The 288,358-nt window shown below is 44.6% G+C and overlaps 2 protein-coding genes across 3 annotated transcripts in view; both read right to left on the bottom strand.

Moving 5' to 3' along the window:
• The window catches only part of GRHL1 (grainyhead like transcription factor 1), a 49,528-nt gene extending 36,332 nt beyond the window's left edge, over nt 1-13,196 (bottom strand). For both annotated transcript variants that reach the window (XM_075598346.1, XM_075598347.1), the window contains exons 1-4: nt 13,040-13,196; nt 4,284-4,470; nt 3,403-3,473; nt 1,942-2,320 (exon numbers count right to left, since the gene is read on the bottom strand). In XM_075598346.1, the coding sequence (XP_075454461.1) occupies nt 1,942-2,320; nt 3,403-3,473; nt 4,284-4,470; nt 13,040-13,059 (657 nt within the window). In that variant the 5' untranslated portion in view covers nt 13,060-13,196. The remainder of the gene's footprint in view (nt 1-1,941; nt 2,321-3,402; nt 3,474-4,283; nt 4,471-13,039) is intronic.
• A 50,517-nt stretch (nt 13,197-63,713) lies between these two features.
• Nucleotides 63,714-196,793, bottom strand: TAF1B (TATA-box binding protein associated factor, RNA polymerase I subunit B). Its single transcript, XM_075598345.1, has 16 exons — nt 196,580-196,793; nt 187,157-189,096; nt 173,435-173,533; nt 172,696-172,786; nt 171,436-171,533; nt 170,656-170,751; nt 168,523-168,677; nt 164,676-164,858; nt 162,531-162,630; nt 129,930-130,077; nt 124,958-125,135; nt 122,886-122,929; nt 111,319-111,409; nt 109,096-109,166; nt 105,374-105,599; nt 63,714-63,993 (listed from the first exon to the last, which is right to left on the bottom strand). Exons 2-16 carry the CDS (start codon nt 187,235-187,237, stop codon nt 63,807-63,809), a joined length of 1,848 nt encoding a protein of 615 aa, XP_075454460.1. The 5' UTR covers nt 187,238-189,096; nt 196,580-196,793; the 3' UTR covers nt 63,714-63,806.
• Nucleotides 196,794-288,358: the final 91,565 nt, after the last annotated feature.

Genomic DNA, 288,358 nt, shown 5'->3' with positions numbered 1-288,358 from the left:
TAACCTATGGGTAACAGGGAGTGATAGCAAGGAGATAGATAGATAGATAGATAGATAGATAGATAGATAGATAGATAGATAGATAGATAGATAGATAGATAGATAGATAGATAGATAGATAGATAGATAGATAGATAGATAGATAGATAGATAGATAAAGATAGATAAAGAGTAAGCAACATTATATACTACGTGTGGCCCTTGAGCAGAATTGCTACACACATTACCCAAACAGAGTTTTACAATAAAAGAAGCAGTACATGGCAGGCAAGGGAAGAAAAGATTTATATAGTAAAAATCTAAAGAGAAAAACAAAGTTTTGGTCCCTTACATCAGGGTGCTATGGCAAAGATCCTGACGTGAGGGGCTGAAACGGTGGTTTTCTGTCTTGATTTTTGCTATATAAATCTTGTTTTCACTTACCTGCCATGTGCTGCTTCTTCATTTATTCTAAACCTTGGTTTGGGTAATGTATGCCTTTAGATTACTATTGGGAATCCAGCACTTGCCATTACGTGCCAATGCAGAAAACTGGTGCACACACACACACACACACACAGCTGAGGGAGCGGGGTGCAGCTACGAACCACACCAGCAACATTTCTGCTCCCTCTATACTAAGGAGAAAGGGAAAGGGGGCTGCTGGGTTAGAGGCCGCCTGTTGCCCGCCAATGGCATAAAGCGATTTAAAAAAAAAAAAAAAAAAAGGAAGGAAGAAGTGAAAAAGTGACAGACACAAAGAAGACAGGTTCCCTGCACCAATATCCCAATTAATACATTCTACTATGTAGAACCCTTATTATTTTAAACTGGATGGTTTAAGGGCCCAATTCGCCCAATCTTAGTCCTCTTTTCTATGCCATACAAAATTAGGGGTCACAAAGGCAAAACCATTATTTTGGGGGAGGGGTTCACGTAAGGGTGCTCTGCTTTGTACAGTATGTAAGTGAGGTGCACACCTATGCTAACTAAGCTTCTGCTATGCCATTTAACTTTATTTTAAAAACAATAAAATAAGGTTGCAAGAAACTTTCCAAAAACCATATTGCTCCTGACGTTACCATGGGAAATAAACAGCATCTATCAAAGTAAAAGGAAAGCGACTCGCAGACCTGTCAGGTAGGGAAGGAGTTAAGCACACCAACAGTCAAATAAATCTAACTTCCTCAAGGCTGCAAGAACGCATGTCAGGATGAGCATGGGCGGAATGGTCTTTGCATTAGTGCAGGGGCGCTGAACTCCAGGTCTCAAGGACTGCCCACCCCTCCAACAGGTCAGGTTTTCAGGATATCCCTGCTTCAGCACTGGTGGTGCAGTTGGAGACAGAGCCACTGATTAAGCCACCCGTGCTGAAGCAGAGATATCATGAAAACCTAACCTGTTAGGGGGGGGGGGGGAACTGGACTTAAATAAAGTAAAGTATCGAGCAGGTGACATTGTATAATTCAGTGTATTGCTGAAAGAGTTAAATCTGAATTCAAAAGGCTGGGAACATAGATGGCCCTTTTCACCTTGGATCCAATTTATAAAAAAAAAAAAACTAAAAAAAAAACCACTAACAATAACCAGAGACGTCAGCCAGTAACCAAAATAAGGGACCTATTCATCAGGCAATTTCTTGTACACGGTGCCGATATTGAAAAGAATACTTGAGGATAATTCTGTGTGTGTTTTACCACGGTGGCTGGATTGTCCATTTTTAATAGCCGGGTGTAAGATTAGCCGAATGCTTCTGATAAGGATTTCTAGCTACAGATTCTACATTTCCTACGAAATTATACCCATGCTCACTCTTCTATTGATCCTTGATGTATAATCCCCACCGGCCCAAGCTTTTTTTTGCCAGGTTACGTAATAGCACCTGGGTAACTTGACACCAGTGCACAGCGTGATAAGGCAGTGCAAGACAAACAGGGCAGACGCTCGCACTTCCCTCCTTACCTCTGGTACGTCTTCCTTGAAGGTCTCGGAGAAGGTGGAATCAGGAGTACGCCTTTGAGAGTTTGGGGGTTGGCTGTTGGAGCTGTAATGGTCGGGGGTGACGTTTCGGTCAAAGACAATGCGCTCAGGAGGCTCGGGGTGATACACACTCTGGGGTATCCCCATGGTGAAGCCATGACTCTGGGATTCGGTTTTGATAACGTGGGCTGGCATGGATGCGATGGAGACCGTGACGGTGGTGTCTGGGGTCAGATGACCTCTCTTGTCAAGCTGGTTGCCCGGAGGTAGCACGATATTAAAGGGCACACCTTTCAGAACCTGGACTCTGTTTTCTCCAATGGAAATCAAGGGCTGCTCATTGATTTGTGGCAAGCCATTCCTTAAAAATAATAATAATAATAATAGGAATAATAAGTTATATTATAATGATCTCACAGTAGCAACTAGTGAAAGGACCTTATTGGATGATGACGATTACTTCTATATTGGGAAATGGACTACATTTTTGTGATATAAAGTGTCAGCGATAAAGCAAATATTTGTTTTCTTGTTAGAATCATTTAATAGTGATGAATTACATTGATTTTATATTCCCGAGTGTGAATACTAATACTGCTAACCATTCTCACATTTTAATCTGGTCTGTAACTGTTACATATGCCTATGACATATTTTATCTTTAACTGTGCATGCTATGTCTTTATGTATAATGTATAACCCTGATCACTTAATGTGCCCATGTATCGGTCATTATAACTCTGTGCCCATGACATACTTGAAACCAAAGTAACTCAATGTATTACCTCCTGGTAAAACATTTAATAATTAATTAATTAATACAATAAATGTTATCCTATACAACTTACTGTAGCTAATATTTTACCAATGAGAACATCAGGTGTAGTGGTTAAGAAGTTGGTCTTTAATTGAGAAAACTTGGGAGTCCAATTTCAGCCTTAGCCACTTACACTTTCTAGGTGATCATTGTGCAACTCATTTTGTATCTGAGCTTCAGTGTAACAGTCATAAATGGTTAAGAATAGTATCACGTTCTTTTCCTCAAATGGTAGAATTCAAAGACACTACAATATAATTCTTCATATGTACCATGAACTTTGCAATAGCAAAATGAGAGGACATGCACTCCACATTGTCCTAATGGAATGCATCCTCTAAGCAGCCAAGTGGTTAAAGCAAAACAACTATAGACAGTGAAGAAGTGCTTCAAAATGATGATACATCTATTAGAGGAGAGTAAGTTCTGCAGATTATATGTCGGGCCATGGAGGAATTGTTATCTATGTATTAATGTGTTGCTGTACAGCAGTGTCTTCCTGTGGACTAGACTGTAGGTGTTCTTGCGCTATCCTACAACATCAACGTCTAAGCATGATGCATTATTTAGCTAGGTTACAAATACAGAGCGGACCCATTACAAATTACAATAAAGAAGAGACCAACCTTTTGCTGTGTTCTGGTTCTGTGTGATCGTGGTCTTGTTTTGCGGATGACGGCCTCCTGTCTCGGGGAACCTGATGGGTTTAAATGCAAACAGGAGAGAAGATTCACATGTGTTCATGCAAAACTCTTGACAAAGGGCTGCTGCCCGAAAGAAAAATCGAGTCTCTCTGGGTGGGTCAGCCTATGGAAGTCTTTTTTTATTATATGCATTAGGTTAAGTTATCAATTCACGATGTATTCTGGATTGTATTTAAAAATATTGTTGTATTATATAATGTTGGTATTTTTTTCAAATCTGGTGTCCTCATTCTTACGTCATCATGGTTACAGTTGAGTTTTTTCTTACACGCATTTATTTCATGCAAAACTCGACACACACAACAGGCATATACACAGCCACAACATGCAAATCATTCATTCTTTCTGCTTTGCATGTCCACCAAAGACAGCTGCGCAAAACAGTTACAAGGGGACACGGTGTGGAGTATCCGTGCTTTGCGACAAGAAAACTACCAATCTCACCGATTGCAAAGAATCACAGCTCTATTTAACCCTTGCAGTGCTGTAGGGGGATTGCTCTGCTCATGGGGTTAAGTTGCAGAATCCTGAAATGCATTGCATAGTGATTCTTCAACACTACAGGGGATAATCCACTTTACCGCACGTTTTTAACCCCTTCTATGCTGAGACTAGTCCAGGCATGTATTACTCAATGTACTGTAACCTTGGAGTAAAGTCTTGAGAAAGCGATGACTCATACGATTCCATTGTGGTTCTGGAACCACAGCTACACAGTAGATGTATTTAAATGCCGTGCTCCTTGCAGACTGTATCGGGTATCTCATAGCTGTCATTCTGCGGTGTTAGCTATGCCACAGTACCTTGTAATAGTCATACAGGAGTCCCAGAGCCGCTGCGCTGTCTTCATCCCCATTGATACTCATCATGGCCTTGGTGGCTGCAGTGAGAGGGTTTTCCAGGAAGGATTTCCAGGCTTCATCCTCATTAGTGTACGAACGTCTCTGCTGATACAGAGAGTCATTCTGAAGCACTAACACCGGCCTTTTGCTTTAGGAAGAAAAACAAAATATTACCATTAAAATGAGAGAGATATAGATATAGATATATGTAGATGAACTGTTAAGACCACAAAAGGCCCCCTTTGGATGCCTAGAATAACAGTTCATTAAATTAATTACTATAACATTATATTATTATAAACCTGTAATCGTAAAAAAATGTTATATATATATATATTATATAATAAAAATTTATATTTATATATATATATATATATATATATATATATATATATATATATATATATATATATATATATATATATATATATATATATATATAAATATATAATTTTTTTTTTTTTTTTATTTTTTTTTACAATTACAGGTTTATAATAATATAATGTTATAGTAATTAATTTAATGAACTGTTATTCTAGGCATCCAAAGGGGACCTTTGTGATCTTAACAGTTCATCTACAAATCACTTTGGGTCAGGTGTAACACAAAAAAGTGGTGCAGGAATCCCATTGCTGTTTCAAATCCGCAAACTTGTGGCCTCAATGCTCAGACTACATTGAAACCACCGGAACAAGAAAAGACGGGTCTTTCTTAAAAGTGTTGAAAGGTTAGCAAAGTAGTAGGAGAGAGTACAGTAGTCACTGCCCTTGGTACCATTGCACTGTCATCAGTGGCGTTCCAATAGCCCTGGGGCCCGGTCTCCAGGGTGACCAATCCATATAGGTGTCCTGGCAAATTTGCCGACTGTGCATGCAGAAAGAGCGCTTGCCGACCACGCATGAGCGACTGGCAAGGGCCGGTTGCGAGTGCACACAAGTGACCGGCGTAAGCAGCCGGCAAGTGCCGATGGCGCACGAGCAGCCAACGCAATAGAAACATTTTGCACTAGAGTCATTCTGACTGAGCCACCTGTGCTGAAGCAGGGATATCCTGAAGACCTGACCTGTTGGTGGCCCTTGAGCACTGGGAGTTGGCCGCCCCCGTTTTCGGATTTTCCGAGAATAACTCTTCATCTGCGATTATGACAGTCAGGGTGGTAGGTAGACATCGGCGGCCTGCGGACAAAATGTTTCTATTACGTCGCCTGCTCGCGCGCGATCGACACTTGCCGGCCCCTTATGCCGGTCACTCATGCGCACGCGCAACTGGGGCTTGCCAGTCGCTCATACGCGGTCAGCAAGCACAGTCAGCAAATATGGGTTGGTCACCCTAGAGACCGGGCCCCCAGGCTATAGGTACACCACTGATGACAGGGCAATGGTACCAAGTCATTCTGACTAAGCCACCTGTGCTGAAGCAGGGATATCCTGAAGATCTGACCCGTTGGTGAGCCTTGAGGACTGGAGTTGGCTGCCCCTGATGTAAAATAACCAACTAATAGCCTACTCGTGTGAAAACCAAATGCATCCATGTGTGTCTATGTGTTGTCAGTTCCTACAATCTGATGAGGCGGACATGGACATGATTTGCATCATACATGGATGGAACAGGATCATCATCATCATCAGATTTAATACTCCACTTCAGATTACTGAAGCAGGTTCAACTAGTCCAGATTTATAATCTGAAAAGGGAGATTTCAAAACTCAAAAAGTGTATCAAGTGATGTCTAAATCTACACCCCAGGAAGTGAAAGTGTTGAGCATTGCAACACCTTTTGCAAATGTTTTAATGGGTTTTTTTTTTATTTCAGTTTAAAATACTTTTAAAACAGGTTTTCAAATAGAAGACCTAAATGTAAAGCAACTTACAAACACAGGTAAAATGATCTGGACTAAAATGAGTATGTCACAATATTGATCATAATTATAATCAACAAAAATATTCTAAAAATCAGTGTTTCTCCGAGATTGACATGTCACATAAAAAATGAAAAATAATACTAAAATAACACGTTCTGTGTTTTTCTTTTTTTTTTTTTTAAATTATCTTTCTATCCAATAAAAAGACAATATGAACTAGCTGCACATGTTCATGTGATCTGGTCCTAACCTTAAATAAAACATTACTCATATTTATGTGTGCATATGTACACACGTGTGTGCAATGTCAACAATGTGTGCATTGCTTTATAGAACAGGTGTAAGAATACAAATAGCTATAATGAAACAAGTGGAGCTATCTACCAGCAATAGGAATCCCTGCCATGAAGAGCACATGGTATAAGGCAGTGTTTCTAGGAACCCTTGGGTTCCCTGGACATATTTAAAGGGTTCTCTGCAATTTTCTGGTCAATTAAAAATGGTATCAAATACAGAAGAATTTACCATGCATCTAATCTCAGAGTGGGTATTAGAGATGGGTGGGGGTTCCTCAGACTTTCACTTGGGGTTCCTTAACCAAAAAAAAGGTTGAAAACCACTGGTATAAAAAAGGAGTAGGTTGCATGACTTTGAGAGTCAGAAAAGTGTAGTAATTAGCAGTGCATAGTCAGAAGGGCCGTTAGGATGCAAAGACTCATGATTACAGTTCACTCAAAGGCTTTGAGGTGCGGGGGGGGGGGATTGTATGGAAGGTGAGAGGTGCGATGGTTAATAGCCCAGTTTATTAATATGTAAAACTATTGTACCCAATGACATTTTAAAACGAGAATGTAAGAAAAGAAAAAAAAATACACAACTGTGTATCAAAAATAATAATACTTGTAATAATAAATTTATAACTCTTACAAATAATTCAATTATACCGACTGATCAAATATTGTGGTTGAGTTAGATGAATACGAACACACACTGGAACAAGTGGTTATGGCTAGGTTTCATTTAACCGTCACCGTTTCCGGGCTGCCCCAATCCCTGGAATTCATTTCTCTCCCTAATTAATATGCTCTGAAGCCAGATGAGAGGAATTTTTTTTTTTTTTTTTAAAGTATACAAATCAGCCCGGTTAAAATAAAATAGTACTAAATCTTTTTTCAGCACAATGAAGAATACTTCCCGGCATACTGAATGAGGGTCTGCGTTCTCCCAAATCGGTGGAACGTCTCATGTTTCTTAGATCTCTGAACACATTGCAGTACAAACATACAAAATATACCGACATGTAACTGTTTGCCGTTTCCACATTAGCATGCAAATATTTTCCTGTTGCAACATGTCAACAGAACTTACAAAAACGCTAAAGCGTTTATCAGGCTATTTTACTTTAAGGCAATTAGCATGTCAAATACATAGTCCCATTCTGAACAATAAAAGGCAGCCAGCTGAAAGATGTTGTTCTTTGATAGTGAAATATTTTGAAATCCATGTCAGATTTCAACAACCTCACAGTACATGCAAAGCAATAAAAAAAAAAAAGAAAGAAAAACAATGTTACTGTTATTCTGAGCCAAAACTATATAGCAAAAAAGTAAATAACCGAGAACTTTTTTAAAAACAGATCTACATAGCAGAGAAATGTAGTTTCAGTGTTATTTTTCCGCTCTGTAAATCTTTGTTTTTACTTTGATTGCTGTCATGCAAATGATAATTGGAGATACTTTGTTACTTCAAGAACAGGTCGTATCTGTCACTTAACATGGAATATAGTTCAATCTACTGCTTCGTGCTTTAATTACAATATTATTGTACAACCTGACACAGTTTATTTACAGAGCAGTTTATGTGTAACATTAAACACACACACACACACACACACACACACACACACACACACACACACCTTCTCCTATAGTTATAGAGTGGTGCGTTAACCAAACATCAAATACAGCAGAAGCTCCCGGGGCAATATGACAGCAGTGGCGAGAGCTGCATTCCCCTTTATTCTATGAAAGAACAAAGTAATAGTCATACGTGTTTGACTCAAAATGCATTCACATAAAGGTCTCTTCACATGCCAGAAGACGTGGTGTTTTGCGGCGTGGCGTGGGGGGTCTTACGAAATAGCACTGCTTAGTAAATATGAGACAGATCCATAAAGGAAAACAAACATAAAAAAAAAAAAGTGCAACTGCTGTTTTTGCATCTAAAAAAGGAGATATTGATATTGTGTAAATAATCGTTGAATGGAGCATGGTCACACCACACAGCAGCTGAAAGACAGGGGCTTATTCTACATCAGCCCAAGTGGCCGATTGGACTGTTTTGGGCCGAAACACCCCATTGAAGTCAATATTAAAGCTGCAGTTCAAGCTCCCGTTTTTTTTTTTTTGTTTTGTTTTTTTACTTCAATAGTTTCATGTGGGCAAGCTCTACTTAGCTAAAGAACTGCATAGCTGCCGGTCAATTCGTTCTCCGTCTATTGATCGGCAAAGTTTGGCGACATCTTTAAATATGGGGAATGTAAATATTGCTATAGGAACAAGCATGCTTGTTAAAATAGAATACAAGAAAATTGGTCTTTCAAAGTTGTTTTTTTTTTTTTTTAAACAGAAAATGCTAAAAGTATTTTTTCTTATTACAGAACTGATTTATTTTAAAAAAAAAAACCACACACACATGCAGGATATTGCTTGAACTGCATGGTTCAATATGAGCTTGTAGGTGTTCTGTATGTTTTAAATTACGGCCGGAATCAGCCCGATCGGCTGCTTCTGCTCATGTAGAATAACCCTCTTAGCGCTCTATTTTGAAGGCATGTGCCACTTTGCTCTGGAACCAGGCTGCAATCTTTGCACCTCCTCCTAGGTGTCCTATGCTGCACATTCCAGCTCTGAATACAACGGCAATATAATCCATGGGCTATTGATCAAAACGTAAAAGAAATGAACAGTGTAAATTACAGGTTAGGGAATGTGATCCTGGCAAAACTATGAAACTCGCAAGGTCTTCTGTTTTTAAGAAAGGACTATGGGCATTATTAATGCAGTTTTGCTCTCGGACACCTCATACTCAGAAACACAGCAGGGGGGGGGGGGGATTCCAATTTCTCCAATACTATACCAACTCTTGTTTTCCAGCAGCATTGAAAGAAATTCTTACAACCTCTCCCTGCATCCTATATCCTGAACTCTTCCCGCGACAGCTTTATCCACCAAGCTCATTCTCTTCCCATCTTGTAGGCTCAGTTAGAAACTATCTTTTTAAAAGGATGATTCTCAACAGCATTGAGATACCAATAACTACACTACCCATGTTCTGTACCTTGCAGAGAGGCTTCAACATACAAGTATACTGCAAGTTATTTTTGTCTACGTGTCTCCTATCATATAATTCAACTCTAACCACTTTGGGGCAGATTTCCCCTTTTCCTTACATACTCGAAGGTGTTGCATGTCGTTTCCCAGTCCTCTAAAATCAGGGGGTGCTCAACTCCACTCGTCAAGAACCCCCAACAGGACAGGTTTTAAGGACAGCTTCAGCACAGGTGGCTTAATCAGTGGCTCAGTCAAAGACTGAGCCACCTGTGCTGAAGCTGGGATATCCTTAAAACCTGACCTGTTAGGGGGTGGGGAGAGTCTCGAGGACTGGAGTTGAGCACCCCTGTACTAAATTATCCGTCTTTAAAGCCCAGAGTACGTGGCTAGAGCATCGCTGGAAATAAATAATATTAACAAAAATGTGCCATTATCTTTTTACAACTGCACACAATACACAAAAGTTTTAATAAATGATTCTTAAATCCATAAATGTGCAATAAAACCTCAACTCTCTGTGCTCCAAGAGACGGCAGGAAAAAATAACAGGGAGACCCTGGGGTTTGCCATTGCTCCAGTTTTGCATTTCTGCACAGGTTCGTCAACGGGCGATGGAAGATAGTGTTAAAACAACAGGTGCTCGTGGCTCATCCCTCCCATTGCAACATTCAGTTGAAATACAGAAATGCCTGGAAGGTAATCTGCCGACTTAAAAGGCGTGCACAGAGCCCGAATGATCATTTAGAAACACGAACACCCATCTAAGGTTTGGCAGAAGTTTGGTTTCCCACATATAACTTTAGGGAGGGTTGTGAAATCCGAATTCTTCTTATTTTAGCTTCCAGAGGGTAGACAGTATACGAGAGCTTTTTTTTTTTTTTTTTAAAAAAGAAGGTAAAAGTTCAATTTGTAAAAACTATATTTAAAAAAATAAAAATAAAAATTATTCATTGCAACACACAAATATTTGAATAACAAACATTGCATGTGTTTTTATAGTCGTGGTATACATTGTTAGTTGATGACTTAAGCAATGGAAAATTTCTTTTTTTTTTTTTTAAATAAAATGTCCATTTATGGTTTAATATGATTTAATAGTATAAATACGTATCGCCTTTTACAGAAATATTTTGAGTATTGATACAGAATCAAGAAACAATGTACATTACAAAGCCTGGTCATATTTTATTTGAGGCTTTAATACAGACTGAATGAGGAAAAATAAGAAACTATTAGCAATATCTGCGTTCTGTATTACATAGGAAGGCACTGCTGTGAAGAGGTTAAGAAATGCCTCCTGTGAAAGGCAGGTGCCGGTGATGTACGGTTATAAGGAAAGAACATCATTTACATTCTGTTTGCTTTGGTGTTTGTAGCTAATTGCAAAGAGAATGTTGAACCAGGAACCCGCCGAGTATTTACATTTTACAGCCACTTAGGCTGCGTTTATAGTGCTGGCTACAGCGACGGCTTGCAGCCGCAAAGCCACTCAATGTAGTCATTAGCGACCGCCCATAGTGGGGGCGACAGCGACGTGTGTCGTCACAGCTACCAAAATCGTTGTAATCAAAAAGAATGAGATTTACAGAGACAGCCGCACCATGTGACTGGCAGCAGCCCCTTGCCGCCACCGCACGCCAGTGTGCAACTTTTGCGACGTCACGGGTAGCGTCGCCATAGCTAGCACTATAAAAACGCAGCCTTAGACTGAGTAAAGTACAAAAGTATACAAATGGAGCATAGTGATGTAATGTACCCACACAACCAGACTCTTCAAATGGGCTAGAGATGTTGAGAGCCATTACAGACAAGGCGTAGGTGTGTCCCTATAATTTAATGATGCCCCTGTTAATGCTGTCTCTGCATCCCCACCCCTAGTCCTTTTAATCTCACAGTAGGGAAGAGAAAACATTAGCTCCTGCATTAGAAAAGCAATGCAAACAGGCTTGCTTGGCTGAAAAGAAGCCCCTACCCTCCCAGCCAGTGTTTGTGTCAGGGTTTCTAAGGATTTGGGGACTGAGAGCTGATGGTAGACACTAATTGTTCTGCACAGTCTATGCTGCTCAGGATGACCAACGCCTTGCAGGTGTCATGTTTCATCCCAGTCTTCTCCATTTTCTTCAAACCAGGACAGAACTCCACCAGGGATAACTAATCCCCAGCTACAAATCATTTCAGATAACGTGTCACTTTTTACTTGTGAGGATGTTTCCCCATTTTTAATGCTGTACCATTTATATAGCCAACTACTTTACTACAGTAACACACACACAGCAAACGAAAAGCTTGTAGATCATAAATATACACAGAATTAGATAAAAGTATTTATATATTGAAAGTTACTTAAGAGATATAAACACATAGGAATATTAAATCCCCAAGCAGATCTGAAAGAAGCAAGGTTCAAGACACAGCCGCACTATCCGAGTTACAACCCCACTTTTTCCATGTAGACAGACATTCGTTTTCAAAAGACCCAGCTGACACTTTTCAGGGTCTCTGCGTAATGACACTGACTGATGGCAACTTAACACGGGGCATGTTTCACCACCTTAAACCCAGACAATATATGATCAAAATACTATCAGATAAAATCTGAATAACTAGTAAGAAGAGAACTCGTCTGCAACAGGTAAAAACACACATACATATATATTAAGTAGAAATGATGCAGTCACAGGTCTTCAAAAAAAAGGTCCAAAAAAGTTTATTACAAAAGAATCAACGTTTCGGTTCTAGCAAGAATCTCTGGAGATATAGATAGATATATTGAAAACAAATGCCTTCACAATTTTCCCCATCGAGTCCACAACAGTTGCACAAACTGTAAGCCAGCACCAAACCATTATAGAAGATATTAGAAATTAACGAAAGAAATGCATTCAGATCCTGTTCACGAATGCCATCCCATCGTCATGTGAAGTCTATTTAAACACGAAATGAGTCCAAATCACTTCTCTAATAGGGAAGTAAACAGATCCCCAGCACAAGGGAGCTTGAAGGAAAAAAAGTGTCCCACTGCCAGGTTAGTGCTAGGAGATGCAGGGATAGGCGCAGGTGCAGCAGGGCACCTGTTACAGCCCACACAGGAGAAAAAAGCACCGTATGTCCCAGGCTGGAATAAAATAATCTTCAGCACCGATTTCGTGCAGAATCAAAATAAACCATTAGAAAAAAAACCAAACGTATTCCTAAAGATGCGATCACACGTCTAATGAACCCACAGGGATCACATCTTTACACGAGATGTCAAGCATCCACGGGATCTGGTACTGTGATCAAGTACAACATAGCAAAACCTAAATATACCAAATAAAAGCACCAGCACGTAGTGAGAAAGGATCACATTATATACACCCATTCGTTTTCTTCCAGAGATACAGTCAACGAAATAGGGTGTGAAGCGAGGGGGGAAATAAGAGTAGAAAGAAAGGAAAGTAATGGCACGAAGTCTGCAGAGGGATAAACACACCGGTTCTACTGGACTTGGAAGAGCCGCGCTGGCAGAGCCAGGTTCACTTACTTGTCGTAGTCTTGTGTCATCTCGCAGATCTCGGCGGAACTGGACTTTCTAGTTGGGACAGTAAATCCGATCTGTCCTACAGTGTATTGGGGCAGCCAGGGCGCAAAAACGGGTTTAGTCGGCTTTTCTCGCTTTTTTTGAGGTTGGCTGTGATTGAGAGGTAGGTTTAAGAGCTGGAAGGCTTCTGATTGGTTGGAAGGGTCCCCCTTCCCGGAGGAGGGAGCGGAATCCTTCGCGCGGATTGGTTAGAGCGGTGAGAGAGGGGGCGGGGCTCATGGGGCTAGAAAGGTGCTTGCGTTCCAAAGGGGGAGATCGTGTTTCTCTGAGGCGCTGTCAGAACGTTCGAAAGACCCAACATGCTGGTATTGTGACGTCACAGACAGGGGCACCTGTGCGCTGCAGGTGGGCGCCTGAGCCGAAGCTGCCACCCCAGCCTCAGAACCTCACACACCTCGGGGGTGCCAGGGACACGGAGACAGCGGTGGAGGAGCCACGTGGGACAACAAAGTAGCCAAGTTGGGTGGGATAGCTAGTTAGGTGTGATGGACGTATCAACTTTGATTTCAAATCGCCCATCAAATACATTTGGGACATTGTTGGGTGTTCAGGACACGCAGAGATACGATCATGTCACTTTGATTGCCAATCAAGTTTGCTACCAATTAGAAGAAATCACCACCACATCTGCAGAAGAGGCAGTTGCTGTATTCCAATCAAAACTCGTGTAGATCAATGAAGGATATTACAAGTGTAATAAAACTTTAATTTCACATATTTTGAAATGTTTTCTCTTGGGCTAATAAGATTGGCAGAGAGGAAAACTAAATGTGGGGTATTATCTGGTATCCCATCAGTTGTTTCTAATATGGTTTAGTTGTCTCTCTTTTTGTCTCCCCTACATTTATCTAGTAGCCAAGAGGAGGACAGGACAAGATAAACAGATAGTTGTCTTAGATCCCTACTGGCTCCAACGAAACATATCCGTGTCCACACCAAACAAGCCTATGCAAAGCCACCGTGTCCCCACTGTGAAATGGCCTGAGGTTGTCCCTGGGGGGTAGGTGGCTTGTTTTGGTTACGTTTAACTGATCGCTTCATCATGATGCCATAATGTGACCATTCAATTGTTGAGGTTTTTTTTCTTTGCAAGGAGTTTGTTAAATAAATTCCCAAGCCGTGTGTATATATTGTATATATATTTTTTAGAACCCTGTTACTGAAGAGCCGGCACACATTGCTCTGGCCCTCTTGCGGTAACAGTAAAAATTGTGGTTTTTCCCACTGAAATTTGGGTAGAATACATAAAACCGAAACACTACTATATTCTTTTTTTTCCCCAGTTCATTTAAAAATGCAGGCCTCAGTCCTGTTTTTTCCATGTATGGGAACAGCGATTAAAAACCGTAAGCAGTCTAAAGATTTACAACCAACTATGAGGTGTCTCAATATAAAAGAAAAAATAACAAAATCACCGGAAGAACAAAGAAAAAACTTGTTGAAAATGTACATCCAAAAAAAAAGTGTATTTCAATATTGATTAGTGTATTTTGCACCACAAAAATAAGCGAAGCAAATGTATTTCAGATCAGTACATGTGCTTGCTCTGGGCTAAGGGTCATTTTATTCCCATATAAAGGGTAGATTTTTTGTAGGTTGTGGTACCTTCTCATAGTGGATCCACATTAGTTTTTGATTGATCGAGTGTACAGAGCTTTAAAATAAATAAATAAACAGGTCTCACTTGTGTACTGTTGACGTGTCTTCTTCATGCTTAGAAATTTCGTAGCTGTGTAGCAAACCTTGCTCTACCAATGAGACTCAAGTCAACAAGGTGGTCGGTCACCTCTCTTAAAAAGAAGTCTCCTTTAGTTTGAAAACCAGTCGCTGGGGCACATGTGTGTGGGTTCTATTAAACATACGCTGTTTTTTAAGACAATGTTTTATATTCAGTAGATATTGTACAAGGAGACAAACTGGTCCAACCAAGGTCACACAAAATGGGCAAGCACTGGAGTTTACCACTCCTCGGGTAGAAAGCCTTTTACCTTTAATATGAAAGCACCTGCTATTTAAGCCTCATGAGTAGAACAAGTCTTGTAACTTTGGTCGAGACTTTCTAAACAGGTCAAACCAGCCCAAATACCTAAATTAGTTTGATGACTTAACCAACCTAAACAGGTTGAGACTTGTCTTTTCAAAACCCTGTTTTTAGGGACACCATATAACCAAAATTTCACAGCCCACTAGGCCAAGTTTGGAAGGTGACGAGTATCTCCAAATTACATCAGACAGGTCACGTTAGCTGATCTTAGCTGCAGTATTGTATTCACCATCAAAATCTGCAACTTTACAGTGATAGGCTACCGATGGCTTCAAAATTAGACCATCACTGGGGTGGATTTAAAATGGTAATTATATTTTGTGGCTGACAGTTACTTAGTTCTGTAAACTGGTTATTTCAGTTGTTGGACACTTATGAACTGATTTCTCTAATAAGACCATCCACCACCCATGGAAATATGATATATTACACTCCAAAATGTTACTTTCATTATGAATAAATAGATACAAAGTGAGGAAAAACTAAGCAGAACCAACAAGACAGGTTGGAAACATCTTTAACAATTTTATCACTTGATTTTACGTTTCATGATCTGCATCTGTAAGATATGGGTGTAGAAATGATATACTATTACCTTAACCTGTAACTTGTTACTGGTGTTTGTTTACACTTATTTTCCTCAGCAACATGATGCCATGAATTAGCAACAGCAGAACATATTCTGTATTAAACTTCTAAATTGATATGACTAATTAGTGTCACCATTGTGTATCCTAGCATTCCGATCCACTTAACACAGCAATTTCTATTATTTATGCAAACTTATGTTTTTCACGTTTGACTTCATACTTTACCTAATTACAGTAGCCATAATTAAGCAACCCACATGTTGAATCAAGCACAATTACCTCTGCCACATTTTTTTTTAGATGTAGGGGTTGCGTAAGATGTCATTAAAAGATGTCACAGTGAAGAGTTGAGTTGCACTTGTAATCTCATAATTTATTTGCAACAATATCTATTTTTATTTCAACCATTTGCTGCACAATGTGTCAGCGGCCCATCTGGGTTAATAAATTATATATACAATACTGAACCAAGTATATGAAATAAATGCTGCACACCTAAAAAAAAGTATAATAAAAGATGATGCCATTACCGGTGCTCCTGTGTTTGAACGATAGCCTGTAATCAATCCAATGCAAGTAGTAGTTGAAGGAACACAGGGCACAAACGGATTTGGAATAACTAACTCATTTATTGAGCCAAACACAACGCTTCAACCTTATTGGTCTTTTATCAAGTGGCATAATAACACAATCCTGTGAAGTCCATTATATAGCACCCAAAACCCTATAATGCTCTCTGTTCAATCATTATTGATGGTGTACATATGTGCTAGAAACACTTGTCTTCAATCAATGTGAGCATACTGGTAACCTCCTTAACATGTGCATACATAAAATGTATGTATGCACATGTTAAGGAGGTTACCAGTATGCTTGAAGACAAGGGTGTTTCTAGCACATGTGTATACCATCAATAATGATTGAACAGAGAGCATTATGGGGTTTTGGGTGCTATATAATGGACTTCACAGGATTGTGTTAATATGTCACTTGCTAAAGACCAATAAGGTCGAAACGTTGTGTTTGGCTCAATAAATGAGTTAGTTATTCCAAATCCGTTTGTGCCTTGTGTTCCTTAAACTACTATATACAATACTGAAAACACAGAATATTGAACTTATTTTCCTTCAACATCAGTAACACATTTAAATGGATTTCATATATCCAAGCCAGTGGTCGAAGTATGTATGTATATTTTTATTTATATACAGTAGCGTCATCAATGTACACAGCGCTTCACAGCAGTAATACACATGATATAATAATATAACACATAATGGGAATAAGCGCTTCAGACATAAAAGTGACACCAGGAAAAGGAGTCCCTGCCCCAAAGAGCTTACAATCTAAGTGGTAAATAGGGAGAACTTACAGAGACAGTAGTTGGGTGTTCTGGTAAGCAAATTGGAGTTTAAAAGGGAGTTACTGGTCCTGATTCCTGCATTTTAACTACGCTGGAAAGGAGGATATCATCTATCCCAGACTGCACATCTCAGCACCTAACTATTGCTGTGATGCTGCCTTTAATTTTTATATTTGCTTTGACATCACTTCTTTTCAAATTATGCACTTCCTTCCACGAGCCTCATCATGTCTCTAACTCTATTCATACATCTCTATCTCTCCTTTCTTCACCGCTTCTAAGTTCACATGAACTCCTTTCTTACCTGCGCCCTCTGACACCACACAGCTATATCCCCTGCACTAAAAAACACCCCTACTAATCATCCTCACACATCCTCTTTCTATCCATGCTTCTTTTCCTTGCTTCTGGGGATATCTCTCCCAATCCTGGTCCCAGCTTATTTATACGAGCTCTTGTCCTCGCCTTCCACATACAACTTCTACTCCTTCTGGTGTCAACCCCTCTAACCTCATACTCATCCCCTGTCACCCTCCCTCCTCTCTCCCTTTCTCCTGTGCCCTTTGGAATGCTCGCTCCCTTTCTTACAAGTTCCTCTCTGTGCATGACTTATGTCTCTCTCACTCTCTGCTCCTATTTGCAATAACTGGGACCTGGCTCACTCAGTCTGACTCTGCTCTGGAAGCTGCCCTCTCTTATGGTGGCCTTTCCTTCTCCCACACTCCATGCCCTGATGGCAGGGGTGGAGGCGTGGGGCTCCTGCTCTCCTATCTCTGCCGTTACCGAACCCTTTCTATTCCCCCCTCTCTTGCTTTTCCCTCATTTGAGGCTCACACTGTCCAGATCTTCTCTCCTCTCCCTGTCCACGTGGCGGCCATCTATCGCCCACCTACCTCTACTCATCCCTCTTCTGCCTTTCTCACTTTGAATCCCGACTCTCTTTCTTTTTCTCCTCAGACTCCCCTGTTCTTCTCCTTGGGGACTTCAATTGCCACATTGATGATTCCTCTCTCCCTTGGGCTTCCCGCTTTCTCTAACCTCTTCTTTTGGCCTTCAAAAGTGGACTGCAGCCAGCACCCACAAGGATGACCACTACCTAGACCTGGTTTTCACTAAAAACTTTTCTCTCACTGATTTCTCCATTTCCACATTTCCTCTCTCTGACCATCATCTCAGCTAATTTTCTCTCTCTCACTTCTCCCTCTCCATCTCGCCCTCGTTTCTGCAGAAACCTGCACTCTATTAACCTACCAGCTTTTGATTCCACTTTACACTCCTCCCTCTCCTCTCTCAGTCCTGCTTCAGACCCTGACAACCTGGTTAGGAACTACAACTCTGCCGTATCCTCCTCTCTTGATATACAGGCCCCACATCCTCTCTGCCGTCCTTGCCCTTCTAACCCCAGACCATGGCTAAATTCCCACATGTGCATGCTGCGTTCCTCCACTCGTTCCTCTGAACGCCTCTGGAGGAAATCTCATACTCTCACAGACTTCATTCACTACAATTGTATGCTGTCCTGTTTCAACTCTGCCCACTCTCAGGCTAAACAAACCTACTTTTCATCACTAATCAGCATGCACAAGTCTAACCCACGCCAACTCTTCTATGTATTTGATTCTCTACTCAAACACTACTCAGCTGCCTCTTCTTCTTCCTCCATCTCACTTCAGGACTTTGCTGACTATTTTAAGGAAAAGGTGGAATCCATACGTCAAAACATCCCATCTGTTGCCTCCTCCCATGCCACACCACTTCCTAACTCTCCTCTTGCCTTCCTTGACTTTTTTTCCGCTGTCTCGGAGGAGGATGTGTCACTGCTGATCTCCTCTTCTCCCTCTACCACCTGCCCTCTTGATCCCATTCCCTCCCATCTCCTAAAACCTCTTGCTCCTACTATTGTCCCTATGCTCACACACATTTTTAACTCTTCCCTCTACTCTGGTACCTTTCCCTCCTCCTTCAAACATGCAACCGTTATACCATTACTCAAAAACAGCAAGCTTGACCCTACCTGTCTTGCTAACTATCGACCTGTCTCCCTCCTGCCTTTTGCCTCGAAACTCCTTGAACGTCTTGTATTCTCTCGCTTGCTCCATTTTCTCAAAACCTATTCTCTCCAAGACCCTCTACAATATGGCTTCCACACTGCTCACTCCACGGAAACAGCCCTCACTAAAATAACTAATGACCTCCATACTGCAAAAGATAGAGGCCATTACACTCTGCTCATATTACTCGACCTCTCTGCAGCATTTGACACAGTGGACCACCCTCTTCTCCTTCACATTCTCCATACTCTTGGTATTCGTAACAAAGCTCTATCCTGGATCTCCTCTTACCTCTCCCATCATAATTTCTGTGTCTTTTTTGCTAACACCTCCTCCTCTTCTATCGATCTCTCTGTGGGGGTACCCCAGGGCTCTGTCCTGTGACCTTTTTTCTTTTCTCTGTACACACTTTCTCTAGGTGACCTAATCACATCTCTTGAGTTTAAATATCACGTCTATGCTGACGACACACAAATTTACCTTTAAACCCCTGACCTTACACCTCCAATACAGACCAACGTTTCTGAATGTCTCTCTGGGATATCATCCTGGATGGCCCTCCGCCGACTTAAACTTAACATGGCAAAAACAGAGCTCCTTATACTTCCTCCCAAACCTAGCCCTATTACCTCCTTCCACATTACTGTTGGAACTACGATGATTCACCCAGTAGCCCAAGCACGCTGCCTAGGGGTCACACTCGACTCCTCTCTCACATTCGCCCCTCACTTTCAAAACGTATCTAAAACCTGTTGCTTTTTCCTCCGCAATATCACAAAGATACGCCCTTTCCTCTGTTACTGGACTGCTAAAACTTTGACTCAGGCCCTCATTCTCTCCCGTCTCGATTACTGTAACCTCCTGTTGTCCGGCCTTCCAGCCTCTCACCTGTCTCCCCTACAATCTATCCTAAATGCTGCTGTCAGAATCAATCTACTCTTTCCTAAATCTGTCTCATCGTCTCCCCTGCTCAAATCACTCTCCTGGCTTCCTATCAAATCTCGCATCTCACACTCAATTCTCCTTCGCACTTTTAAAGCTTTACACTCTTCTGCTCCTCCTTACATCTCAGCCCTAATTTCTCACTATGCACCATCCCGACTCTTGCGTTCTGCTCAAGGATGTCTTCTCTCTGCCCCCTTTGTATCTAAAGCCCTCTCCCGCCTCAAACCTTTCGCACTGCCTGCCCGCACCTCTGGAATGCCCTTCCCCTCAGTACCCGACTAGCACCCTCTCTATCCACCTTTAAACTCACCTTAAGACACACTTGCTTAAAGAAGCATATGAGTAGCTCTGTGGCTGATACTATACACGATACATAAAGCTTGGCCCCCTGCAGACGCACTTACCTGATTGCCATCCTACTGTCTTTGTACGTTCTCCCCACCAATTAGATTGTAAGCTCTTCGGAGCAGGGACTCCTTTTCTACAATGTTACTTTTATGTCTGAAGCACTTATTCCCATGATCTGTTATTTGTACTATTTGCTATTTATATGATTGTCACATGTATTACTGCTGTGAAGCGCTATGTACATTAATGGCGCTATATAAATAAAGACATACATACAAGTGCGTCTGCAAGGTCAGTGCATATGAGATGTATAGTATCAACTAGCGGGGCTACCCATATACTTCGCTAAAGAGGTGTGTTTTAAGATGGGTCTTAAAGGTGGATAGAGAGGGTGATAGTCGGGTATTGAGGGGAAGGGCATTCCAGAGGTGTGGGGCAGGTAGTGAGAAAGGTTTTAGTCAGGATAGGGCAGATAGATACAAAAGGGGTAGGCAGAAGACATCCTTGAGCAGAACGTAAGAGTGAGGACGGTGTGTAGCGAGAAAGGGCTGAGATGTAAGGAGGGGCAGAAGATTGTATAGCTTTAAAATTAAGGAGGAGAAATTTATGATTAATACAGGATTTAATAGAAATCCAGAAGAGGGATTTCAGAAGGAGAGGCACTGAGACAGACGTAGGAGAGAGTAAATGGTTTCTAGCAGCAATGTTTAGCATAGATTGAAGGGGAGACAGTACTGTAGGTTATAATAGTCAAGGCCGGAGAGAATGAGGGCCTGTGTTAGAGGGGTAGAGAGGAGTCAACGTGGGGGCAATTTGGTCAGTCGATTGCTGCAAAAGGAGACTAAATGGATTAGGCCAGGTGTGCACAAAGTGGGGGGCGCGGCTTTTACAGAGGCCCGCACTTCCCCGAAAGCATTTAAAATAAATGTCGGGGATTGCGTGAGGGCTCTGTAACTTTAATTTACCTTCCCTTCCAGCGCCGCGTTTCCATGGCAACCCGGCATCAAATGCCGCCATAGCAACGTGACGTCACATGACCCCACGATGTCATTTGATGCCAGAGCTGTGCAAGGAGAGGGGGTCACGAGCCAGAGGGGAGAGGAGACGGGGGCGCATGTAGAAAACTTCGCGCACCCCTGGATTAGGCTTGTGGGCACGTTGATACCTAATGAAATTAATAAAGTACTTGACTTAAGCTGTTGCTCCATGCAGGGGGGTCTAACCAATTTATGGATCTCCTCTGCTGGTGACTCCAGCTATATCAGTTTGCCTCCTCCCAACATACATGACTCTTGGTGACCATTAGCCCCAGTTTTTTCAATCTCTGATATTGATATGTTCTCTCCACCTTTCTCCCCAGATAATTGAGTCCGTCGGTTGTGCCGTTCTTCTCTATATCGATGGGTGTGCCAATGGTTCATTCCTTCCATCCTGCCACTCACCTCGCACTGTGCTAGTGATCCACCTCTACCTGGCTCTTCGTTCTTTACCTTCATATGGGATCCCTTTTCACACCAATTCTAAGGGGTGTTCAATTGACCCATATACTTTGGAGCTATATCCTCATGGGCCACAGATGGTAGCCGAATAGCTGGCCTTATATGTGTATGGGTATGTGCATTAGGCATGCTCTGTACTGTATTACCTATATTCTATATTGTCAAATAGTCTAATTTATTCAATAGATGACATTTCTGCAGAGGCTAATGGCCCATCGGATTAACACAGCAGGGGTTCCTGGCAGTCCCATTCAGTTTGAATGGGACTGCCATGGACCCCCGCTGTTAATCCGTTGGGCCATTAGTCTGTCTGCAGAAATGTGTGAAATGTTGCAGCATGTACCCAGAATGTACCCAGCATGTACCTGGGTCTTTTTGGCGATTGCCCCAGGTTTGTTTTAGAATAATCGTCGGCACTACAGTACATGCGAGTCACCATCCTATTAACTCCGCCCTGATGACGTCAGGCGGCCGGTACTAAACAGACACTGCTCAGCAGGGATGGCCAGGCATCTTCATTTGTATAACTTCTTGGATCCAGTCACATGTGTCCTTCCTTGACTGCACGTAATGTTACTCCTTTGGGGATTACACTGCATTTAGGTGTCCAGTTATTGAGGAGTCTAGTTTCCTCTGCAGAGACTTGTGTGTGGAACTGTAACTTTTGAATCTTTTCTTAGATTTATGTCAGCAGAGAGGGAGATATATATCTGAGGGTAATAAGGAACGTACCACAGGCTGTTTTTGATCTGCAGGACCGGGCCAAAAGAAGATGTTCACTGCTAAAATGCTGCCACCTGTTATCTTTTTGTGCTAGTCTCTCTCCCTTCTCTTTGCCTCCCCCTCCCTCGTCTTCTCCCTCTGTTCTCCCCTTACAGTTCCATCTGCCTTTTTTTGCACATTGTGTGCATGTTGGCCCATCTTTGGACTCATGTTAGGCTGTGATTATACCGGAAAAAGCTGGCGGCGTCGCATGTGGCTCAAAAACAAAATCCATAAATCCAATCCAAGTAAATATACCTGTCGCGGCGTGCGCGCGACCTTGAGCTGCAGGGCGGACGACTGGAGATGAGACAGGATTTTGTTATTGGCTGGACACGATCGTGTCACGTGAGTGGTTCAGCAAATGAGAGCGAATCGGTCAAGGCCACGCCTCCAAGCCTCCTCTGTCCTATCTCCCCGGTATAATCAAGATGCTGCTCGGTGGCAGCGCAGGATGACATCACAGAATAGTGCTGCCGCCCTGTAGCACTTGGTACAATCGAGCCCTAAGATCATTGGTTTCAACTACTTATGTGTATGCACTGTGCCTGCTCTCATTGATCTACGACTGTTTATTCATATTACTTAATTTTTCAGTAAAATATTTTCTTCGACATGTTCTTTTGTATTGGATCTGTTATTTCTATAATGAGTGCTGGGAACCCTGTTTGTTTTCTGTCTTAGCATTTTAGCAGTAGAGAAACAGAGGACAGGGTGTATCTTTGTAATGTTATGGAGGGGAAAAAAATCACTGGTTTTAGCTACATTGTGAATGTGAGGGAGGAGTCAAATGTGACACCTAGGCAGCGTGCTTGTGTATGATAGTGAAAAGATGTGATAAGGTCACCTAGAGAGAGTGTTTAAAGAGAAGAGGTCCCAGTACAGACCCCTGGAGTACACCCAGAGAGAGACTGACAGAGGAGGAGGAGGTGTTAGCAAACAAGACACTGAACGTACAATGAGAGCGGTAAGAGGAAATCCAGAATAGAGCTCTGTTACAGATACCAAAGTATAGAGAATGTGGAGGAGAAGAGGGTGGTTAATGGTATCAACGGCTGCAGAAAGGTCGAGTAACATGAGCAGAGTGTAATAACCTTTGTCATTGGCAGCATAGAGGTCATTAGTTATTTTGGTGAGGGCTGTTTCAGTGGAGTGAGCAGTGCGGAAACCAGATTGTAGAAGATCCAGGAGAGAATGGGCAGAAAGAAAATGGAGCAAGTAAAAGAATACAGGGTGTTCAAGGAGTTTAGAGGCAAAAGGCAGGAGGGAGACAGGGCGATAATTGGAGAGACAGGTAGGGTCAATATGTTGTTTTGAACAAAGGTATAACTGTTGCATACTTCAAGGATGTGGGAAAGGTACTAGGCTGGAGGGAGTTGAAAATGTGTGAATGTAGGGATTAGAGCAGGAGCAAGAGGCTTGAGGAGATGGGAGGGAATGGGGTCGAGAGGGCAAATGGTTGTGGGAGAAGAGATCAGACTGACACATCCTCCTCTGTGACAGAGGAAAAAGAGGCAAGGAAAGTAGGAGGAGAGTTCGGAAGAGGAGGTGTAGAATCCGAGGGGGATACAGAGAGGATGTCTTGAGGACTGTAATCCACCTTTGTCTTGAAAAAGTCAGCAAAGTTGTAAGATGATTTGGAGGAAGAAGAATAGGTAACAGATGGTGGTCTTAGTAGAGAGTCAAAGACAGAGAAGAGGTGGCATAGGTTAGACTTGTGAATGTTGATTAGTGGAGAAAAGTAGGTTTGTTTAGCCTGGGAGAGGGAAGAGTTGAGACAGGATAGGACACATTTGTAATTTACCAGGAAGTAATACATTGAGAGTTACCTCTCGTTTTCAAGTATGTCCTGGGCATGGAGTTATGATAACAAATAATACATGGTTACAAATTCATTGTTACATAAGTGAACAGGGTTATACATTATATACAAGACATTGCATGCACAGTTAAAGATAATATATATTATAGACGTATGTAACAGTTACAGACCAGATTAAAATGTGAGACAGCTTTGGTTTTGAAAGAACTTAGACTGGTGGTGACTGTGAGAGTCTCCAGTAGATTGTTCCAGTTGTGAGGTGTACGGAAAGAGGAGAAGCGGATACTCTGCTGAACCTTGGGACCATGAACAGTCTTTTGGAGTTAGATCTCAGATGATAAGTGCTGCATGTAGTAGGGGTGAGGAGCGTGTTCAGGTAGCTGGGTAGCTTGCCCAGAAAGTATTTGAAGGCAAGACAGGAAAATTAACTTTACGCCTAGACTCAAGTGATGACCAATGTAGTTCTTTGAGCATTTTGCAGGGATGTGTGTTGTAGTTGCATTGGAGAACAAAACGGCATATTGAGTTGTAGAGGGTATCAAGTTTGCTAAGGTGGGTTTGGGATGCCGAGCCATATACTATATCCCCATAGTCGAAAATTGGCATTAGCATCTGCTGTGTAATATGCTTTCTGACAAGCAGACTTAGGCCTCGTGCATAGTGCAAGATACGGAGCGAGCTACATAGATCGCGCTACAAACAAACGTGTGTATTCCAAAGCGCATGGCCATAGTGAGCGCGAGCACGTGAGATACAAGGATACCAAAAGCAGAGGAGACAAATGTGTTTGCTATTGCAGTGAGACAGCCTGGTCATGTGAGCGGCTAACAGACAATGAAAATTTAGTAAGCTATTCAGCCTGGATACTGTTCAAATGACTTGTCAGTGGAGTTGTGCTTGCTGTGAGAATATGGACAACTCAACTATTGAAAATTTGATTTCTGAGTTTTACAAACGTGACCCTTTAATTCATACCATGACATAAATATCAATGCTACTGTAAATTATGGAGAGAAATTTCTGATGTATTGTCCATTACTTGTATATAATTGCACATTTTTTATTTTTGTTTTGTAGTGTACAATGCTTATTTCAATGCATCGCATTTTATAAAAAAAACATTTTTTAACAAGGCATGTTTTCATGCATGACATAGTGTATATATATATATATATATATATATATATATATATATATATATATATATATATATGTTTGCTGAATACTTCTGTAAATTGCATGGCATTAATCATTTTATTATTTGCTAAAGGTGTGTTCTCATGCATGACACTTCCTTGACCCGCCCCCATGTCATGACCACACCCACCCCCTCTCTCACTTTCCAAAAACCTACAGTCCACACATCACCGGAGAGGAAAGCTCGCGCGAGGCAAGTAGTACTGTAGCGCTCGCTTTCACTATGGACAAAGCCTTAGGGATGATTTGTTCCTATAAAGTACACATAGTTGGACATAGGTTTTGGATGTCAGGGTATCAATGTGCATCCCAAATGTTAAATGGAGTCAAACCATACTGTATGCCCAAGTATTTAAAACTAGTAACAGGAGTTAGGGTTGTGTTAGCGTTGGTTCTGATCTGGAGTTCAGTCATTGGAAGCTTTAAAAATGTAGCCTTGGTCCCAAATACCATTGTTACAGTCTTGTCGGGAAATCCAATTTTCAAGTCTCAAAAAGTCAGATTGAAGTATGTGTTCAAGGTCGGAGAGGCTAGGGCTGTGTGCATATAGGATTGTGTCATCTGCATACATGTGTATTGAAGCTCCCTTACTAGCTGTAGGAAGATCATTGATGAACACTGAGAAGAGTAGGGGCCCCAGAACAGAGCCTTGTGGAACACCAAAGGTGATATCCAAGGGGTTGGAGTTAGAGCCTGAGATAGACACATGTTGGGATCAACCTGATAGGTAGGAATGAAACCAGTTTAAAGCATGCCTCTCTATTCTAGAGCACTGGAGTTTGTTAAGCAAGATAACATGATCAACAGTATCAAAAGTCTTTACAAAATCTAGGAATATTGCACCACTGAGTTGTTCCATTCCACACTTGATCTCATTGCAAACTTTTAGCAGGGTAGTTACTGTGGAGTGTTTGGGGCGAAAGCCAGATTGGAATTGGCTAGGGAAATTTGTCTTGGTATAGTAATTGCTTAATTGGGAGTGAACACATTTTCCATGACTTTGGATAGGATTGGGAGAAGAAAGATTGTTTGAGACAGTGTTTTTGTCCCCACTTTTGAAGATTGGGACAAATCTGGCAGTTTTCCAGGTCTTAGGGATATGGCCTACAGACAGAATAGAGTTGACTAGGGAAGCAATTGGTTTGGCAATGGCTGGGGCACCAAGTCTTAGGAACTTAGATTGTAATAAGTCAGGTCCACATTGGCTGCTTAGTTTTAATTTGAGGAGCACTTGGTAATCTCCTCTTCAGATACTGGGACAAATTGAAAATTGTGAGCAGTGTTGGGGCTATAGGGATGCTCACAGAATGAGGTTCATGTTTGTGGTTTGGGTTACTAATAAGTTAGTAGCACACATCCGCAAAGTAATAATTGAATGCATTTGCAATGTCAGTATGATTTGTCAGAGTAATATCTTCAGTGATATTACTTGGTTGTTGATGGCTTGAAGGTTGGAATATATTGTTGATAACCTTCCAGAAGTTAGCTGGGTTTGATGTATTCTGGCTAAGATTGTCAGAGTAATATTGTGCTTTTGCATGTCTTGTTTGCCTTGTGCACATATTCCACAGGCATCTGTATTTATTAAGATCCTTGGTAGTGCCAGTTACTTTGTTTACCTTTCTACGGGGCATCCCTGAAATGGTAGAGCGCTATAAGGTCAGTTGTAACCCACGGAAGGTGGGTCCCCTGTACTCTTATTCTGCGTAGTGGAGCATGGGTATCACAGAGTTTTAAGAACTCGGATTGGAAATAGTTACACACAGAATCAGGGTCGGGAATTAAGTCGATTCTGTACCAAGGGCAGTTGGTAAGGTCAGCAAGAAACTGTTGTAGGTTAAAGTTTCTAATTGAGGAGAACTTTAGGGCTTGATTATGGTAGTTTAATTTTCCTTACACAGTACACTATTGCATGGTCACTGAAAATGTCAGGATGGCTGCCAGAGGATTGGATTCTGCTGGGATTTGAGGAGAGAATCAGTTTAGCAAGGAATGGTTGTGAGACTTCAGGTTTGTCCGTGTGGGTTGGGAAATGAGTTGCGATAAGTTACGTGACTTGAGTTGTATCTGGATTTTGTTGTTTTTAGTGTCGAGCCAATTGAAGTTGAAATCCCCAAGAACTAGCAGCTCACTCTTCTCATTCAGAGAGGAAATGGAGCCAAGAAACTGGGTGATATGAGTCGGGGACTGTAGAGGGGCTTTAGGGGGGCGGTAGATGCCAGCAATCAGGACGGGCTTAGAAAGGGGAGGCAGATTTTGCCAACTAGGATTTCAAAAGAGGGTGGGCTTAGGGACAGTGGCGTAGCTAGACACGCGCGGGCGCCCGGGCAAAAAAATTTTCAGGGCCCCATTATGAGTGAACATATTCCGTAGATCCAGGAGTTTCCATCGGCCGTCCAGTGGCCCTGTGAGCCCCTCCCCCCTTTTACACCCGCTTACTCTGCTCTATTCACCCGCTCTCCTCATGTAGTTCTCTCCATCCTCTTACTCCCCCTCCCTCACTACCCCCTTTTTCCTCTCACACTCTCTCCTCCCCTCCCCCATCATTTAGTAACCCCCCCCCCCTTCCACACTCAATCCAGCTCCCTCAATCCTCCCCTACACCCCCTGGCCACACACATACAAATTTCCCCCACACACATAAAATTCCCCCTCTACAATACAGTTTCTTCCCAACCCCCCCATGCACAAATTAGAATAACCACCTACACGCACACTACAGTAACCTCCCACCCCACACACATGTGGTTGGAAAACACTGGTGTACAGTATACTGCACAGTAACTTCTTCTTTTAATACAGATAACTATAGACAACTGTGTAAAGAATAACAGAAACTATTTTTTAAATGCTCGAATAAAAAGATCACGTGTTACCTCAATTGCTTGCACTCAGGTACACACAGCACTGAATCACACAGCAGACTGAGGCACAATCACACACAGCACACTGAGGCACAATCACACACAGCACACTGAGACACGGAGTCACACACAGCACACTGAGACACTGAATCACACACAGCACACAGACACTGAATCACACACAGCACACTGAGAGACTGAGTCACACACAGCACACTGAGACACTGAATCACACACAGCACACTGAGACACTGAATCACACACAGCACACTGAGACACTGAATCACACACAGCACACTGAGACACTGAATCACACACAACACATTGACAGACACTGAATCACACACAGCACACTGACAGACAATGAGCACAAATAGCACACTGAAAGAGCAAACTGTAACTGAAACATTTACACACCGCATACTAACACACTGAAGCACACTGACAGACTGAAGCACACACAGCAAATTGACACAGATACACACATACACGTACACCAAATTGACACACAAACCGCAAACTGACACACAAACATCCAACACAAACACACACAGCAAATTGACACACACACACACACACACACACACACCTTCCCACAGCAGCACATAGTAACGCCTCCCCTGATGTCACAGAGAGCAAGGGCGGGCAGAGCTCTGCAACTCTCTGCCTCAGTTCCGCCCCCAGCCTCTGCTGCCTGCTCTCTCCAACCCTCAACCCCCCCACCCCCTCCGCTCACCGCTCCCGATCCAGCAAGTTGCTGTTTAGGAGCCCGGAGGAGGCAGGGGGCCCTGACTTCTGGGGTCGTCAGCTAGACTGCTAGGCTTCTCTTTGACCTATCTTTCCTAGAAATGGATTATCCCTGGCTGGTGATAGTTGCATCAAGGGGTTAGCCATGTTTCTGTGAGAACGGTGGCTTTGGGTTTATGCATAAGGCACCATGCCCTTAGTTCATCCAGTTTGGGCAGCAGGTCCCGGATATTTATATGGGTGACAGATAGACCTTTTTGGAATTTGAATGGGGTATTCTCAGTTGTATTCTCAGAGTTGAAAAGGGAGGGCCTGGGTTAGGTTCAATATCACCTGCTAAAGAGAGTAATAGTAGGAGTAGACATTTGAGTAGATTGCAAGTTGTAAATTTGTGATGTTTGCCATTAGTGGTTGGTGTGCTGGTTTTAAGAGTTCTCCACCAACATTCAGTAGATAGTGCAAGGCTTTTGAGTAGTTCAGGGTGTATAATGATATTGGGTGTGGGCCAGGAGGGAGGGGATTGTAATGGATTGAGAGAGTAACCTTTCCATGAGGCCACAAGAAAGAACAGAGTTGAGATACATGGCAGATTCATTATCACAGAGGTAGGTAATGTTGTGTAGCAGAGGAGAGGGAGGAGCACAAAGTGGAGTCAAAAGCCTGTTGGTTAATGGAGCACCGGACTCTGCAGAAACGAGGGGCAGATGGAAGTGGAGAAGGAGAGAAGTGATAGAGAGAGAAAATGAGTTGAGATGATGGTCAGAGAGAGGGAAGGGGGAAATTGAGAAATCAGTGAGAAGTGTAATAGCAATTGGAAATACAGAGTACCACAATTTTTAATTTACCTCCCCCACCCCGACAGTACGACGACTTTTTTTTAAAAACCGTTTATTCATATTTAAAAATTAAAAGAACAAATTATCACATTTTTCTTTTTTTGTGTTATATGACAAACTTTTTTCCTGTGTTTTTAGCATAAACATTGTATACACAATTCTTGAGCGAGGTAAAGAGAGTTTTATCCAAATGTTTATCAGGTTTAAAATGACTTATATGTACATTGTTTTTATCCACTTTGACCACTGAGTAAAATGGTTTTAAAATATAACATCAAAATGTTAACAAAATGTATACTGCTGGGGCTACATTAACAGGAAAAAAATAAAATAATTGAGATGCCAATAATTTCCTCATAGGAGTCAAGATACAGCCTATCTTGGATTTATAATGCTGGAAAGACGACGTGTATTGAGATTCGTTAACAATGGCTCTGGCTTCAGCTTCTTATGTAACAGCACAAACCTCTGTTTTTCTGCCTGCCAACATCAAAAGACAGCAGGTGAAAATGTACAGGTTTATTCTTTTCCATAGAGAGATAAAGGGAAGGGTTCACGGTGTAGTGTAGGACCTGCATTAATTTGGTTATACCTTGACGTTTGGTATGCAGGCTTATGACGCTTTGGCCAAAGGGTTTAACTAAATAACCAAGTAAATATTATTATTATTGAAGTATTTAAACTTTATACTTATTACTTTATGTTTTGTCAATTGGATGTAGCATTGGGCACCCCTGTCTTGTGTTGTATTCATTTGCCACGCCCAGTAGCACTCTTTTTGACATAAATATATATTCATGATGCAGTGGGTGTGAGAGTTTGAGCTAGTTGGGAATGTGTGTGTTATTCCATAGGAAGAAGAAACCAGAACAATTAGTGATGCATCTCAATATACATCCCAGGCTTCCATTCCCACACATTTCTAAGTGATATTAAAAAAAAAAATCAAAAATGGCAGCCTCCTGACAACTTGGAACAATAGAGGTATCAATTTTTTCTTCATTTTCTTATGTATGTGGCAGGTCCTGTGAATGTGAAGGGATTAACCAGGCTTTATAATAAAGGTCAAGCCTACTTGGTTAACCCTGACCCGTGTGTTAGGGGCTTAGAGTGTCAGCTCTGGGATCCAGGTGTCGGAAATGTATTACTGCAACTGTGTACCAATTTTGCAACAATAAAGAAGTATGTGATTTTTGCCTTTACTGGCGTGCTGGGATCGAGAGATTTCTAGGCTGTAAGTGTCAGGGTGGGTTTGTCAGAGAAAGTCTTTACAGAATGTGTCTATGTATCGGGGTTCCAGAGTTATGGGATACCCCAAAAGTTGTATCCGGGGACTGAGTGAGATTCTCGGATACAGCTAAGCACATTACTCTGCCAAACTCTGACTCTGAAAACGTTCTTGCGACTCACCGCCAGGATCCCTGCTGCAGCATCATCCAGACAAGGTAAATGGGTATGAAGGGGCTAAACTATATCTGCAGCTATTCACGGAATCCCTAGTGTAGCAGGGGTTCCCCAGTATAGCAGAGATACTATACCTAGTAGTATACTGAACTAGTTTAAGGGTTATGGGGCTGCTCCAGCTAGGTTATAAAGCTGAGCAGGTTTTTAAAGTGTCTAAAAGTTTTAAAAGTTATTTTCTCATGTGTGCCAGAAATGAGGCTCGTGATTGTAGGGAATATATACACTCACTCTATTCATGACACCAGAATAGGAACTCATAACTTTAGCACACAGAAACAGGACACCATATATTTCATTAGACGGGTATAGTTTAATGTGTATAGATATTGATAACCTGTATATGAACTTTGTATATGAGGGCTTTCTAAGTCATGGATTCCAGAAGACCCAGCTGGTGACCAACCTTGGTGCCTCTGTGTCTGTCCAGAGTCCGTACTTGAAAGGCTCAGGGATACCAAGGTGTTAGAACAGGAGGGGCACTGCAGTTATACTTGTGTACCCATATCCTGGATTAACACAAGGCGATCCAGCAACCATATGCCAAAATCCAGACTGTGGAGCCCGAGCTGAGGGTGGGCTCAGTATGCAAAGAGGCAGAGGGGCCAGGTTAGCCCCTGCCCCCTTGCTACCTGAGAAAAGGTGCCCTCCCTGCTTTACAATACCGGCAAGTCGGTGATTGGCTGGCAGGAGAATTCCCACGCTCTGATAAGCTGGTCAGGTTAGTGAATGGCTGAAGGCTTAAGAGAGCTTGCAGCCAATGAGGAGCGCAGATTCCAAGCGCAGACCAACAGCGGCGAATTCAAAGATGCACAAAACTGAATAGACGCGAGCCGGCTTCAAGGATTTTAAAAGCAGAAAAGTTTCTATGTCCAGCTTTTTACAACGTAGCGGTCGCAGCAGGCATTGCATGCAGAAAACAGTTCCAGGACTTTTGTGAGTAACTACCGATCATTGGAAAGTGCTCTCAAAAGGTGATCTTACGGAATTTCGTTCCGGAAACGGATTTATTCGTTAGCCCCGTTCCCAGTAAGTGTGTTAATCTTGAATTGTGTAACTTTGTGTGTCTGTCTTATACGAGAAATACATTTCCATTTATTTTACCATCTTGTTTTGTTCAATCAAATGATCCCAGTTATAAAAAGGTGTTGTAGAACCTGGTCTCCCTTGACAGGTCCCCCCTGGGTTCCCCTTCGTCCCCTTACCTTCCACTGCGGCTGCGACCGGCAGCGGAGGCTGGGGAGAGTGCGGGGTGGGCTGCGGTAGCATGCAAGAAGTCAGGATGGCGTGGCGGCCATTACAGGTGCAGGTCCGAAGGATGTCCCATAATGCAAAGCGGCTGCCGGGCATGTGAGCCAGCAAAGCCAATAGGGTTAAAGCCTTTTCCACTGCACAACATTGATACATTTGGCGCGCCTGCACCATGAGTCAGTCGGTGCTGGGACACAGAAGGGTGAAGGTGAGTGTGCAGGGTGTCTGTGGCCCCTGCACTAGGCCAGAGACCCTTCCTATAGGCCCCAGCTAGGCCCCGACTCCCCTGTAAGCTTTTAGCTGCTACTGGGACAGGCCCCTTAGACAGGGACACTGCCCCCACAAGCTGATCAGTGTCAGGTACACAGCAGTGATGCCGCTCAGCGCCTGTGGTCTGGGACCAGACCACCACCACCAGGTCTAGAGACTATCCTCATGGTGGGACCCACCAGCTGGATAGTATCTACACGGATGGCGGTTCGATAATCAGCTGATGGTACCGGGTGCCAGAGCACCCGGCCGATATCACAACCCTTAACAAGTGCACCAACTATACACACTGTGGGCAGTGCGGTCACATACTCCCGTGTGGGTTGGCTACTGTGGACACCAGGTTGGTTAGGTGCCCAGGGCACCTCAGTATGTTGGGGACATTATCACCGGGGTGCGGACTAGGTGATTGGACAGTGGGATACGGTGTGTGGTTAAGGCCGTGCAAGACCTGAGTTATCGTGTTACCTATTGCATGTCAGTAAACCTGTTAGTTTATACACTGTGTGCAATTATTGCATTGGGTCCTGTGAAGGGGTTATCCAGTGCTGTCAGGATCCCACACAGGTGGAGGAGCTGTCACCGGACAGATCAGGTACACCCCAGGCTCCCAGCAGCGGAGGTTCAGGCCTCCTGTGAGCCGCAGGTAAAGTACCACACACACAGTAGCCGCCACGTCTCCCATAGGGTGTGGGGGACAGCGCTACATGTATATCAGGTATTTTGTATTATGTACCTTTAATATTTTGAGGCTTGGGCCCTTACTCAATGTGCTTTGAAGACACTTCCCTGTCCTGGATAAGAGATCAGCTCTCAATTATTAGAAATAAAATCTGCTTCAGCACAAGGAAGCTGCTTCATGGCATATGGAGTAATATTAATCTTAGGAATAGTGTACGTTGCCTGTAACTAAACTCTATAAAAAAAAAGTCATGTGATTACAAGGATTTCATTTCTTACAGAAGTCTCACAAAACATTCAAATTACCACCTATGTGTGCGGGAAGAGAGACCTTATATACATTTACTGTGTAGTGAATTGATTCTTTATCATATTATATTTTTAACTAGTGTAACACATGTACCCCTACCCTCTGGGAGATACTGCTTCAGCTACAAGGTGTTGTGGTGCGGCGTACCTGTGAGGGTCCAGGAGAGCTGAGCTGTCTGTGATGGGATGGAGACCAGGACAGGCTTTTGATGACCTCTGATGTTCTTTCTGGTGTTCAGCGCCTCCAGCTTCAGTGGACTCCGGGTTTCTGAAGGCAGTCCCCACCGAAGCAATCATATGCACCCCAGCCCAACAGACTGGAAACTCAGGCAGGGGTATGTAGAACAGAAGGGGGTTTATTAAGCAGTCACTGCAGTTCTTATCCATACAGTGTATGCAGGGTTCTCAGAGAATCCCAGGTCCCTGGATGGTGCTGGCTCTTCTAATGTGGAAGAAGCAGGCACACGGTCTTACTCAAAAGGAGGTGTAATATGCCATAAAGTCCAACGTTTCGGCAGTCAAATACTTGAGAAAGGCAGTATTTGACTGCCGAAACGTTGGACTTTATGGCATATTAAACCTCCTTTTGAGTAAGACCGTGTGCCTGCTTCTTCTTCTTTGTACTGGAACATTTGGGACTACAGGAGCTCCCCAGGACCAGCGCACCGGCAGCTAAGTACCCCACCTCTATTACCATTGATATTGAGTGCGTGTCTCATCCTCTGTCTTCTAATGTGGAGCCTTAGATGTGTAACGGTATTTCTGTACCGGCCTGACCCACCCAATCTCACATTGGCCCCTGTGGTCTAACCGGTCCCCATTACAGTGTGCTAGTGTCTGGTGGTGCACCTGTTGGCAACAGGACTCCTGAGTCTCCCGCATGATGGTGTGTGGGGAGGACCCATCCAGACAGGCAGCTGAGGTAGTGTGCTGAGTCCTACCTAGTTCCAGTGCAGCGCCTCCACCTCATCAGGGTCCCTTCGGTCACTTGGGGATGGTCCTGGTGAGGAACTCCTCGGTGGTGCTCCTCTCTGTACATTCACTCCACACACGTACACGAGAGGTTGTTCGAATAAGAGCATCTTTATTGATTGAGGTGGGCTAGCTGCCCCACGCAGTAGAATCTCTAGCCACTCATCTTGAGTCAATGCTTCCCTTTGAAAGGTGAGCTCTCCTTTAATAGGGATTCCCTATCCCAGCCGGGATATCTCTACCCTGTGCCAGGTCCCTGGACACAGTCTCCTTGCAGCTACTATAACATAACCAGTAACTCAGACTAGGATTGAAACTTGAACTCCTCCTCCTCTTAGCTGAACTTGTACTAGAACTACTTTTTGACACAGTGCTGTGCCTTATGTACACTCTGGAAGCTGACACACCTCTGACATCACTAACCATGGAGTCAGAGCATGTGACCACTCCCATCCATACACAGGGCACCCCACCAGGGTGTGAGGGCAAACCTCCATAATTACTGCTGGCATGCCCACAACTTACCAGGCCTTACTGTCAGCAGGAGAGATGACTGTAGCCATTTTACATGACCGCTACAGATGTTTCTGAGCCAGCCAGCCAGCCATGAGGGTCTGGCTGGCATCTCTCTCCCACAGGGAGGAGACAGGTCACACACCTCCATTCTCTTGGAAGGGTGGGAGAGCACTCACTAACTTTGGCACTGCCTCCCTGAGGAACCAGAAGGGCTCAAGAGCTGTACCCTGATAGGCTACACACAGACCATGAGTCACCATCACTCAGGGAGGAGCATGAGGGGGGTCAATTACCCACAAGACTGCATATCACAGCCTAGACTGCTAAGGACTTATGGGACAGGAGGGGAAAGAGAGGCAGGGTGGACTAACCATGTTACACTAGCATCAGCTACTAGGTACTGAGGCCACAAGCACAGGCCTTGATTTAGCACAGATTTTGCATGACACAACTAATTTCACTATTACATGGAGTTGCACATCTCCTAGATGAAGATCTTGGCAGGAGTAAAGCTGGCAGTGGGCACCACCGTACTTTCATCGGAGTATTGTCTATACTATTTGTATTGCTACTTTCACTTTGTTTGCAGCTCAGCAGGGATTCAGGACGTTTGAATGAAATCTGGCACAGGTTGCAAGTAACACTCAAAATTAACCCGTACTTGCTAGAGAGACCAGCCACACTCTCCAATTTTGGCCCTTGTATCAGCGAAGGGGTTAGCAGCTCAACATGAATCATGATGGTGAATGGACATTCTAACCCAGGGGTGGGTGACTCCAGGCCTCAAGGGCCACCAACAGGTCAGGTTTTCAGGATATCCCTGCTTCACGCACAGGTGACTCAATCAGTGGCTCAGTCAGAGACCTGTGCTGAAACAGGGATATCCTGAAAACCTGACCTGTTGGTGTCCCTTGAGGACTGAAGTTGCCCACCCCTATTCTAACCCATTCAGAGTAAGTCTCATTAACAATAACCTACATGTAAAACATTGGACAGATTACACTTATCTATCTAATAGCTGTTTTATTATTTAAAGCAGCTGCCCAAGCTGCCGTTTAAAAAAATAACTCTCCCTTTAATATGTGCATCAATACAATCCAAACAATGATAAATAATTAGCTAAAGTTGCAGATCGCGAAGATTCAGCTCGGGGGTTCACTAAACGGCTGTCAGTGCAGCAGAAGAGGACCAAAGATGCAAAGTTCTGTGAGGAAGATTATGTGAGCAGGCAGTCACTAGATACAATTGGTGCACTGCTAGAGAGAGGGCAGGGCTCAAAAAGGGGTGTGCCAGAGCTTGTTTCAGAAAAGGAAGGGGATGTGACTTTGTAAATGGTTGCTATGGAAACAAAAATGCTGGTTACATTATAATACATTAAAAATGTCATTCAGAGTTGTGTGTTATTTTTTTTTTAAATGCAACAAGTATTTTCTCAGTACAGAACTGATTTATTTGAAGAAGAAAAACACACATGTAGGATATTGCTTGGTCTGCTGCTTTAAGATGTACGTATTTAATAGCTTTGCAAACTTATGTCCCAAATCTGCATAGTGAAAAGTCCAATACACTAATATATACAGTATCAAATGCTATCATTATAAGCATAATTTCCAAAAGTGATGGAGCATCCGTTATTAAAAAAAAAAAAGTTTGTAGGCAGGTATGATTTATTTCTCCAAAATGGGAAGATTACGCAAATCTGTGTGTCACCAGCAGGCATTTTAAATAATAAAAAAACAACAACATATTTTGGTCTCTCCAAGTAAAACTTGGGCTTTCCAAAAGAAAACTGTGAATGAACAACACATGCAAGAAGAAAAAAACAAATGCACAGACCACAAGTTTTCGGGAGAGTTGTTGACTGTACACAAAACACTCACTTTTCGTCCTTGTGATTTAGAGGAGAAAGCGGCGAGAGTCCTTGATAGCTCCAGTCCCTTTAAGATACAGACCAGTTAGAAGCCACTATACAAGCCTTTCTGTAAAGGAGCCAGCAATCAAAGCGTATGTAGTGCTGTTTAAAGATTAGTAGTCCCTGAAGAACAGACCTAGTGGTTAATGCTCCAGATGGAGGAGTCTGCTGGATTTTTTTAATTTGCTGCTTTTTATTGGAACCTTTTGCCTGCATTGCAGACCCCTCTGCCAGCAAAAGGGTTAGTTGGCAAATCCAAAAATGTTTCACAGAGGAACTGGGGGCAGAAATAGACAGAAGCCCTGAAAGGCCAGGAGACTCCGGCATGCGCTGGTCAGCCTCAGATGTGGCTTCTTCAGTGAATATAAATATGGGATTGTATAGGAAATGTATGTAACCCCCATTCTAAGGGGTTACTAGCAGGATAGTTATACTAACGTCACAAGGGAGTATATAGGAGAGGAGGGAGGTTCCTGGAGGACAACAGGAGAGGAGTCTCGAGGAGTGTAGATAGGGAGGATGTCCCTAAAGTAATAGAAGAGATCAGGCCCCCTTATTTATTTTGTTATAGATAAGGGCAGTGCCCTTATAGCGAGGATCCCAAGTAAATGTTTAACAGAGTCGTGCAGGTACCACACAGGGAAAAACAGACACACCACAGTGGGCAACACGCAGAGGGTCCCCAGGTGTCAGTGGATCAATAAGAGTATTCTCCTCAATTAGTAGGGAAGTGACAGTTCCCAATTAGGGATGGAATATAAGTGGTACCTTCTCAGAACCGGCTAAGATCACAGTAAGGGCCCATAGAAGATGTGTGTTACTCCAAAGTGGGGGGTGGAGGGGGGCAGTCCAATACATGAAGTACAACCAAGTAAATACACCTCTCTGTGAGTGTTAATAGTGGGCACCCAGGGAAGCACCGTGTTCATGAGTAACCAGGGAGAATATAGAAACAGTACAACGTTGCCATATGTGTGTGATGTGTCGACGCGAATAAAGATTGAGTGGTACTATAAAAGTTCCTGGCACCCATCATTGTCACCCTTGCTACCTCCCCACCCAGCCGCCTGAATCTCTCACCCTGAATTGAGGTAACCTATGCTGAGTAGCCAAATATTGCACATCGATGTAAACTCCCCAGGTGCCGGGCAGAGAGGGTCACACTTTTTGCACGTTGCTTCTTTAATTCACTTGCTGCATGTAATAAAGTTGGTATTTTAGATCCTCCCTAAGTTCCCACAGTTATAATTGAGTGCATCATAAATCCTGTACAAGGATTCAAAATAAAATAATGGGGACTGAAAATATAACTAGATCCACAAACTGCCTGATCACAAAAGAGATAAGATGAGGATTGTTTCTAAGAAAACATTAGTAATTAAAAAAAAAAACTATTTAAAAATGCTTTTACTTGTCTGTTATTTTAACATAGGTGACAATGCCACTGTCATTAGTTCACTAGGGTCATTGGTGAGACTGTCCCTTTTAAGACAATTTAACTGATGGGACTGCTTCTTCAAAAGAACCAGAGATCCCTCACCAAAAGTGAAATAGTTTTATCACACATTATTATGTGGATGTCCCCCTTCCAAAAAAGCTATAAAGGCTTCAAGACCATGCTATGCTCAGTACTCATACGGATTAAAATCATGGGGAAGTGTTTATATACCAGTGATTCCCAACCAGTGGTTCGTGAAAATCTACTTAGGGGTTCGTCTGGTGTCTCCAATGGGCTCATCCAAAATGATGTGTGATGGGGATTCCCATGTGCCCGTGGGGAGGCTGCACGCTTAGTAAGGCCCCAAAACCACCCCTACGCGTGGGTGGTATAGCTATCAGTTGTCTATGAAGCTTCCAAAGTTGCACCTCACAATAGTCTGGTGAGTAGTCATAGCAGTAAGGTTTATTAGTTAGGGGTTTGCAGATAGATTATCCTCTAGCAGAGGGGTCACAATGTAAAAAAACGTTTGGGACATTACCTTCCAGACAACGTTTTTTGAAAGGTATTGGAAACATTATTGTTCCTACTGTATTATAAGAAATGAAATGCAGGGGGGCATTTAAACCAGCAATCCATGTTGTTTGACTCAAGAATAAATGATTCTTGTTTTTTTAGTAAATATGTATTCTGCTAGTCCCACATTTCAGATCAGCAGATTTACCAGGTAGCAATTCTTCGTGATGAGGGGAACAGTTTCACAGCCGGAAAAGGGAAGAATAAAAAGACAAAGATAGTGTAATACTGTTACGGTTCCACCGGACTTTTCAAATGCGGGGAAGAATAAAGTGTTGTGAACTCTCATTTCCCCAGTTTCAAAACAGCATGGTATAATCAAAACACTTCTAGTGCAAGGATATAATGGAGGTAGGGATCTCCTCTCAGGCTCAAGGACATCTGTGTATCCTTAAACACCAGTAGATCTCATGAAAAAATAGACAATAGTGTACACGGTCTTAACTTTTATAAACAGGAATAAATAAAAACAACAAAAAGTGCACTCACATTGTGAACACAGGATATGTGCATATAATAAGTATAGATGGGAGACGTGTGTAGTGTATAGCGTCTCACTGCTTCTGATGCCAGTTCTAGCATCCTTTGTAATCTCTCTGTGTCTTTCAAGAGTGGAGACACTGGATCACGTTCACTGATCAGACGCTTGATGTAAATTCGGTTTGTAGCGGGCAGCAGTCTCACCTCCGATGTTGTCTAGCGTACCTCGTGACCTCTCTGCGCCACTTCTGGAAATGGAGGCGTTCACTGCTCAGTCTCAGGATACAAACTCAACGCGTTTCGCTGAATACAGTTTTTTCAGGACATTGACAAAGAATCGCCCCTATTGGAAGAACTCTTGGAACAGTTCTATAATAGGGGTTTGAGCTGCTTTACAATTTACATTCTCACACTCTATTTTGCATGTCATTTTTTATTTATCACACTGTGTGTTTTGACAAGTCACATGACCCAAGATATTGATTACACTGATGTCTAATCCTTGTAGCACGAATTACATTATTCATGGGGATTGTATTGTTTAATTCACATTTATATGAATGCATGCTAGTTAAATATTTAAGAGAACTAAACTAGGAGCGCCGTTTCACATATCTTTTCAATTTACCAGGTCACAGCCTGAGTACCTTCCATACCATTCACAGGAGTGGACCTGGAAATGATTGGAACTTTAAAAATTGGATTCCCTACCCTTGGTGGCTGTGTTGCCGTGTACTTGTCTACCAGTCTGTGTCCTTATTTTCTAATTTACTGCTGCTTTAGCAATCCCTTCAGCTTCCTCACATATCAAGTCATAGGGGGTTATTCATTACCAGTAATAGTAATTATGATCAGAGCATTATACCATGGAAACTCTCATTGTCTTCACCAGGAGTCTCTGTAGGATGGAACCCCAAATGGCAGTACAGCAGTTTAACAAATAACCCTCATTATGTCCCCGAGCTTAACTTGGAAATACTAGACCAACACCATAACATGACATCTGTCACACCAAATTCCTTGAACCTGGCTTTCAGTATCATAATGTTAGTTTCCATTAAAAACATGGTCCCAGTATGGATTAAAATGGCTACTGTTGCCATGGAAAGCTCAAAAGCCAAACAAAGGCAAAACTAACCATGATTCTACCTAGAAATGAGTTATAAGTAGAAAACAAAACCTCCATCCTGGTAAAAAGCATGGGGAGCACCCGTGAAGGAGCCATTAGCGAAATGCGTAGGTTGGTTGAGCGAGTGAGCGGATGCATCATTCCAGCCGAGGCGGAGAGCATGCAACGATCCTACGATGTCATCGCGTGGATGGCGTTGACCGCCGGAGCAAACGTGGGATCGGGGTTCAGGCCGGACGAGCCTCCCAGCACCACCTAATTTATATTTTTACAGATAAGACTTAAAGCGTTTTTATTAATATCCTATTCTTGCTATATATTAAAAAGGGCTTGAGATTTTACATGAAAAAACAGTGCTTTTCCTTACCACAGTGTACCATAACTTAACTTTCAGCCAGTTTGTAAGAACTATATACTGTAGTTATTATGCAACTTCAGATCACTGGGACATGTCAGACAAACCACGATTTCAAGTTTGTCTAAAATGCCCTGCAATCTTTAAGGGAGAAACTAAACTGACTTTTGTGATAAATCCATTGAAATCCTGTGAGGAATCCCCGTTTTCTTTAGTATCAATACAGCTACTAGAATTTCCCTATTTTGTGACTGACGGTGTCCTTTTGTATGTATATTTTTATAGTGCCAACAAGGTACACAGAGCTTAACAATTTTTAGAAATATAACAATACAATGAATATAATACAGATGGGATAAGTGCATCACGAGACAAATGGAACAGAGGCGGGGTGCAGCATGTGGGAAGGTTTGCACTGTAGCCATGAGAGGGCTGGAGTGACTTGGGGGAAGACAGGCCTGAGCATAGAGTAAGTGGGGGTAAAGTGAGGGATTACAGATGAGATATAAGAAAGGGCAGACGAGTGGAGAACCACGAAAAAGATAATAATTCTTTAGTGAATACAGATGTAGCCCTCCTAGCCCAGCTCTTAAGGAGTTTACATCAAGTTGAACTATATACATGGCAATGCTCAGCAATGCTCAGCCTCACCCCAGGGTGCCGGGTCCGTGCAGGCTGAGTGTGGATGCCTGAATGTAACAAGGATGGGCGCCAGGAACTTTTATAAAACATATAGTGCGTTATTGTACATCCTTCAATAATGCGTCACAGATATTGACAAACTTCACACTTGACTGATAACTCTTGGCAAATAATAATATGTAGGACTTCATCCCCTGTGTAGCTCACTCTTATGCTGAGGAGGTACTTGACTTATCTGGGCTTGCTACCCGCAGTAATGGTTAAGCTGTTTGTCTCTTGCATAGAGTTAGTGATATCCCATGTTAAATGGACTTCTCTGGAATACACTTCAGGTTGCTGAAACAGGAACCCGCTACTGGGTACCGCATACTTCTTCCATAACTATCTGATCAGGATTGCACTAGTGACCGATCCAAGCGTACTCCATAGTTACTAGCACTGAGAACTCTTTACTAAAAGTATGCTTCTCCTACTTCAGTAGTAGTAGTAGTAGTAGTAGTAGTAGGAGGAGAATAATCTCCCTATTGGCACTTACTTAAAGGGCATGTTTCTTAACTGAAAACAACAATTGGTGAAAGGAAACATCCTAATACATATCTATACACTTAAACCTATTTACAAGATTCATGGTGAGGCCCTCTGCAGAACTCAAAGGAACCTGCTTCTAGATCATTAGTTGGAGCTATATGTACCCATCTATCTTCCTATAGTGACTTCACTGGTCAGAAGACATACTGGGAAGTAGCTGTCCTTTCTGCATAGTCATCCTACATCATATGATGGGGGGGAAATAATCTTTGAGCCTGCACAATTAACCATTAAGGCCGTAACCCCTTACATGACTTCATATTCCCTAGAGGGGGACTAAACAGAGTTTAATAGGGAGACATCAGAGCGTTTTCAGGAGGAGAGAAGCAGAGAATGATCTAGAGGAGAGTGAAGTTATCCTCACAGAAGGATTTTGAATTGATTGATGGGTAGATAGCTGAAAGGAAAGGAGAAGGTTGCAGTAGTCCAGATGGGAGAGCATAGGGGAATGCATGAACTTTTAGCATGGATTTTATTTAGATATTTTGTGTCAAATATATTTAATATGAGATTTCTTAGGAAAAAATAACATTACACTACCAAATTTTTGGAAGGTTCAATGGAGACCGGTTTATGTGATCCAGGAATATATTTGAGATTAATGCTGTGAGGTTTAGTGAATGATGTTCTTGTAGAACAGTGTTACAGGAGAGGCAGAGGCCCCAGTATGGAGCCATCGTCTCCAAAAGGGCTGAGAAGGCCTGATCGGATTATCCGATCAGTCGGTCTTCCCCTCCAGTGAATCACTACTTGACGGGGAGCTGGTTGGGACAATGGGGCTACGCGAAAGTGGGCAGGCAGCCATCAGTCCCCTGCCCACGTAGCCAAAGGGGGAGGGATAAAAGCAGTATGCATTAGGTGGCCTCCACAAGGTTGAAGTGAGAGAAATTTCAATTTTAAACCCATTCACCTATCCCCAATTTTGCGATATATATGCTAACATATTGTGTCTCCGGCAGGAGCAATACTATGCCTCCTCGTCAGCTGAGCTGCCGCGCCAAGCAAGCTCCGTGCTGCAGAGAACATGTACAGTAAAACAAATACAAACCAGCGCCCACAACGATAAAAGATAATGTCCAATGCGTCCAAAGAGAATGAAAATCAAATCTGTCCAGATCATTGATGAGACTCCATGGAATAGGTCCGTGACATGCGAATAGACAAAGAAGAAAAAATCATAGTGTATACTGCGTAGTAACACAAAACTACAAGAAAACAAAAAATGCAGACAACATCAAACATATAACACAGAAGCTGAAAATATTAAACTAATTTATTATAAAACACAGAAGAGACTGGGACAGCGGATAATCAAGGGGTTAAAACCCAAAACCCTACTTACAACAGGACCGGATAGAGAACATGTACAGATACAGGCAGTGGCTGTACGGTCAGGCCTGGGTAGAGCCCCAGTAACAGATTAGCTGGCTGTAGACGCCGACTGTTTCCAATCAACGCGTTGGAAAGCTAGATGCCAACTGTATGGTTGGGCCTACGCTGCCACTAGGGGGGATGTGAGTTAAAGAATCCTGAGCCGGGGGCAGGAGGAGGCCAGCCGAAATATGGCCGGTTGAGAATCTCCCTACATAGTAGTTTGAGAGCGGGTGTGTGGGAGGGAGTGCAGACGAAGGATCGGTGGAAAGGTGGTAAGGATCTCCCCCCTTTTATAGTGGGGGCGGGGCAGAAGGTGCAGCCAATAGCCAACTGGCGAGGAGCTCCCCCCATTGGCAATCATTTAAGGTAATACTCTGAAACCGTTTTTTGGGGTTAGCGGGCACTGAAGATATTAACATATGTTGTTAAAATAAAACTGTGTCCTTTTTCTTCCAACTTAACAAACGTGTGGTCTAATTTATTCATGTTGATTATATTCTTGCGAGAAGGATCCGCGGGCATTATGCCATTATGTTTTCAACAAATCTTAATGAAAAGCTAACGCGGCCAAACATCTCCCAGTGTCAATTTGTTTTGCCAGATACTCAGGAAGATGAAGCGATTAGCTCATGGTTAGGTCAAGGCCATGGTGCGAGCGATGAGGCGTGCAGCTCTAACAAAATGCAGAGGATCTATGGGGCCAGCCATAGTGCGCGCAAGCAGCAGTTTGGAACCGCGGTGGTGCAGATTTTCCAGGAGACAAAAGATTTAGATTTTGGAGCGCGACGGCCGGGTCACGTGAGCGGTTCAGCCAATGAGGGCCACAACGACCACACCTCCACCACGCCTCCCCGTCGCTGTGGATCTCAGGCCAAAGATCGCACGGCCAACAGGCGCGCGTGACACTATGCGCTCCGTTGCGAGCCCTCTATATCCGAGATCTTAGGCTATGTCCCCAGTACGTTCTACAGAGCATGCCTCGGCGTGTGCTGCATGAACAAGTACCACCCCTCAATGCGACTGGGCCCACTACATACCTTGGCGCGCATTTGGCAGCCAAGCTCTATGACGAGTTTTTGAAAAGACATTAAAATTGTATTTACAACTAGTGATGGAGGGGTGGCCACGCCCCCCCCGGTGGTTCAGCCAATGAGGGCGAACCAACCGCGTGAGGTCATGGCCACGCCCTGCAAAACCCCCGCCACGCCCCCCGTCGAAATCTCCTGCATCTGCCACAGATCGTAGTGAAGCGCTGTGCACGCGCCCCCCTCCCCCTCTCCCCCCCCCCCCCCGGGCACGCGTTCTACAGTGCAGACTGGGACCGCAGCCTTAGGGAACTGTTTGCAACTGTTTGCAAACGTTGCTGTTATTTCCAGAAAAAGTTTGCCCCCCTAAAAAAAAATGAAGGATAAATTTGGCAAAAAGTGCTACATTTTGCTAACTGAAACTGCAACAGTTCACGCGTCTCTACGCAGGGTCACAACGAGCTGGCACTTTAACTCGAAAAGAGTTCTCTCACTTCAAAGACCAGCAACTTCATAACAAGACCACTCTTTTTCCAAAACAGAATCGGGTATTAAAAATAAAAAAAATAAGTGAAACACAAGAGTTGAGGAGAATTGCCTTTTATCTGAGCTGTTTAAGTGGGAGTTGTCTCGAATACGTTTTATGCTAGGTCCACACACCTTATTCAATCAACATCCCCATTTCATGTTGATGAAACACTGGGTGTTTTTACCCTCCGTTTTCTCTTTATTCTGACCTCAGAGATCAGACTTTAATGAAGCCCAGTCATCAGCCGGTTAAGGTGGAGACACCCTCATTAGGTAGACAGCTATGGTTGAATAGCCTGAGGCAAGGGAGTCCACTTCTACCCACACAGCGGGAACAGCCTCCCATTAATTAGGATAATACTCCACCATGAAGCAGCTATCTTTAAAGCCGGGCATGGAGAAAACAAAACAAAATGATTGTAATGTCAATGTAATGAAACCAAACGTATTTACACTGAAGGTGTGAGACCATCTACTTAAAAGACATGAAATGATTCAGAATTTATACAGTTTCGTATCCGTTCATGGTTTCTCACATTCAGATTTTTGGAATTTACTTCATAACACATGCAAATTATTCATGCCACCTTAAATGTGAAGGTGCCAACCTTTTTTCACCCCACCTTGCACCTCACAACTTGAACAGCCAAACTGAGACTCTCAAAACCACCACCAGTCTAAAGCTACTGCCCCAGTGAGTGTGTGCACGCGCGCGGCGGAGCGTCTGGCGGCGCGTGCACACGTAAAAGCTGCGATCAGTGGACTCAACTACTCACTGACTTCTGAGATGGGACGTGAGACGAGGGGGCGCGGCTATGATGTCACATCCTCTTCTTCACTCTCATTGGTTACAGGAAACCACATGACGCCGTCGCCGCATGAATAGACAAAATCATTGTCTTTTCAAAAATGCAATCTGGAGCTGTTGCAAGTCCCCAGAAGTCACTACCCACAACCCTACGTGTTTCGTGAGAGCAACTCACTTCCTCAGGGGCATATCGTATTCGACTTGCAACAGCTCCAGAGTTTGTGAGAAGCAGGAGTACCAGCTTTAAACGTAATTTAGAGGTGCCAGCACTTATGCATATGCGCACGCACTCTGGCAGAGTGATTGTAGTCAATACACAGAAGCTACACGTGCGAGCGGAGCACACAGCGGGGAGTCCGGTTTGTATTGTGTTATCCCCTGGAACGATCTGTGGTGGCGGTGTACGCGACAGCGGGACCAGCCACTCATTGGTGGAAATATCCGGCTCCTTGATTTGGACACTATTCCTGGAGGAGAGTTTTTTGCTGTGCCCTTATATAATTGGCATTCTGTAAGTAGGGTTTCAATTTTTCCCTTTCTGGAGCAGAATCCCCAAGTCATCTACTTTTGTGTATGAGACATCCATCAAGACTCAACAGAGGATTCCTAGTACAACAGGACTGGACTTTGCAATACGGTCAGGTTTTTCACGGATATTGACTTTGTAGGCGCCGGTATATTTTTTGTTATTTTTGAACACAGTATAGAAATACCCTATACCACACAGTCTGATAGGCCCAACCCAGTACCACCAATGAGTGTCCTCAAAGTACATAGGGTGCTTGGCACCAATACCCTGATGTCCGTTTCCCCCAATGTCAGGGCCCACCCAGAAGTGTAGTAGACAGCGCTATCCCGTGAGGTGTTGGTGCACTTAGTTGGGTACTTGCCGAGTACTCCAGTACTCGGTGGGGCCAACTTGGCAACAGGGATCCGCTGATCCAGCGACGTCGTCTGCGATGGCGTCCGCCTTGGCTTTGGATGAATTCCGGCGTGGATAATATCACCATACAGTGTCTTTTATTATGGAGATGATCTGGTCTCAGACCACAGGCCGTGATCACCACGTGGCGTCTTACTGTGTCCCTGACACTGGTCAGTAAATGGGGAAGTGTCCCTATCGAATGGGCCCTTCCCAGCTACAACCACAAGCTAGAGTGAGTCGGGGCCTAGCTGGGGCCTAAGGGGGGAGATCTGGCCTAGTCCAGGGAGACACAGCTCCCTGGACACTACCTGCTCCTCTGAGGACCCTCTTCCGATTGGCGTGGTCTCCAGAGCGCGCAAAATGTATCCTTAGTCCTGCCGAGATCCTTGCAGCCCTATTGGCTGTCCTGGCCCATGTGATAAGCAGCCCCTGGGGCTGCTGGGAATTGTAGTTCCCATGCGGAGTTTAGGTGTAATGGCCGCCGCTTGTATGTCTCCTGTGCATGCGCGAGGTGGAACAAGATAATAGCCGCAACTCAAAATACACTCTGCGCATGCACGAGTTCTTCTGCGCATGTGCGACCACTTCAACATGGCGGCCCCTGCGATCCGGTGCACCGCAAACCTCTCGGCGACACGGTTGCCCAGTATAACCTCCCTGCACCTCAGAGACTAACAACCATCCCCTTCCCGCAGCTTGGAGGTAAGAGGGGGACCTGGCTACATTTGCATAGAGGAGTACAATTCCTCATATTTGAGAAACAACTCAAACACAAAGCATTAAATAGCACTGTAGCCGTTAACAAATCAGACTTTTCTAGTACTTACGTTTATAACGGTGGAGGGAAAAACTACTTTAACTTGAATATTAACTTCACCAGTTTGAGCAATAGTTATACAATACCAACATTTTGAACATTTCCCTAGGAGGGCCCCCATGGGCAACCAGTCAAAAACCAGCCGTACCATCCTCTATAGCTAGGATCACGGGGGGAATGTTTCCAACTGTCTCCTGGGGTTTTTGGGACTCTCTAGGCATCTGCCTTGGGTACTTAAGGGATTGATCTGCCCAACAACCGACCTGGTCCTGAGCCAGAATAATTAGTATAAGGGCAGACAGCAAAAGCACATTTTGGCATCTGCCTTAAGCATGTTTACAGGGTGAGATCCTTGGGAGGTCCCCCGTAGACATCTAACAGACATTTTGTCCTTGTGAGGGTTTCTTCTGTGAAATCAGGTTAGGTCCGTGTAAGACAATGGCCAACAAAGTCCTCTACATTAAGTAACGTTTCCAGGACTCCCTTGTTCCTGACGTTATTTCATCTCTCCCTGTCCTCTTGTAAGTCCGCAATCTGCGCCTTTATCGCCATTATATCTGCTCCCGCTTGCTTCTGATGGACCACCACGTCATCCATTTTCTTTTCCAATGCATTGGTTCATTCACCAAGGCCAGTGATTTATTTTCTAATTTTTGAGACTACATTGTCCTGAAGGTGATTTTTATATTGCTATAAAGGTCGGACACTCTATCTCCATGTCTGGTTCAGAATCCGATGGTGGGTTAGATGGTAGAGATTGGGCGTCCGCCGCGTGCTTCTTAAAGTAGTACACCAGTTCGCTTTGGTTGTCCTTTTTTTTCTTTCATTTGTGTTGCTTTGGGGCCATGTTGTCTTTTTCTATACTAGCGACCACACTTGTTGAAGATGACTTCTTTTGACTGCAGATATACTCGTTTTAGATGCTTTTCGAGCCCATGTTGGGATGGAGCCCATGGCCTACATGGCCATCTTGAATTGCGTTATGTTTGGTTAGAGGCCTCCAGACGTGCCCCAGAAACTATGGGGCTGCAGGGTGTTTTTTACGTGGATATATGTGGAGCTTTTAGCCCCCACTGTGTTGATTGACCCCGTCCCAGTCCTTACTCCCCAGCCAGCTGACCCTGGGAGCCCCTCTCCCTCCGCTGCCCCATAAGGCTCCACCAGCACACACCTCAAGCTTCCTCCTCCAGCCTCACCTCCCTGAGCCATCTCCGCGAGTTCCCCGCCTGCCGCCCGATTCTGTGGAGGCTCGCGATGATCCCCAAGGGAAACGGCAGCCTTGCCTCCTGCAGCGGGACAGATGTGCCACTCAGAGGGGGGCTGGATCTCCCCCGCCGTGCACCACAGCTCCCGTGCGGCTCCTCCGTGCAGGGCCGCCAAGAGGGGGGGAACAGCCGGGGCTGGAAGCCCGGGCCCGCTGGCTGCGGGGGGCGCGGCCGGCTGGCGCTGCAAATTTCCCCAACCTCTGGCCAGGCCCTGACGCCGGTCACGGCCGAGCCCCAGCTTTCAGCTGCCTGCAGGACCTTTCCTCTCTCTATCCCACGCCCCACGCCGCCGAGCTTCCACTGCCGGCATGAGATGGGACTCTGACGTCAGTGCGCTGGAAGTAAGCTTGTCCCAGCTTCCCGCGCCGCGTGCTGACATCAGAGCCCCGGCGTGCGCCGGCAGCATGAGACAGAGAGAGGAAAGGTCCTGCAGGCAGCTGAGAGTTTGGGCGGTGCCTCAGGGGGATCTTCAGAGTCACTATCCGTCTTACGCTGCGGGAATGGGTCACAGATATTGGGCAGGGATGTCATCCCCCCAATTTTAGAAACATTTGACCGATTTTGGGGCAGTATGAGCTTTAAATCCCTAGGGCCCTGACCGAAGCTTAATGGCTCAACCAACGCTCAGTACAGCTGATGGCCACGCCCCCTTAAATTAGTTTTTTAATGTACATTGGTTGCTACAGTAACCATTTACAAAGTCATGTCCACTTCTCCTTTTGAAATAGGCTCTCACACACCCCTTTTTGAGCTCTGCCCTTTGGCAACAAAGTATCACAAACAGATCTGTTGCAGTGTTCCAAACAGCAGACTGTGCTCTGAAAGCTGCACCAATAATGTGTTTTCCCCTTGTAATACAATGTTACATATCAGCTGCAGCATTTCACAGACTGCAGCACAAAGTTAGAAGGCGGCCATTTCGTTAGTCACACTATCAGGATTTTTTACAGATTTATAACAGGAGCACCAAACGATTCCAGCTTAGGTGAGAATGTAGAATTACACATTGTCACATGCTCTACATGTACAAATAAGAAAAGAAAAAAAGGGGGGAATGTTTCTTTAACTGGGCTATAACTCCTGTAAAAAGCACGGTCGCATTTGTAATAGTCATTATTGTAAGCAGTATGCAATTGAGCACATTAGTGCCTAAATTAGATTCATCCACTATTCATTTAGCTCTGTTAATGCGAACGCCGGTAAATAATGCTGCATTATTTCAGTCAGACCTAACTCTGGCGTTACTCCCTTCCAGACCGGGAAATAGGGTTGGAGAGAAGGCCAATTCACCTGTATACTTCCACATAGATTAACCCAGGGGTGGCCAACTTCCGTCCTCAAGACGCCCCAACAGGTCAGGTTTTCAGGATATCCCTGGTGCAGCACAGGTGGCGCAATCAGTCTCTGCTTCAGCACCGATTGAGCCGACTGTGCTGAAGCAGGGATATCCTTAAAACCTAATCTGTTGGGAGGTCTTGAGGACTGTAGTTGAGACACCCATGGGTTAACCCAGGGGTGGGGGGTGTGACATTTTCTGGGGGGTGCGCTGCTGTTACAGAGACCCCGCGCTTCCCCCGAAGGCATTTAAAATAAATGCCGGGGATCGCGCGAGGCCTCTGTATCTTTTTAACTTACCTTGAGTACAAGCGACGCGTCTCCATGGCAACCGGCGTCAAATGACGCAGCAGGGTCACGTGACGTCACACACATGACCCCGCAACGTCATTTGACGCCGGAGCCGTGCAAGGGGGGTGGGGGGGTGGGGCGAGCCGGAGGAGGGAGGAGACAGGGGGGGCGCATGCGTGAAACTTTGCGCACCCCTGGGTTAACCTATACTCCACATGGTGAGATACTGTATCTGTGAACACCGGAGATTCCTGAGAAATATGCTCATTTAAATAAGTAAAATAGAGATTTACAATCACAAGTCAAATATTCTCTCTTAAGAGCCCTACCCTGAAGAAATTACTATTAAACTGTAAGTGCCTGATGCACTGTATGTACAGTACTGTGCTAGGAGATAAAGTGACACACTGAAGGTCACAAGTCTTAGAAGAGATTCAGATTGAGTGCACCCACTTTAAAGACACTTTCATTACCATTTGTGGCCTTGCCTTGTCTCTCATAAAACACGGTGTGGTATATGCCTCGGCGTAGATAAACGTGTGTATTTAGACTCCCTGCTCGGTTTCTTACATCTGATGAAGAACTTTACACCACTTCAGACATGGAGGATTTTATGAGGCAAATAAAAGGGGAACTGAGTGACGAAGAGACACAGAATGTGATACATCTCATAATCTGTGCACCATGTGACTCCTCCCCATCCCCCTCCACTGATAATCCCCATCCCCCTCCACTGATAATCCCCATCCCCTTACTGACACTCCCCATCCCACCCTACTGACACTCCCCATCCTCCCCCTACTAACACTCCCCATCCCCCATACAGACACTCCCCATCCCCCCTACTGACACTCCCCATCCTCCCCCTACTGACAATCCCCATCCTCCCCCTACTGACACTCCCATCCTCCCACTACTGACACTCCCCACCCCACCGGTACTCCCCACCCCACCCTACTGGTACTCCCCACTCCACCCTACTGACACTCCTAATCCCCCCCTACTGACACTCCCAATCCCCCCCTACTGATACTCCCCATCCCCCCATACTGATACTCCCCATCCTCCCTCTTACTGAGACTCCCCATCCTCCCACTACTGACACTCCCAACCCACCACATACTGACACTCCCCAGCCCCCTACTGATACATCCCATCCCCCCTACTGAGACTCCCCATCCCCCCTACTGAGACTCCTCATCACTCCTACTGATACTCCCCATCCCAGCCTACTGACACTATCCATCCCCCCTACTGACACTCCCCAGCCCCCCCCTACTGACACTCCCCAGCCCCCCCTACTGACACTCCCCATCCCCCCTACTGACACTCCCCATCCCCCCTACTGACACTCCCCATCCCCCTACTGACACTCCCCATCCCCCCTACTGACACTATCCATCCCCCCATACTGACACTCCCCATCCCCCCATACTGACACTTCCCATCCCCCCATACTGACAATCCCCATCCCCCATACTGACAATCCCCATCCCCACCCCTACTGACATTCCCCATCCCACTAACACTGACACTCAATGGTATATGCCTCAACGTAGATAAACGTGTGTATTTAGACTCCCTGTTCGGTTTCTTACATCTGATGAAGAACTTTACGCCACTTCAGACATGGAGGATTTTATGAGGCAAATAAAAGGGGAACTGAGTGACGCAGAATGTGATACATCTCATAATCTGTGCACCATGTGACTCCTCCCCATCCCCCTCCACTTATAATCCCCATCCACCCCCACTGACACTCCCCATCCTACCCTATTGACACTCCCCATCCTACCCTACTGACACTCCCCATCCTACCCTACTGACACTCCCCATCCCCCCTACTGACACTCCCCACCCCCCCTACTGACACTCCCATTCTCCCTCTACTGACACTCCCCATCCTCCCCCTACTGACACTCCCCATCCTCCCCCTACTGACACTCCCCATCCTCCCCCTACTGACACTCCCCATCCTCCCCCTACTGACACTCCCCATCCCCCCTACTGACACTCCCCATCCCCCCGTACTGACACTCCCCATCCTCCTGTACTGATACTCCCCATCCCCCCCGACACTCCAGATCCCCCCACTGACTCTCCCCATGGAGCTAGCTAGAGTTTGCGCCTAAATTGCCTTGATACATAGACCCCTTTACTGTGCCATTGAGACCCTAGTTCCATATGGTGGGAAACAAGGGGAATGTACCGTTTGGTACATTAAAGAGGCACACTTTAAAAAATATATATTTTTAAAAATAGGATTGCAGCAAGGGGTCTCAGGAGCTGAACCCAGTGGCTGAACCCAGGGCAACAAAATTTTGGGGCGGCAAAAATGTCCCCCTTATCTACATGGCGCTCTAGGGCCTATCGGGCCTGATGGGAAGGCACTTGCAAGTGGCGGCCACCTCCTTGCTGCCGGCCTCATTCTCCTTTCGAACAGAAGCGTCAAATTACGCCTCCGGATGTCACCAGCGTGACACGGCGTCTTGTTGCCATGGCATTGTGACGTAGCGACATCAAATGGCGTCGCATTACCATGGCAACATGACTCCGTGTGACATAACGTTGGCGACGTTGCAATTCTGAAGAGGGCGCCAGCAAGGAGATGGTCGCCACATGTAAGTGCCATGGGGCGGCGGATCTTGAAATCTGAATCTGCATAACTTTCAGCTCCGGTACCCTGTTTCCCGAGATAATTACCTCAGAAAAGGGTGCCAGTAGCAGCCCAGATCGAGCTAGTCGGGGCTATCAATATGGCTGCTTAAATGTCCCACATCCTGCGGGCCAATAGGAAGCCACAATGTCATCCCTTGTGTCTTCTTATTTGCCTACGTGAAGGCAGAGCTTTAAACTCCGCTGGAATCACGTATGAAGGTAAGTCTTTTTGGAAGCAGGGTGTCCTGCTTTTGGTGTTAAAAAAACAAAAACATGTGTCGCCACGAGAGCTCCTTTTATTCACGTGAATGCAAATGAATGCATCAATTATTGTGTGTCACTCCACTTCTCACTATGACCCTTTTGCAATATGCGATGAAGTCATGTTATCCATGCTTACATAGTAGATGAGGTTGAAAAACGACATACGTCCATCAAGTTCAACCTATGCTAAATTTAGACAACAGATACTTTATCCTATATCTACACTTCCTTATTGATCCAGAGGAAGGCAAACAAAAAACCCCAGTGTCATATCATCCAATGATATCTCATAAGGGGAAAAATAAATTCCTGCCTGACTCCAAGAATTGGCAATCGGATTATTCCCTGCATCAACATTCTTCCCATGTTTACTTATTTGGTATATCCCTGAATACCTTTCCTTTCTAAAAAGATGGCCAACCGTTTTTTGAACAAAGCTATTGTATCTGCCATCACAGTCTCCATGGGTAATGAATTCCACATTTTAACTGCCCGTACTGTAAACAACCCTTTCCTTTGTTGATGGTGAAATCTCCCTTCCATCCATTGCCTGTTTAATGCAAGATAAGATCTTGTTTGTGTTTACAGTTACTGCATGACTTTGGGCAATATTGCTAAGCCTGCAGTCTACAGGCACTCCTAAATCCTTCGCCATCAAGGATTCCCCCAATTTATCCCCATTTAATTTGTAAGTCGCCTGTTTATTCTTGCTTCCTAAATGCATAACCTTACATTTATCTGTATTAATCCTCATCTGCCATTTACCTGCCCACGTTTCCATTCTCTCCAAATTCTTCTGGAGAGAAATGACATCCTGCTCTAATTCTACTACCATACATAATTTAGTGTCATCAGCAAAGATGGAGACTTTGCTCTCGATGCCAACCTCAAGGTCATTAATAAACAAGTTAAAAAGCAGGGGTCCCAGTACCGATCCTTGAGGTACTCCACTCACGACTTTAGTCCAACCTGAAAAAGTTCCTTTAATGACAACCCTCTGTTGTCTGTCCTTCAACCAGTTTTCAATCCAAGTGCATATATTATTACCGAGTCCAATTTTCTTTATTTTGTACACCAACCTCGTGTGAAACCGTATCAAAAGCCTTTGCAAAAAACATCAACTGCATTACCCTGGTCTAAATTCCTACTTACCTCCTAAAAGAAACAAATAAGGTTAGTTTGGCATAATCTATCCTTCATAAATCCATGCCGACTATAACTAATAATTCTGTTTTCCATTAGGTATTCCTGAATATTATCCCGTACTAAACCTTCAAGTAGTTTCCCCACTATTGAATGCAAACAAGATAACAGCGAGCGCACATAAAAAATAAATATATAGAACAGTGTATTAGATGTCTAATATTTAACACATCATAAACAGATATTAGTGAAAGCAGAGTGATGGGATAAGGGGATAATAATGATTATATAATCAAACACCCACACAGGCAAATGTGAGCGACATTCACATCTGTTGCAGAGTTTGGTTGTCTCTGATGTGGTAACCACTGTACCCACAACTCCTGACCGTCTGGTCTTCCTTCAAGGGTGCATGGGCATATATGGGTGCCCTTGTAGACAATGTATATAGATCTTCTCTGGTGTCCCTGCTGTGCGTCTCCTCCAATGATGCCTCAAAGGAAGAGCAAGAACAGCAGGGTTTGGTCCCAAACAACCGGGTATTGGGTGACTGATTAGGGGTATAGGTAAAATAAATATATTTCACTCACATGGGCATATGTGAGTGCCCTTGTAGATAGGATATGCAGATAGTCTCTGGTACTCCTGCTACGTATCTCGTCCAGTGGTACCTCAGACAGAAGTCAGGCTTCCAGGTCTGTAATTCCTCAGTTGTGATCTAGCTCCCTTTTTAAATATAGGCACCACATCTGCTTTACGCCAATCTTGTGGTACTGAGCCTGTGGAAATGGAGTCCTTGAATATCAAATGTAATGGTTTGGCTATTACTGAGCTTAACTCCTTGAGAACTCTTGGATGTATGCCATCGGGGCCAGTTGCCTTATTTACTTCAATTTTTTCAAGCCGTCTATGAACTTCTTCCTCAGTTAACCAATTGTGCATTAATATGGAGGTTGTGGCTTCCTCCTGCGGCACTACAATTTAAATTGGTACTTTCCTGGTAAACACAGAGGGAAAGAATTTGTTTAATACCTCTGCTTTTCCATTATCTCCAATAATCTGCCTGCCCATCTCACACTGAAAGGGTCCTATATTTTATTTTCTCATTTTTTTGTTATCAAGGTACTTAAAGAACTTAAAGAAGTAATCTGATATTGTGCGGCAACGAAATTAGATACATCTATTTGATGCCCTTTTATTTGATGAAACGGTCTGCATATATTGTACTGTATGTTTTTGTAAATCATTTTACAACCTAAATACTGAACTTTTTTTGTATATTAAATCTATAATTTATTAAGTAAATCTTTGGGCTCTGGTTGAACTTTGCACCTTTAGAAGAGAGCGATTACATTTTCGGACACATTTTGCTACAACAGGTTTTTGTGTGTTAAGTGCATATTTTCTTTAGTAAATAGGGACCAAAGACTCTGCCAGTGATCTCTTGATATCTATTTGGTGGTGGCTGCACGTAATGATGGATATTGTGAGGAATTGATGGGGAATATTATTCATTTGAGGGACCTGGAGTAGGTGAAAAATGGATTCGCTAGATAGTTGTATGTATTAACCCATGTCACATAAGTCACGTGCTCACAGGTGTACTGTTAGTGACAATAGTTATGCACCGGTTATTTTGCTTTTTGTTTGGTTGATGTGGTAAAGACAATTACTGCAGTAATCCCCATTACTAATGTTAGTATGGAGGGCCACCTTTTTTTGGCCAACATCCCCCCTAAATGTGTACGCACAAATACTGCACATGCACCCAAACTACCAACCCCAGTGACATATTACCGACAATGATAGAATGCTATACAGTGTCCGAATACATGTTCAGCAGATATTTACATGCTAAGGGACAGCCCTTCCCTCGCCTATCACAAAAATGTTAATGACCGAGCTATTTAATTGGTTACCTTACTGAGCGGTAATTACACTGAAAGATAGACATTTCACTCACTTTGCTTATGTAAAGGTGTTTCCCAGGCCCCTCTCATACTGGCCCCTATGTGAGAAAACTGCCCCCAGTCACATGTCATGTCGTATGGTGCACCTGCTGGCTTACAGGACTCCTGAGTCTCCCGCTTGATGGTATTGGGGAATTCACCAGGACTGGCTCGTGAGGTAGTGCTGAGATCGTACTTACATTTGGTCCAGCGCCTCCATCTCTTCCAGGTCCCCACGACAGCAAGGAGGAGTCTCTGGAAGAGAACCTCTGGGTGCAGCTTCTCCCTGAATGACTCCAGACTCAGGCGAGAAGGTTCTTTCAATCAAGGCACTCTTTATTAACATCATCCATGGCAGACTGCCCATCATAGCGGTCGTTCTTTAGCCGCACATTTCCAGGTTGCCCACCTCAAGGAAGTCCCTCAATGACTCTCTAATAGAGACAGGGAATCGCTGCCACCTCTCCCCTAAGGGAGGGCCACAATCTGTGCCAGAGCCCTGGCACAGTGTGGGGTCAGATTGTCACACTCTGCAACCACTTGATAGACTTGATCTTGAACTCCACTCTCACTGAACAGAACTGCTAACTTTAGGAAGTGATGCGTATTATATAGCTCCAGAAGGCCCACCCCTGTGTCACTGTCAGTGGACACAGAGCATGCTGTCACTTCCTTTGCTACACATTACACCTCACATGGGGTTGAGGGCAATACCTCATGATTACTTCTGGCAACCCTGCCCTCTTAACAGGGATTACTGCACAGAAGGAGAGAGGCATGTAACCCCACAATTACACAGGGCTACACTTATTTTGTGGGGATTCAAATATTGAAAATCTGAATACATGTCATAACGTGTATGTTTTCTTTCACCCCCTTGCCTGTCCCCGCTTCCCATCAATGGAGCAAGACGAGGGTAACGGGTGAAGGGTTAGTGGCATCACACAGAAGGAAGGAGATCAGTAAAAGTCCTTTTGAATGTCAGTTTACCATGTTCTTTGCAAACCGACTTAAAACATAACTTTTACAAGACTTACATTATCTGATTATTTTTGGGTTGGGAGTTTTCTTTTTAAACCATTCAGGTGCCCCTATGACGTTGTCTAAAAGGAGGATCACGCTCACCGCTAAGCACAATTGGAACGAAATTAGAGGGCGCCCCTCAACCTTCCGCATGTGGTTACGTCTCGGGCCGCCTGGTCTTCAGGCAGCGAATGGGTTAAACGGTTCCAAAGAGAAACACTTTATTTTACCTGTATTGCAGTCAGTGTCCTCTGACCCTGTGATGTCATTTAAAGGGCCAGTCCCTCTAAAGACCAATGTGAAGGAAGGACTGTGGCATGTATAATAGTTTAAATTAAGCTGCTTGACAAAACAACCTAGTATTGTTATTAAATAAGGTTCCAATTTTTTTACAATTTGTATGGCAAACAAAATCTTAGGCTGTTTTTTTTTTTACAATGTGTCTAACGTCTTTTGGTAATGAGCCTGTTTTGTCAGTTCCCAAAAACACAGGTCAATTGCTCTTTGCATTTTTCTCTTTGTCATTATATTTAATTGTGAAGCCCTCATTAGTGAAAGAGATAAAGAAAAGTACAGTAGCTGATAATGCTTGAATTCAGCAGACCTGGAGAAAAGCAAAACAATCCCTTTTTAGTACCTCTTAGGCTAAGGCCCCGCTCCCAGAGTCAGCGCACCTGCGCTGCTGACAGACGGTGCGCTGAGATACACAGACCGCGATCTGCGGTCTGTAGGGAGCGGGAGCCGGAGCGGGAGGTGGGCGGGAGGTGGGAGGTTTGATCGGGAGGTGGGCGGGAGGTGGGCGGTTTGATCGGGAGGTGGGCGGGAGGTGGGCGGTTTGACAGGGAGGGGGGGGCGTGGCTTGAGCGGAGGGACCCGCTACTCTCCCCCCCCTCCCTCCACGGACTCGGGCTGGAGCTGGAAGGTAAAAGTTTAAACACACACACGCAGGCACTCATTCATACACGCGCACACACACACACAGGCAGGCACTCACGCTATCATACACACACACACGCGCGCACACACAGGCAGGCACTCATACACACACACACACGCGCGCACACACAGGCAGGCACTCACGCACTCATACACACACACACACACAGACAGAGGCAGGCACTCGGGCACACACACACACAGACAGGCACTCACGCACTCAGACACATACACACACAGACAGGCACGCACTCAGACACACACACAGAGAAAGGCACTCACCTGCTTTCACTCCACACTCCTCCCCGCTCCCCGAAGCCTCTCCTCCTCCCGAAGCCTCCCCTCCCCATTGGCTCACAGCCACACACGTCACGCGTCAAAGCTAGAAAACACCATTCTCTGGTGTCTCCAGCGGCTGACGCGCGACAGCGTGTAGTCAGCTGTGCCGCCAGTGGGGACCGGGACCGGCTCGCGAGGATTCCCCTGCTGGTGGGGAACTCGCGACATTGCCGCCCGCGCCAACGAGCGCAGCGGGACCGAGGCCTTACCTCAAATTAGTAAGCTTGTTACTTTGAGTTAAAAAAAAATGTTTTTTAATCTGCGATGTGAAACTGTGCCTATAAGATAAAACAAAGGTAATAAATACATAATTATAATGCTTAGTATTTAAAATGAATACACTTCATCCTGGAATAATACCAATATATAGGGTGAAATGTATAATAGGGATTTCCATTCTGTAATTTGATTTTTTGATTAAAGTAAGTAAAGGTGCAGGTTCAGGGGGGGCAAAGAAAAGGTTTTCAGAGACTAGTTTAGGTTATATATTTTTGTAGCTAAAGCTAGATGGAAATATAATTGTTAGTTAATTGAAAGAACCGTTGCTTGATTTTGACAGGTCAGTGCTGACATTTCCACATGTATATTAAAGCAGCACTAAAGGTCTCATTGCTTGTTTGCGTTTTGTTGTTGTAGTTTGTTATAGGATTGAAGCAGGGGGTCTCCAGAGCTGAACCCCATTAATTTTAGCTCCAGGGACTCCCTGCTTCCAGAGGTACTTGCCCCCGCAGGGGTGCCAGTATCTCTTAAGTTAGGAAACCGGTGTGCCTAATGAAATGGCCGTGTTTAAATGGCCCACGTCACACGGGCCAATAGGATGCTCTGACGTCATCCCTTGCGGCCTCCTATTGGCCCGTGTGACCGGGGGCTTTAAACTCCACGAGATACCGGCACCCCCTATGGAGTATCTCTGGAAGAAGCTGAAATGTTTGGGGTTCGGCTCCGGAGACCCCCTGCTTCAAACCTATAACATAAAAAAAAAAAAATTAGTGCTGGAGAAGACATAAGCCAATGCAATGCGCCCTACTGAATATGCTGGGAAGCGGCCTTCCCCGTGCTAGAGAATTCAGTATATGGCAATAATGGGTGCTCTAACAGTCCATAAAAAATTATTGATATATCCAATTCATCAATAGAACTATGACATCCAGCTCAACCATGGAGTGGGTAAACTAATGGGTGAGTAATATCTCCAAACTATAGCATGATTATCCTGAAGATCACAGAAAAGACATGTATATACACCCTCCACTGTGCCTCATTGGAAATAGCTTATATAGTAAACTAGCTGAGAGACCCGACGCTGCCCGGGATGTGAACCGTGCTCACACTGACACACACTGCTCATTGTTCACACTGCACACTGCACACACACACACTGCTCATTGGTCGCACTGACGCATACTGCGCACACACAGCTCACAGTGACACACACTGCACACTGCACACACACTGGTCACACTGACACACACTGCTCACTGCTCACACTGCACACACACACATACACAGCTCATTGCTCACACTGACACACTGCACACATACACTGCTCAATGGTCACACTGCACACTGCACACACACTGCTCAGACTGACACACACTGCATACTGCACACACTGCATACTGCACACACACTGCTCATTGGTCACACTGCACACACTGACACACTGCTTATTGCTCACACTGCACACAGTGCACACACACTGCTCATTGCTCACACTGCACACACACTGCTCACACTGACACACACTGCACACTGGTCATTGCTCACACTGCTCATTGCTCACACTGCACAGTGCACCACACACACACACACACACACACACACACACACACACACACACACACACACACACACACACACACACACAGAGTTACAGACAATCACAGACAGTTACACACACTCACACACAGTCACACACACTTACACACACTTTCAGTTTCAAACAGTTTCACACAGTCATAGACACTTACACAGACTTACACACACTCACACACTCTCACACTGTGAAACACTTACACACACTGTCACACACAGTTACACACTGTCACACACAGTTACACAGTCACAGACACTTACACACAGTTTCACACAGTCACAGACACTCACACACAGTCTTACACAATTAGACACACCAGCACCAACACCCGCTCCCCCCCCCTCCTCCTGCGCAGGCAGCGGGGACAATGGTGGGGAGGTGAAGCGGGGAGCGGAGGGGCATCCCCCCTCCCATCTCACGTCCTGTCACGCGGTGACAGGGGGGAGTCGGGAGCGGAGGGGCAAGAGCAGCACGTAGCATGTGGAGGGGGGGGGGGGGGAGCTCACCCGTCCTGCCGCTGCCTCACTCATCCTGCCGCTGCCTCACTGATCCGGCCGCTGCCTCACTCATCCGGCCGCTGCCTCACTCATCCGGCCGCTGCCTCACTGATCCGGCCGCTGCCTCACTCATCCTGCCGCTGCCTCACTGATCCGGCCGCTGCCTCACTCATCCGGCCGCTCCCACGTGGATGTGAGGCGGGAGGCCGCGTGTTGTGGCCGCTCCCCCGCGTGTGTCCCGGGCGCTCGCTCCGCTCCCCTGCTGACTGTTGCGGCGTCGGGGTGTGAGCTTGGGGGGGCGGGGGGGGATGAGCTTGGGGGGGGGGGGGTGAGGTGTGTGTGAGCTTGGGGGGGGGGGTGGGAATGTGTGTGTGTGTGTGTGTGTGTGTACACGGGACTCCGGGTAAGTTCGGGCACAGGGAGGGTGGGGGGGGGTGTGGAAGTTGAGGTGCGGTCCAGCTGACGGGGGAGAGTGAGGGGCACCGGGAGGGGATTGTGTGTGTGTGTCCCCGTCCGTGTCCCTGTGTGTGTGTGTGTGTGTCCTTTGGCCCGTCACTCCGCCTCAGGCCAATGAGAGGTGTGCGGGGGCGGGCCAAGGGACCAATGAGATTTCCCCTAGGGACACCGGACATCCAGGCAGGCAGGCATACAGTGCTTTCACTAATATAGTATAAGATCCAGAACTCACCCCAATCCGTAGTCAAGGGGATGATCCAAAGTGATGATTATCAAAGAATCTTACCCACTCCCAGAGCTTATGGTGTTCCTAGTGGCGTGTCCAGCCGCTTGTAGAGTTACGAGCAATCCAAGAGATAATGCAAATAAATGCACAATAGCAGCGCACTGCCCAGGGACACAGGTGTGCAAAAATGAAAAAAGATTTATTTATCTGTCAGACATGACAAAACAAGGGGGTAAGTACCCTCCAACGCGTTCCACACAAAGGTGCTTTATCAAGGAGTATGGTACAACACACTATTTGTAATGTATTCCAAATCCCCTTTGTGTCCAAGGAAAAAACACACACATATTTCAACATGAATACACACATTTAAAAAAATATACATAAAAAGATATTAAGAAGGACAGAGCTATTTAAATCTACCCAAAATACACCATTCCTATTTATTTCATTAATACAACCACCTTAGGTAGATAAGGTACCTTTTCCCATCCTTGGGATTGTTTTTTCCTTGGACACAAAGGGGATTTGGAATACATTGCAAATGGATTTCTGTATATAGGAGCCATCCTGTATACTGCTGATGTTCTGAGTAGATAGGGGGAGGAACGAACGCCTTGCCTCACCTTTAGCAAGAGGCTTTAGACCAGCATTGGTGGGGCTAACTACTATCACATACCGCCGGGTTGCCAAGACTACTGGGGGCGTGGCGTCGCCCCGATCGCGGTGGACGGGGATCGGGGCGTACTCTCAGTGTGCACCGAGTCTCAGCTAGCGGGGAGAAAAGGGAGGCGTGTCTCCTCCACTGGTCGGCGGCCGGGGGAGTGATTGGTGGTGACGTCACCAAGGGGCGTGTTTAGGTATGCAGAGATCCGTTGACAGAGGTAACGGAGGTGTATTATAATGATGAAATGACGTCATTTAAAAGCGTTTTTGGCGCAAAATTGTAATTGTTACTGCATTGTATAAAAAGGTCCCCTAGTGTGTTGTACCATACTCCTTGATAAAGCACCTTTGTGTGAAACGCGTTGGAGGGTACTTACCCCCTTGTTTTGTCATGTCTGACAGATCAATAAATCTTTTTTCATTTTTGCACACCTGTGTCCCTGGGCAGTGCGCTGCTATTGTGCATTTATTTGCATTATCTCTTGGATTGCCCGTGCTAGAGAAGACTGTAGTGCAATTAATTTGAATTAAGCGGAATGCAATGTGCTACTGTATATGCCACTAGAGTAAATCACACCAGTTTGGAGAATTTTCCATGTTTGAAGAGATTATTGACCACAGACAGCAATTTGAAAAAACAAAAAAACCAACACATTTTATTATTTACATAGGATTGTAATCAGAAAGCAGATATTTTATGACATGTTATTTCTTTCCCCCGTTATCTTCTGGATTTCCATTTCACCTTCTTGCTAAAGTTCTTTTTGAAAAGTCGTTGTTCTATTAAGCACACCTCGTAATGGATCACCGACACCTCCACCCTCAGAAGGAAAGAGAAGAGCGTCAAAACAAAGTGATAACTTCTGGGGAAGTTTGACTCTTCATATAACGTCCAGTGTTTACAAAACCTGCAAGAAAAATGAAGAAAAACACGTTATAAAAGCCCCGCGCCAGCGGCTCACGTGAAAATGTATGTGATGTCGGCTATTAACCTTTTCACTGACAAAGAGAGCAGATAGGCAGTTTTACAAGGGTTTGCCTGTCTGAGAGAAAAGAGTTTGCACAACAAAGTCTGTATGTTACCAATCAGAAGAACTAAAACTTTACATGCAATTATTGCCCCGGCTGGAGAATTTAAAGACCTTTTACTAAACAGGTCACCCTTACATTTTCAATTAGGAGCCAGACGTTCACTCTCTCCCCTTAATCCCCCCACCCCCATTGACAATGGTGGAGAGAAATAATAATTACATATTTTAATAGGGGGGGGGGACACTCACTGATAACATGATTATGCTTCAGCAATTATGGTATCACCATATAGTACTCACATCCCATCCATGCTCCTCTCCTATATATTCTCACTCTACTGGAACATCACACAATACTTCAAGATCGCTCCAGCATTTCGGTACACACCTGACCGAGGTCATTAAGCAGTGCCAAGGCTGTGCTCTTGGAGCTCCGTGAACAAGTGCTACATCTAAATCCTTCCATTATGCCTGTGATCGTGAAAACTGGGAAGCGCAATCTGAGGGTAATTGGCAACATCATTTTAACGCAGTATTTTAAGCAATATCCTACGTGTGTTTTTTTTAATCAGTTCTGTTCTGAGAAAATACTTGTAGCATTTAAAAAAGTATATTTTAAAGACATTTTTAATGTTTCTAATGTAGGAAGCATTTCCAAAGTGACTGCCCCCTTCCCCTTCTGATTGGCTTTGGCTCTTGAGCCCCACCCTCTCTCTAGCAGTGCACCAATTGTATCTAGTAACTGCCCAGTCAATCCTATTCCAGGACTACGTTGCCCACAATGCTGTGCAAGAACTGGATTAAATAACCCGGAGCAAGCGATCGATTACAGGAGAACGGATCGATCTGCAGCTCAGCTAATCACTTGTCACTGTGCAGATTGTATTGATGCACATATTGTAGGGAATTTTTTTTTTTTTAAACGGCAGCTTGAACTGCCGCTTTAAGCGGCAAAAGCAACGTTTGAGAGATTCTGGACAAAAGAATATTTAACTTATTTGCCATTTTGTTTCAGTCAGCAAATGAAAATATGCTTTGGAGAGGAGATAATAGAGAGACCAGGAGCGGCTCCTGAACTGGGCCAGGGTGCAGCTACATGACAGTAATGGCTTTCCACAGTTCCGATAGTGGGGTACTGTACTTTGAAGTGAAGGAAGAAGAGACAACGATAAAAACCAGTGTCAAATCTGGTCTTTTCAGAGCCTGTCCCATGTTCCTCAGCTAAAGCATGTGGGTGTTTAATAGCTTAAAATTAAAAATATATATATATTTTGAGAAGGGATTTTGGCCTCGGAAAGCTGCTCCAGGCTCCCAGCAAATTAGGGTTTTCAGGAGCAAATTTCCCCAGGAGAGATGGGGTGGTGACATTTACATTGCAATGGGATTTTCAGGGGGTTTCTGGACATTCGTAAGCCATTAAGGCCCATTCTCTCGTCCAATCACAAACCAGGCCGATTGTCTACTTTGTATTATTATTTCTTTTTACACGAAAGCAGCAGCAGACTCAGATCTGTAAACCATGAGTATTGGTGGTGAAGAGGACGTGTCTGCGACAGTATCAGCTCATCTGAACCTTGTGCAAGTACCTTTCTCTTTGGGATTACATTAGGGAACAAATGAAGATTGCGAGTATGTGCTCACTGGGCCTGCCAGTGCTAGGTACAATAACACCCAATGCTACACTGTTGGTGATGTGAAACAAACAAATATTGCGCTCATTCGTGGTAAATAAGGATTAAGTGATAATGTGATCAAAACAAATATAACCTTAGTATAGGGAGGTTTTGTGCTGCTGCTCTTGGGGGATGGCTCAGCTATCCAGCTAGTACAGAAAAAAGAAAAAGAAAACAGCGCAAAAAAACCACATGGTGTAGTATTAAAAATAAATTTTATAAAGTTAAATGGTGATTATTGCACGTACATCAATAAAAGCATAATTCAGCATGACATGTTAGGGACATGTTACCACTCGCAGGAAACAGCTATGTGCAGGCTGGTGTGTATCTGGATCGTCCTCTGGTCCTCTATATACAGCTCAGCAAAGGGTTGCACGTCTCTTAGATGGTCCTCCTTGTAAGGTGTTCGCCAGTCTCCGTCAAACCGCTTTAGTGAGAAGTTTGTGTCTCTTTCAGGGATCTCCCTGCAGCAGCCGTCAGCTTTCCCTGAAGAAGTATCTATTACGAAACGCGTAGGAGAGGGCGCGTTCCAATACCTTCCTAATGTGAACCCCATTGTGGTTATAATTTACTGCATAATTTGAGTTGATGACCTGTGGGACTCCCATTTCGCTGAACACTGTGAGCAGAGAGACGCGAGCATAGACGGACGCCGTCTGATGACGTCAGACGCCATTGCGGTCAATCCGGAACTGCCTGTGAGGATATCGTGTCGGAGCTGACGGCTGCTGCAGGGAGATCCCTGAAAGAGACACAAACTTCTCACTAAAGCGGTTTGACGGAGACTGGCGAACACCTTACAAGGAGGACCATCTAAGAGACGTGCAACCCTTTGCTGAGCTGTATATAGAGGACCAGAGGACGATCCAGATACACACCAGCCTGCACATAGCTGTTTCCTGCGAGTGGTAACATGTCCCTAACATGTCATGCTGAATTATGCTTTTATTGATGTACGTGCAATAATCACCATTTAACTTTATAAAATGTATTTTTAATACTACACCATGAGGTTTTTTTGCGCTGTTTTCTTTTTCTTTTTTCTACACTGTTGGTGCCCTACAAAAATAAATTATGCATGGGTCAGACCACATTACCCCCTTAACTACCGAAGGAGACTGCAATGCAAAGCAATGTATTGTAGGTCCGTGACAGCAACATGGGTTAATTGTACAGTAGAAAAAAAGAAAAGGGAATTCCCGCCTGGAAGATGGAACAACCTCAGTGTAATCTAGTAATACAAGCTATCATGCTACTTGTTTCTAGGCAAAATGTTTCACTGCTATGAAGTCTTGCAATACATTGCTCATCGGATCTCTCTGCCACTGAATGTCCTGCATACCTGCACTTTATTAACTGCACTAAATGAAGGTTGCAGTGCAGTGAAAGCACTCACCCTTTTCTACAAGTTATACTATTTACTTTAGACACATTTAGTAGCATCAAGATAAAATGAGTATCATGGCATATTCCAGGGTCCATTCAATTGATACAGTGCCCACAGGACCTAGAGATTCCTATAACAACTTATTGTATTGTATGTCTTTATTTATATAGCGCCATTAGTGTACATAGCGCTTCACAGTAGTAATACATGTGGTAATCAAATAAATAACAGATAATATAAATAACAGATCATGGGAATAAGTGCTTTAGACATAAAAGTAACATTTCGGAAGAGGAGTCCCTGCCCTGAGGAGCTTACATTCTAATTGGTAGGTAGGGAGAACGTACAGAGACAGTAGGAGGGAGTTCTGGTAAGTGCGTCTGCAGGGGGCCAATCTTTATGTATCCTGTGTTCAGAATATCCACAGTGCTATTCATATGCTTCTTTAAGCAAGTGTGTCTTAAGGTGGGTCTTAAAGGTGGATAGAGAGGGTGCTAGTCGGGTACTGAGGGGAAGGGCATTCCAGAGGTGTGGGGCAGTCAGTGAAAAAGGTTTAAGGCGGGAGAGGGCTTTAGATACAAAGGGGGTAGAAAGTAGACATCCTTGAGCAGAACGCAAGAGTCGGGATGGTGCATAGCGAGAAATTAGGGCTGAGATGTAAGGAGGAGCAGAAGAGTGTAAAGCTTTAAAAGTGAGGAGAAGAATGGAGTGTGAGATGCGGGATTTGATCGGAAGCCAGGAGAGGGATTTCATGAGGGGAGATGCTGAGACAGATCTAGGAAAGAGTAGAGTGATTCTGGCAGCAGCATTTAGGATAGATTGTAGGGGAGACAGGTGAGAGGCAGGAAGGCCAGACAGCAGGAGGTTACAGTAATCAAGACGGGAGAGAATGAGGGCCTGAGTCAGAGTTTTAGCAGTCGAACAACAGAGGAAAGGGCGTATCTTAGTTATATTGAGGAGGAAAAAGCGACAAGTTTTAGAAATGTTTTGAATGTGAGGGGCGAATGTGAGAGAGGAGTCGAGTGTGACCCCTAGGCAGCGTGCTTGGGCTACTGGGTGAATGATTGTAGTTCCAACAGTAATGTGGAAGGAGGTAGTAGGGCCAGGTTTGGGAGGAAGTATGAGGAGCTCTGTTTTAGCCATGTTGAGTTTAAGGCGTCGGAGGGCCATCCAGGATGATATAGCAGAGAGACATTCAGAAACTTTGGTTTGTACAGCAGGTGTAAGGTCAGGTGTTGAAAAGTATATTTGTGTGTCGTCGGCATAGAGGTGATAATTAAACCCAAAAGATGTTATTAGGTCACCTAGAGAGAGTGTGTACAGAGAAAAGAGAAGAGGTTCATATAGCGCTTTTCTCTGAATGGGATGCTAAGCGCTTCACAATTACAGTATAGTGCGCGGTACTCACTATAAGTCCATGATGATAACAGAGTTCTGATATGCTTTCTGTCTCTGCTTTGCAATGTGCTGCTGGGCTCTCTGATGACAGCGAGGGGGCAGCTATAACTTTTTAATAAGGATTTCACGTGCGTGTGTGTGTATATATATATATATATATATATATATTTATTTTTTTAATGTTATTTAAGGGACCTTGCAAGAGAAATAAATGATAAGCAACTTCATTACTGTTGCTATTAAATGGGCAGTTTAACCTAATGGGGCAAAGATTAATAGAAATAATAATAAACAAAAACTACTCTGAAAAAACAGCAATTCCACCTACAGTATTCTTTCATATTGATATCTTTTTAATTTTTTTTTACAGAATTTGAACTAGGGGCTTCTGGGCCATTAGGATGTTGCAATGTTATCATAGGGATGATGATATGGCTTCCTGTTCGATGGCTGCGGGCGCCCTCTTTGACAATCCAATATTAAAATAGTTCCTGGGACCATGAGATACTTACCGGTTTAGCTTTTGGTGTTCATTCATGAATTTTCAAAGAGGGAATCCGTGTTCATCCAGTAGGAAGCCATAACATGATGACATGGCTGCTTCCTAATGGCCTGCAAATCCCGTAGGATTTGGCAGCCGTTATAATTTCCCAAGTGGTAGCAGAAATACCCTTCAACAAATCATGTATCTCAGGAACCGGGGATCCCTGGAGCTAAATAGAGTGGTTCAGCTCCAGGGGAGTATTTTACATAATAAAACAGTAGACATATCCTTTACAGCACGGGAGGCCATCTCCAGTTCTCAAGGGCCACCAACAGGTCAGGTTTTCAGGATATCCCTGCTTCAGCACAGATGGCTCAATCAGTGGCTCAGTCGTCGACTGAGCCACCTGTGCTGAAGCAGGGATATCCTAAAAACCTGATCTGCCGATGGCCGTTAAAGACTGGAATTGGCCACCATTGCTTTACAGCATTTCATTTGCTTTCCATTCTGTCGGAAACATAGAGAGCTGGACATAGTTTACCACTGGTGATCTCTCAGCCTCTCGAGACTGTAGCATAACCTTCAGGCTGCACTAGTCTGCGCGGCTGTGACATCACCCGTCACCTCTCTGTCCTACTTTCCATGTCCCAGACGGAACTGAACGAGAATGGAAAACCAGGAAGAATTAAAACTCCACTGAAGTTTCGGTGAGTCTTTTGCTTTCAGGCTGTCTAAACCTGAGCATTTTATTAGTTTGAAAAGAAATCCTTCTTTTGCCCGGAGTAAGTTAGATTGGTCCTTTTAGCAATTTAACAATGCAATTGGTTTCTTTGCAAGGGAAAAATGTGTTTCTAGACCACGAGAAGAACAATTTATAATGGTGCTAATATAAAGGTTGTTTTGTTATACCTGATATACACAGCACTCCCGGTGAATACCCCCTGAATATCAAATCTCTTTAACTCAATGAAGAATTTAATCCGCTTCAGCGAATATAGAATAAGCCCCTAAGTGTTAATTTGAATAAAGTACAAAATAATACAACATAATAATAGGTCCACACATAGCTGCTTCTCTGTGCTGGGAAAGATTTGTAGGCCCATTCATTTAAATTGAGATGACCTCTTAAGTACAGGGAAACAGCTTCACAGCATATTAAAAAGGGCCTAAGTGAGGTAGGTATTCCTGAGAGGAAAGGAGCCGAGGGCCCCTATATAATATGCCGTGAAGCCGTTTCCCAGTGCTGGAGAAGAGATCATCTCTATTCAAATGAAGAGCACTAAATTCTTATACAGTACAGGGAAGCAAGTTCACAGCATATTGAATAAGGGCCAATATGGGTGTCAAATGACTGAATAAACACACTCATCAAGGACCTCTGCTCTGATTTGGTAACTCCGTCGTATGCCTCTACTCTGCTCTTACTGTGACAGCCGATAATATCTCTTGGCAAGAGAGGAAAATGTCTCTCTATAGATATTATCGTCATGGAAACTAACAACATGCCAACAAGGGAATAATCTGATGGATTCTAGTTGCACACGAATGGGTGCTGAAGAAACAGAATAAATATACTGTACCGACCATACAGTATTGCTCAGCAATTTCACATTTGGGATAAGCAAAAATGTTCCCATCTTCAGGTCCAGCTCACCAAGAGCATTGCTCTGGAAAGCTGGTCTTCGAGGCAGCAGTCCTGGCAACCACTTATGCGTTTGTTTTTTTACATAGGTTTGAAGCAGGGGGTCTCCGAGCTGAATCATGTTCATTTCATCTCCTGCTTCCTGAGATATTAACATGCACAGGTGCTGCCAGTATCTCTGCGCAGGTTAAAGCTCCTGCCTCACGTTGGCCAATAGAAAGCCACAATGGCTGATGTCAGAGCTTCCGATTGGCCTGCAGGACGTGGGTCATTTAAACTGCAATAGTCATGGCCCAGTCGGGACTCCTACCAACAGCACCAGTGTTATTTTGGGGAGCAGGGGAGTATCATGATCTGAAATCAACACGGTTCAGCTACCGTGACCCCCTGCTTTAAACCTTTATTAAAATAAGTAAACAAAATCCTAACAGAAAAGATATTACCTACTCATTTATTTTATGCAGCTGTGCTATCACAACCCATCACATTAACAATAGAATCTAGATAAGCATCAACTCCGAGCCGTCAAGGATCCCCCCCATTCCGGAGAGCAAGAAGGGGCAGCACACGTGGGAGATTTCCACGAGACTCATTCTCACCTCGGGAGCAGGGGATCCAATCTCTGTCGGGGCAGTTATGGCACGAGTGTTCGAGGTTATGATGTAAAGGAGTGGAGTAATACCACAAATGGGCTGGGTTATGACAGAGCAGGGTTACAATGTAAATGGGCAGGGTTAAGACAGGGCAGGGTTACAATGTAAATGGGCAGGGTTATGTCTGACACAGAGCCCTTAGACTCACGGAAATTGGGTGAGTGTTGACAGGGCTGTCACCTAAGTCCAGGTCTGAAAATACTCTGGGTGCAGTCACCAACAATAACAACATTTATAGGAGTGCCAAAAACGTGCAAGTGCTAAGCCATTTAATACCTCTTCTACCACTTTTAACATTTGTATTATAGCTTAAGTCCCGGGATATGTTTACATTTCTTAAAGGTGATTTTCAGGGTAATTCCCTGAAAATATTGTTTCACAATAATGTTTTCTAAGAAAAACAGAAAAGTACTACAGGAAATCCCAGTGATATATGGAGACAGAGACACATGCGCGCACGAAATATTGTCTGACAATGTACACCTCTGTTGTACACAGAATACAGGGAAAAAATGTGACTTGCCCAAGGTTACAAGGAGAGCTGACAAGGATTTTAACTGGTTTTACCTGCTTGAAAGACAGTGACATTAGTTATTCTTGAAGTTCATATTTGCTTGGATAGGATTCTTTTTTCTAAAATTGATCTGAGAAGTTTGAATTCTCGAACTGCTGGACTCTAACCCTCTCATCCTTATGGATAATGATTCTCATCTAGTTCACTGTAGGTGGATTCCATTAATCAAGACATCCTCTCTCCTCCTCACATTGTACTCCTCCTCTTCGGAACTCTCCTCCTAACTCCTTGACTCTTTTTCCTCTGTCACACAGGAGGAAGTGTCATTGCTGATCTCATCCTCTCCTTTTACTGCTTGCCCACATTCCCTCCCATCTCATCAAACCTCTTGCCCATACATTAATCCCTACACTCACATATTTTCAAGTTTTGTGGCCAACTCTAGGCCTCACTCCCCAAATCCAATTACACTTCCCCAATCCCTATTGTACTTTCAAGTTTTCATGTTTGTGTTCTATATTTTTTGCTATCCATGTCAGTTGTACACCATATATTTCTTGTACTTTATATTGTTTGATATTCTTTTTACACACACATTGTTGGTGCTCTATGTTTTATTTATATATATATATTTGTTTTTAAATCAACCTCTTGGTTTAAGTTTAAGTGTATATATGATGTAATTTGTTCCTTCCTTTCCTTCACGTTTCTATAATAGACAAGAATAACACATTGGTCTGATATTATTGCTGCTTGTATACAACTCATATAGAACCATTATTGGTTGTGAAAGGATTAGGACCACTACAAGCGTATGACATTACAATACCACATTTTATTAATTAAGCTCTATTCACACACATATATATGGTCCACATAAGGTGGTACAAGGATATGTAAAACCTAAAAACATCTTTTCAGCAGTTGTGGGCACTTTTTATAGATATACATTGTCCTTCCTATACTTTCCAAACTTTAAGTGACAAAAGGCACTACAACGCTGAATCCCTTCAATGTATTGATATAAGCAATGAGCAGATGAACAGGACTGGACAAGGGGTTAGACAGACTGATGTGTAGTAAAGTCCCCAGATGGACTGATGATCCCTGAAGGGTAAGATGTGTGGCTTGAAAAACCCCCAATCAAACACTCATTGTGATGGTTCCTGGACTCTCAATAAGTATTCTCAAAAAATAATGAAAAATACTCACAAATGCCCCTTAGTCCAATGTCCTGATGTGCGTGCCGCCCGGTGAAGAGATGTTGGTCTTGAAGAACAAAAGAAAATACTGGCGCACAGCCAAGAGTGGGTCCCAAACAATGTTGTGTTAAAAAATCTTCTTTATTAATCCATCTAAAAAAGTGGAGGTAAACACCCTCCTACGCGTTTCATGTTGAAAAAACACTTTATCAAGGAGTGTTAGTGTTTTTTCAACACGAAATGCGTAGGAGGGTGTTTACCTCCACTTTTTTAGATGGATTAATAAAGAAGATTTTATGTTCTTCCTATACTTTCCACTGAGATCTTATATTAATTTTTGTGTTTTAAACTATGTGGGAGGCAGGCACACGGACTTAAGCAAAAGTTAATTTAATGCGCCATAAAACCAACGTTTCGGCAGGGAGATGCTGCCTTTTTCAAGGCCCTCACCTAGCATATTGGCTACTTCTGGGACCCATGGAACTCCCTGGACACAGAGCACTGGCAGCTAAGTACCCCTCACTAACCTATTACGGAGTGCCTACATTTGCTTTTCTTTTAAACAATGTGGGAAACACCCCTTTTTCCATATATTGATTAGTCGGCACAAAGGTTTAAGATTGGTTATATCATGTTGCAAACGCTCCTTAGGAAACGAAAAAGATCCACGAAACGTGTAAAGCCGACAACAGCACAGCAGGAAGTCTCATCAACGGCGCAGTCCAGGAATTCTCAAGAGCATAACATCCACCAGCTGCGTCACGGTCGCTAAGAGGAGATGGAAACTGCGTTTGGCTGGAGTTGATGCCCAGCAGGACAGTAGCACATGACATCGGTGGTCTGCCGGGGAGTCTAGGAGAGTGAAGGTCACCACTTAATGTGCTTTTTTTTTGTTTTGTTTTTTAAATCAAGCACTGTGCTTGTGAGGGCATATATAGGAGTTTTATTTTATTCCGATTTATATAATGCGCAATATACGAGAGAAGGTGTGTGTGTGTGTGATACACGAGAGCAGGTGTGTGTGCGTAATACACGAGAGCATGTGTGTGTGTGTGTAATACACGAGAGCACCAAACATCTGTAAACAAACTTTATATGGAATGTAACAGACTTCATACTATAGGGTTATTTTACTTGCTAGCACATCTGGTTACTTTTATACATTATTAAGGTAGGAGGGATACTTTCAATGGCTAACTGATGTTTAAGAAAAAGAGTGCAAACTTACATGACCACCCAGGTCCCTTCTTCAGGCTTGTTACAATAGATGCCGATTTAGGAACATATACAGTTGTGTGAAAAAGAAAGTACACCCTCTTTGAATTCTATGGATTTACATATCAGGACATAATAACAATCATCTGTTCCTAAGCAGGTCTTAAAATTAGGTAAATTCAACCTCAGATGAACACATGATTTTACACCGTGTCATGATTTATTTAACAAAAATAAAGCCAAAATGGAGAAGGTATGTGTGAAAACTAAGTATACCTTATGATTCAATAGCTTGTAGAACCACCTTTACCAGCAATAACTTGAAGTAATCGTTTCCTGTGTGACTATCAGTCCCTCACATCGTTGTGGAGGAATTTTGGCCCACTCTTCTTTACAACGTTGCTTCAGTTCATTGAGGTTTGCGGGCATTTGTTTATGCACAGCTCTCTTAAGGTCCAGCCACAACATTTCAATCGGGTTGAGGTCTGGACTTTGACTGGGCCATTGCAACACCTTGATTCCTTTCTTTTTCAGCCATTCTGTTGTAGATTTGCTGGTGTGCTTGGGATCATTGTCCTGTTGCATGACCCAATTTCGGCCAAGATTTAGCTGTCGGACAGATGGCCTCACATTTGACTCTAGAATACTTTGGTATACAGAGGTGTTCATAATCGACTCAATGACTGCAAGGTTCCCAGGTCCTGTGGCTGCAAAACAAGCCCAAATCATCACCCCTCCACCACCGTGCTTGACAGTTGGTATGAGGTGTTTGTGCTGATATGCTGTGTTTGGTTTTTGCCAAACGTGGAGCTGTGCATTATGGCAAAACATCTCCACTTTGGTCTAGTCTGTCCAAAGGACATTGTTTCAGAAGTCTTGTGGTTTGTTCAGATGCAACTTTGCAAACCTAATCCATGCTGCCATGTTCTTTATAGAGAGAAGAGGCTTTCTCCTGGCAACCCTTCCAAACAAACCATACTTGTTCAGTCTTTTTCTAATTGTACTGTCATGAACTTTAACATTTAACATGCTAACTGAGGCCTGTATGTCTGAGTCTGTTTTTTTTGCAATTTCTCTGAGCATTGTACGGTCTGACCTTGGGGTGAATTTGCTTGGTCGTCCACTCCTGGAAAGATTGGCAACTGTCTTGAATGTTTTTCACTTTTGAATAATCTTTCTCACTGCAGAATGATGGACTTAAATGGCCTTGTAACCCTTCCCAGATTGATGGGCAGCAACAATTGCTTCTCTAAGATCATTGCTGATGTCTTTCCTGCTTGGCATTGTGTTAACACACACCTGAATGCTCCAGACCAGCAAACTGCTAAAACTTCGGCTTTTATAGAGGTGGTCACACTTGCTGATGATCAATTAATCAAGGGCATTTGATTAGCAGCACCTGTCTGCTACTTAGCATCTTAATTCCTATGAAAGCAGTAAGGGTGTACTTAGTTTTTCACACATAGCTTTTCCATTTTGGCTTTATTTTTGTTAAATAAATCATGACACGGTGTAATATATCAAGTGTTGTTGTTCATCTGAGGTTGTATTTACCTAATTTTAAGACCTGCTAAGGAACAGATGATTGTTATGTCCTGATATGTAAAACCATAGAATTCAAAGAGGGTGTACTTTCTTTTTCACACAACTGTATACTGTATGTGCAGGGCACAATACTTCAATTCGGTGATATAAAACAGTGTCACACAAATGGTTAGTGTCACACGATAATGTGAGAGGCAAATGCTGGGGAGATATACAGTACAGTAAGGACGGAGGTGGGAAGAGTCGTTATTTGGTGGAGGGAATCTCAAGTGCTCAGTGTCTCATAGAGTGTACAGTACATCGAGGTAACACATAAGATAGCACATTAGTAAAACAGAAACGTTACGTGGTAGGAGACTTTCCTAGAGGATGAATGCGACATACTGTAAGGAATGATTCTTGTGGGCATATGCTTTCACCAACTGCTGGAAGGCTCTTGTTCATGTAGAAGAATGTACCTGCACAACAAAGCACCTGTAATACAACACTGTGTTTACATTTCTCCAACCACCAGTGTCACGGTAGATATGTAATGGCATACAGAGAGAGAAAAAAAGTACAAGAAAAAAAAGGCCAGTAACTAATAACAAGCAAGTTTGCTGAACTAGAGAACAAAGAAGGAATTAGTTTGTTCGGGTAAGGTGTATACAATGAGACATGAATAATGGCTAAGTTTAACATCCCTTCTGTTATAGGAGGCATTTTCTTTAGAATAAAACGTGCAGCATTTACAAAGTGACCTTTGAGCTCCTGTAAAGATAGACTCGATCTCTGTTTGTGTTTTGGGTACATTTTTTTTTTCAATGCTCATTTTTAAGTTGTCATGTTTTTAAGTTCAAGAGTTTTATATTTATTAGCTATCCATGTCAGTTTTACTTTAAGCAACAATCCTATATATCTCTATCAAAAAAAGTAGCATACCAATCTATTTGGTGGTGTATTTAGAACTCCTGACAGGGATATTTAAAACGGTATTAAGTATTGTTGTTAAAATTGCTGTGTTACAGATTACCCTCCAGTCACCAGAAACGACAGGACCTCAATATCTTTAGTAGACTAGAGTTCTAGAATGACGTTGCACTCCATAAGGGAAGCTTGGAAAGGGATTTGTGACAAATTAGCAAGTGAAAAAATCTCCTGCGCTTCTGCCTTCTTTATCTGTTATAATGATCAGTTCAAACAATAAGCTCATCAGCTTTCATAGGTTCACCAAGAAGGTGTGCCAAAGGACTGGCTCTGTTCTTAAAGGTGCAGTCCCACTCCACAGCATGCGGTTTAGCTGCAAAAATGTGCAGCGTTCATCCACGTAACAACTTTTCTATCATTTTTCAATTTACTTTCGGGAATTTAGGATTTGCTTAATTACTTTGCAAATTAGGACCTACTGTACGGGGTTCAGCTCTAGGGGACCCACTAGTTCAGGGGTGGCCAACTCCAGTCCTCAAGAGCCACCAACAAGACAGGTTTAAAGGATATCCCTGCTTCAGCACAGGTGGCTCAGTCAACAACTAAGCCACTGATTGGGCCACTTGTGCTGAAGCAAGGATATCCTTAAAACGTGACCTGTTGGTGGCCCTTGATGGTAGGCAGAAAAGCAGGGTTGGCGGTGCCCAGCATATGCAGTTAACACATGACTGGATGTATGGCCTAGCGTACAGAAAGCATTTATTGAGCACAGACTATGTAAAAAGGGTACGATCCTCTATCTCTAATGGCTTTTGCATGGCGCTTTGTCAAAGAACGGTGCGAAACGTGTTAGACGATCGTACCCTTTTTATATAGCCTGCTCAATAAATGCATTCTGTACACTATGGCCTTGCATCCAGTCCTGTGTTAACTGCATATGCTGGGCACCGCCAACCCTGCTTTTCTGCCTACCACTTCTTCACTACAAGGACGGGAGCATGTCAACAGAAGGCAATACAGGACAGTGGCCGTGTGAGTACTGTATCTATATATACCCAACATAGGGGTGATACTCAGTTACTGCTTGATTGACAATTAGTTACATGGTTATACTTCGGGTGAGCTATGGGATAGAGGTGATAGTACAATGGAGACATCCAGTCACCTATACTCCAGCCCCCTAATCCCCATGCAAGTGATTGTATATCTCTATGAACTGTATTTGATGATTTCATACACAGACCGCAAGATCTGATTACTACTTGATCCTTAAGAAAACGTTTCCGTGCATTTTCATACATTTTTGAAGAGTTAATACTTATATCATTGTGTCCACCACTAAAATGGGGTTTTGATGCACTGATTTAGGGATTAATTTCCCTACAAAACGTCTTGGTGGCCCTTGAGGACTGGAGTTGTGAGCACTAGTTAAAAATAAAAAATAATAAAAAAATAAATAATATATTATATACATGTAGCCATGTGGTAAAAATGGTATACCGTTCTCTCTCATGCTGGCAGTAAACCTGGTAAGTATACAGGGTTGCCAGCATCAATCATGGAGGTTTGCCCTCACACCGTGGTGAGGTGTCATATGTACATGAGGGGAGTGGTAACAGATCTTGTGTCCATTGTTAGTGACATAGGAGGTGTAGCTAGTTCCTTGGTATATAAGACACAGCACTGCCAAAAGTTAGTGTGCAAGTGTGCAAGTCTGTGTTAAGGTCAAGTGTGATAATTAAGAGTGATTCTACAGCAAGTAGTTAGACCTGCAGCATTAAGCTGGCGCAGCATTAAGCTGGCAGGGCCTACACTGTGTCCAGGGACCTGGCACAGGTGGTGATCTCCCTGAGGGGAGAGGTGATCCAACTCCATTGGGAGGGCAGATCTTCTGAAAGGAGAGTACTGAAGAAGATGAGCGGCTTAGCTGTTTGCTGCGAGGGACAGTCTGCATATACCATCAATAAAGATGCCCTTGTTCACAAGAACCCCAATGTGTGAGTGTGAAGTTACTCCACAGTGGAAGGCACCACAGAGGAGTTCCTCATCAGAACCATCTCCTTGCGGACGCAGCGATCCTGATGAGGTGGAGGTGCTGCACTGTATGTAGGTAGGACTCTAGCACGCTACCTCAGCTGCCTGTCTGGGATTGACATTCCCCACACAACATCACGCGGGAGACTCAGGAGTCCTGTTGCCAACAGGTGCACCACCAGACACGACCATGTAATGGGGACTGGTTAGAACACAGGGGCCAATGTGAGATTGGGTCGGTCAGCCAAGTCAGAAAATCCAACACACACACACACACACACACACACACACACACACACACACACACACACACACACACACACACACACACACAACTAAGTATGGTGAAACCTATCCTAAGCTTCATTTTGCAAAGCCAGTATAACCAACCCCACACTGATGAGACCCATTAAGGTCAAAACGGCTGTCTGTGGGTGGGTTTACTGGCTATGCATCTGAACCCAGGCTGTGCTCAAAGCTGTGAAATGCAGCAAACATAAGCGTACAAGGGACCATGTTATATGGTTTTGAAGCAAAAGGTGCCACTGTGTGCACATTTGCATGTCATTTCCCAGAATCCCTTGCTGCAGTGGAAGCACGGTGTGCTGGGTGATAATGGTGAAAGGTGGGGTAGCAGACCTGTCTAAGACATGCTAATGCGCACACAGTAATATTTCCATTTTCTCTCTCTCTCATATATATATATATATATATATATATATATATATATAACAAAAATAAATATGCAGCACTCACATGTAGAAAAAAGGTTTAATCAAAAAACAGGACAGTCATACAGTCTCCAAAACAGAGCTTGAGAAAAGACCTAGTCTGAAACGTACGTTGCTCTGTTTTGGAAACTGTATGACTGTCCTGTTTTTTGATTAAACCTTTTTTTCTACATGAGTGCTGCAGATTTCCTTTTGTTCTACTTATTTGGGACTGGTTGGTGTTCCTTGTCCAGCTGCTAGCACCCGGATTTACAGATAAGTATACTATATATTTATATGTTCATATGTTTGTGTGCACCCAGCGTTCCATATATATATTTTGTGGAGATTGGGACTTTAAAGAAAAAAAAAAAACACATCAGTGAAATGTGAAGGTTCTGGACAAAAAAAAATGGCACTGTATTGAAAGTGCTCATGCCGGTCAGGTTACAAAACAGCTGATGCAAAAAATTAAATCAGTGAACATACAGTACTGCTTTTACTATGATCTGACTTGGCTCATACAGAACGTCACCAAGCCTGGATTACTAAATTGTGTTTAGAAAAGTGGTGCCAGTTTTGACACTTTGGATGCCCCATAAAGTACACTTAAAAGACAATGAAAAACAAAAATCACTATAGAGGTTTTCATTTTCTAAAACTGTGCCCTATAAAAAAACTAATTCCCCCTATTCCTCAAAAAAGAGCTTCCAAGTGAAGAGCTAAAGGCAGAAAGATGTAGAGTCTCCTCAAAGAGGAGGAGCAGCCTGTAAATCGGACATTGGACCCACCTGAAAAGGGAGCAAGACAAATCTTTCTGCCCCTAGTGTTTCAAAGGAATTCCAAGGACATTAACAATCCTCAACATAGAATAGAATAGATACTGTACCTTCTACAGCCCTTTGCTATAAAAACAGGTAAAGCTCTATTTTCGTGGCATAAAGTGGAGGTTTACTGCAGCGTTGCAGGTTTATACCAACAAAAGTGAAACTATCTGCTCCATTATATCAAAAGATTACAGGATTTATTTTCATTGTTAACAGTGGCGTCGTTTTACAATCAGCCAAAAAAAACAGTTAAAAAAACATTTCCCTTGTAATTTAACCCGATTGCTGTTACAGGGTCCAGTATCGCATCCCAAAGCAAGTGCTTACCCTTACCCTTAAGGTTACTCTTCTGTAGTATTATGAAGGTTTTTGAAGTCTAAAATTAGATGTAATAAAAGTCATCAAATCACATTACCATGGAAACCACAGGCCTTAAGAACGCAACCATCTTTAATACTTCGGTTCATTTAAACTTTAAAGCGCTCTTGTTCAAACAGATGAAACAGCCGGAGACAAAAACGTTACATGTTTGCAATGAAGAACATGAAGGGTAAATTCAATGAAATGTTAATTTCTTCTGACGCATCAAGGCAGTACTGTACCCACTATTGGGTATAGCTACTTTCTCCAATAGAGGTCAGACTCTGAAATCATGAATGCGATGTTAACAGTCATTAACTCCAATTCAGTGCAGTGGTCATTAATGAACTTGAAGCTCGGTGTGTACACAACGTACTGTTTTAAAAGCAGTGGAAACACAAAAGAAAAAAAAAATACCAAGCCAACATAAAATGATGTCAATGTAACATGGAATCAAAATTCTTTTGTACTGTAAATGTTCCTATTATTTGTATCTACCACAGTTCGACGGGAGGGACAATGCGGCTCATAGCAACAAAGGTTAAGCCCACCCATTGCCTCTACCATCTGGCCAGGAACATATATGTTGGAGTGTACTAAAGTATAGCAAAGTCTTTATTTCAGGTCAACTATGGTGTTTTGGCCTGCAAAGTGTATTTGTTTGTTTACTTAGCATGCTAGGCTGGTGATTTACTTACCCAGACTGCACGCCAAGAAATCCGGGTTTAGCTGGTCTCACCAGGGGGTTGAGCACAAAGGGAAGTGGGCATGGGTGGCCATTCCATCTGGGAGACGTTGGTCCAATAAGCGGAACCATTGACTACTCCAGACATCGAGTCACCTGTCTCAGCGGGAGATAACAAGCCGGTACTGAGAACAGTGGCTGGGGTATGAGTACTGCAGGTGCTATTCTCTTTGGTCAGTTTGTAATTCCCGCTCGCCTTACCTCAGCCCCTCTGTCACACCCCCAGCCCGGATTGTCCAACACAGACGAGCTCTCGCACTGTGATTGGTCCGATTGCTGCCCTATTCTCCATGCTTTCCTATGGAGACGGGGAACCAATGATGGGGAAAGCTCCGAGGCGGTGCCAGAGCCACCTGAAAACGAGTCCGCTTGCTGTTCTAATGCGGGAGATTTAAACCTGCTTGCATAGAACTTGCATCCAGCGCTGCTGAGAGACTCAGGACCCCCACAGAAGTGGAAGCTGTGGCGTGGAAGCAATTTCGGTGGCGTTGGGCACCTATGATTCCCCCTGTATTCCCTATTTGGAGTGAGTATAGCCCTCATCAGTGATTTGTGTTGTGTTTACTGGCTCCGGCTAGAATAAATACTCTTTATTTGATCTCTGTGTCCTGTTTGGTGCTTGATCCCTGTGAATCGTTTTGGTCTCCCATGATACACAGCACATGGGCAATACTCATCTCTGGCTTGTAGCACAAGAAAGGGAAACAAAGCTACAAAAATCCAACCAAAATCCGATAATTTCAACAGTGTATCCAGCTATGTAGTTGCCTGCATACTGTATATCCACAGAAAAATATGTTGCTCACAATACAGAAAATGGAATAGCCTGTAGAACTCCATGACTAATAGTTACATAGTAGATGAGGTTGAAAAAAAGACATTAGTCCACCAAGTTCAACCTATGCTAAATTTTGACAACAGATACTTTATCCTATATCCGTACATACAGTATATTGATCCAGACGAAGGTAAACAAAAAACCCCAGTGAAATATCACCCAATGATATCTCATAAGGGGAAAAGTAAATTCCTTGCTGACTCCAAGAATTGGCAATCAGATTAATCCCTGGATCAACATCCCATGTATACTTATTTGGTATATCCCTGTATACCTTTCCTTTCGAAAAAGCTGTCCAACCTTTTTTTTTAACAAATCATTGTATCTGCCATCACAGTCTCCATGGGTAATGAATTCCACATTTTAACTACCCTTACTGTAAAGAACCCTTTCCTTTGTTGCTGGTGAAATCTCTTTTCCTCCAACCTTAAGGGATGACCCTGTGTTCTTAAGCTCCTTGTACTGTCCCAAATATATTTGTATATACAGTAGTTACCATATCCCCTCTTAGACCCCTCTTTTCTAATGTAAATAAATTAATTTAGCTAGCCTCTCCTCATAAGTTAGATTGTCCATCCCCTTGATTAATTTGGTGGCCCTTCTCTGCACTCTCTCTAGTTCCATAATGTATTTTCTAAGGCGTGGTGCCCAAAATTGTACTCCATATTCAAGATCTGGTCTTACTAATGCTTTATAAAGGGGCATAATTATGCTTACTTCCCTTCCATCGATTGCCCGTTTAATGCAAGATAAGATCCTGTTTGCCTTTGGGCACTATTGCTAGCCTGCTGTCTACAAGCACTCCTAAATCCTTCTCCATCAAGTATTACCCTAATTTGTACCCATTTAATTTGTAAGTCACCTGTTTATTCTTGTTTTCTAAATGCATTACCTTACATTTATCTGTATTAAACCTCATCTCCATTTACCTGCCCAAGTTTCCAGTCTCTCCAAGTCCTTCTGGAGAGAAATTATATCCTGCTCTGATTCTACTACCTTACACAATTTAGTGTCATCAGCAAAGATGGAGACTTTGCTCTCGATGCCAACCTCAAGGTCATTAATAAATAAATTAAAAAGCAGGGGTCCCAGTACCAATCCTTGAGGTACTCCACTCAAAACTTTAGCCGAACCTGAAAAAGTTCCATTTATGACAACTCTCTGTTGTCTATCCTTCAACCAGTTTTCAATCTAGGTGCAAATAGTCCAATTTTCTTTATTTTTTACACCAACCTTTTGTGTGGAACCGTATCAAAGCCTTTGCAAAATCTAAGTAGACCACATCAACTGCATTACCCTGATTTAAATTCCTACTTACCTCCTCATATAAACTAATAAGTTTAGTTTGGCATGACCTATCCTTCAAAAATCCATGCTGACTATTATTAATAATTTTGTTTTCCATTAGGTATTCCTGAATATTATCCCGTACTAAACCTTCAAGTAGCTTCCCCACTATTGAAGTCAGGCTTACAGGTCTGTAATTCCCCAGTTGTGATCTAGCTCCTTTTTAAATATGGGCACCTCCTCTGCTTTACACCAATCTTGTGGAAATGGAGTCCTTGAATATTAAATGTAATGGTTTGGCTATTACTTAACATAACTCCTTAAGAAGTCTTGGGTGTATGCCATCGGGGTCAGGTGCCTTATTTACTTTAAGTTTATCAAGCTGCCTATGAACTTCTTCCTCAGTTAACCAATTGTTTGTTAATATATAAATGGTGGCTTCCTCCTGTGGCACTACTATTGCAATTGATTCTTCTCTGATAAATACAGAGGTAAAGAATTTGTTTAATAGCTCTGCTTTTTCCTTATCTCCAATAATCTGCCTGCCCATCTCACACTGAAAGGGTCCTATATTTTCTTTTGTAATTTTTTTGTTATTGAGGTACTTAAAGAACTTTTTAGGGTTGATCTTACTTTCTATTGCAATCCTTTTTTCATTATCCATTTTTGCTAATTTGATTGCCCTTTTGCAATTTTTGTTACATTCATTATAATTCTGATACGATCGCTCCGTCCCTTCTGACTTCTAGAATCTAAATGCCTGCCTCTTCTTTTCCATTTCCTCCCGTACCTGTTTATTTAGCCACATTGGTTTTGACTAATTTCTTTTATACTTATTACCCAAGAGTATACACTGATAAGTGTGATTTTCTAACAATGTTTTAAAGTCTGCCCATTTATCTTCTACATTTTGCCCTGCAAAAACATAATCTAAAGTTTAATTGTCTAAGTAAACTTTGTCTATTAGATCTACACTGCTGATCCCATCAAATTATTCTAAAAAAAAACATGCTGATTTGTTCCTCAGATGTTTAAATTATTTATAGGTTTAACAATTATTTGTTTGAATTATAGATCCACAAGCTTACCTTGTACTGAAGTAAGGCTGAAATCCTATAAATCCCGGGCCGCTTTTGGCAATTTTAAAAAAAAAAATTGGCGTTACATTGACTAATTTCTAGCCATGTGATGCCTACCCTGACTATGACAAGAGGTTGCGTACTAAAAAAGTTTAAAATCATATGTTCCTGAACATCAGAATTCTAAAAGTTTTGAAAAGAATATGCACTGACTTTTACCATCAATTTGCATTTTTCATTTGTATCTAATGTTAGCAACGCTACAATTTCATTGAAGTTATTTTAGAAATCACGGCCAAATAATATCTGGAGCAGGTGATTTGTTAATATTTACTTTATCTACTCAGCATGGGCAAATACTTTACCCACTGTCACATGAAACTACAGATGTAGCCAGCGTTATTGCACTCGCTTGCGCACGCCAGTGGGTGCAACAATGTCCTAGTCCTACACACTTTTTGATTGAAGTTGACTGCATTGAATGGTTGCTTATCACACTGGCACATGACACATGTCCAGCTGCAATGAGCCTGCGGGAATAATTCTGCTACATCTGTAAGATATCCCTTTGAAAGCTCTCTTGTGGAAGGCTGTCTGACCTCAGCAAAAACAATTACGATTATTTTATGTACTTTATTTAAACATACAATACTTACTAAGATGTGCTACTTGGTAAATGCCATCTGTGATAGAAGACATTTTACAGCCTCATTCAAGTGAATGGGCAATAAACAACAATATTTATAAAGTGGTGTTACTTCATAAGACACCTTCCAAGCAAAAACAACCTACAGCCTGCTCACATGAATAGTCCATAAGGAACATCTTAAAGATGTGCTGGAAGATGTCTTGTGGAGCAGAACTGGGCCTTAGGCTACTATCACAGTATATAGTGCTGTAGAGCAATACACAGATCCTTGACATACTGTATAACCTCCAAACATTGCAGATGGAATATAAGGACTTGTAATCTAGTAAACACAGATGTCCCGGTTTGAGTTGCTATGTCAATTACTAGGCTTACTTTATGATTTATTAAGTAAAGAAACTGCAAACCTTTTGATAAATATATCAAATTACTTCTTGTTAACAACATATCTGGAAAGGTGCATTTGAAAAAGATGCATTGCTAGGGGGTTAGCATTGCATTTCAAGTCGGCCCATTTCAAAGGGAACATTTATAAAGGGACTGCTAAAGTTATACAGGAGTTATGATCTATACATGCACATCAAGCAAGTTAAGAATTCTAGTTGCTGAAACTTGGAACTAACTGCATCCTCATTGTCCCCTGCAGGTATGATCATTTGATTCACCTCAGCCACTCTGATCAAAATCAAGCCCCTTCCTGAAATGTCTATTCTTTAATTTTGAGAACGGTTTGACTTGTGGCCCTAAGCAATGTGTGTAAGGGTCCTGCTGCCAGTGTGTGGTAAGGGTTATTCGGTGGCTGATCTGGCTGCGTGCCTCTATCGTCTTGGTTCCTGATATGGAGTGGGCGAGGGGGTGGAGGCACGATGCCGGGAACCAGCTATTTGGGCTGAAGGGTAACCCCCATCCTTTGCCCTCAGAGGATTGACACCGCCCACTGTCCTCATCGGTATCTCAGGCAGGGTTGTCGGGAACTGAAGCCCGGCCACCTGAGGTCCTGAAATCAATCTGCCAATAGCTGGGAACCGGAATCCAGATAACAGCTGTCAGCAAACTGGAGGAGCCCGCTCTGGATATCATGCTTATAAATGCTAGGCAGTCGTGCACTGTGTCCCGTTGATGTGTGAGACGATTGTTATGGGTCAATCCCATCTAGTATTTATCAGAGACCTGGCTAAATTCTTGGATTGACATTCCTTTGGGTAACCTTGTCCCTGATGGGTACTCTATGTTGTATGTTCCTAGGTTGAGAGGATGGAGGAGTAGTCATAGTATTTAAATCCAATCTTATCTGCACCTCCCACCCTGGGCCAACTCTTTTGGGTATATGACCATTTACTATGCCATGTATGGCAATCAAGCTTTATATTTCACTCTGGTGTATAGGCCACCTGGACACGGGGGTATTTTTTGTCTCAGTTGTCGGATGTGATCACTCCCATATTACTGGAGTTCCTTCGCTCTGTGGTGCTTGGGGACCTCAACATGTGGGTTCATGACCAATAAAATGCTGGTGCTTGGGATCTTTTGAATAATATGGGATCCATGGGATTTAGTCAATTTGTGTATGGCTCGACACATGAGCATGGTCATACACTCGACTTGATCTTCACACTGTTGAGGAGGTGAAGTTTTCCTCCCCCCTATGGACAGATCATAGGGCGATACGGGCCCAGATTGGAGGCACCCACTACCCCTTAAACTGAATGGGGGCCCCGAGGCAGTTTGAGCCCATTAAGTTTAGGACTGCCCTCATTTGCAACAGTGGCCCCTCTTTGGAGAATGCCTACTCGCAGATCCATAAGTGCACCGTGCTATTCTCACTACATCCAGGACCTGTGGCAGGCTCTTTGAAGGAAAGAGCGCTTGTGGTTGAGAACTCACCAGAATGTGGACCGGACAGCCTTGAAGGTATGTCAACGGGGTATAAAATGGGTGGTCTCCAGGGCGAATAAAGCCATGTCACCCTGAGGATTGACTCCGCAAAGAATTGTCCAGAAGACCTCTTCAGGATGGCGAACGATCTGGTTTATCCAGACCGCTCCTCCATCGTGGTTTGTCCAACTGTGAAGCAATGTGGTGACTTTAATCGATTCTTTGACGATACAATAGCATGCATCCGTGACGCTATTCGTCCCCTGATGGATCCTGTGATCCGTCTGGTCCCGCAGGCAAAGCTTGTCTTGAAAGAGTTCAGCATCATCTCAATCCTTGATTTCCTCTCAATCACGGCTGGGATGAACTGAACCACTTGTGACCTGAATCCCTGTTAATCATGGCTCCTGAAAAAATCATTGATGCAATGGCTCTGGTTTGTGGAGATTATCAATAGATTCCTCGCAGTGGGGGAGGTGCTGTTTTCTTGAAAAGAGTGCTGGTCCATCCCCTGTTAAAGAAAGTGGGTCTACATGTTGATGATCTTGCCAGCTATCATCCAATTTTCAACTTTCCCATGGTAGGAAAAGTGTTGGATAGGGTAGTTGTCACCCAGCTGGAAGATTGTCTGGAACATGTGGGTTCTTCGACTCCACGCAGTCTGGCATTAGAGTCAGTCATGGAACCGAGTCGGCCCTGGTCTGTGTGGCAGATGACTTATTGATGGCCATGGAGAAGGGTTGTATTTTTGCCCTTGTCATGTTGGACCTCTCAGCTGCCTTCAACACAATTTATCATGAGGTGCTGCTGTACCACCTGAGGGACTTAGCTGGTATCGGTGGGCCCACATTACAATGGGTTTCCTTATTCCTGCAGGGCCTGACCAGCAAGTGGCTATGGGGTCCAATGTGTCACTGGTGGGACCTATCCCCTTTGGCGTTCCTCAAGGGTCTGTACTCTCACTGCTCCTGTTCAACGTATATGTAAGACACCTGGGCAATATAATTCAGTCTGAAGTGCCACCAGTATGCTGATGACACCCAGATCACATTGACAGCGTGTCTAGACCTGGCATGGATGGAGATGAATTGGCTTAACCTCAATCCTGACAAGACTGAATTAATGATTATGGGTTCTGCAAGACGTCTCAGTATGGGACAGGGGTTTTGTGAGCAGCTCCTAATCAATGGTGTATAGCCACAGCCCGTGTCCCAGGTTCGTAACCTCTGCATCTTCTTTGACCAGTCTCAACATGCAAGCCCAAGTGGCCTCAGTTGTTAAGTCTGTTTTTTTTAATCTGAGGCTGCTTCGGAGCTTGCGCCCACTCCTGTCATCTATGAACCATGAGTCACTGGTCCAGGTCTTTGTATCTACGTGGTTGGACTACCGAAATACCTTATATACAAGTCTACTGGTGTGACCGATGTGGAGGCTCCAGCTTGTGCAGAACGGTGCAGCTCGGATGGCGAGACGTGATTCTCGCTTTCAGCATATTACTCCCACCCTATGCGATCTGCACTGGCTTCCAGTGATCTTCCGTTTTCGGTTCAAGTTGGTCGTAATGGCCTTTAAAACCTTGTAAGGCCAAGGGCCTGTCTATCTGCAGACTCGTGTGAAGCCACAGAGGGATACTAGGCTATGATTTCAGGTCCTCAGGGGGGGTCCACCTCTCTATGCCAAAGGTACTGCCCCTACACTGGGTGGGCGGACCTTCTCCTGTGCAGCTTCAGACATCTGAAACTCACTACCACCAGAGCTCAGATGTATACTTACTTTACTTACATCTTCTTTATGGCTTTTCCTGTCTGTCTAACAAAATAATTGTATATAATTTAAATGTGTTCTTTAACTGTAACGTATTGCGTTGCCCCCTAAAGTAGTGGCATGTTTTTACTCATAAAAAAAATAATGATGATGTTGATCCGATACAAATGCATTATGACCTGAAATTAATATTGGTAAAACAGGATTAACATTTTGGTCTGAGATTAGTATTCCCTCCTTCTCCTGAAGGTCTGGGCTCAGACCAAAACCTTATATAGGTTTTAAATCTTCTCCAGGACAAATACAGCTTACTAGTCAGAACTTGGAAATGCTATGTAATTAGAAAAGCCAGACCCATGCAAGCAACAATCTTCAGATAACACTTTGGACATGCAAAATTCCTGTTGCATCAGCTCCCAGCTTGAAACGTTTGCATTGCTTCAATAGGCATTTTAATTTTTAATGTTGTGCATAGAGTCCCTAACAAAAGGGTGTGGTAGGTTGAGGTGACGGTGGGTGAAGTGGTTGGGATGGGTTATGCCTTGGTGGTTAGTTAAGCATTGCATAGCAATACAAACCAGTATGGCATGCAATATCAGGATTATTATCCCCTTCAAGACCATGATTACTAAGGGGTTAATAATAGTTATTCTACAATTATTATTATTTTTTTTCCTAGTCCAGACTGGCCAATTAGGTTTTGTATACAGTGAATGTTATATAGATTTACAAATTGGTCGGGTCACCACCCTAGAGGGGCCAAAAACAAATTGAAAACCGGGTAGCTGTCATGTATTTATGTTTATATATCACCATTCATGTATATAGTGCTTCACATCAGTAATAGACGCAACAAAATTATATGAGACATAATGAGAATAAGCGCTTCAAACAAAGGTAAACATTAGGAAAAGGTGTCCCAGTATCAAAGAGCTTCCAAACTAAGGAATGTATGGAGAACGTAGAGACAGAAAGAAGGTGTTATGGTACAGTAAGTGCGTATACAAGGGGCGAGTACATTGGAGCTACTGAAATGCTTTGTTTAAAGAGGGAGTTTTGAGATGGGACTTGAAGGTGGAGAGGGCTTTACATACAAAAAAAAAAAAAAAAAGAAGAAGACATTCTTGAGCAGAATGCTTAATACACACCAGAGTTGCAGCAACCCTCCAAAAAGTCTCCCTATAAGGCTACGGCCCCAGTCCTCCCGGCGGCGCATGCAGAGACTACAGTCGCGATCGGAGGTCTGTAGGGGAGATCTAGGGAGAGCGCGGTGGGCGGGCCATGATGGGGGGCGCGGCCATGGCAGGGCATATCTGCATCGTGGCACGAGAAGACAAAATTCTTGTCTTCCCTGCTAGCGTCCGCGTCACAGCGCTTTGCGTGCCCACCCACACACAGTCACTGGGGCCTTCCCCATAGAGGGCTGCTCTGTAGGGTGTGGCATGCACGCCATAGTGCGCGCCGCCATTACCGCCGGGGACTCAGCCTTATGCTTCACCCTCACTGCTCTGTACACCAAGTCACTGTAGACTGGGTTAACATCAGTAAAAGCAGGCACACCTAAAAGACCTGATCATCATAAACCTTCTCCCTCTCTCCGTTCCCCCCCAAACCTCTGTGCTCTGGGTATCCAATTGCCATTCACCTGTCTTCACTTCCCACCGCCTCTTAGAAATAGCACGTAGTAGCAAAGGTGGCAGCCAATAAACAGCCAAAGGGTGTTAGCTATTTGCGGTTGTTCCTGATGTTGCCGCTACCCTAGTACTGGCTTTGGAAGGGCTTTATTAAACATCTATAATATTTTTCCCATCATCATACATTACCTAGCTCTCATTGCTCTACATCTGCTTCTTCTCAATCCCATTGACTTCTTCCCTTAACTCCAACTCTTTCAAATAACAAGCAGCTCTCAGAAACACACCAACCTATGTCTCCCCGTACCTTGTTTCTACTCTCCCTTCCCTATACATTGTAAGCTCCTTGGAGCAGGGTCCTCCTTACCTACTGTACGTCAATTTTCTGCTATCGTCTTCATACCCCATTGTGCTGTGCATTAAATAAATGATGACACAGCAAACAGATAGGGCTGAGAAAAGGAGGAGCCGAGGACTGTATAGCCGTATAAGCGAGAAGGAGAATTTTAGGCGTAATACGTGAATTAATGGGAAGCCAGGAGAGGGATTTCAGCAGGAGAGAAGCAGAGACAGATTTAACAGAGAGTGACGTGATTCAAGCAGCAGTTTTTAGGATAGAATGTAGGGGGAGAAAGGTGAGAGGCAGCAAGGCCGGGCAGTAGGTGGTTACAATAGCAAAAATGGAAAAGAATGAGGGCATTCTTTGCCGTTTCAGTAGTAGAGCAACAGCAGAAAGGGTGTATCTTTGCAATGTTACAGAGGAAAATCGGCAGGTTTTAGCGACAATATGAATGTGAGAGGAAAATGTGAGGGAGGATCAAATGCAACACCTAGGCAGCATGTGTGTAATACTGGATGTATGATAGTGCTGCCAACAGAGCACTACTGTCTATATTATAACAACAAATGAAGTGAAATATTATATGCAAACTGCACAGATTAACCTGGCCCAGTTCTATTACGTTGTTATTTTAGAAGGCTAAGTAAAACTAGATCTTGTATGAATTGTTTTTGTGATATTTGAGTAAAAAAAAAAGTCTGATGCAACAAGTTAGTTGAACACATATGGGAGGGTTTTTGTTTTAATACACTTACATTTTGACTATTTTGTGATTAGACTGGACAGAAACTACTGCCCGATTGGGATAAAAACCATAAATGTCCTTCGATCCTTCTTCTCAATCCCAACGCACCTGACAGAGTTTACCTGAATGTCCTAAAGGAGTGGGCGTGAAAAGGGTGCAGGAGGACAGGAAATCCAAACAAATACTTAAAACACAACATCTTTTGTTACTGGGAAAGAAGGAGGCACTGTATGCATTTTAATCATAACTGACACGCCGAGAAAGAAAAAATCTGGGATACTGATACTTTTAACTTTTCCTTGTTTATATTGGCCCCAAATCACAATCTCAGTCCATTTGTGGTTTGTACCAGAGCTTTTGTAGATGTTTACTCTTTATAATATAGTTACCCGTTGTCACTATAAAGAGTCTTAGGACTTTGCAAACTTGAATGCAGTTTGTCTTAAAAGATGAAAATGAATCTGCAGCATTGTATGCAAAAAGGAGTCCCTTTGTGACATGCAGTATAGAGAACCTAGCATTATCAAGAAACCACATTTAATCCCTCATGTTCAACTGAATACTTAAAGATGGCTTGGATTGTAATGTAAACCATTTAAAGAAGCATTTCAGGTATACAGAGCGGGGCCTACCTCTGTGTAACTATGACAGCCCTTACTCCACCTGTCCCAGAATCTAGTTTCCCTGAAAGTAGCACCAACATATTAATATCTTTATTTTATCAAAGAAATTGTGCCTAAAAGAAAAAAGAAACACAATAGCGGTCTTCTATAAATAACATTCTTATATGTGAAATGTTGTACATGCTGCTCTTATGTTGTTTGACCTAAAAGTAGCACGTTGTAATATTAGAAGTGGCTTGGTATAATAAAGCCCTATTAGTCTGGGTGATTGTTTTTCTTATCATTAATGAATGCAGCAAGTTATAATGGATCTGTAGCACTCAAATAAAGATGTTTTACTCAAGAATACGTGAAGAAAACTTTATTTTGGTGAGCAGTCCAGTTTCGGGGGTCAATGCCACTTCATCAGATGACATTGATATTAATTAATATAGCATTGTTCATTTTGTCCGACACTTATGTGTTACACAGATATTTGTTCTATATGTAATGTATGTAAAAGTAGGTGAAAACAATATTCCCTAGCACAGGGGTGGAAAAATCACGAGCCCCAAGTCGTCCGGGCGCCTAAAACGTCCCCCTTGGCGTCTGTGCTGTGCGCAATAATGACTGACCTGATTGATAGGTCAAGGCACTGCCGTGCAGCTCAGTGAAAAGAGGGGGGAGAAGATAGGAGAACAGGAGGTTCAGCAGTGTGAGAGTTGGGGGCGGAGGTAAAATAATGGTCTGGAGGTGGAGCTAGTCGGAGCTCTCCTTGATCTCAATGCACACTGTGGGATGGAGGAGAGAGAGCGTGAAAGCAAGAGACTATGAAAGAGAAAGTGTGTCTATATGAAAGAGAGAGATAGAGAGATAGAGAGAACGTATATCTTTATTTATATAGCGCCTACAGCTGTACGTAAAGCTTTACAAGAGAGATAATATAGTACAGGGAATTATAGTACAATGAGTACAACAAATAAGATCAGCCAATTGGAAAGGAAATCTCTGCTCCGGAGAGCTTACAATCTAATTGGTATGATGGTAAATTTACAGAGACAGCAGGTGAGGGAATAAGTGCAGTAGATGGCAGTCGTTGGCAGGAGTGACTGTAGGTGTGTGACAGTAGCTGTGAGTATAGGCTAATGAAATGCTTCATTTTAGAGGTGGGTTTTCAGGTTTGTCTTGAAGGTGCTTGGCGCATACGAAGTGTGAGGGAGTTCCACAGATAAGGTGCAACGAGAGAAAAAGATTTAAAGCTTGAGAGAGAGCAGTAGAGGTGAAAGGGGTGGAAAGGTTACATTTGTGGATAGGACGCAGGAGACGAGCAGGGGCATAACGAGAGATCAGAGCTGATACTGTATGTAGGGAGGAGCAGATGAGTGGCGAGCCTTGAAGGTAAGGAGGAGAACTTTGTGGGTGATCCAAAACGTGATGGGAAGCCTGGAGAGGTATTTAAGGAGGAGATGAGCAGAGACAGTTTTGGGAGAAAGTTAAATTATTCTAGCAGCAGAATTTTGGAAAGATTGCAAAGAAGAAATTGTGAGCCAGTGAGGCCTGTTAGCTGTATGTTACAATAATCCAGACGGGAGAGGATAAGGGCATTCATTAGAGTTTTAGCAGTAGCGTGACAGAGGAAAGAGAGCATCTTAGCAATATTATGGAGGAAGAAGCGACAAGTTTTAGCCATGCCATGAATGCAAATGGAGAAGAAAAGAGAATAGTCAAATGTTGTAATCTGCTTTGGCGACTGGATAGATGGTAGAACCATTTAACGTGATGGAAAAAGGCGATATTAGGCAACATTTAGGGGGAAAAAGAGCACAGTTTTAGCTATATTAAGTTTAAGTATTGCAGGTGCGAGGGTAGGGGTGGATAGAAATATCTGCGCATCATGCGCATAGAGATGATAACTAAGGCTAAAAGAGTTGATGATGTCATCAATTGATAGTATGTAGAGCAGGAAAGGAGAGGTCCCAGAACAGAGCCCCGAGGTACAACCAACAGACAGATCAACAGAAGACGAAGACATGTTAACAACAGACTGGAAATATGCCATGGGAGAGGTATGATGAGAACCAGGACAGAGCTTTGTTGTGGATACCAAGGGAGTTTAGAATATGAAGGAGAAGAGGGTGATTGACAGTATCAAAGGCAGCAGAGAGGTCAAGCAGGATTAGTAGAGAAAAATGACCCTGGGATTTGGATTCATGTAGATCATTGGCTACTTTATTGAGCACAGTCTCTGTAGAGTGAGCTGTACGAAACCCAGATTGTAATGGGCCCAAGAGCGAATGGGAATTAAGACATTTTATCAAAGGGAGAACATGAGATGTTTTAGCAGTTTGGAGGCAAAAGGCAGGAGGGATACATGGCCCTAGTTAATAAGGCACGTAGGGTCAAGGGTGTTTTTGAGAATAGGTGTGACCACTGTATGCTTAAAGGAGGAGGGGAAAATGCCAGAGGACAGGGAGGAATTGATGATATGGGTGAAATTGGGGACTAAGACAGGAGCTAGAGTTCAGATAAGGTGTGAGGGGATAGGATCGAGAGGGGCATGTGGTAGAGGGAGGAGAGAAAATCAGCTTAGAAAATTCCAACTCCGTAACAGGAGAAAAGGAGTCAAAAGTGAAAGAAGCAGATTTAGGTGGAAGCAGAGAGGAAGGGGAGGGCGCAGAAGGAATCTCTTTGTGGATAGCATCCACCTTGCCTTCAAAGTAGTCGGCAAAGGCTTGAGGAGTAGTGAAGGAAGGATGGGAGGTGGGAGAAGATCAGAGGAGGGAGTAAAATACAGAGAAAAGACAGCATGAATTGAATTTAAGCGCTGACGAGTGAGAAAAAATAGTGTTGTTTGGCCTTCGTTAAAATAAGAGAGGGAAAATATATAGTACAGACAATCAGCCTGTGTGAGAGATTTCTTCCAAAGGCATTCAAAGGAGCAAGTGCAGGCGTTTGTGAATTTAGTTAAAGCCCTGGGTAAGAGGCTATGAAGGAACATATAGAGGAAGAGAGGATAAGAGTTATAAGAGTTGACAAGATTGTCAGGTTCAGAGGAAGGAGAGAGAGAAGGGAGGTTAGTGTTCAGGGTAGAGGGGTCAATGGAGCAAAGGTATAGAGAGTAGCGAGTAGGACAGGTAGGAGGGGTGTGAGGGGAATGAGTGGTGATGAATGATAGGAGGTGGTGGTCAGAGAGTGGAAAGGGGGAGACAGAGAAAGCAAAAAGAGAGCGCAAGTGTGCGTCTGTATGAGAGGAAGAGAGCATGAGTGTGTGCATCTGTATGAGAGAAAGAGAGCAAGAGTATGTGTCTGTATGAGAGAAAGAGAGCGCAAGTGTGTCTGTATGAGTAAGTGTGTCTATATGAGAGAGACTGTATGAGACAGAGAGAAACTGTATGAGAGAGAGAGAGACTGTAAGAGAGAGAAAGAGAGAGAGAGACTGCATGAGAGAGAGAGTGACTGCATGAGAGAGAGAGAGAAAGAGTGACTGCATGAGAGAAAGAGTGACTGCATGAAAGAGAGAGAGTGACTGCATGAGAGAGAGACTGCATGAGAGAGACTGCTTTAGAGAGAGAGAGAGAGTGACTGCATGAGAGAGAGACTGCTTGAGAGAGAGAGAGAGACTGCTTGAGAGAGAGAGAGAGAGACTGCTTGAGAGAGAGAGAGACTGCTTGAGAGAGTGAGAGAGACTGCTTGAGAGAGAGACTGCATGAGCGAGAGAGTGACTGCACGAGAGAGAGAGAGTGACTGCACGAGAGAGAGTGACTGCACGAGAGAGAGAGACTGTATGAGAGAGAGAGAGACTGCATGAGAAAGAGTGACTGCATAAGAAAGAATGACTGCATGAGAGAGAATGACTGCATGAGAAAGAATGACTGCATGAGAGAGAATGACTGCATGAGAGAGAATGACTGCATGAGAAAGGGATGACTGCATGAGAGAGAGAGAGAGAGTATATCAGAGACGAACAGAGGAAACTTGAAGAAAAAAAACCCAGAGACTCGCATTGTAACACCAACCCAACAAAAATCCCCATTACCAAAAACTTCCCAAGAAAGTTACAACCAGCCCACAACTACTGATAAGTAAATAGAGGAGTCAGTAACACACAGCACAGAGCAAACCCTCTGCTCAGACATACTGTAGACACAGCAAGAACAAAGACAGACTCAACCCCAACCACTGGCTCAACAATAAACACCACTGTCCCCACAACAACCCACAACAATGCACACGTTGAGAGCAATAGGGAGCACAGCACAACAACTAGAACAGACACCAGGCAGAACAACACAGACATAATAATACTCATCAACTCAAATAGAAGATACCTGAACAGTGAGCGACTATTCCCAGGCAAACACGTAACCATGATCTTCTGCCCCACAACACAGAGAGCCCTGGATATTCTAAACAAACCAGACTTCAGAAACCCTGGATACATCATCATCCACACAGATACCAATGACCTCTTGACCCAGCAGAGGCATCTTGTTGAGATCCTGACACGAGTAGCGCAGAGAGCAACACAACCATTCCCCAACACAAAGATAATTATGTCTACCCTACTACCAAGATGAGATATCCCAACTCGTACCATCCAGAACATCAACACAGAACTGGCAAAAAGATGCACCTCTCTCCCCCATATATACCTGGCTCAGCATGACGCCATTATACCCCAACATCTGTATGACCACGTTCACCTCAACCAGCAAGGCTTGCGCTACTTCGCAAAGAACTTGAAAGATATCACCTTGGAGAGAACAGCCAAATACTCCCTGCACTACAGGACACTGCACCATGGACCCAGACTACATAGAAATCATGAGACACAGAGATACCCACACAGACAGCAGTATTGGAACAACGACCCAGGATCACAGAACAGCATCACACCAACAACCTCCAGAACCAGACCAACTGCCAGCAATGAACTAAAGGAAATCCAGGCACTGCTCACTACCACGTGCACCAGACTGATATAAGTACACTGGCGACACACTTTATTCGAGCTCGGCTAGTCCCACGAATTCGGGTATACCCGGGTGTATTGAGGTTTGTGACTGTTTTCTGCCCGAGTGCATTGGGTTATTTTCCAGGCAGGGATTGAAGCATTTTATTCCCGCTGGCTGCAATACTGCACAGTATATATATATATACTGCATTACAATTCATGAATTTATGCCATCTGGTAGACACGCGAAGCATTGCAGCCTATTAAATCCTAATCATTATCATTTAACAGATCAGCCGCCCGTCAGCCAGGCATGAACCCAGGCTGGGAAGGCAAACGCAACGGGGCTTGTCAGAGGTGAGGAGCGGCGCATTCCAGGTATCTGCCAGGTACATACTGGGTATTTGCTCGAATAAAGTGTGTCGGTGCAGTATGTAAAAGTCTATCAACATCATTACCATAAACATGCATACACAACTATATGCAGAGAAAGAGAAGTACATAAATGCCAAGAACTAATGTACCCACAATTACAGTATCAACAAAGACAAGTAACCTAAAAAAAATGCAAATAAGCTCACTGGAAGGTATAAGATAATAATATATACTATATCCAAGATGAGATCTTTTAAAATTAGTAGCTGGAATATTCAGGGCTACACAAGATCCAGACTTAAGAAACAATTTGACAAACGTAGACATTTTTATCCTCCACGAAACATGGATCTAACAGGAGGAGATGTCTCACATACCTATGGGTTATAGGCAGCTCCTAGTACCAGCCCAAAAACACAAAGGTGTCAAACGAGGCCGCCATTCAGGAGGAATCATAATATGGTACAAGGATGAGCTGACGAAACAATATTGCTGAAATGAAGATATTATTGAAATGGACTGGCGGGGGGGTTGGGCTCTGAAGAAGGATTGAAAGCGATGTTCAGTTTCCATTTTGTAAAATCTGTTGTCTTCAGTTTTCATTTTGTGTGTAGGAATGTGTATCTGGTATTAGATGGGGGTTTCGCTCCTAAGTAGATTTACAACAGTGTCTGCAGTTAACGCCCACATTCCTAGTGATAGTGTGTACCAAGTATCTATTCAGAGTTGTTTTAAGCCAGTTCTAACCAGGTTTAATGAGCTGTAAGATGATTGGTTTAAGAGTTAAGGAGTGGTTAGTATAGTCTGCCTAGTAACACATTTTAGACAAAGGAACCAAAAAGGTATAAAAGTATGCTTGGATACTCCCTGGCAGAGAGAGTCTATTTGACCTTTGTGTATGATCATACTATGTATTAATAAGCTTCTCATTATCCAACGAACCCTTGTTTGTGAGTTTACAAACAACGACAGAGCTAAAAAGTCAAATAAACGCAATAAAAAGAGGAGATACCCACATGTGGCTACAAATAAAAGGCTCTATGTTCACCCATCAATACGACACATACCTATATGCAACATACATCCCCCTTCTGACTCCCCATACTACAAGCCAGACATCTTCGAGATCCTGCAGACAGAGTCAATCCACTTTCAGACCCAGGGCAAAGTGCTGATATGTGGAGACCTCAACGCCAGAACAGGCAGAGAACAGGACTACATATCTACAGATGGAAATAACCACATCTTTGGAAATTACAGTTGCTGTCATAGCTCTGTGACATGCCAAAGAACAAGCTACGACAGCGCAATAAACAAGAATGGTAAACAGCTCCTGAACCTGTGTTGCGGTCTGGGACTGTACATTATCAATGGACGAACAAGGGGAGACTCTTTAGGTAGATACACATACAGCTCTGTACTGGGCAGCAGTGTAGTGGATTACGCAATCACTGATATAGACCCAAAAGCCATCAGTGCTTTCATAGTTACACCAGCATCACCCCTATCAGACCACAATCAAACCCTGCTCTTTATTAAAAGACCAGACAAACTAAGCACAACACAAAAAACCTCTCCAACTTCATAGCCTGAAAGCCACCTACAAATGGACAAAGCCGAGCCTCGCGACATACACAGAAACAAATCAACAGCCCAGCAGTCGGAAACCTGCTCCAAAGCTTCCAGAACCCAAACTACGAGCAGAACAAACACGGAGTAAACCGTGCAGTAAGAAATCTCAACGAAATAGAAAGGAATGCAACACCCTTAGAAAAAGCCTACGAACAATATCAAACCAAAAACACAGAGACTCAAACAATATAGAACTACGAATAAGGTACCACCAACACCTGAAGCATTACAGGCACACCCTAAAAAAAGAAAAAACACAACCACATTGCTAAAAAATTAGAAAGAATTGAAGACGCATTGGGTGAGAATACTTTTTGGTAAACTAGGAAACATCTTGATACAAAACAGAATAAAAGATACCTGGCCATTCAGAATGGCAACATCTGGAAAAACTACTTTGAGGACCGTTACCAAGAAATTCCAATAATAATTTAAGATTTTAACTGGCTTTAAGTATCGGGAAAATTATAAAACAAAGTTATATGCAGTCCAAAAAATCAAAACATGCTCTATATATCTCTGCGATCCATAATGAACAGGTTGACAACATTGTGTGTCCGATTTTTCTTTTCTTAGACCCAGGTTGTCGCCCAAACTGCCAAGCTACAGAACAGCCTAATAATATTTATAATTTGAAAGTGTGACAACAAAATATTATGATGAAAGGGGAGCTGAATCTACTGCTATGCCTGTGTAATAATTATAACTTTGAATAGCACCATTACGAATGAAACTAACTGGATCACATGCTTTCTATAAGCTTATTAAATGCAGAAAATCAGTTCAGACAGTTTTACAGAATGAAATGAGTAAATTAGGTTTAGCCTCTAAACCAGTGGTTTTCAATGTTTTTTCCCCCTCGGGGCACCCCTAATCACAGTACAGTACTCAGTTGCTGAGCCACAACTACAACAGGGCAGTCAGACACAGGATGGAGACAGTCACAGGCGACAGAGGGGACAGAGAGTGTCGCAGGAGGCAGAGAGAGTCGCAGGAGGCAGAGAGAGTCGCAGGAGGCAGAGAGAGAGAGACACAGGAGGCAGAGAGAGAGAGACACAGGAGGCAGAGAGCGAGAGAGACACAGGAGGCAGAGAGCGAGAGAGACACAGGAGGCAGAGAGAGAGAGACACAGGAGGCAGAGAGAGACACAGGAGGCAGAGAGAGAGACACAGGAGGCAGAGAGAGAGAGACATAGGAGGCAGAGAGAGACACACAGGAGGCAGAGAGAGACTCACAGGAGGCAGACAGAAACATGGGGGGAGAGAGACTGGGGGGAGGGGGAGAGAGACTGGGGGGAGGGGGAGAGAGACTGGGGGAGGAGAGAGACTGGGGGAGGAGGAGAGACTGGGGGAGGGGGAGAGAGAGACTGGGGGAGGGGGAGAGAGAGACTGGGGGGGAGGGGGAGGGGGAGAGAGACTGGGGGGAGGGGAAGAGAGAGACTGGGGGGAGGGGGAGAGAGAGACTGGGGGAGGGGGAGAGACTGGGAGGGGGAAGAGACTGGGAGGAGGGGGGGGAAGCTAGACTGGGGGGGGAGAGACAGGGAGGAATGGGGGAAGAGAGACTGGGAGTAGGGGGTGGAAGAGAGACTGGGAGGAGGATGGTGGAAGAGAGACTGGGATTAGGGGGGGTGGAAGAGAGACTGGGAGTAGGGGGGTGGAAGAGAGACTGGGAGGAGGGGGGTGGAAGAGAGACTGGGAGGAGGGGGGTGGAAGAGAGACTGGGAGGAGGGGGTGGAAGAGAGACTGGAAGGAGGGGGGAAGAGAAACTGTGAGGAGGGGGAAGAGACTTGGAGGAGGGGGTAAGAGACTGGGAGGAGGGGGGAAGAGACTGGGGGGGAAAGAGACTGGGGGAGAGAGAGACTGGGGGAAGAGGGGGAGAGACTGAAGAAGAGGGGAGAGAAGGTGGAGGGGGAGAGAGAAAAAGACTGGAGGAAGGGGGAGAGAGAGACTGGGGGAAGGGGGAGACAGAGACTGGGGGAAGGGGGAGACAAAGACTGGGGGAAGGGGAGAGAGAGACTGGGGGAAGGGGGAGAGAGAGACTGGTGGAAGGGGGTCAGAGAAACTGGGGGGAGGGGGACAGAGAGACTGGGGGAGGGTGACAGAGAGACTGGGGGAGGGTTACAGAGAAACTGGGGGAGGGGGACAGAGACTGGAGGGGAGGGGGACAGAGAGACTCGGGGGGAGGGGGACAGAGAGACTCGGGGGGAGGGGGACAGAGAGACAGGGGGGAGGGGGACAGAGAGACAGGGGGGAGGGGGACAGAGACAGGGGGGAGGGGGACAAAGACTGGGGGGAGGGGGACAAAGACTGGGCGGAGGGGGACAAAGACTGGGGGGAGGGGAACAAAGACTGGGGGGGACGGGGCCAAAGACTGGGGGGAAGGGGACAAAGACTTGGGGGAGGGGGACAAAGACTGGGGGGGAGGGGGACAAAGACTGGGGGGGGAGGGGGACAAAGACTAGGGGGAGGGGGACAAAGACTGGGATGAGGGGGACAGAGACTGGGGGGAGTGGGAGAGAGACTGGGGGGAGGGGGACAGATAAAGACTGAGGGAGGGGGAGATACAGGGGGAGGGAATTATAGAGACTGGGGAGGGGAATAGAGAAAGACTGAGATGAGGAGGGCAGAGAGACTGAGATGAGGAGGGCAGAGAGACTGGGATAAGGAGGTATGAGAGACTGGGGGGACGGGGGAAGAGAAAGAGAGACTTGGGGGAGGAGGGGGAAGAGAGACTGGGGAAAGGGGGGGAGAGAAAGAGACATGGAAGGGGGGAGAGACCGAGACTGGGGAAGGGGTGGAAAGAAAGACTGGGGGAAGGGGGAGCGAGAGAAAGAGATTGGAGGAGGGGATAGATTGGGGGAAAGAGAGGGAGAGATAGACTGGGGGGAAGGGGAGAGAGAGACTCAATAATACAGTATAAATGGGGACGCTATTATAAAAATATCATTATAATATTTATGTTTAAGTGATGTAATTGGTTTTATAAATTTCTTTTATTGTGTCCCGGTTTTTACGTTTAAAAATCTGGTCACCCTAGACAGAAAGTCACAGGAGACACACACACACACACACACACACACACACACACACACACACACACACACACACACACACACACACACACACACACACACACACACACACACACACACACACACACAAAACAGGACACAACACAGTACATACACACCTCTCTCCTGCCCATGCAGTTGCTTCCTCCTGCACTTTGCCACACCCCCCAGCCTCCCGACACCACCCCCCGATTGGCTGCATAACCCAGCAGCAGCAATCAGGATGGAAAAAACTGCCTGGTCCCTAGCAACTGCCGTGCTTTCCCCCTGCTCTGGGAGGTCGGGGAGATCCCGCTGAACCTTTTTTATCCTCTCACGGAACCCCAGGGCAGGGCTGCGGAACCCCGGTTGGGAAACTGCTCTGAACACTACAAGCACAGTGTTCTATATCTGCCTGTGCTTTATTTGGTATAGATGGATGGAACCCTACGCAATATATTTTCTGCGGCCCTCTACAAGTGAATTGGATTGTGACCAAATTTCAGTTTAATCAGATCTGTTCGCTCAAAATCAAGAGCATTTAATATTTATAATAAAAACACTACAGACTGACCATGAACAAATCCATGTGGAAGTCCTGTGCAATTTAGTACTAATTATTAAGAAATTCCACCCTAAGATTGCAGTCTACCGATTATATTCCTATATTAATGTGATATCACTGTGCGAGGGATATTTATATATATTTGCTTCTATGAAGACATTCAGTTTGCTTTGTATAGTGCAACGTACATTGGTAAATGATACATTAATATGATTCATAAAAGTATATCAAATAACAGGGAATCACGGTCCACAACATTCGTCAAGCAACATACAAATAGTAACACCCAAACGTCAGGCCTTCTCCTCCCTGAAAATGAACAGCTTTAATACAAACCAATATTATGACTGCATACTAAAGATTTAACTTTATACTTGGAGAACAAATCTCTCAAAACAATGCTTACTGGATGTGCAGAATCAGAACTGTCAACTCAGTAGGTCTGCGCCTTAAGTAGTCATTAGACATCACCAGAATAGCTGGTATTGTGACGATAAATATGTTTGTTAGTTGTTCTGGGGCAGAGAGTTTTACTCTGTCTCTACTGATCCTCTGCACACATTGGGTACATTACTACTGTACCTTGTTCTGTAAGGAAGAGGAATGTAGAACTTATATAGGTGGCACTCAGCATTAATATAACGATCTCCATATACACTTTAAAAAAAAATGTTTTTGAAAGAGTGGAGAAAAGGGCAGAATTTCCCCACCTCACACTCAATCATCTCTAAAGGTTATTTCTAGTAAGATAAAATGGTATCTATTTATTTATGAGTGTCTCCCAGCTGCAAACCTAGGGCAAAATAAGAGCAAAAAACCCAAACAGTAGCAGATTTATCAAGGAATCCTGTTAAAAGGAATGAGAATTTGGCCATTTGGGGAAAATTTGAATTAAAAAAACTGCAGCGATGTATCAGCTTTGAAGCTAAGAGGCGTTGATAAATACACCCCAAATATACTGAACATTAATCCATTGAACAAGAAACATCTATACGAAGTACTTGTATAATACAAAATATCATGGTAGCTGAATTGCTGCAGCCCTCAAGTGATTCAGAATTGAAGTTCACTTTGTGTAGGTCACATTAAATATTGCTGCATTTATGTTCCCGGTCTAATCCTCCCATCATAAAGACAACGAGATTATTAGACCATCATTCTCAGTGACGCGTGTCTGTTTAAATAAACGCTGATGAAGCAAGAAAGACGAGACAAGAAGCTGCTGACAGGACAGCAGCTGTGGTAGGCGTGGAGTAGCCTGACTCAGGGCACCTCCATGCCCTACTTTATAGACCATCTCAGGCAAGACATTGCACGGGGAAAGATGGTGATGACATCACAGGACAATCATACCAACACACACGTTTGTAAGAGCGAAGGCACTTCTCTGGTTTCAGATACAAAACATACTCTCTTCCCTGGAACATCGCACTCTCCCCCTCAACCTTTACACATTTAAGGCTGCTCTGGAAACTCACTTCAAGGAAGCGGGTTCAACAAACATTTTCACTGTTCTTCCTTCTGCCTTTACCATGACACCTATTATTTCTCACCAAGAAAAACACATTCCCCATTTGTCAGCGCATCAACCTCTTTCTCTCTCGCTGTAACTTATGTTAACACTCCTCTTCGTTTTATATTGTAAGCTTCATAGAGCAGGACCATTCCAACCTAGTATACATCAATGTTGTAATTTTATTGTTGTTGGCTTCACACCCACAATGTATTGTGCTGCAGAATATGTGAGCATGTTGTTAACATACAGGAATAAAAGCTGTCAATGAAGACTTGACTTATTTTTCCGCACCTTCTCCTCCTCCCACTTTTCTCGCTCTCCATCCCCCCAACATTTCTCTCTCTTTCCCCCCATCTCCTTTCTCCCTCTCTCCCCACCACCTCCTTCATCCACCGCATCTTTCATTTAATACCTTATGATGTAATTAATTCTCTCCTCTGGCATTCTTGCCTTCTCCTCACATGTCAACTGACACACTCTTTCTTGCTTCCTCTGCTTTCTTTCTAAACGTTATAGCTAACTCTCCATATCTGCCACCAGGCTACGTGCATTATATTGTCACTGATGAGAGTACACCAGATACATACAGATATACAGGACACAATTGCTTAAACATATATATATATATATATATATATATATATATATATATATATATATATATATATATATATATACACATATATACAGTGGTTGACAAATCACCAAAAAATCTACTCGCCACACAAAAAAATCTACTCGCCACCTAGTACCAAACGTGTGCTGCTTGGGCCAATATTTACTCGCCCGGGGGTTAAACCCACTCGCCCGGGGCGAGCAAATGTATAGGTTTGTCGAACACTGCATATATACATATATATATATATATATATATATATATATATATATATATATATATATATATATATATATACATATACATACATACATACATACATACATATATATATTAGACAGATAGTAATCATAACAATAATAATAATTCCTGCTTAGTGTTGAGTTCCACTGTTGCATACTTTTTAGTAACCATGGAGTTAATCTACTGAAACGCTTACCTGTCTCTACATTTCTTCAGTGAGCTTAACCAGTATTCTGTGTTTAGGGCTGAGAGTAATTTGCTTTCTTGTTGCATAATTCCCTCCAGGCTGTGTCCATGAAAACAAATCCTGCCTGTGTTTTGCTCTTCCCAGTTAAACAAGAAGCTTGACGGGCCTTGCTTCCCAGCTTTAGGTACAGCTCCAGCCAGCTTGCTAAACTGCCTCTGCAGGTTAACTGCCATTTCTGTGTGGACACAAACAAAAGGCATCATTCATTAAAAAAAAAAGTGTGCTGATAATTGCAGATAACTGTCATCTATGCAAAACAAAAATACGGTTATCGGTGTATACTGGACGTTATTCAATAGAAGTGTGAAAACTTTCCAGCATGCTAAAAACAAAGAGATTCAATTGACAGTGCACACACACTGCTCTATTCATTTGTAACATACAGGTACAAATTAATAGTTTTATTTTTTTAGATTAAAAAAACACTGGTATGTATGTATACAAAGCTATGAAATCCCAGCAGTGTGCGAAGACGATAAGAGAATCGTGGATAAAGACCCTGGGATTTTGGCATTAACTGTAAAAAGGAATAGAGCAACTTTATACGGTTGCAAAATTGGGCCCAAAAGAACACAGCCACCGCATGTGGACTCCACATCCCTTCCAGCAAAGAGGGGAGGCATCATTGATGGCCATGGTGACATAATGGGGTAACGTACCAACTGAAAATAATCTGATAAGAATGATTGCAGGTGGCAGCGGATTTGGACTTTTTTTTATACTATCCCAAATATCATGCGTGTCTTATTTCTCAAACACTTCATTCAGTTTCTCCTTCCACATACTCATGGAGCTAGTCTTGGCAAAGTTGGAGGTTGGAGGAGAATTGAGTAAATGGAGATCATACTGTACCACTAAAGGTGCGTGAAGAATTTAGGACATGTTGAAAATAAGTTCTTCATCTGAGCCCATGGTGTCCAAGATGCAGTAAAAGTACACACCCCCAGCAATTTTGACATGGTTTATATATCTTTCCTCACAAAAATATTTAGCCAAGAATTTGAAAACAGTGCTCTTCGTGTTATTCCCATGCATTTACATCAACTTTAGATTTAGCATTTCCATTTCACATATAAACTAATTGTAATACAGGAAATTAATACTACATGCATTGTCCTGTGTCCCAGAGTACTCCGATACCAGATATTTATAGGTCAACATACGATTTTGGCTAGTACAGGCTCCACATTAGTAAGACTGCGCGAGGCTCTTCCCTGAATTTTTCAGGACTGAATGCAAATGGTGTTCGCCATTATTAGAGAGCAGACCTACCGTCTAGCCTAAAAATACTCCCATTAAACTATATATATTCTAAAGGTACGCACAAGAAATTCATAGACGGTTAAATAGTTTCCCCCCCAAAAAATTACTAACCGAAACCCTTCGTGGAAACCAAAATTATACCAACTTCTGATTTTGACATCCTCTGCAAGACCCCCCCCCCACAGCATAAGAACTACCCCCCAATCTATCTTCTGAAAGTACGCAGAGAGATCTTGCCTTCAAATACTTTCTGGGCAAGCTACCCATCTATCTGAACAAGCTCCTCACCCCTACCACATGCAGCACTTATCTGAGATCAGACTCCAAAAGACTGTTCATGGTCCCAAGGCTCAACAAAGTATCCGGCCGCCCCTCCTTCTCTTACCGTGCACCACAAAACTGGAAAAATCTACCGGAGACTCTTACATCCACCACCAGTTTAAGTTCTTTCAAAACTAAGCCTTTCTCACATTTTTATCTGGTCTGTAACTGTTACATAAGTCTATAATATATATTTTCTTCAACTGTGCATGCAATGTTTTGTACAGTATATACAGTAATGCATACCCTGTTCATTTATGTAACTGTATTTGTAACCATGTATTATTTGTCTTAACTCTATGCCCAGGACATACTTGAAAACGAGAGGTAACTCTCAATGTATTACTTCCTGGTAAAATATTTTATAAATAAATGGATCATTTGTCTTTCCACGCAGGAATCACCTTTTAACTGCCAAGTGTTGTTGTTACCCAAGGGGTATTTCTTTTTCATATTTTTTGCAATAAAAAGTTTAAACTGTAATTTCTGTGTTGTGGTGTACCCGACAAAACCATGCAGCACGTCACAGGGTGGATTTTTTTTTTAGATGGGTGTAGGTTCCATGTGCATATTTTATCATGCAACTTCAACAATTGAATTAGTATGCAAAATTCAAGGAATCCTTTTTCAAACTTGCCAATGTAGTATGTAATATAGCTAGCTATCCAAAGTTTGGATGACTCATCACTGGAAACATAGCGGAGCTCAGCGCCAGCACCAGAGACTCCACATTGAGAAGTGCAGACGCCTGCCATAAGGATCTGCTCCCCACCAGACACCAACGATGCCCACCTCACCATACCAAAATGTAGGGAACTGGGGAGGGGCATAGTAAGGGTTTTAATATAGCAGTGGCGAGTCTCTCCTCCCCCCTGGCCACTAATGAGGTCGTATTCCCCCCAAGCCACAGAGCAGAGACTGAAGTTGAAGGTGGGAAGCAGGGATTGTATGTGTAAATGCATTTGTATTTTTAAAATTTACATTAAAAAAAATTCAAATCACTTTAAAAAAGGTGCAATCCAAGCAATTTACTACGTTTAAAAAAAATAAATCTGTTTTTAAATTCAACTCTTAATGCAATTTTTTTATGAGTTTTAATATACTGAGCATCCTTTCATTTCTATAGCAGGCTTTAGCCCACCTCCCAAGCAGTGCAGGATCTTCTTAAGACTTTCCTGCTTGTGATAATTTGTTGCAAATGTTCCCAGCAGTTTGAGCTGCAAACTGTAACAATAGATAATGTTACCGTAGTAATATAAGAATACATTGTAGCTGCCGAGTTACACTGCCTGAAGGGTTGATTTGAAACTGAAAAGCAGCCATTACGTGAACCCGGGAAAGCAGGATCTCTACTAATTTATCACGGGAGAACAAATTGATCAGCACCCTAGGTAGTTTATAGCAAGGACCGCCTCTTTAAGCGATCCGATTTATTTCTGCTGATCAGCACGAAGTGCAGACGAGCCGATGCAGCCTAAAAGAGGTAGAATTAAAGCCTCCCCAGCAGCTGCAGGGCCGGGAGCCAATGAGGACAGGTAATAAGGACCATGCAGGTGCCAGACCTTACCCATGGAGACTGTGATGGCAGATACAATAGATTTGTTAAAAAAAAGGTTGGACATCTTTTTAGATGGGAAAGGTATACAGGGATATACCAAATAAGTAAACATGGGAAGGATGTTGATCCAGGGATTAATCCGATTGCCAATTCTTGGAGTCAGGAAGGAATGAATTTTTCCCCTTAATGGGGTTTTTTGCTTGCCTTCCTCTGGATCAATAAGTAAGTATAGATATAGGATAAAGTATCTGTTGTCTAAATTTAGCATAGGTTGAACTTGATGGACGGAAGTCTTTTTTCCACCTCATCTACTATGTAACTATGTTTAGAAATGTCATTAGGGCAGTGCATGGGTTAAAAAGCCCCTTGACACCAGCATATTCTCAATACGCACATAACAAAATAAAAGAAATGTGCGCACATTTCTTTAAAAATTCACAGAGCGTTTCACAAAGTGAACAGGGACAGATCCGTACATCTCTGGTAACCGTGTTTGCAACAGACCAACGTTTCTGCATCAACTACTCACGTTTCTTTTTAACAGCCACAGCTTTGACCTTCTCTGAATAATACATTGCTTTTTCACTGTTCCACATGTACCTAATTTCAGAAAAAAATGCAGATTAATTATCATGGCCTATTTAAAGCTGCAGTTCAGTCTTTTTTTTTTAAATTTATTTTTTTAATTCAATAGTTTCATGTGGACAATCTCTAATTACCTAAAGAACTGTATAGCTGCAGTCAATTCGTTTTCCATGTATTGATCGGCGAAATTTGGCAAAATCTTTAGAGAAGGGATATGTTTTTCCTCTGCTTCTGTCACTCAGTGGAAGCTCATGAATATTCATGAGCACTCCTGCACTGACATGTGCAAGAGGGAGGGCAGGGCTGACAAAGGGGTGTGCGAGGGCTTGTGACAGGACATGAAGGGGCAGTGCCTAAGTAAATGGTTGTTAAAATAGAATACAAGAAAATTGGTCTTTCAAAGTTGTTTTTTTAAAAACAGAAAATCCTAAAGTATTTTTTCTTACTACAGAACTGATTTATTAAAAAAAAACACACATGCAGGATATTGACTGAACTGCAGCTTTAAATAGAACAAACGTGTTTTAAATAGTAGTCAGAATTAAAGAGCAACCCTATTTTACTGCTTAAAATGAAGCACTGTATAATAGCTTTGATAACTTTTATTTCCCCTTTGTTGGCAAAAGAAGCACAAAATGCCTTATACAGTATATCGTTACGTAAAAGCAAATTTATATAAGTGTAAAAAATCTATGACGAAATCTCAGCACTTCAGTGAAAATCTATCACATATATTCAAACATAACAAAAATATATCATGATGAAAAACATCATAATCATAAAAGGAACATGAAAATTACAACAAAATGCTATAGCCATAACTCTGTCTGATGGTAACAACATAACATAGGGTCGCCATGCTCCCAATATATATATACGGGATTGGCCCTTTATCCTAGATCTCATGTAGGGACACTGAATTGTCCCATATTTTTCGGAGGAGGCCAATTGGCGGCAGAATGGCCAATGGAGGGGAATGGCGCCTGCAGCAGAGAGCTCTGGTGGTCAGAGCTTGCCCCAGCGGTCTGACCTGGAAGTCAATTACAATTTCCAGTGCCTGCTCCAGTTCCACGGGTAAGAGCTTTTAGCTTGGTAGAAGGTGGACTGAGCAATGAATGAGGAGGGGTGCGGAGAGACGGAGGGGGGAGGGGGGGGCTGGAAGATGAATGAGGACGGGTGCTGTGGGGGGCTGAAAGATGAATGAGGACGGGTGCTGTTGGGGGCTGAAAGATGAATGAGGACGGGTGCTGAGAGACAGAGGGAGGAAAGGGGGCTGAAACAGGGGGGGGGCTGAGAGATGGAGGAGGGGGCTGAGAGACGGAGGGGGGGCTGAGAGACGGGGGGGGCTGAGAGACGGAGGGGGGGCTGAGAGACGGAGGGGGGGGGCTGAGAGACGGAGGGGGGGCTGAGAGACGGGGGGGGCTGAGAGACGGAGCGAGGTGGGTGCTAAGAGATAGAGGAAGGAGGGAGGCTGAGACATGGAGGGATGAGGGGGGCCGAGTAATGAAGGGATGGGGGACAAAATGGATGAAACGGGGTGTGTGGGGGAGATAGTGCTTCCCTGTTCCTTCTACTATGGTAATGCAGGGGAGTGACAAAGCTCGCAAGGAGAGAGGTTGTTGCGGGTCAGAGGTTGAGCAGTGTGGCATGACTTAGAGAGGGAACAGTCACATCTCCGAGAGTCGTTGCCGCCAGGTCAGGAGCAATTTTGAAGGTGTCATATCGGATTTTGGTGCCCCGAGAGAGACTTGTGAAACAATAATTACCCTTTTCTCTGCCATGAGGTAAAATAGTAATTAGGGGCAATTAATGAGGTAAAATAGTAAAGAGGGGCAATTACAGCGATAAAATAGATACGAGGGGCAATTAGCAAGGTAAAATAGCAATGAGAGGCAAGTACTGAGAGAAAATAGATCTGAAGGGCAATTAGTGAGATTAGAGATATGAGGGGGCAATAGCCGAGGTAAAAAAGATACAATTACAGAGTACAGCGCCGTAGGACCCCCCGTTGGCAATTCTGTAAAAGGTTCAATATGAACAATGGGATGGTGGAGGGAAGAATTGATGCTTCAAACAGCCTTTAATTTGCTGTTGTATTAAAACATGCTTCAGCAGGAAGACAGACAGACAATGGGCAAAGGCAACACAGCTTGCGCTCAGAGAGTACCTGGCATGTTCCTCATCCATCTTCTGCTGAGCCTCATCAATGCACAGCTTCATGGTTTTGTACCACTTTTCGAAATCAAACCATGTGTTCTCTGGGGAAAAATAAACAAAATAATATTAACAAATATTACATACAGTACACACTATACAGCAGGAATGGGGTGGGCAACTCCAGTCCTCGAGCACCACCAACAGGTCAGGTTTTAAGGATATTCCTGCTTCAGCACAGGTGGCTCAATCAGCGTGTGAGAGATCATATTCATTACTTTTGGAAATTCACTTCTACAACTTAGATGTGGTCTATTGTATTCCATCCACTGGGAAATCCAGCTTGTTCTCTGGGCTGTGCAAATTGCAGGGTCTGGTGCAGTCCCTTACCGGGTATATTCATAGGAATCTTGCCAAGGATTGGAAATAGACTGATTGGTATGTAGTTCGTGAGGTCTTTTTTTTAAATCTCAGTCTCACATTTTAATCTGGTCTGTAACTGTTACATACGTCTATAACAAATATTATCTGGTACTGTGCATGCAATGACTTGTATATTATGTATAACCATGCTCACTTAATTTAACTATGTGTTATCATAACTCTATGCCCAGGACACACTTGAAAAGAGAGGTAGCTCTCAATGTATTACTTCCTGGTAAAACATTTTATAAATAAAATAAATCTCCTTTCGTAAGGATGAGGATAACTATGGTATTGCTCCATTGTTCTGGAATTTTCCAGTTTTTTAAGCAGCATGTAAAAGTTTTGCAAGGATTTTCTCTACTTCTTCCCCATCTTCTTTCAAGATTTCATTTGTAATTCCATCTTCACCCAGGAGCCTCCCCAATTCTTCATGGATTTGATTGCCTTTGCCACTTCTTCTGGAAGGATGTGCATTATTCGAGGTTTCTTCACGCTCTCTCTCTCCCTGCTTGACTATGTAGTGTTATCAGTGTTCTTGTGAAATTTCTTTTAGAAGTACTAAACTCTGTTTATGATCCGTGCAGTCTTTTATTATTGATCCATGGACTTGTTTGAGTGCCATGATTTGCTTCTTCCCAATCATAAGTCTTAACTTTTATTTTTGATAATCGTCTTCACTGTATTGCAGGTACATTTTATGACATCTTCAGTTATGCGCTCGCGGATTGTCTTGCTTACATTTTCGTTATTGCGTCTTGGAATTGGTTAATTTATGCTCGTTTCCTCAGTAACTGCTTTGTCTCATCTGATATTTTCTAATTCTATTTTTTTTGTTGGCGACTAATACACACACACACACACACACACACACACACACACACACTCCACTGAAACAGCCCTCACTAAAATAACGAATGACCTACATGCTGCCAGAGACAAAGGTCAATTCACTCTGCTCATATTACTTTACCTCTCTGCAGCATTTGATACTGTGGACCACCCTCTTCTCCTTCACATTCTTCATACTCTTGGTATCCGTAACAAAGCTCTATCCTGGATCTCCTCTTACCTCTCCCATCATACTTTCAGTGTCTCTTTTGCCAACGCAACCTCCTCCGTCGATCTCTCTGTGGGTGTACCCCAGGGCTCTATCCAAGGACCTCTTCTCTTTTCACTTTACTCACTCTCTCTAGGTGACCTTATTACAGCTCTTGTTTCAAATATCACCTCTATGCTGATGAGACACAAATGTACTTTTCTACCCCTGACCTTACACCTGCTGTACAGACCAAAGTTTCTGATTGTCTCTCCACTATCATCCTGGATGGCCCTCCGCCGACTTAAATTTTACATTACAAATGGAGCTCCTCATATTTCATCTCAAATCTGGCCCTACTACCTCCTTCTATATTACTGTTGGAAGCACTATCATACACCCAGTAGCACAAGTACGCTGTCTAAGGGTCACACTCGACTTCTCTCTCACATTCAAAAACCCATTGTTATTTCCTCCGCAATATAACAAAGACACGTCCTTTCCTCTATTGCTTGACTGCTAAAACTCTGACTCAGGCGCTGATTCTCTCTCGTCTCGACTACTGTAACCTCCTGCTGTCTGGCTTTCCTTCCTCTCACCTTTCTCCCCTTCAATCTATCCTAAACGCTGCTGCCAGAATCACTCTACTATTTCCTAAATATGTCTCAGCATCATCCCTGCTGAAATCCTTCTTCTGGCTTCCTATCAAATCCCGGATCAAACACAATTCTTCTCCTCACTTTTAAAGCTTTACACTCTTCTGCTCCTCCTTACATCTCAGTCCTAATTTCTCGCTAAACGCCATCACGGCTCTTACGTTCTGCTCAAGGATGTCTTCTCTCCACCCCTTTTGTGTCTAAAGTCCTCTCCCGCATTAAACCTTTCTCACCGACTGCCCCGCACCTCTGAAATGCCTTTCCCTTCAATATCCGACTAGCCCATTCTCTATCCATCTTTAAGACCCATCTTAAAACACACCTCCTTAACGAAGCATATGAGTAGCTCTGTGGCTGATACTTTACACCTCATACATAAACCTTGGCCCCTTGCAGACACACATACACAAACACAATATACACACAGTACACACATTTTATATGGGATCACGGAAAGTAAACTCTGAAAGTGAAGTAAAACCTGAAAGCTATAATAATAAATTAAAATACATATTTACTAAGCAGTTCAAGGGAATGGTCCAGAATGCACCCTTTGGCTTAGTAAATATGTCCCATCAGAGAGAATAAATTACCATGAGGCTTTCAGACAGCGAGTTAAGCTAATATGTATACCATAGGAAGAATAAAATCATTAAAATAACTTTATTGCAAATACAGTATAAACCAATGTAAATTTACTGAAAACGTCATCCAACCGGATAAGTTCTGAAAATGTTACTGAAATGTAGTGAAATTGGCAAATTTCACCAGTGAATCCATGTTCAAGCAATGGCTCCCTCACGCAAAAATATTTCAAGCTTAGAAATCAAGTTTAGCAAATACTGGGCAAACTGCTTGCAAAACTGTAAAAAGCAAAATCTTAATGAAAAAAAGGGCAAATTGCACCTGGTTTGGAGCATTGGGGTAAAATGTTTGCATCTCTCAGTCTAATCATTAGGCTGCTCCTACAATAAATTAATAATCACGCCGTTTCTGACAAACTACACCGTGGTAGTTAACTTTTTAGAGGAGAGGTTACGGAATTTTAACCAATTTGTTAACAAGTGGTTTCAGAAAACAACCAAACTGCTCTAGAGATCAGTATGCAAAATGGGAGGTCAAATGCATCCTGCTCATATAGGTACTTAGAAAAAAAACAAACATTATAAAGATTCTCCGACAGCTGGGACATTTGCATGAGTAGACGAGCAGCTAGTAGTTCCTTTTTTACTGAAAAAGTAGTAGGAATATACTGTAGTAGGTGTCACTCAGAGATCATGGAACAGCCTTCCAAAGGAAATGTAAGGGCCCATCCAGTTGATGAATGAAAAATAGCTTGGGACAGAAACCAAGGAGCCGTACGGGTCTAGAATGCAGCAGAAAAAGGACCGTTGATTCTCGCCCAGGCTAGAATATTGTAATAATAGGCAGACCATAATGGCAAAATGCCCTTTATCTGCCATCAATTTCAATGTCGCAATTGCAAATAATAAAAAAAAAAATTAGAGGGATGAAAATACCAGCAAAACATACAAACTGTTTCAAAATCACATTCGAATGAAGCAAAAATAAAAAGTGTAGCACACTAAAGTAGTGGTTAAGCGGTGAGTATTTATTCATGGATGAATACTCACCACGTGACCACTATTTTAGAGTGCCACTCTTTTTGCTTCACTTCTATGGAATTTCTCCATTGATTTCCAGCCCCCCCGCAAGTATCTTTCATTTTGAGTGAAACTATACCAATATATCTTTCAAAATCTCATTAAACAGATCTATTCCCTGCATGGTGTGTACCACCCATCGCTTATAAAACAAAAGAGAAGAGGGAAAGAACATAGAGTAGTATGCACTGACTGATTTGAACCTTTAAAATGGTAAGATATGCACTCACAGTTATTCAGACAAATGAATGCCTTTTTCCACACTGGGATCAGGAACCCTGCTTGATATTTTAATCCTCACTGGACGTCTTAAACTGTTAGTAAATCCTCCATATACTCCGAACATGTCAATCACAGGATCCCCTCTGGTTAGTATTAAAACAGACGTCCTCAGCCTTGAGATTGGATTTCATAAACCGTGGACATAACCACAGAATTGTAGACCAGCAAATCCACAAAGCCACCAGAATACCAAGAAGTGATCTCCTTGAATACAGACAGAAAGAAACAAGCGACAGGGTACCTTTGGTGGTCACATATAACCCACACCTAGAGCCCTACGCAAGATCGCCAGGGAACTACAACCCATTCTCCAGGAAGATACAAGACTGCAACAGGTCTTCCCTGTAACACTCTTATTATCATACAGACAACCTCATAATGTCAAGAAAATGATGGTGAGGAGTAAAGTATTCAACAGTACAACTGAATGCGGGACAAGACCATGCCAGGACATAAGATGCAAAACCTGCACAATGCTCCACACAGCGGGCACAATACAAACACCACACAGGAATCTGGAGTACAAAATCAGAGGAGGGTTCACCTGTTCCTCCAGCAATATGGTGTACCTCATCATGTGCATGAAATTGGTGAGACAGGACATGGGCTAAACAAGAGAATGAATCTGCATCGCCACAGCATCACACGCGGAACAAGAGACAGTCCTGTCGGCGAACATTTCTCTGACACTGGCCATAAGATGAACTATCTGAAGGTGGCCATACTCAAAGGTAATCTTAGAACACCGAAAGAGAGACGGTTGCATGAATACAAATGTATGCAACTGTTTGGGACACTTAGCGGTGGCCTAAACCGATAAATGATTGATAAAGCCAATTGTTGGAGAAACAGGTCAGTGTAATCGTCTTTTTTGGCACATTAAATTGTTTTTATTCTCTCCCTTTTGCTCTTTTGAATTTTGTGGTGCAGCGTTTTTTATGTCTTGTTTTTTCCATTAGTATCTCCCCTAAACGTTTTTGCACACAGAGGCTTCCAGAGGATTCCAACTTCAAGGATATTTTACCCTGCAAGTGAAGAATGACCTTGCAAACTGAAGTTAAGAAAACTCCTATGGTTGTGCTACTCACTAGGGAGTGACAAAGAACCTTTATTCAATCAACAGTGAGTATTACTCCAATTATTGCTGGACTTATATTCTGTACCAAAGAAACATGTGTTTGAATATATATATATATATATATATATATATATATATATATATATATATATACAGGCATACCCCGGTTTAAGGACACTCACTTTAAGTACACTCGCAAGTAAGGACATAGCGCCCAATAGGCAAACGCCAGCTCGCGCATGCGCCTGTCAGCACGTCTTGAACTGCAATACCGTCTCCCTACCTGTACCGAAGCTGTGCGCAAGCGGGGAGACTATAGAGCCGGTTACAAATGCCTTATTTACATCAGTTATGCACGTATATGAAGATTGCAGTATAGTACATGCATCGATAAGTGGAAAAAAGGTAGTGCTTCACTTTAAGTACATTTTCGCTTTACATACATGCTCCGGTCCCATTGCGTACGTTAATGCGGGGTATGTCTGTATATATATATACAAACACATAGACATCACACCTTTGGTGTATATATATATATATATATATATATATATATATATATATATATATATATATATATATATATATAGTCATTTGACCGCAGTTCAATGGTAATTCCTCCAAGAGTACACTTATTCAGTGAAATCTTGCATAAGGGTTTTCCTCAGCCTCTGTTTCTTATTGGATTACTAGCTGAGAGACCCGGCGTTGCCCGGGATGTAAATGCGTAATAGGTAGTATTATTTATAAATGGTGGAACAATAGGTGAGTATTTGTTGTAAAGGTTGGATAATAATATTGAAAAGAAAGATGGAATAAAATGTAATACGATGTTGTATAAAAATGGTTTATTGTAACCACACCACAGTACAATGTATATTTTGGTGACATAAGTGATGTGAAAATGTGAGGCGTGTGTCCTGCTAGGGTGTGAGCGTGTGTGAGGCGGCGGGTGGGTGTTCAGTACGGGTGGCGCGTGGGTAGTGAGTGCTGGCTGTGGGTCGGGGTCCTGCTAGGGTGTGAGGCGGCGGGTGTGTGTTCAGTACGGGTGGCGCGTGGGTAGTGAGTGCTGGCTGTGGGTCAGGGTCCTGCTAGGGTGTGAGGCGGCGGGTGTGTGGCGAGTGCAGGTGACAGCTGGTCAGTGATATTGTTGCGTAGGGGCAGGAGGCGGCAGGTGTGTGTCGAGTGTGTGGGGTGGGTGAGAGGCGGCGGGTGTGTGTCGAGTGTGGCAGGTCTGTTTAGTGCGTGCGGCGGGTGTGTGGCGCGGGGATGTGAGCGGTGGGCGGGTGAAAGGCAGAAGTGCGGGTGGGCGAAAGGCAGAGGCGGGAGGGCGGACGAAAGGCGTTGAAGGAGGGGAGGTGAGGTCGGAGGGGTGGTGGGGGGTGGTGAGGGGAGGTGAAGGGGGGCGGAGGGGAGGTCGGAGGGGAGGTGAGGATGGGTGGTGGGGGATGGTGAGGGGAGGTGAAGGGGGGGCGGAGGGGAGGTGAAGGGGGGGGCGGAGGGGAGGTGAAGGAGGGGTGAGGGGAGGTGAAGGGGGAGAGGTGAAGGGAGGTGGAGGGGGTTGCCGGGAGGTGAAGGGAGGGGGGGGTGACGGGAGATGGGGGGGGGGGGTGACAGGAGGTGAAGGGAGGGGGGGGGTGACAGGAGGGGGGTGACAGGAGGCGAATTGGGGGGTGGTGACAGGAGGTGAAGGGGGTGTGAAGGGAGGAAGGGAAGGGGGAGGTGGAGGAGAGGAAGGGGGAAGAGGGAGGTGGGGGAGATGGGGAAGGGGGGAGGTGGGGGAGATGGGGAAGGGGGGAGGTGGGGGAAAGGGTGAAGGGGGGAGGTGGGGGAAAGGGTGAAGGGGGGGAGGGGTGAAGGGGGAAAAGGTGGGGGAGGGGAAAAGGGGGGAAAGGTGGGGGAGGAGGGAAAGGGGGGAAAGAGGGGTGGAGGGGGGAAGGAGGGGAAGAAGGGAGAGGGGGGATGGGGAAAGGGGGGAGGTGGAGGAGGGGAGAAGGGTAAGGGGGGAGGTGAGGAGGGTAAGGGGGGAGGTGAGGAGGGTAAGGGGGGAGGTGAGGAGGGGAAGGGGGGAGGTGGAGGAGGGGAAGGGGGGAGGAGGGGAAGGGGGGAGGTGGAGGAGGGGAAGGGGGGAGGTGGAGGAGGGGGGAGGTGGAGGAGGGGAACGGGGGAGATGGAGGAGGGGAAGGGGGGAGATGGAGGAGGGGAAGGGGGGAGGTGGTGGGAAGTGGTGGGAAGGGGGGAGGTGGTGGGAAGGGGGGAGGTGGTGGGAAGGGGGGGGAGGTGGTGGGAAGGGGGGGAGGTGGTGGGAAGGGGGGGGAGGTGGTGGGAAGGGGGTGGGAAGGTGGGAAGGGGGGGGCGGTGGAAAGGGGGGGAGGTGGTGGGAAGGGGGGTAGGTGGTGGGAAGGGGGGGGAAGGGGGAGGTAAGGGTGAAGGGGCGGAGGGGTGAAGGGGGAAAGGGGGTAAAGGTGGGGGGGGGGAAAGGTGGGGGAAAAGAGGGGGGAAGGGGGGAAAGAGGGGTGGAGGGGGGGATGGGGAAAGGGGGGAGGTGGAGGAGGGGAAGTGGGGAGGTGAGGAGGGTAAGGGGGGAGGTGAGGAGGGGAAGTGGGGAGGTGGAGGAGGGGAAGTGGGGAGGTGGAGAAGGGGAAGGGGGGAGGTGGAGGAATGGAAGGGGGGAGATGGAGGAGGGGAAGGAGGGGGGAGGTGGAGGAGGGGAAGGGGGAGATGGAGGAGGGGAAGGGGGAGATGGAGGAGGGGAAGGGGGGAGGTGGTGGGAAGAGGGGGGAGGTGGTGGGAAGGGGGGGAAGAGGGGGGAGGTGGTGGGAAGGGGGGAGCAGGGGGGAGGTGGTGGGGAGGGGGGAGGTGGTGGGAAGGGGGGGAGGTGGTGGGAAGGGGGGGGAGGTGGGAAGGTGGGAAGGGGGGGGAGGTGGTGGGAAGGTGGGAAGGGGGGGGGCGGTGGAAAGGGGGGGGAGGTGGTGGGAAGGTGGGGAGGTGGTGGGAGGTTGTAAGGGGGAGTGAAGGGAAGGTGAAGGGGGGTGAAGGTGGGGGTGAAGGGGAGGTGAAGGGGGGGTAGAGGGGAGGTTAAGGGGGGTGGTGGAGGGGAGGTTAAGGGGGGGGTGGAGGGGAGGTGGAGGTGAAGGGGGGGGTGAAGTGGAGGGGAGGTGGAGGGGATGTGGAAGGGAGGGGAAGTGTAGTGATGGGTGGGTGAGGGGAGGTGAAGGCCGCTCACTCACCCGTCCGGCAGCTCCCACGTGGATCTGAGGCGGGAGGCAGCGTGTTGTGGCCGCTCCCCCGCTGAGTGTAGCGGCGCCGGGGGGGGGGGCTGGCGCCGGGGGGGGGGCTGGCGCCGGGGGGGGGGGGGTGGAGGGGAAGTGAGTGAGGGGAGGTGATCACTCCGCTCCCCCGCTGAGTGTAGCGGCGCCGGGGGGGGGGGGGTGGAGGGGAAGTGAGTGAGGGGAGGTGATCACTCCGCTCCCCCGCTGAGTGTAGCGGCGCCGGGGGGGGTGGAGGGGAAGTGAGTGAGGGGAGGTGATCACTCCGCTCCCCCGCTGAGTGTAGCGGCGCCGGGGGGGTGGAGGGGAAGTGAGTGAGGGGAGGTGATCACTCCGCTCCCCCGCTGACTGTAGCGGCGCCGGGGGGGGGGGGGGTGGAGGGGAAGTGAGTGAGGGGAGGTGAAGGGGGGTGAAGGCCGCTCCCTCACCCGTCCGGCAGCTCCCTCACCCGTCCGGCAGCTCCCTCACCCGTCCGGCAGCTCCCACGTGGAGGGGGGGGGGGGTGAAAGCGCGGGAAACAGGAAGAGGCGGAGATGTGCGGGACCGGTGGGGTAGAGAGCGGGAGATGTGCTGCTAATGTATGTAAGTGTGTGTAAGTGTGTGTGTGTGTGTGTGTGTGTGTGTGTGTGTGTGTGTCCCCTTTGGCCCTTCACTCCGCCTCAGGCCAATGAGAGGTGTGGGGGGCGGACCAAGGGGGTGGTGTGAGTGTGTGAGGCCAATGAGAGGTGTGCGGGGGCGGGCGGCCCAAGGGACCAATGAGATTGCCGCTAGGGACACGGACATCCAGGCAGGCAGGCAAACATACAGTGCTTTCACTAATATAGTATAAGATTGAAAGGATTCTGGATTTTCAACGATGAATTGCTTTCTTTTTTAGTGTATCCCACCTATTTGAGCCCCAGCCAACTTCCCTATTGAGGGTAATTTCTTTCAGGATTTTTTTATTGGCTACATCTGGAGAAAAATTGGATTTTTTTTTTTTTTTTGCATTAAAAGGTTGTATTTTGATTCATTTTATATGATGTATTTCTAGTTTCACGGTCTGTATGCTTGCATCTACATTTGTTGCATTCATGGTTGTTGCTGGTTCAAAACATAGCAATAATTAGATTACTACAGTGTTCTCCTTATGGTCAGGGTGTTGCTTGCGACCATGCAATCGTTACACAGGCATGGTATGGTCACAGTGCCTGGGGGGCCACAGACTTTACTGGTACTAAGAAATTAAAGCTACAAACTATGTACTCAAATTTTTATTTTTTTATTTTTTTAAATGCATTTCGTCTATCCTTAAGGAATAACAGCGTTACACTTTGTCCCAAGGCAATATCAGTGAAAAATTGGCTCAATGCGTCAATGCAGTAAGAACTGTGCTCCAATTCTTCCACCGCGTGCCACTTGGGGACTGTTAAAAGTACAGTAGGAGCTACATGACAGATTGTAATAATAGGTGTCAAACTGCGCCCCTCTGTACATCACTTTTTCTACTGGTCATTCTGCTTCACGACCTCTACCAGGTTAAAAAGAGGTGTAAGTGTCGGGCTTCTTACATTCAGCACCAGATGCAAGAAACCGTTTTGCATTTGATTTAACCGTTAAAAAAAATACTAGAGCAATGCTTCAAAACACACTTTCTCTGCTCCAAACTTGCCTTAGTACACACAGTTGCTAATTTGACCCTGAAAATAGCAAAGCAATTGCTTTCTGTTGCAACCTTCCAGAAGTGCTAAATAGAAATTTGTGATTGGCTTAACCTAAATGATAAAAAAACATGCTTGTTAGGTATTAATATTAAACTGCTTCCTTTGTGTTGCTTTACAAGCCTTTAGATAGGTTACATGGGCTTTTTGTATGTGCATCAATATTTAGCAACACCTTCGGATTAAAAATTTATGCAAAAGAAGTGCACATACTATGTCAGAAAATTGTTGGAATACATACAGTACAAGGAAACCCTAATGGTAAAACTAGATGAGTATTATATCTCGGCCAAGGTTACACAATGTTTGAGGGAGGAAAAGGCGGAACCACTGGCGGCGTCTCTCTTTCTCTCGTGATATTTCCAAGACTAGAGAAATCTTGTAAAAAGATTAATAGATACAGCACATTGTTTATATGATGGTTAATCATTAAACACACACAACATTCAGTGAAGGCAGATATAGTATATTTGCGCTTTATTATTAGAGATGTGCGAAGCTTTGGAAATGAGGATCAGTCAGAGTTCGCAAGCGATTCACCAAACCATAAGCCAATGTGCATTTCAATGAACCCCCATTTCACTAAGCCAACTCCCATCAAGAGCCTGAAAGAAGGGTTGTACAGGGGAGGGGCAGGGGGCAAACACTCCTTTACACAACACGTGAATAGATATTCCTGAGAACACACCTGGGAAATGTACAACAGTACACAAAGAAGCTCCAATGCACATTCAATCTGACCAATTATTCCTTTCATTTCTATATGTGTTTTTTTCTCATAAGTATGGGTATTTTAGTTCAATCTTTTGGCCAAAACATGTCAAGTCTGAAACAACATCAAGGTATAGACCCTTTAGGTACCTACTCTGTATTTCCTCCAATGCATGGAGAAAAGAGGAAACAAAACAAGGAGTATAGCACGCGTATAGCATGAGATGCGTGACGTATGCGGTGCCCAAGGGGTTTACATTTAATGTTACGTGTGCTCGTGTGAGCTACAGTGCAGTTAAAACTAGTTTAACCCCCCCCCCCCCCCCCCCGAAAATAAAAATAAACCACTACCTCCGCCTAAACCCCCCGCCCCCCAGAAATTAAAGAAATAATTGGTCAGATTTGATGTGCTTTGTTTATTGTATATTTGAGGTCACTTTCCCAGTAGCACTCCAGTTCCACAACTAAATATATAATACCGTGGGTCTAGAGTTTGGGCTTGCCAAAATTGTATATACTGGGCAAATAACCTAATTAAAACCATTTTCATATACTTCACATATCCAAATGAGTTTGTTTCCCCTAAGTATCTCAGGTGTGTTCTCATTTCTCTTTCTCTCTCGTGTTGTATAAAGGAGCGTTTGGGCAGGTATACAAGTCAATGCTCTCGTCCGCCACTGCTTTTTGGATAGTTTTGCACATTTCTATATATTATCTATTTTTGTACTAGGTTGATATACAGCAAAACAGTCAATTACCTGTGTTCTTTTTGTTTCTTTTGTCAGCAAGGCTTGACAACACCCTACAAAACACATAAGACAACTAATTATATGGCTGGCATTTTTCTTAACATACTGCATAGGCAATCCATATCATTTGAGTGTAAGGCTGAGTCCATGGTGACTCGTGCGGAGGCGCGCTGAGGCTGAGGGAAAGCAGGTGCTTTCCCTGGTCTTGGTTAGCGCGCCGTCCAGGGGTGTGTCGGGGGGCGGGCCAGTGACGTCACGGAGCTGGTTCGCCCTCATTGGGCGAACCGCTCACGTGACCGGCCCTGCGCTCCCGTGAGCGCCAAAACTCAAATTTTCTTAAGACCCACGCTTCCGCGCGCTTGCGGAAGCGTGCGCGAGCCCCTGCTAAAGCCGCTATCATTGCGGCTGCAGGGGCTCACTGGTAAGCGTGAGCGCGCCTCAGCGCCTAAGCGCTGACCATGCCCGAGGCCTAAGCATTCGTAGTGCCGGTACTAAACAGCAATAAGTTGCAGACTGTACTATGATCGTTTCTTATGAAATGGTTTATTATAAGTCATGAGTTATTTTTCATTACAGTTTTCAGTGTTTATGTTTTTAAAAAAAAAAAATCTGTTTTTATTTTTTTTCCATATGCACGAAATCTTTGTTTTTCACTGTTAAAATAATACATAACCATACAAAATGACAGTATAATTCTGTGTTTAGCTTTTTATATATTTTGTTCTTTTACCCCACACCATCAATGGTGATTGTGGTTCATTAGTGGTGATTTCCATAAATATTTACTAACACGGCATGAGTTTGGCCAATCAGGATGAAGTTTGCTCACTGGGTGTGCATTCTACACTCTACAGCCCATTGTTGTTCTTAAAAAAGTGTTGCTTAATTTCCAGCTTTATCGATTTTAACAGGAAAAGTGCAATGATTCGCCAGTGGTGTTTTATCAGGCTTTGTTTGTTAAAACCGAAAAGGTGAATCTTTAAACTTTAAAATGATGTTGTTTCTTTGCAAGGTATCTTAGTCGGACGGCTTTGTAAAACCCAATCGCATGAATTCAAAAGGTCATACAGCCCCTCCAAGAGCTGTTTTTACCGCCATATATTATTATAAATTTACCTCCTAAAATTATTTGTATGAGGAGCAACTTGGGGGCAGTATTTAATAATGGTCAACCAATTTCAAAGTGCATTGGCACATGTAAGAGGTCATTCACAATGGTTTGGTATACACCAGGGGTGGGCAACTCCAGTCCGCAAAGTCCACCAACCAGTCAGGTTTTCCAGATATCCCTGCTTCAGCACAGGTGGATCAGTAAGTACCTGTGCTGAAGCATGAATAGCATGAAACCTGAACTGTTGGTGGCTCTTGAAGACTGGAGTTGCCCACTCCTGCTGTACACTACGTATTCAGTAGCAGCCCATAACAACGTATAGCCAGCATGTCCAACCTCGCACGATGTAGAATTGTTGAACTTTAATATTCGTTTTACTGAATATGAAGTTGCTTTTAAGTTTGACTACTGGGATTCAAGTCCCAGACCGGCTTGGCAGCATACACAGCATGTGTAATATCACTTAGGCATGCAGCACACATCTCAACATTTGGTTCAGAGTTCAAGATGCGTTTGACAGCTCACTATCTAATATAAAAAAAAAACAGAATAGTAAGTTCCACTGAATATACAATACATAACTACATTGGTAAGGGACTAGTTACTGGATCTTACCGAGATATGATAAGAATGTGGAAATGTTTCCAACGTTGCAATGATTTGGCCTGAGCAACATATTTCTGGGACTAGAGTTTTAAATCGATAAATCGATAAATGCATAAAAAATAAGCAGTTTGGGAATTTAGTGGGTAAACTTGTTTTCCTGTATGCAAATTCAACTTCCTTTATAATGTTGTAGAATGCAACTATCCTATAGTATACTGATCTATCCTATACTGTTCGGTATTCAGATGGCAGCTTTTTAATTCAATTCTGTTTATCATCTATCAAGCCATTTTCCTTTGGCAGCACTTTAATCCTTGTGAATATTACCCAATTCTTACATTTACCCAATTTCCCGTAGACTTACCATTCAGTTTTATCATCTAGTAAAAATAATAGTTTGAGTACGACTGTAATTAAGGCTGCAGCTTGAACTTCGTATTGGACAATGTTTGATGTTTTACGCAAAGGGTCAAATGTTTGAGCAGTTGTGTCACCCAGACCTGTCTTCTTCACCACCCTGCAGGCCCAGTTATGTAGCTCATCTGGTCAAAAAGGAGAAAACATATAATAAAATAAATTAATATAAAAAACAAAATCAAAATGATTAATTAAGCTCATTATAAAAAGCAATATAACCATTTAGAACCTTAACCAAAGCATTATCCCTCCTCGTTTTCTTACCCATTCGTTGAGCAGGGACTGACTCCGTATGTAAGCAAACATGCAAATACTGCAGCCAAAAATACTGTTACATAGTTGATGAGGTTGAAAAAAAGACATACGTCCATCAAGTTCAACCAATGCTAAATTTAGATGACAGATACTTTATCCTATATCTGTACTTACAGTATATTGATCCAGAGGAAGGCAAACAAAAAACCCCAGTGAAATATCATCTAATGATATCTCATAAGGGGAAAAACAAATTCCTTCCTGACTCCAAGGATTGGCAGTCAGATTATTCCCTGGATCAACATCCTTCCCATATTTACTTTAATTAGGTATATCCCTGTATATTTTCCTTTCTAAAAAGATGTCCAACCTTGTTTTTTTAATAAATCTATTGTATCTGCCATCACAGTGTCCATGGGTAATGAATTCCACATTGTAACTGCCCTTACTGTAAAGAACCCTTTCCCTTTGTTGCTGGTGAAATCCCCTTCCTCCAACCGTAAGGGATGACACCATGCCCTTTGTACTGCCCTTGGGAAATTCTTTTGAACGCTCCTTGTACTGTCCCCGATATGTAGTTATCAGATTTCCTCTTAGACGCTTCTTTTCTAATGTAAACAAACCTAGTTTCGCTAGCCTCTCCTCATATATCAGATTATTCATCACCTTTATTAATTTGGTGGCTCTTTTCTGCACTCTCTAGTTCCATAAAGTCTTTTCTAAGGAGTGGTGCATAAAATTTTACTTGTCCTGGAATAGGATTGTGTATTCTCTATGTATTTTTTCTGCTCTCAGTCTGTCAGCTCTCCCCAGGGAAAGTTTCATGTTTTCCCCTGCTCTAAGCAGCCAGTGCTGTGTAAATTGTAACATAGTTGTTACACATCACCTTTTCTGCAAGCCATCTCCCAATGCTCATAGTTGAGATTGGATTAGCCCTCGCCTCCTGCCCTTCTCTGTATATTGTTATGCCCCTTAGCTTGTTCCTGTCTGGAAAGGAAAGTGTGTTCTCTATTACCATCAGCAGCCAAAGTCAGTAGATACATCTTCCACTGCTCCCTTAGAAGGGATTCCTTTTTACCTTCCCATCAGAGAAGCACTACACCTGATAAAAAAAAGCCACTTCAAATAGGATACTTCTCCTCACTAGAGACATTTCATACCACAAACTACATGCAAATACTTTTATATTTCTGTTCTTTAAAAAGGAGATGAGTTTATGCTACATGGATCTTCTCACCTGCTACAAGTGAGCCTGGATCCAGAATAGTACTCCATATTCAAAGTGCGGTCTTACTTATGCTTTATAAAGGGGCTTAATTATGTTTACTTCCCTCCATCCATTGCCCGTTTAATGCAAGATAAGATCTTGTTTGCCTTTGCAGCTACTGCATGACTTTGGGCACTATTGCTAAGCCTGCTGTTTACAAGCACTCCTAACTCATTTTCTTTCAAGAATTTCCCACCATTTAATTTGTAAGTCACCGGTTTATTCTTGTTTCTCAAATGCACATACTGTACGAGGTAATTGGATATACTACCAATCTCCAAATGTGTTGATAACCGATTGAGAAATCAATAGGGTGCACACGGGAGTGGGAATATACAATAGGAAAGGTAGGGGGTTGAAGATACAACCAAAGAACCTATGTGCACTCACTATTAGTGGTGGTATTAGTTATAGGTTATATCAGTATTAGTTATAGGTTCTATAGTTATAGGTTCCTAGGTTATAGGTTATAGGTAACCTATTAGTTATAGGTTCTTTGGTTGCATCTTCAACCCCCTACCTTTCCTATTGTATATTCCCAAATGCATAACTTTACATTTACCTGTATTAACCCTCATCTGCCTTTTACATGCCCAAGTTTCCAGTCTCTCCTAGTCCTTCTTGAGAGATATGACATCCATCTAGAACCTCACACAATTAAATGTCATCAGGCTTTAGAGCCATCAAAGCATGGGAGTCACGACCTGCGCCATCGCGGCTGAATCAGCTATGGCTGCAATTGACGTCAATTTCAGGTATCGCCAATTCTGCCGTGATAGCCCATATCGCGGTTTGATAACTCCCGGCCTATGGCTCACTGCGCATGGCAGCAAGACAATTTCTTTAACTCTCTCCATTAAAACAGAAGCCTATGATTGTTTTAATAGTTTTTTTTCCCCGTTTCTCAGAAGTGAAGCTGAAATCTTCTGGTCCTCGTGTGCTCAATTCTGGCTGTCACTTTTACCAATCCCCTTGTGGGTTTCCACGAACAGTAAATACAGCAGCAGAAACTCAGGAAAAAATATGGTTTTTTTTAATTTTTAAGGGGGAGTGTTTATTGACTGTTAATGAACATTAAATCCCATTCAAGTAAATTACTAAGAAGCAGTCTCTCCTGGAACAATAGTGAGGCAAAAGCATGTTTAGTGGCAAGTATTTTAAAATATGTTTTTAAACTTTGGCTTCCATCGCAAACAAATGGTTTAGAGGTTTTTTTTTTTTTTTTAAATCTAATGTCTTTTTGTCAGTATTCAAAGCAACAGGTAAATTTGCTCTTGGTTTTGTTCTTTGTTTGCAAAGTAATTATGACGCCATCATTAGCCACAGATAAACCACAAGTCATTGATCTGCATAGTTCAATACAGTATTCCTGGAGAAAGGCTAAATATATGCACAAGATAAAGTAATAATTGTATCTATTTGCACTGTAAGAGTGACTAAATCTTTCGAAGGAAGCCAATTACATTGATAGATTATTTGATCACTTGTTCTGTCACCGCTATGTGAAAACCGGTTTGTAATTTACGCCACAGACAGAAACATCTGACCTGGGTGTATGCTGTAAACATTTAGAGCAGGGGCGGCCAAATCCAGTCCTCAAGGGCCACCAACAGGTCAGGTTTTAAGAACATCCCTGCTTCAGCACAGGTGGCTCAATTAGTGGCTGATTGAGGCACCTGTGGTGAAGCAGGGATATCCTTAAAACCTGACCTGTTGATGGCCCTTGAGGACTGGAGTTGGCCACTCCCGATTTAGAGCGTGCCGGCGTGCAGAAGTCTCCTTCTTACAACTCCATAAAAATATTGGACTTCCCACACTTCCAGTTTAACAAGAAACTCTGGATATACAGTATTACCATCAATAGACATCTGCAGAGTCAGCAATATCGCTCTTCACTGCAAAACTAAAACAAGTGCTGAACCTGAACATAGAAATGCCACAAGTTCCATTCTGCTCTAGTGTTACCTTTGAAATGTGAGATACTGTATGAAAAAGAAAAAAAAGCTCTCAATAATGAAGCAGGGGCAAACACAACTTGTTCTGCTGACGCAGAATTGTCAAGGTTCTGTGTTGAAAGACAAAAGCCAACCATCGACAAAAAAAAAATATATTAAAAACAGTCTCAAGGAACCAATCTAGCAAAACATACCACAAAATTGCACAAAAAGGCTCCAAATCCTGAATATCACAGCTGAAAATAACAATCCCCAAGACAATAATGGGTTTGTAACAGGTAACCTGAGGGGGTGAGGCAAATAAATCGCCCCTCCCGCCCCCCCCCCCCCCCCAGACCGGCCGGTAAAGTGTTGTAGGCGTGAAATGAAATAAAACACCCCCTGATGTAATCATGCACAACAAGTAAGTAAAGCCACAAAAATAGTTGACTACAGATGCGTGTTACAGTTCATTACAGGAGGCATGAAGTCAGTGTGGGTAATAGCCTCTGGTGTACAGAGCTGTTTGCAAGGTCATGCACAGTACGTTCTGAATAGAAAGTGGCTATTGAGATACTTAGCCAATTCCCGGGGATGTAAGGCAGGATTCAACTGGAAGCGGAGCAAGGATCCGCGAGGACCCAATGGATGTGCCGGGCGTGTACGGGTTCCATGAGAGGACAAAAACAGGGTGGCTCCCGATTTTAGTACCCTTATTAATGGAGTCTGTCGCAGGTACTTGTTTTGTATTCTTTAATAAATATTTGCCAACAATTTGCCGAGGCTGCTGTCAAGGTGCTTTTCAACAAAGATATTAGCGGCTGGCAGTTTTGGGCAAAGTTTCAAAGCTTTGCAACTATTTCACCAGCTTTAAATATTTACAATTCTCCAAGTTTGCAAATTTGTGAGAAGGTTTTGCACATTTAGAATTGTGACACATAATTGCGTGATTGTGATACCCACCTTACACATAATAACACAACCATACACATAACACAACAGAACAAGACTATTCATTGTGTTGTTTAAAGCTAGACCCAAGCTCCAGTGTTACATGGACCATTAAGAAGTCGCCCTGGGTGATGCTACGGCTTCCTATTTTCCCGCAAGCTTTGAAAAGCGGCCATTACGTGATCCCTGCTGGCCGAGCGGAGTGGCTACCGGCACCCCCTACAGTATCTCAGGAAGCAGGGGATCCCCGGAGCTGAACTTAATGGGGTTTAGCTCCTGAGATCCCCCTGCTTCAATCCCATTTAAAAAAACCATAATACTATACATGCATAAATAGCATTTTCCCTTCCGATTTTTTATTTTCGCTCTTAAAATACTGTATGAAAAATCTTTATATAAACAGTTAAAAAACAAAACAAAAAAACACAACAAAAACAATATGAACTGTTTTGTGCCTTGAGGCTAACACATTTATTGTTCCACCGCCATTGTAGTCAAGAAAAGCTATTTACCTGGCAAGTTGGCTTCCATCAGATACTTCATACAGAGGATATTAGGATGAAGAAAGCAACTTTCTGTTATTGGTGGGAACCGTGGCAAATCCATAAAGGCTCCAAGTTCCGACGTCTTGTTCATTATATCACCATATACTGGAAAAGACTGAAAGCAAACAAAGGATTTAGCGTCGAGATGCATCATACAATATAAACACTTCATTTCATATACATAGAGAGAGATTTTTCACCAAGGAAACATGTTTATTTTTGGCCCTCTGGCTGCCCCCTCCCTTCCTTGCAGAAAGCGACTCGGTTGGATATCCCAAAAATGAATGGGCAAAGAGACTGGTGTGCCAGGTATTGTTGGAAGTCTCCGACAAAAGATATATTGCAGCTCTGCTGTATTAATGTTTTCTTTGAGACATACAGTAGATGTGGATGTTCTGGTGCAAGTACGTAGCATTACAGAGAAGTAGCAGTATTTCTATTTTTCTCTGCAAGTTTGGATTAGCTAACCCTATACTATTGTTTTAAAGGTGCAGATCTCCAAACGCGAGGAACACGTTGGTCGAATGACTGTAAAAATTACAGAGAAGTATAAGCATTTTTAAATCAGGTTTGAAAAATATCCATTGTTTTCAGCTACAATAGTACACTGAAGTAGGGGGTAGAGAGGGGGCAGGTCACCAATATATAGCTTGCTCCCACCCCAATGAGAAGTTAATCAAATGTATCCAAGTCCATCCCATATGGATAAGTCAATTACAAAAAGGGCTAAGGGGAGAGATAATGCAGACTGGAAAACCCATGTTACAATATTTACAAACATTAGGACTGATATATACATATAGTATTTTTAAAGGCACCAATGATATTGTTTTAAACATACCAATGCCCTTATTTCAATTTGGTCCTATAGTACGCTCATGCCGAGTCCACTGGGACGGTGTCAGAATTTGCCTCCCAGTGGGCATTAGATGGAGTGCTCTGCTCGGTGTCCCCTAGCTTGGATTCATTTAAACTTGCCTCCCTAATTTAGTGTACTTTATTTATTTTACAGTGCACAATGACATGGTTTATTTGGTATTTTAGTTTCTCCAGTTTTTCTTTTTACTCATTGGATCTCCAACGAGTAGTTTTGTTCCGGTTGAATATACGGCCAATATACAGTATAGGACTGCAGCTTTACATTGAAGCTACATGTACTATAGCATTGTTCTTAGGACACTTAAGTTCACCCTTCACTACCAATACCATTGAAGCAAGAAGAAGTCAAACTACCATGTTACTGATATACAGATACACAGGCGTGACAGTTAAGCACAACACGGACTGTTGCATGATTGGTCAACATAACCTTTATGCCGCACTTATAGTGCCGGCGACGTCGCCCGAAAACAAATGCATTGCCACAGCATGCGCTTATAGTAAGCGCGACGGCGACAATGCAAAGGAGCAACGTCGCGAAAACTGGTAGCCGGCAAAATTTGATTTTTCAAGGGCTGTCGCCTCATGCGACAGCCCTTGAACCAATCAAATGCCAGGAAACCCGCGACGCTGCCGTCCAGCGAAATATAACTTTCGCCTGTGGCGACATCACCCGTTGTGTCGCCGTCGACGGCACTATATGTGCGGCCTTAGTTTTAGGGTCTTTTTGCAACTTCTACTGTTGCCTCTTGTTTATTAAACCCAAATATTTTGTTCAAATACAGCACTGCTTGGCGGCTATTCCTTAGAGCCATTAATTGTGAAGAAGCAACAAGTTGGAGTCATTGGAGTCGGGGGCCCCCGATGAAGCCACTACAGGTGAAACATATGTAGGGCAAGCTAAGCGTTACCACCTAGTACGCTGGCTATATCGGAGAGGTCTGTTGCCTAATTCCTCTCAGAGTGTTTCGGAGACTTCATTAGGAAGCACAACACTCTGACTACTCCTTAATCATTGTATGGTTCATGGTTCACAGTACAAGACACATACTTTGTGATCTTGCATCAACCGCTATTGCTCACCATGACAGACCCACAGGCTCACTAAATTTTGAACCTGACGGTCTGGCACAAATGTGTATGTATACCTGATTCAGTTTTAACATAGATTTAGGTGATCTCTAGTGCGGCGTATAGGGAGCTTTTCTTTATCTTTTTGATCAACATTAACCTCTTCCCTGCCAGCACCACCTAAAAAAAAAACCAACACTTTATTGCAGTTTTTGTTCCTATATCACACAGGTTATAATATTTAGGTTTTCCCTCCTTTCACATTAGTATAGTGCAAGGTGCACACATTATGACCTTTTGGTCATTCCACCCCCCCTCTATATTTTAAACTCGTATCTATATGTGTTGAGTGGATGACAGCGACGTGTTTGATTTAATGTTTGTTGTTGTTTGATAAAGTTTTCCGTTTGATAAAGTTTTTTGCTTGATAAAGTTTTTTGCAATGTTTGTATTTTAGCTTTAGGGTGTATAGACAATAGAAGAGCTCCATTCACCGCCAGCACTGCCACTCACCTCACCATGCTCCTCGATTGGTCACTACACCATCATGGAGGAACCAATGAGTGAGAGATAGGCGGGACTTCCGGTAGAGGATCTCCTTCAAAGGTCAGCACCCGAGAAAGGTTATTTACTCTTTGACAAAGTGCAGTTGATGCACGAAACGCGTCAGAGTTCTTTCTCAAGATGATCTTTTTTTTTTAATAATATGTCTTTGCTGTTCATTGTTGTACATTAAATTTTTGCACTGAAAATCGCCATCCAGCTTCCGCTTTACTTCCTGCTTCCGGAACGCACGAGGCACCTGTTGGCACGCTGTGCACCGCCATCTTTCCCCCTATCCAGGGTGATTTCCTACTTCACATATGTCGGGCTGAGAGCACGCCAGAACCAGAAGGACCGTATGTACAAGGGTCGTGAGTACTTGTCTTTGACACTGTATTTTATTCTTATGCTCTAGCTCTAAGGGCTGTTGGAGTTATTATTTAGATAGGGGTCAGGGTCCCTAGTTTATTTAGGTTCCCTTGACATCCCTTTTCTATGTGTTACCCACACCCCCAATTTTGAGCATATTTGACCTTAATACAGTTTTACTCTCTATACATTTCCTGGATCCTCCAACAACAAATGGTGCATTTGAAACAAATAATTAGGCTATATAGCTATTTAACCATTTCCTAAGAGAAGCAATTTATTCCACTTTGAGCACTAGCAGAGAAGACTCTTCTCTATCTATCCCTATACTATATATCACCCAGTAACTGAGGGGTGCTCAACTCCAGTCCTCAAGCCCCCCCCCCCCCAACCGGTCAGGTTTTCAGGATATCCCAGCTTCAGCATACATGGCTCAATCAGAGGCTCAGTCGAAGACTTCGACTGAGCCTCTGATTGAGCCACCTGTGCTGAATCTGGGACTGATTGAGTCACCAGGGCTGAAGCTGGGACGGATTGAATCACCTGTGCTGAAGCAGGTATATCCTGGAAACCTGACCTGTTGGAGAGGCTTGAGGACTGGAGCTGCGCCCCCCTGCAGTAAGTAGTCAATTATTGTCAATGTTTCAGCCCAACATAATGAATCTTTTACCGCCTTGATCATCTGCTGCCTGCCGCATTCTAACCCTGTTTTCTCTTAATAGTACTGAAACTCTTTTTAGAGGTACAGTATATGGGGGCATCCCGGGTTCCCCCTTTCCTCGATTTTGAAAGTTTACAATTAAAGCAGTTTGTCCCTTCCTTTGCAATCAGACTGGGGGCAGGTGTTTTTTATTTTCATTTTTGGAAGTTACTTTTTAATAGAAAACATCACTCCGATGTATATGTCAGCAGACGGACACTACCGCCACAAGCAGTTGAAGTGTCAGCGTGTTTTTTGTTGTTTTTTTTTAAACAATTTTAATGGATCTTTGTATCTGTACAATATTGTTGCTAAACTGGCAATTTATGGAACGACAAAAGAAGGCACTAGACCGATATCCCCAAACGTTTTGTGTTCTGCGTCACAAATAAACACTAACTAGGATTGCCAGGTGGCTTCTCCAAAAATACTGGGCAGTGCTGAAAAGTGCGACGCGCTCGAGACACAAACACACACCCACCCCTCTCACCGCTCTGCACCGATATTGGCTGTATTACCTAGCTGCTAACAGCCCTGCTCAGGGAAATCCCCCCCCCCCCCCAAGTCGGTTAGGTCACTATGTCCAGAGAGGTAATACCTCTAATTCTTTACTTGACAGTGTGCCCAAATAGAGGACAATCCGGTTCAATACTGGACACCTGGCAACCCTATCACTAACTTCTCTCTCACTATAACATGCATTTCCACCATTTTTAATTACCGTAGGAGCCCAGTCATTGCGGAGGAAATGTTATTTTCACACAGGGCTCCCTTTTTTTGGCAGCACCGTCGTGTCAAGTTTAGCAAGTAGTTTTTTTTTAATCTGATTCAGAATGATAGACTTGGGCCACTTCAGAGCTGGCAGCTTTTTGGCACAAACAAGAGAGAAAAAGAACAATTTGATACATTGATTTTGAACATGTAACACCTCCTCAAATCCTCCTACTGACACGCCACAAGTCACGGGACAAACTAGGAGCAAAATACTTTGCTACAATGCCAAAGGATGAAAATGCCCCAGTTTTTCTCCACAATTGATGAAAACAGAAATTGACAGAGGATAACAACGACTTGTCCCACCTTGTCAGCCCACTTCCCATCTGTTGCGAAACATCACACACCTTATAAGATACTCCGCTTCCTTTCATCTTTCAACTTTGGGTCGATGCAGTTTTTTTATTCCCTTACTGTTAAGGCTCCACCACGCTTTACGTTAAGAAGTTTTCCCGCACACCTGCTTCAGAGTATGATTTCTTGTTTAGTCTCTCTCTCTCTGTGTGAAACATGCTTCCCTGCCATACCTTGCACTACCCTTAATGCAGGGGTGTGCAAACTGGGGGGGCGCGTCCGGGATTCTCTGTGGGAGGGTGGGGGCGCGGGATTTACAGATTCCCCGCACGCTTCCCGAAGGCATTTAAATTGAGTGCCCGGGGAGCAGCAGCAAAGGCCTCTGTAAACTTCACTCAGGCGGCTTTTGGAGGCGTGACATCAAATGACGCCGCGGGGTCACGTGATGCCGCGTTGCCATGGCGTCAGAACGCCAGAGCCAAGGTAAGAAGGGGGGATACCTGGGGGAGGGGGGGCAGAACAGGCAGGGGGGTGCAGGGGGAAAAGATTGCAACCCCTGCCTTAATGTACAGTATTTGAAAGTTTCTATCACAGGGTTGTGACATTGAAGTTTTTATAACGTGGGACACCCAAATCCAGTATGAAAGTGTGACATCATAATGAGCGATGAATGATTTGCAAATGCTTCAAGCTGAATGGTATATCCCGCTTGACAGCTATATTCTTTGGATTTTAGCATCCCTGCTCTTGGCGGGGCAAGACACGCAGTGAACTAACACGTAGAGGTGGGAGAAAAAGGAACGCCTATCGGGGGTGGGTGTCATTATATTATCAGATGACCAGGCAGCGTCGTAATGTTATGATTTGAATAATGTAGTAAGGTGACATCTATCGGAAAAGGTAACTATTACACTCAAGTAGAAATCAACAACCTTTTTATAACAGATTTCATTACAGTAATTTTACGTTCAGGCATTTCACATCAAGGCGCTAAAATACGGGACAATTATGTGACCTGACAGACATTTCATTGACGTCCTATTGTCCTAGAAAGAAGGGACAATGTCATATATACTGTACGGCAGCGGCGCTCAACTCCAGTCCTCAAGCCCGCACAACAGGTCAGGTTTTCAGGATATCCTTGCTTCAGCACAGGTGGCTCAATCAGTCCATGCTTCAGCACAGGTGGCTCAATCAGATGCTCAGGCGAAGCAGGGATAGCCTGAAAACCTGAGCTGTTGGGGGGGTGGGGGGTTTGAGGACTGGAGAGAAGCACCCCTGCTGTAAAGACGTCCGGCAACCCTATTCCATCATATCCCACCACCCCCTTACCTAATGCACCAGTATGAATTAGCTTGCAAGAATTTTCTATGTTGCTTTAGGCTGTGGTCTTTCCTCCTCATTGTACTGAAATCTTGATGCCTTACAAATAAAGTAATAGTAATAATAATACAATTTGTAAAGTGCTTGTTTAAATACTGAAAAATAACCTGCTCATGGCGGACTTTTCATTCACAGAACAAAGCACTTAATTTTCTTATTTTTTTCCCCTTTAGGAAAAGAATCTTCTGCATAGAAGTAAACCTATTGACTGCAGAGAAATACACTGAACGGGTTTACTTAACATATGGAGCGCTTCCTGAAATCCTTATCACGTTAATCATACTGTACATTGAAAGGCACTTTGTTTTGTTTTTTTCCTTTCTGTAAAAATGGGAGTTAAACTTCAGACCGTCCTTGAAATGCTGGGAAAAATGTTTTATAGAAATCTCACAAAATATATCATGGTTTTGTTTTCTCGATTAGGTCATGCTGAAGACAGGTAAGGACAAGCCAGAGTTTCTGTTGCTCAACCGCTTACTCCCCAGGTAAACCCGATTACAATAACCCTGTCAGAAACTTCCTGCTTCGCTAGAAGAAAAAAAAAAAAAAAAAGCCTCACCCTTGCTGACAGTGAAGTTTTCCAAGTAAGAAAGTTTCACGGAGTCATATAGGCGCTCCTGCACCTGATCGTTACTGTGTACCACCCACGCTCTCTGCTAGAGCGGCAGTGCCCCTACTCGCTTCAAAGACAGTTACATATTTTGGTGATGCATCTTTTTACCCCGCTTTGATGTCAAAGGGGCCTGGCAGCTAAGTGATTAACAGGTATTCTAAAGCGTTTTACACAAATTCTCATCTTTCTCTTTTTATCATGTTGCAGGGGGGGGGGAGGTTTGGGTCATTTTTTGTTTCTGTTCATGGGGGAAAAAAAACGGAGTGTAATTTCTGCTGATGGAAGAAATGGCGCCGTTGCTGCAAAGGAGGCAGCAACAAGTCAGGTTTGAAGGCTTCGGCACAGGTGGCTCAATCATTGGTTCGGCCATTGACTGCGCCACCGCTTGAGCTACCTGTACTGAAGCAGGGATATCCTGAAAACCTGACCTGTTGGAAGCCCTTGAGGTCTGGAGTTGGCTACACCCCTGCTGTAGATCATGGTTTTCAACCTGTCCCAGAGCTGTGGAACCTAACTGTACTGCGACTCTATGGAGCCCTTCAAAAGGCTGGGACTTTGAGAAACCCCAACCAACTAATCATATGAACGGAAATAATGATTGCTGTAGTAGGGCTTATATTTTATAAATAAACAGATTTCTATATTTGTTGTCACTTATAACAATGTAATGGCCAAAAAAAACTTATTGGATCTTGAAGAGCAAGCTATCAGCCAGTACCAAATATTCCTTAGGGAACTCCATGTAAACTCTTGTTCCCCAGAACTGTGTTTGAAAACCACGGACCTGTAACAGCTCCGCCTCCACCCACCTGATGTCGGTATAACAAGCAACAGGGACGCAGATTTGCAATGCAGGGTGTAATAAATATTTAATGGAGTTCAACTTTTCCACCTCTACTGGTAACTTGGTTAGGGATGCCCTGTACTCCACCTGTCACTGACAAAGTTGCAGGTAAGCAGTGAAACCTTAAGAGTCACAAAGCAATAAATATTACATCCTGCATTGCAAGTTTAAGTGTTCATGGCTTTTACATTATTTAATAAAAAATAGAGCACAGTGGTGGGTAACAGTAAGAGATCAAGATACTAGGAATTACCACTGGTTTTATTAAAAAAATCCAGAGCATCATTACTTTCTTATTCACAAACCCTGGTTTTAATCAGCTAAATTAAAGGGGATAATTAGAATAAAGTGCTTAAATAATTAGGTAGATCTTCAGGTGTGAGTTAAGGAGACCCCACCCTATATAAAGATCAGAAACTTTGTGAGTTTGGTCTTCACCATACAGGCGTGTGGAAACATGTCATGCCAGGATTAAAATAAATCTCTGAGGATCTCAGGAAAGCCGTTATTGATGCTCATCAGTCTAGAAAGGGTTACAAACCCATTTCTAAGGATTTGGGACTCCACCAATCCACTATCAGAAAACTAGTCTACAAATAGAGAAAGTTCAAGACCACACTCGCTCTACCCAGAAGCGGTCGTCCTACCAAAATATCTCCAAGAACAAACCGGCAAATCATCCAGGAAGTCACAAAGAATCCGCAGAATAACATCCAATGATCTGCAGGCCACTCTCGCCTTGGCTAATGTGAAACCAAGCATGCATTAACGGGGAGGGAGTACAAGAAATAAAAAAATCAGTAAGAATCATTTGCCTTTTCTTTCGCACCCCCCAGATCAGTCAAACTAAAAAGTTTGAAAAAAGAATTATGCAACAGCTGTTTAAAGGACCTCCCTCCCAAAATTTGCATCCAAAGCAGCGAGAGGAACAAACTTTTAATGTCTGGAAACTGTCTAAAAAGAGAAACCTGTTGCTGCTATAGACAATTGTTCCATGGTTGTTTGAGGGGTTTTTTTTGCCCATGAGGCCGTTACAGCCCTAGTTGAGTGGGCTCTTATTTTGATTGCCAATTTTTGTCCATTGCTTGATAAGCTTCCTGGATGGTATTTCTTAACCATCTAGCAATAGAAACTTTAGGAGGTTGCCATTCCCCGTTGACGCAAGAAGATGATGAAAAGCTTGCTGGATTTACTGGAATCTTGTAAATGTTGAGCCTATACGTTTAATATTCTTATGACATCTACAGTATGCAATTTATTCTCCCTAGCTTTCTTTGGGTTTGGACAACATGATGAAATCTGCAATCACGTTAATAATGAAGTTGGACATGGTTCTTCTCACAATTTTGTCTTGAATAAGTACAAAGTAGGGTGAGCTGCTCGATGGAGCACCTAGTTTAATGACCTTTCTTGCTGACGTTATAGACATTAGAAAGACTTATGGTCAGTCATTTCTACTAAAGCTAAAAGGTTAAAACCATGCTGACATTAATGCTTCCAAAACCACATTGATGTACCAAGGTGGCACTGGACCACTAAATGTTGGATTTGATAAACACTTGTATGTATTGATCTATTGTGAAAGGCCTATGTAAGAGATTACTAAGAGAGACCTGGACTTTCAGAGCGCTCCAACTAAGACCCTTATGTAGCTCCTCCTGAAGAAATCTGAGGATATCACAGGTTTATCTCTGGGATGAGAATGCTTTTTTTGCACCACCGATTCAGTGTTCTCCAAACCCTGTAATATACCTTGAATGTTGAAGATTTCCTGCAGTGAAGTAGTATCCGAATCACAAAAGTAAAAGATTCTAATCTTCTTAATCACCTCCTCTTAACCTTCATGCTGTCAGGGACAGGCGTTTCAGATCCTAGAGTAGTACTGGACCCTGTAGGTGTCTGGTGGCAATTGAACTTCAATAACCTCCTGGGCCACATTTACACCTTCCAGCTTCATCTTTGTGAGTACCCTCTGCTTCCTGAGAAACTGCAGACTTACTTACATACTAGAAATTTCATGGGGTTGACAAAGTATGTACTCCCATTGCTTTGATGACTCTTTAGAAGAAAAAGAAGCTCTAAGGCCGAGTCCATGGTCCCTGCTGACGTGCTGAGGCGCGCTGAGACACAGGGAAAGCGGGTGCTTTCCCTGGCCTTGCAGTTGCCAGCAGCCGTCAGGGGGTGGGCCGGGGGCGTGCGCGTCACTGGCCGGGGGTGGGCCAGTGACGTCACGGAGCTGGTTCGCCCTCATTGGGCGAACCGCTCACGTGACCGGCCTGTCTCGCCGGCAAGCGGGGGAATTTAAAATTCCCCTAAGACCTGCGCTTCCGCAAGCGCGCGGAAGCGCAGGTGAGCCCCTACTAAAGCCGCTCTAATTGCGGCTGTAGGGGCTCAGTGCTGAGCGGGAGCGCGCGTCAGCACGCTTCCGCAAGCAAGCGCCAAACATGTCTGGGGCCTAAGCCTTGAAATTCTTGCTCGAAGCCATGAAATCTATGGATGGTCAACACCAGCTGGTTAGGAATTGATAGAAGAGCTCTTTCAGGGACCATTCTTCTGGGTATATTGCCTGTCTGCTGAAAGTTTGACATAGTGTTTAATGCTACAGCAATATGTACTGGTGCTATGGCTGGAACCATAACAGTGCCCAACTTAGAATTTTGGCGACTGCCTTGAAGGCTTGATGATTCTATTCCGCCTTATCGATTGATGTAGGCTACAATTTGACTATATTAGTGGATTTTCTTTTAAGTGTGTGGAGCGGCTCAGCGAGAGAGGCACGGATTCTGAAGAAAAAAATAAATAATAATGAGAGTTTGAAGCAGGGGAGCCTTGTTCAAACCCTGTTGCCAGCTCCTTGTGACCTTGGGCAAGTCACATTTATATCTGTGCCTCAAGCACCAAAAATAGATTGTAAGCTCTATGTAGCAGGGACTTGGGCCGGCAAAATGTCTCTGTGCTGCACTTTTTACACTAGCAGCGCTATACATGAGAAACAAAATAAAAACCCAGTACTATGAACATTACCCTGAAATCTGTCTCCCCAAAAATCTGTCTGGAATCCGCAGGCAGCACCTGCTACACATTTTGCCATAAAGATCTTCACCTCTTTTAGGATTTGTTTTTTGGTAGTGCGACTGTCTAAATCGCTGCCTAGATTTTTCTTATGATCTGGAGGCTAATGCGATCTTCCCAGTGGAATAGTGTGGGCCTCCGGACAGGCAAGATTCCCAAAAATATAGTTGGGGGTTGAATTGATGATTGAGGTCTCTTCTTCTGGTCTTGAGAAAGGAAAGGAATGTTTTCCTCCCTTGATGCAGCTAATGATCTCTTGTACCAAAATTGATCTCAGTTCCAAACTGAATAGAAGGCCTCAAGAGAAGGGAATAGATATAAGCTTTATTCTCAGAAGAGTTACCGGCTGACCAAGGCTTCAGCCATAGAGATGCACGAGCAATAGACAGTCCTGATCTTGGCATGTCTAGGGAGGCATGACATCATTCCAATGAAAGACAATATGGTGGGGCCCTTCAATACTTTTTGTTTGGATGTGACAGACATAATTGCTCGCGATAAACTGCTCCTCTCCCTGCACCCACTGCCCTGCTCTCCTCCTGCACCCACTGCTCTGTTCTCCTCCTGCACCCACTGCTCTGATATCCTCCTACTGCTGTGTGATTCCCCCATGTGCCCCACTATGTGATCGTATTTGAAATGCCAAGCTCTGCGCCCCCCAATCCCTGTGTCTCTTGCCCCCAGCTCACCGCGAAGCATCTAAGGTAAGAACGAAAGAATTAATATCTTCTTATGATGTAATAATCTATTTTGCATTAATAAAGAGTGAGTGTGTGTGTGTGTGTGTGTGTGTGTGTGTGTGTGTGTGTGTGTGTGTGTGTGTGTGTGTGTGTGTGTGTGTGTGTGTGTTATATCGCATTAAGATGAGGCTGGCAAAAGTAAATCCTGGGTACCTGAACTCTGAGCAGCACTGTCCTAGATTATATAGACCAGGAGTGGCCAACTTCAGTCCTCAAGGGTCATCAACAGGTCAGGTTTTAAGGCTTCAGCACAGGTGGCTCAATCATTTGTTCAGTCATTGACTGAACCCCCTGTTCTGAAGCAGAGATATCCTTAAACCCTGACCTATTAGTTTCCCCTGATATAGACCCTCTGGATTGCGATGAAGATGTTCGTTTTCAGTGGCAGAAAGTTTAGTGAATTCCCCCACCAAATAACACAAATATCTTCTTTTACAAAGTCGTCCATGTGATAATGTTACGCAAGTTACTGTATGCAGCTGCAAAGAGTCAATTATAAAATGTCTTTCTACATTTTTTCTATAATTGTTTATATCTGTTAGGTTCTAATTTTGAGGCTTAATACAACCCCACAAACCAGTTCAGAACCCTTCCCGTAACATCTCACCACAGGAGGGTCATGCGTGTGTTTAATCTCAGATTAAAAAGGTTGAATGTTAAAACTTGTTGGTAGACTTCTAGTAATATTCTGATCATCAAGGATTTTTGCTTTTAACAGAGGAATTAAAGGCACAATGGATACCGTAAGGTTCACTGCAAACAGGCGAACAGGCTAATCAACATTTCTTTCATCGCTGAAAAACATTCCAGAGATAGATATATATACATATATACACATACATACACACACAGTGGCAAGAAAAAGTTTGTGAGCCCCAATGATAATTACAGAAATTCCATCGTTTTTCCATGTTTAACATCTTGAATAAAACCCAGTCTTTTCTTAAATATCCAATAGGGTTTATATTAACAATGAGTAATTAAGAGTCAGGGTATGTGCAAAAGTAAGTGAAACCCTGGTTTTATCAACTAAATGAAAGGGGATAATTAGAATCAGGTGTTTAAATAATTAGGTAGACCTTCAGGTGTGAGTTTGGGAGGCTCCACCCTATATAAAGATCAGAAACGTTGTGAGTTTGGTCCTCACCATACAGGTGTGTAGAAACACGTCATACCACAAAAGAAATATCGGAGGATGCTCATCATTTCTAAGGATTTGGGGCTCCACTAATCCACTGTCAGAAAGCTAGCCTAAAAATGGAAAAAGTTCAAGACCACATTCACTCTACCCAAGAGTGGTCATCCTACCAAAATCTATTCAAGAACAAACTGGCAAATCATCTCGGAAGTCACAAAGAACCCCAAAATAACATCCAATGATCTGTAGGCCACTCTCGCCTTGGCTAATTTGAGAGTTCATGTCACAACTATCAGAAAGAAATTGAACAAGAATGGTGTTCATGGTAGGATAGCAAGGAGAAAACCACTGCTCTCTAAAAAGAACATTCCTGCTGTCGGAAGTTCACATAAGAGCACATAGATGGTCCACAAGACATTGGGAACAATGTTCTCTGACTCGTCTGTCCAAATGTAGAACTTTTGGGCTTCAATGGGAAATGTTATGTTTGGCGAAAACCCAAACTGCATTTGCACAGAAAAACCTCATTCCAACCGTCATGCATGGGGGTGGGAGTGTGATGGTTTGGGGCTTATTTGCTGCCTCTGGATCAGGGTGGCTTGCCATCATCGACACAACCATGAATTCTGCATTGTATCAGAAGATTCTAGAGGAGAATGCCAAACTATGTGTCTATGAGCTGAAGCTGAAGCGAAAGAGGGTCATGCAGCAAGACAATGATCCTAAAAATACAAGCAGATCTACAAAAGAATGGCTGCAGAAGAAGAAATTCTTTGTTATAGAATGGCCTAGTCAAAGTCCGGATCTAAAACTCATCAAAATGTTGTCACAAGACCTGAAGCGAGTTGTCCATGCAAGGAAGCCCTCAAATGTCACTGAGTTAAAGCAGTTCAGTAAGGAAGAATGGATCAAAATACCTCAAAACTGATGTTTGAGACCGACCAGCAGTTACAGGAAACGCTTACTGTACAGTAGTTGAAGTCAGTGCTGCTCAAGAGGGTGCCACCAAGTACTGAATCTAAAGGTTCATATACTTTTTCACACTAGGATATTGAATGTTGAATCATTTGTGGAAAATAAATGTGAAAAAGTATCATATTTTTGTGTCATTTGTTGATCAGGTTATCTTTATCTATTATTAGAATTTTGTGAAAATCCCAAGTGCCTCTCAAACGTTTTCTTCCCTTATTATTAGGTGCAGTAACTGAAAGAAAAGGTGCTTCCTGCTTAGAACATTGTTCTTTTGTAGCGTTAAAGATGTAGCAAAACTTGGTGTCTTGTGGATGCGGCAGCCACTCATGGTCAGAAGTCCGTGGCACTGAAGGATTAATGCTGCGGGGGGTCCCATGCAGAAGGATTGCCCTCCGCAGCTCTATCGCAGCAGACACGCTCCCCAGAGCCACAGACTTTTCCTTGTTCATCAGCAGAGCTAGGGACTGTAACCCGTGCTACATCTGTATTAAAGATGAAATTGCAACGGCATAACAAAATTAACGGTTGAAGCTGTAGTGATTCCATTATCAGCTAATTGGCCCCCATTTGCTTAATTGGGCTGGTTTTATCACCATTTTACTCCAATGGCACGGACATGTGGTCTAGTGAAACTCAGAAGGCAGGCCTGAACCATGCAAAACTTCAGTAAATGTCAGGCCTCTTTGGTAACACTCCCGCAATTTAATACCGGACAATCCTCCCCCAGTTTAACTGCCAGTGAGAGGATTTCTAAACTCTTCTTTTATGAAATTCTAAAGGTTGCCTCCTGCAGAACTAAGATTTCAGGCAAATGAAACAGAAAGTACTGGGATTGAAGCAGTTGTGTTTCAAATGGCTCACAGCAGTGTTATTATTCAGCAACTCAACGAAACAGAGCAAGAAGAACCCAGGGAACCACCTCTATCCTCTACCATGCAATCCTTAACATCCCTAGTGATCCTAAAACAGACAATTATATGTTGGCATGGGAGAGGGACAGTAACATATCTATAGATATAGAAACTTGGCGAGTTATTTGGGAGGCAGCAGGTAAAAACTCCACCTGTGTAGTGATTAAGGAAAATGTATATAAAATTCTATATCGTTGGTACTGCACACCGGTAAAACAAAATGCAATTTATCCAAGTGTTTCGCCTCTGTGTTGGAGGGAATGTGGCGGCCAGGGCCCCATCCTTCATATCTGGTGGGAATGTCCTAAAATTAAACACCTATGGGACAAAATTCTCCAATTGGCAGAAGAGGTGTCTGATTTCCGTATTAATAGAAACCCCCTCTTTGTGATTCTGGGGGTGCCAATTCCCAATTTAAGCAACCTCGAGTCTAAATTAATCACTCATATCTTTAATGCAACAAGATGCTCCATTGCTCGCTTCTGGAAACATAAAACCACGCCCCCTTTCCAGTGTGCTTGTAATAAAATATGGGATGTGGCGTACCTGGAGAGATTGTCGGTTTACCTCCACGACTCCGCCAATAGATTTATTGATACTTGGGAGCCCTGGTTTACACACTTTCATAAGCAAATAAGATTCTAGGTGATATATGGATCCACTGGAGTCCTAATGCTGAAGGAATATATAAATGTTAATAGTAGCACTGTATATCTTGTATTTGTCTTACAACCCGTGTCACCTCCTTCCCCCCTTTTTCCTTCCCCGATATTATTTAACCTCCATTTCTTGTTCTGTAAAATGCGTTAGGTGATATATGTTAAATATCTTATGAATCGGTCTTAAAAATGTTAAATAAAATGTAACAAAAAAATACGTACCACGCAGACTGTCAGTAATTAGAAGGCATCTGAGTAAACCCCCAAAAGAATTGAGATGCTGAATGGCAGCTAAGGGGGCAACATAGCTCTCAATCACTGCCGAATGTGACGGAAGAACTTTTTCAAGGACCACAAAACAATTTTAATAGGGAATATTTAATACATTTAGAGATCAAGGGATCTTTTAAAAAAAATGTAATCCTCTGCAGTGTGCTGTAGATCTCTCCAGATTTAAATACATTAAATATTGCATGGACCTCACACCACATTGAGCATCAAAAGTGTATATATATATATATATATATATATATATATATATATATATATATGAACAAAAAACAAACAAAAGCGCAAGCTCCATAGCACGTAACTGAGTAAAAAATAAGGTACATTTATTTAAAAAATCAGCAACCCATAAGAATGTGCACTTACAGGATTTCAAACAGAACCATTTGTGGGAGAGAAATCTCTATTGTGGTCATCTGCGGTGGTAGGGGGAGTCCCAGGTTTGCAGAGTGAATGTAAACAGCCCAGGTTCACCATGAATTGGCAGCAAGATATAAAGGCATCCAATGCCTGCACGTCCTTTGCTCCCTCATACAATGATTGCTAACACTTGAAATTACCGCCAGCCGGAGCGCAGGGAAGCCAGGGACTCCAAATACACCAACACAAACACGATGACGTCACAGCTCTACGCGTTTCGTCACACTGCGGCGACTTCGTCATTTATTAGGGTTATTTCACATCCTCTTTAGCGCTACTTATCATAGTTACCAGTCCGTGAACTAATAATGGAGACAGCATACAGCAAGGGGTAGTCCAAAGAACATCTTCTTTGGACTACCCCTTGCTGTATGCTGTCTCCTTTATTAGTTCACGGACTGGTAACTATGCTGTTTATCTCTATGGGACTAGCATCTGCCTATGCTTTGTATTAGTGTGCTGACTGGCTCTATCTATTATATATATATATATATATATATATATATATATATATATATATATATATATATATATATATATATATATATATATATATATATATATATATATATATATATATATAAAATCACTTCTCAACAATCACTTGGCTTTCACCAGCCCCCACACAAGTTTCATTGTTATTGCATCCTTGATCTGCTTTTTACTTCCCTGTGGTTTAGGTTTTCACACCCAAAAAGAGTGCAGCTATCTGAGGCCCTCTAGTGCTGCCTTTTGGTTCAATAAACTAAAGGTGCCCTCCTCCACTCGGTTCTGTACAACTGCTGTAATACTGCAGAGAGGGGGAAAGAACGGTACATTGCACATCTGTGTGTGGGGGAAATGACTAAATAATATTGCTAACATCAGTCTTTCAAGGTACAGTCCCATGTGAAAAACTTAATAGGTTACAACAAGTTGCCACCATTTGAAATCATTGCTGAAACTGTTACTATGGTTTCATTTATAACAGTTGGATGTGAAAATGATCAAACTTGTTTGCTCAACACCAGTTATAAAAGTAGCCAGATGTATTTATGTCCACTGCCTGATTAAGAATCAAGTGGCTAATAAACAGGCTGATTGGGAAAGAAGGCCGAGACCCACCACAAACTACATAATGTTTATTAACACATTGTATATGCATTTAAAAAAAATACTAATTTGTCTGTTTTCATTAAAAAGGCATCAGTCACCTAGTTTATACAGATTTCACATAACACTGGGATTAAAATGGCCCTATATTAGTGGTATGCAGGGAAAGGAATCATGGGGGGGGGTGGGGAGGGGTGGTAGTGGATTCACTTGCATGTCATGTGACTTACTTTGTCCACAGAGTCTGGTTTCAATGTCTACTCCAGCAGTAGCCATCTCCAGTCCTCAAGCAGGGATATCCTTAAACCCTGACCTGTTGGTGGCATTTTAGGACTGGAGTGGGCCACTCCTGGTCTATATAATCTAGGACAGGGGTGCGCAGAGTTCAGGTACCTAGAATCTACTTTTGCCAGCCTCATCTAAACACCATCTACCAACACTACACACACATTTTTGTGGAGAGGCGTTTAGTTACGGAGTATCTACACTACTCAGAAATACTTTCGTTTTTCACAAATCCTTTACACGGGTGCATCGCCTAACCAAATATCTTCGCACAATGATCCCTGAAGCATTCTGTTGTGTATATATTTGTAATTGACAGAAATAGAATGACAAATTGGCTTACAGATGTAGCAAGACTTACTGTTTGACAGCGGGGCAAGCCTCGGGACGGAGGCGGTCTTGGAGGATTGTTGCTGCGTGGGGAAGCATGGACCCCACACAGCATGACCGCGGCTGTACCATCTTCGTAGCGATGGCTTTAAGCTTTTTCAGCCGCAGCTGTGCTTTTTCTTCAAAAAGTAGGTGGAGGAGATATCCTACTGTACCTTCTTGGACTTGGGTACAGGGATACTGTAGGAACACTGTGCTAAAGGACCTGAATGTTTCAGTAGTACTTGCTCATCCCAACTTAACTCTACCTGGTTAATTTAAAGATCACTGCACAAAATATACTTCATTGTAGAATGCAGATTGACAAAACATCAATAGCTTTTTATTCAGAGTGTAGACTCCGCGTGATCGCCAGGGCTGCGTAATCATTTCATAGATACACACGCCTTCTCGCAAAACCAGCATACAGTACACACAGCATGGCTATCAGGGCAGTTTGAAATGACAGTGAATGAAAAGATACAGTAAGCCATAAAGCAAAGTGCTGTAAATGTGTGTATCTTTCAGCCAACATAAAATGGGAAAATAAATGACATTTCAGCAAAAACAAAACAACTCTTACAAGCAGATGTACACTGCTGGTGCATTTTGTAGTCCGAGTATGTAGGTGTAATCTACTAGCAAGGAAACAGCAGACTACAATGCTCCAAAATAAGCAGGTTCCTGAGAGATAGGCCTGAGGGTCTGTGAGGTGCATTCTGTCAGGGATCACATTGTAATCAGTGTTAAAGGGGGAAACTGAAACTCATAAACACCAAGTTACTGCTCGCTTTTTAAATAAAGACTAGTGATGTACCGGGTACTAACCGGTACCCGGCGGCTTTTCAGCTACCCGGAAATTACCCGGACCCGGCAGCTGGAAAGTGGACCCGGCGCCGAGTATCCGGGTAATGTCAGGGTAGTTGAAAAGTATCTCTTACTTACCTGCTGGAAGCCCGCGGCGACATCTGAAAGGGTAAGCAGAGGTGCGAGGGCTGTGGGGAAGCATCAGCGTCAGTGTGGAGCCCGCGCGGGAGCTGCAGGACTCCATACTGCACTGTGAGCTGGGACCATGTGACCGGAGCAGGAGAAGCTTTCCTATTGGACATGCGGGCTCCACGCTGATGCTGCCCCACCGCCCCCGCACCTCTGCTTACCTGTTCAGATGTCGCCGCGGGCTTCCTCCACCCCAGGTAAGTTTCCACCACCCCCAGGTAAGTGAAAAACCAGGTAGCCGGGTACCCGCCCGCGTACAGGGTGCCAAATTCTCCGGGAACCCGTTACCAGGTTAAAAAAAAATGTAGGACCCGGTCCAACACTAATAAAGACTTAACAATATGATTAGTATTTCAAACTGCATGCAACACATTTCCGATACAAAAATACAGTTACAAATACTAAAAAAAAAAATGAACACTGGCATCACCAGTAAAACAAAAACGAACACATTTTTTAAATATATTTAACATATTTTAAAAAATATTGTTTTCAACTTTTAATATCTACATTGTAGCCAAATGGTTTGGAGTATTTTCCTGTCTTACGCTTTGACGAATCTCAATTGTGACAAGATTGAAAAACGTTCTATGCACAGGAAAACCTTTGCGCCGTTTGTTGTTTTGTTTATAGTAATTATGATACCATCATTACCCAAAGTGGAAGAATGATAATGACCAGACCCGTTTAATATTAAATGGGCCGGAAGAAAATAGAAGTGTGTTTGTTTTCACACTGGAAGCAAACACGTGAAGGTTTCTGCCTGTGGCCGATGTAGACAAACAGAATGCTGTCTTTGTTGTGCGAAACTGCTCTTTAAAACTCTGTTTTCAGGCGTTTGGAACACTTGAGACAAAAATGATGTTGGGGTTTAAATTTTGCACTTTTGCCTGAATCTTGGACAAAAACATCCAAGTTACAGATTGCAAAGTACGTAGTAGTAGTAATAATAATAATAATAATGCATCTTGCAACTCGCTTCTCAATGTGTTGCTGGGCCGCCTCGCAGAGAGTTAATTAGGCGTGTCACGATCACATCTCATTTGTATCTCGTTTGGAAGCATTGTCCAATCGTCCTCGTCATGGGCCAAGATTGTGAAAATGTCAGAAACAAAAGAACTGCACATTAAAAAATATAAACCTTGTGATCCCCATAAAATACTTTATGATTAATAACTGCCTGGTAAAATATTTAAAATATGATTTCATCACAAGACCTACAGGGGGCCACACAGTAACCAAATCCTCAATTACTACAAGTTAAGAGGACTCCCTGATCAACAGACAAAAAGGGTATCTTTCATTTATAAATTCCATTTGGAGCCATTAAAAACGTAACATTTCAGAAGCTGCATATAAACAGAATATAAAGTATATAACATAGGCTTTAATATTAGTGTGGTTATACTATTTTTTAGCATTCGTTGTCGATACTGTATTTTAGATTCTCTGGAAAAAAACAAATTTTTGTTGCATAATCTACATGCCCGTGCATGGTAAATATGTATTATTTTATTCATATTTAATTAACGGTCTGCACCAAGGTGATTAAAATAAAATCCTTTTTTTTATTGCTATTTTTAAAACACTCAACACTTCCCAATCACATATCTTTAGTGAACAAAGCTGAAAATGCACCTTTACTCATCAACATATATATTTAAGAAAATAACCACCATATTTTTTCCCTTCTTTTGATCGTTAATTTTACAATTTGTTCTGGGCATTCTAATAGCACAGCACCCACAAACTGAAGAAGTTGTGCCAAACCAAACAAGCCCATCAGTATTGTTATTTATTCTTGTATAGAACTGCATTGCACAAAATTAAAAACACAGGGTTTTTTTTTTTGGTTTTTTAAAACTTATATACACGTTATACGCAGTTAGTTAGGTCTTACATATAAGGAATAAGTAACCAAATTAGGTTACTTCACTTTGAAGCAATTATGTGGCAGTAATTAACAAAAAAGGAGGTCAGAGGTTCTTCCCTATTGTGAGGATTCGCCATTCCGACAGCTCTGTCCCCTTAACCCTCACCTGTCCGTCAGGTTCCAGAAGCACTCAAAAAGGGCATCCCAGCGGTGGTTCACGTGTGTGGCGTGAGGGCAATGCGCGGGCTCCGTCGGTCCCCATGTCCAGGGTACACTCTCCCCCCAGCGGCAATGACGCGCGACGCATGCGCGGTACGTGCTTTCTCCAGCGTTCTGTGGTCTCCGCCCCCGCTCTGACGACGGAGGTACGTGGCACAGCGGTCGCACACGTTCCTCCCTTCCCGTCTCGGGTCCCGCCTCCGGTCTCCGCACTGACGCGGATGCCGTGGCGCTCAACCGAGTCGCCAGCGTGATGAGCGGCGCCCGCGCTTCAGAGGTCCCACCCCCACTCCTAAACGGCGGCGCAATAGAACGCACCTGAAAGATCCAGCAGCCTATCTGTGAGGGCTCCTCCCATTGGAGAGAGGTCCTATATTTACCCTGTCAGTACTCTCCTGCATTGCCGAGCATAAACTCCTGTTTTGTGACGCTGCTTCTCACCGCATCCTGCCTTGCCTGTTTCTTACCCTGTTGCCTGACCCTGCCTTGGACTTGGACCTTGTGATACTCTCTCCTGCACTGACCCTGGCTTTGGCTCTACGACGACTCTACTCTCACCAATCCTGACCCCGACTACGTACCCCAACGATCCGCTACTCTCCGCTCCAAGACCCGGCAACTACAACGTTTACGTTGTCCTCTATAACCCCGACCCGGCTTGCAAGACTATCCTACACTTTAGACGGTTGTGGTCGGCGTTCTATACCAATCCCTACCTCAGCCCCGCGGTCGCGCCTCGTTTGTGGTGAGCTACGCTTTACACCTATGACTAAATGTGCTGATAAAGTTGCAGCTTCAGAAATGGGAAAGGGTCTTTGTTTATAATTGCATTTGTTCTGGGATGAATCAAGTCTATAAATCAAAGATGAGGAGATGGATGAAGTGAAAGCAGCGTGATTAATCAGTGCTTCCCTCCTATGACACCAAGAGTCAAGCAACCTTGGCAAGAGTGCCCATTTTTGATTGAAGTTTGCTAATCAGGATGTCGTGTGAAAAACCAAGCGATGGCTCTGGTCATTATTACTTTGGTAAAGAACAAAAATTGTGTTTTATGTAACTTACTCTATATACAAGCTCTGGCATTGATAGGGGTTTCTAAGTGAAAATACAAACTTCCTCTTATGTAACGAGCCTAGAAATCTGTAATACCTTAAATCAGTGGTTTTCAACCTTTATTTGGTTGGGGAACCCCAGAATTCGATTGTGAAATTCTGGGGAACCCCAACCCACGCCCTGTCCACATTTCGCCTATCTTGCACATAGAGCATGTGAGTGTAATGAGCTCCTTGCTCTTGTCTGTGCTATAATAAAATTGTGTTGCACTATATTTTCTTTTCTCTCTTTTACAAATCTGTGAGAGTTCCTGCTACATCTTTCAGAACCAGATTCCTATACTACACCAACGCCTGAATATCACCTACACCACGTGAGTAAAGCACTCGTTTTAATTTGATATATTTTTTGTATTACACCGTTGCACTATGTATAAATTTTTCTTTTACATGCCCGTGGGGAGTTTTGCGCTTTGAGTGTTTCTGTGACGTCCTTCTGAGGTGTTGTGAAACACCTACCACCAGCTGCATCTCCCTTTTGGCGATATGAATTTCTATTTAATCACTGGATTATTTATAACAGGTTTGGGTTTGCGCTTCACTTCTGTATCACATAGTTAAGAAGCGTGTCTGCACCCTGGGATATTCAATTAACCATTGGGCGGGTAAGTGCATTGGTGTGGCCTTGTGGGTTGCAGCTTACATTGAAGGATACAGTGTTCATATTTTGGCTTAGCAAAAACGGGGTGACGTTTTACCTACGTTAATCGCCAGAAAGTGTTGATTAAATGTTCCAGATTTTTTATTCATATATGCAGGTAATCATCTTGAAGAAATGCAAACGTTGGGAGCCGATTCATTTTATAAAAAGGGATTTAGCCCAGGTCTCGTTATTATTCCCAAACACTACGGTTATTGTGTCGGAGGTGCCACGACGTCTTAAATGGGTGGCTGCGAAACATCTTAAACCTTCCAAACTGTGTAGAGGAAAGTTAAATAAATCAATTGCAGGATTTATTAAACTAATCGATAGCTTCTCAATCAGACATCTAGAAAAAGGTGGTATTGAGCTTTTTAGGACCAACTTAATTCTTAGGGAGAACGTACAGAGACAGTAGGAGGGAATACTAGTAAGTGCTTCTGCAGGGGGCCAAGCTTTGTGTCATGTGTCCATGATTATCCAGTGCTACTCATATGCTTCTTTAAGCAGATGTGTCTTAAGGTGGGTCTTAAAGGTGGATAGCGAGGGGGCTAGTCGGGTATTGAGGGGAAGGGCATTCCAGAGGTGTGGGGCAGAAAGTGAGAAAGGTTTAAGGCGGGAGAGAGCTTTAGATACAAAGGGGGTAGTAAGAAGACTTCCTTGAGAAGAACGCAAGAGTCGTGATGGTGCATAGCGAGAAATTAGGGCTGAGATGTAATGAGGGGCAGAAGAATGTAAAGCTTTAAAAGTGAGCAGTAGAATTGAGTGTGAGATACGCGATTTAATCGGAAGCCAGGAGAGGGATTTCAGCAGGGGAGACGCCGAGACAGATTTAGGAAAGAGTAGAGTGATTCTGGCAGCAGTGTTTAGGATAGATTGTAGGGGAGACAGGTGAGAGGTAGGAAGGCCGGACAGCAGGAGGTTGCAGTAATCGAGACGTGAGAGAATGAGGGCCTGAGTCAGAGTTTTAGCAGTTGAGTAACAGAGGAAAGATATAGGATTAAATCCATTTAATTTAGGTTTACAAGACAGTATTTAGAGAGGATTGTTCTTATTTGGTGGGATAAGTCCAATTTGAGTGCTCAAATGGACTCGTATGTAGTGGTAATATTTGCTACTATGAAGTTTAAATAATATTTATGCTCTTGGCTGGGAGGCAGTGTGTTTGAGTTCATAGTGTGTTTTTGTTCAATTTATTCACTTATGACTTGGGGTAAGGATGTTATACTTGTTTTACGATGTTATATTTAATAAAGGTAACGCTGTAGCCCTTACCACCAAAATGGTTTAAGAAAGAGTTTGTTTTCTTCAATTAAGTCAAGTTCAAAATAGAAGGGCAATTAGTCCTACGATTAACATGTTCAACCATAATATTGAAAAACATAAGAAAAACGTGAAAATGCAAGTACTAGGGCAGTCAGAAATGAGAGAAACGTATTAAGAACTTAAATAAAGTGCTACCAAACCTTCTAAGTTATTAATTTATTATTCTGCCAACAAATAAATCAGATCATACTTAACCGCCGAAGCAAAACGTGAATGAGCTGTAAATTATGTTATGGAGTAGCACTGCTTCGTAAATATGGCCCAGCAGGAAATCTTTTTCATTCAACCAAATAATTGATTTACATTTTTTTTGGTTCCCTCAGTGGAACAGTTCCATGTTATAGCAAATATATATATATATATATATATATATATATATATATATATATATATATATATATATATATATATTTCTAAATAACTTCTCAATAGAACTGGCTTCCTTAAAGTGATTAAAATCACCACTACAAAATCCAGCTTTTTTTTTTTTGCAAAATGCAAAGAATACCTGTTCACTTTATCTTCAGTGTGTTCTGTGAAATTCATTTGTATCCTACCATATACTTTATCCATCTTACCAGCTCTGAATAATATTATAGAATTTATAAAGAATTTCCAGGTTGGTCCATAAACCAGTGTCTTAACTTACGCAACAAATCTTCATTGCCTTACACGGAAGAACAAAGAAAAAGTGCAAATAGAAAGTTTTCCTCTACATACAACATGGCACGGGTAGTTATGGAAAATCTTAGGCCTCGGCCAAGCTCCCCGCTGGTGTGCTGAGGCGCGCTGAGACTCAGGGAAAGCGGGTGCTTTCCCTGGCCTTGCGGGTGCTTCCCTGCGCGCCGTCAGGGGGCGGGCCAGTGACATCACGGAGCTGGTTCGCCCCTCATTGGGCGAACCGCTCACGTGACCGGCCCTGCGCTCCGGCAAGCGGGGAAATTTAAAATTCTGGTAAGACCTACGCTTCCGCGCGCTAGCGGAAGCGTAGGCGAGCCCCTACTAAAGCCGCTCTAATTGCGGCTGTAGGGGCTTAGTGCTGAGCGGGAGCGCGCCTCCGCCAGCAAGCAGCAACCATGGACGAGGCCTTAGGATCAATGCCCAGATCCACAAAGTTCCGTAAAGTGACTTGGCATTTCAAGATTTCCAGCAAAGCAATTAACGAAACTTTAAAGGAGCAATCGACGAAGCCGATTATTATTTATTTAACATAGGTTTGAAGCAGGGGTCTCCAGAGCTGAACCCTGTTAATTTCAGCTCTGGTGACCCCCAGCTTTCCAAGATTCAGACCTCCAAAAGGTGTGCTGGTTTCTCCTGCAAGTTTAAAGCTCCAGTATCACGTGGGCCAATAGGAAGCTGCACTGGATGACATCACAGCTTCCTATTGGCCCACAAGGTGCGGGAGCTTTGAAAAGCAGCCATTATGTGATCGCTGCTAGCAGAGGGGCTACCGGCACACCCTACGGAGGCAAGTATCTCCGGAAGCGGGGGGTCACCAGAGCTGTAATTAATGGTGTTCAACTCCGGAGACCCCCTGCTTCAATCCTATGTTAAAAATAAAACCTCCTGCTTGGATTGCTGCTTTAAGTCCTGTTTTTCTCCTGGAAAGAGCGGTGCATTAACTAGAATAGCCATTAGTGGTAATGAGATACAAAAGAGGCGTTTACCCCAACATTGCAAAGCAACAAAAGTTTAGATTACCGCAGGGACTTAACTAATGTAACATTAAGTCATACCTAGAGTTGGCATTAGCCACATCCAGACCTTAACATACAGATTATATGGGGAGAGAAGAGAAAGGGGGGGGGAAGAAAGTGGGATAGGCAAGCAGGGTGGGGAGCGAGAGAGGGGGGCCTCCCAAAAACCCTACTTTATACCTGGGAAATATGGCAATTTGCACGTAACTTTCCTTATCCAAATGAGCATATTTCTCAGGTATCTTAGGGGTTAACAGGTATGACATTTCAAACATGCATAGTAAATGCATTGTTACATTGCAGTGGAGCAGAACTTTGCCTTTAGGCAGATTTACATTCCAATAATGAATAAAAGTAGGTGTGGTAAAAAATGGGATCCATTGCACACTTTAAGCCACCAGCTCATACTTCTCTTCTCACAACATATTCTCTCAAGTTTTACAGCATATTTAATCTCATAGTGGTCTGCTAAAAAAAAAGTATCACACCTTAGATCTAGACATCATATTCACATGCTGAAGAATATGGGCGTGGCTTCCAAAAATTATGAGTCAAGATGTTTGACATATCTGGCGCTAGAGCCGAATCCTGCACGTGTTTGCAAGTCCTGTGCATCAAAAAAATTCAGTTACAACACAGTACATCTATTCATAAAGAAAATTCTTTCAGATCTTGCAAGCTTATAACATCCCCAATGAGGCGCACCGCAGACCTGAGTGGTATTAGATCATGGTCCTAGAATGCGCAGACATACAACATGAAATATAGTTTATTTAAATAATGAATTAAAACCGTGAAGCTGCTCGTAAACTATCTTGTGCTGGGTAGTGCCAGCTGTAATATCTGGAGTATACCTAGGATGAGGATGATACACACAGAGAAGGTATAGCTATAGCTCAGCCAATTCTGCTGGATCCCTTTAGGTAAAGCTCCTCTTGAGTAAATCGTGGGGTAGAGGTATTAATATACCGTTTAATGAACCCAGCGTAGGTAAGAGGAAATATTCCTAAGGTTATGTGCCTTATTGGTGTCTATAAAGCAACCATCTAGGTGGTAATAACCACGTCAGATAGCAGCACAATTGCCAGTGGGATCCTATGGCTAGGGGGGTGACCCATTTACAACCTTCATGGTGTGTCATAATAAAGTCAAATCCATAGTGTAGATATTATTCGAATGGCCCATTAGGTCCTGTGTCAAAATGCTGGTAAAATATACAATAGATGGAGTAACGTGTATCTCAACGGTGATAGAGATCAGATCCTACACACTGTAATTGTATGTGTAGTAGCGTATCAGCCCATGTGAAGGCTATCGATGAGTAATGAACCATATGTTGATGTGGTTATGATATCCACAACACTTCCGTGGTGTGACTCAATTACCTTATTGCCTCATACAGTGGGACACGAATTTCAGGTAACGATGGCAGTTACGTGTACCCAGATGTATCAGATTAATATTTAGGTACACCGATCTCTGTGTAGATTTCTTATCCTGCACGTTATAGTGACTTGTAATTCCTGCGTGCCGGTTTCCTGTGGTAAGTCATTCACGGGAAGTGTGTCGTGTGCCTGTGTATATCATGTACTGGTTTAGCGTATGTGTCCACATGTAGTTACACTGCGCGGTATTGTGCTGCCAGAATTATCATGTTGTGTGCCTCATTGGGGATCTTTTTGTGTGCTCTGTACACCCCTTTTCTCCTACATATTTATCCCTGGCAGCACGCGACCGTTATCCTTTCACCTAGGGGTTTGAGCGCGGTACCACCATATCTTTAGAAGCTTATAACATCTAAAGACAAAAACAAAATAGCAGCACCAACACTTCTCCAGAACCCAAACTAGTGGCATCAACCTGGTCGATTTACATAAATGGAAAATGGTTGCTCGTCAATGCCCTGCAGGCAGTGATTGATCAGTGTCTAAATCCGTCCCATAGAAACAGCCTATCGGAGCCGCCCATTGTTGAGAGTATGAGTGCACTAGCATAACTTGAAAGAAAGATAGGTCAAAGAGAAGAGATGGGGTGTTATTTTATATTGCAGACACCTTGCCATTTACACTGTTAAGTAGCCCCCCAAGCCCACCCTTTTTTGAAATCCTAGTTGGCAAAATCTGCACCCCGTTTTCTAAGGCCGTTGCTCGCATCTACCACCCCCCTAAAGCCCCTCTACAGTCCCCGACTGATATCACCCAGCTTCTTGGCTCCATTTCCTCTCTGAATGAGAAGAGTGAGCTGCTAGTTCTCGGGATTTCAACTACAACTGGTTCAACCCTAAAAACCACAAAATCCAGATATATATCAAGTCACCTAATGCAACTCATTTCCCAACAGACAAACCTGAAACCTCACAACAATTCCTTGCTAGACTGATTCTCTCCTCAAATCCCAGCAGAATCCAATCTTCTGGCATCCTTCCTGACATTTTCAGTGACCATGCAATAGTGTACCGTGTAAGGAAAATTAAACAACCCCAATTAAGCCCTAAAGTTCTCCTCACTAGAACATTTAGAAACTTTAACCCACAACAGTTTCTGGCTGACCTTACCAACTGCCCTTGGTACAGAATCGACTTAATTCACGACCCTGATTCTGCGCTCGACTATTTCCAATCAGAGTTCTTAAAACTCTGTGATACCCATGCCCCGCAACGCAGAATAAGAGTACGGGGGAGGGGGGCAACTTCCGTGGGTTACAACTGACATTATAGCACTCTACCATTTCAAGGATGCCTTGTGGAAAAACTACAAAGTAACTGGCACTACCAAGAATCTTAATAACTACAGATGCCTGCGGAACGTGTGCACAAGGCAAACAAGACATGCGAAAGCACAATATTACTCTGACAATCTTCACCAGAATGCATCAAACCTTTCTGGATTACAGCGTTTGAATGGTGGCATTGACGTGTTAGGGCGAGTACTGACGCCCTCAGGGGCTTACTGTATGTGCATAGGACGCCAGGATTGGTGAGGGTAGTGGCGGAGCTTAGTGTTTGATTGCTGTGGGGTGTTTTACATTCTGGGCACATGTTTCAAATTATATCTCCTTACCACATTCTAGCCCCCTTACTAATGCCAAGTCCATATTGCATGCAGCGAGCCTTCGAATATGTATATCATTACTTGGACTTGATCAGTGGCAATACTTATATAATTATTTACTTCACTACGTTGCAATACCTTTTAGCATAACTTGGAGCACCGGTGTTTGGAGTTTGTTCTCCGCTCTACACATACCCGTCTATCTAAACAAGCTGCTCACACGTACCACATGCAGCACTTATCATCTGAAATCCAACTCCAAAAGACTGTTCATGGTCCCAAAGTTCAGTAAAGTATCCGGCCGCTCCTCCTCCTCTTACCGTGTACCCCAAAACTGGAACAATCTACTGGAGACTCTCACTGCCGCCACCAGTCTAAGTTCTTTCAAAACAAAAGCTGTCTCACATTTTAATCTCGTCTGTAACTATTACATACGTCTTTAATATATTATCTTTAACTGTGCATGCAATGTCTTGTATATAATGTATACCCTGTTCACTTATGTAACTGTATTCGTAACCATGTATTATTTGTCATCTTAACTCTATGCCCATGACATCAGTGGAAGACTGACCCACAGATGTTAATTTGCAGGATACTGCCTACACGAGAGTATTGCAAGGTTTGATGGTATAGAGCAGGGGTGGTCAACGCCAGTCCTCAAGGGCCATCAACAGGCAAGGTATTAGGGATATCCCTGCTTCATTCTGACTGAGCCACCTGTGCTGAAGCAGGAATATCCTTAAAACCTGACCTGTTGGTGGCCCTTGCGGACTGGAGTTGCCCCCACCCCGTCCTATGCGGTTAGTACCCATGTACATAACCAACAGATTCCTGGAGAGTGGATGCAAGCAGGGAGCCCTAGATAAAGCCGAGGCCGAGTCTGAAACACCCAACCCCACTTTGAAAGAACAGAATCCCTTTTGTGCAACATTTGTGCAACATTATACTAACACAGCAACATGTGTATCGAAAATGGTGAGAAACAACTAGTGTGTGGTCAAAAGTGACAAGTAAGTTGTTGACTGTATTAAATAACTACCTATGATGGTGTACAAAAGGAATGTCAATTTGCGGGGCATTTTGGTTAGAGCAGATCTGTGTGAGAAGTATAAATAGGAAAACAATCAATTTTCAAGCAGGGTAGGTTGCTTTCGATGTCAAAATAGTGGTACATGCAATGCATTAATAATCAGTAGAAATTTTAAAGTCATCAATACATCTAGTGAAAGTTTTCATATTCAACTATATAAACTTCTCCACCACACATTGCATGTACATGCAGCAATATATACACGTAGGGAAAACTACAGTACCAGAACTTTTAAATGCAGATTCGTAGAACATAAAAGCAACATCAAAAGTGTCAGAGAGCGTAAAGAAGAAGGGACATTAAAAGAGGATGAGAATCCAGCAGCACTCCATTTCATTAATGAAAATCATCCTGTATGCACACAAAGTCTAAGTTTCACTTGTCCTCTGAAACCCAGGAATTAATTGGGAGCGGCAGTCATGCCATCCCTGGGATATCAGACTCGTGTAATTGGTCTGCGTCTCCATTAACACCATTCAGTTGATCAAGTGAGCATGTTTACATGGACAGGGTGGGGTCCTTGATGTGCAGCACATGGCAAACCTATGACATTCGCTATTGTTTTCAGTACCTTAGGTGCGCACATCAGTACCCACCCCAGTATGTGGTATCACTGCAGCGGATCTACATTTAAGCCTACATAGGGTGCAGTGATGAGCTGTTACTACAGAACAAACCTGACCTAGACTTCTACCACGAGGAAATGTGTAACCTGTAGGGGAAACAATTGTGTTAGCGCCTTGATCTACATTGTCACAGTTTTACATAGCTGTTAACGCAGCATTTACAAGCACTGTAAAAAAAAAAAATTAAAATCACGAGCCTCTGCATTTATTATTCATATCACATTAGAGGTCACTTTGCTTTTTCAGATATCCGAGTATCATGTATCATGTTCCATAGGATCTTGCTGCCTTGTTCTCTGATGTTTGGTTATCATCCTATTTTGCTTTGACACTTGTGCAATGATTAAACCTTCCATTCCCTGATCTACCAGTATGCCTTTTACTAGCTAAGCGGGGACATAAGTGAGCAATTTGTGATATCGTATGTCCACGTGAAGTGTACGATACAGTAATGGGTCCACAAGAAGTTATAATGTTGCAGCTCTAGTGTAACTCTCTAGCGCAGATCTGACCTTAAAGCTGCAGACCAAGCAATATCCTACATGTGTGGTTTTTGTTTTTAATAAATCAGTTCTGTACTGAGAAAATACTTGTAGAATTAAAACAAATTCTGAATAACATTTTTAATGTATTACAATGTAACAAATATTTTTTGTTTCTACAGCAATCATTTACAAAGTCACACCCCCTTCCCCTTTTGAAGCAAACGGATTTAGACTCTGATCGATCAATGCCTGCAGGGCATTGACGAGAAACATTTTCCATTTATGTTGGATGCCATTTAATGATAAGTTTATATAAGCCAATGCCAAAACCCGTTATTATATGTGTAGAGCGATTGAAGTTTGCTACCGACACTGAATTGAATTTGCCATTATGCTCACTGTTTTTTTGCTGATTATGTCAAATCACCGGTGGAGGGGAGGTCCCTAGGGGAGGGATCAGAGGAAGTTATGTCACTCTGTGGCCCTAAGTGGGTGGACTTCATGTTTTTTTCGTAGGTGTTTTTCTTGGGGTTAAACATCTTCGTTCACACACTTTTATGTCCTGATGGTGTATTAATACACTGTAACGTTGATTTATTAAATGCAATTAAGCTGCCTATGTGCTTCTGATACAAAGAAAATGTTGACCCACTACAAAGAACAAGGCCTAATTTTACATGCAAAATTCTGCACAGGCTTCTATATAGGAATTAAACAATATTATGAACGGCTGGTTGTGTACTCTTGTAGTGTGTTCTGTTCTGCCAACTATAAACCTGTGCACTGCTGCTTGGAATCAGTAAGGACTGATGACCGGGTATCCCAGGTCTCAGGTTTGGAAGCTGCTGATTATTTTTGGGACCTCAACTCAGAAAATGTACATCTACAATAAACAGCAAATATTGCGCATATTGCAGCTTTCCAATTCCCATGTGTGACGCTCTATAACTGCTTCCAAACGGCAACATAAACACCTCGCTCCCATGGTGCCAAACTTTCCTTTTGGCCATGACTTAGTATGGGTAGCCTGCAAGGCCAAAAACGGCAAGTCAACAATTCAGATACTAAAAAAGCTTTGCGTGCCTGGCAAAATCCAGAGCGTTAGGCGATAAGGAATAATAATAATATATGCATAAAAGACGGCGGCACGCTCTGTACCGATCCTAAAGAGGGGGTCCGTGCATGATTTTAAAAAAAAAGGGGGGGGAGTATCTAACAGGAAAAAGAAAACCGAAGAATTCAAAATATTAGCACCGGACAAAGTATGAGCAAAGTAAAGGTGTTTATTGACTCATAACACACAGTTACCATGTGTTATGGGTTAATAAACATCCTTACTTTGCGCCGCTGCTGATATTTTGAATACTTCATTTTCGCGGTTAGAAATAAATAAAATAGATATAGAGAGAGAGAGAGAGATATACACTGATGATATTTTGAATACTTTGTTTTTCCTGTTAGAAATAAAGATAGATTCGATAGATAGATACGCTACGATAGATACTGCGGTGTGATGAATGGATAGGACAGGTATGGTGCCCCTCCTGAATGCTCTCCCTCTCAGACCTCATTGATGACGCATCCCGTCGCACTGATTACTTTGTAGTTATTTGCTTTTTAAAGAGTATGATATTTTTATTGACGTTTGTATTTAATAAAAGCATTGTTATTCAATTCGGGGGATAGTTTCTGCATCTTTGCAGTGTACATACGTCCTCTTTGCTCCCTGGAGCGCATCAAAATCAAGGATTTAGCCTTTTCTGTGTTTGTGTAATTTCTGCTGTTGTCCATAATCCCGAGGTAGCACCCAGTACCCCAGTAGAGTGGGGTAAACGGTATTTTATTCATGTTGTGTTTGCATAGATATTGCCATTTTCACCAATGCTTTAATGCCACTGTAAAGCAATATCAAGAAGCTTCCACACTCTACATATCAAGCCATTGTTATACGTATCCAATCATCACTAATATCACAGAAAGATGTGGCAAAACAAAAAGGGGAAACCGTTACATTTTTATAAGAAGCAATACGTACCTGTACTCTGAAGATACGGATATCAATTCCATAAAGCTTGGTTTGTTCTGGGAAATACTGCTCGGCATTCATGTAAGGTATATGACCATGGACAACAAGCCTAAGCATTTGAGAAAATAAAAATAAAACCTTCACATTTTGTAAATGTAAAACATTAAACAGGTTTATAGGACATACAGTACTGTAAAGCCACAATTCAGAGTGGGGGGGGGGGTTAAAGAGAGAGAGAGAGAGAGAGAGAGAGAGAGAGAGAGAGAGAGAGAAGGAGAAGAGTGGGGGTGGGAGAGAGAGAGAGAGAGAAGAGTGGGGGTGGAGAGAGAGAGAGAGAAAAGAGTGGGGGTGGAGAGAGAGAGAGAGAGAGAAGAGTGGGGGGGAGAGAGAGAGAGAAGAGTGGGGGGGGGAGAGAGAGAGAGAGAGAAGAGTGGGGGGGGAGAGAGAGAAGAGTGGGGGGGGAGAGAGAGAAGAGTGGGGGGGGGAGAGAGAGAGAGAGAGAGAGAGAAGAGTGGGGGGAGAGAGAGGGAAGAGAGAAAAGAGTGGGGTGAGAGAGAAAAAAAAAGAGTGGGGTGAGAGAGAGAGGGAGAGAGGAGTGGGGGAGAGAGGAGTGGAGAGAGAGAGATGAGTGGGGGAGAGAGAGAGAGAGAGAGAGAGAGAGAGAGAGAGAGAGAGAAGAGTGGGGAGAGAGTGAGGAGTGGGGAGAGAGTGAGGAGTGGGGAGAGAGTGAGGAGTGGGGAGAGAGTGAGGACTGGGGAGAGAGTGAGAGTGAGAGAGAAACCAGCAACGTTTACATATTTTTAATAAGGAAACTTCAAGAAATGGGTTAAAATTCCTAGTCTTGTAAATTAGTTTGAAAGTTATTTCCTCTTCGGCAAACTGCGATCGTGACTATCGGGGGAACGATCGCATTGAAGCTCACATGATCTCTAATTGGCGTATCAATTTAATAGTGCCCCCATCTACACTATCGCAGTTTAAGGAATAACCAGGTAAATAAGAATTTTAACCCAGGGAGTGTTAGGACCTGCTTTCGGTCATGCCTTGTTAGTGGCAGCAGGCTTAAGACGCTTTGGCCAAAGGGTTAAACTAAATGACCCTTTTTACAAGAGATATATAGGTATTGCACTGTGTATTTTTGTCACATTGGAAGTAGCTTTGGGCATTTCTGTTTTTTGTTGTATACATTTAGCCACGCCCACTAGCACTCCTTTTGACACTTATATGCATATATATGTGGTATTGGTTGGGGTTTCTCAGAGCTTGTTGGGAATCTGTGTATTGTGTATAGTGTATTATTTCATGAACCAAGAAAACATTTCACCGATCTGTAAATCCTTCCTTCTTTTATATCACAAATTAAATACTGGAGAGTTTCACTCTATGGTACAGAAGTGCAACATTGATTTAAATTCCTATGCGCTAAACACATTATATGAAAGGGAGGTGAAGTACACTAACTACAGTATTAACAAAACAATCTAACAAACCGTTTCATGTTTATGAATTGCCAATGTATCAGGGATACTGTGTCTGCTATTTCCTCTACCAGAGACTCTCCAGCTTGTCCCATCTTCACTGCTTATCCCCCTCGGACAATACAAACATCCTCAGGCTAGAATTAAAGCTTAAGCCAGGGGTTCTTAACTAGTCCTCAAGAGCTCCCAACAGGTCAGGTTTTAGGAATATCCCAGCTTCAGCACAGGTGGCTCAATCAGTGGCTCAACCAAAGACTGAGCCATCTGTGCTAAATCTGGGTTAGCCTTAAAACCTGACCTGTTGGGGGCCTGGGGGGGGTGGCGGAGGGGAGAGTCTTGAGGACTGGAGTTGAGAACCCCTGACTTCATCACATGTTGTTCTATTCCATGCAGGGACTTATAAAGATGTCCAGTAAAGCTTAGAAGTGGCTTACAAAAAACAAATAAAAGCAAACTAGAGAGAGAAAGTAGAGGGGACTTGCTCTGGTTGGAGTAGAAAGAAAGGATTGCCCTTCAGCCTCTACACTGCCTGAGAGAACAGAAACAACATTGGCTTAAGTAGAAAGAATGCATAGCAAAAGATCACTGTTCTGGCCCGGCACTATCTGATAGTAAAATGCATCCTGCAGGGCACAAAGACCAAGCAAAGCTCAGGCCAAATACACATGTCCCTTACCGCAACAGGTCAGACAGCGTTATCGACTCTCTCATCCAAAGTAACGAGAGGTAGCAGAAAGCGAGGGTCATCGGCATAGACATTAATACTTCCCCTCTCTTTTTCGGTTTCATAAATAATCCCCCATCCAAAGATCCCGACTGGACGGACATTGCACTTTCTGAATTAAGAGATACAATGTTACTATAAACAAACATATGTAAAGTAAATCAAACTAGCTTTTTAAACAACGGTGTACATGAATCTAAGTTTGTCTCCTGTTTTTTTTCCGTTGTGGGAGAAAATCCCCCTCGCAATCTAAATGCAATCATGTCTCCTCATTTCCTTACTCTGGGTTCAAGAACATCTGAAGTACATGGGTGATAAAGTTTCCTTAAAACCAACTGGCCTTTTTATCTGATTATATGCATGTATAATGTTATTTAATGGGCAAGTAAATTATGACATAAGGCAAATGGTGGCCCTGCCCCCAGAGAGCTTACAAATCGAAGGCTCATATGCTGGGTAATGCAGCCAATCGGGATAGAGGAAACTGCCCTGCGAGATCGGGGAAATCCAGCTGCACCCGTTTGATCCTCTCACGGAACCCCAGGGCAGGGCCGCGGTACCCGGGTTGGGAAACACTGTTACAAATCAATAACTTGTGTTGGTTCAATAGCCTCCTTGCTTCCATAGGAAATGTGTTTTAAGGAATTCTGGCAGCAAATGGTTAAAAAGGTATTAGTCTGCAGAAAATCTACACATGTAGTCCTGAAAGCCTTGGTCTAGATGCAAATCTGTTCTTATACTGCAGAAGTTAGCAGAATTCTGAAGCAAAACTGAAGAGACTCGAAGTGGTGGCCTTCCAAGATGGACTAAAAGAGAAGCTCAGTGATGGTGTCTCTAAACCGGGGACTCATTGTGCCTGCAACATTTTATCTACAGTGTTGTGTACATTGTTAATCTTTTTCCTTACATATGGCTTATCAGTCTTCATAATGTGCCAAAAACATGATTTCATTTAATGAAGCGAGATATTGATGCTTCACATTAGATACATTTTTTTTTTACATTGTGTCCTACCTGCTTATTAGATCAATTGTACTACCTGCTTATTAGACTATTGCCAACAAAATGGTTTAAGCAATCTTAGGAGGTATAAATGTCCTGATCTTGTAGAGGGAACACACACTTATCAAAAGCCCCAAACTGCACTACAGTGTGCGCAGAGAGCATGGGTGGTAAAGCTGTCAATCACTGCGGGAGCTTCCAAAGTCACGCTCTACAATGCCTTGCTGCTGTGGATGCCATTCTCACGGGCTTAGGAACCCACTATAATGCCTGAGATCCACCATTCACTAACTCCCTGTTGAGAATCCCTCAGAGTATAGAGAGTTTAGTTAGCCTGGGGTCCAAATGTCCCTCCTATGGTAACTAAACGCCTGCAGCATGTAGCAAAGCAATGGATCTAAATACAGATCACAGGGTATTCAAATTCTCTGGCATCTATACATATAGCGCAGAATAATGCTGGTGGGGCAATAGAACACAGAAATTGACTTGAATGGGATATTCCATGCACTGGTGCTAAATTGGTACCATTGTACTTAATGAATAACCCCCCATAAAAATCTCACAACTAGGTTTGCATCTGAGCAATTGATCTATTATGGCTCAAGTGAAAATAGAAAAAGGAGAACAAGTACATCTAATGTAGCCCAGAGTGAGAATTTTTGACATCCTAATAATGTGACTTTAAGTCAAACCCCAAGTTAATGACAGCACTGAAACATGGAAAGTTATGATGCATGACGACCATTTACCTTCCTCAGCACTGAGTTCCCGGTTTCCTAAATCCTTTAGGTCTTTGTCTATCCAAAGTATTTATTAAACTAATGTAATGTAACTGCCGATCCCTCATATATGAATCCATGTCCCCACGAGTGTGAATCAGCTTTTCCAATACATGGGTGCTATGTCTATTTATCTGCAGTGATTAGAAGTTACCATTGTCACTAGTCATTATTTCCCCATTAGTCTATGGGGGATGTCAAGGACACTGGGTTTAAAATAAAATGTCACAAAATAAAAAATAAAAAAGGTTTTGGAGGAACGCAAAGCACACAAACACATTTTCACCATCTAAGTAGTATTTTCCTGGTCTCCGAAAAATCTTATAATATGCCTTGAAGCCCTGCTCAACAAGGCCATCATTTGCTTTCATTTTTCTATACTCCCCCAAAATGTTCTAATAAAAATAGGCCTCAGAAGTGGCAAAAGGAAAGAAACGGAGAGGAGTATCAAGAAAAAGTATGAATGGTTTAAAGCTAAGCAAGTATTAGTGTGTTTAAGCTTCTTCTTGTGCTTTGTAGGTAGTTCTTAAACACTCTTCGGATTGGTAAAGTTGATAAATCAGCTGTAGTCCGCATACTGCATTGATAAGATTGCAGCTACACTGCATCCACTGTCAATCATTTTGCAGAATAAAATAATTGTGTAATTCAGTAATGCATTAGCAACTACCCTGTTATGCAATATACACTATGTGTTCCTATAAAAGGGTATAGGTCCCACAAGTTTATAACAGAGTAACAGTTCACTTAATGTTTACTATTACACAGACTAACTTTTTCTGCCAGCTAACCAAAATAAGAAGCCAAGACCCAGCAGTACCACTGGAACCTATTGGTTTAACCAATTAAGGTCCCTGCAACACTAGGAAAAATGCCAAACAGCATGCAAGTGTAGCCCTGGTAAGTTTATGGGCTATATTTCTATCCTCCTCCTGGCAGTAATCCCTGTGTAAGGGCAGGTTTGCCGGGCGTTATCATGGGTTTTCCCCACCTCAAGCACTTGCCCTGAAATGGTGACGGTAGGTCACCTGACCCTGTGTCCAATCAAGAGACACAGGGGTGGTGCCTGCTGAAACTATTAAGAGCAGTGCACTTCCTATCTAGAAGGAGTTCTGTCTGCTGACAGAGTGGAGTAGTGAGTTAGGATCCAGAGGAGTAGAGCTGCTAGATCTAGGTGGACCAAATACCTCTCACCCTGCATAGGGGGTGAGGGAAGAGCTAGCCCCACTCTGGGTGGCCCATAGGCCCAGAGTGGAGGCAGGGGACATCCTGAAGGAGTACAGCGGGCTGGCTGTGTATATACTGCATTGACTGCTACTGCTGAGAAACGAATAAAGAGCTGCTGCTATTTAAAGAGACAGTGTGTGAGACTGGAATCTCTCATCCCTGGGAGGGGATTCTGCAGTAGGGATTCCACCCCGTATCCCTGGGGCCTACTGCAGATGGAGGCTCTGCACCATTAGAAGAGAACGAAGGCATCCAGCCCAGAGTCCTGTCCTGTTGTCCCCCCATGTCACCGCGGGAGAATCAGGCCCTCCTGTTGCCAGCAGGTATGCACCACACTCAGGCATGTAGCCAGACCAAGATACACCCTAGGGTACCCGACATGAGGTTGGGGTTCGATGGGCTACACATGCAACCCATGCAGCAAACAAGCCTCAACTTAAATGTAACAACCCCTGCACAAGTTAGGTTATGTTGTAAACATGGTGACTTTCCATGGGTTTGATATCCTCTGGCTACATTTTGTGTCATGTCACAGCCCGAGTCCCCTCTCTCTCCCTCCCCTTACCTTTATTGACTCTCTGATTAGGACGGGGGGTGTGGGGAGGGGGGGTAAGGGGTAAAGAAAAGCACTTGATATACAAACACTCCCCCATTCAGAGGTCCGCCATGAAATGCAATTTGCAATTCATTTTCAGAAAAACAAGACGGCGCTTTGATTTTAGCACGGTTAGATTAGTTTAAAGAATCCAAATTAAGCCGGCTACGTGGGATTGCACCTTTAACTTAACTTGCCTGACATAGTGGTGTTGCCTCCACCTGAAGAACGTCCAACGCTGCTATCAGAACGACTGTCCCCCTCTGCTTCAGAAAGAGACGGTGCTCCTATGCTAAAGGTTTCCAGCTCACTGTCCTGCTCAGAGAGGGTAGCGCTGCTTTCAGATACCTAATTCCCAAGTAAAAAGCAGCAGTTTTACTATTTGAAGGCACACACACATTTTGAATCTTATACTGTATGTGGGGATATGCAATAAAGTGAATGTTATTCTGCCACATAGCCCCTTCTCTTTATAATGGCGGTTCCATATTTGATGGACTTGCAAACACAAGTCTCAGGAAATTGCAATGTCAAGATCGAAAGCCTAAAAGGTGAAAAGCAGAACAAAATATCATGAATATTAAAAAGGAGCCATGCAAGCGTTTTTCGTTTTTTTGGGTTTTTTTTACATTAGGTATGAAGCACGGGGTCTCCGGAGATGAACCCCGCTAATTTCAGCTAGGGGGACCCCCTAATTCCGGAAATACTTCCTTCCGAAGAGGGTGCCGGTATCGCTCTGCTTTTCTGCGCCACGCGGCTTAATAGGAAGCCGCACCGGATGATGATGTCACGGCTTCCTATTGGCCCACAGGGCACAGGAGCTTGGAAATGCCGCCATAATGTGAATGAACCCCGCTACCCAGCCAGAGCGGCTACCAGCACCCCCTACGGAGGAATGCATCTCTGGAAGCAGGGGGTCCATGGTGCAGAAATGATGGGGTTCAGCTCCGGAGATGCACTGATTCAGTCCTATGAAATTATTTAAAATAAATGTAAAAATAAAAAAAGCACTCTGATTGCCTCCTTAAACAGGGCTTTTGTTTGGAAACTCCGGAGTGCCAATACCAGACTAAGGAATGAATGGAGAAGCCATTTCAAAGCTGTTCAGAGCCCAGCTACGGGGGTTTTCTTCTCAAATCCAATTCTAAAAAGTAGCTGGTGTAGGGTCCAATGCCAATAATTACGAAGCAGTGTTATGCATAGTAGATGTGGCCCCAAACTGGAAACAGAGAGGCAATGAAGATGCACAAGGGGAGGGAGCTGCACTGGCGATGTGCTCATGTGGTATGTCCAGATGCAGGGAAAAACAGGGTGAGGTGGTCCATACACTCTCCCAAACCCATCAGCCAAAGTTATAGCCACAAGCCAGGTGCATCAAACCTGTAACACACAGCCTGGCAGAAGCAGAGTCTATAACCATTCCAGTAGTCATGACGACTATGCCACCGGTGCTGAAGCAGGAATAGCCTGACCTGTTGGTAGCCCCTGAGGACTGGAGTTGGCCGCCCCTGGTATAAAGTCTGCACACATTCAAGTTTTAAAATCAATTCATGCATAGAAATGCAAAAAAGGAACGTCTTCAATACCAGACTTGTTAAGAAATTATTAACCCGATAACTGAATGAACCGGCCCATCTTACATTTAAAAACAAAATCATAAATGTATTTATTTTATAAAAAGCACTTGCAAATCAAACGCATCATTTGTTCTGCTACTCACATCCTCCACTTTGAAATTGCTGAACATTTTTCTTTTTCTGGTTCAAGGAAATACTACAGTAAAAATACAGCTTTCAAGCTAAAAATACCCTGGCCCAAGGATTGAACGTAATGACCCTTACTTATGAGAAGAAAGATGTGTATTTAACTATATAATTTGTCATCTTGGATGTAGCAGTGGCGCTTTTGTCTCTTGTAGTACAGTATACATGGAGGTCACAAACCCAGTAACACTCCTTTTCACACAAATATATTTATGGTGGGTTTGGGTTCTGAGCTTGCAGGGGGTTTGTGTAATTGTAATATACACAAAAATATATTACATTTATGAAACTCTTAAAATGTTCACCGTAACAACATTTGTTTATAATTTTTCCATGATCACTGCAGATTTTGTTTCTAGCTATAAAAGTTGCAAGCTCAAAATGTACCTAAAACCTGGTCCAGTCTTCTCGGGTTTGCCTGATTAATCATAATTCATGTATTGATACTACTGTCCCAGCCCGACAATGTCAACATTTAACGGTTGACATTGAAATATAGATTTTCCCCTCTATTAGAATTTATCCCTTAACCAGCTAACTTTTCCCCTGAGCAATGAACTTACAGTCCGACTTCCACGTCTTTCATAAGCCGGCCTTCTGACATATGCCTGCTTACTCTTCTGAAGATACCTCCTCCAAAAGTTACACATGATTTCATCCTATTGTATAAAAATAAAAAATCACAGTGAAGCTAGAAACGTTTCACAGCAACAAAGCAGAGATTGTGAACAGACTGATTCCTTCTCATCTCCACTATTAGTCCTTCCAACCCACAGACACACAGACACACAGACACACAGACACACAGACACACAGACAAGAGAAGCCGTCCAACTCAATCTTCTGTTCTAACATCCCCACATACTGTAATTGACATCCTGTAATCAAACAACACATTCAGTAGTTGGTTACTATAAAGGAAAAATCAGCCGTCAGTGCCTTCTTATTAACATAACTATAAGATATAAAAGTTATTATTACCAAAGGAGAGAACCAATTAAAAACATATAACATATAAAATGGAGTCTACACTGCAACATACAATATCAGACTACTCTGTCCATCAAGTGCAGTCTTAGGACTTGATCTGCAAGTTATATATTCTATTAAACCTGAGGGTGGAAAAGGATACGCACTCAAAGCAAAGTTGATAAGTTGAAACCTCGGACAAACAGAATTACAAGCATTGTTCACTATTTGAAAATAATTTGTTAATTAACTTCCTTATAAAAACACATCTCTTTTAACATGCACAGCAGTTCACACTCACAGGCCCCTTTCAAACACGCTATGGCTAGCTATGCCCTTTAGTTTGAAGACTGTCTTCTGGTTTGAAGTCTTACCTTAACATTAGGGTTAATTCCCAAGGTCTGCAGTGCTTCGGCTTGTTTTAGCAGTATGAACTGGAAACCTTCACAAATGTACCAGTCCCAGCCCTTTTCTGAAAGCAGGAAAGCAGTATGTTGAAGAAAGGTTCTGATTTTGTTCAACCCCACAGCGCCTCTTCAACAACCCACTCAGAATGGACCATCTGGCAAAATTACTCCGCTAATTAGATCTTCCCCCAATCCCAGGAGTTGGGCTACTCCAGTCCTCAAAGTGCCAGCAACAGGTCAGGTTATCAGGATATCCCTGCATCAGCACGGGTGGCTAAAACAGTGGCTCAGTCATTATGACTTCACCTGTGCTGAAGCAGGGATATCCTGAAAACCTGACCTGTTGGTGGCACTTGAGGACTGGAATTCGCCACCCCTGCCCTATTCTATTCCACAATATCTACTAATGATACACAAGTAATACCCAGTTTGGAAGCTCCACTGTATAATGTTTGCAATTAATTATTTACAGGGGGATTAATGTGCTCGTTTTAATTTAGCCGTTACAAATTGCATCAATTCTGCCGTCTGACCGTGGTGGCGGGAGTAGTGAGGACCGAACATATCCATGCCAGGTTTGAATGTTACACCCGCCGCGTTGCCATTGTGGCGGGTGTAAGCTCCTCGGAGCAGGGACTCCTCTCCTGAAATGTTACTTTTATGTCTGAAGCACTTATTCCCATGATGTTATTTTTATTATTTGTCATTTATATGATTGTCACATTTATTACTACTGTGAAGTGCTATGTACATTAATGACGCTATATAAATAAATACATACCTACATGCGACGTCACTTGATGCCACGTCACACAAACTCTTCTGAATCCCAGTAAGTGAGTTAGAGGCATCGCGTGGTCCCCCGGCATTTAATTTAAATGCCTCGGGGAAGAGCTTGAGGCCTCTGCAAACGCTGCGCCTCCCCCCAAAAAAATCCCACGCCCCCCAGTTTGCGCACGGCTGAATTAAGATATACATACAGTATAATGCATTATTTAGTGTGGTGAAAAAATTTATAGAAATAATATTAAAATCACACAGACCTAGTACTTTTAAAGATGTAATATTGTATAGATTAGTGTTTTATGAAGTTCCTCTAACCCTTAGGTGTTTCATTAGAAGTTTTATGTTTCTTCTCCTATATGTGCAACCCTTATTTCTCTGAGAAGATTGTCTTTTTTGTTTTTTAACAATAGCAACCTCTCTCCATTATAGCCCTGTACTCACCATTTTGTTTCTTCCGTTTCAGGCCTCTGGAGATGGATTGGATCTTTGCATTGGCAGAGAAAGTCTCCGACTCTGCAACCTCTTTGGTTCTCTGCAAGATCAGACGACATGCAATGAGATGTAAGGACAGGAGTGATCCATGCCAGAAATGCACGAGTATTGTTTATGATGTTATTTTAACTGCATTACCATTGTCACAAAGACATTTGTAAGTGCATTGTACCAGCTTGGTGGCACTGGATGGAAGTCATTATATAGTGTTCTCCATATAGTATTGTGAGCTTCTATATCCAACCACTGCTTTACACCGGCATTTAGAACACTGTCCATCTTACTATGTAACAAGGCTCAGTGTTCTCCGTGGCCAATACTCTGTGACTGGTGGTGGGGAACAATGGCAGGTGTAGCAACGTCAGGGGTCTGTCGAGCAAGGGGGCATGGGTGACATCACAGGATGCAGGCGAAATCGGTGGTTCTGTGACATCATCACTGATGTCAGACTAATCCCTTCTAGCATTGAACAAGAGGCCAACTAGTCAGATATCGCTAAATAAGCAGCAGCACGCCTATCTGAACTCACTGTAAAGGTGCAAACATTACTAATGTATTATGGCTCTGCATTATCACCGCGACTATTACCCAGTTATCAATAGTTCCAATCTTATCTACCCATTAGGAGTTTTCTTACAAGGCTTAATGCAAGATGGGGTAAAGCTACCTGTCCGGTCTACTTACTTACCTCTATGACAGTGTGACACGACTTGCAGTAAAACTTGCTTTCATCGGTTATACCCCAGTTCACTTCAGAGCACTGCGGACAAGGCTCTTTATAATCCCTCTGCCAGAGTAAAAACAATTAAAAAAACATTTAACAAACAGCAGTCGCAAATTGACAAAATCTAGAAATTATTTATTTGATGTTTACCAAGTGGGTCCTACAAGGATGCCCGGCTTACTCCGGCTCCGGCCCGGGCTTAACATTGATGTACTGGCCCTGGGACCCAAGTGTAACTTTCAACCTTGTGCCGGCGAAGCGACCGATGACATCACCCGTCGCCATTGCGAAAGTTGCATTTAAAGTTTAGGCGACGTCGCTGGCTACAAGTCCAGTGACGTCACAAAAGGGGAGGGCAGAGGCACAGAGAAGCTCCTGATTGGCCGCAAGGGGAGACCATCGCCGAAAAAAATCAAATATCAGTGACTACCAGATTTCTGGTAGCGCTGTCGCTCCGTCGCGTGCACTATAAGCGCAGCCTAATAGAGAACTGCCGCAGATGCTTTAAGGCAGGGGGGTCCAACTCCACTGGTCAAGGGCCACCAACAGGTCAGGTTTCTAGTCTCCGGCTGAGCCACTGACAGCCACCTGTGCTGAAGCAGGGATGAGGGGAAAACCTGACCTGTTGCTGGCCCCTGAGAACTGGAGCTTGGTTAACCCTGGTTTAACCACTTTCCTGTTGGAGGTGTCTGCAATATATTGTATAGCAGAAATGTTTGTAAGAAACTGTAAATGGTCTGACCATCACTGGGGCCGACCTGCCGTCTCTCCCCCTCTGGGTGACCACCCCTCCCCCCATCCCACCAGTTCCAGAGATGTGCAATTTTTAACACCAGACAAGTATAAAATGCCCAATGGTTACAGTTCTAACATTGGAATTACTGCTGTAACTGTTAAACACTCATCTGCATTGATTGCTGGCAAAACAGTTTGATAACTTGACACAATAAAAGTTGTATGATGCACCTCGTCATACTAACCTGCTCTATCTTTCTATCAGGAAGAGTTTCTTCTGAAAAGGATAGCTTTCAACTTCTTGCACCAATATTATGCATATGGAGTTTTTATATAGTAAAATAATGTAGAGCAGGGCTGCGGACCATCCTATTCTTCTCCTACATCCTCCCATCGCCCTTCTTGCCCACCCCCCGCTGGTCCTCACTCCCAGTCCTCCTTCCTGCCCCATCGACCCCTCCAACATCTCGGTGATCCTGTCACTGCCGCGGTGTACACGCCCAACAATACACGGAGGGTAGCCACGTGACAGGCTTCAGCGCATAACTTTCCTTCACACAACTCCCCTCAGTCTGCACTGCTAAGTCTCCTGGGCTCCCACTGAAGTTACTACCGAGGTGAAGCACTCTTCACCTTCTACCCCCTCATGCCATCCACATCACTCTACCCACACATGCCACCAAGCTCACAGCCCATTCATGCCACCCACTTCAACCAAGGTCATACTCTGCCCTCCTTCCCCCATATCACTCTGCTGTCACTCCACCCTATTTGATATTTAATGCACCAACAATACAAGCAATGTGGTAGACTGGTAATGCAAAGCATTGTTTCACTCATGTTGTGAAAAAAGTTTCTCTGGCATCCAAAACGTCACCAAGAAATGTAGACCTCGACATAAAAGAAAGAAAAAAGTAAACAAAATGATATACTATCCGTGGTGTAGAACAGGGGTGCGCAAACTGTGGGGCGCATGATTTTCAGACGGGGGGGCAAGGCGGTTCGAGAGGTCCGGCGCTCTCCCCCAATGCATTTAAATTAAATGCCAGGGGACCGCACGAGGCCTCTGTAGCAAACTTACCTTGCCTTCCAGTGTCATTATGGTAACCTGGCGTCAAATGATGCCGCGGGGTCACGTGACATCACAATCCGAAGCCGAGCGGGGGGGGGGGGGGGGGCGACCCAGCCGGGGAGGAGAGCAGGCAGGGGTGCGTAGCGGGAAAAGTTTGCGCACCCCTGATGTAAAGCATTATAGTTTGCAAACAAATTTTTAGATCTGAGCTCTGTCCACACAATTAGAACAGATGTACACATTAAAGTATAACCAAACAGGTCCAACATCTTCAAATGTACACTCCTTGTCCAGAAGATTACAATATGTATTAAGAAAAATAAATCAAATAAAAAAAGTGAATTTCTGCTGAAATAGTTTTGCATAATGCAAAATATGTTATTTCTACAAAGTTTTAGAAAAGCCAAGTAAACAGTAAATGATTACCAATATAAAAAGCTTAACTTCGGTTATATTTGGTCAGTGGTAACGCTACTCACAGCTCTAACAGAGAGTTCCAAAAAATAGACAATGATATAATGTAAGTGTAGGCTGCTGAGGTAAGCAACGAGGTGAATCAAAAACGTAGGTGTAACACGAATGTTGATGTAGATGGAGAAAACACTGTGAACTGCGTGTTAGGGAAAGGGAGTTCCAATGGAAAAACGCTACCTGAGATCCTGAGAAAATAGAGAGACTATGTCGGTACCTCTATGGATCCCTCTTGTAGCACTCCTCATAACGCAGCCCTGTTTGCAGCATAGACGAAAACGTCCTGGAAATCCACTGCACGGTCTCTCATCTCTGGCGTGGAGTTCCCGAGTGCCGGAAGTGCGTCATAGCACGTCCGGTCCGTCCGGAAAATCTTCCTCTCCTCTGTAGACACGTGATTTCACGGGGGAGAATGTAGTGAACGTCAACACCCACGTACCCTCAGATCCTCAGCTCTTCTCTCCAATCAAGCAACGACAGCATAGGTAATGAAGATTGGAAGGTAGAATGAAAATAAGGAAACAAACAAAAGAAAGGGCTCTGAGGAGCCTGAAACGCGTAGGGTTGTTATGTATTAGTTTTTTGTTTGTTTCCTTATTTTTTTCATTTTATGTAGTCTTATTAAAACTTTTTTAGCCCTCCACTCGGTGAGCTGATGGTGCATTTTTTTGGGGCTTTGGCGATTCTACCTTCCAATCTTCATTACCTATGCCTTCGGTTATATTTGTCTGCTCTTACAAAATATACACAAAATATACACAGACACAAACACATTTTTTTCAAGTATATTGTAAAAAAAGGTACATTGCAATAAAATGCTGATCTGATCCTGCTGTCACCAACAGACAGGGCCTCCCACAGAAACTGGCAATACTATAAAAATTCAGCCAGGCCTGAGCACTCTGTGAACCAAGAGAAAACCAGAATAATGGTTTCCAGGGGAAAAAAAAATCTAACCATGCAGCAAATCACAATTCCCACTTAATGATAATACACTGGAACCGACGGTGAGCCTCGGTCCAACACTCAGCTCATCAGGGAGATGCAACCCGACCATAAATACACTGATGGAGAAGGCCTGCAAAGCCTTTAATGCAATAAGGAAACAGCTGTACCACCTCAAACCACCAATAAGAGTCTGGGTGAAAATATTCAATAGCATCATCCTTCTTTATGGCAGTGAAGTGCGAGTGTGTGAAATATCCAGACTTTACAAAATGGGATACCAGCCCAACCGAAATACTGCACCTCGACTTGTGCAAACACGTTCTCCAAGTACACAGGAGTACATCAAACACTGCATGCCGGGCTGAGACATGCCGCTTTCCTCTACTGCTCACTGTGCAGCAGGGTGCACTGACATTCTGGGCTCACCTCAGCAATAGCTATCCACATCTTTCTGCTACAGGGCAATGAAACACCAGGAGCTACTCACTTAACCCTGTGCCAAACAACTTGTCCTCTCATCCCAGAACAAAACCACACACAGATCAACATGCCAAAGAAACAAATCAACTCAATCGCCAGCGAAATGAAGGAACAGTATGTGGCGATGTGGAAAAATGATATCCAGTGCTCAAAGAAGCTGGGGACCTATCACGGCCCACAGAGAGAATACACTGGCACCCTATCTACTGAAGGTAAAAGAACCAAGGCAGAGACAGACCATGTGCCAGTACAGAATGAGTGCCCACAGCCTGGAAATAGAAACAGGCAGGCACAGACAGAACTGGAAGCCCCGGGAGACGAGTGTGCCAGCGATGTGAGCTAGGAGAGGTAGAAGATGAAACACATTTCCTGCTCCGCTGCAAAAAAACTTCCCACTTAGAGCTACTCACAGCTCTTATCCAGAACTTTACTAATATAGAAGAAAACAAAAAATAGCAATCCTCCTAGGAGAATATGAAACTACAGCAGAATTTGCTGCACACTATATCAGCACCTGTCACCGGCTGACAGACACCCACTAAACCCCACATCCATGTGCGTAACTGTTACCCATGTACAGGCAGTCCTCGGTTATCCCACGGAATCCGTTCTGGAAGTAGCGTTGGTAGTGAAGCCGTTGTAAAGTGAGTCCCATGTTAATCGGTGGCGGCGAGCGTTGGATAACGCATTCAGGCGTCGAAAAACGGCCCATAGGGTTGCATTGTAAAGCGATGGATATGCCATTCGTTGTAAAGTGAAACATTGGATAATCAGGACTACCTGTATTGTGTAATCATTATAACCTACCCCCTGATATTTATGCTATGGCAATACTGAAATGTTTTTATCTATCATGCCAATAAAGCTTATTTGAGAGAGAGGAAACAGAGGAGAGTATGTATATATATATATATATATATATATATATATATATATATATATATATATATCCACCTATGACTGAACACACAAGCTTCCATATTCTGAAATAAATATTTCCCCCAAGAAGTCATACTTTTTTTTTTTTATAGAAAGTGGAAAGAGAGAAAAATGCAGGAACATGCAATAGTGCAATACATTTTACTAAAGAGGTATAAAAACCATAAACCAGTAATGCCCCGTCAGGAATAAAAATCGTTAGCACAATATCACCAGAATCATAAGGCTCCGACGATGAAACAAAACCTTCTGCTAGATGACTCAGGCAGGTACGTCTGTCTGTAGTGATACAATGTAGCGGGGAAGGCTACTCCCTGTCTCCCTCGCACAGATGAGGACTCCGTGGTTCCTGCTCATGGATAGGCGGCTCTCTGTCTTAAGCCCACAGGAGAGAACGATCAGCCTCTACGGATCCAGTCGCCGAGTCAGGACCACGCTGGACGGTTTAAAGCCTGCCGTGGCGCTGTAACTGTTCTGTGATTGAATACGCTCAGTCGGTGTGATTTTGGATCATCGTCAGAGCCTTATGATTCTGGTGTTTTTGTTGCCAACGATTTTTATTCCTGTAAGAGCATTACCGTTATATCTTTTTATGCTTCTTTTGTAAAATATATTACACTATTGCGTGTCCCTGTGCTTTTCTCCCTTTACCCCCACTCTCTATATACAGGTATCCAGCTATCTGAGATCAGCAGCAGAATGTTCACATATAGATGTGACCTTTATGAGCCAGCAGACTTTTGAAACCGATAACTTTTATTGCATTTTTCCACGTGACTATCTTTATGACACTTTATGTTTTGGTTTGCATGTGACACTCTTATTAGTGTCTTCCTATACGTGCCTGGTATTTATGTTTTGTTACATGTGGATTTAACACTTTTTATACGCCTACCAGAACTTTTGCAAGTAGTGCACATCACTAGTTATTTAGTTTAATATATTCTGTTCTGCACTTAGCGGTTGTGATATTCACTTAGCGCACGAGATATCTTTTCCATACATTTTTTTCTATATTTCAAATGAATAGGCCATAGAGAAATTTCCGGCATGATCTTCGAGCGGAGCACTGAGGCTGCAACTGATGAAGGAGCCGCTCCCCGAAATGTTATGCAGACTCGGGACCTGCGGTGCCTGTGCACAGACCCCGCGCTCTTCCTCACCACAATTAAACCGATTGTCGGGGGCAAAGTGCGGGGCCTCTGTAACGCGGTATCACCTCATTCAGGGTCACGCCATCATGGCACCGCGACGTTAAATAGTACTGCAATCCCAAATGGTGGCACGACGCCATGACAATGAGACGTCACGTCGCAGCTTCTTAAGGCATCACGTTACTATGACAGTGGGACGACCTGTGGCGCAGAGTTGCCATGACGCCGCCATGATGACGGGGACGTTGAGCAGGAGATGCCGAAGGAGAAGGGAAGAGGCCCGCACTACATGTCCCTGCGATAATCCCAGCTGTCTGAGGACATTGCTGCTTCTCAGTCAAAATTCAATTTAATTCTCCCTTTTGTATTGGGCCCAGAATGCATAGAAGTGAACTAAAGCAGCGGTTTTAAAACGTAAGTAATATGGAACTCTTAAAGCTGTATTGTGATTGCTTGGAATCTATTGAGACTTTGTGGCATCACTGACAATGTATCCCATGTATGTAAAAATACTATTGATAAATAATGTAACAGCTATATATATTTACAGGCTTTAAACCAGTGCACTAGAGATTACACTTCAGTACATGAGTTAGTTGCTAAAAAGATCTGGCACAACATGAAAGACTTGCGCATTTATTGTACACCGTATCTCAGGTAAAACAGTTCACAAACTTGTAAGATATCATCGCCTGCCGCTGGCCCACAAGACAAAATAAACTCAGTGCATAATAGGGTAAAAGTCGTTTAGCCAAAGTGATGCAAAGCTTTCACCCCTTGTTACCAGAGAGGTGTTGTTTACAGATTTCGAACCTGGGGGTCCTCCGGCACCGAACCGCACAATTTTTCCCACCCCACAGAGGATCTTCCCCCTCACTCCCCCCCAGCCCAGTTCCCAAGATACCGTTTTAGTTCCCAGTGTTTTCCTCCCCCTTTAGGGTGATCAAAAAGTCCCCCACATCTTGTGGGTTCCATGGGCCAGTAGCAAGACACAAAGTCATTGGGAGATGTACAGGAAGTAACGCCGACAACTAAAACACAAATACCTTGGAAACCAGGAGGCGATGGGGAGGGGGGTGGGGGGGTTAAAGAAATGAATGAAAAATAACGTTCATTTAGCTTCGGATAAACCCGTTCCTGATTATGTTAAAGAAAATCAATACTGAAATTCGGAGGGATTGCGGCTCTGAATTGTATTGATTTTTTTTTTTTAACAATATATAGACCACGTAAAACAAATTATACAAAAACATACCATTTTTAAATGCATATACAACTTAAAGCAGCAAATCAAAATCCTGTGTTTTTTAAATAAATCAGTTGTGTAGAACTGTATTAGAGAATACCATATTTGCCCGATTATAGGGCGACCCGAAAATAAGGCAACCCTGTGTCTCCGTTTGACCTTACTGCCACAAGCAATACGCCTGTCTCGGGGCCCCAAGGTGAAGCTTCCTTCATTTTACCCTTCTCCCTCATACAACCGACTGCAGACTGGCTCACAAAGTGGGCGGTCCCGATTAGAAGGCGAGTATGCACTTTTAACTTAAGTTTATGTAAAAAAACATCGTCTTACAAATCGGAAAAAATAGTACTTATTTAATTTTTTTATTCCCGCCCACACTCTATGCCCTTTTTTTTTTTTTCAAAACAATTTTATTAGGCATTCAGTTAAACATGCATTGGTATTGTACTATAACGCCTAACATTTTCCAATCCACAGTTTTTTTCGGGGGGGGGGGGGGGAGCAGAAGGACAACCGCCGTTGTCCGTAGAAAAGGGGGGGGAAGCCTTCAGAGAGGGAAGGCAGAGGGGAGGGGGACTGGGAGGGTGGGGGGGGGAGGAGGGGGAGAGGAGAGGGGGGAATGGGGCGGGGGGAGGGCGTCTGACTGTCTGGGGGTGTGAGCTATAGAGCATTGGTTGATCGCCTATGGAGGGGTGTCCGGGCTTTGGGGCGTAGGGATTGGCTGTCTGGCCCTAGTTTTGGAGGACCATGGGTCCCAGATTTCCTCGTGGGCCGGCAGTTTTGGTCGAACGATGGCGATGAGTCGTTCCATGATCATCACCTCGTCGACTCTTTTTCTAATTGTTCCCAGTGCCGGCGTAGTTGTTTTCCTCCAGGATGCCGCAATACAGCAACGAGCCGCAGTAAAAATGAAGGATATCAATTTCCTGACTGGTCGGACAATGTCTTTCAGTGGTGCCGCCAGCAGGTAGGTCAGTGGTTCAATAGGCACTTCCAGGTCGGTGACCTCTTTTATTAAAATTTGGACCTTGGCCCAGTACTTTACAATTTCTGGACAGGACCACCAGATGTGGACCATGTCCCCTCTATGACCACAGCCTCTCCAACATAGATCCGAAGCCAGAGGGTAGATTTGGTTTAATCGGGCTGGGGTAAGATACCAGCCGAACATAATTTTATAAATGTTTTCCTTTATTGTAGTACATAGGGAGGTCTCCGAGGCTGTCTCCCAGATTTCTTCCCAAGTCTCTCTGTCTATATGTAAGTTCAGGTCAGCTGCCCATTTGAGCATATAGTCGTGCTCTTTTGGGGTCGAGGAGCGTTCTAGTGCCCCGTATATCTCTGAGATGAGACCTTTCTGGTGGGTCTTTGTCTCGCAGAGATGTTCGAACGTTGTGAGAGTGGGGTATTCTGGGAGAGGGCAAGTTGTTCTAATAAAGTTTCTAATTTGAAGATATTTGAATGTGTCCAATTGTCTGATTTGATATTTGGTCCTTAATTCTTGGAAACTCAGAGGCCTCCCCAGGCTCAGAAAATCCGCAATCGCCTCTATACCCCTCATGCGGTATTGTTCGAACAGTTTAGATCCAGATCCCGGGGGGAACTTTGGATTGTTAAAAATAGGGGTCAATTGGGAGCTTTTAGTAGTAAGGCCATATTTGTATTTGCAACGTAACCACACATCCCATGTGAATCGGGAGGCCTGAAGTTTCAGGTTGTGTGTATGTCCCTCCCCTCTGTCCAGGCTCCAGAGGCAGGCTTGCAGAGAAGGCATTTTGGCACATTGAGTCTCTATCTCCACCCAACTACAACGGGTCGGGTCGGCATTCCACATTACCACCTGCTTAAGCTGTGCAGCTAGGTAATATCTGTGTAAGTCCAGTACCCCCAGACCTCCTCTAGATCTTGCTGCCATCAGGACCGATCTGGCGACTCGGGGTCTTTTGCCCTGCCAAATAAAGTTAAATATTCTGTTTTGCATATTTTTGAGATCAGCGCCTGGGACGTGGGTCGGGAGTGTTTGAAAGAGATATAGCATTCTTGGGAGTATATTCATCTTAATGGAAATCATTCGACCGATCCACGATATCTGGTAACCTTCCCACTGATCTAGATCCTTTTTGATCTTGTCCCATAAACGCGGGTAGTTATCCCGGTATAAATCCCGGTAGTGCCTTGACACATTAACTCCCAGATATTTAATGTGTGAAGGGCACCATCTGTAGGTAAAATTGGTTTTGAGGAGATTGACTTCGGGATCCGGGAGACTAAGATTTAGGGCCTCTGATTTGTCGCTGTTTATCTTATATCCTGATACTCTGCCAAACTCCATCAGTTCCCTCTGGAGGTTGGGGAGGGAAGTTAGAGGTTTAGTCAGAGCAAGGATGATGTCATCAGCGAATAGGGAAATTTTGTATTGTGTTTTATCAATCGGGATTCCCTGGATATTAGGGTTCTGTCTTATTTTAGACGCCAGTGGTTCAATCGTAAGGGCGAAGAGAAGGGGAGAGAGGGGGCATCCCTGCCGAGTACCGTTCTGGATTAGGAATCGTTCAGATCCTCCGCCCGAGAGGCGTACCGAGGCTGAGGGGTTCTGGTAAAGTGCTTGAACGCCCTTTAGGAACGAGTCTCTGAAGCCGAATTTAATCAATGTTTGGTTTAGGAATAGCCAATCAATTCTGTCGAATGCCTTCTCTGCGTCAAGGCTTAGTAACATTGACTTTGAGCCTGAAAGGTGGGCATGATCTACTAAGTTAATTATTTTACGTGTATTGTCTGAGGCCTGACGGCCCAGGACAAACCCGACCTGGTCCTTGTGTATTAATCTCGGGAGGATGGGATTAAGTCTGTTCGCCAAAATTTTACTATATAGTTTAAGGTCGTTGTTCAACAATGAAATTGGTCTGTAACTTCCGCATTGGGTGGGGTCCTTCCCGTCTTTAAGTATTATTGCCAAATTTGCGGACGACATTGTGGACGGGATAGGACTCCCTTCAAGGAATGAGTTGAACAAACTTAATAGATGTTTGGATAGAATGGGAAAGAATTTTTTGTAGTATGCATTTGTGAAGCCATCAGGGCCCGGCGCCTTAGAATTTTTTGAGGCTCTCACGGCCATTTCCAATTCGTCTATCGTTATTTTCGCGTTTAGGTAAGTATTCTCCTCTTCTGTTAATGAAGGGAGGTCGCACTCGGAAAGGTAACCGGCTGCTAATGCCGTATCCGTCTCTTTAGAGTTAGCAGAGTGGGTTCTTAGGTTATACAATTTAGTGTAGAATTTGGTGAATTCCTCTGCTATTTTTTTTTCGTTATATTGGAGTTCACCAGAGTTATTCCTGATCGCCGTGATTTGCGATCTTTTCTGTATGCCTCGTAACTTGCTGGCAAGAAGTCTATCGGCCTTGTTCCCTTTATCGTAATACCTTTGACCCGTCCATCTAAGAGCTTTTTCTACATCTTCTAATTGGATGATCCTTAGATCGTTTCGAGCAGTTGTCAACTGTTTATAGATTCTCCGGGAGGGGTTATTTTATGCTTTTGCTCTAGATCGATTATTTTGTCTGTGAGCTCTTTAGATAATCTGAGTTTGGTTTTCTTCCGGTGGGAGGCAATCGAGATAAGATTTCCTCGAATTGTCGCCTTATGGGCTTCCCACAGGCTTGCTGGAGAGGCTACGGAGCCTGTGTTTATTCTGAAGTATTCCCTAAGGGATTTTTTGAGTTCCAGCACTGTCCCGGAGTGGTTCAGTAAGGAATCGTTTAATTTCCAGCAGTACGAAATAGTTTTCCCGAAGGGGATGGACAGGGTCATGGTGATGGGAGCATGATCTGACCATGTAATTGGGCCGATATCTGTATCAGTGGTAGCCTCTAGTACGTTCTTGGAAGCAAGGAAGTAGACAATACGGGAGTAAGACTGGTGGGGCGCCGAGTAAAAAGTGTAATCTCTCTGTCCCTGATGCTGTGTTCTCCAAATGTCTACCAGAGAAAAGTCTCTCATAATATCCTTAAATTTTTTCCCCAGTCTTTGTGACTGAGTGGAGTGTTGTCGCCCTGGTTGGCTCGATTTGTCTTCCTTTGGGTTGAGAGCCATATTTAAATCCCCTGCAATGAGTATTGAGGATAGGTATTGTGGGTCAATTTCTTCCAGAACCTTTTTAAGAAATTCAGTCTGGTTTTCGTTTGGGGCGTATAGGTTAATAAGGGCGATTGACGTGCTGGATAGTGAGCCATAGACTACAATGAATCTCCCCTCTGGATCTGCCTGAATTTTTGTTAAATTAAATGGGGTGCCCTGTCGGAACAGAATGGCAACCCCTCTACGCTTGCTGCTGAAAGATGAGAAATAACTCATCGGGAATGCATGCTGGAATATTTTAGGCGGCTCTTGTGACGTGAAGTGCGTCTCCTGGAGGAAAACAACGTCCCCTCCTGTTTTCTTTATCTCCTGGAGGGCCAGGCGTCGCTTTCTATTATTGTGGAGTCCCTTCACGTTGAGGGAGATAATTTTCAGGGCTTTTTGGTGAGACATTGTTATCTCTCAGCGAAAACCGCTTGTGTTATCGCTGGACTAGTGCTAGGGGGAGCAGTCAGAATGGGCGAGGGGATGAGGGGTCGGGAGTCGGGCCGCTGGGACAGTAGCAGCGGTTGGAAAAGGGGAGGAAAATCGACCCTAATGGGGTCTAAACGTGTGGGACCGGTCTTAGAGAAAGAACCGGTTAGTGGGGTATAAGACCCTTGGGGGCGGGTCCGAGAACGCTCTCCAGTGAAGGCGGGTCGGGTGGAGACCCAGAAGATTCTGTGGCTTCAACCGGCCTCTGCCTCGCCGGGTTGGCTCATTCGGTGGGATGTCAGGCCCGCAGGACTTTTTGCTCCACCTAGCCGTATGTGGGCGGGCGTGGGCGAGGGAGGGGTAACTGGGTCGGGAGGTGAGGGGTTGGGGACGTTAAAGGTCGCTGTGGGAATGATTGCTCGAAAGGGCGGGGGGGAAGAGGGGGGGACAAGGAGGGAGGGGGTGATGAAGGGGGAGAATGGGGAGGGAGGGGGGTGTGGGGGAGGGGGAAGGGGAGGGGGGGGAGGGGATGAGATCTCCTTATGGGCTCTCGGTTGGTGGGACCTGTTGTCTGGCAATGTTATCTGTCTGCGGTGCTTAGTAGCTGGAGGGAGGGGGAGGGGGTATACGGGGGGGTCCCTGTTCAGTAGGTGTGGGGGAGGGGAGGTGTGGGGGTGTGGGGGTGGGTGAAGGGGGAAGAGGGTGTAGGTCTTGGGAAAGAGAAGGGTATGGTGAGAGGGAGGGAGCAGGGGGGGTGGAGCATAGGTGGGACATCAAGAGACATATCTCCATTCTCCTCGGGTAGCCGACGGTCGCGAAGCTGCTCCTGCTCAAGAACGCCGGGGTGGGGGTGGGTGGAGGGGGGGGGCGGGGATAGGGGGTAGGGAGGGGTACAGGCTTAAACACTGAGTCATTACTGTTCATTACTGTAGGCGTTTAGCAGTGACAATATAACATAGATGGTACATTGAACCCTTAGCAGTATACATGAATCATATATAGCAGTATTCACCTTATACATTTGCTATAACACCAGCGTTGAGCGGCCTCATGTGGTGAACCCGGGAACTACGCCTGTTGGGTCCGCATTCGAGAGCATGCTTAACCAGTCAGGTTCAAGGTAGAGTGGATCAGTCCGGGTGGACTGGGGGGGGGGCTAGGGTGCAGGTCCTATAGCGGGGAAGGGTAGGGGGGAGGGGGGGGGGCCAGGGGAGGGGGGGGGGGGAGAGGGGGGGGGAAGAGTAGGGGGAGGGGGGGGGCGGGAAGATGCTATGGGGATCGGGGGGGTGGCTGGGGAAGGGATATAGGACGGGGGGGGGATAGGGGGCGGTACAGGCTTGTACTTTCGACCTTAGATAGTAAACATAGTGTATATTGAGCAATCCTGACAACAGACCTTCCCTATGACCCAAGCGTCCTGTACCCTCGTGTGGGGAATCTGGGTGCAGCTCTTGATAGGCCCGCTGTCGTAAGCGTGTTCGGCTGATCTGGGTCAGAGGTGAGCGGTTCCGCCCGGTGGGGGCTGGAAGGGATAGGGGTGGATGTAGGGGGGGTGGGGGGGCGGGGGTGGGTTTGCGTGGTCGGGGGGGGGGCGGAGGGAGGGGGAGGGGGGGAGGGGGGAGGAGGGGGTGGAGGAGGGGGAGGAGGGGGGGGAGGAGGGGGGAAGGGGGGGTAAGGGGAGGAGGGAGGGGGGAGGGGGGGGGCGGAGGAGGGGGGAGGGCGGAGGAGGTAGGGGAGGGGGGGGGGGAGAGGGGGGGGGTGGAGGAGGGGGGAGGGAGGGAAGGAGGAGGGGGGGGGAGGGGGGGTGGAGGAGGGGGGGGGTGGAGGAGTGGGGGGAGGAGGGGGGAGGAGGGGGAAGGAGGGGGAGGGGGAGTGGGGGGGAGGAGGGGGAGGGGGAGTGGGGGGGAGGAGGGGGGAGGGGGGGGGGGAGAAGGGGGGGGGGAAGGGGGATGCCCTGTGAGTTCTTTATGGGTCCTTCTAACTGGGAGGACGTGGACGCAGTGGTGATTAAAGCCTGTTGCCAAACTGGGGGTGATGGGGTATATAATAACAGTAACCAGGGGTAACATGGGGGGAACAGTGCTACAGACCCTCCGTCCGTGGACACCGCATAGCTGGGGGCGACCGGGATATCCTGTGCCGTCCTCCCCTCCGCGGAGGGGGGAAATCATGGTCCCCTGGGATCGTCAAGGGTTGGACCGCCAGCGAGACCCTCTGACCCCCCCTCGGCCGAGGGGGGGGCACCGGCACTCCATCCGGGAACCGGGCTGTTGCGTGGCCTCCGCTGGTGCTGTGCGTGTGACGCCTCTAGTGTGGGACATCCGGTCAGGGCCACGTGATGCGGGGAGTGAAGTCTGAAGGTCGGGGGTCGCGCACGGTGATGACGTCGGCATCGTCACGATCTCGCCCAGGATGCCTCGTGGTGCTCCGCAGCGGAGTGAAGACTCACCGGGCCCATCTTGGGGGAATCCGGTGCGCACGAGGTGGGCCCACCTCATCGAGCTCCAGTGCTGCCGCGGGTGGTGCCTTCATGGTGTCAGGGGGGATGGATCCGGTCGCTCCTCCGGTTGCTGCTGGGAGCCTCTGTTGAGCGGTGAGTGCTTCGTATAGTGTTTCCTGCACGGGGGACCCTCGCGGCGCCATCTTAGGTGGTGTTAGGGAAGGCGGTAGAAATGTCCCGGGAGGGCCTCTCTGTGTGCAGGGGACACCCGTCAACGCTCCCTGGACTGCCTCTGCTCCGCGATCCTTTCTGATGCTCTAACCGGGTGGTCCTCCCTTTCCCGGGGTCTGTTGGCAGGCTGGTGAGTGTGGCGGAAGGGTTCCGCGGGGAGGCCCAGGGTTTTAGCCAGAGGTTCCATTTCTTCTGGCTGCCGGATGGTCAGGAATTTTCCTTTGTGGGAGATGGTCAGCTTAAAGGGGAAGCCCCATTTGTATTTAATTCCCTTCTCCCTGAGTAGGAGTGTCAGGGGGCGCATTGCCTTCCGTCTGTCCACGGTTAACTTGGATAGATCATTGTAGACCTGTAATGGCTCATTTTGGAACGTGATCGTGTCCTTATCCCTGCAGGCACCAATCAGTTTATCCTTAGTTGAGAAACTGTGGAGGCGCACGATCACGTCCCGCTTGCGGTTAGGGTCTTCTGAGTGCGGACCCAGTGCCCTGTGAGCCCTGTCTATTTCCATGTCCCGGGGGTCGAGATCAGGGGAGATAGCGAGGAAAAAGTCCTGGAGGTAAGCCCTGAGCTGGGAGGGCATTATCGCCTCGGGGATACCGCGGATCCGCAGGTTCTGCCTGCGGTCCCGGTTCTCTTGGTCCTCCAGACCGTCCCGGAGGGAGTGAATCTCATGTCCCAGGCGAATTATCTCGTCGTCAGCCTCTGACTGATGTTGGAGGGCTTCATCAAGCCTAGCTTCCAGGGTTGTGGTTCGTTCTTGCAGGCCCTGAATGTCATGCTTTATCTCAGCCACTGCCTCTTTAATATTCGCCTCCAATGATCTTTGGAGCTTAGCATGTAGCTCCTCGAGAAACTCCTTTGTGATTCTTGCGTCTGGTGATGGAGGGGTCTCAGCGGGGCTCGCCGGGCTAGTGAGGCCTTGTGTGCCTCGTGCACTGGATGTCTGGGGGCCATCTTGCCTCCTGCCTCCCGTCTCAGCAGATTGTTTAGCGGGGGTAAAGAACCTTCCAACCCCTTGGGGCTGTTGATTTTTTCCCCTATTTGCCATCCCTGCGGTTTCAGAGAGAGGTTCTGTGGTTTTTGGGGTGTTTTTGGCCGGGTTAAAAGGTATAAAATTGGTAATTATACAGAGGGGTCTCCAGAGCTCTCCCTTTACCCGTCTGTCCTGGATGACGTCATAGACACGCCCCCCACTCTATGCCCTTTTTAATGTATTGAACTTCCTTGGCTTGCTGTAGCAACCATTTTACGAAAGCACTGCACTTCCTCTTTTGAAATAGGCGGCCATAGTGTGAACCCAGGGAAGCCGGATCTTCGCTGATCCATCACGGGAGATCGGCGGTTACTTAGCAAATCCTGTAAGTAAATTGTAATAAAACAGTGAGTGAATCAGAATGTAGATATGGGCTTTTTCTTATTTTGTTTAAGTGGCTGTCACACGCATACGTAAGCGCTTCGGGGAAAGGACTCCTTTTCCTAATATTACTTTTAGGTCTGAAGCACTTACTCCCATTATGTGTTATCTGTATTTGTTATTCATATGATTATGTCACATGTATTACTGCTGTGAAGCGCTATGTACATTAATACTATTATTAATGGCACTATATAAATAAAGATATACATCCATCCAAAAAACTTATGGGGAACCGGGGGGGGGAGGGTGAAGCACATATTGAAGCGCTTCTAAAAAAAATATACAAGATGCTGTTTGGGTTTCTTTTAAATCCAAAGAAACGCTAAAATAGTTATGCATATGCATCACTCAAACGTCATCCAATGGACTATGGGAAAAATGTCAGCCATCTTAACTTTAGATGTATGATTGTGGTGAAGTCAAAAAACACAATTAGGGAGAGTGCAAAACTAGTGACTAAAGAAGTGCTTGCCTTCTGGGATAAAGCCAAAATTCCTACTTCCCAGGAGAGAAACATTCTTCCAAAAGTGGAAAAGTTGATCTCCTCATGGAAAACTCTGCAGAAGAGGGCCAAAACAAGAAATGAAACAGATAAAGAAAGACTTTCTTGAGAGTCTGAATATTCTATTTTATATAGCACATGCTGACGCTCTGAGTCATATCTCCATAGAAGATAAAGATTTTATAATTGCACAGAGATGGCTTACAGTATGTAAATATGGTATATGAGTGAAGTTGATAGACAACTCGTGCCGAAAAAAGAAAGGACCAAAGACAGAATAGAGAGCGCAGCTAAACTAAAGTGTAAAGAAGAACGCAAGGTGCCATTTTAATGTGTCTAGGAAATGATGTCTCAACAGTTGCAGTCAACAGAACATCAATCCGAACTGCCCCCCCTTGCACAGAGAGAAATGCTCAAAGCTGGACTTTCAAATCAGTCCCAATGTGCCTCTCGTCATCCACTGGGCTGGGAAAATTCTTTCCAATACCACTGGAAAGGGTGATAAGGTTGACTGCCTATTATTCTTTCCAGTGAAGGAATGGAGAAGCTTTAGATGTTCCAAAACTTTCTCGAGGAACTGGAGAAGAAATTGACTCTGCTGTTTTCAACGCTTTTACTGATTGAAAATTGCAAGATTGCACCTGAGCCATGACTTTTGACATTACTGCAAGCAACACTGGTGCAGCAATGTACATAGCAAACATATAAGTTCTGTTCCACCTCTTTATTATGAAGTATATCCTAAAAACAGGTAATAGAGGAAGGTGGGCAAAGGATTGGTGACAGCTGTGTTACATCCTCCCACCTACAGCTTGCTTTCTTCAATAATTACATTTAATATGTTTTCATTTTATATGTTTTCTGTTAATGTAACAATTTCAAAGTTATCATGAAAAGCGAATTGTTTTATTTGCGATTTTCTAAAACTATAGTGCATGGAACAAACTACTGCAATTCAATGATTTCAGCACAGTCCATTGGAAAAAAAGTGGGCATTATTTACTCTGCTGAATCGATGATTACATACATGAGTCAGTTCCCAGAACCTGCAACTTCTTCACCTACTATACAGTAAGCATGCATCATTGTGTTTGTAAAGTGTGTGCTGGCAGCAGATAAAAGAACAAAATATAGCGTCATACACAGAAAGCACATTTAAGTCTGCAGACCATGTAATTGTTTATGCGTTATCACAGAAATCTTAATTTTATTAATGACATTTCAGTTAGGGCATTCACTAGAAGGTAGGAAGTACCATGTCATGAGAACTATTCTCTGAGAATATTTAACCTTCAAGGGCAATAATTGCCAGGATGCATCTAAACCTAGAAAACATCATTTTCTTTGAGTTGTCTGAAGCGTCTGACATACATACAGTACAAGTTCGTAGACAGGCACCCACAGGAACGTGATTAAAATAAAGTGATTATGATAGATATCAATGTTTCAGTCCACTTTGGGTCCTAACACGATGAGAAACGTCACAAAGAGAACCGAAAACACACATGTAGATAATAATAAATCAATTCCTTTTCATCAAGTTCCTGCGAGTGCCTGTCTACCAACTGGACAGAGATAGATATTCATACACACATAATTCAGAAGCTCCAGACAACTCAAAGAAGTATGGACAGAGAGACAGGAAAAATAATCAATGGGTTTGAAACCAAACAAAAAAGTCTGTGACATCATCACAAGGCAGTGGGCCGGACATATCTTAAGAAGAATTGACCACCGTTGGACAAAGATATTCCTCGACTGGATCCCAAGAGTGATTAAAAGACCATGGCAACAATCAAAAAGTAAGACAGGCTCTTGTGTGACTTAATTGGAGCATAAGATCCAAGATAGCGTTTAACAGGAACTTATCACTGTTTGAGAGAAACTGCCTCTAAATCAAGCAGGGAGCTGGTTAATGGCAGACATGCAATTAACTAGACTCCACCTGGCCACTATAGAGCTCTAAGAAAAGCCTCCTTTGGGAAACAGGAAAGAGATTTCCTGAGTTCACAATTGAGCTGACACAGGAACGCAGAGAAGCCTGCACACAGACACTGTCTTGAGGACAAAGGCTGTACTAAGATCAAGACATCCAGACACCTATATTTCCATGATACCGAGGGCCCAGGAACCTGCCAGAGACCGATACGGAGGGCCACCTGAGACTTTGGGGTGATAGGTTGGTAATGGAAATATCCCCCCAGTCCTGCAGATAGGGTCTGGGAACGTAAGTTAGCCCTTACAAAGGGATAGGGGTTTTTGTTTTTGTATGTGTTGCCTGGATAAAGGAACAGGCTTAATAAAGCCAAGATATAATTGCACCCAAATCGGTCTCCATTATATGTACCTCTGCACACAACTCTAACATGGAGGTATAATCTGGTTGACTGTATACAACTAGTTTTGTTGGACAAGTGAATTGTCGTTATGTTAATAATAAAAAATAAAGAGACATTTACACAGTGTGAAAGTACAAAAACGAACAGAGAGTATTGTTAATATGTATGCTTCACCATGTAAAATTTGGAAGATATAACATGTACTGATCTGTAAGTTCGCTAATAAAAAAAGATTTAACAAAGAAAAAAGTGTAAAATTGTGAGGAATCGCCATCCTGGCGGCTGTAGAGCGTCTCCTCACCTTAAAGGCCCTTCTGCAACGGACATCCAGGATGCGCAATCGCTTGGTCCAGTTACGCACACGCATCTTGCACAGTCTGACTCTCTGTCCGGGCTCTGTCTCCACCCCCGCTCCGGCGCACGTAGGGTGCGCTCGTCCAGCCTCCCTGCTGATGCGCGTCTCAAGCTCCGCCCACACTCTGGTGACGGACAGGACCGGCGTGGGAGTGACGTGCGCTCCAGGCTCCGCCCCGACCTGTGACGCGTGATCGATCCTGCCCCCGTTCCTAATCACGCTGCATCATAGGGCACACCTGTGTGCACCAGCAGCCAATAGAATTCCGCTTCCTGGTTCTATTCTGGCTTTCTATTGCAGGATCTACCTTTATATGCCTTCCTGGTTCAGACTCTCATTACTGAGCATAGTCTAGTGCTGCACCGTGCCTTGCTGTATTCTAGTTCCTGTGACCTTGCCTGTTAACCTCTTGTTGCCTGACCCTGCTTATCTCTTGGACTCCGCACCTCTCCGTTCCTGATCCGGCTTTGTACGGCCATTCTCCAGTCCTGACCTTGGCCAAGTACTCCAACGATCCGCTACTCTCCTATCCTGAACCTGGCTACGTACCCCGACGATCCGCAACTCTCCTCTCCGGAATTGGCAAGTACCCTCACTACTCTTACATCTCCATCCTGGCCTAGCTTGCATGACCAATCTACATCCTAGGTGCGCCCACGTGGCTGTGGGTTGGCGTTACTCAATTCCCTACCTCAGCACCACGGTCGCGCTTCGTTTGTGGTGAGCTACGTGTTACAAAATGGGAGGATGAAATCAGGTTTGTTGGCGCAACGTAAAGAGAGGCTGCAACCGCAGTACCTGGAAGATCAATTGGGGGGTGGGGGGGTGTTCATCCAGCAGTTGATCGACATGGGCTGATGATGATCTAAACAGTAAATATATCCTCCAAATCATTAACATTGAAGTCCTTAGATTTGAGTTAGCTAGAATAGGGATGTTGACTGAATATATTTATATTTCATATAAACATTTTGTTTTAATGATATATAAATATATATTGAGCCATAAATGTTGATTTAGTTATATTAGCTCTGACAGTTACAATTAGCTTTCCTTTCTTTGAGAAAAAAACCCCCAAGAAAACACAATGAAGACCAGAAATTTAGTCATTTGTTACTGCATTCTTACCATTATTGAAACTGGTCACATTTAACAAATATATGGGTTTTGCTATACAGGCAGTCCTCGCTATCAAGCGTTATGACAAGCGGATTATCCGAAGCGTCACAATGCATTCCGTAGAATGGATTATCTGACGCCAGAACAGATTATCCGACGATCGCCGTGGCCCATTAATGCTTTCACTATCCAACGCTAGTTTCAGGGAACGGATTTCGTCAGATAACCGAGGACAGCCTATTTAATGAAAACAGGCAGAATTAAGGGATGGTATCCCTATAGTCACAGGGACTAGTTTTCTATGCCCCCCTTGGGACTACTTTTCTATTTAATGAAAACACAGAATATTACATTAAAAGACAAAGCCAAAAGCGGTTTTGCAATTAGATACTTAAACTGTCAATCTCATCAGGACTCGCATAATGTGAGTGGGGCCGATGTATCATCGAACAGAAAAACTTGTTTCAGTGCACCGCGTCAGTTTTTGATCCAAATTGTAAGAAGTAAAGTTTGTTGCTTCAGAGTCTCACATGCAGATTTCTAAACAAGAGCGTTATCACCTCAGACCTGGAGATCTTTTGGCGCACATTGAAAAGGGAAAAAATGTACATGCCATTGCGCACATCTCATTATCTGTGAGTCATGCTCCTGCTTAAAAAACACTCCCCAAAACACAAATATCGGAGCAAAGTCTTTGATACAAAAATGATGTAATTTGCGCTACTTTAGCTCAATTACTTGTCTTTGTATTATAAAGCCAGGTATATAAAAATGCTCAGGGATTAACATTTTCCAAATAAATGTTGTCCCTCGCACTTGTGTATTGCGGTGCCGAGTGACCGGTTAGTCACAGCCGCAGAGCAACCGATCCTGCTTTACGAGCGCGACACGGAAGCAGAAACAGGGCCTGTTAGCCACTCACAGCTGCGCCACTTAGTGTGTAGGGAAGGGGGAGAAGAGACGGAGTGCGGGCATCAGATGCACGCTACTGCTCGGAGAGGGAGGGGCAGCCCTGCACTCTAGCTGGTTCCTATGTTAATATTTTTGACCACCCTGTTTTCCTTTTCTTGTTTAGAATCAAATACATTCACCAGATATGTGTCACAGAGATCATAATAAGAATACCATTAACAGGTTCAGTGCATTTCAATGTTGTGAGATTTCAGACAGCCCTTGCTCTTGTTGCCATTGCTAAACCCAGTGCATTCTGGCACACAACAGTCCTGCATTTCCAAGGATAACAGGCCGAGAAGCAGGACTGCACCTAGAATATTATACTACATGTGCAATAACATGGGCAATACTGCACTTATTTTCAGGGATGGAAATATCCCAGGTGCGTTATATTTTTGCTGTTGTCCGTCACTGCCGGGACAGGTCAGTCAGCGCTGTGCCACCAAGGCCGCGGCCAGGGTGTAGAGGCGTGTGCGTGCTCGGCGTGTTTAAATATGCTTTACCTGACGCACGCATCCAATGTGCTGTTGCGCGCGTGCACTTGGACCGACACTGTGCTTGAGGAGGCAGAGAAATTATTTTTTTCTGCGCGATGGCGCGTCAGATGACCAGGTATGAGCCAATGACAGAACAGCAGTCACAAACACCAATCAGATGGAGCTGAGGCTGACGTCACGCCTCACTCCAGTCAGTGACACACACCCTCCTGTCTGTGACACACACCCCCCTGCTCCCCCCTCCCATGTGAGCACGCAGTGAGCAGGACACCCATTCGCTTCTACTCGGGCAGTGACGTAACGCCTCGTGAGTGCGCGTCTCCTCAACCTGACCGCAGCCCTAAGCCGAGCTCATGGTGGCGGCGTCGCTACGTGCGCGTGCTTGCATTCGCGCACTTCCGGGACTCTTTTCTGTTTGCCTATGATAGTTCCTCAAAATGTCGTCGACGCTGCTACATTTTGCAGTGACAACTCAAATTGAGATTTCGAGCTGCAGTCGCGTGACGTCAGCGTCACGAGTTGGTTCAGCCAATGAGAGCGAACCAGTGCCGTGACGCGTTCGCCACGCCCCTATCGCCTCCCCAATCTCCTGCAACCTAGTGCACACATCGCTGGGGCTGCAGGAGTGCGCGCTGTGGCGCACACATTAGCACACGCCCATGCCACTACCATGAGCACGTGAGGAGACGCGCGTTCAAGCGGCTTGACGTCACGATCTGCCTGAGCAGGAGCGATTGGGTTTCCTGCTCTCTACGTGTTCAATTGCGCGCGGGGGGGAGGTGGGGCGCGTGTCACCACAGCCTCAGCTCCACCAATTGGTGTTTGTGGCTGCTGTCCTGTCATTGGCTCTTACCTGGTCATGTGACGTGCTATTGCGCAGAAAAAAAAAATTCTGTCTCCTCAAGCAGTTGGTGCAAGCACACATGCATGCGCGCAACAGCACTTTGGACGCATCCATCAGGAAGAAGGTATTTAAATGCGCCAAGCCCGGGTGCGTCTCTACACCCTGGCTGTGCTGGCGCTCAAGCGTCGTGACATCATGTGTTCTGCTTGGCTGTGCTTTTCCTGGCCAGCTAGTTGCGCGCGTATGGGGGCGTGTCCATGTCGTCACGGTACTTGTTCGCTCCCCATTGGGCAAACCGCCCAAAACGTTACGCATCAGCGAGCGGCTTAAACAAATTTGCTTGCCTCTGCAAGCAGCTGAGCGCCGTGCATGGGCATGCGCTCTCTCACGCTGGACATGTACATTGCAGCGAGCACACACACACACACACACATATATATATATTCACACACACACACATTCCAGATTTGCTTACTTTGTAAATTATCCACATTAAGGTGAAAATTTGAATAACAGAAGAAATGCAATTTACCCAACACATTACTTAACGCTAGCAAAGCATAAACCCTGTACATATTATCTAACAATAGTTAAGCATACTTATATGAATAAATGACCAGCTGAGAGCTGCTGACAATATTCATGCTATGGTATTAACATGCCTGGGCATGTCCCAGTGCACAGGCAGTGACACACAGCTCCCTCTGCACTACAGAGTGCATGCAAGGAGGCCGTGGTGAAGCGCGTGACGTTATCACGCTCACCCTGCTCCGACGTCACTTTGCCCGCCAGTAGCAAACCTACGCACTCACCGTGTCTTCCTCGTCCATCCTTATCACACAAGCACCCGGTATACTGCTTCAATACACACTGGAAGGTGTAATCTTTACCTATGTATGTTGAACACTAAGCCCTTTGTCAAGCATGGTGACTCAATTAAAAAGCTGACGTTAACATACATAAACGCACTGTGGAGACAGCACCTATGTGTTCAGTGACATCGTCTAATGACTACGGAGCGTTCATCAGGCCAAAAATACCCCACCAAAGCAACAATAGATTCCTCATAACATCCAAACAGTGCCACCCAGAGGGGAAAAATATATGCAATGCTAGTATGTATCCTGAATAGTAAAGCATATAAACCATAAGAGCAAGGGGACACAATACAGACAGTGCAAAAAAGTGCTGAAATGTATTAACTAGATTATAATAGCATATTGTATGCAATAATATATAAATACATTTGTCTATTCAATGTATCAACGTGTCAGATTAAATATCTATTGTACAATGTGTTATTAAATGATAAATACAGCTATATGGCAAATCTATAGCTTCCATAATACATAATAATCACAAATACCAACAGTGTATACATATATAAAACAAAGAAACAAAACAAACCATATTATTATTATTATTTACAAATCTATCACAATGAATAGGCCTGCGGCCATTGTGCACGTGACAGAGCTCAAGGAGGCGCCTGTCGCCTGAGCAATCTCTGGACTCCGTTGACGCGCGCGACAGAGAGGCGTGGCCGTGACGTCACCAGGCTGGTTCGCCCTCGGGTCAAACGGCTCACGTGACAAGGCCCTAGCGCGAAAAATCTAATGGGGTTGTCTCTTCCAAATCCTGCCGCGTCATCGCGCTGCCGCATGCAGTATGGCCTGACTGGTGCACTTACATGAATTTGTTCATGCCGCGTGCGCAGTTGCGTGCACTATGGCCGCAGCCTAAAGCAGCATTGCTGGAGGCACTATTTCTTTCTTTGTTTTGTTTTAATATATGCAACATTTGATTACTTTTAATGAAAACTAATTACCTACGCTGCCGATAGATCTGTTCGCCTGTGATCAATCAGCAAATATCCTGCTCCCTGGGTTTACCTAATGGTCGCCTTTCAATCAATTATTCAGTCAAAGGATTGCAACAACTACAATATAACCTTACATTTAGAGTTTCCAGGTGGCGTCTCCAAAAATCCTGGACACAATGGTGAAAGGTGCAACGCGCTTGAGATTCACACACACACACACACCTCACTGCTCCATGCTGTTTCCTCCTCTCCTTGGCCCCACCCCCGAGGCTCCTGACTCCTGATTGGCTGCATTACCCAGCAGCAGCAAATCAGGATGGAGGAAGCTGCCCAGCACCCGCCCTGCTCTCTTCCTGCTCGGGGAAATCCCACACACCTCCTAAGCCATCAGGTCACTATGTCCAGAGAGGTAATACCAGACACATACATGTATTACCTCTAATTTTTTACTGGACAGAGTGTCCAATACTGGACACCTGGCAACCCTTCACATTTCTAAGAGTAGCATTGTCTATTTTTACAGCTTTCAACTCAGTCCCAGTCTCCTGCTGGGAACACTGCAACATTTTCCTGTTTGTGAAAATTTGTCGCCAAAGCTCTTGCACTGCTGGGCTCAAAAAGAGATGTGCCAGAGCCTGCTATAGCAACCAAAGGAAAAGATGCTCAGTACATTAAAGCTTATTAAAATGACATTAAGAGTTGATGGGGAGAATGCTCTCCAGTCCCCTCCCCCACCTTTGGAAAGACAGTTTAAATGGTTGACAAACAATAAACTGCATGCAGTGACTGACAGTGTATTGTAAAAACAGATGAATACCAAGAGATGGGCGAGCTTTTCTGCAGCCAACCCTGTGTATGAATAATACGGACTGCCAATTAAAATGTGAAAAGATACGGAGGCGCATGCGCGACGGATGACTGGATGGTCGGGTGAGCAGTTAGCTCCGTCCACAGCCGGCGATTAAATAAATAAATAAATAAAGCATTAAAAACTCAGCGACGCACACCAAACTTAGACCCAAACAGACCCTAAAGTGCAACGATGTCGAGGGCGACGAGATCGAAGAGAACCTCTGCGGTTCTCACAGATTATTTTGCAAAGGGAGACTCGGCGCGCGCCAAAAGCCACGAGGGGCCCACGAGAAGCGGCACCGAGTCGGAGGAGGAGGACAGGGAAGACAGCGGCAGGGAGTACCAAGTCATGCGACGGAGAGACATGAGAGAATTCTGTCTGGATATTAAAAGATGCTTCCAATCTGAACTGGCGGCATTAAGGGCTGATATAAGTGGCATTGGGGTGAGAACAGACTCCCTGGAAAAGAAGCTTATTCCACCATCAAGGCTCTGCACAGAACAGACAAACAACTGGCCCAGGTGAAGGATACTGTGAGGGACCTTATGGACAGACAAGAGGACTCTGATAACCGTGATCGCAGGAATAATGTGAGGATCAGGGGGGTGCCTGAAGACGAGACCGATCCGGAAGACTTCATGAGCAGATGGCTTACACAGCTAATGCCTGACAGGGCAGAGCAGGACACGCACCTAGACCAATGTCATAGGGCCCTGAGGTCACGGCCACAACAAGGGGGACCCCCCCCCCCACGAGACATCATAGCGCGGTTCCACTTCTTTAAAGTGAAAGAATACTTTTGCCAAATGACCCGAAACGATGTTGAATTCGAGGGCCATAAACTACAAGTGTTTCAAGACATCTCGCCCACCACCCTGCTCAAGCGGAGGCAACTTACCCCCATCACTAAGGTGCTCCGAGACGAGGGTATCAGATATAGGTGGCTATATCCGTTCGGGCTGCTAGTAACACGAAATGGTGCCTCTATTACCCTAAGGCGACTGAAGGATGGCGAGAGCTTCCTAACCAAATTGGGGCTCCAAGAAAAGATACCCGAGGAAGCAAGGGAGGGAGACTGGCCCCTGACCCAGCCTGGAGGGAGGCTAGAAAAAAATGACAAAAATCAACAGCCATGGAGCCCGAAGTGAAAAAGGTCCGCGATCTACAGAAGGATGTTCATCTTACCTGTTCCTGTCCATGTCTTCGGAGCTCTACGGTTTTGAGCCTGAGTTGGGACCTGTTGTACCCTCGTGTGATGCCGCCCCACGCTACCTCTGGATCCTAGCAGCGCTCCTCCGGGACTGGCGGCCATCTTGGATCGGCTCCGGCTGCTCAATGAGCTCGAGGTGGGGCCGAATGACGTAGAGAAGGAGGATGTGACGTCAGATCCCGCGAGACCTTCAGGAGACAGACGACCAGCCACATCCAAGATGGCGACGGGAAGCGACCGGATGGGGAGGCGAGACTTAGAAGCCCACAGGAAGAGCCGAAAAGAGCTTTACAAGCAATACCGGAGGGGGGAGGAGGGGGAAAGATTGCCTGCAAAGGGACGGCTCCGGGGGTACAGTATATTGTGAAAAAGCGGGTAATAATTAATAAAAATAACCCAACAAACAGAAAACTTAAAGAAAAAGCAAGGTCAAGAGGGGAAGGCCACATCAAGGAGATTGAAGGGGAGATCAAGCAGGAAGACGGGGCAGGGGGGAATAGCTAGGTGACGGGGGGTGAGGGGGTAAGGACACGTCGATAGCTGTAAGACCAACAGGATATAGAAAGGAAAGACCCAGATAGGGAGGTCAGAAGCAGGAAGATGGGTATATAAGACATGGATACGGGGAGGGGGATTATATCTGGAGTAGAGGGTCATCGGGGCCACAGCAACAATGAGGACCAGAGGAGGGCAAGGTGCATTATACGGGGGTAAAGAACAACAATTAGTTGCAGAGGGTGCGGGTTTTGGGGGGTTTGGATTATTGAGGTTTGGAGAGGGGGGGGGGAGTTCGGGGATAAATATGTGACTAAAGAGAGACTCCCCACAGTTATTCCCTAAGTTCCAGTCATCAAGAGGGGTTTTTTCTTTTGGTGTTCTTATTATTCAGAGTTAAGTTCGAGTTGAGGCTGTAGGTATTAAGATTTCGGCACACAGAGGCCGGCCAGGACTCGGATCGGGGCGGATGCCCAGGATTTCGAGAAAGTCCTTGGGAGAGGGAGGAGTGGAGCGACCCAGTTGGAGGGAGGAGTTACAGTGGGGGCTCCGCTCAATTCCCATAACCCAAAGGCAAGGGAGGGGCAGTTGTCTCGGACCATTGGCACCTCTCCCACGTTATGTTTTCCTTATGTGTCCCATGTTCCTTTTGTATCGTCCCCACCCCTCGTCCTGCCTAGGTGAAGAAACGCAGACGCTGAGCAAACTGCTGTTCACTGCAGAGGAGCAGGGGCTCTCCGGCAAAGAGCTGACATTCAAGGTAGCGCCGCGACTGAAGAGAGGTTGGAACACAAGTACAACATATCTCTAACCTTTATCTCACACAATGCCAAAGGGCTGAACTGTCCCCGCAAGAGGAAGGTAGCACTCACTGACTACAAGAGAAAGGGGGCCGATATTGTGTTAATTCAGGAAACACATTTTAGCACCACGAGCTTCCCAAAATTCTTTGATAAACAATTTAAACAAGTATTTCTATCCTCTGCAAAGGAAAAGAAACGAGATGTTGCTATATTGATACACAACAGGGTGGGGCTGGTGGTGGACGTTGTGAAAAAGGACAAAGAGGGCAGGTTTCTTATGCTTACGGGATCCATAAATCAGCAACCAATAATGATTGCTACAGTATACAGTATGCGCCAAATGGACACGACCCGGCCTTCTTCACAACAATATTCACAACCATCCAAAAACACAGTAGAGGGGCCCTGATAGTAGGAGGTGACTTCAACACAGTACTGAACGCAGCCCTAGACAGATCAGGACCCCCCAGGTCTAGAACAACGTCTAGACCCACGGCTCTAAAAAAAGGGCTAAGGGACTTGCAGTTGGTTGATGTCTGGAGGGATTTACACCTGGTAGATAGAAACTATACTTTCTATTCACATCCCCATGATTCATTTAGCAGAATCGATTACTTCTTTGTCTCTAGTAGACTGGTCCCAAAGATCGCCCACTCTGGGATACACGATATTTCGTGGTCGGATGACGCACCCATAGAGCTACGGTGCACACAGATAGGGTTGGACAGACCGGGAGCAAACTGGAAATTGAATGAATCCCTATTAAAAATCCCTGAACTAATGGAGCAGATTAAAGAGGAAATCAAACAATTCTTTAACGAAAATGAAGGTAGCGTTCGCTCACATACAACACTCTGGGAGGCACATAAAGCAAAATTAAGAGGGGTATTGATTAGTTTAGCGGCCCAAAAAAAAGAGAGAGCAGCGCAAAAATCATACAGGGGCAGAGGGACCTAAAGAGCTTATGGGACCAACAAAAGAGGTCCCCGAATTCGGCCAACCTCAAACAAATCAGGGATGCCCAAGTTAAGTTAAATCTACTCCTCACTTCCCATGCGGAGAAATCGTTAAGTTGGTCTAAGAAAAGATTCTTTGATAAAGCAAACAAGCCAGAGACCTTGCTGGCCAATCTGCTCAATCCCAAAACAAAAAATTACAACATTCAGGCCTTACGTCTACAATCAGGAGCAATAACAGCTAACCCTAAAAATATTGTGGGGGAGTTTAAGAACTTCTATGAGAAATTGTATGATGGGGGGAAAGGTTATTTGATCCTCCGGGATGACAAAGGCCCTGAATGATTTCTTAAAGGGCTCGAATCTGCCGAATCTTAGTGAGATTGATAGAGAAGTAATGGGTAGTGACTTTACAATGGAGGAATTAACGGAGGTTATCAAAACTCTGAAACCCTCTAAAGCCCCGGGTCCCGACGGATTCTCGAACCTCTATTACAAAAAATACAGGAAACAGCTGGCCCCATACCTCCTCCACATGTTCAATCAAGTCCTAGGAGGCACCCCTTTCCCCCAACACATGCTCCAAGCGTCCATCTCTGTAATACATAAGCAGGATAAGGACCCACAGGACTGTAGAAGTTACAGGCCAATATCCCTGATTAATTCAGACATAAAAATTAACGCTAAATTACTGGCCAACCGATTGGGTCTCATCCTACCCAGACTGGTGCACCCAGATCAAGTCGGGTTTATCCCGGGTCGGCAGTCATCTGATAACACCCGAAGAATCATTGATCTATTAGAAATAGCCATATCACGTTCAATACCAGTTATGGCGCTCAGTCTGGATGCAGAAAAAGCATTCGACAGTATAGACTGGCTTTATTTGGAGGCCACGCTTGGAGCATTTGGGTTAGGAGAAAGGGTGATCATTCTATATTCGCTCTCTATTCGGCTCCGTCGGCCAGAGTTACCCACCAGGGATTTGCTTCAGATCCCTTTCAAATTAAAAGCGGAACGAGGCAGGGTTGCCCGCTCTCCCCCCTCCTCTTTGCACTGTGTATGGAGCCATTGGCTGCTCAGATATGGGATAGCAAAGACATCACAGGTATTGACATTGGAAGCTAGACGCATAAAGTGGCACTATATGCGGATGATGTAGTCCTGACAATATCAAGACCCCTTACCTCTCTGCCGAATTTATTCGATTTGTTGGGAAGATTCAATCGGGTTTCTGGTTTCAAAATTAATCAGGCAAAATCGGAAGTCTTGAGCATCAACCTACCCAAACATATAGAGAAGCTGATTGCCTTAAACTTCAACTTCAACTGGCAATCACAGCAAATTAAATATCTGGGTGTTAATGTCACTAAGACATCCAATATGTTATACCAGGCAAATTACCCCAAATTGATGCATACCCTGAGAGGGGACATTAGGAGATGGGTCACTTATAAAATTTCGTGGATAGGGAAGATCCACTGTATTAAGATGAATCTGCTGCCACGCCTCTTATACCTCTACCAGACCCTACCAGTGCCGTTAAGAGTGAAGGAGTCCATCTCACTTCAATCTGAAATAAATATCTGGGGAGGAAAGAGAGCGAGGGTAGGCAGGCAGATAATATGTAAGCAGACAGGGGCAGGGGGGTTAGCGGTACCTTGCTTGTTGTCTTATTACAAGGCGGCTCAATTATGCCAAATTGTGCAATGTCACACTAACCTGGACACAAAAACATGGGTGGCTTTAAAAAAAGATCTATGCTCCCCTGTAGAGCTGGAACATCTAATTTGGCTTCCCAAAAAGGTGCGGTTAGGCACCAAAATGCCGCTATCCTCAATGACCAACTCGCTCTCAGTATGGGAGGCCACCAGGCTCAAATGCAAATTGACCCACATATCTTCTGGTATGACCCCCTTGTGGGGTAACCCAATGTTTGCTCCGGGTCGGAACAACGTGGATTTCACTATCTGGAAACACAAAAATATCACCAGACTAGCGGATCTGGAGGGTAGGCGAGGCATACAAACATTTGACCTACTTAAATCCAGCAAAAACATCTCCAATGCCGAGTTTTTTAGATACCTCCAGATCAGAGCATTTTATCAGACGATTCAGCCCCACATCCAATTAACGAATTTCTAAAAGCTCTGTCGATCAGGTACATCCACTAAGGGACTCACATCGCAGATGTACAAAGAAGTGACCGGTTCTAGCGCAACGGTGATGGACAAAACTGGATATATGACTAAGTGGGAGGCTGACCTGGGGGGAACCCTAGAGCTAGAGCACTGAACAAAGATCGTGATGGCAACCTCTAAAAGCTCCATGTGTACGACCTTAAGGGAGAACGCATATAAGGTTATGATGAGATGGTACCACACCCCCACAAAATTATCTAAATTTTTGCCCAGTTACTCCCCATTGTGTCCAAGACAATGCGGACAGCAAGCAGATCTGTTGCACATGCTGTGGTCTTGCCCCAAGATCGCTCCGGTCTGGGACTCGATTAAAGATTGGCTGAATAAGATCATAGGCACACACATCCCGCTAGACCCCTGGCTGTTCCTCCTCAACAGACCACAACACGGTCTCTACAAAGGGGAAAATAAACTGGTGGCGCATTTTGCGATGGCAGTACGAGGGGAGATCGCAACAAAGTGGAAACAAAATGAGATCCCTCTAATTACTAAGATTCGGAATAGAATTTGGTCGGTATGCCAGATGGAGAAATTGACAAGCCTGGTCAACGACACTGGTACAAATTTTCTAAAAGTCTGGCTGCCATGGTTGCTTAAATTGGGTTTATGATACTTATAATTTCAACCTTCAAAATTCTTAGCATCTGCATAATAAAAAAACATCCAGAAAACGTCCTTTCACATTAGGAGAGTAAAATACTGATTTGTTTTCTAAGGGGTGTATGACAATCATCACTTTCAGTGTTACAACCTTTAATTTCAATCCAATCACTCGTTTTCTATCTCTCATCTCCTTTATTTATAAAGAAAATAAAGACGAAAAGGACTTTGTACTTTACCTGAGGGCCGTGGCTGTTGTGGATCCTGGATTTGTTCGAGATCTTCCTGAGACCCCGGGAATCGGAGGGTGAAGACATCTAAAGGTAAGAAAAACCATTGAATGTATGTTATTTTTATTTTGCAGGTTTTTTCGTTGTATTTTTTTTTTTCATTACCCATTGATATGCAAAGTATTTATGTATGCCCCTTTAGGGCTATACATACATACATACATACATACAGTACAGTGACAAGCAATGCTTTTTTTTGTAAATGCTTGCTTTTATTTCTTTTAAATGTATTTTGGTTCTTTGCTTTTACTAATTTTGACTTTTTTTGTATTTAGATTTTTAATGATAGGAACTTTTGTGGTGTTTTCAATTGTTTATTTCTGTTACTTTTTTGTTTGATTTTTAATAATGGTGTGTATTTGGAGTTTTCTTTGGAGTTTTCTTTTATTAATTGATGTTTTTTTGGTGCTTGGATTTTTAATTCTGCTGCGTATTTGGTTATTGCTTTGTTGATTTCTGGTATTTGTGTTAACTCTTTTATTGTTTATTTGGTGATTGTTTTGATTACATTTGATATTGTTGGTGGTAGTTTTTGTTTTTTAGGTTGATCATTGACTGTGATAGTGTTAAATCATGCCCATATTATATGGGCATGCTTTAACACTGTGCCAATTAATTGGTTTATTGGCATTTGAAATGGTTTTATTTTATTTTTTGTAATGTGTTTTATTTTGGGCCTGTGTATTTTTTTAGCTTCACCATTTATTGCTATAGTGGCAAATCATGCCCATATTATACGGGCATGATGTAAAACTGTACCAATCACTGGGTGGAGGGTGGGGTAGTTAGGCCTCCTGGGTGGGTAGAGGGGGAGGTGGGTTAACCCCTTAATTACTATAGTGGTTACCAAACGCTAAGGTGATTAAGGGGTTGTGGGCCATTAGTTAGTATTTTTTTATTTTACTGTTGATGCTCACGGATGACAAGAACGGTGATGAGGATGTGGATGGCCTTCATCATGGCAGGCTGGCAGGGGTAAGTGCAAGTTTTGAATACTTTATTTCTGCTGGCTGGTTAGTGTTTTATTTTAAATTGACAAATGCACTATTATCTATAACTGGATAATAGTAATTTTGCCCATTAGTGTACAGTATGTATTGGGGGGTGTATTTATTTGAATGTATTGCATTTTTTTTATGCATAGGATTGATACCACAGGCCAGCGGGGACCACCCGAGGATCCCCCAGACACCTGCAGGAACCACCCGAAGACCCCCGCCGTCCTCTGGTATCAATCCTGGGCAGAAAAAAATAAAAAATGCTTTTATGTGTGTTAGGGGAGTGTAGGGGTTGTTGGGGGCACAGGGGTGGGTTGTGTATTGGTGGGTAGTACATATTGTAATGTTTATTGGGGGCAGACCTTCTGCCCCCAATAAACCTGCTATTGTCCTTAACCCCTTCATTGCCTTCACAGCTAGCCGCTATGGTAATGAAGCTGCTTTAATGTAATTTTTAATAATAGTGTGCGGGAGCAGGGGGTCTCCTGAGCTGAACCACTTTGGTTTCTGCCTCAGGGACCCCCTGCTTCCCGAGTTACAGGCCCTGGTATGGGGCATCAGTTGCTGGCATCGCCGCCATTTTTAAATCGTCCGCGTCACATGTCCGTGGGATTTAAATACTGGAGGTGATACCGGCACCCCATACCAGGGCCAATAACTCGGGAAGCACAGGGTCCCCGAGGCTGACATCAATGTGGTTCAGCTCAGGAGACCCCCTGCTCCCGCACACTATTAATAAAAATGAAACTAAAGCTGCTTCATTACCATAGCGGTTAGCCGCTACAGTAATTATTATTTTTTTATTGTTATTGGGATTTTGATAATAGTGTACGTGAGCCGGGGGGTCTCCTGAGTGGCAATGAACAAGAGACCACAAAGTCTCCACTAGTGCTCAAAAACCACTAACAGCACAGACATTCATATAGTATCAAGTGCTGTCTAAACCAGAGCAAGATAGTCATAGGTTGCATGTGAGTACATTGGTGTTAGTGCAGATCTTGATACATATACACAGCACACATAGGTAGTCAATTCTCAGTCCTGTTGGCAATGTTAGCCCAATGATATAGTCCAAGAGACCAGTTGATAAAGCAATGATGATAGTGGAAAAATACTCACTGAATGTGACCATCAGTATAGGCTCCAGGTCGCGTGCCTCTCCTGCAGCAGTGTGAAACACAAGAGGTTCCTAATTGATCCAGCTGGATACCAGGAACCAGAAGAGCACAGCAGCAAAAATGGGGACCAAACAATTAAGTGCTATTAAAGCAAGGTAATTTTAATCCATGAGGGAAGTACACAGAAACATACAGGTGGGCCAAGTGATCCTCTAACGCGTTTCAAGCTTGTGCAGCGCTTTGTCAAAGAGTAATACACTTAGAAATTCATTTACCAGATATAGCCGTCAAGATGTCCCGCCCCCCCCCCCCCCGGGTCACGACATCGCAACCAATCCCTGCGAGGTGCACCGACGTGCCCGGATGTACAGAAGAGATGGAGGGACGGTGTAAGAGGGAGAAGGGAATAACACCACTGCATTGCGAGACGCTCCACCCCCAGCAACACGCCCCCACCGTCATAAACCAAGGACCTAGAAGAGATACCCGGATGTATGACATAGGTGAAGGGGGAGAAAAACGCCCCGCAAGACGCAGACAGCCCTAAGCCCACAATCGCGGTTTGTTCCTGACTGAGAAGTGGAGCGGTCGCATTGGGAGCTGTCATCCAAGGAGAAGGGTTGAAGTGCGCCCAAAGTCACTTCTTGTTTACTTACCAGCGGGGAAAGTGTGAGTGTGTTACCATTCCCGTCTGTGTTTCTGTCATCTTAAGTAAATGATAATGCACTATACTCTCTGCATTTGTGTTCTTTTCTTCATATGAGGGTCTACAAAGAGTCTGCTGATCTGGAGAATCCTCTACTTGGAGTTACAGTATTATGTAGTTTTCAGTGTTAATCAACACTGGGATCATTTGCACATATTAACTGTTTTATCACTTTGCTCCACAAACACTGTTTTGTTTAGGTTATCTTAATTTGCGGTTTTGGGGAAAACCGCGGGTGTTTAGGCTGCAGCTTGATTATATCACATTATTTGTTTCGCTTTATTATAGTTTTTTCACCGAATCCAAAACTGGACTGCAGTTTCCTATAGGGGGGGATATTTGAAAAGGAAATTAGTGAGAGAAATTAAAATACCTCTTTTAACAATTCATAGGTGATCTGTTCCCATTGGTTTGCCCTTCCTTGAAGCAAACAGGAAGTAGTAAAAGGCAAGAGAGAGTTTACCAGATGTAATTCTACCCCTGCAATTGCCCGAGAGGAGGGTATAAAAAACAGACTGCCTTAGAAAAGGGCAGTCTGAATGTATCTCTAATTCCCCCTTTGATCTCCAAGAAGGACTTTGTTTTTTTTTACCAAGTTTTACTGTGTATAGAAAATGTGTGCCAAATAGGTGGGAATTGGGAAAAAAAAATACAATTCTGTAGCTTTTGCAGAGTGGTAAGCCTGCCAGAGAAACAAAACACATGACTGACAGGAAACCAAAACAGCCAAATGTTTGCTTTAAGTATGATTTTATTTGTTTCAGGAAGGGGAATGCGTTTGTTTTCAAAACGTTGTATTTTTGCTAACTAACTAATTTATACTTTTAAGAGCAGGCATCACATGGTTTCCTTCATCCTCTGCACAGTTGTACTCAAAGTAGAAGAAAGCATAGAACAATACAGATGCAGCGGCCATTATTCGATCATTTCTCGGCACCGTTTTCGTAAAGTCTGCTATATTCCACATGGCATTCACACATTAATCTTCCGTTAAGGCTGTCAATTACATGCATGTTTACTGTTGTGGATTTTCCATGATTAATGTGATTGTGATTTGTTTGGGTGCTGTTCTGCGTATTTCTGCCAGATGGCAAAAGTGAATCCCTTTGCACAGGGCAACGAGTGAGTTATGTGTAGTCAATTTGCAGGTGTTTAAAAACTAGATAAAAAGAGTGGCCACAACAGTCATTCATTGTAAATTGACCTTGCTCGCTAAATTAGTTATCAAATTTCGGCGTTTCATAATTAAAATCTCCACAGTATACACAATGCTTATCCCGTTATTGTACATTGCTATCCCTGCAGTTGCTGAAGGGACATCATGTCAAGTCATGTCAAGTCAAACCACAATGTAGTTACGCATTTCTCATATTTTCTGCAATTAATGCTGGAACAGATAAGAAGGCGACTTTAGCAGAAATTTCCAACTATATAATTGAAAAATATGAATTCTTCACATTTTCACCGAACCAACGTGGCTGGAAGCATTCGATAAGGCAAGCATTAACTAATGATGATTGTTTTTTTCACACAGCCCCTCCTCTGGGAGATACCTGTACAAGAGGATATTGGTCTGTGCTCCCAGCTTTTGCTGGTATGTTTGCTCATGGCGACTGCAAAAGAAGAAAGGTCAGGTTTCATCCATTTAAGTGTAACGGTTTTTCTGTACCCTCCTGACCCACCCAATGTCAGATTGGCCCCTGTGGTCTAACCAGTCCCCATTACATGGATGTGTCTGGTGGTGCACCTGCTGGCTACAGGACTCCTGAGTCTCCCGCATGATGTTGGTATGGGGATATCAGCAAGACAGGCACTGAGGTAGTGTGCTTGAGTCCTACCTACTTCCAGTGCAGCGCCTCCACCTCATCAGGATCTCTGCATCCGCAGGGAGATGGTTCTGATGAGGAACTCCTTCCAGGTGCCTTCCTCTGCTGAGTAACTCCACACTCACACATGAGGGTTTTAATGAATAAGGGCATCTTTATTGTCAGGGTAGGCAACTGCCCCTCGCAGCGGTCAGCTTAGCCGCACATCTCTCTGCTGCACTCCATCTGGAAGGTTCTTCCTTCTCCTAATGGAGTTGCTTTCCACCTCTCCCCTCAGGAAGATTCACCAGCTTGTCTCTCTTGAGCTGCACAGACTCACAGCTATTGTATCACACACTGCAACACTGTTGCAGACCTCCACATGACTCTCCTGAACAGAGTCAGAACACCAACTGAACTGCTAACTTTAGGCAGTGCTATGTCTTATATCACCTCCAGAAAACAGACACCCTCTGTGTCACTAATCATGGACACAAAGCATGTTGTCACTTCCTTTGGGACATATGACACCTCACCAGGGGTTGAGGGCAAACCTCCATGATTGTTACTGGCAACCCTGCATACTTACCAGGATTACTGCCAGCATGAAAGAGATATGTACACCAATTTTACACATGGCTACATAAGATTCGTACAGAACCTGTACGTACTTCCCGACCCTGCAGTGCACAGGTACCCAAACCGGCTTCCCAATACTATTGCAATAACGGGCCGACCGTGACTGAAACCCTGTTGAGCAGCAATCCTTGCTACCTGGCCCCGTCTGATTACCAGCTTCAGCAGGCACCTGTCAACTATAATGCTGATTACATGAGTGATCCCGGCTGTTACGCACAATGCCGTACACCCCTGACATTGGGTCATCTCCACCCGGCTGGCAAAGTATATAATGAAGATAAAGATAATGCAGACTACAGGAGTGACCCCAGCTTGTACGCACAATACACCTCTGACATTGGCTCATCTCCACCCAATTCACACAGTTTATAATGAAGGTAAATATAATGTACTATACAGTATTAACTTTAATTCCCCTGGGAGGCGCTAGATTTTCTGGGGACGCGCAGCAGTTATAGAGGTCCCACGCTCTCCCCCAGGCATTTAAATTAAATGCCGGGTGATCGCACAAAGCCTCCATAATACACTTACAGTACCTTCCATTCCAGCGACGCGTCATCATGGTAACCCGGCGTCAAATTACCATGGTGACGTCACATGACCCTTCGTGTTATTTGATGCCGGGGCCGAGCAAGGGGGGTGGTGTGAGGCGCTGAGGAGAGCAGCCTGGTATAGTGTAATGTATGCCTGCCATAGCCTGTCCATACTTGTACACATGCACACTAGAGCGTGACTTGACGCATGCTCCACTACCGGAATTTATAGCATAATTTTTTTTCCAGAAACGAACCATTGAAATCGAGCGTCAAAAGATAAGGATGAAGTTCGATGGACCTCTAATATCACTTTTTTAAAACATTGCCTTTTTTACTTTTATACTGCACCGACACACTTTATTCGAGCAAATGCCCGATTTCTACCTGGCAGATACTTGGAATCCGCCGCTGCTCACCTCTCGCATGCTGCGTTGCGTTTGCCTTCCCAGCCACGGTTCATGCCTGGCTGACGGGGGATCTGATCTGTTAAATGATAACCAGAAGAATTTACTAGGCGGCAATGTTTCGTTTGTCCACCAGATGGCATAAACTCATGATAACCAGAAGAATTTACTAGGCGGCAATGTTTCGTTTGTCCACCAGATGGCATAAACTCATGACTTAAGTAATGTGTGGACTTTGCAAGTTTTTTCGTTTACTGTACCAAAAAAGATACTTTATCCCATTACAGTATGCTACAGTATTGTAACTTGTCCTTGAGACTGAAGGAAGAGTTGCAAAAAATGTATCAATTTAGTTGTTCAAATTTATCAGTATTTTATCGAAAATTATGACTTTTACAGATTTTCGCCAACTCCTCATTTGTGGAAGCGCGCAATAAGGAAAAGGTTATGTAGTGACCCCTGTTTTCACCGTATTGAGCCCCAATTTGTTGGAGGGTATTGGTGTGTGGCACCGGGTTTTTCCCGTATCTATGATAATGGAGGCGGCAAAAGGCGAAGGGTCGTGTTAAAACGAAATAAGAAGCGACAGTCCCTGCCAAGCAATGCGCCAGAACCAGAACCAGAACCAGCAGCAGCACCAGCTTATCATGATGCCCTCGCCATCGGTGACAACCCTGAGATGGATTTCGCAGCCAGTTTTGATGAAGCTTGCATGTACCTAAGCGATTTCCCGCTGACTACAGGTGGGCTAGTCCCTCTGCAAACTATCGACGTGGGTGATGATGAAAGCTGGACTGGAAGTGGGCCGGCGCCGGCGCAAGCTGAATGGGAAATTCAGTAATACAGTATGGTGAGTACTATTATTTTGGTGGGGCTGGCTGGGTACTTCTTTAGGGGGCTGACCATTACTGTACATTAAAACTTTTCATTTTGTTTTTCCTCAGAAAAGAAAACGGCTAATGGGGGGATTTCGATGGATAATATTGTGCTGTACAGTACAGTATGCTGATGTTTTCCAGCCGAACAGTATACTGTGTAATAAACCCGAATAAATAAAACTATGCATTTATTCTACAGTACATGTTCAGTAAATTACTGCACATACTGTACTGGGGGCGAGATGTGTTTGCAGCAGAGAGAGATTTAATAATATTGTACAGTGAGCAGGGGGCTCCCTGAGCCAGAAATTAATGCTCAGGGAAACCCCCCCCCCCTGCTCCTGATCAATATTATTAAAAAAATCCACACAGCAGCCGCCAAAAAATAAATAAATAAATGACAATAAATACATTTGAAATACATTTTTATTGATAGTATACATGTGCAGGGGGTCTCCGGAGCTGAAGCGCACAGGTTTCAGGTCTGGGGACCCCGTGCCCCCCGAGATACAGGCCCCTTTAGGGGGTGCCGGTATCCCTCTGCTCTGCTTGGTTTACAGGCCGCGATCACGTGATCGGGACCTTTAAACGCAGAGCACTCAGCACTCAGAAACACAGGCCAGGCAGATTTAACACACACACACAATAGGGGGAGGTTTTTTAACATAGCTTGAATGGAAGCTTAACGCACACACACAATAGGGGGATAGGGGGAGGGGGTTTTACATAGATTAGAGAGAAGGCAGGGCGTTTTAAAAGCGAGAATAGGGGGAGGGGGTTTTACATAGATTAGAGAGAAGGCAGGGAGTTTTAACACAGACGTGAAAAATATGTATTGAATGTATTAATTGTTTATTATGCCTTAACCCCTTCATTGCCTTAGCGGCTATCCGCTATGGTAATGACGCAGCATTTTCCGTATTTTTAATAATATTGATCAGGAGCAGGGGGGGGGGGGGTTCCCTGAGCATTAATTTCTGGCTCAGGGAACCCCCTGCTCACTTTACAATATTATTAAAATAATGCTTCTTTACCATAGCGCATAGACGCTAAGGTAAAGAACGAGTGTTTATTTATACTGTATATTGTATGTGTTTTATTGATAGTGTACATGTGCAGAGGGTCTCCAGAGCAGAAGCGCACAGGTTTCAGGTCTGGGGACCCCGTGCCCCCCGAGATACAGGCCCCTTTAGGGGGTGCCGGTATCCCTCTGCTCTGCTTGGTTTACAGGCCGCGGTCACGTGATCGGGACCTTTAAACGCAGAGGGATACCGGCACCCCCTAAAGGGGCCTGTATCTCGGGGGGCACGGGGTCCCCAGACCTAAAACCAACGCGGTTCAGCTCTGGAGACCCCCTGCACATCTACACTATCAATAAAAATGTATTTCAAATGTATTTATTGTCATTTATTTATTTTTTGGCGGCTGCTGTGTGGATTTTATTGTTGTGGGTTGCGGGAGGGTGGGTGAATGGGGTATTCGCCCCAACGATGGTTGGGGAGGGCTTGCGGGGGGGGGGGTGGGGTAGCGGGAGGGCTTAACCCCTTCATGACCGTAGCGGTGTTAACTGCTACGGTCGTGAAGGGGTTAAGTGCACCCGCAACCCCCCCCCCTCCCGCAAGTCCTAAACTCACACCAAGGGCCAAATACCCCCCTCACCCATCCCCACTACACACAATAAAGCGGGCACGGTGGGTTAACCCCTTCATTGCCTTAGCGGCTATCTGCTATGGTAATGACGCAGCATTTTCCGTATTTTTAATAATATTGATCAGGAGCAGGGGGGGGGGGGGGGTTCCCTGAGCATTAATTTCTGGCTCAGGGAACCCCCTGCTCACTTTACAATATTATTAAAATAATGCTTCTTTACCATAGCGCATAGACGCTAAGGTAAAGAACGAGTGTTTATTTATACTGTATATTGTATGTGTTTTATTGATAGTGTACATGTGCAGAGGGTCTCCAGAGCAGAAGCGCACAGGTTTCAGGTCTGGGGACCCCGTGCCCCCCGAGATACAGGCCCCTTTAGGGGGTGCCGGTATCCCTCTGCTCTGCTTGGTTTACAGGCCGCGGTCACGTGATCGGGACCTTTAAACGCAGAGGGATACCGGCACCCCCTAAAGGGGCCTGTATCTCGGGGGGCACGGGGTCCCCAGACCTAAAACCAACGCGGTTCAGCTCCGGAGACCCCCTGCACATCTACACTATCAATAAAAATGTATTTCAAATAATTTTTAATGTGCGGATGTTTGCGCAGAGAGAGAGCAGCGGATCTCTCTCTGCTGCAAACACATCTCGCCCCCGCCGCCCATACAGTAGTATCATTTATGTATGTGCATATACAGTACAGTACAGTACTGTACAGTACTGTATGTTAGGGCTTACAGGGGTTGTTGTTATACAGTATATACAGTATATAGTATACAGTATATACTGCATTACAATTCATTATAGGGGACGGCTTCACAGAGAATAGCTCGCAAGCGCCACCATGTGTATTTTGACGGCATTGCAGTATTGTAACCAGCCGGAATAAAAAGCTTAAATTCCGTCCGGAAAATAACGCAATGCACTCTGGCAGAAAACTATCAGAAACCTGAATACACCCGAGTATACCCGAATTCGCGGGACTAGCCGTGCTCGAATAAAGTGTGTCGCCAGTGTACAGTCCGTGTCACCAGCTTCACGCTTTTAGAACTTTGCCACGCTACAGTATTATTTTGGACAACACACTATGCACTGTGATTCAATTACATGACCTGTATGTTGATTGATTTTATTCCACTTCATGGATAATGGAAAACATTAAGTGATACTTTTTTTACATATTTTAATCAATGTTAAGATTTAGAAAATAGCTACATGTTCAAACAGTTATTTTCTAATCCTTCACTATCATCCGTGCAGTACTGTAAGACAGACCAATTGAGTTGCATCTCACCCCTCCACCACCCCCACAAAGCAAAGGCATGGGACTACAGTACTGTAGCTATCTAAAAGTCTAAGATGGTTTCATGATTTGTCTGCTGGTATAGAAATTTACATTTCCTGGTTCCTCAGGCATGCGCATTGTGAACTAGTGTACAATAGAAAGCCTTCACTGCCAATCAGACTTGCAGTACTGTAGAAATCCAACGGTAAACAACAAAAATTGAAGTAACATTTTTTTAGAGAAGGAGAAAATAATTGTGAGCTGTAAACAAAACCTTATGTGAAGCATTTTTTTTAATACTTAATCAATTTTTACATTGATAAATCACTAATTTTTTATTTTTTTTATGACTCTTCAAGGGACTGAAAAATGTTGTTTTTATTTTACAATATTTCAAATGATTTCTTTCAACTGTAATCCTGCACGCTCATCACAGCATTATGTACAGGTAAACCAAGATGAAACATTTTAGTTGCAACTTCTCCCCCACAAAACCAAGGAAAAGGCATTTGACTCGTTATCAACACCCCTTCCCCCCCCCCCCCCGGCCGATCCAGACATAAACACAGAAAGACACATTACGTATGCTTCGGGACTTGCATGGCTGATAAGAAGACCTGCACTGTAATTTGGCTAGAATGACTTCACAAGGCATATCCTTTTTCTTTCTTTCTTTTCTCTGGAAGGGATTCATAAATGAGTGATTTGAAGAAACTATTTATGTAATGCTTTTTTTTTTATATTTCATCAATTTCAAAATTGTTCAAATCACAACATTATTATTTTAGCAATGAGGTTTCTTTTTACTGTATAATTGGGCTTTGCAGGTGTAATTTATTTTGGTAAGAATATTTTATCAATTTTTACACGTTCAAACCAGAATTACACAAAGATCAAACAATTTACGGAGTTGCACCCTCCCCCACACCTCCCTCAGTAAACCGTGCAAAAGTCATACGGCTCCTTATCAACACCTCCACTCCCCCGGGCCATGCCACCTTAAACAAGAAAGCATTATGTTTGAGCCTTTTGTTCTTGGCCGAGAATTTACTTTGCCTGGTTTCACGCGCACGCGCATGCTCGAGAAGTCCTGCATACTAAATAGTCTACAATGACTTCACTGCCAAAGTGAAATTGAAGTCCAAAAAAAAGGAATAATAATAAAATCATTTTTTTTTCTTGAGCAGACCATAATAAATTAGTGATTTTAGGGAAAACTTTGTTATGCATTTTTTTTTCATTTTCTCAATTTTATAGATTTATAAAATCACTACATTTTTATTTCTCTGTGAGGTGGCATTTTGCATTATAATGAGACCTTGCATGTGTAATTAATTTGGGGAAGACCCCCCCCCCCCAAAAAAAAAGATACTAATCCTGCATGCTCATCACAGCATTATGTACACCAAGATGAAACATTTGGCTAATCAGGTTTTTAATTCCATGGGGTTTAGCTGAGTCAGTGGTTTAGCTGAGTCACCTCAGCTGGTGTAAACAACCTTTTGTCATTGAGAGAGGGGGAGTTTAGAACAAACTATTGACTGTTATTATGCACACAGTACAATAAGCGTGTACATTCCCCCCCCACCCCCCTTCCAGAAGTGTTGCATCTGTGAAAGGAAAAAAAATGGATGCAGGAGTAGTGAATTGAAGTCCTTGACTGGTTAACACTACTGAAAGCCACAGAAAACAAATAAACTACAGTATAAATTGCCGTACATGTAAACTATAATGAATTTTTAAATAAAATAGGTAATACACACATGTCTAAGACAAATACTATACGTACATTTCTGTATTTAATTAAGTATATATAATGTGGAGAGTAAGCGCAGACATAAAATGGTTAACGTTCAATAACCTTTAATAGAAGGCTAACATTTAATTAGGTTATTGTCAGTACCATACTTACCTGTACTATACTTACTGTACCTGTACTTACCTTACTACGGTACAGCACAGTAATGTACCTTACTACATACCGGTGGCATTCCCATTACGCTCTAAAAGAATGGGCAAAACGCTGCTAATATTGTCTATGTAGTTGTTGCATCTTTGTAAAGTCAGTATGTCTTTCCAGAAACTCATTATTCCTTGAATTACTGTCGCGGCCGAGTTTATTCTAACATTTGCCCGGTCTCGGCCGCGACAGATACCGGGCGCGTGCCGAGGTTTCCCGTGCGCGCGCCGGAGCCTCGGAAGATCGGTCCTCCGATCGAGGCACCCCCCTCCCCTCTCCGGGTCCACCGGGTCCCCCGGAGCCCCCCACCGCCATCCCCCACATTAGAGGAACCCAGGGCTCCCTCGGGGAGCCCTGGGCACGCGCGCCATGCGTGCACGCTCCCGATGAAGCGTGACCGCGCATCGATGACGTGCGGCACGCCGAGGGAAAAAAACGAGCAAGCCGGGAAATCTCCCGGCTTGCGGCACTAGCCAAGTAAGAATAAAGTGTGCCGCCTCTGTAAGTCCTCCTTTTTGGACGGTTTAACAACCTTTCTTATATGATCCTTTAAAGCTGCAGTTCAAGCTCCCATTTTTTTTTTTTAAGTTTTTTTTTTTTTACTTCAATAGTTTCATGTGGGCAATTTCTATTTACCTAAAGAACTGCATAGCTGCCGGTCAATTCGTTCTCCGTCTATTGATTGGCAAAGTTTGGCGACATCTTTAGATATGGGGAATGTAAATGGTTGCTATAGTAACAAGCAAGCTTGTTAAAATAGAATACAAGAATATTGGTCTTTCAAAGTTGCTTTTTTTAAAACCGAAAATGCTAAAAGTATTTTTTCTTACTACAGAACTGATTTATTAAAAAAAAAAACACATGCAGGATATTGCTTGAACTGCAGCTTTAAGCTCATGCCATACCAGTTTGATGGGGTTCAAATCTGGTGATCTGGAATGGGAGGGGGGGGGGGGGAGAAATGGCGAATTAGTTCAACAGATACAAACAGTTTAAAACAATAAGAAAAAGTTCATGTACACTGGAGCACTTACTCCGGTTGCGCCTTAACCCAGTTGATGCTGCTCGCAAGAATATACTGTAGGTAGTAGGGGGGGTATGTTTACGGTCATTGTCCTGGAAGAACGTGACCATCATATGGGAAATCATGCCTAATGTATTCAACAATACCATCATATGGGAAATCATGCCTAATGTATTCAACAATACGGGTGACTATTTGCTCTTGGAAAAATACTTTGTCCATGATTCCTGGAACAAGAGAAGAAAAAGTTATGTTAAAACTGAACATTAGTGTACAGAATAAACTACAGTTTTACTGTACAGTGCATTAGGCCAGCGGTGCGCAAACTGTGGGGCGCGCCCCCTTGGGGGGGCGTAAGATTATGTAGGGGGGGGCGCGGGCTGCTTGCAGGGAAACCTGGGGGCGGACAGAGCTGTGCACGGGCGGCCAGAAGCTCCGTGCTGCTGCTTCTATGTGTCTGTGTCTTGCAGAGGGGGCGGGGCTTCTCTCTGCACACAGACAGACCCTCCTTCTCTTCCTGTCTGCTTCCCGCACCAGTTTTCATGGGGGGTTGGGGGATCGGAGCATGTCGCCCCACCAGGTGAAATTGTGTGTGTGTGTGTGTGTGTGTGTATTGAGTGTGAGTGTGTGTGGGGGGGGAAGGGATTTTGTGTGTATGTGTGGGGGGGGGGATTTTGTGTGTGTGTGTGTGTGGGGGGGGGGATTTTGTGTGTGTGTGTGTGTGGGGGGGGGGATTGTGTGTGTGTGTGTGGGGGGGTGGTGTGTGTGTGTGTGGGGGGGGGATTGTGTGTGTGGGGGGGGGTTGTGTGTGTGGGGGGGGATTGTGTGTGTGTGTGGGGGGGATTTTGTGTGTGTGTGTGGCGGGGGGATTTTGTGTGTGTGTGGGGGGGATTTTGTGTGTGTGTGTGGGGGGGGGGGATTGTGTGTGTGTGTGTGGGGGGGGGGATTGTGTGTGTGTGTGCGGGGGAATTGTGTGTGTGTGTGTGTGGGGGGGGGATTGTGTGTGTGTGTGCGGGGGGATTGTTGTGTGTGTGTGGGGGGGGATTGTGTGTGTGTGTGGGGGGGATTGTGTGTGTCTGGGGGGGGATTGTGTGTGTGGGGTGGATTGTGTGTGTGTGGGGTGGGATTGAGTGTGTGGGGTGGGATTGAGTGTGTGTGGGGTGATTGAGTGTGTGTGTGGGGGGGGTTGAGTGTGTGGGGGGGATGATTGAGTGTGTGTGTGTGTGGAGGGGATATTGAGTGTGTGTGAGGGGATATTGAGTGTGTGTGGGGTAATTGAGTCTGTGTGTGTGTGTGGGGGGGGGGGGAATGAGTGTGTGTGTGTGGGGGGGGGGATTGTGTGTGTGTGTGTGTGGGGGGGGGGATTGAGTGTGTGTGTGTGCGGGGGGATTGTGTGTGTGGGGTGGATTGTGTGTGTGTGTGGGGTGGGATTGAGTGTGTGGGGTGGGATTGAGTGTGTGTGGGGTGATTGAGTGTGTGGGGGGGATGATTGAGTGTGTGTGTGTGAAGGGGATATTGAGTGTGTGTGGGGGGATATTGAGTGTGTGTGTGGTAATTGAGTCTGTGTGTGTGTGTGTGTGGGGGGGGGAATGAGTGTGTGTGTGTGTGGGGGGGGGATTGTGTGTGTGTGTGTGTGGGGGGGATTGAGTGTGTGTGTGGGGGGATTGAGTGTGTGTGTGTGGGGGGGATTGAGTGTGTGTGGGGATTGAGTGTGTGTGTGGGGGGGGGGATTGAGTGTGTGTGTTTGTGTGTGTGTGTGTGTGTGTGTGTGTGTGTGTGTGTGTGTGTGTGTGTGTGTGTGTGTGTGTGTGTGTGTGTGTGTGTGTGTGAATTGAGTGTGTGTGTGTGTGGGGGGGGATTGAGTGTGTATGTTTGGGGGGGATTGAGTGTGTGTGGGGGGGGGGGATTGTGTGTATGTGTGGGGGGGGGATTGAGTGTGTGTGGGGGGGATTGAGTGTGTGTGTGGGGGGGATATTGAGTGTGTGTGGGGGGGATTGAGTGTGTGTGGGGGGGATTGAGTGTGTGTGTGTGTGTGTGTGGGGGGGATTGAGTGTGTGTGTGTGGGGATGGATTGAGTGTGTGTGTGTGTGGGGGGGGGTATTGAGTGTGTGTGTGTGGGGGGGGGATTGAGTGTGTGTGTGTGTGGGGGGGGGGATTGACTGTGCGTGTGTGTGTGTTTGGGATTGAGTGTGTGTGTGTGTGTGTTTGGGATTGAGTGTGTGTGTGTGATGGGGATTGAGTGTGTGTGTGTGGGGGGGGATTGAGTGTGTGTGTGTATGTGTGTGTGTGGGGATTGAGTGTGTGTGTGTGGGGGGGGGGATTGAGTGTGTGTGTGTGGGGGGGGGGTGGATTGAGTGTGTGTGTGGGGGGGATTGAGTGTGTGTGTGTGGGGGGGGGGATTGAGTGTGTGTGTGGGGGGGGGATTGAGTGTGTATGTTTGGGGGGGGATTGAGTGTGTGTGTGTGTGTGTGTGTGTTTGGGATTGAGTGTGTGTGTGTGATGGGGATTGAGTGTGTGTGTGTGGGGGGGGGATTGAGTGTGTGTGTGTGTGTGTGTATGTGTGTGTGTGGGGATTGAGTGTGTGTGTGTGGGGGGGGGGATTGAGTGTGTGTGTGTGGGGGGGGGTGGATTGAGTGTGTGTGTGTGGGGGGGATTGAGTGTGTGTGTGTGTGGGGGGGATTGAGTGCGTGTGTGTGTGGGGGGGATTGAGTGTGTATGTTTGGGGGGGGGATTGAGTGTGTGTGTGTGGGGGGGGATTGTGTGTGTATGTGTGGGGGGGATTGAGTGTGTGTGTGTGGGGGGATATTGAGTGTGTGTGGGGGGGATTGAGTGTGTGTGGGGGGGATTGAGTGTGTGTGTGTGTGGGGGGATATTGAGTGTGTGTGTGTGGGGGATTGAGTGTGTGTGGGGGGGGGATTGAGTGTGTGTGTGTGTGGGGGGATTGAGTGTGTGTGTGTGGGGATGGATTGAGTGTGTGTGTGGGGGGGTATTGAGTGTGTGTGTGGGGGGGGGAGGATTGAGTGTGTGTGTGTGTGTGGGGGGGGGATTGACTGTGCGTGTGTGTGTTTGGGATTGAGTGTGTGTGTGTTTGGGATTGAGTGTGTGTGTGTGGGGGGGATTGAGTGTGTGTGTGTGGGGGGGGATTGAGTGTGTGTGTGTATGTGTGTGTGTGGGGATTGAGTGTGTGTGTGTGTGTGGGGGGGGGGATTGATTGTGTGTGTGTGGGGGGGGGGGGGGATTGAGTGTGTGTGTGTGGGGGGGGGGGATTGAGTGTGTGTGTGTGTGGGGGGGGATTGAGTGTGTGTGTGTGGGGATTGAGTGTGTGTGTGTGTGGGGATTGAGTGTGTGTGTGTGTGGGGATTGAGTGTGTGTGTGTGTGTGGGGGGATTGAGTGTGTGTGTGTGTGGGGATTGAGTGTGTGTGTGTGGGGATTGTCTGTGTGTGTGTGGGGATTGTGTGTGATTGGGGGGGGGATTGTGTGTGTGTGTGTGTGGGGGGGGGATTGAGTGTGTGTGTGTGTGTGGGGATTGAGTGTGTGTGTGTGTGTGGGGATTGAGTGTGTGTGTGTGTGGGGATTGAGTGTGTGTGTGTGTGGGGGGGGGGATTGTGTGTGTGTGTGTGTGTGTGTGTGTGGGGATTGAGTGTGTGTGTGTGGGGATTGTTTGTATGTGTGTGTGTGGGGGGAGTGTGTGTGTGTGGGGAGTGTGTGTGGGGGGAGTATGTGTGTGGGGGGAGTGTGTATGTGGTGATTGAGAGAGAGAGAGTGTGTGTTGTAATGTAGTGTTACGCAAACTGTGGGGTTGCAATGAGGCGCAAGATTATTTAGGGGGGCGCAGGCGGCGTGAAGCGAAAACTGGGTGCGCGGGCCGTTTTTTTTTTTTTTCCCATGTGATTTTGATTACATCAGGCAGGGGGGGCCCGAGAAATTTTATGGATGAAAAGGGGGGCTCGGCCTAAAAAGTTTGCTCACCCCTGCATTAGGCTACAGCATGTGACTTTGTACATTATTTAACCCTCAAATGTGATGATGCATCCTGGTCCACATTTAGATATCGCACCCCACACATGCATCTTCACTGGGTGCTTCGGACGCATATGCGTTTCAATAAAGTTCCAATTTAACAAACGCATGTGCGGATTATATATTTTACATTCGGAAGGAGAGCGAAGTTGTATTTTTGTATTATTCATTTTAACTTTATTATCCTGTACAAATAAAACATTTAATTCGTTAAAAATACTTTTTGTTGTGTGTTTTCATATTTTAAATCTTCTACAGATCAAGAATTTTTGTATGGCTAAAACCTTAGGAGCCTCAGAAAGAACTTCTTTCCCATGCACTGTATACAGTATGAACTCATATTTTTAATCTTCAAATTACAATTACACACACACTTGAAGTACTGTACGGGAATAAATAACAGGTTGAATTGCAATTAGATTTTTTAAGACAACAACTCGCAATCACCAACTTGAGGTTTGACGGTATTGCAGACAACGCTAAAATTCAATTTTCTGCACTCGATCAAAACGCTAGTAAACTCGCGTCTTAATGTGGGAAAATTTCAAGAAATTTCAAACCAACACGGGGTGTGCAAAGGAATAAAACCCGTGAAATGATCGGGTAACGGCCGCCTGCATCTGTACATATCACCATCAATCTCTCTACTGAGCTATGAGCATAGGTAATGCCTGATCATTGGGGCTGTGCTCAGTGCCCCGAGGAAGCTGATGTTTCGTCAGTCTCCCAGGCATTTTGGGAGGTATATTTGGGCCTAAAATCAGTGCCAGTGTGTCGCGCCTGTATGCCACAGACCAAGCTAGACCCCAGTACTGAGGTGGGAACGGTATGATACCACACACCCACAGCAGTGAGAGCAAGCCCGGAGTGTGGTATAGCATTGCTGGGCCTGTTGGAAGAGTTGTTAGAGTATACTTGCAACGCTTGGGGAATGTCCGTGAGAATAGTCGTGTCCGTTTGCCAATGTTCAGGGATCCAGAGGGTAGAGTCGTCAGAGGGCAAGCCAGGTCCTAGGAAGCCAGAAGTCAGCGGAGTCGTATGTGTAGCAGGGTTCAAAGGGATACCAGAGAGCAGAGTAGTCCAGGGTAAGCAGGGGTCAAAGCCAGGGAAATCCAAAGTAACACAGGAGCAGGTAATCACAGGAGCACAGAGGGAGCACAGCATAGGTCAGGTACACACATGGAAACAGGAACTATGCAGAGCGAGGAAGAGGTGGACAGACAGGGATTATTAAGGAAGGTGCACCAATGACAGAGAGGGGAGGAGTAGAGAGAGAAGTGGGGGAAGCAGGAGATAGGTCAGGGGGAGAGGAGGAGGAGACAGAAGGGGCGGTCAGGGGAATGGCCTGTACAGCTTGGGAGGCGGAGACAGTGGGAACCTGATAAGAAGAGTCTGTGCGCGCGCCCCCTGTAAGCTGGGGATGCGCGCGCGCACAGGTTGCAACACAGGCGCGGAGCAGGGGAAGACCGCAGGAGGGGGACGGAGCCAAGAGGAGGGGAATGCACGCGAGGCCTGTGCCCGCGTGATGGCCAGCAAAGGCAGAGAGGAGCATGCACGCGCGTCCTCCGTAGGCTGAGGAGGTGCACGCACCGGACGTGTCACCACGCGCATGGAACGCCGCGCCGCGGGCACCACGCGAGGAGGAGGCAACGGAACGGATGGCACCACAAGGGAAGGTAAAGGAGCTACCGCGGGGGAGAAGGAGCGGGGAGGATCAAGGCAGGGGTTAAGGGAGCACGTGGGTATGCGGGACCTGCGGGGAACGCGCTGCGGCAAGGGGAGAGAGGTAGAAGGTGAAGGAGAGGAGTGGGAAGGCGTAGAAAGGGTGACAGGAGATGGGAGAGAGGGACAAGGAGAGGAAGGAATCTCCTGAGTCGTCACACAGTGATACTTAAACTCATTTACTCTAAAATAAAGTCCTATTTCTTTACTTCAACTTTGATTGAAGTACTCTATGCTATGTCAGCGGTGCGCAAACTTGGGGCGCGCCCCCCTGGGAGGGCGCAAGATTGTTTAGGGGGGGCGCCGGAAGCAGCGGCGATTTTGCCAGGAGCAGAGAAAAAAAGCCGTTTGTAGCTGCAATTTTTCTTTTGCCATTAGGTGGCGCTGTGCTACACAGCTACACAGTAGCATCTCCTTCTTGCTTCCTGCATCAGCGTGTGTGACATGGGGAGAGGGGGTGACTGATACTGGGACATGGGGGGGGTGAGACTGAGACATGGGGGGGTGAGACTGGGACATGGAGGGGGGGTGAGACTGGGACATGGAGGGGGGTGAGACTGGGACATGGGGAGGGGTAAGACTGGGACATGGGGGGGTGAGACTGGGACATAGGGGGGTGAGACTGGGACATGGGGGAGTGAGTGTGAGACTAGGACATGGGGGAGTGAGTGTGAGACTTTGACATGCCATCTCTAGGCTCACTTCCCTCCGCCACAACCCACAAAGGGAGCCGGAGACCAAGAATCAAATTGTGGTCTTCACACGGAAGAGATTCCTTAGCAGACACGCAGAGCCAGTGCCTTCACTGAAGGAAGGTAATAAATGCCGGCACCTCCCATCATCTGGTGTCCACCACCGTCAGAAACCCAGCCAGATCTGGGTAACGTTCAGCTCCAATACTCAGCACCAGAAAGCCTCTCCAAACAGCGCCCTATTCACTGGATCAGACTTGACAACCAGTCTTCCAGGGGCGTTGATCCACTTCTGCAAGGAGCCAAAGACCATCTCCTTCTGCCAAACGCCAGATGATAGGGTGACAGACTACCACAACTTGCATATCCACGAGGTGATGCACTCTGTAGAGAAAACTAGAGAGACAAAAGGACTGTTCTCTCACAAAGTTGAAAGAAAACAGTGCAAGAGACCCTTACACAAAGACATTGTGGTGCAACCAGCTAACCTGGAGCTGTGCATCCACCTGGCCTCCCTTACCAGAAGGTTTTGGCCAAAGGACTTTGATGCCAGTGGTACCGGCTGGTATCACCTCGCTATGTGGACATGGACCTTTGCACTGTTATGTTATGTTTGCATTGCACATATGTTCCACATATTCTGTTATATAGTGGTATCTCCAGATACCAGACGGGGAGTGTCATGGAACAGAAATACCCTTTTCTGCCTTCTCTGTTTCACCCCGCCCCCGCCCCCACCCACCCTTTCCTTGGCAGTTCTGTCTGCTAGCTGTATTTGGATGTTACTTTCCTTGCAGTTTCACTCCCAGTGCAGATGGAATGGATACATTATGTTGCCTTTTTTCCTTCCAGTCTGTCACACCCTGGTTGCCCTGGCAACATCTCCAGTCCTCCAAGTTAATGGGCTTTCCCATTCCCCCTGTCCCTGCTGACAGTTAGTTTGACATGACCCCTATCCCTGTGTCACAAGCAGTACCCACTGTCTTTACTTCCCGACATTGGCAGAGTGAGTACCTTTATGTTACACCCCTATGGCAAGGCCAATTCTTTTCACCTGCCCTTAACTACAAAGCTTCCACAGAGATACACCTTTCCAACACAAACATCTTATCCACAAGTGCCTGTTTTTATTGCTGCTTTCCTAAATAAAGTGAAGAAAATATACAGGACTTGTTGTGCTTTGGAAAGAGGGCTGAGTTGAAGCTAGCTGGGTTCATTCATATATTACTCTGACAATCTCCTCCAGAATACATCAAACCCAGCTAACTTCTGGAAGGTTATCAACAACATATTCCAGCCTTCTAACCATCGACAGCCAAGTAATATCACTAAGGGGGATATTACCCTGACAAACCCCACCGACATTGCAAATGCATTCAATGATTACTTTGTGGGGTGTGCTACTAACTTATTAGCGAAACGCAACCGAAACCACAAACCTGAATCTCATCCTGGGAGTACCCATTTAGCCCCACCCCCTCCCAACACTGCCCACAATTTTAAATTTGGCCCAGTATCCGAAGAGGAGATTATACAAGCGCTCCTCAAATTAAAACTAAGCAGCCAATGTGGACCTGACCTACTACAATCTAGGTTCCTAAGATTTGGTGCCCCAGCCATTGCCAAACCAATTGCTTCCATAGTCAACTCTATCCTGTCTGCAGACCATATCCCTAAGACCTGGAAAACTGCCAGAGTTGTCCCAATCTTCAAAAGTGGGGACAAAAACACTGTCTCAAACTACAGGCCAATCTCCCTTCTCCCAATCCTATCCAAAGTCATGGAAAAATGTGTCCACTCCCAATTGAGCGATTACTATAACAAGACAAATTTCCCTAGCCAATTCCAATCAGGCTTTCGCCCCAAACACTCCACGGTAACTACCCTGCTAAAAGTTTGCAATGAAATCCAGCGTGGAATGGAACTGGGACAACTCACTGGTGCAATATTCCTTGATTTTGCAAAGGCTTTTGATACTGTTGATCATGCTATCCTGCTTAACAAACTCCAGAGCTCTGGAATAGGGATGCATGCTTTAAACTGGTTTCAGTCCTACCTATCAGGTAGATCCCAACATGTGTCCATCTCAGGCTCTAACTCCAACCCCTTGGATATCACCTGTGGCGTCCCGCAAGGCTCTGTTCCGGGGCCCCTACTCTTCTCAGTGTTCATCAATGATCTTCCCACAGCTTGTAAGGAAGCCGCAATACACATGTATGCAGATGACACAATCCTATATGCACACAGCCTTAGCCTCTCTGACCTTGAACACATACTTCAGTCTGACTTTTTGAGACTCGAAAACTGGATTTCCCAAAACAAACTGTTTTTAAACACCGACAAGACTGTAACAATCGTATTTGGGACCAAGACTAAATTTTTAAAGCTTCCAGTGACTGAGCTCCAGATCATAACCAACGCTAACACCACCCTAACTCCTGTTACTAGTTTTAAATACCTGGGCATATTGTTTGACTCCCACTTAACATTCGGAATGCACATTGATACCCTGACATCCAAAACCTATGCCAAACTAGGTGTACTTTACAGGAACAAATCCTCCCTAAGCCTGCTAGTCAGAAAGCGTATTGCACACAGATGCTAATGCCAATTATCGACTATGGAGACATAGTATATGGCTCGGCACCCCAAACCCACCTTGGCAAACTTGACGCCCTCTACAATTCAATATGTCGTTTCGTTCTCCAATGCAACTACAACACACATCACTGCAAAAATGCTCAAAGAACTAGATTGGTCAGCACTCGAGTCTAGGCGCAAAGTTCACCTTTCCTGTCTTGCCTTCAAATACTTTCTGGGCAAACTACCCACCTATCTGAACAAGCTCCTCACCCCTACCACATGCAGCACTTATCATCTGAGATCTGAATCCAAAAGACTGTTCATGGTCCCAAGGCGCTACAAAGTATCTGGCCGCTCCTCCATATCTTACCATGCACCCCAAAACTGGAACAACCTACCGGAGACTCTCACATCCTCCACCAGTTTAAGTTCTTTCAAAACTAAGGCTGTCTCACATTTTAATCTGGTCTGTAACGTTACATAAGCCTATAATATATATCTTCTCTAACTGTGCATGCAATGTATTGTATATAATGTATACCCTGTTCATTTATGTAACTGTATTTGTAACCATGTATTATTTGTCATATTAACTATGCCCAGGACATACTTGAAAACGAGAGGTAACTCTCAATGTATTACTTCCTGGAAAATCATTTTATAAATAAATAAAATAAATACCCTAGACATGACCCTGGATCCAGAATTTCTCCCCCCAGGGAAATCACTGGTGTTCTGTGAGTCTCACTGATTGTTAGCTTCAGCGTTTCATAGATGCCAATGGGTTCTCCCTGATAGAAGTCATTACATTTCCATTACAATGCCATTTTTCAGCTTGGAATCACCAAGTCTCACTGATTGTGGTCCTAATACAGTAGACTGACATATCTGTAACTTACATGGCTTTAATAGAAGGTCCCCACTAAATGACCTTTACCTGATGTCTTATGAAATCCCTTGGACCCATGGGGTTAATGCACAATCTTCAAGTGTAATAGAATATTAAAAAGAAAAAAAAACATTTCAGACTGATAGTGATAAATAAAATAGGCTGTTAGGTTATTCTCTCTTTTTGTTTCCATGGTAACCTAATTTGGGGGCTTATTACGGCTGGTGTCTGGTTCTGTTGTTTTTTTGCAACATCATTCAAAAAAACATTTGTCTGCTATAGGAAATAGCCAGTGTTTGAAAGTAATGGTACTGTGGCTGATTTCAAGACGTTGGGTAAAGCTCTTCTGAGTCTGCCATGGAAATGTATACACAATATTTGTACTTAAAAACAACAAAAAAGAGGGGGCACTAGTGAGCCGTCAAGGGTAATGGACGTGTGTTGAAGCAGTACCAAGGATCACGCCACAACTAGCTATAATTAACATCTTTTATATAATGGGGAAAACAGTACTTTCCCCCCAATAATCAGCAGTATAAGACTCCTGGGTTTAAGAAGAGATGTCCCTCAAAGCGAGGAGACAAACCGTTCGAAACATCTCTTGCTTTTTTAATAAAGGGGCCCTCATGGCTCAAGACCCAAACAACGGCAGTGGCGGTCTGAACAGAAGCACCCACGGGGTGTCGGACACAGAGTTGGACAGAAAGTGGAGACAGAACATCCTAAATGACCTCGACATGCAATCCAAAGAGATAAAAAGCTCCTTCAATACTACCATACACAAAGCATTTTCCGAAGTAAAATCGGATAAAGCTTCTCTGGGATCGAGAACTACGGCCCTAGAACAGAAAATGGACAAACCCCTACAATTACAAGCAGATGCGGTTGATGTGGCCTGAACGCTTTCAGAGGAAATAACAACCCTGAGGGACATCATGAAGGACTTTAAAAACAGGAAACGCAGACAAAATCGATACATCAGACACGTTCCGGAGAGGATCACTCCTGGAGGTGATTCAGCGGTATTTACAAAAAATATTTACAGGGCTGGACCCAACCCTAGACGTTGGGGCGCACAACGATGTATAGAGCACATCAGGCCTTAGGTCTAAGAATAGCGCTCCCCAACAGACAGCGTGACATTATAATAAAACTTCATTATTTTCCAACAAAGGAGAGGATCCTTAGAGCATGCAGAAATAGAGGTTACATAACGTTCGATGGCTCCAATGTAAAGATTTTCAGTGATATTGCAAGAACCACAATCCTGCAATGAAGAGAACTAAGCTGTTACTACTTTATTGCGAGAGAGGGGAGTGAAATATAGATGGGGATTCCCCTTTTGTCTCATAGTGGACAGAAATGTCAGACAGCACTCTAATCACTAGTCTGAGGAGTCAGAAAGAGTTTTGTCTGAGTTGGGTCTCTTCCCTGAGAAGCAACTCAGGAATAATGAAAGCCTCCAAAGATCTCCAGGCCTCAATAACCAGAGGAGGAGATCATTAGAAAATAAGCCCTAGCTTAAATTTCACAGATCAGATCTTATCCCTATACTAATATGAAGTATCATCCCCAGATTGTTTTATATTGCTGACTTGGACTACGCTTTTAAGTGCATAACCAGACGAGAGGGGATGTGAGCCCTTGGCCGCTAGAGGGTAGGGGCACTCATCTCTGGGTCCAGAGGGGTTTAAATGTTAAATGTTTAACGTTCGTCGGTTTATAATGTTACCCTGACCTGATGTTTGCTAAAGTGTCCCCCTTGTTAAGCCTAGGCTAGAAAATCGTTCAAAAGCCACAAGTTACAGTTTGTGGATTGATTTATATATGTATGCCAAGTATATACTTTTGCAGTTATAGGAATCCAAGAAATGTGTACTGTATATTGGTGAAGAGTTTGCAGTGAAATAAGGAGTAGAGATGGGCAAACCAGTCCAAATCCATTTCCTGGATTTTTCTGAATTTGACATTCAAAATCCATTGCGCGTGTAAAATCCACCGACAGATTGTTTCCGTTTCAATCCACACGGATTAATCCAAAACCGCCATTGGATACAATCCAGTGGCGGATTTTAACAATCCATCCACTGTTTCCGCAATCCGCTGACGATTATAAGAATCCAATCAGCGTGCGGATTATAAGAATCCACAGATAGCGGATAGATTGACGGTGTTAAATTAAAAAAAAAATCAACATAAGGTGTATCGCCATTTTTGAGACTTATTGGCTGAAATTCGCGGTCCAAAGGAACTGGTCGATCCGCGGCAGATCCAAATCCGCCCCCAAAATGCGCCCATCACTAATAAGGAGTCTTATTTCTGGACGCTCGACTACAGCTTGTGTGCGGTTATTGAGGGGGCAAGGTTAGTGTGGGGAGAGCTTTTTTGGGCCCATCCCCCATTTCAGCAGCAGCTTATGGAGGGAGGGCAAAAAGTAAAAGTTATAGATTTCCTTCAAATGTTTTGTTCTTGTATTGTATTGTATGTCCTTATATAGCGCCATTAATGTACATAGCGCTTCACAGTAGTAATACACGTGACAATCATATAAATAACAAATAATACAAATAACAGGTCATGGGAATAAGTCTTTCAGACATAAAATTAACATTTCGGAAGAGGAGTCCCTGCTCCGAAGAGTTTACAATCTAATTGGTAGGTAGGAATACGTACAGAGATAGAAGGAGGGAATTCTGGTAAGTGTGTCTGCATGGGGCCAAGCTTTATGGATAGTACAGGTGAACCCCATTATAGCGCGACCCGTTATAACGCGAAATCGGTTATAACGTGTTTTCACGTGGCTCCCGTTTTAAAAAAATAAATTAAAAATTTTTTACATGTAAAATTTTTTTTTTTTTAATTTTTTTTGCACACTGCACACACTGCACACACTGCACACACTGAACACACTGCACACTCTCACTGCACACACTCTCACTGCACACTACTCACAGCACACTGCTCACAGCACACTGCACACACTCTCACTGCACACACTCTCACTGCACACACTCTCACTGCACACTGCACACATTCGCACTGCACACTGCTCACAGCACACTGCACACACTCCCAGCACACACTCTCAGTGCACACACTCTCACTGCACACAGTCTCACTGCACACACTCTCACTGCACACACTCTCACTGCACACTGCTCACAGCACACTGCTCACAGCACACTGCACACACTTCCAGCACTCACTGCACACACTCCCAGCACACACTCTCACTGCACACACTCTCACTGCACACACTCTCACTGCACACACTCTCACTGCACGCTGCACACACTCTCACTGCTCACAGCACACTGCTCACACTCCCAGCACACACTCTCACTGCACACACTCTCACTGCACACACTCTCACTGCACACACTCTCACTGCACACACTCTCACTGCACACACTCTCACTGCACACACTCTCACTGCACACTCCACACACTCTCACTGCACACTGCTCACAGCACACTGCACAGACTCGCAGCACTCACTGCACACACTCTCAGTGCACACACTCTCAGTGCACACACTCTCAGTGCACACACTCTCACTGCACACACTCTCACTGCACACACTCTCACTGCACACACACTCACAGCACACAGCACTCACAGCACACAGCACTCACAGCACACTCTCACAGCACTCAGCTCTCACAGCACACAGCACACAGCACTCACAGCACACTCTCACAGCACACAGCACTCACAGCACACAGCACTCACAGAACACTCTCACAGCACTCACTACACACTTTCACAGCACTCACAGCACACTACACCACCTCTCTCACTCCCCCTCCCTACCTTTGGTGTCGGCTGCTGAGATCGGAGCGGAGCTGGCATCAGGAGGAGGGGGGGTGTTGGGTGGAGGGGGGGTGTCAGGAGGAGGGGGGGTGTTGGGAGGAGGGGGTGGTGTCGGGAGGAGGGGGGGGGGTGAGTGAGGAGCAGGCTGGGACTCAGAGAGCCGTGTGGGCTATGCCGCGGAGGTGTGGGGGCCTGGGGGGGGAGGAAATGGATGCCGGTGGTGGGAGGTAAGGAGCAGGTTACGGCTGGACTCGCCGTTGCTAGGGGATGTGTAGGGCTTCCGGCCACCTCTTCCTTCCTTCCCTCCTCACTCCCTCCCGATCAGGCACGTGGTGGCCATTTTAAAAAATAAATTAGCGCAACCCCGGTTCTAGCGCGGTCGGATCGGGTGGCCCCCGAGGACCGCGCTATAACAGGGTTTAGCTGTATTATCCACGGTGCTACTCATATGTTTCTTTAAGCAAGTGTGTCTTGAGGTGGGTCTTAAAGGTGGATAGAGAGGGTGCTAGTCGGGTACTGAGGGGAAGGGCATTCCAGAGGTGTGGGGCAGTCAGTGAAAAAGGTTTAAGATGGGAGAGGGCTTTAGATACAAAAGGGGGTGGAGAGAAGACATCCTTGAGAATAACGCAAGAGTCGGGATGGTGCATAGCGAGAAATTAGGGCTGAGATGTAAGGAGGGGCAGAAGAATGTAAAGCTTTAAAAGTGAGGAGGAGAATTGAGTGTGAGATGCGGGATTTGATCGGAAGCCAGGAGAGGGATTTCATGAGGGGAGATGCTGAGACAGATCTAGGAAAGAGTAGAGTGATTCTGGCAGCAGCATTTAGGATAGATTGTAGGGGAGACAGGTTAGAGGCAGGAAGGCCGGACAGAAGGAAGTTACAGTAATCGAGACTGGATGGAATGAGGGCCTGAGTCAGAGTTTTAGCAGTCGAGCAACAGAGGAAAGGAAAGGGCGTATCTTTGTAATATTGCAAATATTTAGTCAGATATACAGTAGTTCAATCTGGTTAAATTTGATAGCAATGCATTAGATTTGTCTCAAAGAGGGGTGGGGAAAACCATGAACACTGGAAAGGCGTTATCCAGTGACAGTACGACCACGTTGTGCCTGGTGGTGGCAACAGGAATTCCCCTTAAAGGGCCTAATGCCCGCCACGCCAGTTCTTACAGGCTGATACATGTAAGGTTGACAACAATCACCTCGTCAAAGAACTAGATTGGTTATCACTTGAGTTTTGGCGCAAAGTTAATCTTTCCTGTTTTGCCTTCAAATACTTTCTGTGCAAGCTACCCACCTATCTGAACAAGCTCCTTACCCCTACTACATGCAGCAATTATCATGTAAGACAGGGGGGCGCAAACTTTTTTCCCTGCTCACCCCTGCCGGCAGTCCCTTCACCTCCGCGCCCCCCCTTGCCCCCGCTCTGGCGTCATGACGTCATGTTGCCATAGCAACGTGATGTCACACGACTTCGCGCCGTCATTTGATGCCGCGTTGCCATGGCGACGCGTGTGAGAAGCTGCCGGAGCCAAGGTAAGTTAGGTTTACAGAGGCCCTGCAGCTCCCCCGGCACTTAATTTAAGTGCCTTCGGGAAGCGCGCGGAGCCTCTGTAAACCCTGTGCCCCCGCACTCATTCTCGTGCCTCCCCTGGGGGTCGCGGCCCCCTTGTTCACGAACAACTCATCTAAGATCTGAATCTGAATTAGATTGTAAGCTCTTCAGAGCAGGGACTCCTTTTCCTAAATGTTACATTTATGTCTGAGGCACTTATTCCCATGATATGTTATTTGTATTATTTGTTATTTATATGAGTGTGACGTGTGTTACTGCTGTGAAGCGCAATGTACATTAATGGCGCTATATAAATAAATCACACTCCTGAGGAAGCCACACACCCTTTCCTGGCGTGATTGCCATTTAGAAATTCTACCAGCCGCACCCGGAAGTGACGCGACGGAACTAAGCGGAAGTGACGTTCCGGCGGTGAGAGAGGCGAGATCACCCACCCGAGAGGCAGCTCCAGGCTTGAATAGCTGAAGGGGAGTTCAAACAGCCCACGGGAGAATACAGCCCAAATCACACAGTCCACCGCCAAAGACGCGGAGTCGCGGAAAGAGGCTAACTGTACCGGGTCCCATTGGAAGAGGCGGGTGAGCCGGAAGCTAACACACTCTTCTCTCCTCACTAATATTGTGAACAATGCTTAATATATTCATTTTTATTGTAAGTGTTCAATTTTAAATATATAAAGTTTAGTTTTATCATTATACTGGTCTGCACTATGGTATCATTTTTCTTTACATGCACTGGGTTGCTGAGCTGACTATTGGAGACCGCTTCATTAAGTGGAGTACAACATCCATAGCAGAGACCATTGTGTGTCTAAAACGCTTGAAAACAACTTACATCTTGTAAGTAGGTACAACATACGAGCCAAGACAAGATATTGAATTTTGCACTTTAAATACTGTTTACACTTAGATTGTTTTTTTCTGTTCTATTTTCCTCCATGCTCCCCCTGGAATACAACAGGAGCTATATAAATAAGGACATACAATACATACATACTTACATCTGACTCCAAATTACTGGTCATGGTCCCAAGGTTCCGCCTTCTCTTACCGTGCACCCCCCAACTGGAACAATCTACCGGAGACTCTCACAGCCACAACTAGTCTAAGTTCTTTCAAAACTAAAGCTGACTCACATTTTAACCTGGTCTGTAACTGTTATATATGCCTATAAAATGTATTATCTTTAACTGTGCATGCAAAGCCCTGTATATAATGTAGAGTTAGGACCGGAAATAATTGGACACTGATACAAGTTTTGTTATTTCGACTGTGTACCAAAATAAATTCAAGTTACAGTTAAATAATGAATATGGGCTTAAAGTGCAGTCTATCAGCTTTAATTTGAGGGTATTCACATCCAAATTGGAGGAAGGGTTTAGGAATTACATCTCTTTAATATGTAGCCCCCTCTTTTTCAAGGGACCAAAAGTAATTGGACAATTGACTCAAATTTTACACAGAGTGAACTCAAGAGTTCAAAAGTACCCCTCTATATGCACTCTTGACCAGATGTATGTATGTAATTCTCAGGCCACAAGAAAAATCCCTTAGCCAGGAACTAAAAGCGAAAGGCGACGAAAAACAAAAAAGTTTTAATACATAATTAATTAATACACTCAAAATGTAAAATATGTGTCAACTAAACCCCTCAGAGGAGCGGTGGAGAACTGATAGGGATATGTCATATACAGTAAATGTCTTGATATTATAATTATCAGAGGATATCCCTATCTTCCCCTGCGTAAAAATTCAACATGTGATGTCCACAGTAGTTGCTGTAGATTGATACAGTTGCCTGTATAAGTAATGTGACATATAATAGGCAATCAGAGGAAAGTGGGTATATAGGTATTAGTACAAGGTAAAAAAGCTCTTAGTAGAGTCACCACATACATAGGAGGGACAAATTACTACATAACTATTAAGTACAATTTCATATGTCCGTGACTAATAGTCGCCTGACTTGGACCCGGTCTGACAGGGTTAATACACAATACCGCAATGGCGGATAAAAGGCAGATCCCACAAGTACCCACGGACCAATAGGCATCCAGGTCCCACTATAAATACTAGGAACAGGATCGGAAGAGCAGACTCCTCCCCCTTAAGAAGCGCGAAACACGTGTCGGTGTTACTGACGTCATGAGGGTGACGTCACAGAGGAGCGACGGCGTTGCATGTGCCAGATGTCTACACGGCTTGTATACCTTCCTTGTCTCTGCCTGGGTTCGCCGTAACCCGCTTTCCTTTCTTCCCCTCCCACATATCTCTCACACCGGCGGCTTTATTGCTAAGTCTCTGCAGACGAGCCGCGTGTTGTTCCAAACAGCTGCTTGAGTTACACTGTGCTATCATCCTACACACTGTTTTGTTTTGGGTTCGCCGCAACCCACTACAGCTCTGGTTTATGCACTACAAATAGCTACTTTTTGGCAATGTCTGCACATCATATGTATCGGTATGAGAGTTAGGGAAGTGGCACTACAATTTAAAGGGACATTATTGAATGGATGGTTACTATTTCAAGCACCATCTCAGTGACTTGTACCCATTTATAAGGCTATGTTGCTTTATGTATGTGACACTATGTGGTATTAACTGTTGAGGCTATGATGGAGCCTTGGGTTTAGTATAATTGTGTTATTATTAGACTACCAAGTCATCCCAACGTGGGACAACTACTAAGAGCTTTTTTACCTTGTACTAATACCTATAGACCAACTTTCCTCTGATTGCCTATTATATGTCACATTACTGATACATGCAACCGTATCAATCTACAGCAACTACTGTGGACCTCACATGTTGAATTTTTACGCAGGGGAAGATAGGGATATCCTCTGATAATTATAATATCAAGACATTTACTGTATATGACATATCCCTATCAGTTCTCCACCGCTCCTTTGAGGGGTTTAGTTGACACATATTTTACATTTTGAGTGTATTAATTAATTATGTATTAAAACTTTTTTGTTTTTCGTCGCCTTTCGCTTTTAGTTCCTGGCTAAGGGATTTTTCTTGTGGCCTGAGAATTACATACATACATCTGGTCAAGAGTGCATATAGAGGGGTACTTTTGAACTCTTGAGTTCACTCTGTGTAATATATGTTTACTACCTCCCTTGCACCTACCGTTTTAGGACTTTCTATCCAATAGGTGAGCTGTTTTCTACATTACCTGTGTGACAATTGACCCAAAAGCTGTTTCATGGACAGGTGTGGGCCATTCCTTCGTTATTTCATCATCAATTAAGCAGGTAAAAGGTCTGGAATTGATTCCAGGTGTGGCATTCGCATTTGGAAGCTGTTGCTATGAACCCACAACATGCGGTCAAAGGAGCTCTCAATGCAAGTGAAACAGGGCATCCTTAGGCTGCAAAAAAAAAGAAAATCCATCAGACAGATAGCAGGAACATTAGGAGTGGCCAAATCAACAGTTTGGTACATTCTGAGAAAAAAAGAACGCACTGGTGAGTTCTGCAACACAAAGAGGCCTGGACGTCCACGGAAGACAACAGTGGTGGATGATCATAGGATCCTTTCAATGGTAAAGAAAACCCCTTCACAACATCTAGCCAAGTGAAGAACACTCTCCAGGAGGTAGGCATATCATTATCCAAGTGTACCATAAAGAGAAGACTTCACGAGAGCAAATACACAGGGTTCACCACAAGGTGCAAACCATTCATAAGCCTCAAAATAGAAAGACCAGATTAGACTTTGCCCATCAATATCTAAAAAAGCCAGCCCAGTTCTGAAACAGCATTCTTTGGACAGATGAAACTAAGATCAACTTGTACCAGAATGATGGGAAGAAAAAAGTATGGAGAAGGCTTGGAACGGCTCATGATCTGAAGCATACCACATCATCTGTAAAACATGGTGGAGGCAGTTTGATGGCATAGGCATGCATAGCTTACAATGGCACTTGGTCACTAGTGTTTATTGATGATGTGACAGAAGCCAGAAGCAGCCGGATGAATTCTGAAGTGTATAGGGATATATTGTCTGCTCAGATTCAGCCAAATTCCGCGAAGTTGATTGGACGGCGCTTCACTTTACAGATGGATAATGACCCAAAACAGACTGCGAAAGCAACCCAGGAGTTTTTTAAGGCAAAGAAGTGGAATATTCTGCAATGGCCGAGTCAATCAACCGATCTCAACCCGATCGAGTATGCATTTCACTTGCTGAAGACAAAACTTAAGGCAGAAAGACCCACGAACAAACAACAACTGAAGACAGCTGCAGTAAAGGCCAGCAAAGCATCACAAAGGAGGAAACCCAGCGTTTGGTGATGTCCATGCGTTCCAGACTTCAAGCAGTCAATACCTGAAAAGGATTCTCTACAAAGTATTAAAAATGTACATTGTATTTATGATTGTGTTAATTTGTCCAATTACATTTGAGCCCCTGAAATAAGGGGACAGTGTATGAAAATGGTTGCAATTCCTAAACGTTTCATACAATATTTTTGTTCAGCCCCTTGAATTAAAGCTGAAAGTCTGCACTTCTATTGCATCTCGGTTGTTTCATTTCAAATCCATTGTGGTGGCGTGCAGAGCCAAAATTATGAAAATTGTGTCAGTGTCCAATTATTTCCGGGCCTAATTGTATAACCTTGTTCACTTAATTTAACTAAGTACTATATTTGTAACCTTGTATTTGTCAACATAACTCTATGCCCAGGACATACTTGAAAACAAGAGGTAACTCTCAATGTATTACTTCCTGGTAAAACATTTGATAAATAAATAAATGCTAGATTCTCTATTTCCTCCTCACACTTTGTCCCCTTCTCCCAACACCGCAGTCGTAATAGACACTCTCAGGTATTCAATAGCCAGCGTAACTCCATAGAATATGAGATAATAGAAATAACATAAAAAAAGGTTAATCAACACCCAATTAAGCTAATTTCACTGAATGTGAATGTGACAAGGGCAAGCATCAGGGGCGATGCCTGCAGGAGTGTTGTCCCCACCAGGGGGCAGTGGGAGGAAGGGGGGAATAGTATAGAGATGGTGGGTCAGTGGCTAGGGGAGCCAAAGGGTTAGAGGGTGGCTGCAGTGGCAGCACCAGTGGGGGTTCCGTGAATGTGGTGGAATCAGCGGAAAGCAAGAGGGAGGGAGGGGTTGAGGATGCTGGCCTTAGGGATGCTCATCTATGTTTAGCTAGTCTGCTGGGGATTAACCTGGCAGTTACAATGAAGGAACGGGCATGGACAGAGGATTATGAGGATTTGCTGACATTATTGCTGGACTATAAGGAGTCAGACCAAAAGAAGGATGAAAAGGGGGAATAGGCTGAGAAGGAGAGGAGACGGGCCCCCAAGTCTTTCGGAGACTGGTTGCAGGCCATCGCAATATTGGCCAGCGTAGATGGGGGGGAAAAGCCAGAGCATTGCTTGGCACTCTTCAAATATGTGTATATGATTTGAGAGCCTTCCGTTTTTTTATAGCGGTTTGGGCCGTTGGAAGTACAGCAGGGATTTTAGACAGAAGATCGTGGTCTGAACACAGTTGAGCTGGGATGTAAAAGATATGGACCTCTGGATGTTCAAAATGATTCCACATAAGGCGACCCAGTTTCAGGATGGGTCCGGCAGCTCACAACACGCTGGAAAGTCGTCGGCGACTAAGAGCGGGACATGCTGGCAGTTCAACGAAGGATAGTGCAAGTGGGAAGGGGGTGTCATTTTAGGCACAAGTGCCATGGCTGCGGAGATAACCAACCCGCAAATAAGTGCTTTAAAAAGGGTAAAGGTGGATTTATAAATGGAGCAAGTGGAGAGCCTTGGGCAAAGAGTAAGGACTTCAGTGAACATTGAATAGTTGGCACCGTGCTTCTGCCGCTACCTGAATAGGTCAGCAGTGGAACTGCGAGAAACGGGCTTCAAAAGTGGTTTCTGGATCCCTTTCAAGGTGTAAGCCCCCTTTGTAGGAGGAAGCTGAAATCACTGGAGAGCCAAGGGGTGGGGAGGGGGGAGCGCAGGGAAAGTTAGAGAAGTAGGTGGGAGCGGCGTTGAGAATATCTCCGCTGGGGACAGGGACATGGATTGCAAAGGCCGAGATAGTGTCCCAGAATGCTTCCATCTGTTAAGTTGCATGTTGGAGGGGAAGTTATTTGTGGATCTAAGGAGCCTTCCAATGGGGTGTTTGATCCCATGTTTTTATATAAGTACGTTCCTGATGTTGAAACCCTCTATATAAGACTGAATCTGGCCTTGATGAATTGATATATAAGTATGTTCCTGATGTTGAAACCCTCTGTATAAGACTGAATCTGGCCTTGTTGAATTGATACAGTATATAAGTATGTTCCTGATGTTGAAACTCTCTGTATAAGACTGAATCTGGCCTTGTTGAATTGATATATAAGTTAGTATGTTTGAATGTAAAAAGTTGTTTTTTTTTTTTTTTTTTTCTCTTAACTCTGTGCTTTTAATTGACCAAATGGAACAAGCTGACTGATTGGGGAGGGGGAGGGTCATGTGACTTTTTTTTGTGTATAATACTAACACCTTCGCTGCATTGGGCAGGAACTGCATTAGGCAGTGAGGCATTTAAAGTGAGCTTTTTAAGTGATAAAAACAGTTAAACTACAGTTTGACTAGAGGTGACTGGGGACTGCATCTACTGCACACTCTTTTACTCAAGACAACAAACGGTAAGCTATTCAGATCACACTATGATCCCAAGCTTGTTAGCCTGCATAGTTTAACCCCCCACCCCTTTACAACTTCTTTCACTGCAGCCTCTCCCAAAACTGACTGCACAAAACACTGAAACCCTGAATTGACCCTAGCATTGCAATGCAGCAAAACACTTGACAAGGTACAGGCCCACCCCTGCTGTTTAGTCTGCACACACTCACTCTGCTCACAACAGCTCCTTGCAGCACTGCCTACTTCTGGCATCATGAACCTGCTATGTCTTCTAACTTTTTTCTTTCTCCTGGCCTCATGGAAATGTTACTCCCTCTATCCACTACAAACTCCTCCATCCTGGCCCACACCCAACATCACCATACACCCTGGACTACTCAAAAGCCTTGCACTATCTACTGAATGTTGGTGGAGAACTCTAAAAACCAGCACACCAACCACCGCACACTCAAATGGAAAACACCACAAATTTACAACTTGCAAACAACTACCCAAATTTCTACTCATACTATTACTCTCTCTAGCAGGTGATGTTGAAACTAACCCAGGTCCTCCCATTTCAGCTCTGTCCCATGCCCCTGAGAATTCCATCTTTAAATTCCAAAAAGGGCTATCTGTCGCCCATATAAACATCCGGAGCCTGCTGCCCAAACTGGATGAACTAAGGGCATGGTGCCTTATGCATAAACCCAAAGCCATCGTTCTTACAGAAACATGGCTATCCTCTAAAACCCCTGATGCAAATATCGCCATTCAGGGATACTCCATTTTTAGGAGAGATAGGTCAAAGAGAGGAGGAGGGGTGTTATTTTATATTGCAGACACCTTACAATTTACACTGTTACATTGCCCACCAAGTCCACCCTCTTTTGAAACTCTAGTTGGCAAAATCTGCCTCCCCTTTTCTAAGCCCATCTTGCTTGCTGGCATCTACCGCCCCCCTAAAGCCCCTCTACAATCCTTGACTGATATCACCCAATTTCTTGGCTCCATTTCCTCTCTGAATGAGAAGAGTGAGCTGCTAGTTCTAGGGGATTTCAACTTCAATTGGCTTGACCCTAAAAACCACAAAATCCAGATACAACTCAAGTCACTTAACCTATCGCAACTCATTTCCAAACCCACACGGATAAACCTGAAATCGCATAACCATTCCTTGCTAGACTGGATTCTCTCCTCAAACCCCAGCAGAATCCAATCCTCTGGCATCCTTCCTGATATTTTCAGTGACCATGCAATAGTGTACTGTGTAAGGAAAATTAAACCGCCCCGTTCAAGCCCTAAAGTTCTCCTCACTAGAACATTTAAAAACTTTAACCCACAACAGTTTCTGGATGACCTTACCAACTGCCCATGGCACAGAATCGATTTAAATCCCGACCCTGATTCTGCGCTCGACTATTTCCAATCCGAGTTCTTAAAACTCTGCGATACCCATGCTCCACTACGCAGAATAAGGGTACGGGGCGCCCACCTTCCATGGGTTACACCTGACCTTATAGCACTCTACCAGTTCAGGGATGCCTTGTGGAAAAGCTACAAAGTAACTGGCACTACCAAGGATCTCAATCACTACAGATGCCTGCGGAACGTGTGCACAAGGCAAACAAGGTATGCAAAAGCACAATATTACTCTGACAATCTCCACCAAAATACATCAAACCCAGCTAACTTCTGGAAGGTTATCAACAATATATTCCAGGCTCCTAACCATCAACAACCAAGTAATATCACTAAGGGGGATATTACTCTGACAAACCCCACTGACATTGCAAATGCAATCAATGATTACTTTGTGGGGTGTGCCACTAACTTATTAGCGAAACGCAGCACAAACCCCAAACATGAATCTCATCCTGGGAGTATCCCTACAGTCCCACCCCCTCCCAACACTGCCCACAATTTTCAATTTAGCCCAGTATCTGAAGAGGAGATTACACATGCGCTCCTCAAACTAAAACTAAGCAGCCAATGTGGACCCGACTTACTACAATATAGGTTCCTATGACTTGGTGCCCCAGCCATTGCCAAACCAATTGCGTCCATAGTCAACTCTATCCTGTCTGCAGGCCATATCCCTAAGACATGGAAAACTGCCAGAGTTGTCCCAATCTTCAAAAGTGGGGACAAAAACACTGTCTCAAACTACAGGCCAATCTCACTTCTCCCAATTCTATCCAAAGTTATGGAAAAATGTGTCCACTCCCCATTAAGCGATTTCTACACCAAGACAAATTTCCCTAGCCAATTCCAGTCTGGGTTTCGTCCCAAACACTCCACCGTAACTACCCTGCTAAAAGTTTGCAATGAAATCCAGTGTGGAATGGAACGGGGACAACTCACTGGTGCAGTATTCCTAGATTTTGCAAAGGCTTTTGACACAGTTGATCATGTTATCCTGCTTAACAAACTCCAGAGCTCTGGAATAGGGAAACATGCTTTAAACTGGTTTCAGTCCTACCTATCAGGTAGATCCCAACATGTGTCCATCTCAGGCTCTAACTCCAACCCCCTGGATATCACCTGTGGTGTACCGCAAGGCTCTGTTCTGGGGCCCCTACTCTTCTCAGTGTTCATTAATGATCTTCCCACAGCTTGTAAGGAAGCCTCAATACACATGTATACAGATGACACAATCCTGTATGCACACAGCCATAGCCTCTCTGACCTTCAACACATACTTCAGTCTGACTTTTTGAGACTCGAAAACTGGATTTCCCAAAACAAACTGTTTTTAAACACTGACAAGACTGTAACAATGGTATTTGGGACCAAGACTAAATTTGTAAAGCTTCCAGTGACTGAGCTCAAGATTAGAACCAACGCTACCACCACCCTAACACCTGTCACTAGTTTTAAATACCTGGGCTTATGGTTTGACTCCCACTTAACATTCGGGATGCACATTGATACCCTGACAACCAAGACCTATGCCAAACTAGGGGTACTTTACAGGAACAAATCCTCCCTAAGTCTCCTGGTCAGAAAGCGTATTGCACAGCAGATGCTAATGCCAATTATTGACTATGGAGACATAGTATATGGCTCGGCTCCTCAAACCCACCTTAGCAAACTTGACACCCTCTACAATTCAATTTGTCATTTTGTTCTCCAATGCAACCACAACACACATCACTGCGAAATGCTCAAAGAACTAGATTGGTCATCACTAGAGTCTAGGCGCAAAGTTCACCTTTCCTGTCTCACCCTCAAATACTTTCTGGGCAAGCTACCCAGCTACCTGAACAAGCTCCTCACCCGTACCACATGCAGTACCTATCACCTGAGATCAGACTCCAAAAGACTATTTATGGTCCCAAGACTCAACAAAGTATCCGGACGTTCCTCCTTCTCCTTCCGTGCACCCCAAAACTGGAACAACCTACCAGAGACTCTCATATCCACCACCAGCTTAAGTTCTTTCAAATCTAAGGCTGTCTCACACTTTAATCTGGTCTGTAACTGTTTCATACGCTCATAATATATTTTTTCTTTAACTGTGCATGCAATGTCTTGTATATAATGTATACCTTGTTCATTTATGTAACTGTATTTGTAACCATGTATTATTTTGTTTTACTCTGTGCCCAGGACATACTTGAAAACGAGAGGTAACTCTCAATGTATTACTTCCTGGTAAAATATTTTATAAATAAAATAAATAAATAAAATATTTTGAGGTGTTCAGCTCATTTTTGGATTGGACTTTGGGGGATGAGACCAGAGTTGGCGGTATCTTTTCTTACCTAGATGACTGACTGATTTTCTATTCATAGGAAGGTACAGGTCTGATGTTTGTGGGGGGCTATTGAAAGAGTTTAAGGATCTTATGGCCCGTTTCAGGGTTCCGTTGGCTAGGGCCAAAATGGAGGGCCCAGCGGTAAGCATCAGCTTCCTGGGAATTGAGACTGATATGGTGAAGATGGAGAGTATCATCTCCCAGCCAGGAAGCTGGTGGAACTGATGAAGGAATTGATCCGACTTAAATAGGCCTTATTGAGGTAGTTCCAGTCTCTGCTGGGCCACCTCATTTTCGCAACGAGGATCCTCACCATGGAAACGATCTTTGGGATACGATTGGCATTTGTGATGGCAGGGGTGAAATCATCACACCACTTCATCAAGGTGTCAAAACACAACAAAGGGGACCTCCAGGTGTGGGACACCTTCTTGGATCATTACAATGGTCGCATGCTGGCTTCATTGGGGGTGTGTAACAGGTACTTATCCCTGTTTGGATAAAGCTGCCTCAGAGCTCTGAATCCAGCATGGAGCTTGTTAATTGCAGTCATTCAATTAGCCAGTCTCCACCTGGACTAATGAGAGCTCTGTAAAAAGCCTCATGTGAGACATAGGACAGAGATTTTCCTCATCACACAACTGTACTGACATGAGGAGAGGGTCTTGAATATACAGGAGGACTGTATATTGACAGCAAGACACAAGGGGACCAGACCACTTTTCCTGGACGCAGAGGATCAAGGAACCTGCCAGAGGCTGGACCCTCAAGCACACCAAGACACCTGGACACCACTGACCTGAAATGCCACCTGCTTTAAGGTACCGCTGAGACTTTGGGGTGGTAGGCTGGAAAGGGGCTTATCCTCCCAGTCTTATAAGAGAGGGGCTAGGGGAAGTAAGTTAGCCCTTACAAAGGGTTAGATGTTTGTTGTTTTTGTATATTTTTGTTTGCTGTGCTGTTTAAAGGGATAGGCTCAATAAAGCCATATGTTAATTTCACCCTAAACCGCCTCCATTTGCATACCTCTGCACACATCTCTTACAGGGTGGTGGAATGGTTTGGGGGCAGTTTTCCAGGGTTGCTGGCCGGAAGACTGGGCAGAGCAGGGATTTATGGAGAACCTTACATTTTTGACCTCTTTCCGCTGTTGATAGCGGTAGAGCTCTGTGGGACAGAACTTGCAAACAGGGAGGTTATCTTCAGGACAGATAATGTGGATATGGGAAATGAATCCATGTTAGGTGCTACAAATGTCTTAGTGGTATTGTGCATTGGAATCCAGGAAAGAGTTAACTTCATGTGCATTAAAAAGGCATTGAATGCTCACTTGCTAGCCATAATATAGGATATATGTAGAATGGTATGCAGGCACCACAGTGGGTGTGTGAAATGTACACTCACTGAAGAGAGCACACCCTACACCAACTTGTGGGACAGCACCCCTCAATCCCTAGGCATGAGACAATGTATAGCCATAAACAGTAGAACTGCAATAACAATATTGAATAACTCACGAATCCATCCTGGATAGATATAGCGTGCCTCCTTCCGGTATGATGAATCCAAGTTGAGAAAAAGAGTGGTGGAGCACTGCTGAAAAAATTAAAGGGCTGGAGGCTGATAGTAAGTAAAAATGCAAAACGCGTTAGAGATACCTTCTTTGTTTGTAGCCCGGTCTACTCATGCCTTAAATGAAAGCATTTTTACTTACTATCAGCCTCCAGCCCTTTAATTTTTTCAGCAGTGCTCCACCACTCTTTTTCTCAACTTGGATTCAGGACAGATAACATGGGGGTGGTGGCAGCCATATACGGGCTATTGGCTCCATCCCTGGTCATGGTGGACCTGCTAAGGTTACTGGTGCTGAGATGTTTTGATCATTAGATATGGTTCATGGCAAGGCATGTTCCGGGGTTGGAGAACAGGATAACAGATGTCCTTTCTCACTTTCAGTTTGTGACATTCGTTGCAGCTGGTTCTGGGAGTGGCCACAGAATGGGAGCCCTGCCCGCGAAGGCCGTGGTAGGAAGCAGTGCGGTAGTAATGAAGTTGGCGAGGGCATTGGTAGCCCCTGGTACGTGGTCAGCATACACCAGGGCTTGGGAGGAATAGCAGGCCTGGTTAAGAGAGGCTTTAGAAGAGAGGAGGATGTAGGAAGCGAGAATGGAGGCGATCATGAATAGGTTGCTGAGATTTCTGATAAGAGAGTGGGAATTGGGAGGCACAGCTTTAATTGTGGTGTTTTTTGGCAAGAGTCTCTGTCACGGTGAGATTAAGGCAGGCTGTATAAGGTCACATAAATATATATAACAGATGATATATATTTATCACTGGGTCTGAACTGAAGCGAGTCTTAGATATAATTAAGTATATTTATTCCTTTGGATAGGTGAACACACGAATAATACAGTAACAGACAAGAAGTACACTTACTTAGGGGTTGGGGAATGAGAAGTATGATGTAGCATTTCTCTCAGCAATCAGGAAATCATTCAGGTGATATCAGGTAACCATATCAGCAAACGAAGACAAAGGATATAGGGGGGACAGCAGTTTATAAACCTTTTGTCCCTCTATCCTTAACATTAAGTACCTGTGATTGGTTTTCAATTACCTCCAGCCAATCTTTAACGTGGGAACACATTTTAATACATGCCCCCCTGCTAGCTGGCACAGGCGCAGTAGAACTCTGGGGTCTCATTTCTGTAGCCCCACATATGCAAATGGAATGCCAGCCAGTCTACCCATTTGGATCTCTGGCAGGAAAACCTTTGTTTGAAGGTGTTAAATGGGACACTTAAAAAACGCTCTGGTTTGAGCCTTCTCCGCCCTCAAATAAACAGGGAGGGTGACAAAACCCTTTGAACAATACTTAAGTCCTAGACATTGGGTCGCCTCTAGGGCCATCTGCTATCCTGGCATGCAAAAGAATTTCCTCTGGGTTCTATCCATACCTTGGGATACAGTATTAAACATAAAACATAAACATATTAAAATATCCGGTTCCGCTGGGTCCAGCAGGTCCAAACTTCCCAGTTCTCAATGTCGAAACTGGGACACCGTATGGTCCAAAAGACGACGTGCTACGACCTTCGGAACCGGAGTTACACAAATGCACCTTAAATCATTTTTCATTTTAATACAAAAATCTCCGCTACAAGAAATCACGGTTTTTCACTAAATCCCCATTGAAAACAACGGGCTTCGCCGCCATAGACTTTCAATGGCAAACCGCCGCCGTTGGCGGCTATGGGAATCCCTGCCACAGACTTTCAACGGGGCGATGCCGCCGTTGAAGTCAATGGGAGTTTTCCGCCGTAGCCGGTGAATGGGGTTTGGCCGCCATTGGAGTCTATATACTCCATCGGGTTGGTCCCAGAGGGTCAAGGATGGTTCTGCAGCGATGCCGGAGCAGTGGCTACAGATACCCCAAACCCTGACTCTCTGGATCCTCTGGAACCGGAGTTATGGAATACCAAAATTCAGCTTTTCACATTTAGCCTTTTTTCGTGAGCCGGTTCGGCGCCGCCATTGGAACCTATGGCGCGGCCCGCTCTTATGGGTTCGACCCTTATCGGGGGTCCAGGATACGTGGACCCGGTTGTGGTCGAGTGGGGGGAGGTCTAGGAACTAGGGACAGCAAGAATTTTATTCCTAGGGGCCCTAGAACTGTTTATTCCCACGCCACTTGTCGTTGAACTTGACTTGTAAGTGATCAAAGCTCTCCTATTGAAAATGTATCCGCTTTGCGGTTAAGCGGTTTGGACGGCAGCCAACTTGTTCCTGGATAGCTCTTTCGAGGGTTTCTCCATTGAAGTCAATGAGCCCATAGACTTTCAATGGGAAACCACCGCTCTCCCTCTCGGACGCCACACAAAGGGCTATAATCGCTATACAACTATTAACCCTTGTGCTCCCGGATGGATCCCAGTGTGTGTGGGCTGCAGGCCAGTTGTTACAATAAAACAGGGGAAACGGGAATACACATGTACATGTCATTACAGGGGTTAAATCACCGTTCTGGGTTTTAGCCCAGTTAACCCTTGGACTCCCGGGTGAGGTCAGGGGATGGCCAAATGGGGTGTAACCCCTTTAATCCCAGGCCACCCCCTTTCTCCCTCTACAGTCTCCTTTTTCCTAAAATTAAAATGTGAGGGGGACTATATGAAGGATTTCATAATATGCAGGGTGGTAGCAGGTTGGAAGAGGGTGGCTAGATCCAAGGATGACAGTACCCCGATTTCGGCAGTAATGCTGGAAAGAATAATAGGGGTGATGCACATGGTGTATTTTTCTGGTTATGAGGCAAGGCTTTTAAGCGTGCATTTTCTCTGGAATTTTTACGTGCCATATGTAATCCTGAAATAGTGAGTGCCTCAAACAAGGGTTGTGTGGTGGGGGGAGGGATGAAGAATGAGGATGTGGTGTGGGAAGCTGGATCAGTACGATTTAGAACCAGGAGGTGAAAATGGACCAGGTGGGAATGGGTAAGTGTGTACACCTGGGTGGGTTAGAAGGCAGTGAGATATGTCCAGTAAGACAGGTGGTGGAGGAGTACTTTTGAGCCTAGGCCCCAGGGTGGTGCCCCTTCCTTGAAGATGAGGTAACATTGTCCCATTTTCAGTAAGTAAGGATGTTGAAAAAATGTACAGCGAGTTTTGGATACTTGATAATCAGGTCGCACTCCTTCAGGATTGGGGCAGTGTCTGAAGCAGCTAGATTAGGCCTAGGTGAGGCAGCTATTAAGGAATTGGGCAGGTGGTCGTCATGGCAATTTAAAGGTTATGTTAGACCCTATGTAAGCTGTTAAGAGTTGGTGGTTCTGAGCTAGAGGCAGCACATAAAGCAAACAGCACCACAGATGTGAAGGACCAGGATTATCCAGACCCGAGGGGAGCTAAACTTATGCCTTTCAGTTAAAACAGAACAGACTCTACACTGGACCTCTCAAAAATATTACGAAAGAGGCAATCAGGACCACACTATGCTTGCCAGGCATCTTAAAAATATATCTGCGGCGCAAAATATACAGGCAATACGGCTAGTTGATGGAACGTTGACCCAAGACCCACTACAGATAGTGAAACAGTTGCACAGCTTCTACCAAAAATTATATGATGGGGAAAAAGGTGTTCCACCTGGGAAGTGATACAAACAAAACCAACAAATATCTAGAGGCCTGCCAATTGCCCAAACTTAAGCCGCATCAGAGAACAGAGCGTAATGAGACAATCTCTACAAAAGAGGTGATCGAGACCATTAAGGAACTGGAGGCATCAAAAGTCCCAGGCCCAGACAGCTTTTCTGGGGCCTACTATAAGAAATTCTCAAATATTCTTACCCCATATCTAGTGACAATGTTCAATACATTTCTAAAGCGTGAACCAGTCCCTCAGACGATGGCTACAGCTACCATTGTATTAATATATAAAAAAAGAGTAAACCAAAATTATTGCAGGTTGCTAACGCTAAACTTTGAACCCTTCCTTTTACCTCTGTTGCATGTAACATTGGGCACCCCTGTCTTTTGTTTGTATACATTGGCCACGCGTAGTAGCTCTCTTATTGACTCCGTGAAGAAGCCGCAAGGTGAAACACGTGTGTAACCCTGCTTCCTATCACTTGGCAAGTGGTTACTCTGTGCTGTGTTACCTGCTGACTCACAGGGCCTGAGCCTCTGTCACGGAGAGCCCGGGGTGCATACAATACATATATATTTAGGTTCGGTGCAGCGCCTCCACCTGCGACAGATCCCGCCAAAGGGGGAGTTGGTCTTCGCAGGACCTCTATACAAGAATTTCTCTCACACAAACATGTTATAAACCCAATATCGTTTACTGATACATCAACCTTTCGATAAAGTACATGCCATGACATTCCAGCACACTGGTACATAACATTTGACACGCCTCGGAGGACGTACACATTATTGCGTCTCGGCGGACACCAACAATAACTTGCGCCTCGGCGGACACCAACAATAACTTGCGCCTCGGCGGACGCCAACAATAACTTGCGCCTCGGTGGACGCCAACAATAACTTGCGCCTCGGCGTACTCCAAACAGTACTTTCTCCCCAACCCGCCACCGGGTGTTCCCACCCCGTGTCCAAATACGTTAATCAGTTCTCGCGCTCCCAACGGCCGTGTGTATGTCTAGGGGTGACTGCGCAGCCACTTGGTCTTAGGTGATTGAACGGGTAAAGTTGGTGCACTTGATGAAATACCTGCTGAGCACTCCGGTGCTCGGAACTGCCACGGTTCTTCAAAAAGAGTCTCTGAGGATCACATGCTGCGATAAGGACTCTTCTCCTCGACAGGGTAGTCCTGAACACAGCAATTGATTGGGGGGGTAAGGTCCTTACGAAGTGTGTCCCTAGCTCAGCTTGTCTCTACAGTGACTCAGGGCTAACTGGGCCGGGGGCACCTTGCCTGCGCCTGGGGGTATCACCTCCCAGCGCAGTATCTCCGTCTCTTACTCTCCACGATCTGTCTCCACGTGCGCGCCACCACTGCCTATATCTCTGGAAACTCCTCCACCCATAGGCTAAACGTGCTCACCTGACCCTCCTCGCGGGGCTGCTGGGTCAAGGGACTGCTCCTTTCCCACCAATATGTATCCTCCTCCTTCGCGGGCTCTCACAACTAATCCTTGCAAGCGCAATCTCTCATTACTCGGGGTGAATCGGGGGTCATGGCTACACGTGTAGAGTGGGAGCTGCTGCAGTGACCCTGAGACTTCATTTTGTGACACATATTCCTCTGCTGACTTTTGGACTCACAACAACACGGATTCTGATATCTGGCGGAAATTTCTGTCTGCCATTTTGAGTTATACTACTGCACTCTTCACCTCAAGGGGGATGAGTATACCATTTTCTATTTATCACCTATGCAGAGGGACATATCGCAATTATTAGTGCGATTCAGGACTATGTTGTTGGAATGGTCAGATGTGTCACCTAGGATACAGCGGTGGGGGGCAGGAGTTGTGCAGAGGTTGATAGGTCAAGGGAAATGGCGATGATTGCATATGTGATGGAGTTAGGAGGTATTGCGATTAGGCCTGTAGACTTTGAGGGGGGAGCCTCAAAGGGTTATTTAGAGGGGATGGTTTCACCTATCCGATATTGGGAATGATATCCTGATTTAGTATGGCAGGGAACGCTGGAGAAGGTGGTGAGGTTGGTGGCGGCTCGCACGGCCAGTTTAAGGTCAGTTAAATGACCATGCTGGTGGTGGGAATAGTGTTTACTCGGGGGGTGACTCAGCCAGGCTTCTGGTAGGGAGGTCTTAGACCTGGTAAGTAGATATTTTGGGAAGGCGGTACCATTCCAGGCCTAGGCGAACGGAATGATGGTGACTTTCCGTATGTATGGTGTTTTTCAGAAAGCGATACCATTCTCGCCTTTGGTGGCCGGATAGGTGGTGACCTTCCGTAAGACTTTGTGCCATTCAGCTTGAGGTGCTGAATAGCAGTGAGCACGAGCTGAGGGTATCCATCGAGCCCTTGGTAAATGGATGCCGACCAATCTGGCTGGCTCTCTAGTTGGGATATGTTTGTGTCAATGGCTGTTGTTACAATAAAGCTGTGACCGTTTTTTAATCTCAAGAAGTTGTCTGGTGTGGTTATTGGGAATGTGGGGAGGGGTCCAGCTCGAGGCTTGAGTAAGTCAAGTTTCATGCTTCCCCACACTACCTTCTTTCTTACATCTGTACTAGGTGAGGGCAAAGGGTAACAACAGAAATGTTCGATATGAGTGCAATAGATCTTGAAGTTCCAAATTTTGGAAATACATAAATCCCAAAATGTTCCTGGCACGTACTTACTTGCAAAGTGCTTTCCATTAATGTATAACATGACTGGGTAGGCAAAAATGGTTTAGGAGATTAAAAAAAAGTGATGGATGGACACTTTTGAATTATTACATTTAAAAAAGCATTGATCACCTGGTTTTAACTTAACATCACCTATCACGGTCAGTGGGTTAATATGGTTCTGTAAAGAAATGCATCTTTAGTCTCTCTAACTTCAAACAGGTTAAATGCAATCCCAATGTGTTGCTGAGTGGGACAGCTGAGTAAAGTGCTAAATGGGGCTAAAGGTTCTTCTTTCTTAAAAGGATTCTCTGAGTTTCTTTCTCTCTCTGATGTGGGAGGTTACTTTTACTCCTACATTCCCGACTCCCTGGTAGATGGAGTTGACTTAATGGTGTTCAATTCCGCCTACTCAATATCCGCCCCCTCTCTTCACACTACATCAGTGCTGCTCTTCATCGCCATGGGAACCATTACTTTGCCTGTGACCTCATCAAATTTAACCTAGAATTTGCCTTATCATTCTGCACAGCTTAAACCCAAACTTTTTGTATGTTTATGTCCCATATGTACAGTATGTCATGGCTGCGTGTCCTGTAGCAGCATCTGCTTTATTACAGATGCCAGGACTTCCACCCTTTTAAAAGGTTCGGTGACATGCCCTGGCCTTCAGGGTTTGACACTTAAAAAGGACATTCTAGGCTATTACAACAATATATATAAAAGAAAAAAAAAGATATTTATATACACACACACACACACACACACACACACACACACACACACACACACACACACACACACACACACACACACACACACACACACACACACACACACACACACACACACACACACACACACACACACACACACACACACCCTATATGATCTACATGTCGTAGCATACATATAGTAGAGTAGTATTAAACATATAGATCCGATATTACAAAAAATATTTTGTGTTTTTTTTTTATACTTTTTATTTGATAGTAATTTGTACGTGGTAGAATTGTAACAATTATCAAATGAAAAAATGTGTATATATATAACCCCTTCTCTGCTAGAGAGGTCTTGCTCATGCATTGCTGGTCTTCTGGTTTAAAAGTTGTAGCTACCCTCCATATTTTGAAAGTGGGCTATATGCGAGGCCCTTTAAAGCAGATTAACCTTCATTTTCTTTATTTTTTATTTTTCATTTTATTTAAATTTGTATTTCAAAAGACCCAAATCTTAATATTCTCAGAAAAGGTTCTTTGAGATCAACTAATGTCACTAAGTGTGAGGGGATTAGCAGCCGAATTGATGCAGGTTTTGGGCTTTAAAAACAAACAAACAAACAAACAGTGAGTAGGCAAAGATGTAGAGAGGTGCAAACAGAATCCCTATAGTACAGTTTGTGTGATGCAATCTTTACAAAAAATAAACATGCAGAGGAACGGCCCCTTTACAGAAGACTCTGGCAGATATGAAAGTCTTCTGGTATTAATAGGTTATTTAAATAAGGGGAGATGAAAGATTCGCTGACACAGGGAAGCAGTTCACAGCATATGGAGTGGGGACCAATGTTTTACGTGTAGCCCCGGTCCCCTTCGGCTCCCAGAGACCCCCCTCCTTGCGCGCCGAGCGGTCGCGGGTGCCGCCGGAGGCAGCGAGGGACCCGCCGGCACACGGCAAAGGTGGGGCCGGAGCAGGGAGCGTTCTGAGTCTCGTGAGGCTCTGCAGCGCACCCGGCTAGCGGGGGCCGCCATTATGGATGGGCACGCATGCGCAGTAATCCTGCATGCTCAGATGAGGCTAGGGAGCTGCCGTGGCCATTACACAGTCGTGCATGCGCAGTGGAATCACACATGCGGCCCCAATGTTATAGTAGCCTCCACGGGACTACAATTCCCATGAGGCCAAGGGAGGCAGGCACCAGGTGCCTCATAGCGGCCAATGAGAGCCCACGATTCTTGGGAGAGGGAAAGAGATACATTTCGCGGGCTAGCAGTGAGGAGTTGGAGCTGGGAGCTGGGGGAGTTAGGGTGTGTGCAGGGAGCAGTAGCCCCTGGCACTAGGCCTAGTTACCACCAGAGGCCCCAGATAACAGTTACCATTGCCCCAGTTTGTGGTTGCTTCAGGGACAGGCCCTATGTGAGGAGTTCTGCCCCTTTAGCTGTTTGGGTTAAGTTAGGACACACTCACTGTCGCGCAGCCTGATTCCTGTGTCTGGGCTCAGAACCCTCAGTTATATAGAGACTATCTTCTCGGAGGCCACGCCAAGCAGTGACTGCGGCCTGCTGGTAGCAGACGGATCCCCGTCAAAGTACAGACGGTGCGGAGCCGCGGTGATATTATCCACGCTGGAATTCACCCCACGCGTAGGAGGACATCACGTCGGATCAGGCGGATCCAGTCCAGTTGTATAGCGGCACCCGCGGGCTGGAGCCCCGGGCAGGTATCTATAAATAGTGCACCAACACATCAAGGGATAGCGCTATCTCCAACACACGTGGGTGGGTTTGAACATAAGGTACTCTGGGGAATACTTATGTTGATGTGTGCACCCGGTGCACTTCCATGTGTGTGTTATATGCATCTTGCTGTGTGGTACAGGGTAACAAAGTTATAAGTAGTAGCAATAGTAAAATAGTTGTTAGCATACACTGTGTGTGTGTCTTATTATTGTGGTTCCTGTAAGAGGACCATCCCACTAAGGTGGGAACCCTTACAGGTGGAGGCGCTGTGTACGAATGATCAGGTAACCCCAGGATCCCAGTGGCGGAGGTTCAGGTCTTCTGTGAGCCTATCAGGTAACGCACCACACCCGGTAACACAAGTGTAGATTTCCCCACATGGTCCCTATCTGCGATTGGGGGGGGGGAAAGTTGTTACATTTGGAGGCGCTGCTGAGAGCTCAGACCTGGGGTGCCCTGTCCTATTTTTCATGCAAATTGTCCAATTTACTTTTCCACTATGTGGGTGCCCTCAAGGCAGGAGGTCCACGCATGGGCCACCAAGCTTAGCCCGACCCCGAACCACCTGGTTGTTGTGGGCGGAGTTCCTGCTCACGCATTCGCTTCAGACATTCAGGCGCATGTTCGCAAACTCCCTGGACTGGCGCAAACATGGGTCATAGGGCAAAGGTATGATTCCCTCTGTCAGTGGAGTGCCATGATAATCAAGTTAGGCCATGCCATAAGCGTGGAAGATGGTCCCCAATTCCTAACTCTGCCTGAGGGTCCGATCAATGGGTGCCCCATTATTTATCCTGACCTAGCAGTGTCTTTGGCTCCCGCATCTGGGGAGGCTAATAATGAGTCCCACCTAAAATGGCGACTCCCGCCAAGTCAGGAGAGCGCACGTGTTAATGGCGGCCAGGCTGCGCCACAATGCGTTACAGTAACCTGCCCGGGTCTGGAGCGAGAACCAGAGCCCCACCCATGTGACATCAGTGAGTCTCAGTCTACCACTTCTGTTCTCCAGCAGGGCGGTACAGGATGCAACGAACTGCACCCTCAGTTGTACAGAGGTTGGCGAGTAAAAGGAGTAAAAGGAGTGAACATGCCCTATCTTTTGTGCCCGTGCTTACAAAAAGAATTGCATAAGTGTGGCGGTATGGACTTTGACCCCTATCATCTACCAGTAGAACTTCTGGCAAAAGTGGACAGGTAGGGGTGTGTACGATGTTTCTGTAGTAAATGTGATTTTCCAGATGGAGAACTGACTTGGGGACCCAAGAGTGTTTGCTGCGGAGCACAGTTCCTGCAATCCATGCTGCTGCGGCCTACGGAACCCGCAGAGAAAGAGGCGACGGACAGGGTTCCAAAGTAATAAGTAGTAGCAATAGTAAAACAGTTGTTAGCATACACTGTGTGCGTGTCTTATTATTGTGGTTCCTGTAAGAGGACCATCCCACTCAGGTGGGAACCCTTACAGGTGGAGGCGCTGTGTACGAATGATCAGGTAACCCCAGGCTCCCAGTAGCGGAGGTTCAGGTCTTCTGTGAGCCTATCAGGTAACGCACCACACCCGGTAACACAAGTGTAGATTTCCCCACATGGTCCCTATCTGCGATTGGGGGGGGGGGAAGGTGTTACATACGATTGATACGTTGGTTGTTTCATGAACCAATCTCATTGGGGTGTGTGACAGGGTGTCCTTGCTTTATGACCCCCAAATACCGTTGTGTGGTCACTGGGACTGGAATTACGATGATAGGTCGAGCAACTCCACTAAAAACATTGTCATGCTTCTTCTCTTGTTACGTATAGCAGGCTTCCCCTTTGGACCCCCCTTATCTCCGGTTGTGTGCGCGCACCCCGGCGAGGTGCGGGAGGAACTGCGGGGGGGGGTGGAGCGGCGAGTGGATCCTCCACCGGCTTATTTAATGCCAGAGGCTACACATACAATCTCCTCCTGTCTGTGTCTACAGGGGGGAGACGACGGCCCCCCGAAGAGCGCAAGATGGCAGCGCCCTTCAAGGAAAGCCGCCGTAACCTCTGTTGCTTTTTTAAAAATGTTTTCCCAGGGTCTGAGTAGTATATAATGTAGGTTAGGGGTCCTCTTATATAGCATCATAGGTAAAGGTTTAACATTTGCTGACACTTACAAACAAATAAACTAAATAAACTCCCTACAAGAGCTAACCTAAACTAGACAATGTGAGGTGCAGATAATTCTGAATAAATCAAAATAACCAATTTAACGTGTTAAAAGATATGTGTGAACAACCAGTATACAAGTGATATAAACGAGTGACTAGAAGAGATGAGCTGCCAAGGGGAACCTCATAAAATAGATACTCCCAGGACCTGTTAGGCAGAACAACAAAACAAAATATGCGTTCCCCGGCGCTAAAAATTGGTATATAGTCCAATTTACCGTAGTCCAAATATCAGTCCAAGAATAAAAGACGGACTGCGGATTCAGATGATAAACTGTCCCAGAAATTCACAGACGAATGGGGGTGACCTTGTAGATGACTCCGTGGGTGATCCTAAGGATTAAACAAAGGACACACCATTGCGCAGTAAAATGGACAGGGACATTTATCTAAAACTATAAAAAACCTATGTAGCGGACATGTAAAATGGCTACAGTCATCTCTCCTGCTGACAGTAAGGCCTGGTAAGTTGTGGGCATGCCAGCAGTAATTATGGAGGTTTGCCCTCACACCATGGTGGGGTGCCCTGTGTATGGATGGGACTGGTCACATGCTCTGACTCCATGGTTGGTGATGTCAGAGGTGTGTCAGCCTCAGAGGTTACATAAGGCACAGCACTGTTTCTAAAAGTTAGTTCTGCACAGATCTAAGTGCTAGTTAGAGCAGGAGTTCTAGGAGAAGTCTGAAAGGAGTTCAAGTGCTGTCAGAGAGTTAGTTATGTTATAGTAACTCCAGGGGAGACTGTGTCCAGGGACCTGGCACAGGGTAGTGATCCCTGCGGGGATAGGGAATCCCTATCTAAGGAAAGATACACCTTTGAAGGGAAGCAGAGTGAACAATCATGAGAGGCTAGATCTCAACTGCGAGGGGCAGCTAGCCCACATCACTCATACAATAAAGATGTGTTCAATCAGAAAACCTCTCGTGTACATGTATGGAATGAGTGTACAGAGAGGAGCACCACGGAGGAGTTCCTCGTCAGGATCATCCCCATGCGGACGCAGGGAGCCTGGTGAGGTGGAGGCGCTGCACTGGAACTAGGTGAGACTCAGCACACTACCTCAGCTGCCTGTCTGGACGGGTCCTCCCCACACACCATCATGCGGGAGACTCAGGAGTCCTGTTGCCAACAGGTGCACCACCAGACACTATCACACTGTAATGGGGGCCGGTTAGACCACAGGGGCCAATGTGAGATTGGGTGGGTCAGACCGGGCCAGAAATACCGTTACACCTACTTACAAGAATTAATCTTGCTTAGGCAAGGGATAGAAACTGTGCTTGTGCCACGTCTTCACCTCGATCGTTCACGGAACGCACGTGTTCAGACCGGATGGAATTCCCTAACATGGTAATCAGCGCTCCCACAACAGATCAATACCGGTGGCACCCGATGGGGAAGGGACAAAGACACAGCACTAGTGCAATGCGTAGCAACAATTTTATAAAAATAAAAGACCAACTAACCACACTTACAATGTGCCAGTGGTATACAAACAACTCTCGAATGCCGTCCGCAGCATGTATCCCACCCGAAGTACCTGGAAAACAACTAGCCAGCGTGCACGGGATCTCTCACGGCTCGCTGGTGACGACGTCACTATCCGGCGTCTCTGTACTGGCGTCGGGCGGTTACAGCGTCGGGACTGGCAAACACAATACTAAGCTCCTCCCTACGCGTTTCGTGACCGTACGTCACTTCCTCAGGGGATATGGAGCTTAGTGAAACCATCTAAATATATACGTGAAGGAGAACACTTCCCACAAAGGGGGCGGGTGCTCCTGAGTGACTGACAGGGGATCTTAAGGACAAGTACAACAGCAATCTGATAACAGGCTGATGGTGGGGTCCAACAATGTCCTAAACCCTCTCTGTACCATAACAAGGCAGCACAAAAACCATAAAACATATTAAACCATACATTAAAACATAATAATATGACGTGATAAATAAAATGAAAGGAATTGTGAACAATGGAACTTATAATGCGATATCAAGGATCTTTTAAAAAAGCTGCCAAATCGAAATCTATATTTAGACCCAGGGGGATAAGGTTTTTAGCACATACTGTAAATCCAGTAGCTTTCGCGTCTGGAAACTGTTCAACCTATCACCGCCACGCCAATTGGTTTTAGCCGTTTGTATACAACTGGCACATTGTAAGTGTGGCTAGTTGGTCTTTTATTTTTATTAAATTGTTGCTACGCATTGCACTAGTGCTGTGTCTTTGTCCCTTCCCCATCGGGTTCCACCGGTATTGATCTGTTGTGGGAGCGCTGATTACCATCTGAGGGAATTCCATCCGGTCTGAACACGTGGGTTCCGTGAACGATTGAGGTGAAGACGTGGCACAAGCACAGTTTCTATCCCTTGCCTGAGCAAGATTAATTCTTGTAAGTAGGTTTTTTATAGTTTTAGATAAGTGTCCCTGTCCATTTTACTGCGCAATGGTGTGTCCTTTGTTTAATCCTTAGGATCACCCATGGAGTCATCTACAGGGTCATTCCCATTTGTCTGTGAATTTCTGGGACAGTTTATCATCTGAATCCGCAGGCCGTCTTTTATTCTTGGACTGATATTTGGACTACGGTAAATTGGACTATATACCAATTTTTAGCGCCGGGGAACGCATATTTTGTGTTTGTTATTTGCTGACACTTAACTGTCACTCTAAATAATGTGCTTGTTGTTTCTTACAGTCTTCAAAATGTAACCATCCCTGCGCGGCTTCTAGGGAGATCACATCAGTGTGTTATGTATAGCTACTCTGCATGGGTTACCTTGACTCAGGGGCTGGATCAGGTGGCTGGGCGATAAGGTAGCAAGGTTGTGAAATAATGGGCGCCAGGAACTTTTGTCATACAACGGTTTTTCATTCAGATCCCCAGACACGGGGTCAGCACACCACACTTTAAACAACGTTGTACTGTTTCTTTCTTTCCTTATTGTTATCGATGCATTCTGTGGTTCCATGAATGCCCACTCTTAACACTCAGAGAGAGGTATATATCTTAGATGCTTAACTGTTCTGAGACCCGGGCCCCCCTCCTTTTCTGCTTGGGATTTTCCCGGTAATGCTAGGCCCATTGGGAATCCTAGCGGGTGATGTACAAGTGACCCCAATACCTTTGGTCATTGCAGGAACTGCCACTGCCCTGCAGCTGGAGAGGACTGTTAATGCAGATCCAAGGTTAGAGCCGATCCCCCGGCACCCATGAGTCCTCGTTACTGGGGCTCTCTGTGGCATGCTGTTTTTATATTTTGACGCTTATATTGGACTCCTTTAATCTTCTTCAGGATCCTATCTGTCTTTAAGGTACTGTCTTTCGCTACAACATAATAAAGTAGAGGGGGGCCTGATCTGTACTATTGTATTATGAACTTCCCTATCACTCCTCCCTGAGGCTCCCCTCCTCTTGTCCTCCTGGAATCTGACTTCTCGAACTTTCCCCTCCCCTTATGTACTATCCATGATGTCATGATCCCATGGCAACAGAGGGTGGGGCCTGGACAGAGCAGCCATTTGGCAGGATGGCTTATTGAAGTCTCTTCCTTCACCCCTTCTTGCTAACACAGGGTTTAACACTTCCATACCCTTGCTAACACATGGTTAACACCTTCATATCCTGGACGGCCTTTGAAACTGGTCCTTTGAAGCTTAGGGGCGGAGTAGCCATGCTGGCTCCCATGCAAATGGGCCTTCATCCACACTGAAGGACTTCCTCTGAACATTACTTTAACAAAATCATAACCCTTGAGGACTTTCATACATCAATTTTTATATTGTATTGTATGTCTTTATTTATATGGCGCCAAAAGTGTACTCAGCGCTTCACAAAGAATACAGTACAGGGAATTTTAAAAATACAATAAGTGCAGCAAAAATCAGACAATGGGAAAGGAAATTCTTGCCCAGAAGAGCTTACAATCTAAGAGGTTTGAGGGGAAATTTACAGAGACAGCAGGTGAGGGAATAAGTGCTGTAGATGGGTGTTAAATGCAAAGGTTAACACCATTTAAAGGGGAAGAGATGGCAGGGAGGCGTAGGTGAGATCAGGTGTGTATGTCTGGCTTCAGGCTTAGGGGAGATCCCCAGCAGCAGGAAGGAGTAGATAGAGGGTGTGAATAGAGGATTTGTGTGGGTGTTTTTTATTGAGGGGTAAAGAAGATGGAGATATATGAATAGAGTTGGAGACATGAGGCTGGTAGAAAGAAATGTGTATTTTGAAAAGAAGCGAGGTCAGAGCAAATATAAATAGTAGCAGCATCATGGCAGCAGCTGTTTAATGCTGAGATGTGTGGTCTGGGATAGAAAATATCCACCTTTCCAGCGTAGATCACATCCAGGATTGAGGGTCCGTAGGTGTTCTGTAGTCCCCTTGTTTCCCTCCTGTTGAACTCCCTGTTAAACTCGACCATGCCACTTAAAACTGGGCCACTTTGAATCTTGGGCTGCTTTTCACAGCTAGGGCTGCTCTGGTTGCTCTTATAAAGGCCTATATACCTTTATAAAAATTGCGGCATAACCTTTTTAATGATTTTACTCCAGCAGCACTCACAGCAATACTCAGCGCTCCAGGACCTTCCTAGCCGAAGTTAGCTAAACGCTATGCGCTGTGCTGCAAGCTGCTGCTTTTTTAAAACCTTTTTTACTTTGCGCAGTTTACAGGGAAACACTGTTCCAATAACCCATACATTTAAAACATGAAATGATTCTCGCCACCTTATCCCTGGTGGGAGACATACAGACTTTTTAAATACAATTACAGTATTGCAGCCATCACTGTGTCGCAGAACTGACACTCTACACTTTAACTTAAAACACCTATAACTCTCTTCACCTTATACTTGGTGTACTGAACTGTACTGAACCCCACACTAGGTTCTGGAGTTTGGGCATATACCGGGACCTGTAATGTAATTCAGTTCCCTGCCCGTTCTTACTGTCCTGGTCTGTGCTGGGGATTCATCCAGCCGGAGTAGAAACGAGCGGAGGTTGGTATCCCTGGCGAAGCCAACTAGCTTGGTGAAACGCGTAGGAGGAGGAGCCAAGGGTCTGCGTTCCCATCTGCCACAGGAGTTTCTTTCCATCACGCGCTGTATGTGCGCCCCTGTGAGGATTTTGCATCTGTTTCATCCTGCCGCTATTGTGGAGGAGGAGTACACAGTTCCCTACATGGCCGGGAAGGGTCATTACGTCACGTCCGGAAGTGCCGTCACACCCGGAAACCCGTGCACAGACCGTTGCCAGCGCCCAGATCAGAGGAGTGGATTTGGGGGATTCATCCAGCCGGAGTAGAAACCAGAGGAGGTTGGGTGAGCTCATTGAGCATTGTGGCTCACATCGGCACCCCTCTACATCTATCCCCCTCTTCTGTTTTCCATCGATGCCCACCATCTGGTCGTAGGACTGTGATCACCACGAGGAGTATTTACTGCTCCGGTGCTACTACTCTGACACTCATTAGCAGCAGTCTGCTCCATTTGGCAACAATCAGTGTATTACACTCATATATTGACTTTTTTTTCCAAGCACCACATTATTTATTGATTGATATATATATATACTGTATATATATATTAATATATATATATATATTGTTTTCATTGTGTTAGATTCCATTTACTGTATTAAAGGTGGTTCCTTACCATTACCCAATTTATTGCGCTTACCTTATATTTCTTTCCTGGTCTGTGCTGAAGCAGGGAGATTTGGCGGTGAGCTGCAAACTGCATTCTAGGGAGGATTTTATCCGGTGGTCTGTTTTCCTCATGTCCTCAGGAATCTGGGGGGGGGGGGGGGGGAGGATTCCTGAGTACATGTTTCAGGGTAACCTGCAATACTGGCATCCTTCTACCCAAACACACCCTGACAACATTTTACTGTAAAATCACCCCTGAAACTCACGCCCTGCACATCTCCGCTGGTTAACACTCCTGGAACAGTAAGAATACACATACACCTTTATTACAAATGCAGTTACATGCCATGATTGGGTTGAAGAGCTGACAATCACAATTCCCCCATATGACTCAGGGGCACCCAGCCGGGCCAAATACCTTTATTAATGGCCTGGGTATCCCCTCACCGTCACAGGTAGTGAGTATAGAAAGCAAAAAAAAGAGGGATTGAGGAGAGCACAAGCAGATACTGTGCATTGGGCAGTATCCAATGTATAGGTATGTATATTTTTAAATGGTGGCAAAAATGTATGTAGCTTTTTACAAGATAGGCAACAGAATACAGAGAAATATGATGCAATAAGTGCCACAAGCATAAAACCACACACCAGGAATTGAAATTCCTGCCCTGGGGATGTTACAAAAGATATGTCATGACGGGAGATTTAAAAATACAGTAGGACAAAGAGTAAGTGGTTAACAGTACCTGCCAAAGAGAATTTGTAAGTGTGATAAGAATTGGTCAAGAGTCCAGGATACTGACATTCTTCATTCCAATTTGATTTGAAGGGGGTGAGTGAAGGTGTTTGGTATATGTCATGGAAATGGCAGAAAGTATTAAGTATCTGAATGAATCTGGCCCCTCAGAGGTTAATGCTAATTTGCAAATTGTCTTAAAAATACCTAGTTTCATGTGTATTATAGGAATGAGGGTATCTGCGGTAAATACCAAGGTTTCAAGAGGGGGGGGGGCTGAAATATGGCTGTCACATGGGCCACCAAGAGGGGGTCTGCCGGGGTTGGCGTCCCGGGCCTTGTGAGTCAAGGGGCCCGGCCGTCCCCTCGACAAATCGGTGCCAGGATTTTTTTTTTGGCGCGCACCCAAGCTCTATATGAGCTTGCAAAGTGAAGCCCGCCTTTTATTTTGGATCCTGCATGGAGCAAGTAAAGTAAGTACTGCCCCATGCATCCCCCTTACCTCCCATGCCTCCATGCCCCCCTTAGCTACGATTGCCCTCCTTGCTCCGATTTCCCACCCATGCTCCGTTTGTCTACCCCTTGCTCCAATTGCCCCCTCCTTGCTCCGATTGCCCCCTCCTTTCTCCGATTGCCCCCCATCTCGCTCCAATTGCCCCCCTACTCGCTCCGATTGTCCCCCTCCTCGCTCCAATTGTCCCCCTCCTCGCTCTGATTTCCTCCTTGCTCTGATTGCCCCTGCTCCAATTGCACCCCCACTTGCTCCAATTATCCCCCTTGCTCCGATTGCCCCCCTTCTCCAATTCCCCCCTTCTCCAATTGCCCCCCCTGCTCCGAATGCCCCACCTTTCTCTGATTGATCCCCCCTTGCCATGATTGATCCCCCTTGCTCCGATTGACACCCCTTGCTCCGATTGACACCCCCTTGCTCCGTTTTCCTTCCCCTTGCTCTGATTGCCCCCCTTGCTCCGTTGGCCTCCCATGTGTCCGTGAGAGTGTGTGCCACGTGAGTGTCTGTGTGTGTGTGAGTGTGAGAGTGTGAGTATGAATACAGGCACCAACCACAGTCAGACATAGTCACCCACCCACCCAAGTATCACCCACCCACCCAAGTGTCAGTCACTCACCCAAGTGTCACCCAATTGTCAGTCAGTCACTCACTCACTCACCCAAGTGTCATACACCCACCCATCAGTCACTCACCCACCCAAGTGTCAGTCACCCAGAAAGTGTCAGTCAGTCAGTTATAAACCCAAGTGTCAGTCAGTCAGTCACATGTCAGTCAGTCACCCTCCCAATTGTCAGTCAGTCACCCTCCCAATTGTCAGTCAGTCACCACCCCATCCATGTCAGTCACTCACCCAAGTGTCACCCACCCAAGTGTCAGTCACCCACCCACCCACCCTAGTGTCAGTCTGTCACCCACCCAAGAGTCAGTCAGTCACCCAAGAGTCAGTCACCCACCATCCCCATCACCCTACTATTCTCTCACCCCCTACTCATTCTGTCACCCACACTCTCTCTCTCTCTGTCTCTATCTGTCTGTCTCTCTCTCTCTCTGTGTCTCTGTCTCTCTCTCTCACCCCACACTATCTCTGTCTTATCTTAACTGCCCTATACCTACACAGAAATAACCTATACTGCTTTCTTCCAGATCTGACTCTCAACCTTCACACGGGAGACATCGGAATCCCCCCTAACCCAGAAGACAGGTAGGGAACACCTCCCCTCCAGTATATAACATTGCGGGAATGAGGTACCTGGACATTGAAGAACTGTGGATCAGGTAAGCTCCCAGGCGGGTTGCTGCTTTAGAAATTGTTAAACGTGGGCATCCTGACACTGGTTAAGGGGTTCAGGAAAGTAGTCATTCACATCTGGCTTTTTTTCCGATTCGTGAGGTCATCCGACATTTTTACACACACGTAACTATGTAACAAGGACTAATTTTAGTAAAGTATAAATGTAATACAATAAATAAACTGTTATGTAAAAAACAAATCTTGTTATTAGTTCTTACTAGGAATTTATTCAATTTCTATTTTAAAGGGTGGGGCTAGTGGGGGGGGGCTAGGTGGCATGTAGATTTTTGGTTGGTTTGTCAAGCACAGCTTATTTGTACTGTAATTTTTGTATCTGTATTACCCTGTACTGTTGTGTGTGTGTGTGTGTGTGTGTGTGTGTGTGTGTACTGTTGTGTGTTGTGTCACTGACTGAGTTTCCTACACCAGCCCTGGGTGCTTCAATGAAGAAAAAATGCCAGTGCACAGCAAAATCAAAAAAGAGGGATGTAATGACCAAAAAGTGTTTATTGGCTGATAAAAAAACATAATGGATAGTACTGGAGCTGACACTCTAACGCGTTTCACACGCATAGTTCTTTATCAAAGATAAAGTGTTTGATAAAGCACTTTGCATGTGAAACGCGTTGGAGTGTCAGCTCCAGTACTATCTATTATGGTTTTTTTTATCAGCCAATAAACACTTTTTGGTCATTACGTCCCTCTATTTTGATTTTGCATTTTGCATTTTTTTCTTCATTGAAGATCTTTTCCAAGTTGCTGTTACTTACACATGGGAGCACGCACAGCGGGAGTTTCGTCCAGCGGTACCGTGAGTAAACACCGTCAGCATCGTAGTGCTTTGAAGTTAAGACAGTTGATTTAGAATGTATTCAAGTTCAAAGTGCCGGGTGGAGGGAGCACATTGAGTCGTGTTACAGCGCGGCTTCAGGTTCTCCATATTCAACCCGACATCTTTAACCGGTACCGCATTATACTCTATGGACATGTTGTGGATATACATTTTCTACCACCGCTGACATCATATTAGACTTTCATTATCAGTATCTGTTGCTATATACTGTTACCTTTTCGGGGTTCTCTCTGAGCACCGGATATGGGGCTGTTCCAGCTCTGCTCTCCTACAATGGTCTTTGTATAATCTCTATCGGTTCTCATGCAAAAGTAGAAGTTAAATTGTCATGTCATATCCAGGCACGCATATTAAAGCAGCAATACTACTTTCAACTTTTTTTTTCTTCTTTGTTTCATATTTTTATATGTAAAGCATGTGACTGTATATTTCTACATTCTTACCTAAGCTGGCAATTGTTTGGTGCTTCTGTTATCAATCTGTAAAAATCCTGATTGCGTGCCTAACATAATGGTGGCCTTTCAGTTTCAATAAATCCTTTAGCCACTATAACTCTGTATATCTGTATATTACTAAGGTAACATTCTCTATTGTTACAGTTTGCAGCTCAAACTGCTGGGAACATTGGCAACAAATTATTACAAACAGGAAAGTGTTGCAAAAATTTTGCACGCTTGGGAGGTGGGCTAAACCTGCTATAGAAACTAAAGGATGCTTTAAAATGAATTAAAACTTGCATTAAGAGTTGAATAAAGACAAATAATAAAAAAAAAAACAGTTAACAATTATCTAATACTACAGAACTGATTTTATTTAAAAAAAAACATATAAGATACACATGTTGCTGCTACAACAGGGACAATGGTGTTCGTCTAAGTATTACAGAAACAAAGTTATGAATTCTTTTATATATTGAGTCAAAATGTAAACATCAAAAGAAAGCTTTTTTTCCCCCTTCAGTCATAAAACTGTCATGGGGTTTGCTTGATGAACAGGGGTGGGGTGAGGACACACCCAGAATGTGTGTTTCAATAGGGAAGGGTTTAGGGTAAAGACCCTGGCACTGAGTTATGAAATTAGATTTCAACTAAGGGAAATCTAAGTAGATTTGAAAATAGTATGAAATTAGATTTAATTAGAAATGAAGTATGAAATTAGATTTCAACTAAGGGAAATCTAATTACATTTCAACTAAGGGTGTTCATGCTGGAACACGTGACATCTCAATTTCCACTCAAGAACCTTTGGGAAAAGATCTGATCAATGTTATATGATAAAATGCTAGATTCTGTTTATTTCATTCTTATTGTTTTAAGAAACTGTCTGCATTTTATACTGTATGTTTCTTGTAACAATCATTTTCTGTAACCTAAGCACTGTACTTTTTGTATATTAAATCTAAACTTTAATAAGTAATGACTTTGGGCTCTGGCTGTACGCTTTGTAGAGAGTAATTTAGATGTTTGGACACATTTTGCTACAACAGATTTTTGTGTGTTAAGTGCATAGTTTTCATAGTCATCAGAGACCAAATGCTCAATAAGTAAATGTTAATACCCCTTTGGTGGTGGCAGCGACGTTAAGATATACATTGTGACGGATTGAGAGTCAATATTACTGATTTGAGGTACTTTGCATAGGTGAACGGTGTGTCAGCTAGATAGCTATGTGTATTAACCCTTGTCACATATATAAGTCACGTGCTCACAGGTGTGCCGTTTGTGACAAATATAATGGATTGAGGGGAGATGTTATTCATTTGAGGGGCTGTGACAGGGCTTTTCCCCTGCCTAAAGGGGCTTCCAAAATAAAGCTTGTCTTTAGCTGATGAGTCCAGCAGGCAGGGCCAACGAGAGGCGGGGGAAGCCGGTACAAATTACCAGGGCCCGGTGGTCCGGAAGGGGGCCCGGGGCCCGACTATATGCATATGTTTTCATTATTTGTCACTCCTTGCTACCGCCCTCCTTCTGAACCGCAGCGTCAAATTACGCCGCAGATGTCACCAACATGACATCACACAACGTCTCGTTTCTATGGCAGCGTGACGTCGTAGCATCAAATGACATCACAACGTCACATTACCATGGCAACGCGCCGCCACGTTGGTTATGTCCGCAGCGTCATTTGCTGCTGCGGTTCAGAAGGAGAAGGAGGGTGGCAGCAAAGAGGTGGCCGCCACAGCTAAGTGCGGGAGAGAAGAGAGCTACTGGTGGTCCGAAAAAATTTTTTCACTGGGGCCCGAACTCGCTCTCAGCGGCTCTGCCAGCAGGGAGCTGGTTAATTTTAGCAGGAGTTAATTGACCATCTCCACCTGGCTCATCAAACATGCTTAAAAAGCCTGCTGCACAGACTGCAGGAAATCTCTAGCACAGAGACAGTCTGTGCTGCCAGAGAGATCCCAGGGGAAGAGACACTACCTGTTTCAGGCAACACCGGTCCCTGGAACCCACCAGAGGGAGCACCCCACAAACACCACCACAGGCCCTGGACTGACGTGGAGAGCACCCTACCTACATGTACCTCTCTTTGGACAGTGTAAAAGGTTGGTAAGAGGTCTAGCACTGTAGCCCTCAGATAGGGACTGCTGAATGTTAGTCAGTCCCCTACACAGGGTTATAGGCCTCGTTTTTTTCTACTCTAATTTGTTTGCTAATATGAAACTGGTATCTGTTTAAAGCTCCTGGCTAATAAAGCATACGATTATTTCTCCTAAAACTTCTCCGGTGTTCTATCCTCCGCACGCATCTCCTACAGGGACCGTGTGACATTGTCATATATACAAGTCACATGCTCACAGGTGTGGCGTTCATGACAGCATACTGTATATGAGTGTGCTCCACAAGTAAGGGGCAGTAAGACAAACATTTTTTTAGGCTAGGGCGCACTAGAGATGGAAGGGGTGAAAACGAGACAGTTATGAGCAGAAGGGCAAACAGAGCTATAGCAATAAAATCAAAGTTTGAATGTAGGAGGCAGTAGAGGAGAGTAGATCCTAGAAAGTGAGGAGGAGAATTTTGAAGGTTATAGAGGATTTGATGGGAAGGCAGGAGAGGGATTTAAGAAGGAAGATGAGCAGATACTGTTCTGGGAGAAGGTCACCAACGCAATTATAAATCTCTTTATCATTCATCTTAAAGAACATTGATACAGTATAAGTATTCCTAAAAATGTTAAATGTCAAGGACAGGCTACAGCACATAGAAATGTCTATATGATGATAATGTGACTTCAAGATCTCTCCAGTATAACTTGCAAATGAAGCAGGTACAGTAAACAATATGGTTAATGTAATAAAAATAGGATCAGAACACCCATGGTAAAAAAAACAAAAAAAAAACAGGGATCACAAAACATACAGAATTTAGAATATGATTAAACAAGCTAGTACGTTACGTCTTTCTAGAATGCAGATATCCCAAACATAGATCTATCCTGATCAACAGATGGTACCTCTTCCAGTTTCTAATATCTGGGTATCATTCATTTTAGTAGGCTTTGTATAGTCAACAGATCAGCTACTTATTCAGATCTGGGATAGCCTATCTAGATTAGTCCATTTTTACTAAGCAGGGCTACCATCCAGTATGGTTTAATAAATATTGTATTGTATGTCTTTATTTATATAGCACCATTAATGTACATAGCGCTTCACAGTAGTAATACACGTGGTAATCAAATAAATAACAGATCATCTAAACAGGTCATGGGAATAAGTGCATCAGACATAAAAGTAACATTAAGGAAAAGGAGTCCCTGCTCCGAGGAGCTTACAGTCTAATTGGTAGGTAGGGAGAAGGTACAGAGACAGTAGGAGGGAATTTTGGTAAGTGCGTCTGCAGGGGGCCAAGCTTTATGTATCATGTGTCCAGTATAATCCACAGTGCTATTCATAGGCTTCTTTAAGAAAGTGTGTCTTAAGGTGGGTCTTAAAGGTGGATAGAGAGGGTGCTAGTTGGGTATTGAGGGGAAGGGCATTCCAGAGGTGCGGGGCAGTAAGTGAGAAAGGTTTAAGGCGGGAGAGGGTTTTAGATACAAAGGAGGTGGAAATAAGACATCCTTGAGAAGAACGCAAGAGTCGAGATGGTGCATAACGAGAAATTAGAGCTGAGATGTAAGGAGGAGCAGAAGAGTGTAAAGCTTTAAAAGTGAGGAGGAGAATTGAGTGTGTGATACGGGATTTGATTGGAAGCCAGGAGAGGGATTTCAGGAGGGGAGACGCGGAGACAGATTTAGGAAATAGTAGAGTGATTCTGGCAGCAGCGTTTAGGATAGATTGTAGGTGAGACAGGTGAGAGGCAGGAAGGCCGGACAGCAGGAGGTTATAGTAATCAAGACGGGAGAGAATGAGAGCCTGAGTCAGTGTTTTAGCAGTCGAGCAACAGAGAAACGGGCGTATCTTAGTGATATTGCGGAGGAAAAAGCGACAGGTTTTAGAAACATTCAGAATGTGAGAGGAGAATGTGAGAGATGCGTCGAGTGTGACCCCTAAGCAGCGTGCTTGGGCTACTGGGTGAATGATTGTACTTCCAACAGTAATGTGGAAGGAGGGAATAGGGCCAGGTTTGGGAGGAAGTATGAGGAGCTCTGTTTTTGCCATGTTGAGTTTAAGGCGGCGGAGGGCCATCCAGGATGATATAGCAGAGAGACATTCAGAAACTTTGGTTTGTACAGCAGGTGTAAGGTCGGGTGTTGAAAAGTTAATTTGTGTGTCGTCAGAATAGAGGTGATATTTAAACCCAAGAGATGTTACTAGTTCCCCTAGAGAGAGTGTGTACAGATAAAAGAGAAGAGGTCCCAGGACAGATACCTGGGGTACCCCCACAGAGAGATCAATAGAGGAGGAGGAGGTGTTAGCAGAAAAGACACTGAAAGTACGATGGGAGAGGTAAGAGGAGATCCAGGATAGAGCTTTGTTACGAATACCAAGAGTATGGAGAATGTGAAGGAGAATAGGGTGGTCCACGGTGTCAAATGCGGCAGAGAGGTCGAGTAATATGAGCAGAGTGTAATGACCTCTGTCTTTGGCAGCATGGAGGTCATCAGTTATTTTAGTGAGGGCTGTTTCCGTGGAGTGAGCAGTGCGGAAGCCAGATTGTAGAGGGTCTTGGAGAGAATAGGTGTTGAGAAAATGGAGCAAGCGAGAGAATACAAGACGTTCAAGGAGTTTGGAGGCAAAAGGCAGGAGGGAGACAGGTCGATAGTTAGAAAGACAGGTAGGGTCAAGCTTGCTGTTTGTGAGTAATGGTATAAATGTTTCATGTTTGAAGGGGGATGGGATGGTACCAGAGTAGAGGGAGGAGTTAAAAATGTGTGTGAGGGTAGGGATTATAGTAGGACCAAGAGGTTTTAGGAGATGGGAGGGAATGGGGTCAAAAGAGCAAGTGGTAGAGGGGGAAGAGGAGATCAACAGTGACACATCCTCCTCTGAGACAGTGGAAAAAGAGTCAAGGAAGGCAGGAGGAGAGTTAGGAAGAGGTGTAGGATGGGAGGAAGAAACAGAGGGGATGTTCAGATGTATGGATTGTACCTTTTCTTTAAAATATTGAGCAAAGTCCTGGGCGGAGATGGAGGAAGAAGAGGCAGCTGAGGGTGGTTTGAGTACAAATACAGAGAAGAGTTGCCATGGGTTAGACCAGCGGTGCGCAAACTGGGAGGCGCGCCCCCTTGGGGGTGCACAAGATTATTTAGGGAGGGCACAGGCTGTGTGCGGGGAAACCTGGGGGCGGGCAGAGCTGTGCACGGGCGGCCAGAAGCTCTGTGCAGCGGCTGTTTCTATTCTCTGCTCTGTCTGTGTCAGAGGGGACGGGGTCTTCCCTGCACACAGAAAATCCCTCCTCCTCCTGTCTGTTACCCACCCGTTTTCAGCAGTACATGGGGGGACCTGAGCAGGCTTAGTTACAACCTCCCCCTACCCACCAGGTGTGTATGTACGTATGTATGTATGTACAGTATGTGTGTGTGTGGGGGGGTTGAATGTGTGTGGGGGGGGGGGGGGTTGAGCGTGTGTGTGTGTGTTGGGGGGTTGAGTGTGTGTGTGGGGGGGTGAGTGTGTGGTGATTGAGTATGTGTGCTGTGTGTGTGTTGTCTGTGATTGTGTGGGTGTTGTGATTGAATGCAGCGGTGCACAAACTGGGGGATGAGATTATTTAAGCGGGGCGCGTGCGTCAAAATCTGGGTGCGCAGGCGAAAAAGATGTGCGCGGGCGGCCAAGAAGATGTGTGCGGGCGGGCAGCCGAAGATGTGCGCGGGCGGCCAAACAGAATAGTGCAGATGGCGGCCACGTGATTCGGAGGTACGGGGGAGGAGCACGCGCGAGCGCTGTGATGTCAAACGCCCCTCCTTCCAGTGTCTGCCCTGCAATAGCGCTATGTTCCTGCTCTCCTCCGCTGGCAACCTGCTTCGCTGCGATCCTCTGCAAGTGAAAGGGTAGGCTGCCACTATATCAATCACACTATGAATGTACAGAAATAATGGGAGAAAAAAAAAGTAAAAACACTTCCCCGTTTGTGCTTGCAAAATTATGCAGGACACCCTGTGCTCATGCTTGGAGAGTTGGTGATGTCACCGCTCTCAGCGGCTGCGTGGACGCTGCCTAATTTTGCAAGAGCGAGCTGTTGAAGTATGTAAGTATTTAGACTGCGCTTATAGTGCTGGCGACGTGACGTCGCCCGAAAACAAATGCATTGTCGCCGCCGGTGCGCTTATAGTAAGCGCGATGGGCTGACGCGATTTTTTTAAGCCGGCAATATTTGATTTTTCAGGGGCTGTCGCTCGTGACCAATCAATCAATGGCCTGGTCGCCTGCGCGACCACAAAGCAAAATACAACTTTCGCTAGCGGCGACGGGTGACATCACGCGTCTCCGTCGGGGGCACTGTACGCGCGGCCTTAGACATTTTTGTATTTACATTGTATACCGTTTAATAAAGATTTTTTTTTCCATGTGATTTTGATTACATCAGGCAGGGGGGGCCCGAGAAATGTCATGGATGAAAAGGGGGGCTCGGCATAAAAAGTTTGCTCACCCCTGGTAAACTTGTGTTTGTCGATTATCCTAAACGCTACTCTTTCCTAAATCTGTCTCCGCGTCTCCCCTCCTGAAATCCCTATTCTGGCAACCGATCAAATCCCATATCTCGCACTCAATTCTAATCCTCACTTTTAAAGCTTTACACTCTTCTGCTCCTCCTTACATCTCAGCCCTAATTTGTCACTATGCACCATCTCGACTCTTGCGTTCTTCTCAAGGATGTCTTCTTTCTACCCCCTTTGTATCTAAAGCCCTATCCTGCCTCAAACCTTTCTCACTGACTGCAGGTAGGGCTGTAGGATTCCCCCTGCATGAGATAGATACATTTGGCGCGCTGAGAAGCATGCCAGTCGGAGCTGGGATGCCAACAGGGTAGGGTGTATGTGTGCAGAGGTACCCCCAGTAGGCCCCAGCTAGGCCCGACTCACCTCAGCTTGTGGTTACTACAGGGACAGGTCCATAAGATAGGGACACTACCTCTGTAGCATTAGTTAGCAAGGGACACAGTCAGTACGCTGCTGCATCCTGATTATTGGTGGTCTGGGACCAGACACCTGCTGCACAGAGACTATCTTCACAATGGGACACTCCAACCGGATACCACCCCACGCGGAGGCGGACTCACCGCGGACGACTTAATCGCTGGATCAGTGGATCCAATCTACTTTGTTGTCTGTGCGCCCGGGTGCTGGAGCACCCGGCAGGTACCTAATTACACTAAGTGCACCAACCTTACAGCTATTCTTGTGGGCAGAACTGTCTCACACATTGGGGTGAGTGTGGGACTCTAAGGACACGGTGTTGGGTACACGGTGGTGGGTTACGGCCGTGCAAGACATGGCGGGTAGCTGTATCTTATTAGCAATTAGTAGAAACCGTTAAGATACACATGTGTTACAGTAAAGTTTATCATTATAATCTGTGTGTTCTCATTATTGGTTCCTGTGAGGGGGCTCTTTCCACTACGTTGGGATCCCTCTCAGGTGGAAGCGCTGCACCAAGACTATTATTATATCACCGTGGGCTCCCAGTGGCGGAAGCTAAGGCTCTCTGTGAACCAACAGGTAGTGGCAACACCGGTAGCCTTATTGTTTAGGGGGTGTAGACGGACGTTCACAGAGGTACACAATTAGGAGGCTTTATAATGTGAAATTATAATAGGCTTTATTGTGCCTGTTCCTTTTCATCAGGAAATTATCCAAACACAGGGGGGGGGAACAAAGCTCCCATTCACTTGGGAGTATTTCTAGTGAAATCCTATGCAATTAGTTCACATCTCCATTAGTTAAGAATGTCTCGCAGAACCAAAACATATAGCATGAAAATAAGCAGATATAAGCAGTCTCTTAAGAATAAAAGTCTTATCTGTTTCTTGGAGGGAAAATCTTCTCACTTCCTGGTTCAGCTTCAGGTGTAGTAGTTTTCCCTGTGTCTTGAAATCAGCTCTGCTGTGCAGAGCTCAAGACAGGTCAGCTCCAAAGGTCAGCTCTCAGTCAGAGCTAAGGAGTCACTTCCTGTCTCAAAGGCAGGCTTTTTGTAAACAATCTAATCAGGCAGGTGGTGTTTAGTAATTAACTACCACACTGCTAGATTAAAGGCACATTACTGAACAGGGATAAGTCCCCTGTTACATATCTCCCCTGTTTGTGGGAAGCTCGAGCTTACCACGGCCAAAGCCCATCCTTCCACTCTCATTCTAGATATCTCTGTTACTTGAATGAGAGTGGATGGAGGAAGAGAACCCTCTGTCCCGCTGGGATTGGAGCCCTTTCTCCAGTTTATTTTTGTCTCCTCCCGAAGATGCTTGAGATCAGCACTCCTCAGTCGCTCGAGGAGGACTTTTTCCACGTAAAGTCTTTTTATCGCATGCGCGGTCTTGAGATTTCTGTTGCGTCAGGCACTCCTCTTTTTGTAGACAAAGTGTATGGCAACAGTTGTAGAGCAGTTAGGACTAGCCCTTAGAGTTATCTGCTCTTGAAGTGGTCTTTCAGCAGCTTCTCCACACCACGGAGTTTCCAGTTCAGCTTCTTCAGCTAAGGATTCTTCTGGCTTTGATTCTGCACTCCTACCTCTGTTTGTTGCCTGTTGGGCAGCTGTAGGTTTGGCTAGTGCTTTCTTTGGTGGTTCAAACTTCGTAATTTTGTTTTGAAGTTGCGTGGAGTCCCCAACTCTCACTGTACCCTTGTCCTTGCGGGCATTAGTTACTGTGGGATACTGGTGCTTGGGCAGAGCCAATACCTTTTTCCATATTGGAGGAATCTGTATCAGAGTCTCCTTCATATTCTGGAGCTCTGTAATTTTTGTCGTCAAGGTTGCCGCTGCGTCTGTTTTCTCCTTGGTGTACTGACTCAAGGGAATGGAACAGTCTCTGTCTCTCCAGCTCTTGCTCCAGTTTCTGAGCCTTCTCACGCTCCCTCTCATACAGAGTCACCTGGTATCGAAGCTCCGCTTCCAACGATGCTCTGAAGACATGCAGCGTGGCCTTTAGCTCCTCATACTGCTCTGTGGGGACGTACTGGGTATTCAGACGTTCCTGCAGCGCTTGTACCTCTTTAGCAGCCTGCAGTTTTTCTTCCTATAGCGTTTGCTGCTTCTCCTCAGCACACTGGAGGTGTGTACGCAGACCTTGCAGTTGGTTCTGCAGTCGGTGCTCTGTGTCAAACTTTTCCTTGACTTCTTCTGTTAACTGAAAATTTTCTTCTTTCAGTTTTAAGTTTTCTCTTTTTAATCTTGAATTTTCTCCTTTTTCAGTCTCTGTATTCTTCAGGGACTCTTTGCAGTCCTCCTTCCATTTACGCACATCTGCTTTGAGAATGACAATCTCCTGGCGTGAGACTTCCTTCTCTAGGTTGAGGGTCTGAAGCTTCTTCTGAGAGACTTTGAGATCTGTTTCAAGATTACCAATAGTTTCTTTAGCAATGTCCAGCTTCTCAGTGAGATTGTGTAGTTCCTTTCTGGAAACTTCCAGGTCTGTGCGGCAGCTGTTGGTCTCATGATGTGAGGCATCCAGTGCTCTGCGGAGAGTCTGGACCTCTTTCTGAGATACGTCCACCTCTATCCGGACACTGTTGACCTCCTGTTGTGAGGCATTCAGCTCTATGCGAAGAGTGTGAACCTCTTGATGGAAGACTGTCATCTGCTTCAGTGCCTCCTCATACTTCCGCTTTAGCGTAGCCACCATTTTATCAGATTGGCTCTGCTTTTCCTCCATGGCGGAAATAGTAGCCTTTGCAATATCTAGCTCAGTCTTGAGATCCTCCAATTCGGTCTTGGCCGCAGAGTAAATTGCGAGCACAGTCTTCTGTAGCTCAGCATTATTTTTTCTCTCCCTTTCCAATTCTTCACAGAGTAGATCACAGTCATACCTGGCTGCTTGCAGTGCATCTTCAGGGCTGGTCAAGGGATCGTCACTCACTGGCTCCGATTCCACTTCTCTGGGATGGATGGCTGAGGGTTCCTCACTGTTGGCACCAGACAGACACTTCTTTGGGGTACACGACTTCTGCCTTGGGCCCTCTGGATATTCGGTTACCCACGGGACGAATTCTCCATTTTCTCTAGGCTGCAGGGCAACTCGTCCCCCTTTTCCTCCACAGGATCTGCGGACGTGTCTGTTCCTTCCACGGTAAGTGAAGAACTGCTTTTCTTTTTCTTTTTCCGCCTTTTTGATTTGGATGACACCGTCCCTTCAGGGATATTGGGGTCTCCATCTTCATTTGAAATTTTAGCAGCTTCATTATATACGCCAGGCTTTTCTTGCAGCTGCTTTAGGTGACACAAATATTCGGTGATCCATTGCTCCCGCTCTGTCTCCTGCAGATCATATTCGTCATCAAAGGGAGCGGTCTTTTCTGTTCGTGCCGAGTTCAGGCACCCCCACCATTCTTGGGGTGTTTTGTGGGTGTGACTCGGTTCGGGTTCCCCGTAAGAGATGTCTTCCTCTTTATTGGACTGGAAGGGCCACTCTTCCGTGGGGTAGGGTTCATTACAGGAACACTGCATCTTGTCCTCCATTTTTAGGCTATCAGGTGTAATTTTCTTCCTGACCTCAGGAGGCGCTATTGCAGCTGTTGCCACTGTATTTGCTAGAACCCCCAATTGTGGTAGTCCTACAGATGGGCATATTTTGCTTGTAGAGGTCGTAGCTCTCACAGACATCTCTGTAGACTTTTCTTTCTTGGGTAATTTTTTTTTTCAATATCAGCAGTGCTGTGCATGCATTGTCTTTTATCAGGTATACAAGATGTGCAGTTGCTAGGTAAAAAAGTCTATTTGCTATACACAATTTACTTGCTAGGTGAAATACCTCCGCTTCAGCAACAGAATTTGGTTTTCTGCCTGAGTTCAGTAATTTTCAGTCTCATCTTTGGGTATTATGGCATTCACACTTCACACTTTGGGTGTCTGTTTTGCTCCCAAGATAATAGGCATACTTTTTTACTTGCAGAAAAAAAAACATTCTTTGCAGTGGACTCAACACTCAGCAATTGGCTTTGAAAAAACTTTTTCTTTATAGGGCAATTTTACACTCAGCATTTGTTTGCTAAAAATTCCCCTGCTTCAGCACAGTCTTACATCAATTTTCACACTTTTCTGCATATACTCCATTCACAACTGGTAGCCCTATGCGGTGTGGCAACCTTTATTTGCAAAATCAGTACCACTCGTGGGTCACCATCTGTATTCACTGCTTCAGCGAAACTTTTGAAAACAACAAACACCTATCCCTTTTAAGGGCTGACTCACTTCTTGAACCCTGACCATGGCTGGAAGGCAAAACCCCTATTTCAATGACCATATTACGCTTTGTGATAGGCAAATAAAGTTTTAGCTGCTTCAGCAGTCTCTCTCCTCTTGGGATTGGGGCAAAGAGTCCATCTGTGGTTTTGTAAGTTTCAATGCAGTGTAAGTTTCAGTGGTGTGTCCCTTTAACTCTGATCTCTGCTGCATGAGTTTTTTTTTTTTCTCAGACTGTTTGTAGGCAAAAAGCATAAAAAAAAATTCCACATTAAAATCTCCGGTCCTTTTTAACTACAAGGACACCTCTTGTCCCACCTCGGACACCATATGTAGACGGACGTTCACAGAGGTACACAATTAGGAGGCTTTATAATGTGAAATTATAATAGGCTTTATTGTGCCTGTTCCTTTTTATCAGGAAATTATCCAAACACAGGGGGGGGGGGAAATAAATCTCCCATTCACTTGGGAGTATTTCTAGTGAAATCCTATGCAATTAGTTCACATCTCCATTAGTTAAGCATGTCTCGCAGCCCCAAAACATATAGCATGAAAATAAGCAGATATAAGCAGTCTCTTAAGAATAAAAGTCTTATCTGTTTCTTGGAGGGAAAATCTTCTCACTTCCTGGTTCAGCTTCAGGTGTAGTAGTTTTCCCTGTGTCTTGAAATCAGCTCTGCTGTGCAGAGCTCAAGACCGGTCAGCTCCAAAGGTCAGCTCTCAGTCAGAGCTAAGGAGTCACTTCCTGTCTCAAAGGCAGGCTTTTTGTAAACAATCTAATCAGGCAGGTGGTGTTTAGTAATTAACTACCACACTGCTAGATTAAAGGCACATTACTGAACAGGGATAAGTCCCATGTTACAGGAGGAAACACGGCTACAAACATTTTTATGAATAAATAAATTTGTCTATGATGATGGTGTAGAAAACAATAATAATTTAATAAAGGGATAGAAATGGGCAGGTGACTTTAGTTAGATGCATTATGTAATAACCCCCCTAAATCTCTCTTCAAAAGGCATTGTTAAAAGTTTTATCTTGATGGACAGCCTAAGCATTTATCAGATGACTTAAAGGAGGGTGTGTGCCAATGAGATTAAACAATGTCTCCAATAAATGCTTGCCTCTTTTTGCAGAGTAAATGTTGCAGAGGTTACACCCTGTGGACAAAGGAAAAGTAAACAATCACTGGCTGTCACCACTCCCTAAAATGATTAATTATTTAACTCCTGCATTTGGAAGACAGAGCAAGACTCTTTTAGTCCATTTCCAGCAGCGCAGAATCAACATGAAAACGAATTAAGCAGCACTGCCATAAAACAATGCGCAAATAGGGGGCTAAATATCAAAGAAACCAGGCCTTAAAATAAGGACAAAAGGGCAGCACAATATTTAAGTATTAATCCCTGAAAAACAGGGCATTACTGGCCAATAAGAGTTTAAGGCCCGAGGTGAAGCCGAGGGACTTTAACCCAGACAGGGCATTATTGGCCAGTAATGCCCTGTTCTGAGGGGATTATTACTATTATAGGCTAAATGTAAGTGCAAAGTGCAAGTGACCAACAAATGATTAAATAAAACAAAATTATTTAATCATTCAATAAGTACTAAAACAATATCTAAAAAGAAAAAATGTATACAACCAGTCCTTTCAGAATGTCCAACAATTGATAGAAGTAAATAACTGGTATGAGGGTCTCCGGCTGCTCTCAGAAGGGATGAACCACATCCGATGGGAATCTAGAGGAAAAAGAGAGGAGAGAGCGCATGCCCCATAGTTTAAAACCATACATTTATTGTTGGGAAGGAAGGGGGGGGGGGGGGGGAAGAATATCACTCACAAGGGTAAAAGGATTAAAAGCAGTTTGTGAATTATCACCACCATCCGGTATGTAGGTAAAAGGATCCACAGTTCCACAGCCTCAAGGATGTAATAGGGCAGTGATCCGTCAGGAATCCAAAGTGTCTCTGATAGTTTACAAACAGCGTCTAAGCTCCCAGAGAATGTCTCCTGTGCTGGATGGGCGCTGTGTAGTTTCGCGCTCGATCCGGCCTCTTCGTGCGCATGTGTGATGACGTAGTGTCAGTGCATATTGCGTAATAACGCTCCCTGATGCGTTTCATCGCACACGGGCGACTTTTTCAAAGGGTGATTTTTATTTATTTTTACATTTTTCATTAAAAAAATAGACACTTTTGCAGACACTTTTTTAATCATCGATTTATATCAGAATGACCGTCTACATTATTTTACTGCGCGTGTTTATTAAAAGGAAATTGTACACACACACATTCTGCAACCCCCCTATATATACACAAACACACTCTGCACCCCCCCTCTACACCCACAAATCACTCTGCAGCCCTCCTCCACCCTCTACAGTCACAAAACACACACTTAAGACACACACACTGCAGCCCCCTCTGCACCCACAAAACACACTGCAGAGACACACACACACACACACACACACACACACACACACACACACACACACACACACACACACACACACACACACACACACACACACACACAAAACAGACTCTGCTGCCCCCCTCTACACCTACAAGACACACACAACAAAACACTCTGCTGCCCCCTCAAGACCCACAAAATACACAGCATACAGACACACAAACTTTTCCCCTCACTCTTCTGTGCGGTGCTCCCCTGCAGGCAGGGTGGGGGAGGAGTCAGAGCCTTGATAGTGCCACCTGTCCAATCAGCTCCCCTGACTGAGAGCTACTTTCACATCAGTGGATGAGAACCGAAAGCTGATTGGCTGAAAAACTTGGCAGGGTGCCAAAAATTCCGGCCTGTTACTGAATGGATGATACCTGGAATTTTAACCAATCAGAGAACAGGGATTTCAATAATGCCCGGAATTTACCAGCTTTAGCCTATAATTATGAATAAAAAGAATTCAATTAAGAGTGATTAGTTTATTTTCTGACACATCTTATGCTGGCATGAGCCCAATTTTGGAGCCAGCAGAGTTTCACACGTAAACCCTACAGCCACCAAAAGGCCTGTCAGCTAATGATTAAATGAAGGGAATAAAGTTGTACCTAGTCCAGTGGTTTTCAACCTATGTTACATGGAACTCTGGGGTTCCATGCGCAATAACCATTTTGTTTCATGTAGACATTCCAAAACATTATTAAATGCTATTCTATAATATTGCACATTATGCATGTAACGTTGTTTCCCCCACCCGGTGGGAGATTTGTCCATTAATACGGTGTATGGTGCATATACCTGCTGGCAACAGGAGGCTGAGTCGTCCGCCGATGGTAGTGGGGACACAGGACCAGGCTTCTGAGGTTCATACCCCACATATCTCTTTAGCAGTGCAGCGCCTCCATCTGCCGTAGGCTCTAGGAACTGAAGGTGATCTCCCACGGTAGAACTATTGCCTCTCCCCCCCAGTAAGGTCACGCACCAGGCAGGTGGTATATAACAACAGGAATGGTTCATTGTCTTCTGTACAGCACAGTTACACTGCAGGCTTCTGCCCGATGCAGTACTCTCAGCTCTCACTGAAGGATGGCCCCTGGACCCTCACTACAGGTCAAGGGCACCCGCAGCCATCCAAGCTCTTCCCCACCTCCCTAGCAGAGGCAGAGGTAGGTCTACACTTGCTCTTCCCCGGAGGGAAGAGCACATGGGAAGGCCCCAATCTCAGGCTCCCAGTTGTGTAACCTGCCTTCCTCAGTGGGGGAAGGACACTACTAAATTTAGGGCGGTCCTGCCTTTAAGTACTGCCAGAAGGAGGGCACCAGGTCTGGCTCATGATTGGTCATGCCCAGGCCTGATGTCACAGCCTCCCGCTGCCACTCAAATGCAGCTCCTCGGAGGGGGAAAACCGCATAGCAACTACTGTCAACCTGATTGTACCAGGGTTTACTGCCAGCCCAAGGGCAAAATAGTAGCCATCAGGTGACCTGGCTACATACAGAATATTGAAAAGTGTTTATTCACTTAAAAATAATGTTACTGTGGTAGAACATATATGTTTAAATACATACGATTAATCAATTGGTGTTGCTCCAAAATACCTATACATTGAAAAAATAAAAATAAAAAAAAAATATATATATATATATATATATATATATATATAAAATAAAATAAAAGCTGCACCAATAATACTTATAAAGTAGGTGTTCCTGCTAATTATAGATATAATATACATATACTTGTAAACACTAGTAATAAATATAAAGAGCAATGTAAATCTGAATATAAAAATATAAAAACAAACAACATATGTCACAACCAATATGAAACTATAAGATACCAGTCCCTTCAATAATCCCACGTGGAAAAGTCAAATCCAACTCCAGGCACTGGCTGCTTTCAATTGGGAGAACCACCTCCAGATACCTAAACAGAAAAAGAAGAAAGCGCACGGCCCATAGCGTGATACTGTTTCACATTTAATATTAAAATGATGAGAGAATAGGCTCCCTCACAACAGTAGTAGAATATAGAGCACGTAATAATAAATATCACCGTCGACTGGCAAAGTCCTCCAAATGGATCCTCCGGGTATAACCCGTGGTGCAGATTCCAAATCAGCCTCACTCAATGGTGAGCTGCGCCGACGGAGAGTTGAACTCCCTGCTTTATGGAAGTCCCAAAGACAGGCTGGAAACAATGTGCTCCGCGCACTGACAGCCGCACACAGCAGGGATTCGGTCCGGACAGCTTCCGGTCCCCCAGTGAGGACGTAGTATCGCTTTAATTCCGTCATAACGAGTTTCGTCTCTGCGTGAGACTTTCCCAAAGGCTGATCACTGTGTGTATTTATGTATATATATATATATGTATATATATATATATATATATATATATATATATATATACATATATATATATATATATATATATATATATATATATATATATATATATATATATTATAATCAAAAAATAAATAGATGATACCGTTCTGTGGCTAACGAAATGCTTTTATTTGTGCGAGCTTTCGAGATACACTGATCTCTTCTTCTTGTGTATATATATATACACATACACACAGACATATATATACATATATATATGTAGCCAGGTTACCTGAAGTTTCCCTTTACCTCTGCGCTGAGTGGGGAGCTGTGGTGGTGGCCGCGTCACCGTGGACTGCTGGAGGTATTGCTGCAGGGCACCGCCATGTTGCATGCAGTTCGCGCATGCGCAGTGGCGTGAGAGTTGCGGCGGGCCCTTCAGATGGTTCGCACATGCGCAGTATAGAAGCGCGCAAAGCGGGACCAATCCGGTGCAGGCTCTGAGCTGGGAAAACAATTCCCATGAGCCTCAGCAGGGTCACAGGGTGCCAGGCAGCCAATAGGGCTTGAGGGTTGTGTGCTGAAGGCAAGTAGGAAGCAGGCAGTGCAGCACGTTGCTCAGTGGGTCCTGGGAGAGCAAGGGGAGAGGAGCTGCGTAGTTCAGGGGATCAGTGACCCACTGCATAGGCCAGGACATTCCCCTTGGCCCCAGTGCAGGCCCTGAGACACCACCAGCTTGTGATACTGCAGGGAACAGCCCCAAGATAGGGACCTTACCCCTTATGAATAGTAGCAGTTAGGGCCACAGTATTTCCTGATGGTTATCTGTAGTTTGGGATCAGACTACGTTGCAGAGTCAAGAATCGGGAGAGGCGACGCTGGATCTGCGGATCCTTTTCAAAGTGTCAGCGACCGGGTGCTGGAGCGCCAGGCAGGTATTATTATAAGTGCACCAACTCCGGTACCTGCAGGCGCTAATCCCGCCTTGGGGGGGGGTTCTTTGGGGACACTCAGAGGTTAAGTGACCAAGGAACTGGTTCATTGTGTTGGACACGGTGTGATGGTTTACACGGTGGTGGGAGAGGGACACTTGCACAGTGGTGTGTAGCCTGAACTACTGGTCTACAGTTATATCAGTTGTATATGTTTATATGCCCTCTACAGTCAGATCATTTGCATAGGTGTATATGCTCAATATATATATATATATATATATATATATATATATATATATAGTAAAAGGTTATATATATTGTGGGTTGTCATTATTATTCTTGTCCAGGGGAATCTCACATATCGGGGATCCTGGGCAAGTGGAGGCGCTGCCAACTTACTTATTGTTGCCCCAGGCTCCCAGTTAGCAGAGGCCCAGATCTCTGAGCCAGCAGGTAGATACAGCATCAGTAGACCCGTCTAGTCAGAAGGAAAGAGGGCTATATATATATACAAACATCCCCCATGCGGAGGGTCTGGAAGCAGTCCGCGCCAAATTTGAAACATCTGGTGTACAACAGGGTCCCCCTGTGGAATTTCTCATGTTACTGATTGAGGTTATTCTACATAAAAACTTTTTCAGGTTCGAGAAACACCATTACTTACAGCTGACAGGGACGGCCATGGGGTCAAACATAGCGCCGTCCTATGCGAATCTGTTCATGGACCTGTACGAGCGGACCCATATACTCCATGATGTGTCTTATGGACACCACATTGTCAAATATCTACGCTACATTGATGATGTGTTCATCTTGTGGGATGGCAACGAAAAGGATCTGCTAGCGTTTGTGGCTTCTTTGAATAACATTCCTTCCACCATATGCTTCACTCTCAGTCACAGCTCTAAAGAAATTGCTTTCTTAGACACGATTGTATATAAGTCTGGGGGCTCGTTGGCTACAAGACTGTACCGGAAGAGCACAGACAAGAATTCATTGCTGTGGGCATCCAGCCACCATCCCTTGCCACTCAAAAGGGGTCTCCCCTACTCACAGCTTTTAAGAGTGAAGAGGATTACAACAGATCCAGCGGAGACCGAAAGGGCTTTGGGTCAGATGGCTGCCCGCTTCCGAGAGAGGGGCTATTGTGAAAAGGACATCCAATACGCCTTACAAAAGGTGGAACAGGTTGACAGGAATATATTGCTGACATCAGTGTCCAAAAAACCGGAGACAAACAGACTCAACATAGTCAGCACTTTTAGCACCGCCTCCAATGACATCAAGCGATGCATCCGGGGGAATTGGCGGATCTTACAAAATGATGAGAGGATAGGCACATGTGCCAAAGAACCACCGTTGTTCTGCTTCCGTCGCGGCCCTAGTATTGGTGATATGGTGACAGGATCGGATCCAATAGAGAAATATGCCACCTCCAAGACCTGGTTGGCCAAGAAACCAGGCTCATATCGGTGCCATGGCTGTACTAACTGCCAGTTCATGCAATTGGGCCCCAGCTACAATCATCCCCACAGTGGCATTCCTATCAAACTCCAACAGGCACTTAATTGTGAGTCCAAATTCGTGGTATACTACATCAGATGCCCTTGTGGACTCCTATACATTGGAAAAACTGTGAGGATGCTGAAGGTGCGGATGGCCATGCACCGTACTACGATCAGGAAAGCCCTGGTGAGTGGTGGCGATGACATGGACCTTAAATGTCTCCCTGTCGCGAGACATTTTAAAGAACATAGACACTCCTTAGCAACGCTTAGATGCATGCCTATCCTGCAGGTCCCTATTCCTACGTGTGGTGGTGACAGGGGCAAGATCTTGCTACAACAGGAGGCCAGACTCATTTTTGAACTGCGAACCATGGCACCAGGAGGACTGAACGAAGAGCTAAAACTGGGCTGTTTTTTGTAAATTGTTTATGTTTACCTGCGCATTGATTTTTACTTGCTTGGATGTTTGACCATGTTTGAATGTTTATTTTTATGTTTGCATGTACTGTTAGACGTGTGGACACTGTTCCTCCATAGCTTCACTTCCCCTGCACACTGTCACTCCCTTGTTTTTATTGTCATTTTATTGTCATTATTTATGTTGTGGGGTGCAGCTGGCACTCCTGGTACCTTCACCACTGCCTTTTGTGGCTTTAATTTCAGCCACAGGCTTTTTTGGCTCGTGTGTCTGCCTTGTATTGGTGCTGTGGGTGCAGCGCTGCCCTTTCTATCAGTTTTTACTACTGCGCCTGCGCGGACTGTGTGCTGGCGTCCTTGGTTGCCAGGGTTCCTCCATTAGGGTACTGCGTGCCTTTCCAGTGCGCAGTGATGTTTCTCATTGGCTCCCCGGCTCACCCCTTTGCCCTATGACGCGCAGGCTAGTCAGGTGACGCGCTGCAGCTCCCGACACCGGTCGCAGGCTATGGACATCAGAGCAGGCAGCCTTGATCACGAGAGGGGTTTCCCTGCTCGTGGATCTAGGACATCAAACGCAGATGTCTGAGTTGGCTGCTTTTGATTACTATATTGCTTTTTCCTGCTTGTGGATCAGCATGGCGCCTTTTGGTCCAGGCATTTGTTGTTTCTTAATGGTGCTCAGCTGCACAACAGGTAAATAATGACAGGTTGCTGGTGATTGGTTATGTTTAATTGGTTGCACTAGGGGTGTGGGTATATAAGTAGGGTCACTGTTAGTGTGGTGTTTGCACGGCCCTGAGGAAGGTCTCCCTGAGAGACCGAAACGTTGGCTTTCGTGTATCTGTTCATTTCAATACAGATTATTTTGGATTACACCTCGCTGGTTGCTGTCTCTTTACTGGTCTTTGGGCTGGTTCGTATGATTTATATATATATATATATATATATATATATATATATATATATATCATCTACAGAAATTGCAAACGTTATTGCTCCCACTGGCCTGTTATGGTTGGATATTCTGTGTTATAATGCAATATGTTGTGTTAATAGTGGGAGCAATGAAGTCTGCTACATCTGCATACATTGTAAAGTCTTACTTACTGTAGGTCTCCTCTTTAACTGAAGCAGCAAGGCTCACAGCAGCAGGAGAATTGATACTCAGTAAAGAAACCACCTTTTTATATAATGCAGTAATTTAAAAAAATAAAATAAAAAATGATACCCACTTAATTTAACCTTTAATGGGCTGGCAGGTCCATTACCGCCTAATGAGATGGACTTTCCAGGCCCCACGATCATATGATCGCTTGTGTAGTGATCATAGGGTGGTCGTCACCGACCCATGACATCAGGAACAAAAGAGAGCGCACTTGTCCCTGTGCACTCCACAACCCTGCCTTTCACCATTAACTTGTAGCATACAATGCTTCCACTGCAGCTAGGGATTCTGGGTAATGACATGCAAATGAGCACTCAGTGAGTCCCTTTTTGCTTCTAGGCCATTTTAACATGGACCCCTATAAGCTGAAGAATGCTCAGTTGCTGGCCTACATCACACATACTGTATATTAACTTGAAAAAAAGCAATTGGATACGAACATGCTGCTTAGCTCCCTAAGTATTCAGCCTGGCTGGGTTTCCATAGCAGCTGGTACATTTTTTGCTAGTGATTTAAATCAGAGACCAGCTCAGCAAAAATACATCAATTCAACCCGAACACTAGTAGTGTCATCGAACAGCACCGGGTCTAGGAGAGATCCTGGTGGCTAATTTATTCTTGAGAATACCATAGTGACATGCCTAAAGCTAAGGCATTAGCATACAGACCAGCCCCAAATAATCCAGTCATGCCAAACCACACTCGGCACCAATTCCCTCACAAAAAAAGGGCTCATTCTTCAGAGGTCTTTCCACCCCATCCTCACTGTACAAACCTGACAAATCACCCTCTAAATTCCTGTGCTTCAAATAGATTCCCCCTACACTTTCCTCAAAAGTGGCCGCCCCCTTATTTAGCTTCCTCCTATCTCTCTGCACAGTCCTCACCTCCCTTGCTTCCTGTCTAGCCACCACTTCAGACCAAACTTCCACAAAGAACTAAAAGGCAAATTAATCTATGCTATGTGCCCCCTTATCGCAAAAAAAAACCAAAACAAATCTGCTGTCCTAACCTTCACCAGGTCATTTCCCCCCACATGCAATATTATGCTGCGTCCATGGTTAGTGATGCCGTGCTGAGGCGCGCGGAGGCTGAGGGAAAGCGGGTGCTTTCCCTGGCCTTAGACCGAGTGCCGTCCAGGGGCGTGTTTGGGGCGTGTCGGGGGGCGGCTAGTGACGTCACGGAGCTGGTTCGTCCTCATTGGACGAACCGCTCACGTGACCAGCCCTGCGCTCCGGCAAGTGCGAAAATTTTACATTTTGCTAAGGCTTACGCTTTCTCACGCGTGTGTAAGCGTAAGCGAGCCCCTGCTAAAGCCGCTCTCATTGTGGCTGCAGGGGCTCAGTGCCGAGCGTAAGTGCGCCTCAGCACGGGTCAGCGCATAAGCGCTGACCATGTCCGAGGCCTTAGAATCGCAGATTTGCTAGTGACCTCCTTATTCTTAGCAGCTCAGGAACAGTCTGAATCCAATGCATACCCCGAAGTCCCAACCATGATACCTCTGCTAAATCTCCTTTCAGCCCCAGCTGATATGTCAGTACACAAAGGTCTCATTTGAAGGAGATTCACATCAGAAGATGGGATCTAAAGTATCTTGAGGACTTCCATAGAACAAGATGTGTATGGCTATGTATAATTAATATGCGGTGCAGAAATATATAGCAACATGAAAAGTAAGATAACATTATTGGATGCTTGAAATACATTGTTCATAATAGATGCCATCCACAGTAAAGTGGATAAGGCTAATAGTTAATAACCATTTACACTCACACCTCATATTAAGAACAATATACATGCCGCGCTGCCAGAGGTGTCCGTACTAGAAATAGCGTTAAAAGAAGCAAACATTACATCTGATTCATACCTCCGGCCGGCTCTACCACCTCAATGTCTAATGTGTCACAGCCCTTCGAGCACCAAACCATGGATGTGACATTTGCAGTTGACTTTTGTTCTTGGAAATGTCACTGATCCTAAAATCTCTTGCTCCAGTAAGCGTAGATACTTTGTTAGGCTAAGCCCATTCTGCCGCAGACCGTGTCCGCACGGGGTATGATCACATTGCCTTAAGGCATTGATCGCGCCCATAGACCGTGCAGGCGCGCGCGACAGCTGATTTTTCGGCGCAACGGGCAGGCCACGTAAGCAGTTTGCCCAATGAGGGCGAACCAGCTCCGTGACGCACCTAGACACGCCCCTATATACGCCCCCCATGAAGCATATAGCATGGCCAAAAAACACACCCGCTTCACGCGGGTGACATCACGCAGGCACACGCCTTTGCTCGAACGAAAGCAGTATGGACCCAGCCTTAGGCATTCGGCCTGGATTTACTAAAGAGAGGCAACTCAGGAAAAAGGGTTCTTGATCTTATGAACATCTAATGTACAATATCTTTATCCATCCAGCTGTACATGTTGAAATAAAATGGGTGTCTGGCAACATGTAATTTAAATTGATTAGTGCAAATGATTTCTGAGCTCTTTGAAACATAAGTCTCTATTCTATACTCTATATTTGACCCATTTGTCTGCACGTGTTGAAGAGAGACTATAGTGCTTTAG

Source organism: Ascaphus truei, chromosome 4 (assembly GCF_040206685.1).
Source record: "Ascaphus truei isolate aAscTru1 chromosome 4, aAscTru1.hap1, whole genome shotgun sequence".
Classification (NCBI taxonomy): Eukaryota; Metazoa; Chordata; class Amphibia; order Anura; family Ascaphidae; genus Ascaphus; species Ascaphus truei.
This window is presented reverse-complemented; position numbering and strand designations above follow the sequence as displayed.

Coding starts and splice junctions, on each gene's coding strand:
- TAF1B (XM_075598345.1), bottom strand. CDS start 187,237: ATGATTTCCCCCCTCCGCGGAGGGGAGGACGGCACAGGATATCCCGGT. Junction 172,787..173,434: donor CGTGTCACACTGTCATAGAG/GTAAGTAAGTAG, acceptor CTGATCTTGCAG/AGAACCAAAGAGGTTGCAGA. Junction 111,410..122,885: donor AAGAAACAAAAAGAACACAG/GTAATTGACTGT, acceptor ATTTTTCCCCAG/AGAACACATGGTTTGATTTC.